Source organism: Trichoderma gamsii (assembly GCF_001481775.2).
Source record: "Trichoderma gamsii strain T6085 chromosome Unknown Scaffold_4.2, whole genome shotgun sequence".
Lineage (NCBI taxonomy): Eukaryota > Fungi > Ascomycota > Sordariomycetes > Hypocreales > Hypocreaceae > Trichoderma > Trichoderma gamsii.
Window position 1 is genome coordinate 427,298 of NW_020171341.1, and position 271,867 is coordinate 699,164.

General features: G+C 51.1%; 73 protein-coding genes across 73 annotated transcripts in view; 39 read left to right on the forward strand and 34 right to left on the reverse strand.

Annotated features, from left to right (window-relative positions):
* TGAM01_v201598 (hypothetical protein) overlaps positions 1-956 on the reverse strand; it is a gene marked incomplete at both ends in the record, with an annotated part of 2,919 nt that extends 1,963 nt beyond the window's left edge. The window contains one exon of the mRNA XM_024548795.1: positions 1-956. This exon is cut by the window's left edge and continues 1,046 nt beyond it. Coding sequence (XP_024406406.1) covers positions 1-956 — 956 coding nt within the window.
* Positions 957-1,920: 964 nt separating this feature from the next.
* TGAM01_v201599 (hypothetical protein) lies at positions 1,921-2,022 on the reverse strand (the record flags this gene model as incomplete). Its single annotated transcript, XM_024548796.1, has 1 exon — positions 1,921-2,022. One exon carries the CDS (start codon positions 2,020-2,022, stop codon positions 1,921-1,923), a length of 102 nt encoding a protein of 33 aa, XP_024406407.1.
* A 937-nt stretch (positions 2,023-2,959) lies between these two features.
* On the forward strand, positions 2,960-3,412 carry TGAM01_v201600 (hypothetical protein; the record flags this gene model as incomplete). The annotated part of the gene is made up of 1 exon (XM_024548797.1): positions 2,960-3,412. The coding sequence occupies one exon, from the start codon at positions 2,960-2,962 to the stop codon at positions 3,410-3,412; it is 453 nt and encodes a 150-aa protein (XP_024406408.1).
* Positions 3,413-4,752: 1,340 nt separating this feature from the next.
* On the reverse strand, positions 4,753-5,065 carry TGAM01_v201601 (hypothetical protein; the record flags this gene model as incomplete). Its single annotated transcript, XM_024548798.1, has 2 exons — positions 4,753-4,932; positions 4,994-5,065. 2 exons carry the CDS (start codon positions 5,063-5,065, stop codon positions 4,753-4,755), a joined length of 252 nt encoding a protein of 83 aa, XP_024406409.1.
* A 2,181-nt stretch (positions 5,066-7,246) lies between these two features.
* TGAM01_v201602 (mitochondrial copper ion transporter) lies at positions 7,247-7,696 on the reverse strand (the record flags this gene model as incomplete). The annotated part of the gene is made up of 3 exons (XM_018809401.2): positions 7,247-7,365; positions 7,460-7,494; positions 7,560-7,696. 3 exons carry the CDS (start codon positions 7,694-7,696, stop codon positions 7,247-7,249), a joined length of 291 nt encoding a protein of 96 aa, XP_018657380.2.
* Positions 7,697-9,376: 1,680 nt separating this feature from the next.
* On the forward strand, positions 9,377-11,997 carry TGAM01_v201603 (dynamin central region; the record flags this gene model as incomplete). Its single annotated transcript, XM_018809402.1, has 4 exons — positions 9,377-9,475; positions 9,539-9,928; positions 10,017-11,624; positions 11,686-11,997. 4 exons carry the CDS (start codon positions 9,377-9,379, stop codon positions 11,995-11,997), a joined length of 2,409 nt encoding a protein of 802 aa, XP_018657381.1.
* An 855-nt stretch (positions 11,998-12,852) lies between these two features.
* On the reverse strand, positions 12,853-16,094 carry TGAM01_v201604 (hypothetical protein; the record flags this gene model as incomplete). Its single annotated transcript, XM_018809403.1, has 2 exons — positions 12,853-15,318; positions 15,378-16,094. 2 exons carry the CDS (start codon positions 16,092-16,094, stop codon positions 12,853-12,855), a joined length of 3,183 nt encoding a protein of 1,060 aa, XP_018657382.1.
* Positions 16,095-16,870: 776 nt separating this feature from the next.
* TGAM01_v201605 (hypothetical protein) lies at positions 16,871-19,551 on the reverse strand (the record flags this gene model as incomplete). Its single annotated transcript, XM_024548799.1, has 3 exons — positions 16,871-18,151; positions 18,232-19,279; positions 19,430-19,551. The coding sequence occupies 3 exons, from the start codon at positions 19,549-19,551 to the stop codon at positions 16,871-16,873; spliced, it is 2,451 nt and encodes an 816-aa protein (XP_024406410.1).
* A 2,583-nt stretch (positions 19,552-22,134) lies between these two features.
* On the reverse strand, positions 22,135-22,949 carry TGAM01_v201606 (hypothetical protein; the record flags this gene model as incomplete). Its single annotated transcript, XM_018809405.1, has 2 exons — positions 22,135-22,206; positions 22,263-22,949. 2 exons carry the CDS (start codon positions 22,947-22,949, stop codon positions 22,135-22,137), a joined length of 759 nt encoding a protein of 252 aa, XP_018657384.1.
* Positions 22,950-24,452: 1,503 nt separating this feature from the next.
* Positions 24,453-24,802, reverse strand: TGAM01_v201607 (hypothetical protein; the record flags this gene model as incomplete). The annotated part of the gene is made up of 2 exons (XM_018809406.2): positions 24,453-24,622; positions 24,685-24,802. 2 exons carry the CDS (start codon positions 24,800-24,802, stop codon positions 24,453-24,455), a joined length of 288 nt encoding a protein of 95 aa, XP_018657385.2.
* Positions 24,803-25,012: 210 nt separating this feature from the next.
* TGAM01_v201608 (hypothetical protein) lies at positions 25,013-27,521 on the forward strand (the record flags this gene model as incomplete). The annotated part of the gene is made up of 3 exons (XM_018809407.1): positions 25,013-25,208; positions 25,286-27,334; positions 27,397-27,521. 3 exons carry the CDS (start codon positions 25,013-25,015, stop codon positions 27,519-27,521), a joined length of 2,370 nt encoding a protein of 789 aa, XP_018657386.1.
* A 551-nt stretch (positions 27,522-28,072) lies between these two features.
* TGAM01_v201609 (hypothetical protein) lies at positions 28,073-29,556 on the forward strand (the record flags this gene model as incomplete). The annotated part of the gene is made up of 3 exons (XM_024548800.1): positions 28,073-28,329; positions 28,396-29,463; positions 29,523-29,556. 3 exons carry the CDS (start codon positions 28,073-28,075, stop codon positions 29,554-29,556), a joined length of 1,359 nt encoding a protein of 452 aa, XP_024406411.1.
* Positions 29,557-32,746: 3,190 nt separating this feature from the next.
* Positions 32,747-33,348, reverse strand: TGAM01_v201610 (hypothetical protein; the record flags this gene model as incomplete). The annotated part of the gene is made up of 3 exons (XM_024548801.1): positions 32,747-32,774; positions 32,830-33,035; positions 33,250-33,348. 3 exons carry the CDS (start codon positions 33,346-33,348, stop codon positions 32,747-32,749), a joined length of 333 nt encoding a protein of 110 aa, XP_024406412.1.
* A 3,651-nt stretch (positions 33,349-36,999) lies between these two features.
* Positions 37,000-38,454, forward strand: TGAM01_v201611 (hypothetical protein; the record flags this gene model as incomplete). The annotated part of the gene is made up of 1 exon (XM_018809410.1): positions 37,000-38,454. The coding sequence occupies one exon, from the start codon at positions 37,000-37,002 to the stop codon at positions 38,452-38,454; it is 1,455 nt and encodes a 484-aa protein (XP_018657389.1).
* A 475-nt stretch (positions 38,455-38,929) lies between these two features.
* TGAM01_v201612 (eukaryotic translation initiation factor 3 subunit D) lies at positions 38,930-42,933 on the reverse strand (the record flags this gene model as incomplete). Its single annotated transcript, XM_018809411.1, has 7 exons — positions 38,930-39,218; positions 39,289-40,519; positions 40,587-40,822; positions 41,658-42,032; positions 42,188-42,562; positions 42,637-42,724; positions 42,801-42,933. The coding sequence occupies 7 exons, from the start codon at positions 42,931-42,933 to the stop codon at positions 38,930-38,932; spliced, it is 2,727 nt and encodes a 908-aa protein (XP_018657390.1).
* Positions 42,934-45,096: 2,163 nt separating this feature from the next.
* Positions 45,097-46,081, forward strand: TGAM01_v201613 (acyltransferase; the record flags this gene model as incomplete). Its single annotated transcript, XM_018809412.1, has 2 exons — positions 45,097-45,577; positions 45,666-46,081. 2 exons carry the CDS (start codon positions 45,097-45,099, stop codon positions 46,079-46,081), a joined length of 897 nt encoding a protein of 298 aa, XP_018657391.1.
* Positions 46,082-48,399: 2,318 nt separating this feature from the next.
* TGAM01_v201614 (AGC protein kinase) lies at positions 48,400-54,339 on the forward strand (the record flags this gene model as incomplete). The annotated part of the gene is made up of 2 exons (XM_018809413.1): positions 48,400-48,894; positions 49,003-54,339. 2 exons carry the CDS (start codon positions 48,400-48,402, stop codon positions 54,337-54,339), a joined length of 5,832 nt encoding a protein of 1,943 aa, XP_018657392.1.
* A 6,742-nt stretch (positions 54,340-61,081) lies between these two features.
* On the forward strand, positions 61,082-63,125 carry TGAM01_v201615 (hypothetical protein; the record flags this gene model as incomplete). Its single annotated transcript, XM_018809414.1, has 2 exons — positions 61,082-61,588; positions 61,650-63,125. The coding sequence occupies 2 exons, from the start codon at positions 61,082-61,084 to the stop codon at positions 63,123-63,125; spliced, it is 1,983 nt and encodes a 660-aa protein (XP_018657393.1).
* A 1,422-nt stretch (positions 63,126-64,547) lies between these two features.
* On the forward strand, positions 64,548-65,825 carry TGAM01_v201617 (short-chain dehydrogenase; the record flags this gene model as incomplete). The annotated part of the gene is made up of 5 exons (XM_018809415.1): positions 64,548-64,632; positions 64,719-65,173; positions 65,247-65,373; positions 65,452-65,529; positions 65,587-65,825. The coding sequence occupies 5 exons, from the start codon at positions 64,548-64,550 to the stop codon at positions 65,823-65,825; spliced, it is 984 nt and encodes a 327-aa protein (XP_018657394.1).
* A 109-nt stretch (positions 65,826-65,934) lies between these two features.
* TGAM01_v201616 (hypothetical protein) lies at positions 65,935-72,239 on the reverse strand (the record flags this gene model as incomplete). Its single annotated transcript, XM_018809416.1, has 7 exons — positions 65,935-66,854; positions 67,213-67,282; positions 68,089-70,562; positions 70,633-70,703; positions 71,282-71,607; positions 71,661-71,890; positions 72,176-72,239. The coding sequence occupies 7 exons, from the start codon at positions 72,237-72,239 to the stop codon at positions 65,935-65,937; spliced, it is 4,155 nt and encodes a 1,384-aa protein (XP_018657395.1).
* Positions 72,240-74,224: 1,985 nt separating this feature from the next.
* Positions 74,225-75,023, reverse strand: TGAM01_v201618 (hypothetical protein; the record flags this gene model as incomplete). The annotated part of the gene is made up of 2 exons (XM_018809418.1): positions 74,225-74,635; positions 74,934-75,023. 2 exons carry the CDS (start codon positions 75,021-75,023, stop codon positions 74,225-74,227), a joined length of 501 nt encoding a protein of 166 aa, XP_018657397.1.
* A 5,339-nt stretch (positions 75,024-80,362) lies between these two features.
* On the reverse strand, positions 80,363-81,659 carry TGAM01_v201619 (hypothetical protein; the record flags this gene model as incomplete). The annotated part of the gene is made up of 2 exons (XM_018809419.1): positions 80,363-80,860; positions 80,928-81,659. The coding sequence occupies 2 exons, from the start codon at positions 81,657-81,659 to the stop codon at positions 80,363-80,365; spliced, it is 1,230 nt and encodes a 409-aa protein (XP_018657398.1).
* Positions 81,660-83,580: 1,921 nt separating this feature from the next.
* TGAM01_v201620 (hypothetical protein) lies at positions 83,581-85,906 on the forward strand (the record flags this gene model as incomplete). Its single annotated transcript, XM_018809420.1, has 4 exons — positions 83,581-84,352; positions 84,419-84,815; positions 84,881-85,839; positions 85,893-85,906. 4 exons carry the CDS (start codon positions 83,581-83,583, stop codon positions 85,904-85,906), a joined length of 2,142 nt encoding a protein of 713 aa, XP_018657399.1.
* A 1,054-nt stretch (positions 85,907-86,960) lies between these two features.
* Positions 86,961-88,505, reverse strand: TGAM01_v201621 (hypothetical protein; the record flags this gene model as incomplete). Its single annotated transcript, XM_018809421.1, has 1 exon — positions 86,961-88,505. The coding sequence occupies one exon, from the start codon at positions 88,503-88,505 to the stop codon at positions 86,961-86,963; it is 1,545 nt and encodes a 514-aa protein (XP_018657400.1).
* Positions 88,506-92,504: 3,999 nt separating this feature from the next.
* Positions 92,505-92,936, forward strand: TGAM01_v201622 (hypothetical protein; the record flags this gene model as incomplete). The annotated part of the gene is made up of 2 exons (XM_024548802.1): positions 92,505-92,779; positions 92,918-92,936. 2 exons carry the CDS (start codon positions 92,505-92,507, stop codon positions 92,934-92,936), a joined length of 294 nt encoding a protein of 97 aa, XP_024406413.1.
* A 5,120-nt stretch (positions 92,937-98,056) lies between these two features.
* Positions 98,057-100,457, forward strand: TGAM01_v201623 (hypothetical protein; the record flags this gene model as incomplete). Its single annotated transcript, XM_018809424.1, has 2 exons — positions 98,057-99,316; positions 99,444-100,457. The coding sequence occupies 2 exons, from the start codon at positions 98,057-98,059 to the stop codon at positions 100,455-100,457; spliced, it is 2,274 nt and encodes a 757-aa protein (XP_018657403.1).
* A 1,635-nt stretch (positions 100,458-102,092) lies between these two features.
* On the reverse strand, positions 102,093-102,869 carry TGAM01_v201624 (hypothetical protein; the record flags this gene model as incomplete). Its single annotated transcript, XM_024548803.1, has 4 exons — positions 102,093-102,187; positions 102,237-102,403; positions 102,577-102,720; positions 102,805-102,869. The coding sequence occupies 4 exons, from the start codon at positions 102,867-102,869 to the stop codon at positions 102,093-102,095; spliced, it is 471 nt and encodes a 156-aa protein (XP_024406414.1).
* A 2,139-nt stretch (positions 102,870-105,008) lies between these two features.
* On the forward strand, positions 105,009-107,159 carry TGAM01_v201625 (hypothetical protein; the record flags this gene model as incomplete). The annotated part of the gene is made up of 1 exon (XM_018807268.1): positions 105,009-107,159. One exon carries the CDS (start codon positions 105,009-105,011, stop codon positions 107,157-107,159), a length of 2,151 nt encoding a protein of 716 aa, XP_018659434.1.
* A 1,619-nt stretch (positions 107,160-108,778) lies between these two features.
* On the reverse strand, positions 108,779-110,842 carry TGAM01_v201626 (pre-mRNA-splicing factor clf-1; the record flags this gene model as incomplete). Its single annotated transcript, XM_018807269.1, has 1 exon — positions 108,779-110,842. One exon carries the CDS (start codon positions 110,840-110,842, stop codon positions 108,779-108,781), a length of 2,064 nt encoding a protein of 687 aa, XP_018659435.1.
* A 446-nt stretch (positions 110,843-111,288) lies between these two features.
* Positions 111,289-113,217, forward strand: TGAM01_v201627 (hypothetical protein; the record flags this gene model as incomplete). The annotated part of the gene is made up of 2 exons (XM_018807270.1): positions 111,289-111,588; positions 111,721-113,217. The coding sequence occupies 2 exons, from the start codon at positions 111,289-111,291 to the stop codon at positions 113,215-113,217; spliced, it is 1,797 nt and encodes a 598-aa protein (XP_018659436.1).
* A 6,422-nt stretch (positions 113,218-119,639) lies between these two features.
* Positions 119,640-120,420, reverse strand: TGAM01_v201628 (hypothetical protein; the record flags this gene model as incomplete). The annotated part of the gene is made up of 2 exons (XM_024548804.1): positions 119,640-120,224; positions 120,322-120,420. Coding segments are annotated over 2 exons (684 nt in total), but the record flags the coding sequence as incomplete, so codon positions are not given.
* Positions 120,421-124,342: 3,922 nt separating this feature from the next.
* Positions 124,343-125,865, reverse strand: TGAM01_v201629 (hypothetical protein; the record flags this gene model as incomplete). The annotated part of the gene is made up of 4 exons (XM_018807189.1): positions 124,343-124,522; positions 124,560-124,781; positions 125,370-125,708; positions 125,767-125,865. 4 exons carry the CDS (start codon positions 125,863-125,865, stop codon positions 124,343-124,345), a joined length of 840 nt encoding a protein of 279 aa, XP_018659523.1.
* Positions 125,866-127,778: 1,913 nt separating this feature from the next.
* Positions 127,779-131,342, forward strand: TGAM01_v201631 (hypothetical protein; the record flags this gene model as incomplete). The annotated part of the gene is made up of 1 exon (XM_018807190.1): positions 127,779-131,342. One exon carries the CDS (start codon positions 127,779-127,781, stop codon positions 131,340-131,342), a length of 3,564 nt encoding a protein of 1,187 aa, XP_018659524.1.
* A 769-nt stretch (positions 131,343-132,111) lies between these two features.
* Positions 132,112-134,891, reverse strand: TGAM01_v201630 (ATP-dependent RNA helicase DBP10; the record flags this gene model as incomplete). Its single annotated transcript, XM_018807191.1, has 2 exons — positions 132,112-134,558; positions 134,624-134,891. The coding sequence occupies 2 exons, from the start codon at positions 134,889-134,891 to the stop codon at positions 132,112-132,114; spliced, it is 2,715 nt and encodes a 904-aa protein (XP_018659525.1).
* Positions 134,892-135,330: 439 nt separating this feature from the next.
* On the forward strand, positions 135,331-136,087 carry TGAM01_v201632 (hypothetical protein; the record flags this gene model as incomplete). The annotated part of the gene is made up of 3 exons (XM_018807192.1): positions 135,331-135,405; positions 135,459-135,502; positions 135,556-136,087. The coding sequence occupies 3 exons, from the start codon at positions 135,331-135,333 to the stop codon at positions 136,085-136,087; spliced, it is 651 nt and encodes a 216-aa protein (XP_018659526.1).
* Positions 136,088-136,984: 897 nt separating this feature from the next.
* TGAM01_v201633 (molecular chaperone DnaJ) lies at positions 136,985-138,719 on the reverse strand (the record flags this gene model as incomplete). Its single annotated transcript, XM_018807193.1, has 3 exons — positions 136,985-137,171; positions 137,254-138,461; positions 138,531-138,719. The coding sequence occupies 3 exons, from the start codon at positions 138,717-138,719 to the stop codon at positions 136,985-136,987; spliced, it is 1,584 nt and encodes a 527-aa protein (XP_018659527.1).
* A 1,884-nt stretch (positions 138,720-140,603) lies between these two features.
* On the reverse strand, positions 140,604-141,235 carry TGAM01_v201634 (hypothetical protein; the record flags this gene model as incomplete). Its single annotated transcript, XM_018807194.1, has 2 exons — positions 140,604-140,930; positions 141,038-141,235. 2 exons carry the CDS (start codon positions 141,233-141,235, stop codon positions 140,604-140,606), a joined length of 525 nt encoding a protein of 174 aa, XP_018659528.1.
* A 2,505-nt stretch (positions 141,236-143,740) lies between these two features.
* On the forward strand, positions 143,741-145,340 carry TGAM01_v201635 (casein kinase I isoform delta; the record flags this gene model as incomplete). The annotated part of the gene is made up of 4 exons (XM_018807195.1): positions 143,741-143,767; positions 143,838-143,910; positions 143,983-144,491; positions 144,549-145,340. 4 exons carry the CDS (start codon positions 143,741-143,743, stop codon positions 145,338-145,340), a joined length of 1,401 nt encoding a protein of 466 aa, XP_018659529.1.
* Positions 145,341-145,995: 655 nt separating this feature from the next.
* Positions 145,996-149,371, reverse strand: TGAM01_v201636 (hypothetical protein; the record flags this gene model as incomplete). The annotated part of the gene is made up of 3 exons (XM_024548805.1): positions 145,996-147,880; positions 147,944-148,867; positions 149,040-149,371. The coding sequence occupies 3 exons, from the start codon at positions 149,369-149,371 to the stop codon at positions 145,996-145,998; spliced, it is 3,141 nt and encodes a 1,046-aa protein (XP_024406416.1).
* A 594-nt stretch (positions 149,372-149,965) lies between these two features.
* On the forward strand, positions 149,966-150,630 carry TGAM01_v201637 (hypothetical protein; the record flags this gene model as incomplete). The annotated part of the gene is made up of 2 exons (XM_018807197.1): positions 149,966-150,084; positions 150,135-150,630. 2 exons carry the CDS (start codon positions 149,966-149,968, stop codon positions 150,628-150,630), a joined length of 615 nt encoding a protein of 204 aa, XP_018659531.1.
* A 2,954-nt stretch (positions 150,631-153,584) lies between these two features.
* On the forward strand, positions 153,585-154,949 carry TGAM01_v201638 (hypothetical protein; the record flags this gene model as incomplete). Its single annotated transcript, XM_018807198.1, has 1 exon — positions 153,585-154,949. One exon carries the CDS (start codon positions 153,585-153,587, stop codon positions 154,947-154,949), a length of 1,365 nt encoding a protein of 454 aa, XP_018659532.1.
* Positions 154,950-155,814: 865 nt separating this feature from the next.
* On the forward strand, positions 155,815-157,787 carry TGAM01_v201639 (hypothetical protein; the record flags this gene model as incomplete). Its single annotated transcript, XM_024548806.1, has 6 exons — positions 155,815-155,973; positions 156,042-156,144; positions 156,317-156,858; positions 156,933-157,185; positions 157,233-157,395; positions 157,481-157,787. The coding sequence occupies 6 exons, from the start codon at positions 155,815-155,817 to the stop codon at positions 157,785-157,787; spliced, it is 1,527 nt and encodes a 508-aa protein (XP_024406417.1).
* Positions 157,788-157,916: 129 nt separating this feature from the next.
* On the reverse strand, positions 157,917-158,500 carry TGAM01_v201640 (hypothetical protein; the record flags this gene model as incomplete). Its single annotated transcript, XM_018807200.1, has 2 exons — positions 157,917-158,324; positions 158,429-158,500. The coding sequence occupies 2 exons, from the start codon at positions 158,498-158,500 to the stop codon at positions 157,917-157,919; spliced, it is 480 nt and encodes a 159-aa protein (XP_018659534.1).
* Positions 158,501-159,583: 1,083 nt separating this feature from the next.
* TGAM01_v201641 (hypothetical protein) lies at positions 159,584-160,870 on the forward strand (the record flags this gene model as incomplete). The annotated part of the gene is made up of 1 exon (XM_018807201.1): positions 159,584-160,870. One exon carries the CDS (start codon positions 159,584-159,586, stop codon positions 160,868-160,870), a length of 1,287 nt encoding a protein of 428 aa, XP_018659535.1.
* An 874-nt stretch (positions 160,871-161,744) lies between these two features.
* TGAM01_v201642 (hypothetical protein) lies at positions 161,745-164,242 on the forward strand (the record flags this gene model as incomplete). Its single annotated transcript, XM_024548807.1, has 4 exons — positions 161,745-161,839; positions 161,925-162,130; positions 162,198-162,640; positions 162,716-164,242. 4 exons carry the CDS (start codon positions 161,745-161,747, stop codon positions 164,240-164,242), a joined length of 2,271 nt encoding a protein of 756 aa, XP_024406418.1.
* A 310-nt stretch (positions 164,243-164,552) lies between these two features.
* TGAM01_v201643 (hypothetical protein) lies at positions 164,553-165,663 on the reverse strand (the record flags this gene model as incomplete). Its single annotated transcript, XM_018807203.1, has 3 exons — positions 164,553-164,921; positions 164,982-165,063; positions 165,143-165,663. The coding sequence occupies 3 exons, from the start codon at positions 165,661-165,663 to the stop codon at positions 164,553-164,555; spliced, it is 972 nt and encodes a 323-aa protein (XP_018659537.1).
* A 730-nt stretch (positions 165,664-166,393) lies between these two features.
* On the forward strand, positions 166,394-169,031 carry TGAM01_v201644 (hypothetical protein; the record flags this gene model as incomplete). Its single annotated transcript, XM_018807204.1, has 7 exons — positions 166,394-166,455; positions 166,517-166,554; positions 166,623-167,512; positions 167,589-167,697; positions 167,773-168,216; positions 168,284-168,818; positions 168,947-169,031. The coding sequence occupies 7 exons, from the start codon at positions 166,394-166,396 to the stop codon at positions 169,029-169,031; spliced, it is 2,163 nt and encodes a 720-aa protein (XP_018659538.1).
* Positions 169,032-171,109: 2,078 nt separating this feature from the next.
* TGAM01_v201645 (hypothetical protein) lies at positions 171,110-173,389 on the forward strand (the record flags this gene model as incomplete). Its single annotated transcript, XM_018807205.1, has 1 exon — positions 171,110-173,389. The coding sequence occupies one exon, from the start codon at positions 171,110-171,112 to the stop codon at positions 173,387-173,389; it is 2,280 nt and encodes a 759-aa protein (XP_018659539.1).
* A 1,673-nt stretch (positions 173,390-175,062) lies between these two features.
* Positions 175,063-175,464, forward strand: TGAM01_v201646 (hypothetical protein; the record flags this gene model as incomplete). The annotated part of the gene is made up of 2 exons (XM_024548808.1): positions 175,063-175,299; positions 175,420-175,464. Coding segments are annotated over 2 exons (282 nt in total), but the record flags the coding sequence as incomplete, so codon positions are not given.
* A 1,363-nt stretch (positions 175,465-176,827) lies between these two features.
* Positions 176,828-179,827, forward strand: TGAM01_v201647 (hypothetical protein; the record flags this gene model as incomplete). The annotated part of the gene is made up of 5 exons (XM_018807206.1): positions 176,828-177,044; positions 177,119-178,593; positions 178,650-178,740; positions 178,799-179,473; positions 179,535-179,827. 5 exons carry the CDS (start codon positions 176,828-176,830, stop codon positions 179,825-179,827), a joined length of 2,751 nt encoding a protein of 916 aa, XP_018659540.1.
* Positions 179,828-181,621: 1,794 nt separating this feature from the next.
* TGAM01_v201648 (hypothetical protein) lies at positions 181,622-184,988 on the forward strand (the record flags this gene model as incomplete). The annotated part of the gene is made up of 3 exons (XM_024548809.1): positions 181,622-182,046; positions 182,135-182,565; positions 182,776-184,988. The coding sequence occupies 3 exons, from the start codon at positions 181,622-181,624 to the stop codon at positions 184,986-184,988; spliced, it is 3,069 nt and encodes a 1,022-aa protein (XP_024406420.1).
* Positions 184,989-187,678: 2,690 nt separating this feature from the next.
* TGAM01_v201649 (hypothetical protein) lies at positions 187,679-189,547 on the forward strand (the record flags this gene model as incomplete). The annotated part of the gene is made up of 2 exons (XM_018807208.1): positions 187,679-187,851; positions 187,942-189,547. 2 exons carry the CDS (start codon positions 187,679-187,681, stop codon positions 189,545-189,547), a joined length of 1,779 nt encoding a protein of 592 aa, XP_018659542.1.
* Positions 189,548-190,766: 1,219 nt separating this feature from the next.
* On the forward strand, positions 190,767-194,732 carry TGAM01_v201650 (hypothetical protein; the record flags this gene model as incomplete). The annotated part of the gene is made up of 3 exons (XM_024548810.1): positions 190,767-190,937; positions 190,993-193,859; positions 193,958-194,732. 3 exons carry the CDS (start codon positions 190,767-190,769, stop codon positions 194,730-194,732), a joined length of 3,813 nt encoding a protein of 1,270 aa, XP_024406421.1.
* Positions 194,733-203,755: 9,023 nt separating this feature from the next.
* On the forward strand, positions 203,756-205,452 carry TGAM01_v201651 (hypothetical protein; the record flags this gene model as incomplete). Its single annotated transcript, XM_018807210.1, has 2 exons — positions 203,756-204,090; positions 204,228-205,452. 2 exons carry the CDS (start codon positions 203,756-203,758, stop codon positions 205,450-205,452), a joined length of 1,560 nt encoding a protein of 519 aa, XP_018659544.1.
* A 1,466-nt stretch (positions 205,453-206,918) lies between these two features.
* On the reverse strand, positions 206,919-207,841 carry TGAM01_v201652 (DNA-directed RNA polymerases II 24 kDa polypeptide; the record flags this gene model as incomplete). Its single annotated transcript, XM_018807211.1, has 3 exons — positions 206,919-207,444; positions 207,551-207,633; positions 207,749-207,841. The coding sequence occupies 3 exons, from the start codon at positions 207,839-207,841 to the stop codon at positions 206,919-206,921; spliced, it is 702 nt and encodes a 233-aa protein (XP_018659545.1).
* Positions 207,842-208,955: 1,114 nt separating this feature from the next.
* On the forward strand, positions 208,956-210,736 carry TGAM01_v201653 (hypothetical protein; the record flags this gene model as incomplete). The annotated part of the gene is made up of 3 exons (XM_018807212.1): positions 208,956-209,093; positions 209,375-210,535; positions 210,605-210,736. The coding sequence occupies 3 exons, from the start codon at positions 208,956-208,958 to the stop codon at positions 210,734-210,736; spliced, it is 1,431 nt and encodes a 476-aa protein (XP_018659546.1).
* A 1,586-nt stretch (positions 210,737-212,322) lies between these two features.
* TGAM01_v201654 (hypothetical protein) lies at positions 212,323-213,048 on the reverse strand (the record flags this gene model as incomplete). The annotated part of the gene is made up of 2 exons (XM_018807213.2): positions 212,323-212,860; positions 212,921-213,048. 2 exons carry the CDS (start codon positions 213,046-213,048, stop codon positions 212,323-212,325), a joined length of 666 nt encoding a protein of 221 aa, XP_018659547.2.
* Positions 213,049-213,625: 577 nt separating this feature from the next.
* TGAM01_v201655 (hypothetical protein) lies at positions 213,626-214,962 on the forward strand (the record flags this gene model as incomplete). The annotated part of the gene is made up of 4 exons (XM_018807214.1): positions 213,626-213,914; positions 214,005-214,188; positions 214,484-214,691; positions 214,768-214,962. The coding sequence occupies 4 exons, from the start codon at positions 213,626-213,628 to the stop codon at positions 214,960-214,962; spliced, it is 876 nt and encodes a 291-aa protein (XP_018659548.1).
* Positions 214,963-215,040: 78 nt separating this feature from the next.
* Positions 215,041-215,603, forward strand: TGAM01_v201656 (hypothetical protein; the record flags this gene model as incomplete). The annotated part of the gene is made up of 2 exons (XM_024548811.1): positions 215,041-215,448; positions 215,520-215,603. The coding sequence occupies 2 exons, from the start codon at positions 215,041-215,043 to the stop codon at positions 215,601-215,603; spliced, it is 492 nt and encodes a 163-aa protein (XP_024406422.1).
* Positions 215,604-215,911: 308 nt separating this feature from the next.
* TGAM01_v201658 (GTP-binding protein) lies at positions 215,912-217,714 on the forward strand (the record flags this gene model as incomplete). Its single annotated transcript, XM_018807215.2, has 1 exon — positions 215,912-217,714. The coding sequence occupies one exon, from the start codon at positions 215,912-215,914 to the stop codon at positions 217,712-217,714; it is 1,803 nt and encodes a 600-aa protein (XP_018659549.2).
* A 285-nt stretch (positions 217,715-217,999) lies between these two features.
* TGAM01_v201657 (methyltransferase) lies at positions 218,000-220,664 on the reverse strand (the record flags this gene model as incomplete). Its single annotated transcript, XM_018807216.1, has 3 exons — positions 218,000-220,238; positions 220,339-220,556; positions 220,644-220,664. 3 exons carry the CDS (start codon positions 220,662-220,664, stop codon positions 218,000-218,002), a joined length of 2,478 nt encoding a protein of 825 aa, XP_018659550.1.
* Positions 220,665-221,356: 692 nt separating this feature from the next.
* TGAM01_v201659 (hypothetical protein) lies at positions 221,357-222,543 on the forward strand (the record flags this gene model as incomplete). Its single annotated transcript, XM_024548812.1, has 2 exons — positions 221,357-222,029; positions 222,083-222,543. 2 exons carry the CDS (start codon positions 221,357-221,359, stop codon positions 222,541-222,543), a joined length of 1,134 nt encoding a protein of 377 aa, XP_024406423.1.
* Positions 222,544-223,681: 1,138 nt separating this feature from the next.
* Positions 223,682-225,526, forward strand: TGAM01_v201660 (hypothetical protein; the record flags this gene model as incomplete). Its single annotated transcript, XM_018807218.1, has 1 exon — positions 223,682-225,526. The coding sequence occupies one exon, from the start codon at positions 223,682-223,684 to the stop codon at positions 225,524-225,526; it is 1,845 nt and encodes a 614-aa protein (XP_018659552.1).
* An 863-nt stretch (positions 225,527-226,389) lies between these two features.
* On the reverse strand, positions 226,390-227,500 carry TGAM01_v201661 (hypothetical protein; the record flags this gene model as incomplete). Its single annotated transcript, XM_024548813.1, has 2 exons — positions 226,390-227,297; positions 227,350-227,500. The coding sequence occupies 2 exons, from the start codon at positions 227,498-227,500 to the stop codon at positions 226,390-226,392; spliced, it is 1,059 nt and encodes a 352-aa protein (XP_024406424.1).
* Positions 227,501-228,792: 1,292 nt separating this feature from the next.
* Positions 228,793-232,056, reverse strand: TGAM01_v201662 (hypothetical protein; the record flags this gene model as incomplete). The annotated part of the gene is made up of 3 exons (XM_018807220.2): positions 228,793-229,130; positions 229,200-231,876; positions 231,946-232,056. The coding sequence occupies 3 exons, from the start codon at positions 232,054-232,056 to the stop codon at positions 228,793-228,795; spliced, it is 3,126 nt and encodes a 1,041-aa protein (XP_018659554.2).
* Positions 232,057-233,501: 1,445 nt separating this feature from the next.
* Positions 233,502-238,734, forward strand: TGAM01_v201663 (hypothetical protein; the record flags this gene model as incomplete). Its single annotated transcript, XM_024548814.1, has 5 exons — positions 233,502-234,408; positions 234,485-234,631; positions 234,796-234,817; positions 234,938-238,309; positions 238,488-238,734. 5 exons carry the CDS (start codon positions 233,502-233,504, stop codon positions 238,732-238,734), a joined length of 4,695 nt encoding a protein of 1,564 aa, XP_024406425.1.
* A 12,353-nt stretch (positions 238,735-251,087) lies between these two features.
* Positions 251,088-252,254, reverse strand: TGAM01_v201664 (hypothetical protein; the record flags this gene model as incomplete). The annotated part of the gene is made up of 2 exons (XM_024548815.1): positions 251,088-252,161; positions 252,240-252,254. 2 exons carry the CDS (start codon positions 252,252-252,254, stop codon positions 251,088-251,090), a joined length of 1,089 nt encoding a protein of 362 aa, XP_024406426.1.
* Positions 252,255-256,776: 4,522 nt separating this feature from the next.
* Positions 256,777-258,203, forward strand: TGAM01_v201666 (acetyltransferase; the record flags this gene model as incomplete). The annotated part of the gene is made up of 2 exons (XM_018807224.1): positions 256,777-256,891; positions 257,248-258,203. The coding sequence occupies 2 exons, from the start codon at positions 256,777-256,779 to the stop codon at positions 258,201-258,203; spliced, it is 1,071 nt and encodes a 356-aa protein (XP_018659558.1).
* Positions 258,204-258,659: 456 nt separating this feature from the next.
* Positions 258,660-259,473, reverse strand: TGAM01_v201665 (histone H4; the record flags this gene model as incomplete). The annotated part of the gene is made up of 6 exons (XM_018807225.1): positions 258,660-258,818; positions 258,922-258,984; positions 259,061-259,148; positions 259,214-259,229; positions 259,300-259,337; positions 259,406-259,473. 6 exons carry the CDS (start codon positions 259,471-259,473, stop codon positions 258,660-258,662), a joined length of 432 nt encoding a protein of 143 aa, XP_018659559.1.
* Positions 259,474-260,557: 1,084 nt separating this feature from the next.
* Positions 260,558-262,762, reverse strand: TGAM01_v201667 (hypothetical protein; the record flags this gene model as incomplete). Its single annotated transcript, XM_024548816.1, has 4 exons — positions 260,558-261,736; positions 261,802-261,996; positions 262,408-262,486; positions 262,608-262,762. The coding sequence occupies 4 exons, from the start codon at positions 262,760-262,762 to the stop codon at positions 260,558-260,560; spliced, it is 1,608 nt and encodes a 535-aa protein (XP_024406427.1).
* A 2,073-nt stretch (positions 262,763-264,835) lies between these two features.
* TGAM01_v201668 (survival factor 1) lies at positions 264,836-266,247 on the forward strand (the record flags this gene model as incomplete). The annotated part of the gene is made up of 4 exons (XM_018807227.1): positions 264,836-264,858; positions 264,976-265,197; positions 265,264-266,068; positions 266,143-266,247. The coding sequence occupies 4 exons, from the start codon at positions 264,836-264,838 to the stop codon at positions 266,245-266,247; spliced, it is 1,155 nt and encodes a 384-aa protein (XP_018659561.1).
* A 695-nt stretch (positions 266,248-266,942) lies between these two features.
* On the reverse strand, positions 266,943-267,864 carry TGAM01_v201669 (hypothetical protein; the record flags this gene model as incomplete). Its single annotated transcript, XM_018807228.1, has 2 exons — positions 266,943-267,303; positions 267,371-267,864. The coding sequence occupies 2 exons, from the start codon at positions 267,862-267,864 to the stop codon at positions 266,943-266,945; spliced, it is 855 nt and encodes a 284-aa protein (XP_018659562.1).
* A 1,525-nt stretch (positions 267,865-269,389) lies between these two features.
* Positions 269,390-271,867, reverse strand: part of TGAM01_v201670 (hypothetical protein) — a gene marked incomplete at both ends in the record, with an annotated part of 3,309 nt that continues 831 nt past the window's right edge. The window contains one exon of the mRNA XM_018807229.1: positions 269,390-271,867. This exon is cut by the window's right edge and continues 831 nt beyond it. Coding sequence (XP_018659563.1) covers positions 269,390-271,867 — 2,478 coding nt within the window.

Sequence of the window (271,867 nt, forward strand, 5' to 3'; positions counted from 1 at the left end):
CCCTGACGAGCCAAGGCAAAGCACGTCCGTCTCCAGAGAGCCAACGCCTCGGGTTTCAAGTCGTCGACAGGGGCGGAACTGTCATCAACAGAGAGAGGCATGGCAGACATTGAAACAGCGCGCCACATTTCAGTGCGCTCTTGGCACCACTCACGCAGCTCTTCCAGGCTGCTGCCACGACGAAGATGTTCAAAGCAGCCAAGCCAAATAGCGCGCTCAAAGTACTCGTCGGCGGGTTCGAGTTTCCGTCCCTGGCGAGTGATAGCATCGGGATCCAGCTGCGTAATCAGGGGAGCACCGTCCTTGCCAACGTGAGATTCCATGACTTTGGGGCCCTGGTGGTCCAGCAGCCCATGCCATGTCGTCAAGTTCTTCCGCAGCTTGATAGTTGCGCGGGTGTGGAGCCAGCCATGAGCAACGATGTCTCCCCTGTCGGCTTGCTTCAGGAGATCTCGTGCCAGATCATCAATATCCGGGCCAGCAGCCGCATTACTCTGAAGCCACTGGAGGACTGCGTGGCGCTCCTGGGCTGTAGGATCCGCAAGGAGAAACTCGAGCAGCATATCGGACTGGGTCGAGCCTGTTTCTATTGATGGGCGATCGTTGGCATTAGAATTTAGCGCTGCGTATCGTAGAGGTAATAGTCGTCGAATCAAATCCCAAGTCTGCACTTCCTTCTCCAGCTGCTTAATCTCATCATCCTCTCCAGAGAGGCCATCTGCCGTCTCAAGCTCATCAGCATCCATGTCTACATCGTCATAACCGCTGCGAGCTCGCTTCGGCCGCGCCTGTTGCAGTCGTCGGGATGCATTTTCGTAGTATTTCCGGGGGAGGTCGAGAAGTCGGGCTCGTTTGTCTTCCAGCGATAAGAATGGTGAAAGGCAGTTGTCAAGGGCGTTGGCAAACTCTTCCACCTCGGGGCCGACATTGAGGTCGTCCAACAGCCCTTGCTCCATGGCGATTGTCGAGTCGCGCACGTCGAATGCTTATCAGCTGCAGTTATGTCGAAGAGGGGAAAATTACACGTCCAGGGCCGCTCGATGTATGGATCTCGCCGCGCAGAGCGTCCCAACCAGGCGATGGCTGTAGAGTCTGGCTGGGGTCCAGGTGCCGACTTTTCAGGGCGTTGGCCTTGGCCTCATAACACGAATGGAAGTCGCAATTGGGTATCTCAAAGAAGCCGACGTCGCTGCTATTATCTAGGCTTTTTCCGTCGATCAAGGGAGTTTAATATGGGTTGGCGAGATCGTGGGCTGCTCAGCGCAGAAATTCAGCAGCTCTCAATATTTTGTTGCTTCAAGGCGCGCTTGAGCTTCACACGGGCAGCCTTCTAGCCTGCGATTAGGTCCCTAGTAGACTATACCCGAATGACAGGCTTTTGGCACATGCGAAAGAAAGTAGCCTGTACTATTAGGTAATATGTAAATTCCCAGCAGCGACCAAGCACTGAATTTACGGCATACTGCGATATGCAACAAAACGGGGCTCTGTGCCTGGTGAATCCCACTACTACTAGAGCAAATTTTCGTCTCGATTTTTTTTCTTCTTTTTTCTTTTTCCTTTTCCTCATCATAATGTCATCGGCATTGGTATTAGAGTCTCGGAACAAGACGATTCGATGCTTGTTCAGGTCCCATGAGGATCTCTTGCGTGCTCAACCATCGCCTAGAAAAATTCGCTCCTCATCAAGTTGCCTGAAAATTCTCTACACTGGTTGACATACTATACGATGAGCGTACATTTCTTCATTCCCTTTCCCCTCCTGTTTATGTACTCTATGTACAATCTACCTTATCCATCTAGATACACCGTAAACCGCTGTGCGCTCTTTAAAAGAGCCGCATAGATTATCTGTAATTGTGAAATGCTCATGTTTTGCCTTTCTCGGCCTTTATTTGCCCTCTTTCTGCTGCTGAGTTTTCAGACGCAGCAGTTTTGGCTGCGGGCAGCTAGGGGACGATGCGTCGTCGCCATACCGCTGGTAGAAGGCTTCACAGCATTCGTACAACGCCTTGACGGCATTTTGACAACGAGCCTCGTTGTAATTGTTCTTGGCAAGGCAATCTGTGGTTCTCAGCTTGAATGTCCTCGCGATTCGTGTGCTCGACTTGTAGCTCTGGAATAACAACCTACCCTGGATGGCACACTGGAAATAGAGTAAAACCCCTCTTGTCAGTATTTGAAGTCTCACAGAGATATGCATTGACATTATAAACTCACTGCTCGTGGATGACACGGTGGACGCGCTTCAACATCGTCTTTGGGAGATGGCTATAGCATTGGCGGCTGTGGTTAGCGGTCAAATGAAAGATCCCAACAGATGAGAAGGTCACCAAAGCTGAGAAACGACGAAAACGAACCATGATCAAGTACTTTAGCAAGGGAGCAGATTTGCAAAACCAAGAGATTTAAAAACAATCTTCCAATGACACAGCCAGCCACTAGATGCCTTCGATTGATGTAAAATAAAGATAAAATGCCGGACTAAACACGCTGTTCCTGCATTTACAGCCTAAGAATTACCGTCACTGATGTCATCCGTACCTGTCTCCAAAGTTCTGGCTATACGGTTAAGCGTACTGCACTCAGGCAGGCCACAAACAGCGCGACGCCAGGGCAATCAAGCATGTACCTAGCACGTTCACAGCACCGCAAACCTCACCTTTCGCAGCGCACAATCACTGAAGCCCAGCCGTGCAGGATACTGTACCTGTACTTTCCAGCGCTCAGCCACCCAATCAGAGGCCGCCCTCCCCACTTTCTTCCACTAGAAGCCTCTTTGGGCGCCTTCTTCGTCGCCCTTCTATCGCATCACCTTTCTCTGGCGGCGCCTAAGTTCTTAAAACCAACTTCTTTCTTTTTCCTTAAAGATACCCCCCAAATCCAACAAAGAAAGCACTCTCCAGAGAGAGACGCTCCCCCATAAACCACAAATCACAACAGAGAACAACCCACAGCCATGTCTGAAAACGATGCGAACCAGTCCCCCGTCGACCGACAGGACCCTCCTCCCAACAGCGAGCATCTCAACATCAAGGTCACCGACAACAACAACGAGGTCTTCTTCAAGATCAAGCGCAGCACCAAGCTCGAGAAGCTCATGACGGCCTTTTGTGAGCGCCAGGGCAAGTCTCTGAATTCAGTGCGGTTCCTGTTTGACGGCACACGAGTCCAGCCAACGGATACCCCGGACGCGGTATGCTTTCCTTCCTCTGCTGCTTCGCTACGAATTCTCTTTCTGCTATCCTTGACTCTTACCCGTGCTTTTGAATGTTCATTTGCGACTAACGTATTGCTCCTCGGAATATATAGCTCGAGATGGCAGACGGTGACACTCTCGAGGTGCACCAAGAACAAGTTGGAGGACGCCTGCTGGGATGACAACGCTGTGACGAGAGCGGGGGAGAAGTGACGATGATTTTGAGTACGAGGGAAAGACGAAGCGGAATACGGAAAATGGAAAGATGCTGTGCGCGCATCTGAGCTGGGTAATTGGGTTCACATTCTATCCCACATACTATCTACCAATGACTTGTGTAATACATTAGAATCAAGAGGAGAGAGAGAGAGAGAGAGGGAACTTGCTTTTCTACGACGGCCAATTATGGCCCCATGCTTGTCTTCACGCCTGTTCGTCCGTTCATACGAAAGTGGCGAACTGACTGCTTCGCGGAGACGGAAATGATATACGAGATGAAAATGCAATTACAAGCCATAAACCAGGTTCACCTATTTCAATCACTATATCCCAATGCTATTAATCCCAGTGTCGCCCCCATGATAGAAACGCCTCATCAAAAATGCATACACAAAATCCGTAAACGGCATCATCGTATCGTATTGTTTAAAACTTGAGCTCCCTGGCTCTACACTTGGTGCAGAGTATAATCGCCCCCGTTGCAGTCTCTTTGGGGAATATCTGCCCATCATCAAATCCTCCCTTGCACTCAGCACAGCGGAAGCAGTGCTCATGCCATTCACCACCAAGTGCCTTGATATACTGGCCAATCACAGCGGTCTTGCACATCTTGCATTTGGGCGCACGACGTTCGGTTCGCTTCGTTTGGCAGTTAATGCACCAAGCGTATCCGTCCTTTTCGATATGCGTCATGCCGTGCTCGAACGGGTCGCCACACTCGGCACAGAAGAAGTGCCCGTAATGCCAATGCGCCCCAAGAGCTACAATGTGCTCCCCGAGGATGGGGGTTTTGCAGTGCTTACAGCGTGGGGCGAAGAGTTCGTGCCAGTCGAGATGGCAGTAGAAGCGGAGGCGTTCATCTCCGTCTTCCGCCATGGTCATGCCAGGCTTCTCATCCAGTATCTCTCCCGCTGCGCGACGCCGAATTCTCTCCAGTCGCTCAGCCCGCGATGCGTCTGGCTCTGGAGAAATCTCCATTGCCTCAAGCCGAGTATTGCAAGTATAACAACGGAAGCATTGAGGATGGAATCGCTCGGAGGAACCAGCCAATGCCACAAATTTCCCTTCGATAGGACGCTCACACTGATTGCAGAGAGTCCCTGTTCGGCCACCAGCTGCAGCTGCAGCTGCAGCGGCGCCTGGAGCTGGAGCTGGGGACCAGTGACCCCGTGGTCCACGACTTCCTGGTGTCGGAAGAGGGCGAGAGCCTCTTACGGGCGAATCCTTTGGCGTCGAAATGCTGGGAACCTTGCGGGGTTCTGGCGCTTCGTCCACCGCAATGGAAGGAATGTTGATCGTGGGCGTTGGTCTCTTCGAAGTCTCTTCTGGTTCCGCTATCGAGATCGACGGGACGCTCGCGCTCGTTTGCGCTCTTGGCCTTGGCGAAGGGTCTTCCGCCACAACGATGTTAGGGATATCCACAGGCCGACTTGGATTTTGGGTTGTGGACTGAGGCTGCGCTTGTGACTGGGACCGGAAGCGGCTTGATGCTGGGGTCGACGAGTTTGGTCGGTCTGAGCTGGCATCAGTGGACGAGGACTCCTCCGGGGCTTTCCAGTTAGCATCGAAGCTTACAATGGGCCTTCCAGGGCTGTCGCTGACTGCGGTAGGTTCCGGTAGTTTAGAGCTGCGGTCTTTGAGCCTCATGCTAGTAGCTGCGCGGATATCATCGCCGCGGATCTCGACTCCATTGAGACGCTGCGCATCAGGGAGCGGCTGTGCGGCGGAAACAGGAGCGTTGACCTGATACTGGGCGTTGCGAGATCGTGTTGGAGGATTCCTGTGAATTTCTACCCTCTCCAATCGTTTGGTCGGGCTGGAATCTCCTTGGAAGCGTTGAAAGGGATTGCGTCTCACAGCATTCGAAGGCTTGGATTTGAGTGAAACGGGAGAATCCTTTTGAGGAGACGTCGTTGGCGTGGACGCCTCGCCCGACTGAGCTTCGGGTTCTTCCCATATCTGGTCACCAGAAAAGGGCCGCTGAACTTCTCCACTGATATTCCTTTTCATGCTGCTACGCCTGCCGCCCGTGAAACGCCCCCCGACGCCCCCATACGACTTTGCTTTGGTCGGAGACTCTTCGGATCGGGCTGCCTCTTCGGGGGAATCGTTTCTTTTGGGGCTGTTGTCCCCTTCAGATGAGGTCGATGATGGCGATTGCACTTCGGAATACGAGTTCCTGTTTGAGTTGTTCGCACCAGTTGACCCACCCCCTGTCACGGTCGCTGCCCGAGCATGTGCGTAGCTGTCTTTTCTAAGGTGTGGTCGATACAGGTACGCACCGTCCGGGGGCCGAGGCTTGACGCCGTGCTGGTGTTCCCACACGAGCTCAGCAGCCTCGTTGAGAGCAGCGTTGTAGATGCGAGTGTCATCGTCTTCGATGGCAGCGTCAGGGGCAGGGGTATTCTTCCTGCTCTCCCGAAAGTCCAGTTCTTCCATGGCATCTCGTAGTGACGAAGCTTCTTCTCTTTCCATCCAACGCTGGCCTCGTTCCATGTAGCTAGCGGTAGGCACGACTGTATCTGGCTTCAAGGGGGGCGGCGTCGGAGTGGTAGGGTAATAATCACGGCTTTTAGTACTAATCATGGAAATGCGAGTTGAAGCCGTGCTTCCCCCAATGAGGCTGGGCGTGTGTGACTGCGATCGTTGATGGCTGGCATGTTGAGCAGGAGTGTCTGGCGATGTTGTAGATGCGTCGTAGCTGATCTGGCTCATGCTGTTCCGGTTTATCTGCGGTCGAGTGCTGGGAGGCGGAGGCCTGGCACCGCTGGGCCTTCCCACGGGCTTGCTTCGAAGGTTTGCGAGGTAGCTTGCTGTTCATGACAGTGTAGATTAGCGACCAGCCCGAACCATTGGTCAATCTGCCGCTTCTGCCGTACCGAATTCGTCTTTGGACATGTAGGAGGGCGACGGCGGTGTCCCCCTACTCGACCTGACCTCGCCAGATTGCCGCATTTTGTCCTGCCCTTTCTTCTCCTATTTCTCGGGGATCGTCACGAAACAAATAATAATAAAGCGAAAAAGAGATAAAAATGTTAGTATCAGAGGGATGCTACGGCAGTTTTAAGCGTGCAATGGACGTGCTGTCGCAGCACTGGGAGGCCGGCGGTGAAGTAGAGAGGTCGCATGCGAGGCGTGACGTTTTGTATGCAAATAAGAAGCGTTAGGTGCTCGGTACTTTGCACCTAGAATCGAGCCAGCGGTCGATTTTAGCGGGGGTTGACGGGGCAACCCTTGGCATGTTCCGAGACAACCCCAGACTAAGGCCTGTAGCGCTGGCTAGCAGCGCTGTGTGCCTGTAATCTGGACCGCTAGTCGGCAGGACGGTAGCACTAGTCCATCCAGCTCAGATATAACGCCACCCAGAGTCTGAGCTGGCATGGCACACACTCGTTATAGCACGGTACAGCACATCACAGCAACAATAGGTCGATTGGCACGATACGGCACAGGGCACGATAAAGGGAGAGAAGAGATTTGCTAGCAGGGGGGGCCTATAATACAGCTGGCGTGGAAAGTTCCAGATCGCCGCCAGAATATGTACAGATACGGCTGGGCAATGTCACCATGGGAACGACCAATGGCTTTTCCTCCCCCTTTGCACTCCATGCTTGCTGGCGGCGTGACGACCAGGGGGCGCCCACTCGATTTTGCTACCACCGGAGTTCGCCTTTGACGCCCTTTTCTGGCTCTGGGGCCTTAGCCGGCGGCCCAGGCTCTTGGTAGCCGAGATTCTTGAAGTCGTCCCGCAACATCAGGTTTCTTAGTTTCGCCGACATGTTAGCCCGCATCTTGCCTCACACGCTGCGTCTTGGTTTTTTTCTTTCTTTACCTGTCCATTCTGCACGACAGATACGCCTTGGCCAGGTTGCGGCACTCGTCTTCATTGACGCCGCGGACCTTTTTCATGCAGGCCAGGTAGCTGGTCATGGCCTTCTTGCACTCGCCTATCATAGTTAGATTTGATTTGATATTTGACGGCGATCTGGGCCAGCCAGGAGAGGGCGGCAATTTAGACTGGGAAAATTACAGCAGGCTTACCATCGTGGTCCAAGGGGAAGCTCCCTCGCTGTGGCCTATGGGGACGGCGGGTCAGCAACTCCTGAGCTGGACGTCAAATCAGCGTCGAGGGAACACGTACGGGGTTGGCCTCGTCTGTGGCAGCGCTCCAGGACTGCCGTATGTGCTCATTTCTCGAGGTGCTGCACCAGGGGCATGTCCCTTTTTCCTCTCGTCTTTTTTTTCGAGACGAGACTTGAAAGCGTCTCTGTCTCGCATGATGGTTGTAGAGGTGTGGGGCCCGACCCCGATACAGCGGCACGCATCGCTTAGCTAAGCCTGGATGTGCCGCTTAGCAACTCGGGTGGCGAATCAGGCCGCATAGCTGCATATTGGGAAGACAACGGCCGTGATTCGGAGGGCCTCTTCCGCGCATACCTACGGCGGAAGTATTTCTACTTGCCTGCATTTATCCTGCTGTATCAGCCAAGCAGGCAGCATCATGAGCAAGCAGTCCATCAACGCGCAACGGGCGCTAGCAACAGCAATGCAGGCTTGACGCAGAAGCCTGCGCAGATTCTCGCCGCCAATCCCTCTCCCGTGCTCGCATGGCTCCTACGGGGCCTTGAACGGACCATTGGCGTCGTGACACACTGCAAGCCAACTCAACCGCTAGCTGCAGGGCTGTCGTGTTCTGTCGACGACTGTATCCACAGGCGCCCAGCCAGAGATGACCAGGAATCGGCGGCTGTCTGGTTGGCTAGCTAGCTAGGATGAACTTCTCGCTCCATCAAGTCGGAAAGCATCGTGACGCTGCGCTCCGCTCTCTGCCTGCTTTCCGCCCTTGAATCATGGACTCTCAACTCGCAATGGACCACGATGCATCCTCTTTGGCGAAGCCCGATTTGAGAAGTATCACAGTCAGGTGAGCGGTGTCTTGTGCGGTATGGTTGATGTCTTGTCCACCGACAACGCAGCTTCCAAGCTTAGAGCCTCAATACATAGATGCTGAGGCACTAGCAGTGGGTTTACCGAAAATCGTCGCCAGAGCTAATCAAGGATCATGGCTCGACATGCTATCAGCACCTTATGCTGGCCATGGAGACCGACCAAGAAGCCCTTCTGTTGAACACGCTAGAGCTGACTTGAACCTGAACCACGCCTGGTAGCATCTGTACAACATGATGTCGGCTCGGCGCATAACATCTGATATTGAACTATATCTGGCAGCTGATCAATGCCCTGAAACGCTCGCCCGGAATGCTAAGCTTCAGCAAAACAAGTTGACTAGTAGGTAGTAGTAGTATGCAATGATATAGTATAGAGAAAAGACAAACCGTAAACAGCCCTATCCTAGAGAAGTCTCACAGAAAAACAAACCCCAGTCGCTTTGTCGTAGAGGGTAGAGCCCCATGTTTGTCTCAAAGACCTATTGAACAAATGGAAAACTGCCAAAACAAAGTTAGATCTGGCACTTGTCTGTGTGACAGCGCTGACTCCAGTTGGGCTTCTACTTAATTCTTCGTTTGTTCCAGTGGCTCTTTGTTATCGGTATCGACCAAGGCTTTGGACGAAGGGAGACGCTGTCCGAGGTTCTCTGTACTGCCTTCTAGACGCCGATCTGCATACAGCCGCGGCGTACCTGGTACTTGTGGCGTTCTCTATGCGCTGCGGCAAGCCATTAACGAGACCCACCTCGTTACACGTGAATCCAATACGTAGTGCCTTGGTTCGCTCAAACAGACCCAAGCAGCCATTTGCTTCTCTCCAATTGATAGCCTGCAAAAAGCCACAGCGCAAGTCGTCGCATTGCCTGTGCGTGCCTGTATCGATCGTCTGGAGGCATCAGTGCTGCTGTATCATCCTGGTAGCCTCGTCTGATTGAGTCGTCTGACTGCGCCGCATTCAAATCGAAACGAGAGCGAAAAATCCAGAAAAGGCTCCCAAGACGCCGCTGCAATGGCCGCCCTCGGCGAAGATCTACTCTCCACGGTCAACAAGCTGCAGGACCTGGTGTTCAACACCATCGGCAGCGACTCGCTTGATCTCCCGCAAATTGTGCGTGGCTGCAAAATCCCCAATCCTCGTCTCCCCGCTTGCTGCTAATGCCCCGCCGCTCAGGTCGTCGTGGGATCCCAGTCCGCCGGAAAATCTTCCGTCCTCGAGAACATCGTCGGCCGCGACTTTTTGCCTCGAGGCAGCGGCGTTGTGACTCGACGACCGCTGATCCTTCAGCTCATCAACATCATAGAGGACGACGAGCCTGGCCCCGATCCCTACAACGACCCCTACCGCTCGCCTGGAGCTGCGCGCCGCGGAGAATGGGCCGAGTTCCACCACATCCCCAATCGAAGATACACCGATTTCATAGATGTCAAGCGAGAAATCGAGAATGAGACGTCTCGAGTTGCCGGCACCAACAAGGGCATCAACAGACAGCCCATTAACCTGAAAATCTACTCGCCGCATGTCCTCAACCTGACGCTGGTTGACCTCCCTGGCTTAACCAAGGTTCGTCTTGCACCTCTGTTTTCCATCTGCTGTCTCCCCGCCCTGCTTTGCTCTTTTTTTCGGCTAACCTGGGAGGCATAACGTATAGGTACCAATTGGTGATCAGCCAAGTGATATTGAGAAACAAACGAGAAACTTAATCTCCGAGTACATCGCCAAGCCAAACAGTATCGTCCTGGCTGTCTCACCGGCCAATGTCGATCTCGTCAACTCGGAGGCTCTGAAGCTTGCCCGGCATGTGGATCCTCTCGGCCGGAGGACCATCGGCGTTCTCACCAAGCTCGACTTGATGGACCACGGCACCAATGCTCTCGACATTCTGTCCGGCCGAGTGTACCCGTTGAAGCTCGGCTTCATTGGCGTGGTGAACCGCTCCCAGCAGGATATTCAAGGCAACAAGCCCATGGATGATGCTCTGAAAGCTGAAAACGAATTCTTCAAGCATCACCCGGCTTATCGTAACATCTCTAGCCGATGCGGCACCCACTTTTTGGCCAAGACGCTTAACACGACTCTTATGGCACACATTCGAGAGCGTCTGCCCGATATCAAGGCACGTCTCAACACTTTGATGGGTCAGACACAACAGGAGCTCGCCGGTTATGGCGACATGCATTTTAGCGGAAAGGAGCACCGAGGCTCTTTGATTCTGCAGCAGATGACGAGATTCGCAACCTCATTCATCTCCTCGATTGACGGTACTTCCACCGAAATTTCCACCAAGGAGCTTTGCGGTGGTGCCCGTATCTACTACATCTTCAACTCTGTTTTTGGAAGCTCATTAGATACCATTGATCCCACGTCAAATCTGTCAGCATTGGATATTAGGACGGCAATCCGCAACTCCACTGGTCCTCGACCCAGTCTGTTCGTGCCCGAAATGGCTTTTGACCTTCTCGTCAAGCCCCAAATCAAGCTTCTAGAGATTCCTAGCCAGCGCTGCGTCGAACTCGTTTACGAAGAACTCATCAAGATCTGCCACACTTGCGGCTCAGTAGAACTTTCTAGATTCCCGAGGCTCCAGGCCAAGCTTATCGAGGTTGTATCAGACCTCCTGCGAGAGCGGTTAGGCCCTTCCTCACAGTATGTTGAGTCGCTCATCTCGATTCAACGTGCATACATCAACACAAACCACCCCAACTTCTTAGGCGCAGCAGCAGCAATGAGCAATGTTGTCAGCGCTAAACAAGAGCGGGAGCGCAAGAAGTTCATTCTGGAAGAGCGTGAACGCCGAGAGAAGCGACGCCTCAAGGAGGTAGGCCCCAACGGCACAGACGCGCACGAAGACAGCGAGGACAGCCCGGTTGCTGAGCGGGCAGAGCAGCCCAACCTTCGCAAGCTCGCAACGTCAAAACCTTCAAGGAGCATGTCGCCAGCCGTCCACCAAGACGCCATGGTCGGCCTCGGAGCATCTCTGAATGGCATTCGCCCGTCATCTCCAGGCATGAACGGCGGACAAGGCATTGGCGGCACCCGCGATACGTTTTTGAACTATTTCTTTGGCAAAGATGGCATGACGCCTGTGAGCGCCCCCATCACTCCCACTACCAACGGCAGACACACCAGCCACCCTTCCGAGCCCAGCTTCTCACAAAGTCTGCGGCGTGAAGAGAAGCTGCCAATCCGGACAGCTCCCCCATCTGTTACAGATGATTATGACCCGTCATCTCGTAGCTATGGCCTAGCATCACATCTGGTAATTCTTACACCCCTCAGCCTTTCCCTCCATTCATCCCAACTAACTTGACTCCTCACAGGGCGAATCTAACGAACCTGCCATGACCGAGCGCGAAGCCATGGAAACAGAGCTCATCCGCGCCCTCATCTCCTCCTACTTCAACATCGTCCGCGAGTCCATCGCCGACCAGGTCCCCAAGGCCATCATGCACCTCCTCGTCAACCACTGCAAGGACGTTGTCCAGAACCGCCTCGTCAGTGAGCTCTACAAGGAGGCTCTCTTTGAGGAACTCCTCTACGAGGACGACGGCGTCAAGAAGGAGCGTGAGAAGTGCGAGAAGCTGCTCCAGACGTACCGCGAGGCGGCCAAGATTATCGGCGAGGTTTTGTAAGACAAAAGCCAAGATGAAAGAAAAAGAGCAATTGGAAAAAAAAAGAGAAAATCAAAATTTTTGCTAGGAAAGGGCGAGAGACCATTTTCGTCTTCTTTGTCCTACGTTCTTTTCGCTTTCAATGTTTTCTCCCCCTCACAATACACGGCTCCAATAATACCTTTCTTTTGGTGTGTTTGTTGCAAAATATCTGGGGAATGAAATAAAAGGGGAGGCGGAAGGCCACAAATGTCTGTATAGGAAAATCAAGTCAACAAACGAGGCGGCGGATTTACGACGACAAGAAAAAAAAGGTGATCAACGAAGGCGTCACGGGGTTTTCACTGAAGGTCAAAAGGCTAGGTAGGACGGGGGAAAAAAAGAGGGAAAAGAAACAAGAATTGCCTCTTTTTGTCTTTTTTCTTTTTAAAAAAGTAAAAAAGGAGAAGAGGGAGAGAGAGCTGGAGAGCAGTGTACGATGGCGCATTTTCCTTCCTTTTGAAATGTAAACAACTGTACATGATGGCAATGGCGCCGGAAGAAAGGGGAAGAATATCCGCGACCATGGCTGCAAGCGATTTCTATATCTTCTATAACTACACCACTCGACTTTGTTGTCACGTCTCCAATTATCAGAAATATACTTTTGACCGTATTAGTTTATGCGATTATCTATATGATGAGCATGTCTTGAAATGCCAATATCCCTAGCTGTGATGTATACCTGTATGTTATTCCTTTTCCCCTTGTGGTATACCCTCCATTTCCCTGCTGAAAAGCTCTTGCTTGTATATGCGTAGAATGCCTTTTCCGATGCGCCCAAAAACAAAGAAAGCAATAATTCCATTTGCCAACCCTACTAATCTATAATTCATCTCAAATTCCTGGCCTTCTATTGGCCAATGCATATCGTGAAGCATAAGAACCATATGCTCGTTGTGGGGCAATACTTCTGTGCGGTTCTGGATGGGTATAATCGAAACGTTCTGCAGTTGGAATAACTCTGTACTCCCGCATCATAGCTGGATGTTGCGTATAATAGCCATTCGACGCATGGCGTGCGTCAACTCTATCATGTCTATCATATGATGAAACAGATCCACCATAGTGGTAGAGGCGTGCGGAAGGAATCGGCTGGTGGTGGCCACTGGGAATATAGTAACTGCCATCCAGTCCGTTTCCAAATTCTATGTGGCTCTGTGCCCTTTGAATCTCCATATCCGGATAGTAGGGATATTCGTCTGGCTCTTCTACCACTTGAGTGTCGTGCTCAACATGTGGGTGGAAAGAGCTCCAATGTCTTCCTGACTCTGGCCCACCTTCTCTAGGGCTAAAAGTCTGTGAGTTGGTGCGAGACGATCCCCAAACTGAGCTGCCCTCGGTGGCCGTGCGATGTGCTCTTACTCTATCAAACGGTTCGTAAATCTGAGGCATTCTCTTACTTATGCCCGCCGCCCCAGCGACAACAGAATCATATCTTGCTTGCTTTTGAATTGTGTCTGATCTGTCGTAGACAACACTGGCTGGCAGAAGTCTCGGTACATCTCCGTGTAAGTTTTCATCGCGCTGATAGATTTTCTGCCCAGAAGCTGCATCCCCTGCCTCCAAGCCTTTGTTGAGAGCGTTCGACGAGGTTGGTAAGGGGCAATCTTGGCTTGTTTCTCCCTTACTTGTAAATAGCCATGGCAAAGCCTCTGAAGTTAGTTTAAAAGCGCGTTTGCTCTCCCAAACTTTTGCTCGCAGGTCTTGGGAAATCTGCAAGTCCGGGATCGAGATCAAATCAACGCGCCAATCTGTCAGCGAAGTCCTCCCTTTCTCATGGACGTCATGGAAGTGCTTGGCTAAACCAGGAAGCGTAAATAAACCCTTCTCGTCTTCATCTCGCGCCTGCGACAACATGCAAATTTTGCATGTTAAGCCATGGTAGGTGGCAAGGGCAGAAGAAGATTTGAAGTGATTCAAGACGTGCACGAATGTGTCGAGGGACACAAGTTCCGGATCATCTTCTTGTAAAACTTTAGCGACGTGGTAGATTGAGACAAATATCTTGACCGAGAAGGACATGTTTTCGACGTGTTTCATGATCTTCCACACGCTTTTTATAGCTTTTGCCATGGCATCGATTCTCGGCTTGTATGCATCGTCTACCTCTGTAGTCTGAGAGGAAGGCGACTTGGAGTCAACATTAGACACTTGCTGGATCGGAGATGATCCGAATGGAATCTCTCCGGGCCATTCAACTCTCAAACGGTCACGCATTTTCTTCCCTTTCTGGCCAGGCTTCGGAGCGTGCTTCGAAAGGTAGTGTTGGATAAAAGCGTTGAAACCAAATCGTTTTCTGGATTTTAGGCATCTTTTGCAAGAGAAAAGGTCCTCATCAGTATCTTTAAGTACTCGCCTAACTTTGTGATCAAATATCCACACCATGTCGCCCAAAGTCAGCTTTGGCGCCAAAGAAGTGGTATTCTTTTTCGAGAACTCCGCATAGTAATGTTTGTGAACATAGGCCAGCAGATCGATGGTGAATTGAGCATAATCATTCTGCTCAACACTTTGGCCTTCGCTCAAATGATCGCCGATGAATTGGTCCGTGAGGGTTGTTATGCGAATCTTTGCAAGTGTTTCAGCATCATGCTCGCCTTGAAGCGCAGTCTCTGTGCTTTTCTTGGCTGTACTGTTGGCTTGGTGTTTTTCGGAACCCTTAGCAGCTGCCGCACTTTTTCTCTCCGCTCTTCTCACCTTTTTATACTGAGACATGAGCTGTTGTTTTAGATTATTCCACTCTTCATCGCGAAAGGGCTCAGCTTTCTCTAAAGAGATCTGGAAAGATGGAAGATCGACCAGAACATCTGGAGGTATGGGAGGCTGAAGCCGCTTTGCTCGGCATTCTATATCCGCTCGTCTCTGGGATTTTAGTTCTTCTGTTACCTCTCGAGCTCGTCGCATTGGGCGAGTGGTGGCTTCATAGTTCTTGAGCGCGCCACGGGTAGTGGGCTGTGGCGGAGTTGAAGAGGAGCGGATGAGCATCTGGCTAACTCCTCCAGCCAAATAATACTTCTCCCATCGTAATGCTTTATGAATGGTGTCTGCGCCACGAGCCTCTAGACCCTTAATCCATTCTTCAGCCGCCGCAGGACCAAATCGCTTGACATCTTCAAATTCTAATCGAAGACTCTCCACTTGGGTGGGCCAATATGTTCTCGTTAGCGGAACAGAAGTAGGCACTTGGGTAGTTTTTATCGACTGTGTATAGACTACGTTGAGATCAGGAGTCAAAAAGGCCATAGGAAGTCCGGGTATAAGAACTGAAGGTATGGATGTTGACAACAGCACATCAACTTCCTACAGATACGCATCAGCCTCTTGGTAGTATTCAGAGTTTGATCTGGCATTGCACTCACTTTGACGCTTGTCTCAGCCAAACATTTCCCACAAGAGTTGACGAAGAAAACAAATATCGGCGAAACAGTGTTGTTGCCAGGCCCACGCCGCCACGGTAAGGATTCCCAGGCGACATTAGTCTCATCTATCTGGCCACATATTTGGCAAGACCGTGAGCAGGCAAACCGCCACATGTCTAGATCAGATTTCCCTGAGAGGGGTGCAGGCATCCTTGGCCAAAAGAGACATCTTGACGCCCGCCATATGGCGTCGGGGAGAAGCGCAGGTACTATGGAAGGCACGCGAAACTCTGGAGCAGAAATCGTGAATGGGGATGCAGGATCGAGATACTTATTGAACAACTTGTTGACCCGCAGCAGGGTTCCAAGCGTATGCGGCGGCAGGAAGGAGAAGATATGCTGCCACACCTCCGCTGGGAGTTGCAACGACACATCGTGATGAGAAGCTGGCAAAGAGCCAAAATCAAGAGAGCCTTGGTCAGCAGAGACGTTCTTGATCTTCTTGGGCGGTCCATCTCCAGCTGGATTGGGGACACTCATTCTCTTCCTCTTCCGTCCGGCATTGCTTGGAGACACCATGATGCTGCCGTTGTCCGATGAACCAAGTTGGTGAAGCGAGATCAAAGAGCTTCCACGCGGGACTTGCAGAACACCTCCAACATCCCGTGGAAGTAGCAGACTCGCGTCCGCTACATGCTCTTGCTGATCGTCGTCCATAGTTGCATCGAAAACGAGAAGCCAGCGTAAATGAGAAAATGCACAAACAAGACTGCGGCGTAACAGACCAAGACGCCTGGAAAATTAGAATGGAACAATATCCAGGGTCAGCCCCTGCTGGGAGTTCTTATGAAGATTCCTTGTGCACGGGGGCAGGCACGAAGGAAAATCATCAGGGAGAAGCTCTGACTGCAGCTGCAGAGAGTGTTTGGGAGAAAAAGCATGGAAAGAGAAATCTGCTCTCAAGAAACATTCAATACTTTTTTTGTGTGTGTTGCAGCAGTGACAAGGTCACGTCAGCCTGTTAACCAGGGGTGCAGGCATTGGCGGAGAGTGGCAGCTGGCATCTGAATTGATGCTTTTTATCGATTAGACATGACTAAGCAGCGCTTGGCGCAAATCTCTCAAAAGCAGCGGCACTGCTCCCGAAATTGTGGCCATGACGTCACACTGTCATTCTACGAGCAGCATGTTATCACATTGAGAGTGAGACCGTCTTCAATAATCATATGGAGAGAAGGGTAGATTTTGCATAGTTAAGAGTACCTATAGCTACAAACAAGTCCCTGTATAGAAGCGTTGCATTCCTTATCCAGATATTCAAAAACCCGAGTACACTTGATAACGAATGTGAGCTATCTTACACATAAGATTGTCCAAAATATACAAGTAGATTTACTGCTGTCCGTTCATCGAACCATCACCAAGCCCCTGTTCTGGAGAGGACTGGTCGCCAGAGCCGTAGATCTGGAAACTCTGATCAGCTCCCCAAGTTGTCATTTGTGCATAATTTTCAAATGCCCCCTATCGCAGAAGATTATGTTAGCAAATATCCACGTCGAATGTGCGAAAAAAGAGGAGGATAAAGATGGTAATTGTAGCCATACCCAGTCAAAATTGGACGCCAGGTCGCCCGCTCCGCCCGCTCCACCTAGATTGGTAAACATGGAGAGCGGAGAGGCAGGGCCACCGGCGTTGAGGCCATCAAATTGAGGGAATTCGGCCGCGTTTCCGGCTCGAACACCAAAATCCATACCCATAAAGGCGGAGCTTTGCGTAAAGGGATCCTGGCCACCAAAGCCAGGCATGCCAATGGGGGTACCAAGACCCAAGGACGAAGGCGTCTGATCCATTGCTGTGCCTACAATTGAAGCAGACAGAGAGTCGGATAGAGATGAGTCGCTGTTGGGGTCCATAGCTTCTCCAGAAGGCGATTTAATCTTTTCCAACATGATTTCGATAACTTTACAGGCCTTGAATGCTTCCATCGAAGTGTTGGCAAGATTTGCCCATATACCCTTGGCAGTCTCGAGTGTGCCAATCATTTTACTTCGCTGCTCCTCAGTGTATCTGTAATTGCTCTCATCCGCAGGAATAGATGATCGTGCTGCCATGTTATCATAGTGAAGGTCTAGAACAAGGAGCATGGCCGGCAGGGTAAATTCCTTCGTTGCAATGGATTTGATATACCATGAAACGGAACGTAGCCGCCCGTTTCCTTGAGACTCGCGATGGAGTTTGGCTAGATGGTCCATTGCTTGCATCGAGGCCTCGATAGCACTTCGCCGCGAAAACGCATATCTCGAGTTATGCCGAGCCTTGGAGAGATATTTCCGATGTAGTAGGCAAAGCATTTTTTGGTACAATATATCGATGTTATATCTTGCGATGATCAAGGTCACTGGATCTTGGGATGTATCCAATGAGCCAAGTCTGAGATGGGGAGGAAGCTCCTGCATCACCTGGCGAAGCTTTGCGTCAAATCGAATAATTTCATCGTATGAGACCGGTCTCCCCACCAAATTTGTAGCCTGCAAGATGTTGCCTAGCTCATTGCAGAGCCTCACCTTGGCAATCATGTAGGATATCGGCGTCGGTTCCGAAGCAGGGCGGGATGGGGGCAATTCCTTGATATCAGGGTGAAATTCATCGTCAAACAGGTTATTCGGAAGCTGGGTATCACAGTCATGCTCATAAATCATGTTGGGCAACGACACCTGATGTGAAAATACGACATCCGACATTCGGACCAGCGCCCACGCTCTTCGTCTCATTTCCTGCATCGTCTTATGTTAGTCTTTTTTTCGGTCTTGTTGTTTATTACAACGCGGCATTGGAAATATCACTCTTCACTTACAGCTTGAAAAGGGGTAATGTTGGGAAACCATTTCGCATCGCGATGGTATCCCATGCGGAAGGCTATCCTCGTTATGACGGAAACAATCAACCAGAGGCCAAGATCAGCATCCCACCGAGACGAGTATTCTCCAAAAACGTATAGAAGCATGGCTTCAACTGTGTACTCGACTGGTTTTGTGTAGTCCGCCTTGATCAGACATTGGACAGTGCGTAGCCGATATTCAGAAGCCAATTCCAAAGTTCGACCCCTCCACTCAGGAGGCTCATCACCAACCTTGTGGTAGCTCAGCATGGCAAGGGTAAGCACGGAATACAAGAGGCCCAGCCACATGATTGGTGTTTTTGACGGGTCCTCCCAATGCTTTTTCAACTGCTTGAAAAAGGTCGGCCCGTGTATTATGCAAACAGCGTTGTCCATGGAATTGAAATAGCGACTGCACAAAGTCAGAATACTTGACTTTGGGGGCAGCTCCGCGCGGAGTTCAATCTCAGACGCTGGCAGGGCACCAAGTAACAATGTCGGCCCTTCCCGCGCAGCTATAGGTTTTGAGTTCCTGACACGCTCATAACTCGTCTCTAGCTCCTTCTTGTGGAACATGAAATAGTTTTTCACCTCGGTAATGTCGGACAATATCGTGTGCCAATGCTCTTGGCCGATATACATCGACTTGCCCTTGTCAGAGTCGACCTTTAAAACACCGAGTGAAGCTGCGAGGCTCTCTTCCACGTCGCTATCATCCTCGGCCATTGTTACAGCCTCGTCACGGCCGGCTTTGGCCGAAGAGCTGCTGTCAGTCAATGACTGCGACGTAGAAGCAGCGCGGCCGGCCGCGGAGGCTGTAGCAGGATCTATATTAGCCCCGCCATGCATCAAAGACAACACAAGGCCCTCTAACCGGTCGATCCTGTTCTGCATATCATCGGGAGTGGCGTCGGCCTGGTTCTGGCTCTTCTTGCGAGTCACTGGAGCCGCATAGGAACATGATGCCGTATCGTTGCCCTCCCGCTTGGTGCAGTTACTGCACGGGTGGTTCCGATCGCATTTCCTATGTCGTGTTAGCTAGTAAAAGAACGGATGGATGCCGCTGGCTGTCGCCCTTGCTATGCAAGATCATGCGGCCAGAAACTCACAATCTACATAACCGGTTAGCACGCCTACACTCTCGTCTATGTACAGCCCGGAGGTTAAGACGTACTTTCTTGTCCTGCACGGATAGCAGCTCAGAGGCACACGGTTTCTTTTCCTCACAACCCGGAACTGCTCCTCGGGGGAGCGACCCCCAGTAGAGGAGTTGGTCGAAGGCGGAGTGGGCGTCATTGCGGAAGAGGAGGAAGTTTGGTGGTTTTCGTAGTTGCGAAACGTCGTCGACTGATGAGGCGATTCGGACTTAAGGATCGCGCCGAGATATTCTTTGATCTTCAGCCGGCCTCACAAGCGGCTTTCCGGTTATGAATGATGCGGCGCATATATTAGACCTCTGAAGATGTTGGCGAGAGCAAACGGAGGCAGCCTGTCAATTGCTTGAAGCCAGGCCAATATGAACAAGATACCGCGACGGTGGGTGCGACTCGGCAGTGAGGGTTGGACGTTTAGACGATCTGCCGACAGCCGGGAGAAAAGCGCAGCATGAGCCGGAAATAAATGAGATGGTGCTGTCTGGAGCTGATTTGTAAAGAACACGGAATTCTCAGCAACGGTCACCTGATTTCGGGCGCGGGATTGGACGATTGTTGCTGGTCGTCGCTGGGACTTCACGACGAGCGGGCAACGGATTTGACCTGGTGGCTTTGGCTGGATAACAACTGAATGAATTGCGTGGGAGGCGGAGAGGGGCGCCTGAAGCGTGTATGTAGCGTGGGAGGCAGAGCACAGACAGCAGAAAGCGTCGAGTTGTTAGGGGCGAGCTGGTTTGACGAGAGTTTGTGGCATCGGAGATAAGTTATAGCAGAGGAAAGCGATCGAGCGATGAAGTCTGGGAAGAAAAGATGTTTAGAAAGAAGAGAAGCGTCTGGTACCTCGAAATTATAATAAAGGATAGCCCCGAGGATCGCGGTGGTGGGGTGTCGAGACTGGTTCCTTTGCGTGATGCTATCAAGCGGTACTCGCCAACTTTCTCTTGTGGAGCCCTACGGCAGCTGCTATTAGACCCCATATATTAAGGGCACCCAATGGCAGTAGAGTTGCTGTAAGCAGAGTTCTCACGTAGTTGCAGGCTGATGGCATTTAGATGGGTACGAAAAAAGGTGTAATTGGTTATATGAAGTAAGATGCGGCGTCTGTTAGACATCTCTGTTGCTTTAGTGACTTGCTACTAGGTATGAGCCGGAACTCAGCTGGGCGTATTCTGATATCGCAGCTACAGCCTTCGATACGCCCAGCGGGAGGGAGCTCATCTCCAGATGAAATCTCAGCTTTGTCAGCTGCTTTTACCAAGTACCCTCTGTTAGTGCGGCATGTGGCAGCATTTCTAGCAACATTGAACTGACGGATCCGTTCGAGGGGAACCTTCAGCGGCGGCCCGGTTATTGATCCATGGCGCCAGCGTCCTCTATCTCGTCCGTCTTATGACATATTCGGCTAGCACTGAGCCTACTGCCGCAAGGAATCTCTGCCTGTACCACTGCGGAGGGCTGATGAAGCCCGGATTCCATGCCGAATGTCTACTGCACGTACCTCCAAACGAGCGCTCCATTAGAGCAGACGAGCGTATTGAGGGGAATTTCCAGCGAGATGAGCCCTGGCCGGACTTAAGCCGCGCCACAATCTTCGTCCCCTACAAGCCCAGATCGAGACAAGGCTCCAGCCAGTTTACGTATTGACGCTTGCGTTCCTGCAACTCTGTGACTCACCATGCGCGCTGTTGAATTTTAGCGGCCTTTGCTAGCGTCGCACCCAGCAAAGCGTTAGCGGGCAAGTTAGCACTGCAAGCCCCCTTATTTCCATCTAATGGTGTTGAGCGGAACCTGCGGCCGTGAGAGCTCCGTTCGAGTGCTACGCTGAATTTCGTACGAGCGGTGCAGCAGGCGGTCATCTGTCTCCTTGCTTGCAGATTGCGAGTGCTAGCGGCACTTGGTTACCGAGAGAACTGGGTGGACTTCGGACTGATGCGTGCAGACGGACCGATCCTGGTTTCATGCTGGGGTTGTCGAAACAGCTGATCGAGGATTGGTGCCATGTCACGGAGTTGACAGCTCTCATTTGAAAGCGGAAAACCTAGTATTTGAATGTTGACAGCCCAATTGCGCATCAATTTCTTCGAACTTGTACCCCTCTTACCTCTATGTGGATTAAACTAGTAACATCAATATGATAGGTATGCAGCAGATGTAATAGAGGCAATGGGAGCAGTCCAATACGCTGCTGCTATTCCTACCAAGAAAAAATATTAATATCTATTCCAGTCCTAGGTAGTATTCAAAACCGCCATTCACTTTGTTCAGATGCTAGTTGAGATGTTTGTTTACTTTATTTATAGATATTCAAGGCTACCTTGCAATTTTGTATCATCCTCTGCTCCCTTTCTCTCAGCAATAATCGAACACGATACATGCAGCCAACCACAGATGAACGACCTCCCCTACTCTTCGACGCGCACGCATAAAATTCCGGCTTATAGAACCCTCAGCAGCCACAATAAGTTCTGAATCCCAATCTCACTTGTATAACTTTCAAACATGCAAAGGCTGAATTTGCTATTGCTCTCTCGTTCCGATCCGGCCTCGCGCATATCCTGCTGCAACTCAGAAGTCGCATTGTTATGAATATCGTTATGTCCTTATTCTGTGATCGGTTGACTTCGGTTTACTCCAAATTGATCGCAGTCGGGAAGCTTGTATGCCAGGTGCCAGAGACAGAAATTCGACGAGAAGGTGTTGCCTGCACTTTTCTTTTATGTGTCTTTTATGACGTAGCTTCGACAGCGACGCTGTATGGCTTGAAAAAGTCGGTATCGCTGCTAAGCTCTTCCTTGACCTATTGATAACGTTAGTGCACATTCGTCTTCATGTGTTTATATGAAAGCAACATACAATATCCAAACCGCCTACAAGCTCGCCATCAATCCACAGCTGTGGGAAAGTTGGCCACTCAGCATATTCCTTGAGGCCCTGTCTGACGTCGTCGTCGGCGAGGATGTTGAAAAATCCGTATTTGACAGAGTTATCTCGCAAAAGCCCAACCAACTGTCGGGAGAAGCCACACTGAGGAGCGCTAGGAGTGCCCTTCATGAAGAGCATGACGGGAGCAGCCTTGACCAGATCGCCGAGGCGCTTGAACAGTTCCTCCTTTGCCTTGGCCGGGTCAACCTCAGCGGCCTCTGTAGGCTTCGAGACACCATTGGTTGCGCCGGCATCCTTTGCCGCAGCCGAGTCCTTCTTTGCGTGCTTCTCGATGGCCGTTCGGACCTTGACGGCGCTGCTGCCGCTGACGGTCTCGACGACCTCGCCGTTTCGTAGCAGAACAAGGAAGGGAACTGCCGTCACATCGTAGGTCTCGCTGATATCGCTAAGTTCTTCGGCATTGATGGACACCCACTTCGTGCTGGGAGGCTCGGTGACGGGATATTCGGATGCCAGTGTCGACAGGACAGTCGCCATCTGAGCACATGGTGCCGCCCAGGGAGCGTGGAAAGAGGCGATGACGAGCGTTGACGGAGGGGCAGAGCTGAGCACCTGCTGCCACTGTTCGTCGGTCTCGATCTCGGTTATCGTCGACATTTTTGTTGATCGGTCGAAATGTTGATCGTAAAACGGCAGATGATTTCTGTTTTTGCGTATGGGCGATGATTTGGGTATAAGAGCGAGAACCGGCGTTGTGTTCGGGATATCAAGGTTGGATTTTTAGCGGGGTAGAGTGATGGCGCAAGTGTAAATGGCCATCGCGCGCATTTGCAATTTGAAATCAGAGCCGTTGATACTTGTACCCCGGTGTATATCCGGTGTAGCATCTGATAGGCACACGAGCTGCCTTACATAAGGAATTTCTCTGTAACTGTCATTGTGATGATAGGTGACCTTCTCAAAAGTTTTAATTATCAAATCAACTGCCTATTTCAGGAAATGTAGATGATAAAGAGAAGCGTATTGTGCGCACCTATTAGTTATAAATTGCTTAGACCCGAAGTCTGCAGTCATCTCACATACCAAATTTGATCTCCCGACATGCTCCGGACAGGAGAAGAATTGGAATTCTAAGCGTATGGCTTCCAAGATAAACCAGGCTTTCCCGACGGAAAACTAAAGGAGCAGTTGCATGTTTGCCAGTGCTCGTATACGCCAACTGTAGTGCCCAAAGCGCGGCTACTCATTGATGTGCCTTCGTGCTCAAGCCTTCTCACCACAACAGGCGGAGGAGGAAGCGACGCCTATGTATACCTATCTGATCACTGCTACGAAGAATAAACTTAATTCGAAACGCTTCTTCAGATATTTTTTTATTGAGCTAAGATGCCATACGGAGAATATAAAAGAAGTCGTAAGGACCCCCGAAGAAATCGTACAGAATACCTCTCCCATCTCTGGGGAATCCACCCGATTGGCTACGATCCACAATTAGCCTCAGGTTGGGCACCCAGAACGAGTGTCGCTATTAATAGGCTGCAGTCGTAAAAAGTGGCTCAGCAGCAGCCCAAAGTCTCCAGGCTATCCAAACATGCAATTACTGATTCTTCAGTCGAAACCACCGAATGCCCTAGGTACCTATTGCGCGTCTATACATGTTTGTAACATCTTGATTCCAACGTTGAGGGAGGTGGGCCAAGCAACAGCCCGAGATTCCGATAGGGCGGCAAGGCACAGTTTCTGCTTGCAGCACAAGTGTTTATGCTCCCCTTGCATAGGCCTGGCGCTAACAAGTCTATTCTAGGCATTGCAGTAAACGCTACAATGATGCATGTGGTGTACCCGAGTAGAATTCAGCAAGGATGAATACAAAACCATGGTGATGGCAGCTAGTACTTGAACGAAATGTAGCGATATGTCGGCAGATTGGGGTGGTACTTGACAGAGGCCTCTATTACATCAACGAATTTGGATGCCTTCGCCCTCGGTAAAATAAAATCAAGTGAGATAATCTTATTTCCACAAACGGCGAAGCAGAGTTTCCAAATCAACTGCAAGCATAATATTTACGTTAATCTTCTGACGACGCTCATTGCGCCAGGCTTCCTCTTAAAACAAGCCCTCAGTCCTTAGGCAGTTGCGTTTTCTCAGGCACCAAAATTAACCTGCCACCTGCCACGCAGTGACAGCGCTAGAGAGCTGAAAGGCGGCGGTGCAGGCGGCGGCGAAGAGGGGCATTTGCGTCATTTGAGCTCCCCCCCAGCTGCTCCAGACCCGGTAGCTGCAACCCCCCGCCAGGGCCGCAGCTGTCGCCAGCAAATCCGCCGGGGCTATGCCTTTAAGCAGACGGGCTTATTCGTCCCCGCCTCAGCGACACGCAGCGTCGACGTACGTCCCGCCAGAGCATCCATCAGCTTGCCTGCCAGCTTGGCTCCTGAGTCCGCCACGAAATCTCCGGCCCCCTTTGCGCCCGATCTTTCTGTACCCGAAGCGAAGCCTCGCTCCTCCATAGCTGTGCTATTTATTGGGGTGCTGCTGCAATCAACTCGGCCATTGTGTGAGAGCCACCTTAGCCCGAACGCCTCGTAGCCTCCCCTGAGTTGCATGCTAACCGGCGTCGCTAGTCAGCGGAGCTCCTGGGACGCAATCCCTCTCCATCCACTCTTGACGACGACCTCCTTCTCTCCATCCTTCACCACGCCCACGATACCAGCCTCGCGATGGCGTCTCTCAACCTTTCCATAAACGGCCCCTCCATCAAGAGCAGCTACAATGCTGTTGTTGGCGGAGAAGCGCCGGCTTCCGGCTCTCCCACATATGCCCAGTGGGCGCTCTTCTCTGTCCAAGCTCCCCTGGCCAACGCCTTCCAGGACAGCGGATCCAAAGAGAGCATCCTCAAAGTCCAGAGCACCGGCGGTACGCGAGCCATTGGCGAGACCTGATGTTTGATGAGTGATGTCTCTCGGAATAAACATACTAACGCAGTAGTGTAGATGGCGACCTCACCGAGCTGATTGAAGACTTCAACGAGGGCCGAATCCAATTCGCCTTTGTCAAGGTCAAGGACCCCAACTCGGGCCTTCCCAAGTTTATTCTCATCGGCTGGTGCGGAGGAGGTGTTCCCGAACGCACAAAGGGCTACTTCACAAGCCACCTGGCTGCTGTCTCCAAGATTCTTCACGGATACCATGTCCAGATTACCGCTCGCTCCGACAGCGACCTCGAGCCTGAATCCATCATGCGCAAGGTCGCCGATGCGTCTGGTGCCAAGTACTCTGCCGGATCATCCGCAGGAGCTTTCGGATCAGCTCCACCGCCTGTCAAGGCCAAGCCAGTCTTCACTCCTTCATCGTCTGCTGGTCGTCCTGTTGACCCTCTTATTGCCGCTCGATCCAAGAAAGATTCCTCTGTCGATGCGGATGGCTGGGGAGCTGACGCTCCTCCCGTAACTCGAACCCAGATCGAAAAGGTCGCGCCTGCTTATCAACCTACCAAGGTGAATATTGCAGAGCTTACAAACCAGAAACAAGAGCCATCGCGCTTCACCGGCGCACCCCGACAGGATGCTCCCTCCGATGTTATTGGAGGCGGTTATCAGCCCGTAGGCAAGGTCGATATCGCGGCCATCAGAGCACAGGCTCAGAAGACCGGAGATGACAGACCCACGCCCGTCAAAGGAGCATATGAGCCAGTTGGCAAAGTCGACATTGCTGCGATTAGAGCCAAAGCACAAAAGCCTGGTGCAGCACCAGCACCAGCGGAAGAAGAAGAGCCAGCACCTCCAGCCTTCTCTGATCGAGCTGCTGCCTTCTCGCAGCCAAGCGCAGGACGGCTGACTTCACTGCCCAAGCCTACTGTCGCCAAGAAATGGTCCGGAGCCTCTGCTTTCAGCGGCACCAAGGCCCCAACTCCAGGAGGTCTAGGATTCGGCGGCCCGGCTGCCCCTGCCGCTGCCCCAGTTGGAGCTGCTAGCCGGACATTCGCAGACCAAGGCGGCAAGACTCCGGCCCAGATCTGGGCTGAGAAGAAGGCCAGAGAAGGCGGAAGCATTGGAAACATCCCCGCCGCGGCTTCTCCAGTGCCAGTCGCTCAACAGACTACCGGAGGCTCCTCTTCTTGGAAGAGCGGCTACACAGGCAAGTCTTGGGCACCAGTACAAATTGGAGGTACCGCGCGTGCTGCTCCTGAGGAAGAGCAGCAGGAAGCAGAGTCCAGGGAGGCTGCTGAGGAAGAGGGCTCAGCTCCTAGTGGCGTGTCTGCGCTGAGAGATCGGTTCAAGAACACGGCTCCCATCGGAGCTGGCATTCCCCCAACGTCACGAGCAGTTGAGGAAGAGTATCAGGCTCCCCCCCCTGTCCCAGACAACTCCAGGCCAACTGGAGGTTTCGCTCTTCCTGGTCTTCCCAGCCGACCTGCGCCTGCGGACGAAGAGGAAGAGGAGCAGGAGGATCCTTCAGCGTATCAAACCGTGGAGGAGGAGACGGGACGCTCGCCATCGCCAATTCGTGTCGCTGCACCCGTTGCTCGTGAGCCCATCATTGAGCGGCCAGAGGAGCGAGCACCTCCTCCTGTGCCTGTGGAGGACATTCCCGTTCCTAGAGAAGAGGAGCTTCAAGATGAACGGGAGGCTGGCCACGTCGCACGAGCAGCGGCCAGCGCAGTGGCCGAGCAGACATTTGAGCACGCGCCTCATGTGGCTGACAGCCAGGACCAGCAAGGTGGAAAGCGCGCTCTTGTGCAGTATGACTACGAGAAGGCTGAGGACAACGAGATTGACTTGGTTGAGGGTGAGTATGTAACCAACATCGACATGGTCGACGAGGATTGGTGGATGGGAACCAACGTCAGGGGAGAGAGCGGCTTGTTCCCCAGCAACTACGTAGAGATTGTTGAGGGCGAAGACGCTGCGCCAGCTCCCCCGGCAGCCCCCGTTGCCGCCGAGCCGGCTCCAGTACCAGCAGCTCCGCCAGCAGCGCCAGCCGCTGCCGCTGCGGGTCCAACAGCCACTGCGCTGTATGATTACGAGGCTGCAGAAGATAACGGTAAGCCCCTGAGAAGGTCCGAGTAAATGATGTCACGCATGGATGGCTAACTTTTGTGGCAGAACTGAGTTTCCCTGAGGATGCTACAGTCACAAACTTGGAGTTCCCCGACGAGGACTGGTGGTTTGGTCACTACGGCGGCCACTCGGGTCTTTTCCCTGCCAACTACGTGAAGCTCGACGAGTAGAGGGGTTTGACATGGTAGGCGGAGAGAGAGTTGAAAGGGAGAGCGAATGGAAATAAGTAAACAGTGTAGATGTACAAACAAATAAATCATCATGTTATGTAACCTACCTATTTGAGCTGGCTATAACTGTAAAAAATAAAAGAAGTTCAATATAGGCAATAGCAATTTGTCTCATGTTGTCCAAAGTGATTACGAATAATATGCATGCTCCTAGACTTTCGCGGTGCCTATAGGCCTTTGTAAACGGTCTTTTCAGCTGCGCATTCATTAGGTCAGCTTCCCGCTGGCGTCAACTTATCTTGTTTCATAAGGGGCAAAGGTAGGCCATGTATGCGTCAAATCATTGTATAGACCCTGTCCGGAAACCCCTCTGGGGCGCGTAGGTACTTGGTTGTGTTGGTAGTACATGTCTTTCTTACATCCTGGCCGCAGTCTGGGCCGAGCCCCTCCTTTCGTGATGGTACAGGTAGGTATAGTTTAGTCCCTCATCTCAGGCTTCAAACTGAGTGACTTTATGACTTTGAGTGACGCTGTGACTGTACGACTTCACGATGGAGGCTTCAGGGCACGAGCGGCGCTATATCAGCAATAGTCAATTTGGCGACAACACCATCATCTACCAAGGCGATTTCCACCTCCACGCGCCCCACAAACAGGCCCGTGCGGAAGTCAAAGCTGTCCGTGCCATTCCATATCCGCGCAACGAAGATTTAGTCTCTCGTCCGGACCTTATCAACAAGCTAGATGAGCTTTTGCCACAAACGCCGGGCTTCTATAGCGCCGCGCTTTGGGGCCTAGGAGGCTCAGGGTATGCTCTCTTGGCCGATTATCCTGTCTTGTTAGCAAGAGTCGAGGTACTAATCAATACGAATAGCAAAACGCAGCTTGCACTTCATTACGTGTATCAACGGTGCAACGATAGTGAAGTTTGCGTCTTCTGGGTGCATGCCGACAGCGAAGCGACTTTTACAACTGATTATAAGATAATTGGCAAGAAGCTCGGAGTCAGTGAGACGCTTGATGGATCAGACCTACTCGATGCAGTGCGCAGCAGCATTGAAGCACAGCCACGATGGGTTATTGTCTTTGACAATGCTGATGATCTAAAGTTGTTTGGAGTGGCTGATAAAAATCGGACGAATGAAAGTCTTTACAAGTACATCCCTCAAGGGTCACACGGGACGGTACTATGGACAAGCCGTGATAAGAAAATCGAAGGCACACTTGTCGGCGCGACTCGAGGCATTATGGTTCCGCCCATGACAAGAGATGAGGCGACAAGTCTTCTTGTAGCAGCTAGCGGTGATACGTTAGCTGTGGACGACGAAGGAATTAATCGGCTTCTAGAAGAGCTACAGCGACTTCCATTAGCGGTCTCACAGGCCGGAGCATACATACGGCGAACATCGATGACGGTTAAAGAATACCTTGAACTCCTGATACACGGCTCAAGCCGACGGGATCTTCTTAATATGAATGGTTTTGATCGGCATAGGCGACCGGAGGTATCAAATAGTGTGCTTGAGACGTGGAAGATCTCGACAATGCGAATTCGAGAGGAAAGCGAGCTATCATATCGCATTCTCCACGTAATTGCATACCTGGACAACCAAGATATACCCTTCGAGCTGGTCATGGCAGCTAGCCAGTACGATGTTGGCGACAAGGGTAAAGCTCAGCAGATCCCCGAGACTGAAGTTCAGCAGGCCGTTACGCGACTAGTGGAGTTTTCATTTCTTGATATGCGTCGAGAGGAGGGAGGCTTACAGAGCTACGAGATGCATAAACTTGTACAAGAAGCAGTTCGATACGGGCTGTGGGTTCAAGGGCAGATGGAGATGGCCCCAGGCGGGGTTACAACAACTGGGCAAAACAGTGCAGAGAGTGGAGAGTCATATTACTCCAGTGTCGCTCTGCAGATAGTGGATGATACGTTTCCAGTGTCAGAGAAAACATCGTGGGCAAAATGCGACAAGTATATGGCTCATGCTATACGGGTAGGGGAATGGGCAGAGGTGAGCGGGAAGAAGATTGAAACAGCAACATTACTCTGCAAAGTATCGTTGTTTCTTTATGATCAAGGGCGGTGGAGAGAGAAGGAGCCAGTTGACCGGAGGTTAGTAGATCTACGCAAGGACACGCTTGGGGAAAGGCATCCAGAAACACTCAGGAGTATGTCAGATCTTGCGGGGGGATACTTGGCACAAGGCCGGTGCGACGAAGCTGAAAGAATCTATACAAAGACATTGAATTATCGACAAGAGCTGCTTGGAGAAAAACATCAAGACACAATTCGAAGCATGCAATTGCTTGCGACAGCCTATATGACTCAAGCCCGATACGCTGAGGCTAAAGAAATCTATGAACAAGCATTAAGTTTCCAATACGACTTACTTGGAGAAAGACATCCTGACACAATCTGGACTATGTCATGCCTTGCGGCAGTATATGATTGGCAGGGCCAATATAGTAAAGCTGAAGAGCTTTGTAAGCAGGCACTGGATTGTCGACAGAACGTGCTTGGGGAAAACCATCCAGTTACTATTATGAGTATGGAAAAACTTGTGAGTATATACCGTGCACAAGGCCACTATGATAAAGCCGAAGAGTTACAGAAACGGGTATTGGATATCCAACGGGAGGAGTTGGGGGAGAAGCATCCCAAAACAATATGGGCCATGGCAGCCCTTGCGATAGTATACTGTGCACAGGACCGATTTTCTGAAGCTGAACGGATCCAGAGTCAAGTATTTGATCTCTTTCAAGAGGTGCTTGGAGAGAACCATCCAATTACAATTATGATTATGGCGTACCTTGCATGGATATTTAGTGCGCAGGGCCAATTCGACAAAGCTGAAGGAATGCAAAGGCAGGCATTAGACCTCCAACGGGAAATTATTGGGGAACAACATCCGAATACAATTTCTTCCATGGTAAACCTTGGAATCATATACCAGAAGCAAAAACGATATCATGAAGCCGAAAGAATTTATAAGCAAGCATCAACTCTTCAACAAGAGAAGCTTGGGCAAAATCATCCAGACGTATTATCAACTTTGTCATGGCGTGCAAGTGCGTTTATTGAGCAGGGCCAGTATGACAAAGCTGAAGAACTAATAGGACCGGTATTGGACCTTCAACAGGAGTTACTGGGGGAAAAACATCCGGTGACAAATGCTACCAGGAGAACCCTCGGGGTAACATACCATAAGCAAGGTCGATATCATGAAGCTGGAAGGATTTACGAGCAAGCATTAACTATTCAACAGGAGGCGCTTGGGGAAAATCATCCACATGTATTAGCAACTTTAGGATGGCTTGCAGAAACATATGTTTGCCAAGGCCAACTTGATAAAGCTGAGCAGGTACAAAGGCAGTTGTTGCACTTTCAACGAGAGTTACTTGGGAAGAAGCATCCCGAAACAATTAACAGCATCAAATACCTTAAAATGATAAGGCTCAAGCAGCTACTAAGCCTTAGATATTTATTTAGAAGACTGAAAGTGTAGGAATAATAAGAAGTATGACCAAGGAGGCGACAGACCTCCGCTCACTGGAGAAGCACAAGGCCGCTAAAGCACGTGCAAAACACTGAGACGATATCATCATGTACTCTAATGGTTCTCAGCAAGAAAGCAAACGTTTAGACCAGTACGAGATGGGTTTTCTGGCTGGCTTGTCGCTAATAGTGCTGAGTGATGAAAGTGAATCTATCGATGCCCCCGTCTTTCCTATAATCGTCACTCTGGTGCTTTCTTGCGGGTGGATAATTCATCTAGTGCTTGGACGAAGACAACGCGATTACAACTCGTTGCTTGCCAAAGTTCATCTCTTGATATGTGAAATCTCTACAAATAAATTTATCCTAAAGAGCTCTGGGGCCGTTGGCCCCGTCGTAGCTCCATGGCATCTGTTCCTAAATGCATCTACACTTGAGCGTACAATAGAGATACTGCTACATACGATTTCAAACTTCTAGACTCCCTCAACCTTATATCGTTGGAGATTAGGGAATGGAATACTGTCTAGGATAAGGTTTCCAAGAGATCACGTCCTGAGTGTTTATAGGTCAACAGTTGGCGCTCTCAAACTTTTACAATCTGCTTTCCCTGAGCAGCTGCGATGACTTTGACAAATATAGTACTTTACCCCGTCGATATTGAGCTCCTGTTGGACTGAGACGAGATAGGCATCCAATCGAATCTGAATCTCCAGAGGCCTTTCATATACTTCTGTTGTGTTTTCTTAATCTTCCCTTGGCCCCCGTCGCTTTTGTGCTTAGGTATTCGAGGAATGCTACAGTACCAAATATCGGAAATAGTAGTATCAGCAATACTAGTTGTTGGCCGCTTTTGCACTACCTAGTATTAACAAACGATCATTGCGAAGAAAAGAAATAAAGCAGAGTGTGCTTATGGTAATAGTATTGGCGAGGTATTTTTTAGGCGGCTGTTACATATCTCATTATATTACTATTGATCGCAGCAGTCAAGAAGAAGTAGAAGTCGAGTCTGTTTTCCTTTTCACACGTGTTGGAGGACTTAGAGTGAGAATCAGCATCAATGTCTACCGCGTCGTTTTCGAAGATCTTGAAACCAATACTGCTCCCTCTTGCAATTATCTAGGTATCGGCTATAGCAAAATTCTGGTCGCTTCTCAAGATTGTTAAGCCGATGGCCCAAGATGCCATAGTAAATTAGATGCGAATGTAATCGAGGATGAAAGTCAAGAAGTGATTGTGGAAAAGAGAGAATAGAGCCAACTGAATATCGGAATATTCGTTAATCAAAGATCTATAAGTAAAAAAACAAGCTTTTCTCAAGCTTTGGTACCATCTTCTCCCCAACTATTCCTCAAAACATTCATAAAACAGCAAAGAGGAAGAAGTAACTACCCTTGGACTGGATATCTTTCTTTTGTTGTATAAGAAGAAAATTGAAGGGGTATGAAAAGATTAAGTGAAAAAAAGATAAATCAAGACGGCGTTGTAACAAAACACAATACCACAGCCAGTCATCTTCATGTAAAACCTTGCGCTCGTAAACAAAGCTCGGCGCTACATTCCATCTCCAAACGCGACTCCAGTAGGTAAGAAGAAGGTGGTCTCTTTCCTATCCTTTTTGATCTTTCGTTTTCAATCCGTCCCCCTTCCCACACTAAACATTATAATAGCCCCCCCTTTTTCCGCTTTTCATTGTCGCCCTAAGATATGTGGTGCTGTTGATTTAGAAGAAACATTCGCAAAGGTCGATACTGTGATTGTCGCATTAGCAAGTTGGTAGAAGTAATAGAACAAAATGCCACATACCAGCACTCGCAACCTTCTTCGACGGCGCAACAACAGCAGAGAGCGGCGATACAGCCCATCAAGCAGCCCTGGTTATTATCACGACCGCGCTGCTCCTGCTGAGGCGGCTGCTGTTGGTAGTTCATTTGTTGGCCCTGAGGATATCCCTGCTGGTACTGCTGCTGTTCCTGAGGATAGTATTGGCCCTGAGGGGGAGCTCCGTAGGCCTAAGATATGGGAGAGCGCGTCTCGTTAGCGAATTGCTCACGAATTCGTAGGCACGCGCATTTCATTCATTCAACTGCTGGGTCGCAACATCGATTGCCGAGCTCTTTCGTCCAAGCAGGGAATTGTATTCGAACTAGCGCCTGGCAATCGGTTCGCGACCTCCATTTGATATGCATTTTGAGGTTTGAAATCGAAGGAAGGGTCGTTATTTACCTGAGGAGGCTGCTGAGGATTGTAACCGCCTTGTTGAGGGTAGCCCTGTGGCGGACCCTGGTAGCCCTGCTGTTGATGGTAGTAGTCTTGGCTGGACATTGTTGTTGTTTGGCTCGTAGATCGCGCAGCGATAGTATAGAGAAGGGTTAGGATTGGAAAAAGAAGGTCGAAGAGAGAGTAAAATTGGAGCAAAGAAGGTAATGCAACGAGAGTAGCAGAGTTCGATGAATGGTATGGATTCAAAAAGTACGGAGGGATGCAAGGTTACGATTAAAAAGGCGGGCTACAGATGGAAATAAAGATTAGCGGGTTACAGCATTCAAGTGGGTAAGGAAGGGAGGCTGTGTGGCCGCTGTAGCTGCTGAGCTGGGCTGGTGTTCCATCATTATCATGGATGCTCCATAGCGGCGGCACCTGAAATTGGGCCGCTGCGACGCCATGCTACAGCGCTAATGTAAATCAAAGTTGAGGACACCCCCCGGCTGGCAATGCTGCTGTCAAGATGGTTATGCTAGGGGCTGGACAGGTTCCGAGACGGCGCGCGCCTATACTGGCTCCAGGCGTCTCGTCAAGTATCATTTGACGTCCCAGCTAAAAAGAGACATAAAAAGGCACCAGCCCGTCTTGCGCGGTTGAGGATCCTGGCTCAGGATGAAGCTCGACAAGGCCGGGGGTCAATGCCAGACGGGGATTGTTTGAGGAGGCGGAAGCGTACTGGTGGGGCAAAGAGTCATGGGAGAAGGGCAGGACGAGAATGAGATGAGGATTACTTATTGCTGGGTATAAGTACAAGTAAGTGGTACATACATGAAGAGATCAATCAGTCAATCAATCAATCAATCAATGCCGTAAGAGAGGAGCGCAAACAGAGCAGAGAGAGGCTAGTGAATGCCGTCGGTTGCCTCCAAGGGAGAAAAGAAATGAAGCTTGTAGTACAGTAGCACCAGATGTAAAAGGGGGAAGGGAGCACGGCCTTGTGTACGTGTAATCGAGCGTGTGAGCGGCAGTGGGAAATGAAGAACGGCACTCGCAAACTTATATCGCTGCTTGTAGGTACTCCAAGTATGTAACTCTAACACGAAGCAAGAAACATACATGCAATTAGCATAGCCAGCTGGATCGTCTCTCAGCCATGCCCGGTATCAAATCAGCACCACTGCGAACCCATCCATCAGCCACACCCACCCTTTTCCTGGCTCTTCTCTTCATACGCCATCGCCACTTATTTTGCTGGCTGTTGGTTGGCCAGCCGCTGCAGAAGCCCGTGCAGAAGCCCGCCCGCGACGTGCCGTGATTCCGGCCAGGCGTCAACCCAACGATCCTGCGCGGACCCCTGTCGCATCAGCTGCCATTGGCTCCATTGGCTCGGCACCAATGCGCTGACGAGGCTGTGTGTGGCGGCACTTTTTATGGCTGGAGAGGGAGAATGGATGCAAGGGCGCAGGCAGGGGCGAGACTGGACTGGGTCAATGGATGGATCAAATGCTTCTCATGCGGTCGTGCGTTGGCGTGTTCTTTGCTGTAAGTCTTGCGTGGACGTGGCGTAGCAGCAGCGTTTTCGGCCTACGCCTGGATACATGATGCGTACCTACATAGCACCATTGAACTTCCAGGTTATTTTTTTTACTTCCCACCAACGGGCACTAATCACACTGGACGAATGAAAATAGCCACGGATAGGCGAGCACTTAACCATCTCCAGCAGTATCTGCGCTAAATCGAGCCACTAGCAGCAGCAAATGCTCTGACAATCTGCAGACTACAGCAGACTAGACCTGCCTTACGTGTAATCGATGAGCGACGAAAGCGAAAGTCTGCTTCACTTGTTGCTCCGCACCGACGAGGTGGAGCTGCCAACGAGATGAACTTATGTAGGGCAGTGGCAGGTGACATGCCGGTGCTCGGGCCTCGAGATTCGAACCACAGCGCCTCTTGATGGCGTGGCGAGAGTACGTCGTTTTCTCGGTCCAATTTATGTCTGCCGGTGCTCATCGTCGGGATTTATTCGTCTCTCCTAGTGGGTGTATCTTTGTACTTCCCGGCGCTGTGTTACTGGCATGGCGTCCTGAATAATGCACGAGGTCTATTAGAAGTCTCTGTTTCAGGATGAGACTCGGACATGTATGACAGGACGGGGTGTTGATCAAAGAAATTGACACTTCATTTGGCTAGATTAAGGCACTCTGACCATAACAACCCTATTATTTGGGCCCTGTTCATCTCATCTACTTGGATCTGCTTCATCTAGTCAGATCAAGCATATCATTATCTAGATGATCAATTGACCTCCGCACTTTTGTTTCTATATTAGAAGTCACCTAAACCTTTAACCTAGCTATAGTGCCATGACCTAGCCAGATGTGAAATTTATTCAAACTCACAGTAGTAAATGAGCCCTCATGGCCGTAGCAAAATGAGTCTGATAGAAGCAGTTGCTTGGGACAGATGACTTCGTTCAATCAGAGAGCCCCGATCCCCGGAAAAGTCACATTGCTCATCGTCAATTGTTATCAAACACACATAGCAAGCCAAAGACCACACTACTGTACTCAAGAGTAGCAAGAGGCAACAAATACATATGCTTCGTAGCTTTGTCGTCCAAAAACCCTCTGCACTGATAGGCCGTGGGGTAGTTTCCTCGCGAGTTAAAGGTATTCTTTGTTGGATGAGGTGCTCACAAAAATCGGGACAGTGCTATGACTGCTTGTAAGTGCCGGTATAGAACAACAGTAGAGAAAGCCTGACATATATTGAATATCGCAGTACAGTACCACTGTTAATTGGTGTTGGGGCCAGTGGTGAAGCAGGTGCTGAGCACTTGGTTATTCAAGCGATAGACGACACCTGCTTCATTTTTGGAGCTTAACAAGTTGGAAGCCTCAATAATTGGGACTAAATCACAAGGGAGAGAATCAAAAAATCTTAAACAATATCATCGATCCTCTCTTTCCCTTTCTCTCTCTTGTTGACTACATATCTAGGTACCTATGAGTGGCTGCCAGAGGCAGTTGCAGCCTCGTTCCTTCCAACGTCCAACTGCAGGTCCGTCATCGCATCTCAGCATTTGAACTTTTTTCTTAAATTCATGATTCCGGTTCCTTTTCTTTTCTCAAGGACCATCTTCGTTGTGGCCATGATTCAGTGGCTAGTCAAACCATTGTCGAATTTTACTTGATAACAACACGTCCGAGGCGGATCCTATTCTCCCTGTGCACAGCCTGTTCGAACCAAACGGCTGTGATCATCTCACAATCCGCTGGAACGGCGCTTCCGATTTCGCTCTCCCCCAACATATCTTGCAAGTCGCCAAAAACGCCTGCATTGAATCACAAATCATCCCTTTTTGACCGCCTGTCCTTCGAAATGCATTTGCCTCTTGTTTCAAGCGTGTTGTGCATGGCAGTGAATCTTCTATATATGGCGACTACAAATCTTCTCAGCGACATGGCTCTTCCCAACTTACCTATTTCAACTCCCTTCTGCCTGCAGTCAAATATTTCACGGGACTATCCATCTCCCTACGTTGCACCCACTCTCGAGAACCTCAAAAGAATCTGGCTTTCAGTCATTCGCTTATTGTTTGTGTGGTAATGAATCTCTCTTGTCAGTTGCGAACTCGTTCTTACTTCTACTAGTTATTTCCAGCCTTCAACGCCGCCACAAGATATCCATTGCTACCTGCGATAACTTTGAACAGAGTCGTATTTACGGAGATCAACGCACTTCATTCTGGGACAAGTTGCTCGAAAGATGCCAGCTCTCATTAGTAAAGAAAGCTATTCTTCTGAGAACACAGGCAATAGGCCAGCTGCGGATCCAAACCTGCAGCTTGCCCCCTGCTCTATCGACCCTATGGAGAGGCACCACGCAATCATCGCCATCCCTGAATCTCAGCCATCCGGAGATTCCGCGCCAAGATCTAATGCCGTCTTAGCCAACCAAAGGCCCCCTTTGCCAAGCTTTGATGTTGCTCACAATGGATGGGATGCTTCCAATGTATCCACTGCCAAGTGCGACCTTTGTCATAAACAGCGCTGCGGGACTCTACAAAAGTGCCGTGACTGCAAGTTATCAATTTGCCAAGAATGCTGCGTCGCTGGCCGCCTGCAGAATGATCGGAGACACACAATAGATGCTACAGCTGTCAGTTGGGATGTTCCACCAAACATTCGTAAACGAAAGAACCGAAACCAGGAAAACAATGATGATCCGCCAAACACGGTGAAAAAACAAAGAGCTGCGAAGAGCACCAGACAAGGGCAGGAGCAATGCGCAGCTGAAGACTCAACGGAGACTTCCATCTTGTCGACCGCGGACAATAGTCCAGCAGCCAAACACACACCGGTTCCTGAAACTGATGCTAAAGATCGAACTTCAGACACAGATCATAATCATGGCACTCCTATCGAACCGCCGCTTTCCGTGGCACCAGCGCCACACTACTCTCCTTCCAGCTGCACTCGATACACGGACGCAATCTCTTCAAGATATCCCGCTCAAGATGCACGGAGCACTTTCAGCCCTGGCCATAGAAGGCTTCCGTTTATCGAAGAGCCTAGAGACAGCCACGACCGAAACTGGGTTCCTTCTGGCAATAAAGGCTACCCCCTAGCTTCCATCCCACACCCGATATCTGGATATCCTGTCTCTACAACAGCAAGCAGAATCCCTCAGGATGTCGCCTCTCGGCCCGTTCTTCCCCCAATTTCATTACTGGTTCCAGACAAGGATTGGCAGCAGCATCAACCTGCTGAGAATCTTTGGACGAGTATGAACTTTGTTGATCGATTGGAAGATCTTCTACACCCTCATCAGCAACCTACAAGGGAAACGTGGCCGCAGAACGACTACATCAGCTCCTTAGGCACTAAGCTTGCTGACGCAGCTCGCAGGAAGCAAATGTCCAGTTCTCACTCGATACCGTTGGATGGATGCCTCCGTGATGAAATTCAGAGCGCGTGGGAGTCCCGTGAGTTCATAGCCAGAGATCGTGATGCCGGTTGCCGGTATCGGCAAATTCTTGCAGCTGCGTACTTTGCCAGCACTCATCTCGGCCTTTCGCCGCAGTTCAACGTCGCACGAGAGTGGCTGCGTGAGAAGGAATTCCATTTGCGCGAGATGGGCTACGAGCCTACAAAGTCGAGACCGCTGATGAACTTTCTCCAAGAGGTTGGAGTTTGGTATTTGCGACAAGTCCAATGGTAGGAGCGAAGAGTGGGCAGAGTAGACGGATAGAGGTTACTTGTCTTTTCTCATTCATTTTATTTACTCCTTGCGAGGAGAGAATGTTAAGAAGCACGGAATATAGAGCAACCATGAGTTACTTGATAGAACGGTTGGTTACATCACGAGAAACGATAGAATGTTGGAGTTTGTAAAAGTAGTAGATTCTTGGTTGGTAGAGACAATGAAGAAATCACAGTTATCCACAGGAACTGTAGCCATGTTTGAACGAGTTAGATGGAAAGATTAGTGATGAGAAACTTTTGTGTCTTCTTATATCCATTCCTAGTAAGCCACCTTGCTCCTGAAATGAGATCAAATCTAGCCTATACATCCATCATAAAAATACTGCCGTTTTTTTTTAAAAGAAAAACCAGCTCACTCATTAAAAAGTGAATAACAAAGACAACACCATATGTAAGTCAGGTATTTTGAAACCACCCCCCTTATCCTATATCTACTCCTCAGCCTCCTCCTCAACCTCCTCAGCCTCCTCCTCGTTGTCATCCTCATCGAAGCTGCCAGCAGGGACCTGGTACAGTCTCAGGATAGACTTGTTGGGGTCCTTGACGAGGACAAACTTGCCCTCCTCGCGCTTGAGGCACATGTCGGCAATCGTGCGGACGATACCCCAGCCGTTGGAGAGGGACAGGTTCATCTGGTTGGCGAAGTCGCGGGGCTTCCAGCCGATGACGCCGAGAATAACGTGCTTATCGTTAGTTCTAGGGCTGGCACGGGAGACGAATCTGTTGGAGACATCAGGTTAGCTATACTAGAACGGGAAAGCATGTAGTTAAAAAGGAAGAGTGTGCATACCCGAGCTTCATAACGTCAGACTTGGACAGGATGCTCTGCACAGTCCATCTGGCCAGCTTGCAGCTGTTGTTCTTCATCTCGGTAGTAACAACGGCACCACGCTGGGCGACGAGCTTCGTCCGCCAGTCGAGAGCGCCGCCGCTGCCCTGGGCACGGCTGTCGAACTCGTTGAGGGCCTTGATGGTGACCAGCTGGTCCTCGCCGCTGATGGCGTTCTTCTGGACGGCGTCGACCTCGGTACGGACAATCAGGTAGACGGGCTCCTCCTCGTTGGTGGAGAGGTCGAATCTCCTGTACTTGTAGGCCTTGCTGGCGGGAGGATCGGTGTCGTCGGAGGCGTCGTGGAAGGGGTTGGCGTGGGCCATCTGGACCTTGTTCGACTCGTTCTCGCTCACGACCTGGTTGGCGAAGTTGTGGTTGATGTAGGTGGCCTCCTCGGCGAGGGCAGGGGGCTGGTTGATGACGTCCTTACCGCCATCGGCAGCTTCCAGGGGAGCGTCGGCGGCGTTCTCGTTGACGGTCACCATATCCAGGTTGGCGTTGTCACGCTTGTCGAGGAAGATCTTGTTGCCCTGGCGCACGATGACAATGTCCCAGGGGTAGACGGAGCGGGTAGAGCACATGAGCATGGAGAGAATGCTGTCGGTGGCGAAGATGGTGGCCTCGTTCTTCTCGGCGTACTCCTGGATGACGGGATCAGAGGAGGTGGTGACGTTGTAGGCGGCACGGTCAATAGCCGTGAGTTTCCTCTCAGCGCCCTTGACAGGCTGCTTGTCGTAGGAGCGGTCGTAGTAGTACAGGAAACCGTAGTCGTCCAGGTCCTCACCATCGTCGGTATCGAGGTTAAGCTTGGCCAGGCGGTTGAAATCAATCTCCTCGAGGAGCTCCCAATCGGCCTTGATGTTAATGCTGGCATCACGGTTGCGAGCAGGCTTGTCATAATCCTTCCAGCCGAAACGACGTCCACCACGGGCACCAGCACCGCCTCGTCCACCGCGCTCGTAGCCATAGCCCTGTCGGCCACCGGGGGCACGCTGGAACTGGCCTCCTCGTCCACCGCGGGTATCACCACGGCCGCCGCGCTGGCCTCGGCCACGGGTGAAGACGGCACCGCGACCATATCTTGTCTTGGTCGAGTCTCTGGTGTTGCTGACGACGGAGAAGCTGGTCTCGTCCTCGGCGGGAGGGGCATTGAAAACAACAGCGTGGCCGGTGCCATACACTTGCTGGTCTAATTTTTTTTCCGAATCTCTCGTCAGCAAGCATTCCAAAGCCTAGTATAAGAAAGGCCACCGTACCTCTGTACTGGCGGCTGTACTGCAGACGTCCACCACGTTCGCGGTCCTTGCCCTCAGCAGTCCAATCGGCCATGCGCCCCAGCTTGTCTCCCTTGGAGAAGGGCGCATAGGGAACGCCGTTGAGGGTGATTTCGCTGGTTACTGAAGGGCCCCAGCCATCTCCTGGCGGGCAGCTCTCGCAAATCTTCTCATAGTCCAGTGACTGGGCCATCTCGTCTGATTTTCCAGAGTTCTCTCTTATTTTCGGACGTTCACTCAGATGATGAACGCAGCGGGCCGGGGTAGAGAAAGAGAGAGAGGCTTTCCCTTTGCTCGTGATGATTCGTTCGTCCGGCTGGCGATGAATTTGGTTTCCAACATTGAATCGAAATTGTGGTGGGGGGTGGGGCAGCCTAACGAGAAAAGTTGCAAGCCCCGCGCCACCAGTTGCTGCCAGCTGCACAGCCACTGGATTTTTTGTGTGTGTTATCTTATCGCTACATAAGCCACAGATTGGCTGGTGAGTGCGCGAAGTCGACGTTTACTTGAGATGTCGCATGAGATAGGCGCCATCAACGTTTCTCGAATTCTTCAAACGTAGTAGTCTTCATCACTATAGGTAGGCAGTAGATCTGGCTCCATACGAGAGTGAAAGATATTCATAAGTATTTAATTAGTGACGCAAAACATTTATATATATATGTATACATCGTAACTACATAACAGCAAAGCCAAAACTGGCGTTAGACATGGACGCAGCCAAGGTGCGTCCTGGAATCTCTTTAAACAAATACATAAAGCGTCATTAAATAGGGGAAAAGATCCAATATGGTGAGTTTACACCAAGAAGCATGAAGTGAGCGAATGAGGGAGAGCTAGAATGCGGGAGCGAGAGAGAAGTGGAGGGAACACCAAGAGGGAACACCAATAAGTGAAATCAAAAGACCATTGCTTCTGGGCGACCGGAGAAGATATTCTCTAGCGCATCCCGCAATTCAAACTCCTCCATGACAGCACCAAATCTGTTGCTCACAGGATTAGTACATCAAACACTCATAGCAGCAATCGTCAATCGCCAAAAGACAAACTCACCCATAACACCTAATTTTCCGTAATAACTCCTCTGAAAGCTTTTCTAAATCGCCCGGAGCCAATTCGTTGAACCTGTAATGCGTTGTAACCATTCTCCACGCCATGACCGGGGTGATCTCGCCATCTAGGTTGAGCTGTTTGCTGAGGTCTAGGAGCGTGGTCAGATCGGCCTTGCTGAGCTCCCATGTGCCTTGCTTCTCAAACTCTCCGCCGTGGTCGTGCGTATGTTTACTGCCGAAAGGGATGTCTGGGGTCAGCTCTTGAAACGGCGCAGGAGGGCAAGACACCATCAAGGCGTGGCCACAGGGCGCGCCGTCAGCGTCGCTCGCTCTGTCAACCAGGAATGGCATGTGTGCCATGCAAGGCTTTTCGAGCCTACAAGATCCCTCGACAAAAGTCGCAACCGTTAGCATACCGACCCTTGCGCATCAAGTCCCGACAGTTTGGCTCGCGTGGCTGTGAAGTGGCAACCTTGTTGAGGTCACTGCGGGGGAGGTGAAAGATAGGCCTTCGAGGAGGAGTTCTCGTACGTTAAGACGAAGTCAATACCAGCCTGCTCAAGATCAACCCCGTTGCCAGCAGGTGACGGCTGGCGGTTCTCCGGCGACATTGACATGCCGGTTGATTGCGACATGCCGGCAGGCGAGAAGCCGCCCTGCGAGCCGTGCGCAAAGCTGTTGCCCGAAGCACTTACACTCATCGCCTGAGTGCCACCGATACCCGAATCGTCCACGCTGCTTGGCTTTGGGAGCTGAATGCCTCTCTGGACCAGGACTTCTTTGAGTTGCTTGTTCTCGTCGTACAGCTTCTGCTTATCCAGAGACATTGTGCTAAAGACTTCTTTCAGTCTAGTGACTTCATCTTCTAGTGCTTTGATGTATAGCTCTTTTCTCTCGCGGTGGGTTCTGCAGAGTGCAAACAGTGGGTTAGCTTTGCACTGTACGCATGTCTAATGCCTCGCAAGACAAAAGATGCTTACCGTTGAGCTTGCCGATTGAGCTCTTGCCGCCTAGTCAAGGCGGGTTTGCTGTCTGGCTTTGGTCCACGCCGCTTGGGGGGATTGCCGGCTGTCAAAAAGAGAGGGTGATTAGTCGGTCGGTCTTCTTACCGCCGTCGGGAATATGCCTTGTCGGGATATCTTACTGCGGGTGACTTTTTTGTCCGATAGGTTCTTGAAAAAGTTGAGGTTCAGGCCAGAGAGGACACCCTTGTCAGTGCCTTCTGTCGAGGCCTGGGAGGCGCCTCCTTCAATTTGATCCGGAGACAGCGATGACATGGTAGCTTGCGATAACCCGGACGATGTAAAGTAAAAGCAGAGAGGGCCCAATGGCTTGCGGTAGGGCGCGATAAGTGTTTAAAATACTATTGCCGACTGCGACAGGTCAGCCACCGTGCGACGTCAGATTCCGAGAAGGTTGCAGCCACAGTGTGGCAAAATCGAATGCCGAAATTGGCCTCCGCGCCATCTAGGGAGCAGGTAGAAGCTTACCTCAAGGGGAGTCCAGGAGTGTCGGTGCACGCTGCCACAGCTCTGTGATTGCAGATTGTCTGGACAGTCGATGGTGGTGAGGATGCAGGTCAAGATACGGCGCAGAAAGGCGGACCGTCCGAAGTAATAGCGGTTGCGAATATACTAAGCAACGCCGTTCGCAGCGATAGGGCGAGAGCTTCCGCACCACCGCAGGAGAAGGGCTAGCTGGAGGAGCTGCGGCACTGTCTGCTGAGGAGCTGTCGGGGTCTTGCGAAAAGAGCTGGACAGCAACGCAAAAGACGGTTATGAAGAGCTAAAGAAGTTATGAGACAGTAGCCACAGAGGGAGAAGTGACGGCGATTGCAGTTGATTGCTTCAATTGCCCGTGAATGGATGCCCGCGGGATGTAGTGAAATCAATAGCAGTTCAAGTTGAGGACTGAAGTGCAAGGCGCGAGACACAGCGGGGTTCTTGAGCTCTCTGGGCGTCGAGGGCCCTAAAAGACGGGGTTCGCTGGGGGCAATTAGCACCCGACTCGATGGATCCTGGCAAAATTAGGCGAGCCGGTGGAGAGCGCCAGCAGCACCACCCACTGTATTTCGTGCGAGAACGTGCGATCTTACGCTCCGATAGGCCCCTCTACGGGTAACTCGCTCGAAAGGATCGTGAGACCGTGGCTCAGCCTTGCTTGGACGTGAACATGTCAGAAGCGAATCAACTTCTTATTGCGCGGGTCCCCCGTCTCGGATCGTGCAGATCATAAATAAGAGGGACGAAGGAGTAATAAGACTTTGTTTTAGAGACGCATCCGACCTGCCGCATGTACTTTATGCCAGTAGCGGTGATGCCGTACTACCCGTGCGTATCTGGCTAAGCCTCCAGGAGCAGATCGGTCGTTGAATGCCTGAATACGCAAAATTACATCTCAGGCTTGGAATAAGCAAAAGGCAATGCTTAAATCAAGGTGCTTCACTCCATGTACCAGTAGTAAAAACCCGAAGACCGAGAAGCGAGAGCAACGGCCGCCAAGCTCGCAAAGCCACCTCTTGCGTCAAGTTTTCCTGACCAAACTCCAGAATATGCTCGCCAAAGATGAGCCCACGCGTGACGACTCGCAGCGCTAAAAGTCCAGAACTTCCTTCAGGCGCCCATCACCTTTCCTGTAAGAGTAATAGGTACTGCGGTGACCACATTATTTTATGCTTACATGTGTGTACCATCTTCGACTATCTGCCGGAGACTGCTGCTGTTCTTATTCTTAGTCCGTAAGCACTGGACGCCTTCTGGACAGCGGCTCGCCGTGGTGACACGAAACATTGGGCAATTTCACCGCGGCGGGAGTGGGTTGCAAGTGTGAAACAGTGATTCAGCCATTACGCAGCCACGGACGATTGATGATTGGTAAAAGCCACCTGCGTATCAGAATACTATAAATTATCCCATTTCCTTCAATGGGGGTCGTAGCCCGCACGCAGGTACTACAGGCCTATATTCAAGATAAGCATCACCTTAGTACCCTTCAATGCCCGAGATGTTGCATAATAGCAACATAGCCTCACTCTCCCTTTAGTATCAGTAGCAATGCCCAAGATGGGAAGTAGAAGCCGTTGCTAATGTCCCATAAATAAGCATCGCCATTGAAGCTCTTGATACTACTGGTTGGTACAAGATGCAAACAGCTACCTTACCTACTACTAAGTACCTACAAGGTGCCGAAGACTTTGGCACTACGCCCTACCACTGGCCTGTGGCATTGCGTCATGTGGACCGACGGTCTGACCACCAGATTCCGTCTCAATCACTGCAATCCAGACTCCTGGATAAGAGGGCATGTTCTCAAAGAGGAAATTGTGATAATAGATCCTGCATCAGGAGTTGTTCTAAGTGGTCGCTGACGGAGCTGCTGCTGCTACTGCTACCACTAGCTGTTTTTCTAAGAAAACGACTCAATACTAAGTACATACTCACATGTCGCTAATCACACAGGTCCGCGGCCTCGCCTTGACGGCGCCTTGGCTGGTGTACTTGCTGCTGGCAGATGTAGCGCTGTCGCTGATGCTGCCGCTCAAGGCACTGGCCCCTGAGCTCGTCTACAACCTGTCGTCTCGCGTCGCCGGCTCGGTGTGGCGGTGGATTCAGCTCATCTTTGAATACGCCAACGGGGCCCAGATCGAGTGCTCTGGTGACGACATCCCGGCGGGCGAATCTGCCATTGTCGTCTCCAACCACCTGGCCTGGGCCGACTTTTATATGATCCAGGCCCTGGCGATACGCAAGGGCATGCTGGGCCGCTGCCGCTACTTTGCCAAGCGCCAGCTTCGGCTCGTGCCCTTCCTAGGCTGGGGCCTCTGGGCCATGGGCATGCCAATGGTGAGCCGGAGCTGGGTCAAGGACAAGTCAGAGCTCGATCGTGCCTTTGCCGGCCTGGTTTCCATGAGGCTTCCGACCTGTAAGTCGTTTATGTGTCCCCCCTACCAGAGCAGCGGCAACGACAATAGGTCGTGCTCTCGTCAGTAAGTGTTGACCCGGTTATATAGGGCTCATTAGCTTCAGTGAGGCCACTCGCTTCAGCCAGCGGAAATACCAAGAGTCGCAGGCATGGTGCAAGAAGACCGATCGGCCCCATCCCATGCATCTCCTGTATCCCCGCACCAAGGGCTTCATCGCCACGGTCCAGCACCTCCGCAGGGCACCGCATATCAAGGCTGTGTACGACCTGGCCATCTTTTACCGTCGAGGCAATGAGTTCCAAGAGGCCCCGACAATGTGGGACACGCTGAGCGTTCCGAGACTGAGCGAGGAGGCCGGCTTCCACTTTCATGTACACGCTCGCCGATTTCCCATTGAGAGCCTGCCGCAGACTGACGCCGAGTTGGCCAGCTGGCTGGAGCAGCGGTGGATTGAAAAGGGGGAGTGGCTTGAAGGGCAGAGACAGAAGTGCCTCGCCTCTTGATGCAGCTTACAAGGAAGTGCCATGTTGAACTATGAGTTTCTAGTATTGCTATTATCTAACAGCACATAAGATGACTATTCTTCACAGCTACTAGGTGTCCATTGACTGTTTCATCTCGAGAGATCATATAATACTTACATACATATATACCTCCCTATAGTATACCAAGTATGGGTCAAGAGGTTCTAGATCTACTTCATAATTGTAATAGCCACCGGAATGGCTACTGGAAATAACATAATAAGAATAGAATACCAAAGATGGCCATGACCAATTAATGGCACAAGAGGCATTCTAGAATCATCCCGTGGCAGAGCATGTGCACCATACTGCATGTACTTGGCTATTCACACCCAAATAGACACTTATACGAAGAGCAGCTAGAGCCAACTGCATCATGGGTTGTTTAAGAAAGACGTGGTAATCGGTTCTTGTGATATAGTATGCCATATGCAATGCATCCCGCGGATGCGCTACGGCTCTTTAGAGACGTCTGCTGCTGCAGAGCTAATACACGGTGCGAACACGATAAGTAGAGCAGTTCCATTGCTTGTTTGTAAGTCGTAACGCTAACAAATGGGTGGGAGGCAAGCAGCCATTAAGCTTGAGCTCCAGCTTGAGCTAAGACGGAGCAAAGGTGGGAGTGAGGAGAGAGGAAACTACCCCAAGATGCGGAGAGGCAGAGAGTTGGGCGGCAGATCCAATCCCAGCCCGCGCCGCCGATCTGAATTTGCTCAGGCGTTTTCGGTGATTCCTCTGGATCTCCCGCGTTTGTGCAAACGATGAGGCCTGGTTGGTGCAACATGGCCGTTCTAGATGAATTCTTTCCGACGCGGCCCAGGCCCAGAGCCCAAGGCCCCACGGCTTTTGCCGTTTCCTGCGTGACTGCTGCGTCCCGGCATCGTCTCCTTGCCTGGGCTACTGTATGCCCGCGCATGAATGCAAGGCCGTTGCCATCACAACCATCACAACCAGCACGGCCACCCACACCCTCTGCAGAACCCGGCTAGGCTTTGGGGTAGTTGGCCTAGTGATGCTGCGACGCCGTAATGATATCAGGAGCAATGCCGGTACAGTGTCGATTGGCCAGGCGGCTTTGCTAACCCGCGCTCCGTTGTTAATGCCATGACCATATCGAATGTGCAAATGGAAAGCGTCGAGACCACCCGCTTACGTGACGTGGCGTGGTCGCAGAAGCCGCATGCATGTCGGGACACCAAGCCAGCCCTTATGCAGGCCGATTAGAGAGAGCGGGCGCTGGTTGTAGGGGACCGGGGAGAAATTTTCTCTTGCTGCGCTGCGCTGCGCTGCTGTTTGTTGCTGGAGGGCTTCTCCCCGGCGCTGTTCGACGCACGGGGGCCCGTCCCAGAGCCTCCCGAGGGACCCTTCCAAGGCAAGGCCGCTAAGGATTCTCCCGTTGGGCGCTCACTGTGCAGCGCTGGTGCAGCTGCAGCGCCCATCGACGCTACGGCCTGCGCTGTGGCCCAGCAGAGTTTAGAGGCGCCGCCGCAGAGGGTTGGATCAGGCGGGTAAAGGGCCTGGGCAGATGGTGGGCCGTGATTGGCCGCCGGGCGGCGAGTCCCCCGCTTAATGTGTCATGGGGGGAGCAGAGGACGCGACCATGGCCGTTTTTGCTGCTTGGCCACATAGATACTCCGTTTGGCCTGGGGCCTGGCTGCGGCGGCTGGTACCTCGATTAGCAATTGGACTGTGAGCCATCGTGAAACGAACCACTCCCGACTGAGCTGACTGGCATCCGACCTGCCGCCTTGTGTGTCCAGCGATTGCTGCTCCTGAGAACGTCCGCCGCCTGTTCGACTCCAGAGGTAACTCACGGCCTGTGGTTCAGCACCGTTCAGCTGCCTTCACCGGTTCGTCTGTCTGTCTGTTCAGTCTTGGCCATCGAGCTTGTTCAGGGTGCTGCGTCTGCCTGGGGTCTGGTGGGATTGCCTGCCCAGCATCCTGTTGTTTTTTTAATTTTTTTTTTTTTTTACTCAGCATTCTTCAACGACCCAACGCAACGCCCGGCATACCCTGTCATCGAATTTACGTCCCCCCGCGCCAGCAACGACGACGCAGCGATCGAGAGCGAAAGGCGGCTGTGAGCCTACGCCGGCGGTCTTCAGTCATGTATCCGAGCTTGATGGGTCTGTAGTTCTGGCTGCCTCGCCAGACCCCGAGTCTCTCTACGAACCAAACCCCAGCTCCCCCGCCATCACCGCTGCCTTTGCCGACCTCGTTGCTGTCGACAGCTTCCCGCCGGCTCTTGCCTTCACTGGGCGCCTCAGCAGCCCCGGCGCTGCCCCCTCCTCGCCGCCATGGACAAGCCATCCAGTCCCATCGTCTCGCTGGCCCCGCCGGCCGTCTCGTCGCTGCGAGCCTCGCAGACGACGGCCATGCAAAGATCCATCAGCCAGGACATCCGGGAAGAACGCGAGGAACTGCGCGAGGCCGCCGAGCAGACGCTGAATGCGATTGCCTACCTCAACCTCGATGGCACCATCAAATGGGTCAGTCCCTCGTGGACCGATGTCGTTGGCACAACCGTCAAGTCGGTCGAAGGCGTCCCCATTTCCGATTTGATAGCCAGCGAAAACAAGTGTGTCTTTACAGATGTGGTTGATTCGATGAAGAGGGACGACTCCAAGAGCCACAGGGTCCGCTTCTCCGTCATCTTGGGGTCCCTCTCCAAGCTGCGGTCGTTGGACAGCATTGGGCCTCTTGATTCATCAGATGTCCCACCGACGGAGATGGCCGACCTCGAAGCACAGGGCATCATGGTATATGACAGCGTATCGGGAGGCGAAAGCCATGTAGGTTTTTCTCTCTTGGTCCTGGAGCAGATGAACAAGAGACTATCTTCTCGTCTGCTTTTCTTGCTTCTAAAATTTATAATTTATTGACTGGTTAATTGATCTTAGACAATGTGGATGATTCGTCCGTGGATACCCCATGAAGTTCAAATCGACCTCCCTGCCGTGATTGTCGACTCCCTGGGCTCAGGGGCCGAAATCCTCGCTGGCATCCTCACTCGCATTGCTGAAGCCGCAAGCGAGGAATCAGAGGAGCCAGAACCTCCGCCACCAGTTCTCTGTCGCATCTGCGAGCGTCAGATACCTCCTTGGTGGTTCGAGAAGCATACCGACCTATGCCTACAAGAACATCGCGCCGAAATGGATGTGCAAATGGCTCAAGAGAGCTTGAGTGAACATAGAAACGCCATCGTCAGGGTCCTCGACGCACTGGAGACACGCAAAAGCAGATCTCTTTCTGGCGACTCGCCAAATCTTCCGGTGGCCGAATACAAGGGCCAGCCCATTGGCCCTCCGCCCTCGGCACAGTCATCCCCGGGGACCTCGTTAGCTCGCTCGCGAGAGAGACCTGGCGGCTTTGGGCATGCTAGAGCCCGCTCTTTTGCCATTCGTAGGCCGCAAGCCCGCATCGTCGAGCTCCTGCTGGATCTTTGCGATACCGCCATTGAAATCAGCTGTCCAGGGATCAAGGAGAGTTCTTCACTGCAAGGTCACTGGGAACTACGCACCCAGTCGCCCCAATCAGAATCGAGGATATCACAAGTACTTCAATGGTCGTCACCAAGTTCAAACACTCTTGAGCAAGAACAGGGCCTGGCATTGCTCTGCGAAGATACCGAAAAAGCTGCCCGAACCAAAGTGGATGCTGTCTTTCGTCATCGACAGATTATTGAATATGCAGAGAGGATCCGGATTGAATTTGCGGTTCTAGTGCAAGACTGCATTGATGAAGCGACCAGAAAGGCTACTCGCATTGCTGAGGGAAGGTTTAGTGATTCCAGCGAAGACGACCTCGAGGAGCAGCAGCCAACAGACACTGAAGATATTGACGCGATTGATGCGAGAAGTGAAATAGAAGAATCACAGAGCCGTACTGGTGACGAGCAGTTTGAACACTCCATTACAAGCCCTTCTGCCTTGGCAGCTGCCCTTCGCCAGGTGGACATGTCGACTGGACTTGGTCGATCTCGTCCGACGTCGTTTGTGGGGTCTACTCGATCCAGCAGCCCAAGAGAGTGCCCAACTCCACGATCCCACCCGGGAGGACTGAGTATTTTGAACCAGTCTCGAGATTCGCGCCGAGCGTCTATTCTCCCGATTGAGAGTGACGTTGGCGAAAGCGAGGGAAGTTTGCGATCATCATCGGTGGCTTCCCGAGGGCCTCACAGGACCGAGTCCCCCATTTCTGATTTTGGCGACCTTCGGCGTGCGGCCAGCTCCAGACGGCATAGACGGAGCTTGATCATACCGGAAACGTCTTCTCCTCGACGACAAGAATCTCCGTCGCGGATGATGACACAGCCTTCCTCCCCCCTTCGGATCAAGGCTCGAGTGATACCCCTTGGCCACGAAGGGATTGTTTCTCCCGAAGCGTCACCAATGTTCCCGAGCAGCGAGTTCTCCTCTCCAGTTACCCACCCGTCCAAACACCATAGGAGACAATCGTCTGCAGCCATTTCGGATTTCGTCATGAAGCCACCGCCGTCTCCGCGTCTCAATGCCAATAACCAACCACCTCCACAGCCACGCTCGTCACAGCCGTCAATTAAAGATTTTGAGATTATCAAGCCCATCAGTAAAGGAGCCTTTGGCAGTGTTTACCTGTCAAAGAAGAAGTCCACGGGAGAGTATTTCGCTATCAAGGTATTGAAAAAAGCGGACATGGTTGCCAAGAATCAAGTTGGAAATGTCAAAGCAGAGCGTGCTATTATGATGTGGCAAGGGCAAAGCGATTTTGTTGCAAAACTATACTGGACGTTTTCTAGCAAAGATTACCTATATCTTGTCATGGAGTATCTCAATGGAGGCGACTGCGCGTCTCTCATCAAGATACTGGGCGGCCTTCCTGAGGATTGGGTCAAAAAATATCTGGGAGAAGTTGTCTTGGGAGTAGAGCATCTCCATGAGAGGGGGGTTATCCACCGAGACCTTAAGCCTGATAACTTGTTGATTGATCAAAAGGGCCATTTGAAGCTGACTGACTTTGGGCTTTCACGAATGGGCTTGGTAGGTCGACAGAAGAGAGCTTTGAACAGTGATCAGGCAGATTCCACTCCAGATTTGCTCAAACAGGGCCCCTTTGTTCGATCTACATCAATGGCATCTTCTCGATCAACTTCGCTCGACGTCCACGGCCCCTCCCCCGGCGCAACTCCCCAAATGACTCCAGATCCCGGCGGCCCATGGCAGCCGTCATACTTCAGTCTCGGCCCCGCGCAACAGCCAGATCCACGCCGCATTTCGAATAGTCATCGGAGCGATAGCGGTGGGAGTGAGACATTGAGCCGCATGCTTACAACTTTCTCCATCCATGACCCCGATGCCGGCTCCCAGCCGCCGACCGCAAGAATGTTCTTAGATGAAGATGCTGTAATTCATGCTTCGCCAGACCTGGCACCGTATCACTCTAATACCAGGACTAGTATGGATAGCCACAGCAGAGGATCTCTCCCTCCACCAGGTATGGTGCCACCCCCTATGGCACTATTCGATCCGGAGGATACAAATCGACGTTTCGTCGGAACTCCAGACTATCTAGCCCCAGAAACGATCAAGGGCGATAAGCAAGATGAGACGAGTGACTGGTGGTCCGTCGGATGTATCTTGTTTGAGTTTCTCTACGGCATTCCTCCATTTCATGCTGGTGAGGCTGAGCAAGTATTTGAGAACATATTGGCAAGAAAGATCCAGTGGCCGGATGAAGCAGACTGCGAGCCTGTATCTGACGAGGCAAAAGATCTGATCAATAAGCTGCTATGTATGGACCCACCTTTGCGCTTGGGATCCAATCGCGAGGATAAATTTGCTTCGGGCGGCGAAGAAATACGTGCCCATCCTTGGTTTGAAGGCATCAATTGGGACAACTTACTGGAAGACGAGGCACAATTTGTTCCTCAGCCAGAGAACCCTGAGGATACAGAGTACTTTGATGCGAGAGGCGCTGTCCTCCACTCGTTTGTAGAGGAGATTGAAGATCAGACTTCGCCGCAATCGTCCACAGCCGGGTCCAGTGAATACCCAGATAGACCTCACGATGCCCTTTCACGAGTTCGTTCGCAGGTCAACTCGATGGGGAGAAAGCTGATGCCACTACACATCCCCCCTCACGTGAGAGACCTGAAGTCGCGGAGACTGAGCGAGCCCATTGCTGCCGACGATTTTGGTAGTTTCTCTTTCAAGAACCTTCCGGTGCTGGAAAAGGCAAACAAGGACGTAATACAGAAGCTCCGCGCGGAAGCATTGGCGGTCCAGAGCAAGCAAACCTCTGTTAGTCCCGGGGGCATCAGCGGAGGCATGCCATCTCCAGCGCCCTCCCTCGAAGGCAGTCCTGTAGTAGCAAGCCACATCCAAAGAACTCTGTCCAATGCAAAGGCTGGCAACCGCCCACAGTCGCCGTCTGGCATTAGCCTCGCAACTGCATCTCCTAACAGGATCTCTCAGGTCTCGCAGCCTTCACAGCCCTCATCTCCTCTGATGAACTCCTTCATAGCTGGACATGGACCGCCAGATGGCCGTAGAAAGGCATCGAGCAACTCATCTAGCTTGTCCTACCAGTCAACGTCGTCTTCTCTGCAGCCAAATGTTGCCATTGATGTACCAAAAGTGCCTCCAAGTCTGCAGAGAGCTGCAACGTCCGCAGCTTCATCGCCGGCCAAGCCTCGTGGAGGAGGAGAAAGAGGAGGCACTGTACCACCTCCGCTTGCCCTATCTCCTGGCAAGGTCTTGTCAACACCTGTCCGGCAGGGAAGCACGTCTTCAACGAGCCGGTCGAGGTCTTTGACTGTAGGGTCGCAAGAGGCTAGCCCTATCGCAACGGATATGCTCCAGCATCACCACCGTAACCGTCGGAGCCAGGTATTCGACATGTCCCCTTCATCGTCTGATAACGAAGGAGATAAGCACAACGCTCTCCTGAGAGTCCAGAGGCGCCGACAAAGCTCACGACGACTTTCCCAGATTGCTTTTGATAGCGGCCCCACGTTCCGACCTTTGGACGTGCTCATCTGCGAAGATCATCCTGTGTCGCGAATGGTGATGGAGAAACTGTTGGAGAAGCTACGCTGCCGCACCATTTCCGTGGCTAACGGGTCGGAGGCGGTGCGCTTCTCGATGAGCGAAATCAAATTTGACATCATCTTTATCGAATACAGGCTTCCCCAGATCAACGGGGTTGACGTGGCTCGTATGATACGAGAGACCAAGAATGCCAACTCGCACACGCCAATTGTAGCCATTACAGCCTATCTCAAGGAGCTGCAGGCCCCGCACCACTTTGACTCTCTGATCGAGAAGCCCATCAGCTCGTCGAAGCTTTCAGAGGTGCTCCGAAGCCTCTGCCAGTGGCAACCTGAATCCCCCCATAGGCCACCTTTGACGTCCATAACAGCGGCTATTCCGCTCAATCTCAGGAGGGCACACCCCCGTCAAATGGACGACAGTCCAACATCGAGCATATCTGCCTTTATAGGGCGGCATGGGTCAGCCATGGTGTCAAGTCGAGAGGATTCCATCGCCTCTAGCATGTTTGATTCGGAATCGTATACTACGGAAGACATCCCCGTCGTCATCAGTCGCAAGGCGACTGGCGACTGGGAAGACAGCGGCGGCCTCGGAATCAGCGACATTGACGCAACGCTTGGGCTTGAAAACCCAACCAAAAGCACACCCTCGCTCGTGTGTCAGCAGTCGGCACCAGCACATTTAGAAGTCATGTCGCGCGGTTCAGATAATCGGCTCCAAGTCAGACGTGATATCTTTGACAAGAAAGCTTCAGAAGGCACAGAGTCGGCAGATGATGAAGACGAAGATCTCGAGGGCAGGAGAGATATGCAGCTTCGGCGAGGGAGCAAGGCCATCATTGGGAAAAGCACGCTGCCGAGCTCCAAGCTGGGCATTGAGATGATGCGAGCGGATAGTCACGACAGCGTTACATTATCAGACAGTACATCTGAGGCTGTAACGCAGGTAGCAACAACGCCCTCCCTAGAGCTGGAAAGGCAACTAGTTGGCATGCCTCCCGACCTAGCAGCGGTGCAGAGCACGCCGAGCAAATCTGATGTGGCTGGAGCGGACTCAGAAGATGCGTTTGTTCCCGGGAGCGCTGAAGCAACTCCAAGACCGCCTGCAGTTACGAGTGATGCAGACAAGACGGGCAGCGGAAATACAGTGGTAAAAATCCAACTAGACGGAGAGGAGGAAACAACGCCACGACCTCTGGGGAAATAGGAACGACAAATGTTTCCCCTTGTTGCTCTCCTCAATTAACGATTATGTATTCCGCTTCATTCTTTTATCACTTATCTTCAATTTACATTTTCCCCGCTGGAGGAAAACGTTGTCTGTTTCCCTGACCACGTCTCCCTTTTTTTTTCTATCCCTCCCGTTTATCAAAATGTACGTTGCTCAGAGAGACGAATGAAAGCGCAAGAAGAAGAAAAAGCCGTCTTTTCTCTTTGTCTTGAAACAAAATAGCAGCGAGGCGTTACATGGGAAATGACAAGTCAAGTTGAAATGCAAAACGAAGCGAAAGCATGCTTTATCTGACTGGGATGGATGATGATGATATTAACTTACTTAGGGAGCCTCGCTGTCCCACTCACCTGTTCCCCCCTTTATTATTTTTCCATTGTGTTTTCTTTCTCACATTTTTCCTTTTGACTTCTCAACTTTTTTTTCTTCTTTTTCCTTTTTGTGCCACAAAGGGCTATCGATGAACGATTGCTTTCTTTTTGCCCATGGGCAAGCTAGATGATATTTGGTGTGCTGGGTGCTGACTTGACTATTTATTCCATTTCTTTTTTGTCGTGGAGGCGGTATTTATCCTACCTAGTGTTTGATGTGTGTACATATAGAGAAGATTCTGACGTATGGGAATGAAAAACAAACTGTCTAGCTTCTGATGAGTGTGTTGCGTATGGCTGGTCTGCTTTGCTCTGTTGTGAGATTTGTGATTTGTAGATTCTTGCAGAATTGCTTAGACTTTTTTTTTCTTTCCTCTTCTTCGTTGTTGATGAGAGAAGATGCCGTATAGAGATTCTACGTAGATACTATCGGGTAGAAAGACATAGATAGACGTCGACGTATGCATTTACAACTACTTGAACATATGAGGAATTGCACCTTCGATTAGAGAGAGAGAATGAATCTTCATGAGCATAAGCCACTCGCCTATGAATAGAAGGGCCCAATACACAATACATCAGATGTAGATGTATTTTGTCCAACTTACTGAGGTGACTGAGATTTGAGCATTTGTTTGATAGCTTTTAGACAGCCATGCCACACTTGTTACCTTTGTTTCTGTTTGCCTAGCCTGTTCGAAGCCTGATACGCTCATATAAATCTCATATCTATATCTATACCATTTGCGAATACCAAGATCCACTACAAAAATGCTCCCCAAGCGCATGCCGTAGGTGTAGTGATACAAATAGAGCTTGGTGATGGCGCAGACTCACCAATAAGAGCCTTGCGTATTGAGATGATGTGCTCGAATATCCGGAAGATTTTGGGAAATGAGTGAAGATGGTGGACATGCGCTGCGCCTTCACAGCATTTTTACTCTACTCCAAGGCTTGCTCACATGCATGTACCCCCTGCTGGCGCTTAAAAACAGTCTTAGGACTCCATTTCACAGCACTTTTAATCCTGTCCAGGGCCATGGTGTGCTTACATCAGCCTCGCCAGAGCAAGTTACAGATATTTCACAATTCAATTATTTTGTTGCTTCTACTGCCTCTCTGTATTAAATTCGCTCCGTGAAGCGTTGCCAATGAGACGGATATCAAGATTGCTTCCGGCTTCTGTTTTCTGAGGATAGGTCTGGGAGACTTGGATTACACATCTTCAAATGCAGCTGCAGAGCACACTTCCACCATCTCTACCCAGTGCCTACTGTTTGATGTCCAGAGCATGCAATTTCCCTCTGCAAAAAAGTACCACTTGCCACACTTCACACAAACGAGGCAAAGTTGTGTTGATACCCAGACGTGCTTCTAACAAATCCGATTTTTCCAGTTATCTTGTAACTGGTTCTACCACTCGCTTTGCAAAGGCGTATATCATGGAGAGAATGTAGTGATCTAGATTAAACTTGATGATGGCGTAGGCTCACCAATAGGAGCCATATATATTGACTCAAGCATCCGAGAATGCGCAAGTAAGCCAAGATGAGCGTTCGGAGCACTTCAGGTTGACTCTCAAGGGTTACAATTTCACAGCATTTCTTCTTCCCCCCCAGAGGTCAAACATCTTGGAATGTGCGAGTAACCCAAAATGAGCTTTGGGCAGCAAATCCAAATTGGCTCCCAATGGAAGTCTACAATTTCACAGCAATTATTTATCCTCCCAAAGGCTATACTAGGCTTACATCAGCCTTCCAAAAACAGATACAGACATTTCACAATCCAGTCATTCAAGCTCTACTTTTGCCTCCCCATATCAAACAGCGTCGTAAAGCGGAGCCAAGAAGAACATATCAGTAAGGGCGTTCCCGGCAATTGTTTTTTGATGCAGGCCTGAAAATCCGATCTCCCTACGAGGTATATGTCTTCAGCTATAGCTGCAGAGCAGAGGCTTTGCTACGAAGGTATCACTTCCGTCATTTATACATACTTTGAGATAAAATACTTGTCGAGGCATCATCTGCCTCTGAATGTTTAAAGCAAAAAAATTACCATCCGTCATGCTTCACACATACAAACCAACGGTTTATTGGCATGCAGATGTGCCTTCAACAAGCCCAATCCTTTTCGATAGTCTTGCACTCCCAGCGGCCAACTCGCCACTCGCTTTGCGAATATGCCTGTCGTACAGCAACTGCTGGAAAACAAATCAATAGCGTCATATCAACATACAGCTGAGATGTGGGGAAGGAGAGCTGATCGACGTCTGCTGCACTACGAGTGTAATCAAATCGACGATGAGACCTTTTCCACACACCGAAGTGTTTGATGGAATCAACGCATGACGGCGCGGCATAATTGAACAAGTACTGCGTGCATATTGTAACCAGCTTCGGTCATCTTCTCAAATACCGAGCGTCTCTATTTGGGCATCTGTGGCGAGCCATGAGTTTCGGGCGCTTAGTTTTTACTCTTCGCCTGTGGCTGAAATGCTCGGTGAGCACAAACATGCTAGTCAACAGAGTTGAGTTTGAGTGTGGCTTTTAGGTGCGGGCGATAAGAGGCGTACACATCGGTTCAACTCTCTCGATGCACTGGTGAGAAGTAAAATGTTATGCGTACAAAAGTATAGTAGCGAGGTAAATGGACGTTGTAACATGTGAGTCAAAGAGTTTTACGATATGTGTGCGCGACTACCGCTAGCATCTTGGATTATGTGGCGGATCGTGCTGCCAAAAGCTGGAGTCTCCACGGGGAATGGACAAGACGAGCTATTGGAGGGATAGGGCGCCTTTCCATAGACAGAAAGCTGAGGCATGCACGATGAGCTCCAAGAGGGGAAAACCAGGGCCGAGGGAAAACGAGAAAAAAAAAAAAAAAGTGAAGTGAGGCCTCTCCAGGGTAGCGCGTTACCCCAAAAGAAGCTTTTCAGCAATTGCTCGTCAGTGGAGGCAGCCATCTACGTCGCCCCACTGCCCCGCCCCAGATCAGCGTCTCTAACCGGTGAATAGGCGGAGAAAAGCTAGAGAGAGAGAGGGAAAAAAAAAAAAAAAAATGAGATAAAGGCGGATGTTCACCGAAGACCTTGAATTCTAGCTTGCAGGCTGCATAAACGGATGGAGTTCCCGCTGGCCCCCTTGATAACCTTACTGTTACTCGTATCTGTGAGAATTTTTTTTTATGCGAAGCTCAGTGGTGGTAATCCCATGTACGATCCTAAGTTCTGTATTAGGTGAGGCTAAACAAGTATAGATGAAAGAGGGGAAGAGGGGGAAGAGGGAAAAAGAGCAACGTTCTGGAATCTCTAATCTGGAATCTGGAAAAAACTTTCCTAGGAGCTTTCTTGCATATTCAGTAATTGTGGCGCTTCGCCCGTCAGACTGCTATTCTGTTCCCTAGCGGTGGCGGCGGTGGCGGCAACTAATTTTATCTTTTTCCTCTTTTTTTTTTTCTTTTTTTTTTCCGCGGCATGAATTTTTTTCACCGATGATCTGTACTTGTGTACCGACTGTTCAAGCCACCTTTTTTCCTCCCTCTGAACTTGTGCTATTTTCTTCGGGTAAACGTGTAATATTGAGCACGTGCTGTCGCAAATCCCTTGATTCGTAGCGAGACAAGCGCCGCCCCGAGCATGAGCGCAGGGAGGCCAAGCATTGGCTGCGCTGGGGCTCAAGCTTTATGCACAGTCGCTGCCAACGTGTGAGACGCGGTGTCTAATCATGCTGCAGCTGCGGACTGAAACCGCCTGATGCCGCTCCGGCGTTACGACAGGGAAAAAAAAAAAGGGAAAAAATAAAGGCTTGGCAAAACAAATGCTAGCACCCAGGAACATACGAGCAGCAAATGAGTACGAGGTTGCAGCTTCCTACATGCCACCTACCTGATATGCTCGCGTGAGACTGCACAGGCCACTTCCCCCGGCCGTCATTCTCCGTCATGCTCTCCAGCCTTGAATTGAATTGAATTGAATTGAATGGATGATTGTCGCGGCTCTTCAGAACTGTCCAAATCGGGCCAGCAGGCGCTGCACGTTCTTCACTGATTGGACCAAACGCACAGAAAGGCTCGGGCGCGGCCGCAAGAAACTAGATGGTCATTAAACTTTAAATCTCTTGATGGCCCTGACTACGGAAGCTGCGAATAACCAAATATGACCCTTGATAGGTGCCGGGACCCTATAGCGGCACCACTGCGAGTAAAGCAATACCTACTGTAGAGTCTCGGTGCATGTTTGGGGAAATAAATGGATATTCACCGTTCGATAGTCTAGTCATGTCACCTTTTTTGCCCTCTGTCTCTTTTGTTGCTTGCTTTGTCTTGCTCCGGCGCTCTTTCCATTTACGTCGTGGAGCAGCGCTGAGGAGACGAGGTCGAGACTCTGGACTTGACTCACGCGACAACTTTCCCACTGCGGCTGGCTCGACTTGGCAAGGTGGATTGTGTGACGCACAAGAGCCGTCGCCAAGCAGATCCCGCGCGTGATAGGCTGCAAGTGCCGGCCGAGACTGGACGACACGCGAAGACGCAGAGAAACGATGCGGCCGCGTGCAAGGCTGCAAAAGCGAATTGAAGCAATTCAAAAGCCCTATTCTGGGCAAATTTACACCAGAGCTGACTCTCACCGTCGGTGCCAGAAACGGCCAGTGCGGCTGTTGGACGCTGCTGGGGGGCCCCCAATAGTTTGGGCAAGATCGGCATGAATTCTGGCAGTTCTCTGGTGCCGCTCTATCCGGATGCAGCAGCAGCGCCAACCAGGAAAGAGCCACGCACCACGCCCTCGCGCTCATTCCTGGTGCGACACCTTTCGAGTCGACTAGTAGGCACGACTTAAGATGCTGACCAAGGCCTGTAGAGAGCCTGCAGAGAGCCTGCAGAGAGCAGATAGCCTACAGATAGCCTGTAAATGCCTGTAAAAGCGACCTCGCGAGCATCAGCTCCAGAAGGGACGTGGCACCTAAATTGTGTGCATCACAGTTCGTCTTGGTGCCCTGAGGGCCAGCCCCAGTGGAGACGCCTTTTATTCGTGGTTTTTTCTGCTCTCCCGCCATTCAGTCACACTGTATTTTTCCATGCCACCAAAGCACCACTACAGTACTACAGTAGCAGTAAACATTTTGCTGCTCCATATATTCGTGCATGAAGATCGAAGCAGGGAACCCTCCGGTCGCTGTTGACCGAGGCCCAAGCCCATAGAGGGTACTCGCCAGCGGCCGCAGATGCCAAAAGGGCTACCGAGCAGACCGTCATGTCTGTGCCTAGAATCAGCACAGGGAACCCCTACCACAATGCCTACCGCAGTGGCCTGCGAGATGGCCCGATTTGCTCAGTAGATCTTGCGTAGGCGAGAGCAGACCGAAACAAGAGACTGGGACAAGAGACTGGGGGAGAAGAAGAAAAGCCCAGGCTGCCAGGAACGCTCCAGAATTCACCCAAGGAAGCTTGACAACGCCAGCGCAGCCATCGGGTCGTCTAGACGCAGAGTGGCGGTAGAATCTGAGATCCTGGCTTTGCGAACCTTGACTCTCTTGGGCTACGGCGAATCGAACGTTGCAAGTAGGTACCTTCTCGGCCATCTTATTTTCCTCCCTTAACAACGGCGACTACGACAGCGCTAGATCCAAGACGAGGCGATACTTGGCACCTGTTGGCTTTCCGCTACGACCAGCTGGGTAGCACTTATTACGGGTCGATGGCTGCTCAAAAGGCAAAAGCGACCGACGGCTTCCAACGGAGCCACAGTCGCGCAAGGTGTGTGGGCGGCTGTGGAGAGCATCCCAAGTCTCCACGAGGCGACGACGGCGGAATGGAGCAGCTGGACCAGGCGAGGCCGCCCCCGGCAAGGCCACTGAAGGCCCAAGATTCACCCACGATGCTGAATGCGAGATTCTGACTGGCTGCGCTGGAGCTGTCTTTCGGTCGTCGAATGCGGCCTAAACCGCGAAGCACATGGCGCATGTTCACAATGTCTTGAAAACACTGCCTTTTGGCGACTCTTTAGCTCCAGCGTGCAGATACCGCCAATCTGGGGTCAACCTACGCCTGCGACAAACAAATAGAGCAGTTGCGGCCCTTCATCCTAGTTTCTTGCCTCCCTTTCTTTCTTTCTTTCTTCATCCTCATCTTCATCACACTTCTTCTCTTGTGTGTGTGTGTGTTGTTGTGGTGGAAGCTGCAAGCAACCCTCCCTTGCTGCTAAGGGCACCGTCTCGCTTCCCTTTCTCGGACATTCCCCCCCGCAGCCACAGCGCTCGCTGTCCAATCACATTGCTTGTTTCGACGGCAGCTGCACAATTCTCGCTGCTGTGCGTTGCATACTCATTACATAACCTGCTTATACCGTCGCCATGGCCGCCAGAGAGCACCATGGCCTGGGCGGCATGATCCCCGGCGTGATCCCAATCCCCCACGGCCCTCACGGCGACAACGACGACCGCGATGACTTCCCGCTGGATCTCGACGAGCAGCGTGTCTTCGCCCACGTTACCCGTCCCGACGACAGCTACACCCCGGATGGCACCTACTGGGCTGATCTGCCGATTGGCCAGCGCGTCAAGTTCGTCTCGGCCGTTGACCGCCAGGCTGCCAGCGAGGAGCTGAGCACCATCTGGGCCATGATGAAGAAGGACCCTCTGTCTCCCATCTCATGGTATTTCCGCAATGCTGTCATCCCCGGTGCTGGTCTTGGTCTGGAGGGCTACGTCCTCTTCTCCATCGGTAACCTGTCCTCTCTTTTCGCCGCTGCCTGGCCCGAATGCTGGGGCTCCAAGGCCACGGTGTGCGACCCCAACTGGATTGCCGCTGTGACATATTTGGAAATCATCGGAATCATGATTGGTCAGGTCATCGTCGGTGTAAGTACTCGCCCTCAATTGGCTCCGCTGGATAACTTGTGACTGACTTTGGAGATTATAGGTCATTGGTGACTGGATCGGTCGTCGCTGGGGTCTCATCCAGGACGCCATCATCATGTTTGTTGGTCTGCTCATGCTTACCGCTTCCTGGGGTCTTACTCTGCAGGGCTGGGTCATCTGCTATGCCTGGTCTCTCTTCTTCTACTCTATTGGTGTTGGTGGTGAATATCCCATCACTGCTACTTCTTCCCTCGAGAACGCCGTTACTGCTGGCAAACTCTCTACCAAGGAGGATCGCCTGCACCGTGGTCGCCGTGTCACCATGGCTTTCCTGATGCAGGGCTGGGGTCAGTTCTTCAACCAGGTCATCCTGATTGTCCTGCTCGCCATCTTCAACAGCGGCCGTGGCGGTCCCCCTTACAGCAAGGAGGCTGCTCAGTTCACCTTCCGTCTGTCCTTTGCCTTCCCCGCCATTGGTACTCTGTGGCTCGTCTACTACAGAACCTGGAAGATGCCCAACGCCTCCAAGCAGCTTGCCGAAGCCAAGAGCCGTACCAGCGTCACTGGCTACGACGTCACTGCCCTCAAGTCCTGCTTCACCCACTTCGGTGGCCGTCTGCTCGCCACCGCTGGTACATGGTTCTGCAACGACGTCTTCTTCTACGGCAACAAGCTTTTCCAGGGTCAGTTCATCAAGATCATCTCCGACAACCCCAACTCCCTCATGACCGCTTGGTCCTGGAACTTGGTCAACATTGTTGTCTCCCTCGCTGGTTACTACGCTGCCACCTTCCTTATCGACAACAAGCTCTACGGCCGCAAGTGGATGCAGCAGGTCGGTTTCTTGATGTGCTTCCTCATGTTTGTCATCCCCGCCTTCAAATATGAGTACTACTCCAGCCCTGCCGGAATCCACTCTTTCCAGGCCATGTACTTCTTGTCGTCCTTCTTCAACCAGTTTGGTCCCAACTCTGTCACTTTCCTCGTTGCCGGTGAGGTTTTCCCCACACCCATCCGAGCCTCTGCCCACGGTTTCTCTGCCTGTATCGGCAAGGCTGGTGCTCTGCTTGCCTCGATTCTGTACAACTACATCCCTATCCAGACCCGATTCTACGTTGTTCCCTGGTTTGGTCTGGCTGGTATGTTCCTCACCTGGCTCTTCCTGCCTGACACCACCGGCCTCGACCTCAAGGAGCAGGAGCGACGATGGCGCTACATCCGTGAAGGCAGAGCCGAGGAGTACCACGGTGTTGCCGTCCACCCCCAGCACCTTTCCCTGTGGGAGAGAATCCGTGGCGCCAGCAAGTCATACGACCCCCAGTTGGACTGGAAGCAGAAGGTTGAGGACATGCGCACCGAGTGGGAGGCCATCCAGGCTGCTCGTGGCCCTAAGGAGACTGAGGATCAGGCGGGTGTTCACGATGGCGAGTTCTCTCCTGAAATTCACGCCTTCTTCAAGCGCTCCAGCCCTGCTGTTCGCACTCAGGGCGGCGTCTTGAACGAGAAGATTGCCACTGACGAGGCTTCTTCCGAGTAAAGACCTGTTTCCTCATTTTATCCTTCTGATACGAAGGGAGTATCTTTTCTGCGACTGATTTTTCCAAAACTTTATCATTAACGCGTAATATGCATAAGGGGGGTTCTCTTGTTTTTGTTTCTCATTATACCATATATCCGGGGCAGTGGATGAAGAGGTGGCTTGCACATAAGTGGTGTGGATAGAACGAAATATTTGCATGGTCGTTGGGAGAAGAGCCTAACGCTTGAATGATCTGTTTTTCCTGCGATTCCCTAAAATTGGCGATCTCCTGCTTAGAGAGTAGGATATGGAAGTGCCTTGAATATGATATAGAGCATCGAGTATATATTATGTATACTTTAAGTGCAAATGATACGCCTTGCAATGTGCAGTTTCACAAAACATGTCTCAATATGATTTCTCTGTGAAGCAAAGAGTGGAATGATAGATAGAGGGGAGTCTAGCAATGGCTGCCTTGGTAAGCCGTGCTGTATTCTATAATGCATCAGCAGATGATGCTTTATCCTCTGCTGTTCCGCCGTTTTCCTTTGAGAGCGAGACATATGATATGCCACTAATATGAGAATATTAGACGTAACGGAACAAATAGCAGTCTGGAATCAATCGTTTCAGCCAAATCAAGGATAGGCCCAAGTGCCTAGGAAAAAGGAGAAGATATCTCCGCTCCGCATTTTCCGCGGCTATTGCTTAAATTTTATTTTTCTAGCTAATTTCAGTATATTTTAGCGGCCTCTCCTAATCTCTCCGCACATTTCTCCCAACTGTGAAGTTTGTTCAAACCCATTCTTCTTTTCCTGTCTTGGAGGTAAATCTTGAAAACGGTTGGTTAAAGAGTAGTATATATGGAAAATAATGGGGGTGCTGACCAAAAGTCTAACCTGATATGGTACTTGAAAACTAAGCCACAATTGGTCAAGTCGCATCGTAGCGGAGATTCGGCATCAGATTGTTAGTTCACTAAATTTCCCCATACCAAACTATGAATAAACCGATACGTCCATACAGAAGAACTCTGAGGCAAAATGGGAAACTCGTTTGAAGGACTTAACAAAATCTTAAACCCGAGCTAGAGCCATTCAGTATTCAATGACAGCGGGATGGTGATGCTGACTGGCGAACTAACCTTCTTGGGCAGAATATGCTTTTTGGCTGAGGAGGTTTGACGTGAGTTGATTCCTTGGTTACGACTATTGCGCAAAGGGAGATTCTTTCTTAGGAGCTCAGTTCTAGGATGGAAGAGTATATATATCGAGGAGAGTGCCTACTGGTTTGAATTTGGAAACACCTGACAGATATTCATAGCAAGCCAAGTTTTGCTAATCCTCATATATTTCCATACACCCCTTCCACCAGCGTGAGCATTTGCGAGCATAATCAATATCATCATTTCTTCAAACTCCAACACATCATACAGCAGCCATGTCCACCGCAGCGAGCTCACAAGTCATTCTATCCTCCGAGTTCATTCTCAGCAAGTACGGAGAGTCCCTCGCCGGCAAAACAAGTACGTCCCATACATATCCAAAGTCTTACCCCCTTTTCTTTCCAACTCCATTGAGTACTAACGTCAACTTCTTCTCCTCCTTCAAGTCCTCATCACTGGTGTCGCTGGTGACTCCATTGCCGGTGAACTCGCCGTCCAAGTCAGCTCCGCCAACCCATCCACCCTCATTCTCACGGCCCGAGCCGAGTCCCGCGTCGAGCCCATCGTCGCCAAGATCAAGGCCAAGAACCCCGCCGTCAACATCCGCTTCCTCAAGATCGACCTCCTCGACCTCAAAGATGTACGAAGAGCTGCAAGGGACCTCGATGATGTCCCCAAGATCGACCACCTCGTCGCCGTGGCAGGCGTCATGATGCCCCCCTTCGCCAAGACTGTCGACGGGGTCGAGACGCAGTTTGGCGTCAACTACCTGGCCAACTTCTTGCTGGTCAAGGAGCTGCTGCCCAAGGTCAGGGCCGCGGCGCCCAAGTCTTCCATCGTCATTTGTGCTAGCTCTGCCATGCGGGGAGGAATAGTCAACTTTGACGATGTCAACTACAATGTTTGTTCCTCAATCCCCATTCCAGAATAAAGCACATGGAGCTTCCCGAATGTTGACATCTTATCCTTTACAGGAAGGCAAGGATTATGAGCCTCGAGCCGGGTATGGGCAGTCCAACGCTGCTCGAACAATGTTCGCCAAGTTTCTTGCCGAGAAGCTGCAAGGAGAAAATATCCGCGTCTTCAGCGTCGACCCTGGCGGTACGTAACTCCAATTGAACAACAGGAATCGCATAGTGAGCTCGCCACAAGCTAATCATCCATATTCTGTCAAATCAGCGGTTGCGTCAGGACTGCAGCGCCACTTCACACCCGAGTTCATCGACATGATTAAGGCGCTACGGAAGTCAGGAGAACGTAAGTTTTTCGTCTTAAAGACTTCCTTATTTTGTGCTGACAACTCCTTTGAAACAGCGTTGCGTGATCTTGATGGCCGTCCGATCGCTTTGCCGCCTTTCACCGGTGCATCCGAGGGAGCAGCCACACTCATCACCGCCATGGTTGACCCGACCATTGAAGAGTCCAACGGTGCTTACCTGCACCACAATGCGGTTGCTGACGACGAAGTCACCTCGCATGTCTTGAACCGCGACCACTGGACAAAGTTGTGGGCGCTTAGTGAGAAGCTCATCGGAGAGCCCTTCAACGTCTAAGCCCTCTAAGGCATTCCGTTCCGATAGGGTCGCCTTTGTTCTAGAGCCGTCTCTCGCCGCTCCATGTACCATTATATTTCGATAGCAAGAATTGCAGAAAGCGCAGTCATCATGAAATCTTCAACGGCTTTTCTGCCCTTCCTCTTCTCCAGTAATTTGTCGTCTTGACTATGTCTGGGCATTCCTTCGCCAGCCACGGCCACTTTCGTAGCATGGTTTCCGAGATTTCGTATGATGCAGTATCGAAAGGCTCTCCCCATATCACCATTCCTATCATGCCGTCCTCATCAGCATCACTGCTTTGTAGAAATAGATGGTGGCAAAATTCATCCTCGTCAATATCATTTAGTCGTTTTAGTAGAGCGTCTCGTAGAGATGGCTGCGGGCAGAGATCGATCCACGGGTGATGAATAACTTGTCTCTGCAACGCAGTTGGCTGTAAACAGGGAGGGAGATGCATTAACTCATTGCCATTGCTAGTAGCGGCATTGCTCGCACTCGAAGTCGTCGCATCTTCATATGGCGCGAGAAACAGCATAGGAAACACAGTGCCACGGTTGAAAGGCGATATGGCATCATCCGCAATCAGCTGCTCCCAGATTACCCCAATCGCCTTCGCAGCCGCCATCGAAGCTCGCATGACGTTGAACTGCATCACCGACAACAGCAGCTGGCTGTCCAGAGTGCCCTTGGCGACATTTACGGAAACCAAATCATGCAGCCGGCGGAAGAAGACGGTGCGATCGTCCCGGGTCATGGTACAGAAGAAGCGAAACGCTCTGTCGCGGTGTTCCTTGGAGAGGAAGATGTCTGGAAAGCCCGGGTTGTAGTACTTCGTTTTGTTACCGAGGTTGAGGCTGCGATTAGCAACGGCAACGTCTGAGACATTTGGCTGCTGCCGTCCAAATTGAGGCTGACGCTTATCATCTGCTTGTTGCTTCTCCGTCCTCGGGTCAATATAAAAGACCCATTTATTAACTTGATTCTTCTCTTTCTGCTGCTGTTGGTGCAGCTCTCTTCTTCGCTTGCCTACAAAACTTTTGAGCTCTTTGCTCTTAAAGAAAAGGAGAAAGAAAAGTGAAGATTGTAGTTATTTGATGATATTGGAGACTTACGACTTGCCCGCTGGTTCAGCCGATTCTGCAACTTCCGCCGACTCTCTGCGCTCTCCACCGCTTCCGAATTGACCTCTTGCAAGTTTACCGCTTCCGACATTGGTCCTTTTTTGGTAACACAATAGTTTTGATTATACAAGTCTTCTTTTCCTTGGGGCAGTCAGTAGCTACACAGAATGGTGCATTGAAAAGCTGGTGGCCAAAAAAGAAGAATGACGTTGTGTGATAAGGGGAAAGCGCTGACAGCGCGTGCTACTGTTCTTAGTAGGTACCTAGGATGAAGATTCGGATGAGTAATACCAGTAGCGCAACAACCTTATTTACCGTCCCCGAAAGACCCGCCTATAACTTCGGCAGCCGGCAGCTCTATATTTGAGCTTGTATCACAATGAACGATAACTGAATGATTATGGTTATTCGAACTTGTTTCCCTTTGACTCAAGTTTCGAGGTTTGTTTGCAATGTAGCCTCGCACAAAATACAAGCTGTAGCTCCTCGGTTGTTATCCAATAATTACGCTGTCATAAACTACACAATTCATCATCATCGATATCAACGCTCGTCTTGTCAACGGCACTGATTGTCCCGTTTCGTTTACATCCATGTAAAGACACAACAAATCCGATCGACTAGCTTGCCCTTGTTTTCCAATATTTAGTGATGAGTATCGCTACGCTATGATATCGTTTATTGTACACATGACTCGCAATATACCCAATGACCCGTTAAAAACTCTGCGCACAGCTTTGTAAAAGGTGGTTTGAGGGGCTGTGGGGATATGTAAAGAAGACGCCGCTGCTCTTGTCGCTGTTGCTGCTTGCTAGTGACACAAAGACCAATAACCAGAAAAACGAAAATAGCAAAACAGTCATCTCGCTCATGTATTTTAAACAGTAAAGACGGGGTAGGAAAAGAAAACCACATTCAAAACAAAATGATGATGATGAAAGTATATCACACCAAAGAATCAAAGGAAAATAATAATAGATAGGACACGGAGAAAAAAAAGGAGAAAGAGAAGCCGGAATAAAAGAAGACGAAGACGCAAAGAGCTACTCTCGCGCCGTCTTTTTCGATCTCCGTATATATATCATTCCTGGAGCGCTGTCGTTGGTTCCTGTCCCTGATCCTGTCCCTGTGCCCGTTACCGTTCCAGTCCCTGTCCCTGTTCCCGATCCTGTCCCTGCTGCCGCTGCCGGTGCGGCTACTGCTTCAGCTGTTGCGTTTTTTCCAGCCCCAGCTCCTCCTGTCGTCTTTTTATCGTCATCGTTAGCATCGTTACTCGTGTCCAATGCTGCGCGGGTTCCCGCCGGAACGATGACGCTTAGCACACAATCATCCAAATGCTCATAAAAGTCCTGCGGCGCGGCGAAGCGGTTGTTACAAATAGAGCAAATGGCGCTAGCCCCTGAATTGGCAGATAGCGTTATGAGTCGACCCCCTCTGTTGGTTGTATGGCTATGTAGCGGCGCCTGCTCGACCTGATGGGCTGCGGCAAGGTGGCGCTTGAATACGTCGGCTCGATTAAACGCCTTTGCGAAAGCTGAGCCAACCCCGGGGCAAAATGGACAGACCATTGTTCCTCGGTAGTGCGTGAGTGCATGCCTGTTCTTATCATACTTGCGAGCAAAGCCTTTCGTGTGATACTCACACGACTCGATGGGACACTTCTCTGGTCTCTCCTCCTGGTGCGTGAGCATATGGGCTGCCAAATCTTTGAAAACTCGCCCGCAGTCCGGAAACGGGCACCGGCTACGGTTCTCAGGCGCCGGTGGGGTCGGTATGGGCCTTGTTAGGTGATGCGGGAGTGGTGGCTGGGATGCTTGTGGTGGCGGAAGCGACATTGGCGGCGGCGGTGGTGGTGGAGGTGGAGGTGGAGGTGGCGGAGGAGCTAATCGTCCAGCTGGACTTCGCGACATCATTTCCCAGGATCCTTGCTCCTCCATGATAGAATTTGGCGATACCGTCATCGAGCCGACGGACGATGCCGACATGTGCCCGCTGTTGATCGGAATGGGTGGCAGCTCCATCACAGGAGCTGGTGGAATCGCTGCTAGCGGAATCGTTCTGGCGCCAGGCTGCTTTACATCCTCCTCTTCTTCGCCATCAGTCGACATCTCGTTGTCGACATCACCGCTTACCTCTGCCACGGACTGCCTCACTTCGCGCATCCAATCTTTGAGCAACGACATGGGCGGCCAATCGCCGCTGGCTTTGCCCCCGCGATGGGGGTTGAAGTGAGCCCGGCGCAGATGAGCCGCAGCGTTGTAGTAGGCGCCATAGTGCTTCTGCATGACGCAGGCTTTGCAGCTCGATAGCGGAATGGTGGGCTGTGGTGATGCCGGACTGTGTCCCTCGGGTTCGCAGCACACCCATCGCTTTACCAGCGCCGCGTGTTTTGCATCTGTATGGCGTCTCAGCTCGTGTTCGCCGCGGAATCCTTCGGGGTATTCATTACACTTGCGACAGAACACGCGCCGTAGAGGGGGTCTTTGATATGTTGTTTTAAATCTCATAGGGGTCAGCTGGTGTGCAAAGATGTTTGTGGGAGCGGCCTCGGCAACTGTATGTCTCCTGGCTCGCCCAATATGTTCCGGAACAGACTGGTTCAGGGAAGTCGAAACGCCTCCGCGGTCTATATTGCCATCATCCATCACATCCGGACGCGGCGCAAGTACCTCTCTATACGAAGACGAGGGCGGGTATGCAGAGCTACCGACGGATGACCAGCGTGGCTCACGCGCTGAGAGAGCCTGGATTGCTGACAGCTGAGAATCGTGGCTGGGAGAAACGACCGGCTGCCCTGGCCGAATAAAGCCGTGGAATCCAAACGCGTCGTTGAACCCGCCTCCCAAAGTCATGAGGAAATCTGTGCTGGAGCGAATATCTCGGGCTTGCCACGTATCCATACGCATGATGCGACGTGTGAGCTCAAATGCGGGTACATCGTCTGGATGTACGTCATTGGGAGAGCCATCTGTCAACATCGGTCCTCCCGTGATGAAGAAGTGCACAAGTGCCTTGTATACGCTGTCTATCGTGGTCTGGGGGCTGTCTCTGAGCGAGCCTTGGTGTTGAAACGTATGATATGGTAGCAAGGATATTGAAGCAAGGTCCATGAGGAGCGTCCGGATTATACTGAAGATACATAAGGAATAGAAAACGGCCAGCCATTCTTTCGATTGAAGAGGAGTGCTTCTCAGAGCAATTGCTTCAAACGCCGTCAAAAAGGTTACCATGGCTTGTTCAACAAGGCGACTGTGTTCTCCCGTGAAATCCAGGCGGTCTGACGGGGGCTGATATCCTAGGTTGGGATCCAGTTGGATGACGGGTTTGGGATAGAAGAGACAGTAAAAGGCAGTCTCGCGCAGCAGCACCTTGGCGTGGTATAAGACCGGGTACTGTGATTCCTCAGCCTCACGAGAAGGAGATATATATCCGGTATACCTCAGGAGATCAAGAGCACTATACGATGTCTCCTGGCAGTTCCAGCTGGCGGCCATGGCGCAAAGAATCGGGGGAGCGCGATCAAACATCTCACGGGTAATATGTGCCGCCTCATTGTATCCGTTGAGCCTCCTCTGAGACTGCTGTCCCGACCACCAGAAGGCGTCTCGATAGTCTAAACAGGTCCTGACATGTTCACCGATATGTGCCGGGAATGAACACATTCTTTGCAGATAGTCGTTTACATTTTGTCGCCTTATGGGGGATGTTGTGGAAGACGTTGGCGTTTGGAGCTGTGGTTGTGAGAAGGAGGAGCCTACAAAATCATGTCAGAGATTTGTGTGTCTGGGTGTGTGTTTTCGTGTTGATGGATTCCGGTATAATTTGAAAAGAGCTTGCATAATCAGAGATTGGGATGAGGAAGAAGTAGCAAATCGAAAAAAAAAAAAAAGACACAGAGAGGCTGGAGCACAGACAATGAGAAGACAACAAAACTTTATGTGCGTGACAGAGAGAGGCAGAGAGGGGAGAGCAGAGAACCGAATGGGCTATACCTGGCAGCAAATAGTCGGTAAAGGCGTTGAGAGTGCTACGAAAACACCCAATGACAGCCCAATGGTCCTCGGAGCTGATCAATGGCAAATTTGCGCAAGCGGTACATGGCTGGTTTCTATCGCACTGATTCAATTGAAGAAGAAGAAACGAGTTAGTCTACGACAGAAGGAGACGCCAAAGCAAAGCGAAACAAGCAAGCAAGTGAGCAAGTGAGCAAGTGAGCAAGGGAGGAAGAAGATGAAGCAGGAGGAGGAAAAGGAGGGAATGAAAGCGAAGTGACAAAAACAAAATGCCAAAAGCTCGGAGAATTATATCCCACCTCCTTCTTGGTCACTCTACAGCGGAGGCATGGCCGCTGGTCGTGGAAGAGACGAAGCTCTCCAATGGACTCCAATCGAGGCAGGCTGTCGACCCTGCTCCTCTTCAATGGCGGCAGGAGAGGCTCGACATCGGCGTCGATGGCGCTCCTCGGGGCTGCTGAGCGGCTGGAGTATGCGTAGGCTATGAGCGAGTCTCGCCGCTCCGTCGACGGCGTCGGGATTCTGAGAGGAGGAAGCCTGGAGGAGAGGGCGGGGCGTGGAAGGTGCATGAGAGGCGACGGGCCCAACGGTTCGGAGGCATTGGGTCTGGAGGGGAGGACGGACGACGACGACGACAACGACGAGCTAAAGGCTGAGAGCTCCGAGTCTCTCTTGAAGTGAGTGGCATGCATTCGGACGTGGCAGCTCCGATCAAGCTCGGTGGGAAAACCGTAGACGTAGTGGATGCACCGGTCGTTCCAACACTTTAGAGAGCGAGGCGGATAAGCGCTGGACACAGAATCGCTGCCGCGCTCCCGCTGGGCCCGGAGGACAGGGTCGTGGAGCTCCAGATGCTGGTCCAGCCAAGAGCCGAACCCTGGCGGCGCCGATCGCGAAGAGCCTCTCAGGGGCTCGACAACATCCACGTCTGTTTTGCAAGAGCAGCGAGCAGACGAGAGAGAGTGAGAGTTAGCGTTGGACAAGGCGGACTAAGAAACGGCTCCGGGCATGGCTGGTTTTGGGCCTGATGATGGATGGATAATGGATGGATAATGGATGGAAGTACAAGGCAGATGTAGCATGAGTATTTTGACAAACGGATTGGGGGCTTGCATGAGGCGGGTTGGTGGCGGCGGCGGGTTGCGTGGAGAACGGGAGATGGGCAGCTAGCTAATCAAGTACAAGTAGCGGTAGCAGGAGGGTCTCAGCTTACTATCTCGAACACAGGCAGCCTCGAGGCACTCGCAGCGGTGTTGAATGGCGCGAGCCTCTTCCATGTCGGACATGAAGGGGGCGTGCGAAGCCAGGTCTGATATTTCACTCACAAGTCAGCATGGGCTCCGTTGCCGGACCAGCACGAACGACGGGCTCGTATGAAGCAAGCAGTATGTAGTATGTAGGGCCGGCAAGGACGAGACGCATGTGCGGGAGCAGCAGCATGTAGGCAGGCTATCCCGTCTTGTCTTGTCCTGTCTAGTAGTAGGTAGCCATGTATGGAGCATGCATGTCTGTATGAGATGTATGTACGAAGCATGCAGGACCTACATCCGGAACAGCCAGGCATACTGTACTGTATGTAGGTAGGTCGGTACAGTATTATGGCAGGTAAGGCAAGGCAAGGTGAGGCAAGGCAAGGCAAGGCAAGGCAGGGCAGGGCAGGGCAGGGGAGGGGAGGGGAGCACTGAGAAAGCGTAGCGTGTGAGTTGTGAGCGTGTGAGTGGGCTTGTCAATCGAGGCCGGGCTCAAATGTGGACAAGGCTGTATCAGGATCAAGGCAAGGGAGCGGAGAGAGAGACAGGCAGGCTTGCAGGCGGTTAGCCAGGCAAGGGGAGAAACGAGCATCAGCTGGGGGAATGAAGGAAATACGCGCGCACACAGGGCTTGGGCCGAAGCACGCACACATATCGATGTACGATGTAAGAAGAGGAGGATACTGCACACATGGGGGGGTGTGGGAAGCGTGTTGGAGGCTGGAGGTTGGAGAGGGCAAATGAGAGACAGAAGCCAGTGGCAGAGAGGGGCTGAGATAGAGTTGGGGAGAGATGAGACGGGGCATCGTCAAAGACAAGAATGCAGATGAGACTGAGCAACATGCAGACAGGACGACAGACAGACATACCGTGGCGATCCACGACGCTCTCGAGAACGCGCAGTTTGTGGCGCAGCATGTCGAGCTCTCCCGGCAGGCTGAGACTGAGACTGGGCCTGCGACTGTGACTGTGACAGCCAGGGCGAGGGCCCAGCAGGGCGGCCAGCCTGGCCTGGATATCAGCCTGTTGGTCCAGCAGGTGGCCGACGGCAGCGTCGACGTCGAGATCCAGATCTGGGGTTGGGCCGGCCATTGCTCGCGGTGCGTTTGCCGGGTGTCGTTGCTGCTGCAGTTGCTGCTGCCGTTACTGTTGTTGGTGTTGATGCTGTTTGCTCGCTTTTTATTTGCTGTCAACGCAGCTGGCTTCGGTTCTGTTCTTTTCTGTTTCGGCTACAATATCACCAAGCCTCAGAAACATGCTGTCAGCGCCGAATCTGCCGTGTCCATGGCTTGCGTCTTGTCTTGAGGCAGGGCAGCTGAAAGGAGGCGAAAGCGGCAGGCGGCCCAGCAAAGAGCAAGCTGAAGAGGAGCAAAAGAGAAATGAATGGAAAAAGAGACGCTCCTAGCGAATAGAGGCTCCCCGGGTTTGCTTGCTTCCCTTGAGATGGACTTTGGAGCCCAGACACGCCTTTGCCTTGTCTCTTTTTTTCTGCTAGCACAACCAGTTGAAGCTCCCGCTCAATCACTCTTCAAGAGCTAGTCTTGCCTTGTTTGATATCTCGACTTTTTCCTTGCGTCCTTTGCTAAAGCCTCTCTGTCTTATTCTTCTTCTTCTTCTTCTTCTTCTTCTCTTCTGTCTTCTCTTCGTGCCTCTTGCTTCCTTGTTCACCTGCTGCCGGACTCGCGAACAATTTTCTCACTCGCATCTCTTCTCCTTTCGACGCTGCACGCCCACCTGCCACCCCTTTGCCCCCCCCCCCTCTCCCCTGCATCTGCTGTCTATTGGGGCCATTTCGCGGGAATTGCGGGCTGGGGTGTTTTATCAATAGGGCGGTGCGGGTGGGTTTATGCTGCTCGAGGTGCGCGGGTGGCAGGTACTCCATACAAAAGCGCAACGGTTTTCCTCTCTGGCCTTGTTCAGTCTCCCTCTGTTCCCTTCTTGGCCTCGCGAGGATTGCTGGCGGTACACGTTACAAGACAGGTGGGGCGCAGCCTTGCAGGTACGGCATCCGATTAGGCGCCGCGTCGTACTCCAGACGTAGCGCGTACTTGGGCCACGGGCCCTTTGGCCGCCCGACGGTAAGTACCGATAACGCCGCCGGTACGGAAGCGAGCGCGCACAGACTGCGCCTGGGCTGGCGTCGCTCGGGTCGGTGCCGCGTACCAGTTACCCGCAACCTCGCCGTCGCAATCGCTGTACTGTGCCAGTGCCAGTGCCAGCGCCAGTGCCTGTGCCAGTGCCTGACGCAGCGGTCCTCGAGCCGCCAACTGGTGCTCTGGCCGCACACCCACTTCTGCAGACCGAGAGGCTCCATAATCCAGGTATGATTCGAGCTGGACGGCCTGGGCGGCATGTCTCACGCGGGGTGTGGGAGTGAGGGTGGATGCGGGTGCGGGTGAGCGAGCAGAGGCCAGGGTTGAGCACTTACAGCAGTAGGTAGGACCGTTGGACGGCACTGTGTTTGGGGCCGCCAGCCTTGCTGGACGCGGCACCGTGTCTGAGACGCTCGGAGCATGCCATGTGGACAGGACGATGCACGAGGTGTACAAGCACCGTCTGTCTTGGCTGTACGATATTGCTATCCGCCTTGGGTACCGGCTTGTACAGGCAGAGCCGTGGGCGGCCACAGGAGCACTGTATGTATCTGTGCTCGGGATGCGATCCTCCGCGCTACTAGCTGAGAGAAGGGCTGGATCTGTGCCACTTTGCGAAGACGCGAACCTTGGCCTCAATCTTGCTCGGCTGCAATAATACTCCGGAACGGTGAAACGAGGGCAAAGAAGAGAAAAGAAAAGGCGCTTCGGAATACATCCGGGCGACACTAAAATAAGACGAGAAACACACAAGGCCAAAAGAACAGGCAAGGGGTCGCAAAAGGTCGCAAAAGCGGCTGGTGCACAAGCTCCCGACAAGCCACCCCCAAAAAGCCGCCTGCACCGTTTTCTGTCTGTTTATTCCCCCTTCCATCCCATCCCATCCCACCCACCACCCATCGCCTCTTGCTCTGATGCCGCTGCGGCGAATCGGCCGCCCTGTCTCTGTGTCTGGTGCTCAGTGTACAGTATCTGCCCGCGTCTGTCCGCAGCACCCGGTATGGAAGGTCGTAGTCAATTAGTAAATCAGTCAATCAGCCCAAAATCAACCCATCTGTGCGTATCGCGCGTTTTGCAGGGTGGTTATCAAAGACAGAAGAGTGGCAGTACAGAATCAATATTACTACTAGTAGTACAAGCATACCGCACCAACTTACTGCCTCATGTAAGGTATCGGTACAGTACCTCATACACACGGCATCTCCCCGCTGACCCCCTACATCTGCTCACGGCAACAGCTTCGCTCACGGGCAGGCCAGTTCAAGTACGGCTAGGTACTACCATCTATACTGTAAAAGCAGTCAGATATCAAATCTCACCAACACAGCTCTCGTCTGCCCTTACATTTGGAGATGAGCATGAGATGGATAGCATCAAAACTTTTTTACCGCTAGTAGCCATCGAGCTCCACCCATTGCACGTTGGCTCCCCGACTCGAGTCGCAGAAACGAAACTCTATCACCACAGACGCAAACACAAACAAGAAACCCCCCGTCCAGCTATACCGTTATGGAGCAGCACAGCAGCACCACGCAGCACCACCATGACCATCGCGGCTAGCCTGAAATGCGCAGCCGGAAATGGTGTTTCTTATTTCTGCTGCCTGTGAGACCCCCCTCCCCCTCTTCTCCCTCTTCCTCTTGCTCTTGCTCTGCCTGGGTAGGTTAGCAGGTATTTTTCCTCTCCTTGTTATCTTCGTCTCCTTTTTTTTTTCTCTCTCTTCTTCTAACTTCAGCTTGCCTCAGTCTCAGCTCCCTCAATTTTCTGTAGGTTGTCTGCCTCTTCCTTTACACTCACGCCTCCTACTGTTCCATCACTCGTATACTTGCTTGCCCGTGTATATAAACTCTGATACAGCTCGTACTAGAGCCGACTACTAACCCAAAATGCTTATCCAGATGGTACTGCAGTTGGCCTAGTACGCGTACTAAGACGTCTTGAGCGTGGTACGTGCGCAGCTTCTGGCCGCACCCTTGCAGGGCTCCAGGGCTTGGACTTTTAATCACATACCGCCTCGCCTCACCTGTCACCCCAGCGCCACGACCTGACTTGACAAGCTCGCCCATGCAAGCCTTGCTCGTCCCATAGACCCAGTCGCGGTGCCAGTCCCGCTCGCCCAGCCGGCCATTCAGCCAGCCAGCCAGCCATCCCGCCCAGCGACTGCACGCCGTCCAGCTGCTAGCCTGGCTCCAGACGCGATGCTACCTTTGCAAGCACGCAGGTGTGATTTGGCCCGGTCAGCTAGCCAGCAGCAATGCCATCATGCAAACCACCGCTGGCTTCTGTTTCTTCTTTCTTCTTCTCTCGCTAATGCTGATGCTGCACTGTAGGTATGCTTGCTTGATTGCTTGATTGCTTGCTTGCTTGCTTGCTTGCGTCCTCTCAGACACAAAGCCCCTCCTTTCCCCCGTCCCGTACGGTACGGGATTAACGGCCGCTCCACACGCCGATCCAGAACGCGACAAAGTCTTCTGCTCTGCCGCTCAGTCAATCAGAGCCGTTTCATGACATCGCTTAGACGACGGCCGACGTTGGTTCCTCAACGGCCTCAACTCTAGCACCGTACCGTACGAGTACGAGCAGATACTTATGCCTACCAGAAGTTATTCCCACTCCCTAGTCTGGTACAACAAGTCCGGCATCTGCCATAACGGACACTTCGCCTCGTCTACGGGATTCAGCTAGCAAAACTCCATGCCCGGCACAGGGACCCAAGGGCCTCCAACACACATCCGCGCCATTCTCGAACGTCCAACCTGAAGCCTTAGCGCCTTTAGCCCACGGCACATTTTTTCTCTCTTTTCTCTTTTCTGCAACCCTGCAGCCCAGCCAGGCCCAGCAGAATCCACGGGCACACACGCACCCACACCCGCGCACACAGCTCGTGCATCAGCGTCCTGGCGCCCTCGCCCTCTGCGACAAACGCCGACTCGTCCCGTTCCTTTTTCGCCACACGCCAGAATCCCCTTCTACTCACTCAAAGTCCCCGTCCATCATGCCCCTTCTCCATCATTCCCACATTGGGCTAGAGCCGACGCTCAGACCCAGAAACCCTTCTCCACGCTAAAACACTTGTGCCGGACCTGCTCCACCCCCAAACAGGAAATTCCAGCCCAAGAGCCTGGCAAATTAAAATCGAGCGAGCTCGAGAAGGAAAAAATAAAGAGGCCGAGAAGCAACGAAGAGGGTGTGAGGGGACTAGGCAAAAACATCCTAGTCCATACTGTACTAGCACTGCTGCTGGTTAATCAAAGCAGAACAGCTGTCCATGCCAGCGCTGCGTCAGACCCCCCAAGAAGAAGGAAAAGACAGACCACTCGCCTCTCCCCGGTTGGCCAAGATGCGCGAAAAGGCGCCCCTCTCCGGCACTGCTGCCCCCTTCGCTCAGGCCTACAGTACAGTGAAACCCGCTTTCTCGAGTCCCCATAATTCCGCTCAAGTGATGACGATGCCGGCCCTGTCGTCGGTTGATGCTGCTGCCACTGCGTACAGTATACGGGGGGCATGTGCGTCCATGCATACAAGCATTGATGATATGATGCGATGCGATGCGATGCGATGCGATGCCACTGTCACTATCTCCCTATCTAAACACCGACCGCCCATATCTAGGTAATCTCATTACATTATGGCATCCATATTTTGCCATCTCATTAACGCCTCACGAGAAGAGGGGGGGAGGGGGGGTTGCTGTTGTCAATATGAGTAAGTTATATGAGCATGTTTGCAGACACGAGTAAGTTAGTCTCATATACGAGGCCTTGTGTTGACATTACGGGTACTTGTAGTATTTCTAGTTCTACTAATTCGCATGTAGATATAGGTGTGCGAAGCGTGTAGTGGCTGAGGAATGGAACTGGCGAGTAAGTCCCGAGTCCCGACGAAGGTGTATGTACGTATTGGTGAGTGAGTGATATTTGCATATCTACCCCAAAGGACTACAACACAGTATAACAACCTACTCTTCGCAATCTCGTATTGCAAATTACTACTGAAAGAAGCAGGCTACTTATCGCAACTAGCCTACCATATGGAGTCATTGAATGCAGTGGCAAGGTAGCAAAGAAAGAGGAAAGCAGCTACGACGACGATGATGAGATACCAAAAGGACCAAACAGTATAGGAAGAAGAAAGCAAACAAAACAAGCAAGACAAAGCAAGGCAGTCATATTACAGCCTGCATTCCGAGGTCATACTAGGGTAGTACGCAGTAGCAGTGCTACTACAAGTATTGATAATTGATACCTATTCCCTTGCAAGCCCTGGTCCTTCGTACATGAATGGATACAAGAATGGACGGCGTCGCAATGATGATGCCGCGTCGCATATATGTATGTATGTACATGCTCGTATGCAAGAGGGCTGCGATACCCGGTCAAGGTAGCACCAGGCAAACAATTTGACATGTCCCAACATCCAGTCCATCCATGGCATTGGATGCGTCAATGCTCCCCAAGACCAGGACCAGGTTCCTATCACAGCTGCGTCTTTCCTCTTCTCCATCTTTTTTTTTTCCCCATTCACCTTTCTTCCATACACACGCACACGCACATACAAGTATGTGTGCATATATACGTCCAGTCCACAGGCTGACTGAAACCCCCGTCTTTATCGCCTTTGCTCCATACTCCAGCGATCCCGTCTTGTTCAATGTCGTATTCTATCCCACGTCCAAGCGCTGACTGCCGCCTGCAACTGCAGCAAGGCCCTCTACTGTACCTCTCTCCTCTCTTGTCCGTCTCTCTCTAACTCTCTCTTTCTCTCTCTCTTTCTCGCTCGCTCACTCCGCTCTCCACTCACAGCCCGATCGATCAGCAGAAGGATAACCCCTGTTTCGCCTCCTTGTTTATTTTGCTCCTCATTCTTATCCTCTCGCTGTACTTGCCCAGGTAGGCATACACGTGCTCTATCCATCTACTGTATGAATCGGTATCACCATAAACGGTCCATGGTCTATAACCAGGGGATATCACGTCAGTTCAAACATGGTACATGGCCTTGTTCGGAGACAATCCCGCCCAATGCCCATTCGTCCGATTTTTTTTTTTTTTTTTTTTTTACCTCATCTCGCATTGCCCGCCTGATGTCATGCTATATATTGTTGTACGGCTTTTAAAACATCGCAAGTGTATGTGCATACATTTTGCAGACCTGGTCCTGCGGCATGCATCTTACAGCTTAGCGCCAATGAAGCACCGAGGTATATTCCCAGGCAGGCAGTTTCACTTACCACTACCACCTTGGCTATGCCGCTTTTACTGCACAAAGCTGCTCTCCATGCCACTAAGGCCCATGTACGGTTAGTACTATTCGTAGTATCGAGGCATACGAGCTGGGCTCTCTTCATCATCTTCTTCTTCTCTCGGACTTTGTTCTGTCTCCCATTGAACATCATCGGACATTGAATATCATCGGAATTAAAAACTAGTACTAGTAGTAATCAAGTAGGGTATTACATGCTATGAGCCATACTGATTAAAGAAAATTAAGACTAAAGGAAATCTTAAAAGGTTTAACAAATTCAAGCAAATGACGCTACACCGTGTAATAGGTCGTACGTGTAGTAGCTTCTAAGCTCATGTTGAATGAAGGGCACGGCCTCTTTTCTTTTCTTCGTTTCATCTGATTTCCCATTCGCTGCCATGCCATGCCATTCCCTATATTTCGCCATACTGATAGTAATACCGCAAACTCGTCGAGAAAATCCCCAATGGCTGTCTCTCCTTTCATCTCAAAAGACAGGCGCCAATTCCAATCCGTGTCTAAGGAAAATGCAAGACGGAGGGAAGAATAAAAATAAAACAAGTACCCACCAGCGCCGGATGCCATCTTTGCGCCTCACACCCCTGCGAGAAGACTGTGTTGTTGCCGTCTAACCCTCCCTCCCTATCTCTCTCTCTGTGTGTCTGTTTCGTCACCGCCACATTCGAAAGGTGTCCATTAGCTAATGTTACCCAGCGATAGTCTGTAATGCGTGGGATGAGTTGCAGGGTCTGCTTTTTGACCCCCCTGGCTTCATCTTTCTTTTTATTTCTTGCTTTATGGCACATCTCCCCTCTATTCGTCTCGCGACCACGTCTTCTCTCGGAGAGGCTTCTCCTCGCCCTTCTTCTCACGACTTCCGTCCGCCTCAGCCTTGTAGGCCCAGTACTCGCCGAGCCTCAGCTCAGCGTATGAGGCATAGTCGAAGGCAATGTGCGAGATAGTAGCTTGGATCAAGGCCCAGATACCCCAATAGAAGCCGGGGACTCCGCGGAAGACATCCACCTCCTGCATGAGCTTATCAGTCTCTTCTTGTACGTCCATGGGCGTGGCTGAAAGCTTGGCATATGCTGCAATGTATTCGCGGATAAAGGCATATCGCTGCGACCGGGTTGGGATGGCTGCATAGTCGCAGTCATACCCTGCAAACTCGGCAAAGTGGTTGGAAATGTCAAACGCAGCCGGTGACGGTGTAGCGTATTCGTAGTCGATGAAGCTCACGGAAAGCTCCTGACCGGGCTCGCGGTGGATAATGATGTTTGCGCTGAGCAAATCGCAATGGGCAAAGACCAGCTGTACAATTACATGTTTGGTTAGCAGGGACACACGCATGTCGGGAACGGGTGGAAGGAATACATACCCCATTGTGCCCCAGTCCTGGGCGCTGGCTGAGCTTCTCAATCATCTCCTCCAGCTCCCGCTGCAGCAGGGCCTGTCTCTCGCGCTGCTGCTCCGTCTCCGTTGGCAGGGCCAGGATCCATTTCTGCATAGTCGACCAGAGGTTGGGGATCGGCTTGCCCGCTGCAGCCTTGACGATCATGGCCTTGCGGCTGTCGTCTTCTTCGGAGCTGCCGTCTGCTGCAGGCGCCTCTCCCTTGATTGCCGAGTCGGGTAGACACGGCACTGTGGCATGCCACTGGGCCAGCCTTCGAGCAACAGCTGCAATCAGCGCCGGATCGGAGAGGTCCTTGGCCTGGGCAACGGTGCCGGGCACGAAGCGGTAGAGCATGCCATTGGCAAAGCGCGCCAGCAGCTCCGGCGCCAGGCCGTGCTTCATCAGCAGCTCGTGGTTCGCGGCCTCGCGTTCTCGGTCGATAATCACGGCGGTGCCATTGCCGTAGGCGCGCAGCAGCACGGCATCCCGGTCCACCTCGGCCTTGGACAGGCCCGGCTGCCGATGGACGGCCTTGAGCAGCGTGTTAGTGATGCCGTCGGTGAAGCGGATGAAGTCGATGTCGTCTCTGGTCCATTGGGGAAACAGGCTTTGGATGAGCCTCAGGGCCGATTCTTGTGAGTCGCTGCTGTCGTAGGTGATGGGGAGGAATCTGACGTGCCCGTGGGCAGCGCCGCTGGTGGTGGCAGCTGGAGACATGGTTTGTTGGAGGATGGTGTGGCGAAAGGCGGAGAGAGGGATCAAGTTGGGGATGGTAGAAGTAGAAATCGAAATAGACGGGGAGCAATGGATCACGCGCGGGGCGAAGCTTTCATCTAACGGTTCTTTCTCAACTCTAGTCTCTATACTGGGCTTTGGACCATGGGTTTGCGAGGCTGTTTAGGGTTGATAATGAAGTTGGGCCAGAGTCAGGGGCTTCTGCGTCTCTTCTGTCGACTACAGGCAAGCTGGAGGGGTCGCTGCGGTGTCGAGAGTGCGACAATAGAGAGTGCGACAATAGACTCGCAACACAAGAGCAAGCGGAATGGTATTGTATTGGCCAAGCCGATATGTTTTGTTGCTTCAGTAGGTAGCACTTGTGGCGCGGTGATGCTGAGGCGACTCCAAGCAAGCTGGTTTTTGTATTCCCTCAAAGGACCGGCGAATGGACGGAGGCGCACAAACAATGGGAGAATCGCACACGACCTGTTGCCCTCCCCAGCCGTTGGCGTTTTTTGTGTGAGAAAAAGACTTAAAGGAGCGTCAAATAGGGCGGGCCGCTTGTGGAAGGGTACGCATGTGATGGTGGCCAGAAACGAGGAGACGGGCCAAATTAGGGGCTTGGGGCGAGGCGGGCGGCGAATCAACGGATCGGCCTGGGGGTCTGCGCTGGAGCCGGTACGTTGGGGCTATCGATGCTCGAGCCTGCAGGGTCCAATAACGCCGGACGCAGGGCACAAATAGCTGTTGAAGCTGTTGAAGCTGTTGAAGCTGAAGTATTAGGGATACCCTGTATGTAGCGCCACTGGAGTTGGCACGCGAGGATGCCGAATTTTTGTTGGGAGTGCGGATATGGGATTGGCAGCACGAGATCCCTGTCAGCTGGCCAAGCGCAAAGTCCAACGCATGTACTTTTCAGCGTCTTCAATTCGTGAAATCTACTGCCACAGTACTTTGCACGTGCTTTTGGAACGTGACTGCGCTAGCGATAGGCATTAAATTGCTTTTAGCAGAGGTCCCTTAAAACTGAACGCCCGATGAATCTGTTCACCGCCTTGCTGAAGAGCGCTCGTTTGTGTGCTTGTATTGATGTAGATAGGAAGAGACAGACAGCAAGAGGTGTAGACAAGAGGTGTAGAGGCGAGGCTCCTCGCGCGCTGACGTCAATCCTCACAGAGATAGAAATGACACATCGGATCTATACTCCCGCGCCTTTCACAACAGGTGCATGATAGATGGGTGGATGAATTAATCACCAGCAAAGGGGACGTCATTGCTCTCGGCTGGGGACTGGCAAGGCTGCGTCTAGAAGCGTCCATTTTGAGTCTGAGCTGCAAAAAGCCCCTGTTGAAAAGTACATGTAGTATCGATGCCCTGTGATGAGGTGCCGCGTTAATTGCTAAAGGCACCGAGATACAGGGACCTTTGCAGCGGAGGGTCGCAAGTTTAGGCCCTTCTCCAGCTGCCCCGCACTCGCTACCGGCTGTGGTACAAGATTTGGGGGGCCAGAAGCTGGCTGCTGCTTCGTAAGGCTTTGTACCACTGTACTTGGGGCCTACTGTACGCAATGAGCGGGCGTTGGAAGTACCTTGATAGCAAACTCAGCTTGATGCAGGTTAGCGATGGCTTAACGCTTCAACAACCTCCATCGTCAACACCAACCCGGCAGCGTCTTGGCCATCACGGGAGCCTCAAGAGATAAGGAGCCATCGGAGCTACTAAATACTACCGAGCACTTATACTCTCAATTTACTGCTAGTGGCCCATCAGCATCATCACTGCTGCTCATCTCCCACAGCAAGGCCGGTGCAGACTCATTTCGTGTCCCTCCCCGGCAAGCAGCGCCTTCACAACCACAGCCGGGATTGCTAGGGGCCGTCGCATCATGTAAGGCGGCCTCCTGTCCGCGGAATCTGCAGCCATGTCCTGCGTCAACGATGAAAACTTCGTGGCCGTCGCGCTCGTCATCAACCGCTCTCGCGACGGGCCCGCCTTCGTCTTCCACTATCCCTCCCATGTTTCGGCGCTCTCCAATCTCGCCGACAAGGCCAAGGACGTGGACGCCGAGGACGTGCTTTTTGAGCGCCTGTCACAGTCTTCTGGCGCTGAGCCCGCGCCGGAGCCCTCCGAGAACCGTGGCGCTATTCGTGATGATCACTACGTGACCGAATCGGGATCGCAAGTCGTGCCATGGGAACATGTAGCCGGCTTTCCAGCCCGTGATCTTGCCGGCATCTTGACTCCTGCTCGGTCCTATCACAAGAAGCTTTTCCAGCTCTCTCTCGACCCGCTGCTCTGCGTCTCTTACCCCATCCATGTACCTGAGAATGGCAAGTGGAAGAAGCCCAAAAAGGCCAGCAAGGCAAAGGCTGCCAAGGACCTTGATGAGGGCATCGCACCAGACGAGCCCAACCCTCCCGTGCGTGTGACCAAGGCCGAGCCAAGCAAAGAAAAGGCTAAAGAGGGCAAGAAGGATGAGACGGAAGAAGAGAAGCGAAGCTCCATGACCATGTTCAACTTGGTCTTCTTCCTGAATCCCAAGAAGCATGAAACCAGGGAGCTCGTGGACTCTTTGTATTCCAACATTGTGAAAAAGGTCAACAAAGCGTACCAGTACAGCCAACAGCACAGCGAGTTTGTATGGAAGGAGTCTAAACGCATCCTCGCCGCAAAAGACAGAGCTCGTGAAGAAAGTGAGTAACTCCTCGGTTTTATAAGCCACAAGGCAAATAGACGGAAACTAAAAAACATTGATGCAGAAAAGAAGATGAGTGCTCTATGGAAAGAATTAACCCAAAACTCCTCATTGGCAGCGTCCATGCGTGAAATCTACGACGCCGTCTCTCAGAACAGGATTGCCACTTTGCATCTGGATACTGTCGATGGCATCCTGACACCGTCTGTTCAGATCCCCGTCCCCCTATTCGTTGCGGATCTACCTCCGGAAGACGACGAGCGGCATCGCGGGCTTTGGCTCACCACGGCGAATGCCTTCCTAAGCCAGGATGCCCTCGAAGAGCCGGGGTTCTTGGATCGCAACTTTGCTCTCCTGCTCACAGACGATGAAAAGAAGATTGTCGCTGAGCTGGGGAATGATCGGGATCCCACCGCTTCGTCCATGGCTGAGTTTGCGCGGCTCTCCAAGCCGACAATGTCGTAAGTCTTTTGACGACTCAATTTGCACTCGTCCTCTTTGTACTAACTGATCCTCTCTCTTCAAGCTTCTATCAAGTGGGCCAAAGCAACACCCTGACTCTGGATCAAGTCCGCAAGTACGCCCAGCACTTCATCTTTTGGCGCCGTGCCATGGCCATCCCGCCACTTCATCCTCGTGACATCTACATGGTCTCTCCAAACTGCGACCTTGAGAGGCTATCTCAAGATGCCCAAGACTGGCAGACGGCCTTTCCTCTGGCTCCGCCTCTGCCGACATTCCTAGCTGAGCTCTCCGTCATGCCTCGGCCTTATAAATTCATCACTCCCAGCAAGGCTCACCGACCGCTCTATCTCCGCATGCTTGCTTGGTTGATGCGAGGCGGCTGGGTGACCCAGCTCTGCACGTTTGCCTACGTCGTTGTATGGCCGGAAATATTGTACGAGGTTGACTACGAGATCGAAGCAGAGGAACTCGGCGTTGCCACCTCCTCAGTCGACGGAACCGACACCACTAGCATCCACACCGCCCAAAGCACTCTGGATGGGCAATCCACACACTCATCACTCACATCGCCGCCGCCACAACTACCTTCACAGCAGCAACCACAGCAATCACAGACCCAGGCACAGGCACAGCCAAACATGCCCAACCCATCCACCACATCCGCAGCCGAACACTCCGCCGAAATGGCCCGCCTCGAGCGCATCGCCATGAAGGCCCACCGCGAACTCGCCGACAAAGCCACCGCCCACGCCCGCAAAGTCGCCCCCGTCGCAACCACTAACCCGTCCCTCAACGAAGCGCCTCATCTCGCCGGCCTCACGCCGCACATCATCGTCGACCCCAAAAAGGCCACGGGTAAAGAGTCGCGGTACCTCTCTGCCATTGCGCGGCGCTTCAAAGACGAGGAGCACCGCTCGGCGTGGCAGCTCATGTGTAAATACTTTGATGGGCGGTGTGCGTTGGAGAGAATCGCTCTGCAGGAGGACATGAAGCGGAAGAAGACGTGGACGCTGGTGACGAGTATGAGAGAGTACCTTTTGACTACAAGACATTGGTGAAACTACCTGAGATAGTTTTAAGACCTTAATCAATTGCTAGTACTTGGATGTTACTATAGTTCTTGAATACGCACTAATAGAAACACGTTACATGAGTTGAAAAGGGGCACAAGAGAAGGCTTTCGTAGCAAAAAGAGGACATAAAAGTAAGTCATTTATTGGTCATGAGTGGTATCTGAAGTAATGTAAGAAATTGAAAACAGCAAAGCAGTCAAGAGGATGCAAAGAGATGTTGATAGGTTAAAGAAATTAAGTAAGTATATAGATGTGTAATCCTCCAAATAAAGCCTAAAGAAGAAAAAAAGAAGAAAATGTCAGAAAAAAAAGGAAAGATGGGCTGTGTATCAGCAGTTCAATCATCAATCATATCCCTAAAATCTCTTCTCCAGAAGAAGCGACCAAAGTCGGGCCCCTTATCATGAGAAAAGAAAAAGAGGGCATGAAAGCCCAAAGTCCAGTCATAAGGGGAGAAACATCTCACTCTGAGAGCCTATGTCCCTTCTGTATCGTGCCCGCCAAAGCAAAACCAGCAAAACCAAATACATATCTCATAAAGGGTTGTAGTAGATACCAATACAGCCTGTAACAGCTATAAAGGCACATGTGTATATATGTATAAGAGGAAAAAAAAAAGGGAGAGGCTTGAGCGTATCAAAAACGTCGATAGCGAAGAGTGACTCGCAACTCCTTAGTACCGCAATGCAATATATGAAAAAGCAAAGAAAAACAGGCGTGGTAAAACAACCAGGAAAGCAAATAGACTCAATCCATCCTATTTATAAAAAGCCGTGCCAAAAAAGCCGTTGCCTATAGCAAACACCCTATCACTCCAAAAAAAGACGAGGCCCTGCCGGTGTGATAGATGACACCTAAAACGCCGCCAGTATGGGCACTCGGACATGTTCTTCTTGAAACGCCAGAGTGATGCAAATTTCCTCCTTCCCAAGACGTTGACTGCTAACGCAGAAGCAAACATCGCCAGACGGAGTAAGAAAAAAAAGGAAAAGGGTACCAAAACACACAAGATAGAAGGAGGTGGATAAACGCGATAAGAAGTCAAACATCTTAGCCGCGAATAGCCATCTATTGAGTGAGATCCATATCATACTCGTCTTCTTCCTTGAAGTTGATAGGCCCATTGGGGTCATCGTCCGCCCAGAAGTGTACACCGTCTCCAATATCGCCGGGCATGCCACCACTGCCACTACCCTCAGGGGTGATGCCTACTGAGTCAAGATTGGCGCCCATGTCGTGGGTAGTAGGCTCACCGTGGTAATCAGTGTGGTGAGGCACCCTGAGGCCACTGCCAGACGTACGGGAGTATTCAAAGGTTGACGGGTTGTTCTTGGATATGGCATCCATGAGCTCGGACTGCATGCGGCGTTCATCGTCGCTTTGTTCAAAAGGCAGTTGACCTCCCAAGTCGGCGATGGTGTGAATCAGCTCTTCCTGTTGCTGCAGCTTGAGATGCAGCATCCACATCAGATCTCGAGTCCAGCTGACAGCACCATTGAGAATGTCGCCCTTGTTAGGGCCCTTGTCTTTATCCTCGATGGGAAGGCCAGTTGTGATATTGCCAGCGCCAGAGCCAGTAGCTCTGCGAGCGCCTGGTCCGGCTAGCCCAGAGGTAGCGTTTACACCGGTGAGGGTAGGTGAGAGAGGTGTGCCGTTGGAAATCAGTTTGCGAACTTTTTCGTCTTCCAGTCTGTGTCCAGGGACGAGCTTGCTGAGATCTTGGATGCGCTCGTTGATGTTGTCGCGGCGACGACGCTCAACGAGGTTGTGGGATTCACGACGACGCTTCCTCTTCATTTCCTGGGTAGACATGGCGCCACCAGGTCCCACTCCAAGCTTGGCTGGCATAGAAGTGCCGCCTTTCATCATCACCTCGTTAATCTGCACCATGTTTGGCTGCATAGGAGACGAAAATCCAGAATTGAAAGAGGCTGGAATGCTTCCGCTAGGAGTCTGGAGCCATTGGCCCGACGGCGACTTGTCTGCTCTAAGAGACTGAGGGCCAAAGCCGGGAGAATCATGTGCACTTCCGATGGGAATGCCGTGCATGCTATTGGTCTTGGGAGTCATTGGTGTTCTAGTGTTGGAGGCTTTCCTCTGCATCTGAACCGACATGCGGGCGGCCCTCGCTTTGGCGTTGAGGTAGCTGGGATCAGTTCCGTCTGCCATGTCAGCGGCAGCCAGAGGAGACTGCGAGTAGGACAATGGTGACTGCAGATTGCCGAGAGTGCGGTAGTGTGTGTTGCCGTATGCATACGGGCTCTGGATGGGGTCCCCATCTGGAGTGTTTGAGTAGCCGTTCATTTGAGCGGCGTCGATTTGTAAACCAGAACCGCGGTGTGACTGGAAGTTGTTCTGGTAAGTCATGCTCAAGCCATGAAAGTCTTGGCCTTGGCCGTGAAGGCCAGATTGTCCGTCTGAGGCGAGGCCATCAAGCAGCTCATCATCGCCGAATACGGCAGAGCCGCTCGAGAAGCCATTTGTGTTGGAGTTTGTATTGTAGTTATTGTTGGCGAAAGACGGGGAGTATGTTCCCGACATGGCCAACTCGTTGGGATCGATATGGCTATTATTGGGGCCAGACCCAAACTGGGTGAAGCCGTGCTGGGCCATCGCAATAAAAGGTCGATTCCTTGATCGACACAGATGGCTCACAGTTGGCTAATATGAGATGGAAACAAGACTTTGTATCGTTATTTGCTCGTTTAGTGGTTCAAGGTGCTCTTTCAATGCGCTTTGTTGATTGCTTGATGGGGCGACCGGGAGCGGTCTCGGAATTCTGAAGATCGGCGAGAAATGCCTGAACAAGGAGCGGTTTGCAGGCTACAAGAGGGGAGGGAAAAAAAAGGTCAGAAAGTTTTGCCCAGTTAAATATGCCCAGAGCCTGCGCGATCCAACGAATGCTGATCAAAGGGCCGGCGGCAACGACGGAGCCTTTGGGCTTGACGTGGCGCAACACCGGAAGAGCAACAACGGAGGATGCCGTTTGAATACGTAGGAGGGGCTGACAAAAGAAGAGGGACTAACTCTGAGACCAAAAAAAGGGCACGTTTAGCCCTTTGTCTTGCTAGTAACGTTGCTAGATGATCGATTCGATGCAGAAAGGCGAAGCGCGAGATTTGTCCACCGTATCCAGGACAGATGGGCGCAGTGTCTGAGAGAGCTGAGATGCGAGCGTCGGAGGGGTTTGGCGACGATTGCTTTTTGTGAGCAAGGGCCGAAGTCGTTCGGCAATGCGCTGTGCGAAGAAAAAAAATAAATAGTGCAGGGTACAAGCAGTAGCCGGTCGATGGGAGGGGCGGAAATGGCGGGCTGCTGTGTAACTAGCTGGGGTGCAGGCGGTGACGGGCGCTTGGGAATCCGCAATATGCGCAGTCAGAAACCAAGCAGCGATGACGATGTGGAGGTGATGAAGCCTCAGTGGAAGCAACACGGAGCAAATCACAGCGAGGCCTGCACTGCGCGGTTTATTATTAGCTTGCTGGGTTGCGGCCAAGTGGTGCGCTGAGCCTTGGATGGAGGAGGGACCGGTGGTGGTAGGTGGTGAGTGGTGAGGGGAAGAGACGGGCCAAGATCTGCCCACAGCGGGATGGGCGCGGCTCTAATGTTCTTTTGACCTCTCGTGAGGGGTGTTGCAGCGAGCCCAGATGCGATGCCACCTGCGGGGAGAGGAGAATGAGGGAGAATGTGAGGGGGATGCAGAGGGAGGGATGCAGAAGAAGGGATGGAGGGACCGACGACCTCAGCCGCTTCGACTTACCAAGTATGGATGTTGTTATAGGTACCTGGGAGTGGAGGTGACAGTCGTGAGTTGTAGGTATCGTACGGGATATCGTATGTATCTCGCAGCTCAGCGGTATTTGTATGCGCGAATCAGGTATTCCGCAAGGGTAGCGCGGCAACTGCTCCGACAAAATACAGAAAAAAAAACGTCTTTATGTCGGCGTATTCATAAAAAGCACCCAAATATGCATGCAATATGTCTTCAATGTTCCGTCGCGGCGGTAGGATGGCTTGGCGCCTGTCTGGTTTGGTAAGCGGGCTGCGAAACCCTGCGCGCCGCGTAGCACAATGACGAAAGGGTGAGGTTGGCCCACCGTCTCTAAATAGAAGTCAACCACCTAAACAAGGCGGCTAGAAGGCTGCTGGAAAGAGTCGCTCGGGGAGAGGAGAGCGAGAGAGTTTCGGTGCGCCGGGGAGGCTGCGGGCACTAGCAGGAGGATGAAGCTGCTCGCCGGATGGAGTAATAGTAATCCGGTATTATTGGCGGCAGCACTGCAACGGATGCGCGTATATGCGAGCTGTGCAGATATGCTGTGCAGGAGATGAGAGGTGCGTGGTGAGCGAGATGGCGAGTAATGGGATGCAGAAACCAAGATCAACCGGCGCTGTTTGCGGTGGGACGGGGCGCTCAAATATTGAATCCTGGCCTTTGCGTCTTTGGCTGTGCCCCGTGCAATAGCAGCTGGACTGGAGCAGTGATACCGACTGCTGTTCTGGTGGGGGGAGGGGAAGGAAGATAGCGAGATCTTTCGCCTTTGCCTGGAGCTGCGTTAGCAAAGCCCCTGCTAGTGCAGATGGGCTAGACGCCAAGACGCACGACTTCTCGGATCTGTCTCTAGTAATCGCCCTCTAGCAGGCGAGCTGAAGGGACTTGTGGCCGAGCGTGCAGCAGTAGCTGGAGAATTGTTCGGCTCGAAGGAACACGGTAGCGGTAGCGGCAATAGCGCGGTGTGATTATTTGGCGGTTATTGGCAGGCCAAAATGAAAGGCTGTTTAAAGTAGGTAGTTGAGTGTAGGATGGATGGATGGGCAGAAGAGCAGGCGGGCGCCTGGTGGTGGTGGCCGCGATGAGCTGATAGGCCGCTGGGCGGTGTCAAGTGCTTGGGAGCTTGCGATTCTTATTCTTCTGCTGGCCCTCTGCCTTTTGTTTAAACTCTGTCGCCTGCAGCCTTACTCTCACTCGCAACCGGGCTGCTGGCGAATAAGGACGCGGCGTAGGACTGGATTATGCCCGATGGAGAAGCCTAGCTGACGACGATCAAAGGGCCAGACAAAGCAATAACTCGTGTTAGTTTCGGTTCGGTAGCTAACCCTCCATTCGGTTCGCTCTAGTTGCCGCTTTTCGATGGCCTGGCCGGTGGTGTCCCAGATGTGGTCTAGTAGCTGATGCTGATATCCGGTTTTGCGCTGATTGTTGCTCGAGGACTCGTACGGGTATACACAGATGCAAGTGCTTATACATATATGTACGTGATGAGACGGGCCAAAGCTTAGTAGCAGCTACCTGACTTGCTGTTGTCGTTGGCTGAAGCGTAGTAGGTATGAGTCGGGCCGTGCGGGCTGTCTTTTGGTTATCAGTATGTGGTAGAGCTTTAGGCTGCAGCTTTATATACAAACTTTGTGCTTTGTTGCCTTGCCTGTTCCGGGTGCTGTTTTTTTTTTTTTTTGGCAGAGGCAGACGCAACGAGTTAATCAAGGCAAAGCCAAAGAAGAATAAAGCAATGGGTAGCGCGGACAGATGCACAATGATAGAGAATATGGATCATTTCAAATCTCCATTCGAAAACTCGGCAGCAAGGTACCCGAGCCTCAGTTTTATAATCGCCGCCGGTAGCTAAAAATACCGAGACTCTAGTACGCGAAAAGCATCGATGCTTGCTTCGTCTTCTGACTTGCCTAGGGCGCGCGAGATGGTGGCCCGTACCCATCTCTCTACTTTCAGCATCCACACCCCCCGTTGCTACATACTTACAAAGAGGGAGGGGGACAGGCGTATAGGTAGGTAAGTACGAACCAGGTCGAGCGTGACTTGACTTATCAACCGCGTCCCTCGCTATAAACCCGGGGCCTCTTCCCATCGCCCACCGTTGTGAACCATTGCAGTGTCTCGCCTGGTCATGCGTTCCCAGCCCTTCCGCGAACCAGATACCGCTCTGGCCACGCGGTCATGTAAGGCACCGGTTGCAGAGGTCAGCCACGATGTCGATGACGATGACGATCTGTTTCTGCACTCTTCTGCCCTCTTCTGCTTCATTCTCCAGGCTCCGCTTCAACCGTGGCGGTGCTTCGTGTTGGGCTGAGCTGAGTATCGGATACAGACACATACAGTACGCATAACTACCAAGGTAGGCAGATCAAGCCAGGTTCAGGCACGCTCGCCAAAGATAAAGAGACTAAATGTGTCTGGGTGTGGTGTACACGGAATACGGAGTACGGAATACGGAGTACGGAGCGGCAGGCGCTGCAGCCAACTCAAGCCTCATCCGGCCAACTGCCCAAGGCAGGTATTTGCCTTTTCACGATAGGCTGCCGTTTCAAGGAAGCGATCAGCATGGGGGAGAAAAGAAATAGGTCTTGGTCAACGCCTTTTGCTTTCATGGAATGCAGAAACCTCTCCCCCACGCTACCATGCCCCGTCGCCGTTGCACCAAGACATGCTCGCTTGTGCTCAATGACGTTGTGGCCTTATCGCTATCGTCCTATCCATGCCGAGGTGAGCGGCATTCGCTAGCGGCATTCTCACCTTGGGGAGATTTTAGAGCTCGAGCTCGCTGAACCCCAGCGGTGCTACCACCCCGTAGTTGCGCCCTGGCCCCAGTGCTGCCAATCATGTGCCCCCTCCAACGACGTATCGACTTCCATCCCACACCCCCAGTTTCTGGCCCAAACCTCCACCCGTCAAACATCTCGCTCCCGCTGCCAGATTTCACATCCCGACCTGCTGTGGCCATCGTCGACGCCCTCGACCGCTTCGACCGCTGCTCTAGCTCTCCCCCACCATCCATTGCCGCCCGTGCTCGTCCAGCGGTACGCGCGGTCGCGATCTCTCCCGACGCGGCCGCTGCCTCGTGCCCGTTTGTCGCCTCACGACAGCTCCAGCGCCTGTAGGCTTCTCTCGTTCTCTCGCCCCATCCACCCTCCATCTCGCTTGCGCCAGTGTCTCGTCGAGCTACTCTTCCCCAAGCCACATTCTGCGCTTCTATACATATTTGATCATGCCCCCTGACTGACCATGTCTCTAGTGGAGCTAGCAGTTTCTAAGCTCTTAGGGCTGTCATCTCTCTGCTATTGTTGATCGAGAGACAAGAGGCCCCCCCTCCCATCCGTCTCTTGCATTTGCCGTTTGACTTGAAGGCTTTGCCGTGTCGATCGGGTGTTCTAATTGCCCGCCGCTGCTGTCAAACTTTGGGGATACGAGTTTCGGCCGTACTATGGCTTCCGCGAGTTTTCGAGATTCCATCAACTCCCTGGGCTGGAGTCGTCGTCAAGATGCGCCCATCACAACAACACAGCAGTCATCTGGCCTCTTATCCTCTCTCCAGAGTCTGAATCCCTTCCAGGATCGTGGATATACGATTCTTCCCACATCGGAAGGTCCTGGAGCACCTCTGCCGGCGCCCAGTCGGCGTGAAGAAGAGGAAGGCTGGTTCGTTTGTGAGTCAATCTGGGCATTGTCCCATCATCCACATCGCAGGCAACCCCCCCTGCAGGCAAAAACATGTGCATTGCAGCTCTAGCTCGGACTTAAGATGCTGCATGTGATGCAGATGCTACGCCTCGTGGCTAGATGTAGCTAACATGGAGTAGTGAGTCGATGGGATCGCATGCTGGTATTTGCCTTTTGCAATCTCGCTGCCGCTGCCTGTTTCGTCATCTGCTTCACCCTCTTCCCTGTCCTTTCTCTGAGACCACGCAAATTTGTGATTCTGTAAGTCTTGGATGACGTCGTCCTCTCCCCTTGACAATTGCTGCTCGCCCACCTTTTGCTGCTGCTTCGACCCCTCTGCTCCCCAACAATCCAACCTTGACACCTGCCACACCCATTCACACAAGCATGCACACAATATATGCACGGCTGGAGTTCTCGGTAGACGGTATTTGCATGAATTACCTGCATGCGTCTATACCTGCCGGAGCCAATACCCCTTGTACAAGCATTTGCGCAGCGCTAACCCCCCACTTAGATGGACGGTTGGATCGGCACTCTTCCTGGCATCTTTTGCTGCCGTTATGGGACCTATGAATTACATCTATCACCTTTTCTCCACGCCTAGACTGCCATTTACCGCTGCCTACTTTGGATCCATAGCAATGACCCTCGTGTTTGCTATCAAGGTATGTTGAACTCCAACAAGCAGGAAAGAGAAGTGGAAGAGAATTGGCTTGGCTGCAACATAATTAGAAGAGGTGTGCTAACATAAACAAGGTCCATAGCACCATTCTCACCCTTTTCGCGTCCTTGATTCAACTTGCTGCTCTGATTTGGTATCTGGTCAGCTATTTCCCGATGGGCTCCACGGGTTTGCGCCTGGCTACTTCGTTCGGAGCAAGACAAGCGACTGCATGGCTTTCCGGGTGAGTGCTGGCCAATACGTGTTAGCAAGCGGGGGTTCCATCAGTCCACCGATATAAAAGTGACCCCCCATGATGTTCCTTTGATAGGATTCTGTTACTTTATTTTGTAATGCTTATGGATATATGTAATCATGTGAGGAGTCTGGCTAAAGCTGCAAATCATTTCATGAACAGCCAGTTGCTGAGAAGTGGCCCATTCTGGCGACGAGCGTAAATCTGATAAGAAGCATACTATGTATAATCTAGAAAATTTACCGATAACCGTCGATCAACTTGATGCATGAGGATACCCTCCTCTAGGGGCTACTGATGCATAAATCTCCCCGAGTATGGGCTAAAAACACGGCACATCTTAACCACGTGCCGGGAATTTGCATATAGACTGGCAAAATGGACCGCCAACGAGAGGTCACCTGCCATATTAGAGGCCTTTGGATACAGCAGCAGCCGGTAGGAGGCGTGATTGTGATTGGCCATCTTGGACATCCTCTGCGCTCTGTACCACCCATTATCCCTTTGATGGCTGTCATGCTGGGTGATCCCCCAGGTACTAGTACCGTATAACAATGGAATGAGATGCGCAACACGCCGGTACCTACCTTAGCAGATTCTTTGCACGTCGAATGGGAGACGCCGCATGTCCAAATGAGCATAAATTTAGTGCTACTAGTAGAGTTTGTGCAACGTGCCAGAGCGACACGCCGCTTAAACGCCGTTTCTGTCTCTGCTGGTCGTTGGGGCGCCATCTCCGAGTGCCGCAACTCTGCCCAAAGGTAAGAGGCTGGTATGCAGATTGTACCTGTACTGCCCTAATGCTGGAAAACAGTGGCCGTAGCTTAGTACTTATTTCGCCAGAGGTAGCACTACGTCAAGGCGCCCAGACAAAGCGCAAGCCACAGTCTCTGCCATGAAGCAAACAAATCCTTAGTACAAGTACGGCTGTATGTGTAAGCGCCGGAGGAGCCATATCCGTAAGTTAGTTCCTGTACTGGGCTGGGAAGGGGGACAAAAAAGGAGTCCATGTCCATGGGGCATCTGCGTGCAAATGCGGAAACAGGAAACTGAGCTGAGATGAGCTTGCTGCGGTCTGCTACTCAAGTTGCTTTTTTTCTTTGACCTGGCATCGCTTTTTGTGACGCCCGCAAAAAGGAGGGTGGGTGGTCAAATGTTGCGTTGCAAGCAAGAATCTGCCACTACCAGGTATGAGACAAGGCGCCTCGGCAAAGATGACTCTTACGATGACTGCGGCCCACGTATTACTCGTAATATGGCAGCCAGGCAGGTTTCCTGTATTACTATTACTACTAGTATTAGCAACAGGTGGTCGCATTTGCGTCTCACCAAACGTGTTCCTGCTTGTGTGCTCCTCCACATTTAAAGTACCGCTACCTTGTCATGGGGCGCATGAGAGATTTAAAAAGCAGGCGCGGCAAATGCCAGGCTTGATGTACCTTGGTTAGTCTTGAGGGGGGAGGAGAGAGGAGACAGAACATGCCAACCATCGATGACAGTTCCGGCGTCTACTTTTATTCTCCTACATTTAGAGGAAATTTGAAAAATTAGTGCCCGCTCCATGTGATCGATCTCGGGATATCGCTTGTCGATAAGAGCGATAAGGGATAAGGGATACCTGATCTATATCAAGAAAAGATATAATGGATCGGGAACACCATCCATGATGAATGGGCAGAGTGTCGTGATAACGCGGGCGATCTCCCGGCACGGCACACAGCCTGTTGATCACGGAAACAAGCAAAAAAAGACAGGCCCGGGGGGGGCTTGGTAGGTACATTCATTATGCACGGCCGCAAAGAGAAAGTCGAAAGCCTCACCTTTTCTCGGGCTGCCAATAAGAAGAATTGCCCACAATCAGAGCTACATGCGACCCGACCGCAAGCCCCGAACAAAACGCAACGCAACGCAACGCATTCCCGCGGCTGAAGCGTCCCTCCGAAAAGAGACTGGCCGCAGGTTATTTATTGGGAAATAAAACACGCTTGATTGAGTGCCTTGCCTTGCCTTGCCTTGCCGCTTGGCCCTCGGTCGCTGTGACTTTTTGTTAAAACGCAAAGCGCCCCCCCGTACATGTACCGCTACAAATCACAGCCAAGCCACGCACAACTTTAATGGATTACCCACACTAACGACGCATGTCTCATGCCGGCGCCTGGCCTCTAAGGCCTGCAATTCGCTGCTGCGCTGATGTAGGTTCGTATCCGGAGCAGCAAACAAGTCCCCTCGGGGGTGTAGCATAGCAACTGCAAGAGACGAAGTGTAAGAAAATAATAAAAAGTGAAAAAAAAGCAAAAACAAAAAAGAAGGTGCTTATTTACTCAGCTCGTGGCCGGGAGTGCCTGGCTGGTCCCTTGTTGCTGCCTGCCCTTTTCCTTTACGAATCAGAACAAGAAAACTCGACATCTTTCCCTTCTCTCTCTCTCCCTTTAATTTTTTTTTTCCCTTTTCCCAGTATTGAACGCGCCTAATAAGAAACCACCGAATTAACCCGATTCTTCGCTCGGCTGACTTTGCACAAGCCATATTCATATTCGCGCATTTCCAGTCACTCCACTTGCAGCGAACGATTTTACATTATCCAGGTGTGGGCCGCAGAAAAGTTCCCAAGGGCTGCCCTCAGTCAGACAAATAGAATTGCATCATACTCGCGGACCAAGGGCTATTCAATTTTATTCTTTTTTCTCTTCTTCCTGAATTGAATTGAATTTTTTTTCTGGGCTCAAGGCGTCGATACTACCGCTAGCTCGGGACCGCCAGCGCTCTGACAGCGCGTTTCCATAGGTCCGCTGGGGCCAGCTTGCATGCAGTAATCCAGCACCAGGCCGTCCGCTGGAGACCGCTGTAACTCTTAGGCCGCCCAGCGCTCCGCTTTCAGGACCTGTCCTGGGCCCCAAAAAACCCGCCAAATCCGCCAAACCCGTCTGGGCGCCCTATCGTCTGGAAAGAGAGGGGAACCAAAAAAAAAAAAAAAAATTTATTATTCACACAACGAAAAATTATCAAGTTGCCTTTTTCGTTCTGCGCTCTGTGCCCTCTTCATTCTTCTTCACCACCATCTTGCACAGTCAATTCTGAAGAATTGCCGCGCCGGTTGGCCTCTGTTTGACCGTCTCTCACAGGCTGCGCCGCGTCCTGTCCCGGAGCGCAGCTGGGTTTTTCGTTACTTTTTCTGCCCTGCATTGCCCGCGTGCCTCGCTGCAGCAACTTCTTCCTCTTGTACCCCGGTCACCCTCGACCCTCAATCCGGCAGCCTATTTTGTCACCTCTCGCTCTCCCTTTGGCTTGGGCTGGCTGACTTGTGCTCGGCCTGCTTCTTTGTCCTTTCAGACGTGCGACACCTGGACGCTTGAGTGCGCGACTGCCACCGCCTTGAGGCGCCTTTTGCCGACCGGCCGCCTCGTGTGTGTTCTGGACCGGTTCTTGTTTTCGGGCCCCTCCGCCACTACCGACGTGATCTTGATCCCTTTGCCTGGGCTCAAGAGACGACCGTCCCGCTTAACAGCTACGGATTTTATACGCGATTGCTTCTCGTTCTGAGAATCATCCACCGCGACAAAAGAAATTAATTGCCTTTGATCTCCTGGGCTGTGTTACTGGTGCATCATTTTCTTCAGACACGCCAAACGAATTTCTCTAGAGCCTCTTGCCTTCTAGAGAATACGTCTGACCGTGGCCAAGTGCGACTACGCCGAGATTTCTCACTCTCTTGAATCTGTGAAATTCATCAGCCTCTCTCTCAAATCATTTCTTTCTCTTTCGCCTCTCCCTCTCATCTTTCGGTTCCATCAAAAATGGCGACCGCCTCAGCTTTCTCTTATGCGCAGGCCGCCAAGGGCCAAGGCACTGTGCCATCAAATACCCTCTCTGGACAGCCTGTTCAGGACTCTCAGCCATCTGCAACCGCGCCCAAGGCTAACACAGACGTCGAAAGCGCGACCGAGTCCACTGCCGCCGTCCGAAGCGCCGATTCCCCTGCCAACGCAGGAAAGCAAGATATTGTCAGCAGTACTGGTTCCGAGGAGATCGAAGCTCGATCCGAGGAGGTCCAAGAGACGCGCCGTGAGCCTTTGCGAGATGATGAATCTAGCAGGTTAGATCGCCCATGGCGACGAGGCGACAAGGGCACGAGGTCCTCGAGCACCACTACACGATCGGTCGATGAGCAAGACTCCAGGAGGCCGCGGAAGTCTAAGAAGTCCAAGGCGGCAGAAAAGCAAGCCAACGACCAATCAGCAGCGGATAAGGAGCAGGAGCCCGAGAAAGAGGCCCCCAAAGTTGAGCTGTTCGAGGCGCCCATTCCATCTGTCAATATATGGCGACAGCGGGCGGAAGCGCAGGCCAAGACCAAGCCATCAGAGCAAACACCCAACGGCGTGTCCAAGTCCGACGTGCCCTCCAAGGCGCCCGAGAACAGTGTTCCCGCTACTAGCCAGCGTGATAGCGTACCCAATGGCATCAAAGCCCCTCGAAAGCCGGTCGATACCCCTCGGCCTGAGAGGAATGCCAGCCGCGGCTCAAGGGCAGCGGACAAGGATGCCAGCAGAGGCGAGGTTCCCCCTTCAGTCGCCGATACGACAGCTTGGCCCACTCCTGAGACGGCCATCAAAGAAGACAAGAAGAAGCCCGCTGAGAAGGGCGATCGTGTTGAGAAAGACGCCTCAGAAGATGGATCTCAATCAAAGCCAAGACAGAAGTGGGTTACGATGGACTATGTGCCAAGCGTAAACTTCGAAACACAGCTCCCTCAGATGCGTAACTCCAAGCCTCGTGGTGGAGCCAGAAGCGCCAACGGTCCCAGGGCTACGGGGTCATCACACGCCAGTGACAAGGCCACCACCCCCGTCGCCAACCAAGGCAAGTTCACCGAGAACAGCAACGGCAACAACAGCAACAAGGACCGTCCTCGTGATGGCACCAACGGCCCGAACCGAAATGCTTCTGTGCCTCAAGCTACCAAGCGGGCATCGACAGACTTATCCACCCCACGTGAGCAGAGGAAAGCTGTCAACCAAACCGGCGCCGAGAAAAAGGATGCCACATCCAACTCTACTGTAAGTAATTCATGATCAATAGCTGCAATTGGGGAGGGGGTGAGGGGAGGCAAACAGAAGAACAAGGCTTCCATGCCGATCTCACCGCTGATATCTTGGAATGATGTGCTAATACTCTTGTTTTAAGGAGCAGGGTCATGCCGTTCGTGAACGAACAGAAACCCGCAATGATAGACCACGAGGCGCATACCGCGGACGTGGCGCACACCATCCTGCCAACGCTCAGCACCAGCATACCGCCTCCACTTTCTCTTCGTCTGGCGCGATGGGTGGACGAGGCCAAGGTCCCTATAGCCCGCCAGCTAGACAAGGCGGCCATGGTCAGATGTTTGTGCCGAACCAGAGGGGCGGCCGAGGCGGTCGAAACAACGCTGGAAACTACCATCGCATGTCTCTCCCCAATGGATCAGCACGCATTCCTCAGGTCCAAAATCAGTTTGGTCCCTACGAGTATCCATTGACACCGATGGCGGCAATGCCTTTCCAGCAGCCCTACTGGGACAACATGCTTGTACCAGTGCTGAAGAGCCAGGTCGAGTACTACTTCTCGATCGAGAACTTGTGCAAGGATGTCTATCTCCGTGCTCGAATGGACTCTCAAGGTTTCGTGCCCTTGCACTTCATTGCTTCTTTCAAACGTGTGCGAGATCTCTCCGCCGATATTGCCATGGTTCGTGCGGTTTGTGAGCTTTCAACCGAGGTCGACCTCGTCGTTGGCGATGATGACGTGGAGCGTGTGCGACGAAGCGAGTCTTGGGAGAGCTTTGTCATGCCGATGGATGTCCGGGAGGACTTTGCCAAAAACCACGGACCGGCTCAATTCACATATAAGAACCGAACGGCACCCGTGCCTATGCCACCGCATTTTAACGGAATGCCTGTCCCATTTGGCATGGCTTCGCCACCTGCCTATACAGCCCACGTTGAGGCGCCGTTCCAGCAACTGCCCGACGAATCAATCGCCAACCAAGGAGTCAACGGATATGTAAACGGCCACATGAACGGCTTTGCTGGTGCCAGCCAGCTGTCGGCTGACGTGCCCGATTTTGCTCCCACAGGTATCCTTCCGCTCGGTGAGGCTGCGGTGAACGGACATGCCGAGACCCCCGTTGAGGCAACAAATGGGGTGCAGAACGAGTAAATGGTGCAGCAGAGTGTTATACCTTACCCTGACGGCGCTGTGATTTTCGCTCCTGCTAGCTGGTGATGCTCTCGTTTATGTTTTGGAGGTGGATAGCCTTGAAGGCACTTCCTGCATATTTGTTTCTTGCTACCGAGCCGAAAGGCTCGCACGGCTTGTCATGGCAGTTCCTTGGCCGGTTCGAGCGACAACGCATTTTAACGATTTCTTTTTTTCTTTCGTCACAGTTCTGCCTGGCTATTCTTGGCTAAGGCTCGGCAAGGGAAACGGCAAAACAAAAAAGCGTTGCAACTGTGAATTATTTGAGGATTTTTGGCTTTGTGAGGGATTCGTTCTTTTTTTTTTTTTTTTACATTTTGCATGTGTATATATGCGCAGATGAGGGGGGCAGTTGGCAGAGATTGGGGCGTTTCGCGATCCTATACAAGGAAAGCACGACAAAAAGGGGGTGGAAAGATACCCCTGGAGACTTGTGTTTTCATTTTGGGCCTGGAAAGTACAACGCAGCAAAAGCGTTTGGCATTCTCCTTTGGGATTTTCTTTTATCATGATAAAAGTGAAAACAAAGAAAAAATTTGGAAGAGAAGAAGAAAGAGGAAAAAAGGGCGAGAGAAAAGCTTCTCGGGAGTGGGTATGAAATAGAGCCACCGCTTGAGGGCGAGGGCAATGGAAACCTTGTGTTGAAGCGGGAAAGCTTATCCCCGGCCATCGTGACTCTGACATGGTCTGCGGTAAAGGACTGATAAATTCACATGCCTCCGGGGCTCACGAGACAGTTTTATTTCACAGCATTTGGATTACAACTCACTGGTCTTGCAATTGTTGGGATCTCGGAGGGGCTTATGAACGAACTGGCGATACATGTTTTTTGCATCCCCAAGCATAGTTCGACATGCGATCAGCTACCATGCTATTGATGAGAAACGCACAAGGATTTCCATAACGATCTTTCATTCATTGTTATCATTATCATTTTTTTCGCTAGACAAACGATGGACGGTTACAAAAAAAAAAACTTTTGAGGCAAAAATCCAAAAAAATGAAAAAGCAAGACGATTACGAGCAAAGAATTAACAAAAAAAATCGCTCGAGGGCATTTGAGTGGGGACTTAATGGTAAAAATGGTTGCAAAATTGAGATTTTTTTACATTATTTTCGATTTCTTGAGTTCGTATTTCTCGGAGGGTTGTTATCTTTTTTTTTTTCACAGGGCTGGATTTGTCCCTGGCACTTTGATGCGAGACAGCGTGGTACCATGTTGCTGCAGATCTGTTCAATTTGTACGATTAGGATTCAAGAATAATACAACCCAAAAAGTTCAGTCATCGAATCTTTTAAGGAAACATGACGTCCTTTCTCAGGTATAATCGCGTATATTGTAAATTGCTCTGGGAATATCACCTAGTAGATACCTGACATTGTATCATGTCAAGATTATGTGTATTGCATGAAGTAGCTTTGCTTTTGCTGTTTTATGATGGCCTCTCTTACTTTTCCTCTATCCTATGAAGTTTATCTAGAATGACTGACTGCCTTTGCTTCATAAGAGACGAATGCCTACCCGAGAGAATGTCTACCTGAAAGAAGGGGCAGAAGTAGAAGAAGATGCTGAGGTTGATAGAATCTATGCCAAAATCACAACGCCATGGCCAACCCGACAACAGCAATGAGGCCGGCGGCGGCACTGGTGAAAGCTGTTGGCATCGAGGCTGGATTTGCCATTGACGATACTGTGGAATGTTTTACGGAACGAGGGCCTATGAAGGGGATGGGAGAGACATCGATAGAGGTGGAAGCGACTTGGGGTTCTGCGTCTTCTGATGTCGTAGTCGTAGTTGTTGATGATGCCGTTATAGCTGCTGTTGGCAATGGCGTAATTAGTGGCGATGAGGTTGATGTTGCACATGGTAAAGATGGCGTGGATGGCGTGGATGGCGTAGATGGCACTGTTGATGTTGTTATCGTAATGATTTCGATAGGCGCATCAGTCTCGAAGGGCACCTCGGCTTGGTAAGGCACAGTTGTTTCCGAAGTGCTAGGACATAATTAAAAAAAAAAAAAAAAAAAAAAAAAAAAAAAAAGGACAATATAGGTGCAGGTTCAACATCCGATGGCTTACAGTGTATCGTCTGAAGTGCTTCCTGCATCGCCATATATCACTTCTGGTGGAGTTATGATACGAAGCGGCCTAAGCGTAGTCAAAGCAGGATCATCAGAAAAGCCCGGAGGCTGGACTGGGTTGGTGAGGAGGCGGGTCGGATGTCTGCGCCCATAAAGGATATGATTAGATTATTTGGACTAAAGATCATGATTCTCCCGTATCAGGCGGAATAGTTGAGGGACTAACGGCAAGTTTTGTGCTGAGGCGAGAGAGATTGCGGCAAGTATAATGGCGATGGAGTGAGGCGCCATCTTTGGAGGCCTGGCCTGTCTGCTGGAGCAATGATTTGGTGAATAAAATCTCCGCCTGCTGTATTAACTTGAATCGAGAATAGAATAAAGGAAAAACCACGCTTCGACAGCATGATTCTTCGAAACTCGTGAATGACCACAACACCATGTAGTTGGAATGCAGCTGGTTGCTCGGCCCGAGCCGCTTTACATACGTCGCGACATACTCGCGATCTGGCTGCTGGACCGCGCAAAACTCTATCCATTATTTGATTCCTCACATCTTGATTTAACCCTGCGATGGTATTATTGCTATTTACTGATATACACAAGGCGCTGTTGTGTATCTGAGGTTAAAGATGTTTTTTCGTGTGTAAGTTCAGCCCGAGGCTGCGATAAGGGCGCTAGGCTGGAATAGGGACAGAACCTCATCCTCCACTATGTAGGTACTAGTAGTACCTACCAGCTATCTACAAAGAGGCAGAGCAGATTCAGTAAGGACATACCGAAATTCGCATTTGTAGTTGTATTTTCAGCGGTTACACACACACACACACACACACACACACACACACACACACACACACACACACACACACACATACACCTTTGGTTTACAAGACAGCTCTGCTCTCGACCCAAGGTCCTACTAGTAGTACCTTACCATAGAAATCACGAGGTACGTACTCGAGCGAGCGCAATGCTGCGGGACCCACTTTGCTCTTGCCGGGTGCTGACATGACATCATCACCTCCAAGGGCAGGAGCCCCTCCACCAAGAGCAAAAAGACAAGTGGCTTGCCCGCCATAGCCATTTTCAGCCAATGAATGCCATCACGAGCCACATCCAAGGCTAAATGATTGTCGAATCTTGGGTGGCTGGCGTTTGTTATGGCTAGGGAAGATGGAGTGGACAAGAAGGCTGGAGAGCGAAAGCGGGGTCGAAACGTATGAAGAAGAAGAAGAAAAAGGAAACAGAATAAATTTTGGAAAAGAGGCGCTGAACTTTGACGGCTTCACGTGGCGCTGAGGCTTGCTTTGGGCGGACGGGTGCCATGGGCTCTCCCGAGAGGTTGTTGAGACGGCATGGATGAAGGCTCAATCAGCGACAGCAGTTTTGGACTATCAGATGACGACCTAACTAAGGCTTCGTTGCTTTCTGTTGGGCTGCTACGTGTTGGGATGGCATGAAAGTCACCTTTGTGTTAAAAACACGGCGATGAAGTACTCCATACTTTCTTGAGATCGAGACAAGGCGCTTCAGCTCTCGGTGCCCAGCTGAAAGATCAGTCTGGAGCTGGAGGCCCAACGTAGAACAGCCTAGAATACCTAGGTGGAAGCTCGGTGCAAGCAGTCACAGGGCGACATGGGCGTGATCGGCGCGCCCGAGTCTGCTGTTGCTGTGAGCTCTGCTAGACGAGAAGAATCTCTTTTGTCTCGTAGATGGTGAAGAGGAGGAGATGGCTCAGTCTACCTTGCTGATCCTCTCGCAGAGCCATCACGTACAGATGCAATATCCAATACCGAACCATGAGGCGCAGCTGCTGTGCCACAGTCGATGCCATCATATCAACGCAGAGAGAGCTGCTAGAGGTCTGCTAGAGGTCTTCACTACTGGGCCGCCAATTCTGCCGCTCAGGCTGCCTCGCCGTGCTATCGCATCGCCCACGCCAGAGCAGCAGGGCAGGCGCGAGGCAAGCAGGTCATTCCGATGTCAGGCAAGGCAAGACGCAGGACAGGGGTGCGTCGTGCTCGCTCCTTCCCCCCGGTCGTGTGTGTCGCCATTACGTCTTGCCCCGCCGCTTCATGCAGGCTCTGTGGCCAAGGTCCCTCCTGCCAGGCCCCAATTCGACAAATATCGTTTGGTCCTGCTTTTTGCAAATCCTTTCTTCTACTCTTTCTCCAACGCTGCTTTTATCGTCATTCTCTGCTGCACATCTGCTTGGGTACGACAACGCCCAAACAAGCAGCACCAACGCCAATATCAGCACTCAGCAGCGCTGCTTGATCGATTCTCACGCAGTCACGCAATAATCGGCAGTTGTTTTTTTCCACCACGGCTCTGTGCGGCATATTACACCAGCTACCCCGCCAGCAGCGCACTTACACGTAAAGAAGCATCTTCTGCAGAGGAGACAGCGCAGTCTCAGCTCTCATCCAAATGGCTCACCACAGCCCGCAAGACTATGACTATTCCCGTCGCTACTTGCGCGAGGACATAGTCGATGATCGCGACCCTCGCTACTTCGATAACCGCGAATATAGCGAGGCTGTCCGGAACCGTGATCTCGTCCCCCGGGCGGATCCCCGCGACAGCAGCGTGTCTGTGGAGGAGGTTCGCCGCGACTTCCCTCCACCTACCGGACGAGACTACGTTCACCAAGATGTACGCCGTGCTCGTTCTGCAGAGCCTGGCTACTACCAGGAGGACTATGAATATCGCCGCACCTATGGAACCCGCTTGGATACTCGGGATGATCGTTACTCGAGACATGGCGGTAGCCACTACGGCGATGATGACCGCGACAGGAAGCCCAAACACAGCAAGTCTATGTCGAAACAAGAGAAGATCATTGCTGCCGTCGCTGGAGCTGCCCTGCTCGTAGGTGGCAAGGAACTCTACGATCGCCATGAAGCAAAGAAGGAGGGCGGTACTCCAGTGCAGCGCAACGCCTTGTCATCGGCCGCTCTCGCTGGCCTCGGTGCATTTGCTGCCTACCAAGGTGCTGAATTCTACAGCAAGCAACAGGCAAGAAAGGACCAAAAGGCAAATTACATTCTCCAGCGTGGCCGTGATGGTCGTCTTGATGAATACTACTCGGACGACGAAGCCGATAGTAGGGAGAAGAAGGGCCACAAAAACTTTCTGGAGAGTGCCTTGGCCGCCACTGGCCTTGGAGCCGCCGTCAAGAGTCTTACTGGCGTGGGCGATGACAGGCACTCTGATACCCGAAGCCGCGGCGGTAGCCCCGGTTCACGAAGCGTTCGCTCCGGCTCCGGCTCCAGAGCCGGTGGAGGCGCCAGCAAGAAGCAAAAGGTTGCTATGGCATCGCTTCTTGCTGGAGCTACCGAGGCCTTCCGTGTCGCCAAAGAGCCTGGTGGTTGGAGAGGAGAAAAGGCTAAGAGAATTCTCACTGCCGCCGCCGGTGCCGCCACTGTGGATGCCGCTCACGGAGCAGACCACGGAAAGCTTGGCCTTGCTGAATCAGTCATTGGTGGTCTAATTGGTAACCGCTTGATCAACGGCTCCAGGAATGATATTGAAGAAGATCGCCGCACCGGCAGGAGCCGCTCTCGATCTCGTGCACGATCCAAGGATGGTCGTGGAGGCGTCGGCCTCGCAGCGCTCGCAACGGCTGGATTGGGTGCTCTTGGCGCAAAGAAGGCCTTTGATCGATCCAGGTCCCGCGGTGATCGATCCAGGTCCCGCGGGCGTGACCGCAGCTATGATTCACGAAGCCCGTCGAGAGATCGCAGCCGAAGCCGAAGCCGCAGTGTCGTAGACAGAGCACGGGATGGTCTTGCCAAGCTAGGCTTTGGTAGTGGTGCCATGGTGGCCGCTGATGATCGTCGGCGACGAAACGACTACGACGACGACGACTACGATGATCGAGGCTCGCGCCACTCTGGCCGACGAGATGATGATCATGTATACGATGATCCTCGATACCGCCGCCGTGGCCATGATTCTGAGCGCAGAAACCGCGGTGCTTCTCGCGACCCTTCTCGAGATCGTTCTCGATCTCGAGACCAGTCGCGCCGGAGAGGCGGCTATACCTCTGAATCTGACCTAGGAGATTCTGATGAGGATGAGAAGAGGGCCAAGAAAATGAGAGGTAAGCAGGTTTTAACTACCGGCCTTGCAACCGTTGCCACAATTCACGCAGCACATGGAGTCTATAAGAGCATGGAAAAGAGGAAAGCGCGGAAAGAAGCTGTCAAGGAGGGCCTACTTTCGCCACAAGAGGCCAAAAAGCTCAAAGCCAAAGCCATTATGCAAGATGCAGCTTCGGTTGGTATTGCTGCCATTGGTATCAAGGGAGCACTCGCGGAGCTCAAGGAAGCCCGAGAGATGGCCCATGAGTGCAGAGAATGGAGGAGTGAAAAAGCTCAGCGTCACGAGAAACGGCTGGAGAGAGAGAGACGCAAGAAACTTGGAGAAAGGAAACGATCATCAAGCTGGTCGTCATCGGCGCCGCGAAACAACAACGGCTACTATGGAGACGGCGAAGGTGAAACGTACTTCATCGATCGCAGATACAGCGCAGTTTCTCAGCTATCCCAACCGCCTCAGAGACGAGACAGCCGTTGAGATGCAACCCTCAACAGCAATTATCTATGCTTAGAGACACTCTCAGCTGGCTTTTCCGTCTTGGGTATTACGATTCCGTCTTTCAACTCTCCGGACTAGCACATGCTGGGGGATCAGAGTCACTGCTTTGTCAACAACACTCCTGCCGTCTGTCACTCTCTCAAACACTCCACATACTATTGGCCTGGCGTAAAACACCATTGTTTTATTTCCTATGTTGGTAATGATTTTGACGGGATATGATTTGCTTACTCATGAAATACACGGTAACTATGAATTGGATATGATTAATGACTTCATGTGCTGCGTGGCACAAACTACATAGATTGAGCTTCGAGCCTAGCATAATTGTTTCTTTCAATATGTTTGTTTTATTTATATTCAGAATGACTAATAATGATTGATTTGCTATAGATCACCGACGCTACTGATCTCTTGTTCTTTGCGGAGAGAAAGGAATCAATCCGAGAGGATGGCATCGCTGCAGCTGCGGAGAAGCGATACGCTTAAGCAAGGCCATCATTCGATCAATCCACGCGAGTCAACAGCAATTCTCCGGATGCATTAGCCAGGTTTGGTATTTTACATGGATAGGCGGCAGATGTCCATGTAAGTCGGCATGCAGCGGATGCGGTTTTGATTGGACTTATGGAGGATGGTAATGCTGGGTAACGTGAAGAAATCCGGATTTTGGATCAAGTGGGAAGGGATGTGCAACGGCAACGGCAAAGACGGCCCAGGACGGGCACTGGCGACGAAAGGCTGTTGGGCAGATCTCGATGACTGGGGCTCTTGGGTTGGAAAACAGGTTAAGGGACGACTTTCTTGGATGGCTTACTTACATTGATTTCCCCGGCTGTGGGGGCCCAACAAGGCCTCACGCAAATTTACGAATCATGACTGCTGACGCTAATGAGTGCTATTACGCTTCTATGTAATGAAAAGATAAAAGACCAAATAAAAAAGAATATTTTGTGTTTTTAAAATCGGCTTTGAATAATCTCTCATATCCAATTCATCTATTCTAGCTGGCTTTTTCCCACGGCGGATGCCTTGTCCAAAGTTCCAACGTCCAAACATCCATACGCTATGACATCATCGCTTGTGTGACAGGCACCTGGTCGCATCAAGCAAGATCGTGGGCGCTCTTTTCGATTTCCCCTTTTCTGCTTCTAGCTTGAAACGCCGTATATGCGGCCCGAACCCCGACTTTGGCTCCACCGCCATATGCCTTGGTCTGGGCATTGATGGATCGGGTACAGTATATGCTCGGTGACGTCGCTGTGCATCTGCTTATACAGCATGCCTGGATGAGCGAGCAAAGCTCGTCTGTTGGCAATACAGCAAGTACTGCAATCCAACAGCCGCATGCTATATGCATAGATGACCGTTTGCGTATGGATGATTGGGGTGTTATATACATGTCTTTTTTGTTATCTGTGAAGCTTTTCGCATTCTATGTGTGAATATATTAGACGCAGGAGAAATGATAAGAACGAGTCTTGCGAGTTGCATTATTGTTGTATAGTACTACTGCTCATTGTTGTAGTATCCAGATGAGTAGAGAAGCAGAGAGATGATACACAAGCGACAAAGTAAACATCTGCGGCGCCAGCTCTTTATGGGGCCCCTGATAAATCTCCTCCCGTCTGCTTCCACTTCTGCGCCATGGCCATGATGTTTGACAGATTCTTGGCCTGCTGGTCGTCCGCGGGGAAGACGTAGTCAAAGTATTCCTCGTAGACGTCCTCGTTGTCGCCGCTGTCGTCCTGCACTCTTCTGCGGCGCTTGATCCTGCGGGGCATCTGCTGCTGCACAGCGTCAATGTCCTCCTCAGTGCCGTGCGTGCGCTCAAACGACAGCCAGGCGTTGAGCAGGCTGACGCGCTCTTCCTTGAGATCCTTGTCGCGCATGCTCTTGTGCGCGCGCTCAAAGACCTTGCGGGCGCGGGCTTTGGCCTCTTCGCTGATGGGCTGCTCTTCCTCTTCTTGCTCTCCTCCCTCGGCCTCGGCGTCGTCGTCCTCGGGGATGTTGATTTCGAAGTGAGCGTAGCTGATCCAGACCTTGACGTGGCCAGTCTTTTCGAGGAGCCGCTCGTACAGCTCGCGCGTTCTCTCGTACTCTCCTTCTTCTTCCTCAAAGTCGATGTAGGCTTTCCAGAGCAGCTCCGGCATATCCAGCTGCGCTTGGCTGACGGCCAGCTCGAAGATGGCTCTCGCGCGGTCGAGATCGTCCAAGCCACGTTCCAGCTCGGCAAATTTGATCCATGTCTGGCAGTTTGTCGGGTTATACTGGACATGCTTCTCGTACAGTGTTCGACAGCGCACAAATTCAAACAGCTTCCGCTCGATATCAACGTATCCGTTGAAGATCTTGTCCTTGGGGCACATGCCAATGGCGCGTCCCAGTAGTTTTCGTGCCGCTCCGAGCTCGCCCTGTCGAATCTCGAACTGCGCCGCAAGCAGCCATATCTTGGCAAAGGTAAATTTCTTATGGGGTATCATGTTCAAACACGTAGTGTAGATCTGTCGGGCCCGCTCGATATCCTGGCCCTCGAGCTCCTCCCAAACTGCGTAGAATATCCAGAGATAGATGTATCGGCGCCAGTGCCGCTTCTCTTGAGTCGGGGGAACTTGAGCAATCGCTCGCTCGTAGACATCTCGAATCCGATCTGCATCTCGGGATGCTTCTTCCAAGCCGGCATAATCGAACCAAGCATCGTAGTTTTTGGGGTTCTCGCGCACTTGCTCCTCGTAAAACACTCGTCTCTTGGACAAGACAACGTCCTCCACGCCATCCTGATCACCAAACTGCTTTTCAAAAGTAGTATAGGCCTTGTGCAGCAGTCTCGATTTTGATCGGGGCAAGCGGTCGAGGGCATATTTGTAGATGGCTCTCGCCCGCTCGTACTCCTTCAGCTTGGATTCAAACCGAGCATAAGCAATGAATAACTTCTCGTCGACAAATTCGTCGCCCAGGGTTTCAACCGCCGTCCCAAACACCTCTCGAACCAAATCGCTTGTGCCGTACTCTTCTTCGAATTTAGCCCACTTGATCCAGTTTCGGGGCTCGGGATGGACCATGGTAAAGGACTGGAAGATATCACGAGCTCGGTCGTACTCTCCATAACGCTTTTCCAGCTTGATGTATGAGCTCCATGCCGCCTCGCTGGGCTGCCATTGCATCCATCTGTCAAAGACCTGTCGAGTTCCGGGAATGTTGCCCAGCATTTCCTCCATATATACGTATTTATACCAGATCTTATCGACTCGGGGCAGCCGCGTGACGGCGCGATCAAGGAGATTTCGAGCATGGTTGATGTTTCTCGACTTCATCTCGGCTTCAATGTATCGCATCCACACTTGGATATCGTTGGGATGGACATCAAGACACCGCTCGAAGACGGATCGAGCACGAGCAAACTCTTTCTGCTCCAGCTCCCATTGCGCGTACTGGAGCCAGTTGCTCAGCTTGACGCGATTGCGCCGAACATAGTCCTCAAACTCCTTCCGTTTCCTGCCCTGGTACTCGTGAAGCTCCTCAAGATCGGCAAACCGCTGCGTCGGGGCCTGGATCGAAACTTCTTGTCGGTCGACGGCTTCTCGAAGAAGCTGCTCGGCGCTGATCTGGACAGGCGCCGCGGCCTTGTTCTTGACCCTCGGCGGGCCACGCGAGGACTCCATCGTGGGAAATGATTCGTGTAGCGGCAATCGACAGAGAAACTCTAGACAGACCTCAGTCTATGATGTAACTTCAATAGCTGGAGAGCAATCTCGCAGGCCAATGTTTGCTCGGACAGCCCCAGATGGCGAGATTTCGAATTGCAAGAGCTGCAGTAGAGACAGCCTGCTGCTTGCACTAGTCCAAGTACTCGTCTTATCGCTGCGATAAGAGAATATGCTGAGGCATTCAAGGTGCACGGGCCACCCAGACCAAGGCTAGTCTACTGCGCTGCCATTCGCTTCTCAGCCTCGCAGCTTCATGAAAACATAAGAAAAAACAAAGGCAGCCTAGCGACCGTATTTGCAATCCTATATTGCGCTTCGCCCTGCCCAGACGATCTCTTTTCCGTCATCGAAGCATCCAGACCATAACAACACCAGGCTTGTCAGCCTGACCAGCCGCCATCATGTCGACAGTCGCCGACGACCTGCTCAACGATTTTGGAAGCTCAGGAGATGAGGCAGAGGAGCTGGAGAACGAAGGCCTTGTGCTCACAGAAAAGACGACAAATGGCGATCGAGACGCTATGGATGTCGACGACGACGAAGAAAACGAAGGGGCCTCCGACGACGAGGCAGCTGGTGCGATGAACGACATGGAGGATACAGAGGCCACCAAGGCAAAGGTCGAGAAGATGCAGCTTGGAGCCGTCAAAGATGTTCGCAGCGTCGCCAGTTTGATGCAGACGCTGGAGCCTATCCTTGAGGTTAGTAGATCCCTTACTCCATATCCCCATCCCCAGCATCACCGTCCCTCTTATATATCTTTTTGGATGGCTCCGTTTACATCGTTTTCGAGATGAGCAATTAGCCCTGACGTGTTGGCTCGAATACTGCAGAAAATCACCCATTACAAGTCGCATCCTACCTCGCAGCAAACCAACGTCGGCAATATCGAAGACCATCCCGAGTATCACCTGTTGACACAGTCAAACAGCCTCTCGACCATGATAGACGGCGAAGTTGCGCTGGTTCACAAGTTCATCCGCGACCACTACTCGACTAGATTTCCCGAACTGGAACGGCTCGTTACGACGCCATTGGAGTATGCCAAGGTGGTAGCTATCATTGGGAATGGCCCGATGGACGCGGAGAATATCAAGGCACTCCAGACCTCGACAGAGAACCCTCTTCGCGTTGGGCTTAAAGCCGTCCTCGACGGTCCCTCGCTCATGATTGTCACGGTGGAAGCCACAACGTCCAAAGGTCATGAAATGGTGCCTGAGGAGCTTCAGCGAGTCCGTCAAGCCTGCGAGATGATGATTGCACTGCACAAGGCGAAGCAAACGCTCACAGAATATGTGCAATCGCGCATGAATATCTTTGCACCTAATCTAACGATCCTCATCGGATCACTCACAGCGGCGCAACTTCTCAACGCCGCCGGAGGCTTGACAGGCCTGTCCAAGACGCCGGCATGCAATATCCCTTCTTGGGGCTCCAAGAAGCGACAGGCTGGTCTGGCAACTAACATCGGAATTCGTCAGCAAGGATATCTCTACAATTCAGAAATTATTCGGGGCATCCCCAACGACCTAAAGAAACAAGCGATGAGAATCGTAGCGGCCAAGTTGGTCTTGGCAGCACGAGTTGATCGCATTCATTCAAGTGCTGATGGCTCAACGGGGGAGCAGTTAAAGTCTGCTTGCTTGGAAAGACTAGAGAAGCTTACAGAACCCCCTCCAAACAAAGGACAGCGAGCACTGCCTGTGCCAGATGACAAACCCGCCAGAAAGCGAGGTGGCCGCCGGGCTAGGAAAGCCAAAGAGGCACTCGCCATGACCGAATTACGTAAAGCCCAGAACCGCATGGCGTTTGGCAAGGAAGAGAAGGAAGTTGGATACGGCATGGGCGAGGGCACGGTGGGCATGGGCATGATTGGCCAGTCCAACGACGGACGCATCCGAGGCATGCAAGTCGATCAGCGGACAAGAGCCAAAATCGGCGTCAAGAGCAAAGGCTGGGGAGGAGCCAGCACACTGGGCGGCGGCACGGCATCGTCAATCGGAGGCTTTGGCATGGCTCCCGGCATGGATCTCCGGGGCAAAGGCCTGCGGTCCTCAGGGGTGGGAACTACTGTTGGCTCTGCTACCGGTACGGCATCTTCGCTCGCCTTCACCCCTGTCCAGGGCCTGGAGCTTGTCGACCCCAAGGTCCGAGCCGACCTCAATAAGAAACGCAAGGCCGAGGAAGACCGGTGGTTTAAGGGTGGCAGCTTTACGCAAGTCGGCAACGGCGGAGGAGGCGGTTTCAAGGTGCCAGAATTGCCGGCCTCTAAGCGGGTCGACACGGGTGCGACGAAGATGGGGCCGCCTCCGGTACCGAACCGAAAATGATGAAATATGGACAGAGAGACAGACACACATAGAGAGAGGGGGAGAGAACCAGGGCTGGTTACGTCTTCTTCTTTTCCCGGAGGCGGAGGAGGAGAGAAGATTGAGATGGCGGGTTCTATATGCCTCAGCCTACTAGTAGTTTCTACACAACTTTGATTTGATTCGGGTCGATCATAAATTGGAGAATGGCTGCTGTTAGTTCAGGAGCAGTCTTTGGGCAGGAGATTTTTTATTATCGTTATCAACACGGCGTTGTTACCCGCCTATTAATTCATAGGCTTGCTTAAAGAAAGAAATGTATATCTACAGATAGATGTCTGCACTACAAAATTTGAAATATGCACTTGCTGCCATTTCAGTGACTCCATTTTCTTCTTGTCTCTCTTCTCTCTAAGATACGACAATCAGCAAATACGTAGCATATCGAGCGTTTATAAGAGAAATTCAATGTGTTGCTTTTGAACGTTGCAAAAAAACATCTCCTTCATGTACTATTAACAAGTAACACTAGTATGGGGAGGAATAACATCATTTCCCGTACAGCTCTCACCTATTCAGCCTCGTCTTTCCAAATTCGATCATCATGTCGTACTACGAAGATCCCGCCAATGCCACCCATGCGGCTGGCACAGGCCCGATGCCATGCTAAGGCTAGGCCGCCAGGGACGAGATGGGCTGCTGTGAGTGAAATGTGACCAGATGGGGGAGGGGACAAGAAGGGATTGACGGGGGGCGTGGCTGATCATGAGGCGGTTGAGCGGCAGGGCATGTTACATGAGTCTCTCCATTGAGAATCCCAGAGACGAGATAAAGATGCTAGGATGGTCATTTTACAAGTTACATGCAAGCCAGGGCTGAAAAGGGAGGAATGAATGCCTCGTATCCAGTGTAGATGTGATGTAAGTGACCAAAAAGAGAGGTCGTGATGGTCAGCAGCAGTGGTTTCAACCATGGCGCAGCAGATGTCTCTCAAGCCACAGTTTCATCGCAAGTACTGGCTGCAGTCACGGTTTCTAAAGCATGGGAATCTCTAAAATAACGGCCCGCCTTGATCGACGTATCAAGCGAAAATTAGCTTCTGATACTAAGTCGCCCTGTAGGGCAATTTGCTAGAATTTCTTGCTCAGTCCTATTTGAGCATGTGCGATGAGTCAATGGAATGTTAGCCGTTGCACATGTCTGATGGCATCGAATATGGCGGCCGATTTGTTCTTTCTTTCCTTTCTTTCCTTTTTTCTTTTTGGCTGCCCTCCCCTTTCGTGGGACAGTAAGCAGGTATGAAGGTGGTTGTTCTCCAATTATAGCGCAGAAGCAAATCCCAGATCTCGATGGGATTCCCTCCTGACTCACCCGACCATTGGGGAAGGACGCAAAGAAGCGGCCGAAACGAAAAACCCTGGCATGGAGGCGAGTAAGAAGTCGGTACGTGCGCCGGCTATTGCGTCACAGCTCACTCAATATCGTGAGGCTCCAGCTACCGCGCTGCCGGGTCCGAGAAGATGCATGTCAAAGCCGGGGTCCAACATCGTGAGTATCGGTATAAGCGCGCTGCTGTTGGGCAGAAGGGGATGTACTAGTACCAGTAGGTGTGTCCCCTTGTTGACAGCACGCAAGCTAGAACTGGAAGAGAATGAGGGACCAGAGAAAAGGGAGAAAGGGAGAAAGGGCACCGATCGAAGCAAAAGCGAGAGATCTCGATGACAATGACACTCTATGTCTAGCCTAAACAGACGATGGGTCCAGCGGTGTGTTGTTAGTTCTCTATTGGAGCAGTGCATGAAAGTACGTACCGTGGCAACTTTCCGATTCGCGCAATGCCTGTGATGAGGAATCAGAAACAGATGCGCTTCAGTGGTTTAAGCAGAAGAAAACAAAAATTAGGCATGGGTTTTGTGAGAAATCCGATACGACTCAATGAAACATAGCGGAAGATCCGATCCTTTCGCAATACCTATTCTCGAGGAGTACATACGTAATGTCTTGGGCGGTATGCAAGTGTTGTAGGTAATGATATACAGCTTTTTCATAGTCCCACGCCACTAAAGAGACGCCTGCATATATTTGCCATCTCCATATCAAAACTAAGGGTGGGAGAAAGGGAGAAAAGAATGAAAAGCGCAGCTGACCTCGATCGAATTTCTTGAACAAACTTGCATTGAGCAAAGGGGGTGTATAAAGATTATTTCTTCCTTCATTGTTTCATTTTTTTCGTATCTCATAAGACAGATGGAACTGTCGATCACCAACAGGGTAGGCAGACGCAGACTCGCCAGATCATGGGAGCAATTTACAGTAATTCTGCATGTATATTCGCCTATGGGATAGCCATTTATTGGCTATCCGGCAGGAGATGTCTTCTTGGTTGCACTCTGAGGTAGCAGTGCGCATGAGTGGTTGCCGCTTTTTGAAGCCATCAGGCTATGATCTGATCTCTGTCCTTTCTCGTTTCGAGACAAAGATGCCGCATCCGCAAAAAAAGCATCGAGCGCTTATACCAGTCGCATGCGGCCGAAACAAGGCAACAGAGGGCACCGCTGCGTCCCCGCGCTCATTCTTCCTTTGAACGGCATATTCTCGCAACTCTACTCGTGCGTGCCTGTGGGAGTCTCCTAGGTGGCTTCGGCTCGTACGCGCTGCACTCCAGCCCGGTCAAGCTTTTCCCTTTGCACGGCCATGTGGGTCAGGCGGGGTCCCAGGGCTTGGGCCGGCGGGGAGGCCAAGGAGCGGGCTCTCTCGCCCGTTTCATCGATCCCTCCGCAAATGTCGAGATCCTCGCAGCCATGCCTGCGTGGAGAGCAACGGGGCCTTTGGTGATCGACAGAGCTTGCTGAGAAGCCCAGACGTCACCGAGGACGCTTCCCATGGTGTCGTGCCCCTAGAAGCAGACCACGGGTTTCTGACACTGCTCGTCATGCCGCCGATAGAGCCAGTGTGGTGCCACGGCGTTCTACTGATTTGTAGATAGGCTGATAGGCATAGGGTACCTGACGATGACCGGCGCCGTGGGTGGCCGGAGCTAGTGCTGCTACTCAACGCGCGTAGACCCTTTGAGGCCATCCATTGTTCACCTGTTAAAAAGTTAAAAAAGCTCGCGAGAAGAAAGACCAGTAAGCTGGACAGGGTCTTGCTAGTAATGCAATAGCAAAGGCTAAAAACCAGGGTCGGAAATTGAAAGGGGATAGGTAAACCACAGCTCCTCTTCTCCCTGCTATTGGGCAAGAGAGGGGAGGAAACTTTGAGGCGCAACGAGCATGTAAACGAGCAGTGGGCCAATAGAGGGCACCGGTCATTCTGGAAAGGGATTCGCAGCAAATGCTGATTCCTTGGAAGCACGATGGACCTGCATTTTTGTCCGCTAAAAGAGATCCCGTGCTGCTGCTGCTGCTGCTGCTGCGATCCATGAGGGGATGGTTGGTGCAGCCACAGGCTAGCCTTGGCTCGTCAACTCCAGCCCATCATTCATCTCTAGTAAAAACTGTTGTCCCTCATTTCCCTCATTTGCGTGTTCCTCTTTTCTAAATCTGTTTCTCGCCGTCTAGGAGTAAGGGTGGAACTCTTCTCATAGATTGACCGCTCACACTCTATTCACATGTTGCTTATACGGCCGTAATATGGCGGCGCAAAGTTAGAATGTCTCGCGCGTGGCCGCAAACGAGCGTATACTTTGTAAAGACCATTAGTATTTATCCAATTGCGGAAACTCGGGAAGTCTCTCAGACGCTTGTTCCCTGCTCTAGGTACCAAAGTTTGGCCGCTTAGCTTCCATCGTTTCTTTCGCCGCCGCTGTTCCGGCGAGTGTGCTATGCCTCGACGGAGCAGCTGCCAACGCTGCTACACCTGTGACTAGGCTCGTATGCAAGCTTCGAGCTTTTTAACTTTGGCTGGGAGGCCTGTCGAACGCAGGCAAAAGCCGCTAATGGCCTTTGTGTATGTAATCAGCAGCGTGAACGGCTGTTTTGCTGCCGCGCTGCGCTGGTTATCGCCAGTCCAACACCTTCTTTGGACTGGATAACTTATGCTGGACTTCCGCAGAATATTGATTTCATGGTGACGTTTGGCCTTTTGTTGTTTGACTAGGTACATGAGATAAGAAACAGAAGTGGCCAACCCTTTCAAAGCCACACCCCGCCACTCCCGCATGCAGACTAAGCAACGGCGCCGCTGGAAGGCGAATAGGTATAGTATGTGTGCGCAAAGTATGCCTGCCCAAGCTGTGATATTCCCAAAGTATCTGGTACGATCGTATGATAGCCGTGAGACTCGGAAAGGCTGGTCCAAGTGATCACGGCGCTGTACTTGGCCATGTAGCTACGTGCAAGCATCCATAAAAGCAAAATCCTCCCAGGCCGTTCCCTTTTCTTTTGCCGAGAAGGGGTGCCAGTACCTACCTGTATGGAGTGCCTACTCCGTAGTCTGCTCCGAAGTGAAGACCCCGGTGGTAGCCACTCTTCAACGACTTGGCACAAGCCACACCCCAAGACCTCCCATGACGCAAGCCACGGAGACATCCTTCCGCACTTGTAGAAAAGGCGCCACTCAAAGTTCATCAGCCGTAGAGTTAACAGGATCCTGATCGCTGTCTTGGGGGAGAAAAAGGTAAAGAAGAAGGAAAAAAAAAGAAAGAAAAAAAGACAATGGCCTGTTAATCTCCCAGCTTCAGATTTTTCTTAGTTGAGCTCAGCGCGAGAGCAGGTAAGAACAGGTCTCAGAATATGATAAGAGAAGAAAGATCATGGTCTGTAAGTCTGACTGCGATGTAACGCGACGAGGAACCTAGGAGAGGGGCAGAGAAAATAGCATCCGCGAAAAGCCCATGGTTCGTGTAAGAATTGCATCTTTGCTAGTAGTACGCTTTCCACGGATCCAGGGCTCTAGCGTACAACAGCCGAACGGATGCGTACGAGGAAAAGCGAGAAGAGGGGGTGTCATGTACCGACCAAGCTGCTGTGCTGTGGCAGCTCGTACCGCGGGCGCCACCATCAAGTACCCCGGGATGCCAGTTGGTGTTCCTTATCCTCTGCATTCAGGGCTCCGTACACTTGGCGACTTGTGCCTCGCCTGATTGGCTGCGCTGTAAAAAGAGAGTTGTGGCTAGGTGGTGCTAGAGTGCTTTGGATAATATCCTTCACTACGTGCAGTACTAGCACGAGCAGAGTAGAGCCAGAAGCAGAAGCGGCCGGACACTGCGGAGTTGTTAGCCCCATCAGATGGCACTGGTATCCATGGAACCCTTTGCTGAAAGTCGCACTCTGCCAACAGGAGACAGCGGGTGTTGCTGGAGTCATGCTAAAGACAGCTGTGCTAGGAACGTCTCCGGGCGCCCCAGGAGATCCGCCGCCATGCAGAGCCTTGAGCTGGATGTTTTCTCGATCTTCCCGATAATTGGCTCCTGGGCCGCCAGTGTCACTGGGTCATGGTCCGCTTGGGTCCTGCTCCTCCATTGCATGCGAACGACCCTGGATGAGGCGCTAGCGTTTCCCTTGCCCTTGCGCTGGTCCCCGTTGTCCTGGCCCCCGATTAGCCCAATGGAAACCAAACATCAGCTCTTGGACCCCGTAGAACCCTTGAAGACCCCTCCGAGACCCCTGCCCTGCCCTTGGGCTCCTCCTGGGACCCGTCATTTGTTGCAATCTTGACCTCAGCCGGCTGTCACTGCATTCATGCGAAAGTGCTTGGGTGTGGCGCTGGTTCTCCAGCGTCAACTTTTAGAGCTTTCCATATCACGATGACGACATGGTGAGGTCAAAGTGGCCGAGTGAAACTTCAGATGCGGATTTTTGCAAGCAGCACCGAATTTGCAGTTATGGATGGTCCTGGGGTTGATGCGACGTCTGATACTATATTTTGATTCGCGGACGAAATCGACTCGTATGGTCGCAAGCTCTTCATTTCTCCGACAGTAACGCAGCGTTTTACTCCGAATATTTGGAGCGCTCTTTTACAGCTTTATACTCATCCGTCTGCCCCCCCCCCCCCCCCACCACCCCCCCCCCCCCCCCCCCCCCAAATCCTTTCGCTTTTCGCAAGCTAGTTCTAATACCTCTCTACTGCTTCTACAAATCGTTCTTCAAACAAGACCATTTAAGTCTACCAAATATACAAGTTACCTCTTAGGACATGCGTTGTGACGGAGGGGCAGCAAGTGATCTGTTCTAAACATTCCTGATCTAACTAGACGGCTGATATAAGTTTATGCCATTGCTGCTTAAGGAAAAATCCTATCAACTTTTACTTCAATGCCTGAACAATATCCCAAATACACGCTCGACTTCAAAAAAATTGGCCATAGCTCTTTTAATCGAAATGGGCTAATCCCTAAGACATGAGATGGTACATGATGGAGCCTGCACCGGCTGACTCAATCATGTAACATTCTCAAACATACATGTAGTCTCTGCTACTTTAGTCTCCTATACCTGGCTCTAAGCCCCGAGGCTTCCCAGCCATGCCCAAATTTGAGTCCATATTGCCTTCACCAAATTCCAGTTCGCCTTCACTTGTTCCCAAACCTGGCTCAGCCATTCGATCGCAAACTCGAAGATTTGTTCAACTTGAGTCAAAATCTCTCCCCAAAATCCGATGAACAAATCACCAATGGCCACCCAAAAATCAGCGGCCTTCTGTTGCTGATCATCAGGCAACCCTTCAATCAAAGCCAAAACTCTCTCAGTGCTTGCATCAATGTTGGCAATAGACTCTGCTTTCATCCTTTTACCCTGGGCTCTAACTCGCTCTATAGCGGTGGGTTTGTCTGCACCGCCAGACTCCAGGTCGTCGGTGACGGATTGATACTCATCAGTGAGCCCCTGATGATGATTACTTTGATCTTCCATGACAGTTTTGATTTCGGGAAAATCAGCGGCGAGCTTTTTAAGCTCATCATTGGTGTACTTGGAGGATTTTCCATTTTTCGGCTTACTTTGAGAAATCTCCCGTTTCGATCGCTTTCTTATAGCCGGCCGTGGCGTCCAAAATGTGAGCCTTCCATGATACGGAACCCATATTGTCTGCTTAGATTAGCTTAGTGGTTTTTATTAAAGAGGTGTATAGGAGACGTCAGAAGGGGGAAAGTGGGAGTAAGAAGAGGGGTGGGATAGAGCATACCGAAATAGCTAAAGTGGTCGTGATAAAACGAGTAATTGGAGTAATTGACGATTTGAGTTTGGGATTGAGTTTGAAAGCAGATGGAAGCTGATTGAATAGGTTGGTGGAAGAGTAGAAAAACTAAATTGCTCGATGCTTGGGATAAGAGGGCTTTTATAAACATCTATATGAGTAAGTTACCCAATGAGGTCTGTCGGAGTAAGTTAACCGATGCAGATCTATCTGAGTAATATTTACGATTTAGTAAACAACTATTACACCATTTGAACACTGATAGATTGACTCAATTGAGCGACTTATCGAGTACGTCCGTCTACTCTATTTATGGTTAGTAATATTTGCTTTATGCAAGGGACAATTTATAGTCCATATTTGTAAGGACATACTAGCAGTATATGCTGGCGTCTTAAGGTCAGCATATGTAGGTCAGTATGTGCTGGCAAATAAACTGCAAGACAGCTGTATTAGTATTGATATTACCCATATATTGAGCTTCATTGAATCTGAAGTGGCATGAGTTGCTATTCAGTGAAGCTGTTAATTGAGGTGTAACTGTTTTATAGTACGAGAGTCCTTTCGATTGTAGAATCTCTTATGCTTTTGCGGTGCTGATCAAGAACACGCCGTTGATAGAAATGTGTGGAAAGCAAGGTACTATCATATGCATGTTGTAACTAAAGCCAAGAGGATCTGGTGGATGTTGTGTTTGATTCGATCGCGGAAGTGGATATGTAATGCAAATTAGACTACCAATACACTGTTTGGATAGCTTCTGCCAGACATATGACGTATATGTAATAAGCTAAAATAGAGTGACGTGTGTAAACGTGTCAATGGTAGTGATATTTGTGTATTTGCCCACCAGGAGAAGAGTATTGCCATTAGGAAGCTATAGGTATGCAGTATTTGCGTTACCGGCTGCAGAAGCTAATCCCTATTTGCTCACCGTCATGCAAGACAGTATTACTACATGTAGGTACCCAATCTTACCTAGGGCGTAATCGAGTATTACTCTCCAGAAGAAAAAGAAATTCGAGCGGCTTGTATTCATCGTCCGAAAAGCCTCCGCAGCGACAAGCCTCGCGCTGATGGTGCAGATTCATTTTGACAGCACAGTCTTTGGGACTCGACATATTCTTTCACAGACCGAGGTTTTGTTGCCATTGATTGGGTGTATCGACTCACTGCGCTGGTCTTTTACTTCGGATGGTGCACCTTGAAAGCTTTTGGTCGTTCAGTCCCTTGCATAAGAGACGGGAGCATTGGGCCGACCTAGTGTGTTTAGGCAGCACCACAGCTGCAGCCATCAGATCTCTTGTTATTGGCTTCCAATATTGATTAGACTCCAATCTGAGAGAAAGCAGCAGGCAATTGGTTAACACCTTAGCTGAATGCCTGCCATGTACTCAGCCATAGACCAATATTGGCTGGTAATCTTGCATCTCGTATACCGTTGTAACTGAGATATTGATGATTATGAACTGAATCTGAATTAATTGCCAATATTGCTGAGCCTCGTATTGTGGCTGCCCACCAGAGTTCAACGCAGCTTGTAGAGGTATGCTTGAGACCATTATTATATGCAGTAAGATTCCATGCGCGCTGCGTTGCACCAAAGGGGGAGAATAGGCAAGACGACGATTTGCTCTTGATTGGAGAATTAGTTTGCAGTTAAACGTCGCTTTTGTCTCGGAGAAAGCCGATGAGTATCTAGAGATTATGTGTAATGAATAGGCAGAAGCCGATATAACGTGTATCTTGTTATATCCTACATATCCTACAAAGCCATAGAAGCATAAGGCCGCCTTACAGTAAGTGAATACTTTTGTCTTCTAAAATCCCAGCGGCAGCGATTTGACATCGTATTGTAGCATGCTTCATGAAATATCCTGTATCGGTAACGCAAGATCATTGGCTACGACGATCAACATGACGTGTAGTGGCACTGGTCGTTGTGGGCAATTCTGGCTCTTGACGACGAGGCTTTCTACGTGTATATAGTAAAGCAGAATACTCTGAAGCCATGACTACGGATATAAACCACCAAAACGTAATTCTGTTTGGAAAGGAATGGCAAAGAAAAAGATGGAAAGGACTGTCCTGGCTTCAGTGATTGATGTTCTTGTACGCACTTCCATAACGGGTAAATCTAAACTATTAGGCTACGTGTATCTTTATGCTGCATACATGTAGTTGTTTGCTATATAGTTTAGTTAATCCAACGATCCTCATTTCACCCTCTTCGAATCTAAACCTCTTATACATCCTCTTTGGTCATTGCTCCTCGCTCCTTACTACTATAATCTATACACTATTGCCAATTTGGCTGCTGCATACACACTCCGCGCTACTGTCAATTGAATCGCTCCCAAAGAGAAATAGTCTTTGGGCCTAACAATAAGAAGAGGCACATGGCATAAAGGCTCACAAGATCTGCTCTCGGTTAGAGTTAACAGCCGCTGCCTAGGCACGACGGCGAATTGTTCTAGAATAATTCCCCATTAGCAAAGTGGCAATAAGCTTTGAACATTTCATTGGATGAGATAGAATGTCAACGAGTCGTTGGCGTCGGCATTTGGTGGGACTAGGTCTCTTCACTGTGGGTATCCTTCCTTTACTCGTTGAGAATGGATTAGCAGTGGAGCAGTAACCAAAAGTTGTCATTTTTGATATTCTGGATGCTTTTGTCCGGTAAGCTCCGGAAATGATAGGTCGTTGATTCCATGCCTAATTAAGGCTGTGTGAGATGTTAGCCGGATGTAACATGTTTTAGGGCATAGACGTTGGGCAATCAACGCACACCATATGGTCGTGAACGTTCTGTTCGTCGATGTCTACTCTTCTCGTCATGACCTTTGGCGTTGCTTTGCGTCATCTCGATTGGTGTATTTTGTTTGGCCGAAACAAAGCATAGTAAGCACGGATAAGGCGTCAAACCTGGTTTACCAAAAAGGGCTCCAAGCAGCAGCTGTTAGCTCTTACACTAGCATCCACTTTTCACTTCTTGGCAGCAGGGAAAAGACGTGCAACTCTGAAGCCTTATGCCATGTCCATATACCAGGCGATATTTCGAAAGCTTCGCGACTCAGGTAGTCTATAAGCCCAACAGCTATTACTAAGGACTGGAGCTAGACCACAAGACAGTTCCGCCGCCACGGCTCTTATAAAGGGACTGGCGGGAGATCCTAATAATAGGGTGCTGAGCTGAGCCTCCTGCTTTCCGGCGCCATCTGGCTCCAGCAACGGGCCTTGCCACATAGAGCAGTCCCTTTCGGAGATCCAGTACCCAGATTGTCGAGTGGTTAGTCTGTATGCTAGTGCCTTGTTATTTCGCTCATCGGCGTTTTATCACTTACAGTACGCAGAGAACTCGACTCCGCTCTTGGCACATCTTTGTTCGCGGCGTGGCCCTCTGGGTCCAACCCACATCAACATTGGAAATCGCCTGGTGAACTGCCGATCCGAGGCCCTTTCTTATCCCGCGGAATACCGTTATGAGAAATGACGATAACGCTGCGAGACCGCTTGATGTACGGCTGCCGCAACGAGAAGGAATTCTAATAGAATGCGGGCGTAGCTGCATAATGATTATGTGCGTGTATGCGCGACCACATCATAGCATTGTCCCGCCCGCCGTCTTCATGTGTGCAGACCAGCGGCACTCCGCATCAGGTTGGTAATTAGTAGCAGGTTAGTGCTGGGTTATTCTCTAATTATGGGCCGTCCCTCTCGCTAAAGCAAGCGACAATCAGATTTTTTCCTTCACTTGCTGGGCCTCCTGGTCTTCTAGTTACCTGCAGCATGCTGTACGACATGCCCAGCCATCTGCAATGTCATGTCGGGCCGGTACTTGGACAGAGACATGTTGGAGCAGCCTAGGACACCGACAGGTGATGCATGATATTCGAGTGGCCAACGGCATCTAGGCGATCTTCGGACCATCGTGCTACTAGCAGCTTTAGCGGCCGACTGAAAGCAGATGACTGAGTAATTGTACATCCATCCAAGTCCATTAATGAATTCAGGTGAAAAAGACGGTCTGTCGCTCGGCGCGGCCGAGTACTGGACGGCCTGGACGCCTGGACAGCGGGTGAGGCGCGTGAATGCCAGTTTGACGAGCCTCGGAGGGCAGAGAGAAACCCGCAAGCTTATTGGGGGCATCGTGTAGCCTGTTGGCCCCGTAGATGCCTGGGTCATCCATCTAACTCGCCCTTCTTCGGCAGTCTAATCAAGCATACATGCTGCTTTCCCGGCCCCCTGTCGAGGTTTGACATGTTGGGTTGGGGAGCTGCAGCAGCAGAGACAGAAGCAGACAGAGACACGGCGAGATGAACAACGAGAGACGCGATGGTGATGTCAAAGCCCAGGCGATCTCGCGACGCTGCAGCAGCCAGGAGGAGCCATCTCCGCAGCGACGCTCTGCACATCTGTTGGGGAGACGCCAACGTGTGTATAGCGAGCTGTTGTCGCAGAGTTTAGAGGAGCATCAACACGAAGAGTGCTAATAGTAGAATGGAATAGTGGAATAGTGGCAAACCTTGGATTCCCCTCTGGACTTGGTTTTCGTTATTTTTCTCTTTTGCCGCTGCCGCGAAAAATAGGACCAACGAGACCCGTCGAGGACCCTGGATATTCATCGTCGAGAGCTCCGGCCCTCACGAGATCAGCTGTGGATATGGGACCCGAACAAGACCGATGCGCCGTGCCAGGCCTGGTCATTCGGTCGAGGAACCACCTTGTCTTGAATAGCGCGAATCAAGCCAGGCGGGGGTGGATAATAACACATGTAGTTAGTTGGTCGTCTGTATACCTGTAGCAGCACACGGCGTCGTGAGTACACAAGAGTAATACCGTAGTCTAATAGCAATTCTAGCATCAGCTAGACTGACGGCAGGTAGACGCAAGAATGAGATGCACGGATGGTGGAGGGGGGGCCGAAAAGCGCCGCCAACTCCCATCTCCAGCCAGCCAGCCGCCGACTCCATAATAAAACTTGCACTTGCTGGCGTGTCTGCATTCACCGCATTTTCGTAGCTTGTGTTTCATACTTGTAGCTGCTGCTCAACAAGACCAGAGCAAGGCCCTTCCTTGCGAGGTGGCATGTGAGCAGCGCATCCCTCACGCTGACGCCGCCAGAGTGACTCTGCGAGCCAAACAGTGTGAGTGGGCTGGGGAATGATGGGCTGAGACAGCTCCAGTGCTGTCTTTGCCGGAGCTTGGGCGATGGACAAGTCGATGGCATCATTGGACAGATGCAGACGGAAAGAAGCAGTGTAGAGATGCTGGATGGACGGATGGACGGATGGAGGCTGGTGATGTGCGAGTTGGAGGTGGAAAGCCACGCTGGCAAAGTGACGTTGATGCCTGTTCCTTTTGATGCGTTGTATCTGTTGTTTGAGTACTCAAGTTGTATTGCAAGCTGATGGTTACGCTATGCAGCCTGACTTTGATGGACGAAACCAGGGCAAGCAAGTTGTGTGTGTTGATGCTTGAGTGCAAGTAATTTCGGGCTGGTACCTGGGCGGGCTGAGGGCCGAGTTCCATGCCGAGAAACAAGCATTTGCATGAACTACCTTGCCTTAAGTAAGCCGAGCTGGGCTTTGCATGCTATGACCTCACTTCATAGGAGCTGTTTGTTATCTTCCAATGTCTAACTCGAATCAAACACATTGTGTTATCGGTGTCGTCCAAAGTCGAAGTCAAAGTGGAATAAGCCAAAACCCGTATGCACATCACATTGGGGAATGAATCACAGATCTGCCGCCAATCACCCGCAGCGGTTTAATAACGCAAAAAGAGCGAGGCGCCGCGCCCTATGATCTGCCATTTGCGATTTACTTGGTCTCAGATGTGCAGACAGTATCCACCGCCTCAGCAGGTTCCGGCTCGAGGGTACTCGGATCGTGCTGGCGGCTGTGCGTGTCGCACAAGTACCCAGAAACTGGACTCAACTGACATTGAGACTTTGATCCATTCAGTTCCATCCATATCCACCCAGCAGCACGCGCCCCGCGCTCTCTCCGCCGCGGCTACTGCGCTGTGGCCCTCACAAGTCGAGACGGGAGTCTGGGTTAGCGAAGAGGAAATTTAAAACAAGCCGGGACGGGACCCCTTGGCATGAAGAGAACCTTGTTGTTCCATCGCTCACGAGGACAGTCTGTTGGCAGCTGAAACTATATACTACCTTAATCACCTAGCTAGGGCATATAGCTCATTATACTTGTCAACTCGTCCACGGCTAGAAAATGATTGATCCATTCGCATCTAGCAGCCCGCCGATCAGTCACTACAAGTCACTCAGCCAACCTCCATGGCAGTTGAGTCAATCACTGCCAACTTCGCGGCAATTCCAATCCTAACACTGCTTGGCGCCTGCACCGCTGCCCTCTCAAGCCTCTCCCTGTATTACCACAGGCCTGGAGCAGCCCATCAATCCCATTCCCACTGAGCCCTATACCAAGAACCACGTCAAAAGCCCACTTGGCTGCTAGCCCACCGCCTAGCCCGCTGCCCAACCCACTGCCAGCCCACCCCGAGCCCACTAAAAGCCTCTGAGCGCTAGCGGGAGTTGGCCGTGCTGGCGCTTCACTGGCAGGGGTCCTGTCTGCTGCCCAATTTTTTTGCCCACCCCACCGCTCTCGGGTTCCGCCAGCCTCTTCCTCTCCATTCGCCCATCGCCAACAAAAAGGGCTCGAGCTGCCTCGCGAATAGGCCTCGTCCCGACGCAAGCAATTCGCCTCTGGAGGGGCGATTCCCGTTGCTTCTCGCAGCCAATACTTATACAGCACGAACCATCTCGCACCGCATCGCCTCGCATCGCATCCGTCGCTGCAGTTCCAGCGCCCCTGCATCGCATCCCCAGCATCTCCCTTCACGCACGTGCCCTGCCGGCGGCGCTGCGTGTCTTGCCCTCGAGAGCTCCCCGGATTCGCCTGCTCAAACTTCCATAACCATCGTCGTTTGGGCCGGGCTAATCTCCTCCTGATATCCGACCTTTCGCTAGGCCTGTGTCTCTGTTGTGTGGTTGTGTGGTTGTGTGCCGCTGCCGTTCAATTTCAGCTGCGCCTTTGTCACAGTCATAGGCGAGTAATCCTGGGTGACACGGCTTGCGACTCACAGTCCAATTTCGTTCAAGAGGCTGAACCCACCGGCGCCTCACGATACCTCATAGGAAGGAGGAAGGGAATTGAACCAGCTTAAAGGAACACGAAAAAGGAATAAGAAAGAACCAACATGTCCATGTGCCGCCGCCATGTATCGACTTCAGCAGCATTTGTGATGGCGCATCGCTTCATGTTGGTTTAACTTTCTCACCGAAGCTGGTATTCCGCATCTTCCGCGCCGTCTTTAACTTCATCTCCCGTCCTTTAGATATTGATATTCGCATCTTCGGCATTCTTCTTATTTCAAGTTAAATTTCACCTTCGACTCTCCCCCACTGGCCGTCACCACACGATATGCTAGGACGGCTTCTGCATCTTGGCTCCGGAGGCCAGTCCATAGGCCCTACTCAGTCCACCAATGGCTCACGACCCATCCTTTCCCTGGAATCCGTCCAGGAAGACTCTCACACCCGCAACTTGCTTTTCCCCGACGCCCAGGATCTCTATCAGCACCGCAACGATCAAGTATTCCCATTCTTTGCCGCCCCGGCAACCTCTTCCGCATCGCCAGCAAACGCTTTCGACTACAACGATGACATCGAACTCGATGTCAAGGACGTTCGCGTCATCATCATGCAGGATGCCCTAGGTCCCACTAATGCGTCTCTGCTCTACGATAGCCACCCTCTTCCCGAGTCCGCAGCTTCCGCCGAAAGGCACTCTACTGCCACTCAGGATCTCAAAAGGGCGGCCCCCTTCTCACCTCGCAAGGGAAGCCAGAGCCAGGCTCCGCGCCCAACGGGTATTCAAACCGATGGCTCTCAGCTTCGCCAGGGAGCATTTGATCGCCGAGCCTCGGTTCACGGCCGTAGTCCCAGTTTTGGAGAAACTGATGGGCAGCGAGCTGCACGCGAGTATCGAGAGGAGCTGGCTACCTTCTCCAGCTGCATCTTTGGTAACTCAGAGCTCATGGCTTACAAAGGCACTTCCACAAAAGTCCATGTCGTGCCATCCGAGCCACGCGTCACCGACTATGGCAGCTCCATGTTTGGTGACGGCCGCAGCTCTATCGGCCGTGCTAGTGGGCGCTCAAGCAAGCTGTCCCAGTCCTATTCCTCTCAGACCATGTCTCCGACGCATCCACCGCTTCCCACCGGCGCCTCTACCCCACGCCATAGTGAGCGAAAGAAAGTTCTCATCACTCGGCTCTTCCCCGTAACTCTTGCCGCTGACGACTTGGATACTGCCACACCACCAAGCCGGTATTCAGATGACAATGGGGGATTCCCATTTCCGCCAACCGGAGACGAGGCTGCCGCCAAGAAGAAGAAGCCACAGCCAAAGCAGAGGCGCACGCCAATGTATGCTGTGGTCCTTGTCGTACAGCTCCCGCCTTCTCCGTCACGCATATCTTCGGCCGTACCCCCCAAGCCTGTCTTTCGCGAGCCAGGATCGTACAATGACCAAGATATGTTTTCTTCGTCCTACAGTTCGACTCGTGCGTCTGGCTGGAATATGTCGGGATCGGGCCTTTATGGCGAAGCCACAGATTCGTCATTCTCCATCGATGTGGAGGACCGAATCGATTCGCTTACCAAGCACTGGGACATTGTCATGCGCACCTTGACCCATCTTCAGTCTGTCGTCTCGTTCAGGTTGCACACCATGCTCAAGCAAACTGATATGGCATCCCCGGGACCGTATTCAGCAAATATGAGCTCCAGAAGACCATCCGTGACCACCGATAGGCGTCTAGACGAGTCCCGGAACAAGCCGTCCAAGGGCACCACCAAACTTGTCTCCCTGTTGCCAAACTGTCTCTCAGATGATCTGCATATTGCATCAGAAGTCGGTCTCGCCAGGTCCAGGGTTGTAATGGGCCTGAGTGCTTCTCGTGTCGTCACAGGGCAGGGGCGCTGGGGAATCTGGCGTGACGAGGCCATTTGGACTTGTAAATGGGCTGCTGGGCTGCATCAAGGTACCTTCCTTCATACCCTGCTTACTGGATTCTTGGCCACCCATGTCGACTGGCTGCAGGCGCTCAGCTCTCCTACATACAGGAGAAGAGCACTGGTTCGTAAACAGAATCAAAATGAAGATGATTTATCGCTGCCGGCGCGGACTGTTATCGTCTCAGAAGACAAGATGGCCGCACGACGCATCATCTTTTTGCTTTCTGCGTTTTTGCCGGCGAACCAGCAAGTCCACGGCCCTCGAGTACATCGACCAAGTACGTCGGGTGCTTCGGTTGGCGCATTTTCAAATTCGCCCCCTTCCTACGTTGTTCCCGTTGTGCGAGAGGAATCCCTTCGCCGCAAGATTAACCGCCGCACCGGCTTTGGGCGCACTTCTCACTCTAGAACAGCTAGTCAGAGCACCAGGAGTGGAACGTTGTCGTCCCAGATGGGACACTTGAACATCACAGATTCCTCAAGCCACCACAGACGTGCTTCCGATGCAGCTTCCATTCGAACTCCTGGTCTTCCCATCCCGGGCCATGACCTGATGAGCCGAAAAAGTAGCGTTGCCACTTCCACCATAATGCAGGACTCAACCACGCCGCATTTCTCAACAATTCAACGGACCGATAGCCTTAGGAGGCGACGCCCGGGAAGTAGTGGCAGCGCTGCGGCAGATGACCTGAAGCGATCTCTTAAAAGGGGAGAGAGCGGCGGTGCTGCAGGCGGTCGTCCGCCAAGCCAAGGACTGCGATGGAGCAGCATAATGAGCGGGCTATGGAATGCACGCCGTCGTGAGTCCATGGACAGCGGCAGCACTTACAGCCAAACTAGCGATCTGCGGTCGCCAATTAAAGTAGGCTTCCCTCAGTCAAACAGGCTGTCTGACATAGGTCGCGAGCTCGCCCCTCATGAGGAAGTGCCTGGGAGGTCACCGGCTCATCTGCGTCAAGCCAGTAATGCCAGGGATGTCGATGCGACGCGAGGAAACGCTGAGCGCACTCGGAAATCCCTCACTCAGGCCGACAGGACACCAGATCCTAACGGCGCCTTTGAGTCTCCTATCAAGACTTCAATCAATGCCGATGATAGTGTCATCGATGTTGACGTTCCCTTCCCCGACTACATTGCCTCCTTTGAGTCTGCCATTAGCTCCCCCTCTAGCAGCGGATACCTCTCGACACCAGGCCTGCCCGGCCTTGAATCTTTTGAGCAATCCGGACGTATCTCGATCGATGGTGATCTGCCCCTTAATGCGGCTGGCTGGTTGAACCGTTTCCATCCTGACTTCGTCCTGCAAGGAGTCCCTCCTCAGGATGACCTTCTCGAAAAGATCAAAGCTGCACTTCAGGCTGAGCCCACACCCACCGTGCTTCAGTCTGGTAGCGATGATGTCTCTGAGCGCTGGGTTGATGTATGCTCTGCTCTCGTCGTGGACACGACTAAAGATGCTATTATTCGCATTACATACCGCCGACTAGTTAAGCCAAAGCCAATCGTGGAAACCGTTATTGGAGGTGTTGCAATTACGCCCTCAGCTTTGCCGCAAGAGACTATGTTGGATGAGAAATGGGTGGAAGAATTGGTATCCGTGCCAGATGATACTTTGTCAGAAGCCTTGGAAAAGGTTATCCATCTCGTCCCAGAGTCTAGCAAAGAGCATTCTTCCGCTTCCTCTCAGGTTCATGTCGACATCCTTGGGCCTCTCGACACCGGTAGTAACATGCCAGATACGGTTTCTGAGGTCACGCAGACACCGGAGCCTCCTCTCGAAATACCTCGGAGACAATGCAAGACGGTAGTGCTTTCTGCTCTTGAAGACACAATTCGAGATGTTATTGACCGCAACGACGATGACACCCCCAACAACTTAGGACAAAGGCAGCAATCCCCGGCTAGCGAGAACGTACTACGCCTAGCAGTGAGGCAATGGGCCAATACTCTTGACTCGAGTGAATGAGTCCTGAAAGCTACACGGATACGACCCCTTTTGTACCCCTTTTGTACCACCTTTCACACACTTCATCCCATTTCCACGACACTTTTTCAAACGTTTCTTTCTTCATGACGTTATGAATTGGCTGCTACATTAAAGGACGACAAGTCAACCGAAACCTGTACCATCACCTTCTTAATACTTTGATTGCTCCTCATACCATATGATACCCCAAAGGGCGCAGAGATACCGCGTCTTATCTTTCTTCTTCTTTTGGGCCAACCATACTCACATTTACCTTTCACCTATTGCTTGTTGGCTGAGAAGGCCAAGCCTCCATTATCATTAAGACCTTTTTCTCTCTTTCGGTCTAGCGTTTGTTTGAGTTTGTTTTGCTTTTTCGATACTACTTGAATTGATTTTATGAGCGAGGCGTTTGGATGATATCAAAGGATACTACTACCTGCCTAGCTAAGGAATGCTAGTGCTGAGTTTTACACGATTCGCTATATAGAGCAGAATCTCACTTGAAGAGAAGAGTAAGCCGAAAGCGGCAAGACAAGCCGCTTTCTTGAGAATTTCGATAGATTATGCTTTTTAATGCTACAGATACACTTTTGTTTTACTTTCAGCCTCTGCTTTCCTTTCAATGTGCAACTTGTGTCTTCAATTTCGTACTTGTGTGAATCGTCTGCCCCTCTTGTAACTTAAAGTTGTAAAAACTGAACTCGAGAATTTTTAGATAATATTATGCCTGTACATTATTTCTAAACAACGCCTGTTTCTTATTCTTTTACCTCTTTTTACCCCCTTTACCCTTGACCTGATGCCTACCCGTCTTCGCCCTCTTCCTCTCCTTCTCCTGTCTCGCCCTCCGAATATCATGCACATCCTTCACCTCCTTCTTACTGCCCATACCATCCTTGAAGCGTCCCACACGCTTCTCACGAGCCTCATTAACCCTCTTCTTGCGCTTCTCAAAGTCATCCCTGTACTTGTCGGCCTCCTTGGGCGCCTGCTCCTTCTTATGCTTGTACCGCACGCCAGAGGGGAGATGGCCCACGCCGTTCCCGCCGCCCGACTTAACCAGCTCGCCCACCTGCGGCAGCTTGTGCACGCGGTTCGCCTTCTTCCACTTGTCGAAGCGTCCGCTCTGGAAGCTGGCCGCAATCTTGACGCCGCTCTCGCCGGTGATGAGGCGCGCGCCCTTTGAGCCGTCCTCGTCGTTTGCGCTGTTGACGTATTTCTTGGATTTGGCGTCCCAGCGCATGCGCGCGCGGGTCGGTGCGCCAAAGGCCTTTGCGGTCTCGTCGTTTGTGAGGTCCATGGCGGCGTCGCGGGCGAGCTCGACAAAGGAGGAGTTGTTGCCGCCAGAGTGGACGCCGTAACCGCGCTCTTCGGCGGCGTTGACGGTGCGGGGCGTGTAGGACATGAAGACGTCGTTGTCGCGCCAGTCGGTGCGGCCCTTGTCCTTTTTGGACTTGCCGGTGTTTGTGATGGTGACTTGGAGATCGTCGTCGCCGTAGTCGTCTTCGTCGTCTTCATTGACATCTTCATCGTCGTCATCGCTGTCTTGGGCCGGAGCACCGCCGAAATCGTCGTCGACTTCCATATCATTATCTTCATCTTCTTTCTCTTGCTGCTTGCGTGGCTTGACTCGCTTGCGCAGCTCCTTCATCACTTCTGCGGCCGCACTTGATGCTTTATCTCCCTGCCCAATCTCGAAAATGGTCTCTTGAGGCTTGAAGTTGCTAATCTTGGCCAACATGGCGGCCCGAGCCTCCTCTGCGTCATCGACGTCCTCGCCGAAAAGGGGATGCAGCTGTGACCAGCCCCTGGATGCTACTTCTTCTCTTGAACGCTTTGCGCTCTGACTTGAGGCCGAGTTTCGAGTCTTCATGTAGAGCTTCTCTGCCTTGGCGGCTACGGTTCGTAAGGCGGCGACATCTTCGCTCTCATTCATGAATTTGTTGAACCATTCCATGTGCGTGCTTACAGAGTCGCGCTGCAGAGTTCCAACGACAACGTCCTCGGTGTATGATGGATTCTTCTCTGCCTGTCCAACAACTAGTTTCTTGCCGAGGAAGAGCTGTAAGTCTAGCAGATACGGGGCATCGATATCTCGCACCAAACTGTAAGCCCAACCCCTCTGGCCGGCACGAGCTGTACGACCAACTCGGTGGATGAACACTTTGGGTTGCGGGGGAAAGTCGTAGTTGATGACGTTGGCCAACACGGGAATATCAATACCTCTGGCAGCGACATCTGTGACGACTAATAGATTGGTTTTACCATTTCGGAAATCTTCTACCTGTATTCTTCGAGCGGTTTGATCAAGAGAACCGTATACGTGAGATGTGGCAAATCCAGCTTGTTGTAACAGGTTGTAAAGATATTCGACGTGATGTTTTGTGGCTGTGAAGATGATTGTAGAGTGCTGTGTTGGCTTTCCGGAGCCGCCGTCGGGTCCACGCTTTCGCTTCTTGGAATTGTTTTCTGTCGACTCCTCCGGGCTGGCAGGGGGTCCGAGAGGGACTCTAATCACATCGTGAAGGATATGGAGCAGGGAGCCTTCCTTTTCAGCTCCCTTGACGGAGAAGAATGCAATCTCCAGGTCGGGGGACATCTTGGTATCTGCATCGAGTCGCACAAGGCTGGGATCTTGGAGACCGGCGCGGGCAAACTCGACTAATGAGGCTGGAAGCGTGGCGGAGAAGAGAAGTGTCTGTCTTGAAGGAGGGAGCGCGTGTAAGATCTCGGTCAACTGAGTAGCGAAACCCATCTCGAACAATCGATCGGCTTCGTCGAAGACGACATATTTGATGGATGAGAGATCAAGGTTCATCTCGACCTTGAGATGCAAGAATCGACCGGGCGTGGCGATGACGATGTCCGGGTTCGCAGACATGAAGCCGAACTGCTCCTCCAGGCTGTCACCTCCGACCAACAGCACGGCCTTGAGATCGGTTCCTCGGCCGAGTTCCTTGACAACCTTGAGCGTCTGGATGGCCAATTCTCGCGAGGGCGAAAGGATGAGCGCTCGGGCACCGAATTTGGAGCTATGGGCGCGCAGTCGCTCAATCATGGGGATGACAAAGGCGGCCGTCTTTCCTGAACCGGTTCTGGCCATGCCAACGACATCTCGTCTTTCGAGAACTAGGGGGATCGTTTTCCTCTGGATCGGCGTCGGGACTGAGAAACCCTTGCGAGCGATGGCTTTGAGGATATTCGCATTGAGACCTATGCAGTAGAGAGTTTGTTAGTGCTGGTTTGCTAAGTGGAAGAGTCGACTGCTTTTCGCTTACCCATTGCTTGGAAACCACCGCCTTTCTTAACCGTCCTGCCCTTCAAATTGGAAGCCTTGCGATATGAAGCCGCCTGCTGCAGCGCAATGAAGGCCTCATCGTCATCCTCGCCATCTCCTCCCGCGCCAGCATTGAGAAAGCCATCAAAGTCGAGTCCATCTTCGCCGAAGCTCTGTCCTCCGTTCTCGCCTTCGCCGGGGTATAAAGAGTCGAGAATGTCCAGCTCCGGCTCGGAAGCAGCGGGCGATGCTGCACGACGACTGGGCATGATTGCGACGCGCGATATGCTGTGAATTGCGCTGATTTGTTGTTTCGCAATCACTGCCACCAGACTTAGCAGTAATGCTACCTTCAGACAGTGAAGCCGTATCTTTTTTTTTCGTCTCCATCTAAAAGTTCGGGCTTATCTTATCAGCCCAGTGGGGTGCGGGAACAGCCAAGAATTATGGAGTCCAACCCCTGCCATCCAAGTCTCTTAATGCGGCATTGCGCGCATCCACTTCGTCTTGACTGCGAATCATCTTTGCCAATCGCCCAACTGAGAGCACGCGAGAGCTGCTGCGGCTTCGTTTCGACGTTTGTTCAACCACTCGCCAGACGCTCGTTGTTCCCCGCCTCACTTTCTGATATCATCGCCATCTACAAAGAGGGATTGTCATATATTATATAGGATACCCATCTCTTTCAAGCATCAACCGAAAATCATCATGGCGGACGTCGACACAAAAGAAGACAAAGATGCGCTCGATGCTCTCGAGCTAGAAGCCAAGGAATTCGACAAGGTACGCTATGCGCTTGCAATAAATTCATCGTTATGCTAACAAGCTCATCCCAGGATGCCGAGATTGATCGAATCCTAAAGGCGTTTCGCCTCGATGCGTGAGCACTCTCCATCCCGACAACACCACGCTGTCTAATGCCTTCATCTACAGATATGCCGTCCTAGACCTCCAACCCGGCGTCCCCGAATCCGACATCAAAATCTGCTACCGCAAAAAGTCCCTCCTCATCCATCCCGATAAAACAAAGAACCCGCGCGCGCCCGACGCCTTCGACCGCCTCAAAAAGGCCCAGACCGAGCTTATGGACGAGAAGCACCGCGAGCGCCTCGACGAAGCCATCGCCGACGCCCGCATGCTGCTCATCCGCGAGAACAAGTGGACCGTCGACAGCCCCGAGCTCAAGACGGACGAGTTCGCCAAGAAGTGGCGCGACAAGGCGCGCGAGGTGCTCATCGACAACGAGCACCGGCGGCGGCGCCAGATGAAGGCCCAGCTGCAGGAGGAGGGTCGCGAGCAGCGCCGGCAGGACGAGGAGATTGATGATAGGAAGCGCAAGAGGCAGCATGAGCAGGATTGGGAGGCGACGAGGGATGTGCGAATTAATAGCTGGCGAAATTTTCAAAAGGGGAAGTCTGGTGATCCGGATAAGAAGAAGAAGAAGAAGCTTAAGCCGATTGGGTGAGGGAGCGGGAATATGAAGCAAATCATTTCAACTTGCGACTCCATTTGATTTCTCGTTTTTTATTCCGCTTGAAAGGAGTATATGGTTTCGGCGGATTATTTTCAGTAAGAGGGGTTTCATTTTTCTGTGAGTTGCTTGAGTTTCGTGATGGACTTGACATCTGACAATGGTAGCCGATGATATCAAAGACACAAACATCAAACATGACAGATGGCACCTCTACTTCGATGCACAGAGATGGTGGCATTCTAGCAGAAGCATAAGACCATGGATCACAGAACACATGGTGGAGATGACGACGATCTCCTTGTTACATCGCTCCAACAGTGGGTTCCATTCATCATACTTGAAGCACATAGAGCAGGCAAATAGCATATACACACAAATACATGTATCATCTCATATATTAACGAGGGGAGATTGGTCTCTGCGAAAACAAAAGTCTCTTCGCCTCCTTTTTCTCCCCTCATCGCTTTTCTCTCTTGAAATAAGTAGTAGTAGTAGGTAGTTGCAGTTATTAATATACACAATGCTCACCAAAAGCGTCTCACGGCCCGAGCATGGAGCGCCATCCGTCAATGATATCCTACACCATTCGAAACCCCCTTTTTTCATTTTGTTCGCGGTCGTTATAACAACCATCGTATGCAAGCTCTCCCCTCCTTCATAGTTACCTCGCCCACTCTTTTTTAAATATGTATTCGATTTCCCCAGGTCTATGCAAAATGAGATCGTCCATCCTCCATCCTCCTTTTGCCCGAGGCTATCAATGTTTCATGCATGATCGCGTTAGAATTCTTTTCCCGTTTTTCTTTCTGTTTTAGATTTTGAGCCTGTATAACAAAATGCTATACAAGGTAAGATTAATCGTGAACCCGTTCCCGAGAAGAATCGAGCTTAGTCAGAAGTAGGCTTATTCTCCTTCTTCCCCTTGTCATCGCTTGTCGATCCGTCGGTAGATCCCGGTGTGCCTGATGAGGCTCCATCCTTCTCGTGAGCAGGGTGGTTAGTCAGCGTATGCCACACAGATTTGAGGAATCCTTCGTCCTTGTGGGAGTTGGGGTCATTGGGATCGGAGCTGGAGCTGCACGTCGGAGAAAAGCTGTATGTTAGTGAACGATCCTATACGTATATGAGCAGCTCAGGTTTTGGAATCTCCCTCTGACCTTGACGAAACGTTCATGACGCGGCGAGCTGACTGGTCGTCCATCTCATCGGCGAGCATCTCGAGAATGGTTCGCTGGCTGGCGCTGAGCGATTTGGGCATCTTGACTCGGAACTCAACCTTGAGGTCGCCGGATCCCGCCCTTCGTGAGCCAAGTCGCTTCATACCCATACCTGGCAGCGTGACCTTGTCGCCTGTGTTGGTGCCGGTGGCCACCTTGAGATTGACCGATCCGTCCAGCGTGGGGATTGTCACCTGTCCACCCAGAATGGCCGTGGTGAGGGGAATGTTTGCTGTGTAGAGAATGTTGGAGCCCTCGCGGCCGAACTTGGGATCGGCGGCCACTCGGACAAAGACATAGAGATCTCCGTTCTGGGCCCGGGAGTTGGCGGATGTAGACCTTCCGGTGATGGGAGCATCGCCGGCGCCGTCTATCCGGAGTCGCATGCCATCTTCGATACCGGCCGGAATGTCGACTGTAATGGTCTTCTTGTTGCGCACAACTCCCTGTCCAGAGCACGTCCGGCACTCTGAGCTCTTGGGGATAGTTGAACCAGTACCTCCGCAGGATCCGCACGTCGAGGCCATCTGGAAGCCGCCCTGCGCATAATGCACCCGTGTGCCTGTTCCATCGCAAGTGTGGCACTGCGCCCGTTGTGCGCCAGCCTTCAAACCGCTTCCTGAGCATGTGTTGCAGGTTTCCACCGGCGTGATGGTGATGGAGTGGCTCGTGCCCTTGGCAGCCTCCATGAAGCTGATGCTCACATGGGCCTCAATGTTGTCGCCCACCAGAATCTCCTGCTGGAAAGGATTCGATCGACGGCCGCCGCCGCCAAAAGCCGAAAACAAGTCCTCAAAGTTAAAACCCCCGCCAAAGCCACCTCCAAAGCCGCCCTGGGCACCGAATCCTGCGAAGGGATTGCCGCCCGCAGCTCCGGCAAACGGATTGCCTCCAGCTGCGTTGGGATCGAAGCTCGCATCGCCAAATTGGTCGTACTGCTCTCTCTTCTTCGGGTCGGAGAGGATCTCGTAGGCAGTCTGGATCTCGCCAAACTTGTCCTTGGCCGTGGGGTCCTTGTTCGTATCGGGGTGGAACTTCTTTGCTAAGCCATAGTATGCTTTCTTAATCTCGGCAGCCGTCGCAGACTTGTTTACACCAAGAGCCTTGTAGGGATCCTTTTGCGACAAGGTATTGGTGGCATGGAAGGTCTATCACGAACATGTTCTGTCAGAATCTGTGGGGCATGTAGTCATAGTTTTTGGCGCTCGGAGACTCACCCTCTGCGATACTCGGCTCGTCTTGTGCTCTTTCCGGGCATTGGGTCTCTCGGATCCAGAGCGAAACGACGCCGTGTGAAGCTGAGCGCCTTTGCGCAGGCATTGTTGGATTTTCGGGCGTCCCGAGAGGTTGTGGCTCTTTGCAAGTGCCCGCGCCGGAGCTGCGGCCTTGGAGAGGAGGTTTGACATGGTTCGGCACGGCAGACCCAATTTGATGTGGTATTATGTCTTTTTCTTCTTTTTGCTCTTCTTCTTTTTATCCTCGTTTACGCTTCTTCTTCCTTTCTTCGCAATCAATCCTTCTGCGCCCAAGCCGAGCAGATGAATCGGACAAATCAAATCGATGAGGAATAAGACAAACAGAGAACTGGAGAGAAAGGCTAGAAGCGAATCGGCTTAAACTGGCGCGGCTCGAAATTTGTCCCCTCTAAAAAGTTATTAAGCAAAAGAAAGCTCTCCACCGAGCGATTCTATCGTTATCTGGCGAACCAAAGAACTTGCACGAATATGCATCGAAGAAAAAATTAAGGTGGGGTCTCTCTTCTGTCACACAGTTCTCCAATGAGAGCTCAACTTACCGCGCTTCTACCGATTTTAAGCCGAGGTCATGTGTTTTGCTTCTTCGATAGCGAAACGCAGCTTTCTTGGTATGCCGTCATAAGCCGGCCGATCCCGCTCTCCGGGTGCCGCTTTTGCTACGGTCTGTGAAAGCCAGTTGATCATGTCCAAATGGCAGAGCAGCCGTTATCAGCCTAGCTATTGTCTAGGTGCATTGCGCTGTAGGCTATGATACACGAGTTGCTGCCGCGATCTTCGGATGTTGGAGGGGTAGTCATTTTGGGATCGGCATTGGAGATCCAGGCTTTATCAAAAGTACCTAGGTATGGTCTCGAGCTTCATTGGGGTCCTGCGGTAGCTTCCATTACAGCCTCTGTCGCAATGAATTTAAAAGAGACAGCTTTGTACCATCAGCTCAGCATCTATGAAGAAGGATAAGATGTCTCGCTTGCTAATAAGCGACACCTGCCGCTTTCTTATTTTACGCGCCGACCGAGAATTGATAAGCCAGCCGCTTGGACCCGCCGAGAGCAACGGGGGTTTGGATGACAGGCAGACAGACCGACAGCGGGGGGCCAGGCTATGGTGTTTGTCAGTATGGCAGTACAGTAGAATGCCTTGCATGATTACATGGACAAAGCCGGGTATGCACTGTACCCGGTTTATTGCAGTGACAGATGCAGAGGCGCAAAAGCTTTCTCCAAGAACAAATTAAACCGCTCCGAAATCAAAGCCGCCTCATGCACGCCTTGTTCCAGCCCCGTCCCGTTGGCTGATGCTGATGGCGTCCGCGTACCTACATTGTGCTGGCATGTCATCAATGTATGTCAGAACTGGACATGGGACGCACAGCAAAGTGGACCGTCGAACCACCACAGCCCGGCCCGTGCCCTATGGAGGATTTCTTCAGTGTCGGTCATCCTTGTGTGCCTGTCCCGTGTCCCTCCTTTGTCTCGCATGCAATGTTTCACGCCACCTTTTCCTTTGTTTCTCAAGAGAGGAGAGGAGATTCCATTTAAACTGTCAAAAGGGAAAATCGCTGTGGACAAAAGACTTGTAATCGTTTCAATAATATTATGCTATATTTGCAAATTCGCATCAAAGAACCCATTGTAAACAAAACCCATCAATTCGTTCTCTCCTCTTTGGGGGACGATGTCAAATAGATATCTGCCAGACCGGTACTTGCTGGTACACTGCTTTGTTCTAGCACACACACAAAAAAAAAAAATCCGAACCCAACAAGCTCTTCGTTCCCTAGTATTGCACCACCAAACGGCGCGACGGGAGCCGACATGACTCGCATTGGAGAAACATGACAAGCAGTAAAAAAAAAAGGAGAACAAGTTCAGAGTGCCAAACGACTCCCACGGGTATCTACCGCATACAAGCACACAGCTGGTGTGCCGTGGTCAGGAACCTAGAAAACGCCAAAAACACCGATCCATGCTAAGCAAAATCTTGGAGCCTCGCTCTTTCTCTCTCTAGAGCGCTTCATATGTATAAGGGATCGGTTCAATCTGCCACCTCGATGCTGTATTTGGTCGGTGATTGGTCCTTGACGTCTTGGTGGTTGCGGACTTTGTAGATGAAGTCGACAATGACATCGTTTTCTTGGATGCCCAGCCCATTGAAGTGCTTGCGCACAGCTAGGGCGAGCTGATCTTTGGACTGTCGCTTGATCTGTTGCTTGCGAACCATTGTGGGGGAGTATAAGCCCAAGCTGCCGGGTCGTGACAGCACCCAATTGTGAAAGGAGCTGGTGTAGGAGGACGGCGTGGTGAGCTCGTGCTCGCGGAGGTAGGCGTGGAGGGATCGTCGCTCGAAGGAGGCCCAGGGAAGCTGTTGTGGGAGAAGTGTCAGTGTTTGTTGTCTTTAAGTAGGGAGTAGTAGCAGCTGTGACCTTGAAGAGATCAAGCAGCCGCAGAAGAGGAGGCAATTTGACGTACGCTGGGCAGAAGAGGCTCGGTCGGCACTTGTACGGGCGCCGAAGTGGGAGCGGCATGCAGCTCGCGGTTCAGAGCAGCGTGAGACTGATGGCTGGCACCGCGGCGCATCTTTGTAGAGCCGTGGCCGTTCTTCCCTCCGGCGGGAGTGTCGGCTTTGTGATCGTCGTGATCTTTTCGAGAGTTCTTTGTCGGGGCCATGGTAGGCGACTGGAGGAGGGTGGACCGAGAAGCGGCGGACGCAGGGAGGTTTCTGGCTTGAAGCTACTGCTAGCAGTAGAGGCTATGGCAGTGACAGTGTGGTATATGGAGTAAAACAGAACGCAGGCCACGAGAGAATCGAGCGTCACATCTCATGGGCAAAAGTGCTTGTGTGCGGGATTGCGAGGTTCGGAGGAGGAGAAGCGAGCAAGCGACCTGGAGAGGACCCTGCCGGCACAGCAGCAGCAGCAGCAGCACCTGACTGCTAGCACCACTTGAGTAGGTCGACATGTACCGCTCGACGCTTTTTTTCCCGGCAGAATGACGCGCTACCGGCCTTGACGCCGCCCAGGTATCGCGCACAGCCAATTTCCGTGCGGAGATACTTGCGCCATCCAGAGGCCCATGGTGTTACCCCACCTAGTGGGGTCAATTAAAGCGTCGCGTGCACCGAATTGGCTGCGTGTGCCTTTTTGCTCTCTTTTCCCGGCCAGGGGACTCAGCGATGGCTTGGGCTAAAGCGAGCACGTACCTCTTTTCTCTCCTCCATTCTCTCTTCCACTACTTGAACGTCGCCCATGGCGATGAAGCTTGGGGACCGCTTTTAATTTTCAATTTTTTCTTTTACACTGCTGATTCTTCTCGTCTTTGCCGTCGGTCCACTGTCGAAATTTGCTAGTCTGGCCTATTTTTTCTGTTCCTGAGCCAGCTGCTAGCGCCGAATTATCAATTGTGTGTAACGGTCTCGCAAAAAAGTAAAAGTCAATCCCCGTTGGGCAAATCAAACGCACAAACTCAGATGCAGCGCTGGGTCAATATTTCCACCAGCTATTAGCAGAGTTTTTACAAGTCAAAAAGACAAAATCAATCATGATATGCCATCTTCTTACTCAAGTAAGCCGTGTGCTTTAATGCCTGATGTAACCGTTTCATTAATGCCCTTGAACTGTTTTGAAACAAATTTGCGTGCCGAACAATGCGATAAGATATCAGTGATGTCACTGCGCCCCAGAAACAGTCGACAAGCTGGTCCCTTGCCCTTCTCGCCCAATCAGGACTAGCGCCAGTCGCTGCTTTGAACGGCCTCTTGCAGAGCACTCGGAAATAATCCAATATGATATGATACTTCATATGGAAGAAGATTGCAAAAAGAGACGGATTTTTAGCGAAGCAGACCGTGATGCTACTTATGATGTTTCTTTTTCAACCTTACAGCTCCGTGCGAATTTAAGAAATCTGGCCTGGTTAAAGTAATTTTCTTCCTTCGCGCCGCAAACCCAGCACTTAAAGTCAATGGAGAAGAAAGCTACTAGGTACTTGTAGGGAGTTGGCAGCTTCCGGGCGAAATAATGGACCAGTTCAAAGCGTTGTAAATTGGGCTGGGTTAAACATCCTACCGCGAATAGAATGTCAATTTTTCCTTCACAAAGGATTATGATGGAAGAGCTTCAAGGAGTGTTCCAAACGCTTTGCAACGATGGGGGCCGACGCATGCACCACTATAAATAGTACACCGACAGGCCTCGGAGAGGGTTCAACATGCTCTGAAGGTTCTATTGGGACACCGACCAGATTCAGCCAAGATTCATCAACGGTTGAAGGCGCCGGGGAGGGTTAAAAATGCTGTGAAACCAGTATGATGGCGTCAGCCATAGAACATTGCAAGCCTCACAGATTTATGCAGAAACGGTTGAAGGCCTCGAGGAGGGTTGAAATTGCTGTGAAAGATGATCTCGCGGACCAAAAAATTGATTGGACAGCCATCATGCCAGAAAACGAATTGATTGGACACCACGTCATGCGTTTTAGCGGTAAAGATATCTCAAGATTCTTTAACAAATTTGGATGCAAAGAATGAAGAACGCTGAGATGTATTAGAGCACCAGTATCTAGTATGCCTAGGTAGTGATATCAAGTATGAAACAGAACAACTCTCTAAAACCACAGCTCATTGTCACCTCATCTTTAAGGATACCTTAATGTGATGCGGCATTGTGCCTTGGTTGATACATACGCTATCCAAACATCATGTTGGATGAAAACCTTTTGCTTCTGCCATGTCGATTTGTTTGCGATATGACATATGCATTTGACTTACATATACGGCTACAGCTGCAGCAATATAGTTCTGAGCATATGTGCAACACTCTATTCCATTTATCACTTTCTAGGACGCTGAGTTTTTTTTTTTTCTTGCGCGCAGTCATTTTTTGCTTAGTTCATAATAGTCTGTTATATTTCGCTATGTTGCGCATAGTTTCGTCTCAACGCCCAAATCTTTGTGTCCGTCTCTCTCTCAAAGATGCGCTCGTTAACAAAGATGAATCGCAACTTGAACAGCACATAAATCTCTCTTTTATAAAAACAAATGAAAAGAAGATATTTTTAACTACTCTATAGATGACGCAGATACATATATAAATTTTGCTTCATACCTTGATTATCCATTCCCATCATCGCGCACTCAATCCTTCTCATCTTCAGCTGCCACAGTATATTTTCACGATGCCAGAATATTATCAGGATTACACTGTATGTGCATACTCTCCAAGATTTATCCATCTCCAGTTACATCAAAGTTAACCATTCTTCGCCTTCATAGGGTGCAATAATCCGAGCAAGATGGATGCTCGAGGGTGAAATCGGCGCTGGAGGCTTTGGCCAAGTCTATCTAGGTGCATTCCCAGTAAAACTCCATGCTCTCAACCGTTACAATCATTAATCCTTTCCGTCTTCATCTTACTCAGCCACCGATCTCAAAACAAACACAATCGTCGCCGTCAAAACCTCCCCCCTCAAAACAAACCCCAACAACAGCGCCAGCGCCGAAGGCAGCCTCCAGCACGAATCCGCCTTTTACAAATACCTCGGCGAGCAGACCGGCATCGCCACCCTCCACGACATCGGCACCAATGACCTCTACAGCATCGAGTTCATGGTCTGCGACCTCCTCGGCGCTTCGCTGTGGTGCTTGCTCGGACGCTGCGGGCACCGCTTTTCGCTCAAGACGACGCTCATGCTGGCGGACCAGCTGATTTCGCGCGTGGAGATGCTGCACTCGAAGAATATCGTGCATCGGGACTTGAAGATGGAAAATATCGTCATGGGCTTTGGTAAGGAGGATGGAAAGACGGCGTATATTCTTGATTTTGGCCTGTCTGGGTATTTTCGGCCCCAGAGCGATTATAAGACTGCGCCTGGGTATTATATTGCTGGAACTATGGAGACTGCTTGTATAGCATGGCATTTGAATCGTGTAAGTATACTCCAAATTTCCCCCAAAAGTCAAGTCTAACGTCTTATGCGTATGGAGCCTCAATCTCCCAAAGACGACCTCGAATCACTCGCCTACGTGCTCATCTATCTTTTCCGCGGCTACCTCCCCTGGACAACCGACGGCGGCTCTCTCATCGAATCCTACTCATCCGAACGCACCCTCAAGCTGAAGCTCTCCTTACCCATCGAAATCATCTGCAAAGACATGCCCTCCGAGTTTGCGAGACATCTCAAATACGCCCGGTCCCTCAAGTATGAGGACACGCCAAACTACGGTAAGCTGCAAGACATGTACCGGCGACTGATGAAGCGCATGGGGTATCAGTATGACGGCGTGTACGACTGGGACTTGAAAGACAGGAATATCGATGAGATCAAACAGCCATCTGGTGTTATCATACCAGCCTCTGCACAAGACAAACCATTGGAACAAGAGAAGCCTGTACCACAAAGCGAGTCTTTAATTCCAGAGACACCTTTGGCTCAAAATAAGCCTTTGGCACAAAGCAGCCCCTCACCAAAAGACAACCCTCTCAAGCGAAAGAACCTCGAAGATGACAAAGAAAATGTTGAACAAGAGGATGAACCAGAGGAAATCACACAACCCGCCAAAAAACGCAAAATCATACTCATCAAAGCAACCGACGAAAAGCAGCCCGCACTAAGGCGCCGGGGCAGACCACCCAAAGCACAGCCCAAACAAGCCATCACAAAGAATGCGCAAGAAGCGGCCATGACCACTAAAAAGGTCGCCGAGACCAATGAGGTTACAAACAAAAAGGCTTCTCCGAGGAAGAAGCCGGTGGCTCGAAAGAAAGCGTGTGAATGATTAAGGAAAGGGCATCATTCTGGAGAGGCCATCTCGGGTAACACAGCATATAGGGGAAAGGTGTCAAGAGGGAGAGAAGAAAGATGTCTGCAGGGCAGCATTAATAGAGTTTCATTCACGTCACAGTATGACAGCTTAGCATATAGAGTTTCGAAATTATATTGAACGATTTCCATAAGTTATAAAGCAACCTTAACAACGATGTAGGTGAATATATATATAATACGAATTCCAAACGGCAACATAACCCATACTATTTTCTTGCCCGTTCCAATTCCCGCCGGCCATAGGCTCCACGCCCGTTTAAAACCCAATTTAGCAAGAGGTAGCCATGCGCATCCCGCCATTCATGTTGTCATCAAGAGAAAATAAAAATAGAAAGGGGGTATTGTTTTTTTCTGGAAACCAAGCAAAAAAAGTTATTGCGCCGTCCCATATGATTGGAGACACATCCGCCAGCTATCCGCAAGTAAACATCGCTCTCGCTCAGCAGGCTTTCCTTCCCTATCGACGTGTCCCTTCCCTTTGACTCATGGCGAACAGATAGAAAAATAATAAATAATCTTGCAAAGAAGAAGAAAATGCACAGCGAAAAGCAAAACGAATTTCAGTGTAAAAGTCATCAGTAAGACGTAACAATCGCTTATGCCAGAGCTTACAGGACGTTGCCGCCAGAGTTCAGCACAATGCAGTTATGCAAAAGGTTCGCTCCTTCATGCAATAGCTCCCATCGAGAATTGTCAAAGGTATCCTTGAGCACCATGAGTAACGCCGTGTTGCCGTTGATGCCTCTCATGTTTCGTAGCTCATTCGGATCAGTAACTCCGCCGTATTTCGTAAGGTACGCTCTCATTTGCTGCCACTGCTCTTCATGTCCCACTGGCGTCGATCCAGTCAAGAAAGGTCCCTCCACAGCATATCCGTAGCACCAGACGACGAGTGCCGCGAAGTAGAGTACCCAAGGTCGATTCAAGAGCACATCATCGCGCGTCTCGTATGGCTTATCGTGGTCAGGGCTGGTTGAATACGGAGGACCTGCTTGATCGGGCACGAGAACCGACAAGAGAAACTTCAGCGCGTAATAAGTAGCATCGCGAGCCCTAGCAGATGGTGCCCAGTATTCCTTGATTCTCCTCTGGGCGCTGAGGAATTCTTGATGTCCAATAGAGCGACCAAGCAGTCGCTTTGCACGGGCGAACATCTGACAATCCACAATGTCTGCATGCATAGCCATGTGAGCCAAATGATGTAGTACTGTACGGCTTTCAAATACGACGTTAAAATCTTGCTGCTGCAAGTCTAGTCTGTAAGGGTCAGAGTCATTTAGCTCCAGTGCCCTGTCAAAATTTGATTTCCATGAATCGTATGCTCTGGTGAGAGTTGCCCGCCACTTGTCTCGTCCGCCCAGGGCTTGGATGACACCTCCTCCGAGGACATTAACCTGAAGATCGCGCTGGTGCATATGGTATGTGACACTGAGAAGTCCTGCCATGAGAACTGAACGGCCAAACGGTGTCGTCCGCACATCCTGATGGCTCAAAGTGCGTTTCAAACCTTCGAGAAACGTGACGGGCTTGATGCCTCGAGACATGAGATTGGCTTCGACTCGGCCTACATCTGCGCTGCTCGCGGCCCTCCAAAGGGACTCATCGCAAGGCAGTGTTAATCTCATCTCATGCGCTACCATCACCGCTGAATGGCCAAACATGGTGGCATGGGTAGAGTCTATAATGAAAGCAGCAAATGCAGCTCTCCGAGTTGCCTCGTTTGTGATCCAATGGTTCCACCATTCGTCTGCTGTATGAGCTATGCCAGAAGCCGAAGACTTTCGCGATCCATCTGAGCTGTGTTGTGGAGGTGAATCCAATGTCGATTTCCCAATAAGAGACCGCCCTCTCCTCATCAACGTCACCGTGGTGGCGTGATGAATATGAGCACGTTCATGAAGCTCTCTCGTCGAATACATCTTTTCGTAAAGCTCGAGCAGGATCAGCGTCTGGAAAACCCAGAGTTTGGCCGGAGGTCGAAAGCTACGTTCCATAAACACTTCCCATCGAAGATGCTCAGCTAGGAAATTAGATACTTCAGCTCCAGCCATTGTCACTTTAGTTCCATGAGTCCTATCCAGGCAAGCAGCACCAATTGCCATGATGGCAATGAGCAATAAATTGGGCGTCTTTTCCGTAGCAAATGTCGGCTTGTGCAAGATTGGCATCTGATCGCTAAAGTGGTACCAATAGGAGCCGACATAGGCCTGCATCATCCTTCTGCTCAGCATGTGTTCTCCGGAAGAGCGATCGCCACTTAAAATGCTGATACGTCGCTGCCTCGCGGATAAATCTTCGTCGTCCTCTTTGAATCGCTCACTGATCAAGTCGTAGATCTCCTGGCTGCGCTCTTCAGTAATACTTGCCTCTGGGGCATGCTGCTCCAAGAGGTTATTAACGGCCATGACATCTTGCGGGTCAGAAGGAAAGAATCCCACAGTTGATTGATCCAAGTAGTGATCTCCATGATCGCCATTTTGCGAATCGCCGTAGCTAAACAAAGTTCATGTTAACCTCTTTGAGTCCCAGCTATTAATGCATCTTGAGAATACCTACCTTAGTAGAGGGGGTGGCAGCGCTTGTGGATGGGGAGAGCCATTCTGCGGTAGAGAGTTGAAGAGGTAGGCCATGAAGTCCTCGGGCATTCCCACGTACGGAGACTTGTTGACGCCATCGTCAGCAAAAACCGGGCCACTGCTTGACATTTCCATGTGATCGAGTATCATCATTTCGTTGGGGTGAGAGTGGTGAGCGTCAGAGTACTGTGCTGACGCCGTCGTCGCTGTATGAGGCATTGCTCCATCTCTCGGCGCCGGGGCAGTTTGCAAGTGAGAATATTGTGCAGGCGGCAAGCTCAGTGGGAGAACATTGTGCTGAGGAATAAACCCAGCGGTCTGCGGGGTGCTACTGGACTGGCTGTGGTAACCTTGATGGCTGGACGCTGGCGATATCACACCGTAGGGCCCGAGATTCGTTTGGATTGACGGCCGACTCGGCTGCCCGTGAGAAGGACCCAGACCAGAAGGTATCCTGCGAGGAGGTGCCGCGCTATGTACGATGGGATCACGCGCAAAAGCATCATGTCCAACAGACGATGCGCTACCAGCAAAGAGAGGAGGGCCGACATTGTTTATAAGCGGATAGGGATCCCCTGGAGGCTCTTGAGGAGAGGGATGATAGTGATGTGTTAGTGGGGGTGGTCTTGGATCGTTATATCCAAGCACGGGCACAGGCGCGGGCGCGGGCGCAGGCATAGCAGGACCAGGCCCTTGGCGAATTTGATCAGCAGGCACAAGTTTGGGAGAAGTAACAGATGCCGCATGGCTGGCCATGGAGTCTCTTCTGTTTAGCTGCGAGCCCTTGGCCGTGTGTCTATCCATGTGACGTTTCAACAAATCGCCTCGAACAAAAGTCCGCGGACAGTCTGGATACTCGCAGTGAAAAATCTGTTTAGAATTATGATTAAGCTGATGCCGGTATCTGGCTTGTTGTTAGTCTCGCCTATCCGATATGTTTGGATGCCGCAGCTTGAGAATATCCCGCAACAGGAAGCCGCCTCATATACGTGCTGGTACGAAGCAACAGTATGTCGACTTTCGCACAAGATGCAAAGAGGAAGTCCACAAGGTGGCATAGGTTGGGGCCAACTTACAAATGCTCTGCTCTTGAATAGCTCTTTCCACAACCCTCGGCGCTGCATTCGAATCTCTTCTCGAGACCTTTCCGACTGCGTCTTCGCTTTCGCGTGGGCTCCTCGGAGTTTGATGAGCCATCATTCTGGTCGTCACCAAGCTTCTTCTGGCTCTCGTCACGACTGGAGATGCCATTTTCCGTCTTGACAGCTTGGCGAAGCTCGGCTTGTCCAGAGCCATCTGGCGACGCGCCGCCTCCATCACGGGCGGAGCTCGACATTGCGGTGGAGCTGGCCGGGGAGATGGGTAAAGTTGGCTTTGCCGTCAGGGACCGATCTACACTAATAGTCATAGCTCGATTTGAAACGGTTTCTCTCGTTGGCAGAGAAGTCAAGGACAGCAAATCGAGGGTCCGCCAAAAGGAGGCAGTCGAGGGAGCGGCCGGCTCGTCGGGTTCGTTGGATGAGAGACGAGGATGAAAACAAGAAAGGATTGCGCAACGCACTCGTCTCGGACCAACCTCCGCTCAAAGATCCTCTTTTTCCCTTTTTCTCTGGCCTCTCGAGTTTAGCCTTGCGGGACCCCCGTTTATGGGACTCGGCAGCGGAAGCGGGACACTCAGGCCAGGAACAGGACAGGTGCTGGGGGTTGGTAGTTTTAGGCAAGACACGATAGATATCCTTCAATATCAGCCCGTCTAACAACTGGTTATTGGGATGCGCTCAATGCAACATGACGACCAGAATCAGCCCGACGGAACGACCCGGCCAGTGGATTGGATCCGGGGCCGATCATGCGAAAGAACAAGGAGACACGGCGAGGCCAGGGAAAGACGTTGAACGGCACGGCCGATAGCGCACCGTTGTGTGACGGAAATTAGGGCTCACAACTAGCAACGAGGCCGGCTCCCAACGATCCCAGCAGATAGATGAGAGAGCAACCGGCGATGAAGCAGCGCAGAACAGCGTCGTGTGTGACAGAAAAGAAGAGGAAGAAGAAGAAGAAGAAGCTCCCGCAAAGCAGTCTCGAGGCTGAAGATGGATCCCGCAGTCTGGGGAGGGGCCCGTAGTCAAGTGCGGCTGTGGGACTGGGGGCAGAAGCTGAGGGAGAACAAGATCAGTCCACGATGCCCTCGACGCCGGAGAAAAAAAAGCTGGAGCCGCCCAAAGCACAGACGCTGCAGCGTATTGCGGGCTGGAGCTAAAAAGGGCAAAACAGCAGAGTCCGCGAGAGAGGCAGCAGTTTGCAGCAGCAGCAGATTCGTCTTGCAGGCTCGAGGCTGCGATTGCCAGTGGCTGCAGTGCTGGTGATGATGAAGAATTGCTGGCTCTCCCTCGGCGTCTCGTCCGCGGCCCTCTTCCCTCTGCAGACGGCGATGGCAAAGCGAACAGAGAGGCGATGGATGGAATGGATGGATTGGACAGGATGGCGCGGACTCAGTGGACGATCCGATGGAGATTGGGCGTTGCAAAAAAGGATGCAGCTGGACCAGACCCTAAAGAGCAGGGAGGATCCCCCCATGGAAAAAGGCTGGACCAGGCCACAGAACCATGGGGTCAGTCATTAACGGCTGGGTCTAGCGCACCGGCTAGTGCTGTAATCAATTGCTAGATGCGCCTGTGAAGCGCTATTTGAGGCATCGCGGGCCAGTGAGCGCGAGACAAGCGGGGACTGCAAGCGATGCAGCGGCGCTTGATTGGGCGAGCAGGTCTATTGCATGGGGGGAATGAGGAGGGATACCGTTATGGGGTCCGGAATATAGCACAAGTAAGGTACTTGTATATGGGGGGCAATACATGGCAAAGAGGCTGACCTGTGGCAAAGAGAAAAAATAGAATAAAGCAAAACAGGGGACAAAAGATTAGTTAGCAGTGTCTTCTATAAGTTGCGGATCGCCACTCACTCAGTGGTATAAGTCGTATCAGAAACAGCAGATGCTTGTATATAAGAAGTTTACACCGGCATACCTGAGTAGAGACACAAACACAGCACACAAGCATGCTCGTGCCATACTCAGGTGCCTACCGCTCAAGCAAGTAAGCTGAATGAAAAAAATGGCTGGGCTTCAATACATAAACGCCTTTCCTTTTTGTCGCACTCGGCAAAACGTCTGCAGCTTGCTTGCAGAGCGGATAATGCGCAGTCAGACGCGGGCGTCCAAAAGGTGAGTGAGTAGTATTCACAAGAGGATTTGAGCCGATGCGCATTCGCAACGGCCGATGGCCTTGTCCGTGCTGGTACAGACAAATCACGCCAGCTGCTAAGCCAAGTACGAAGCGAAACCCGGCCGTGTGTTGCTTTCAAGGCAAGCAAAGCAGAAACGAGTTTTTGCGCAGAGCCATATATGCACGGGACTGTCGGTTCCGGTCCCATGTCCGGCAATCCATGTTCATGTGCCTTGAGGAGGAGGGATCACCCCAGCATGGACGCACCATTCACGACCCTGGCCATGCCCAACATGTTGCACAGCATCCGCGCGTATGTGCCAGCTGTTATGCCAGCCCCAGAAACGCCCGCTTCAAGGCGATGCCATCGCCCCATAGGTCTGTACGTCCTTTCATAAGGCTTGCTGAAGGCAGGTGAGGTGGTGTCCCATAGTTTGACTGCGAGTTCTCCTATTGAAAGGGGAAGAAACGACGATCCAGCGAGAGAAGAAAACAAATGTCCGACTGTTGGAGTTTGGCGTCAAACATGCGCAGCACATTGTGCCAGCCGCCAGCTCATAACGCTTAATTCTCAGCCTCGTATGTCACTGTCGGCTGGCGCGGCCTGAGCCGCCCGCTGTGGAGTTTAGGAAGAGATTGAGTGGCTGCAATCCGAGGGTCCAACACGATGCCAGCACGGAAGGTTATCGGACAATGCTGCTAGCAGTAAGACGCGCGAGTAGTGCAAACAAATACAGAACCCGGGCGCGGGAAACCCCCAACGTTCAGAAAGTTAAAAGGCCATGGGGGTAATCCGGTCCATGCCGCAGAGGCACGCTGATCATCGATCTCGCGATGCTCCGTAGAAAGCGTCCAGAGACTGCCATTAGTCGCCGGTAGCGCTTGTGCGGGCCACACACGTGCAACCCCCAGACCCCCAAGCCCTGAGCACCGTCGGTACCGCGACGTCTCCATATTCCGACGCCAAAGCTCCGTTTCGCATGGATCGTCGCCTCGCTGCCACGGATCAGGGAGGTCAAACGAAGAATGGATGCCGCGTGGACAGGCGTTAGCCTCTCTGGCGACCCGGCACAAAGCCGCAAGTGCGGGGGCTAGCGGTCGAGAATCCTGAAGCCACACACACCGAATGGGCTTGGGACTGATCTAGCCGTTTAGTAGGCCACCAAGTGGTACCAGCAAAACATCGGCTGGCGGTTGGGGTTCAAGTCTCGTTTGTGGCCGCGGACAGGGATTCGCTGAGCCCATGCCAGCTGAATGGCAGACGACTGCACTGCATGCATGTGGCAGTGAACTGCAAGCTGCTAGCAGGGTTAGCAGGTATTTGGTCAGCATTAGTATGCACTGCGAGTGGCTGTCAAATAGTGGTTATACGCACCGTGAGCAATAGTCAGTTTGGAAGAGATTTGCAAGATCGGGGCTTCATCAGTAGCAGCTGAAAAGAGTTGAGAGCAAGCAGGACAAAAGACCAGGCTCGCCTGCAAGACACATGAGAGATCGGATCTCGCTCTGTCGGGCCGAATGATCCCGATCTATTAGGCAAGAGTTCACTTTACAATGCTACTACGCGTCCGTACGTGCATAGTACAATAGCAAACACCGTCCATGACAAATTAACCACAACGAACGCAAAGAGGGTGTCTATCCGGTGCCCCAGAAGCACTCGTGACATCCCGCAATGCTCAGCTATTGCTGCCATGCTCTTCTTCCCACTATATACTTCCCGCTGGTTACATAAGTTACTACTAGTCCAGCGGCTATTATATCCATCTACGGGTGAACCCACGAACCATTTTACCGGACAAACATATCGAACCATCTAAATTCGGCGCATCCATCAATATTCACGGCTAATTGCAGGATAGTACCAACTTGCAGGTCAGCACCGAAGAAAGGCTCACAACAATAACACTCAGTGGCTCTCATCTGGCTACCTATTTGACCTTTGACGCCCTGATATATAGAAAGAGAAATCCTCTACATTTATATCACAGCTTCACTTCAAGAAAGAATTTCAAAATTTCGCGGTCCTTAAAGGCTGGCATGTACTGCTATTTTCGTTCCCCGCAGTCCCCTCTCTTTGTCCCCCGCTGGGCGCTGATCCGATTACCCCTTTGGAGTTCTCGCCAAGAGAGAAGGGTAGTATTTATATAATAAGCTTCGCATATCACAGACTTGGCTTGCAAGTCTATTCCGACATGCCGAGGAATGCTCTTCAAATAGACCATAGAGATCGTCGTTCCCTGACATGTGGACCAGGGCGCGACCTGGTTATAAATAGTTCTAGTAGCATTGCGAATAGTACCTACATATTCAGCAACAGGGATAATATCATACGTGGAGGGCGCGCCTGACCTTGTCCAGTGATATTTTGGAGTCGTTGATTAGAGACCAGCAGCTGCCATGTTTGGATTCGGTACGGCTCGCATACTGGCGTGGATAGCCCTGATAGCTGCCACTCACGCGGCACCCCTCGATTTGCAAGGGAGAGGAGCTGCCACACTTCCCAGTATCGACCCCTTCTATGCCGTGCCTGTGGATGTGGACAGTTCAGCTCCAGGGGCCATATTGAAACACCGTCCGCCACCGGCGCAGATTGCAGCCTTCGGTCTGGCCCCCGTGAACCTCCAGGCCAGCCATCAAATCCTGTACAGGACCAACGACAACTTTGGAAACGCCACAGCAACCGTCGTCACCGTCTTGATCCCCCATAATGCAGACCTTTCCAAAGTTTTATCCTACCAGGTGGCCCAAGATTCGGCTTGCAAGGACTGCGCTCCCTCCTACGCGCTTCAGCTCGCGTCAGCTACTATAGGATCGCTGGGCACTCTAGTCACGCAAGCGGAGCTGCTTCTTGTCGAGGCGGCTCTTAATCGAGGCTGGGTAGTCATACTCCCTGACCATGAAGGCCCCAACGCCGCCTTCCTAGCCAACCGACAGGCTGGTCAAGCAACCCTTGACGGGGTCCGGGCCGCCCTCAGCTCTGGTAGCTTCACTGGCATTTCCAAGGACGCCACCGTTGCCTTATGGGGCTATTCTGGCGGCAGCCTTGCTTCTGGTTGGGCCGCAGAGCTGCAGCCAACCTATGCGCCGGAGCTGAAAATCGCTGGTGCTGCGCTAGGAGGCACCGTGCCCAACATCACCACCGTCCTGTCAGAGATTAACAAGAGTGCCTTTGCTGGCATCATCCCGTCCGGCATCGTCGGCCTGGCGAATCAATATCCACAGGTCAACAGCGTCCTTGAGAAGCACGTGCTACCGAAGTATCAGTCCCTGTTTAACAAGGTACGGAACCAGTGCCTCGTCGCCGATGTCACGGATTTTCTCTTCAAGGATGTACTGGCCATGCTGGACGATCCGTCTCTGCCCTTTACGGACCCCGACCTTGTCAGAATCCAAAATGACAACGCTCTTGGCAAAGCCACGCCCAAGATCCCGTTATACGTCTACAAGTCTACTGGAGACGAGCTGAGTCCAGTGAGCGAGACAGACGCATTGGTAAAGAAATACTGCGGCGGCGGAGCTTCTGTGGAATATGTCAGGGACATCCTATCGGAGCACGGATCTCTCGCCATCACCGGAGCTGTGAAGGCATTGGCTTGGTTGATCGATGTTTTGGATGAAGGAAAGTCCCAAAAAGGTTGCTCCACGTCAACGGTTATATCCTCGCTGCTTGATCCCAGTGCGTTAGAAATCATCCCCGGTTTCATTGTTGATGCTTTGCTGGATCTGCTGGGAAGCCCGGTTGGCCCTATCGTGATAGGATGATTTGTAATTACAGGACGTAATCACTAGCTTACTCCTCAGGCTTGAAGCGACTGAATGCAATTACCATCTTGCATGTTGTTCTAGGAAAAATCAGTCCTGACCTTGGGTCGTTTAAGCAGTGATAGTCGATAGGAAGCTACCCTGAAGGTATCAGATAAAAACTTGATGCATATAGCAACTAACCAATACAAAGTACATTCACACGCTTATGAAGTTTTGTCGAGTGATAAGAGATCTAACATGCGCAGCAAAAGAGAGTAAGAATAAGTGTCGTGAATTGGTAGAAATTGATAAGGCGAATAACAGCTGTGCATCGGCATCGAGCAAAGTCCGCCAATCTCCACCAGCATCAGCATGTCCTGATTCCACTGCTGAGAGCGATGTTCATTACCTTGATTGTGATTCCGCACACAACGACACGTTAGTACTAGAAGTTAATTCTGTTAGTGTGGGCGAGTGATGCCCATGCATAGATCAACATGTTTCTTGCAAGTTATAGCGTCGTGCAAAAGCGGTTTAGAATTCACATTTGACGCTTTCGGAGTAACAGAGCAGCCCAAATACATGCGTACATGCCACCCACGTTCTCCGTACAGTGCCCGAAGATCTCCGATTTGCACGGAGTTTGCTCCTGGCCCATGCCAGTTATAGGCAGCTCGATACACGGCCCGCTTCCCCACGCTGACGCTCCACACAGCGCTATCGGCACAGTGCGTGCTAACGGAGTTAAGGACCAATATCTCTTGAGGAAGGTGAGATGGCATCATTCACTTAGCGAGCCGCTCTGATTGGAACCTGCTATCTCCATTCCCAGGCTTCGGCTTCACACGCACAGCAGATTTCTGCAAGCAAATGACACGACAAGATGCCTCAGCTCACGACTTTGCCAAATGAGATTCTTCACAACATCTTCCAGTGGCTACCGCCGAAGGATCTCGGATCACTACCCCGCGTCTGCCGAGCACTTCACAGCTATGTGAAAGACAACCAGAAGCTGTGTCACGACGTATATCTGCATCATTTTGTAAGGATTTTGAGAATCTTTGCCTCCATAATTGGATTATCGAAATCAACAACTGATATATGGACTAGGATTTGCCTCTAGCCGAGGAGGAAGTCGATTGGGAGGATGAACTACACAGTATCGTCAGATTAGAGAATATCTGTCTGCGTGAAACCGCTGAAGAAAAGGCAAGTCTATCCTTGTCGTATCTTTCCCCCTTTTACGCCTTGTACCATTGGCTATTACTCATCTGCATCTCGGCAAAGTGATATACTGACTGGTCACGTAAATCGTCTTTAGGAGGATGAACTGAGTTTTGTATACAATGTTGTGAACCGGATGCTCCAACATGCCTCTTCCGCAGGCCATGCTGTAGAGGCGTCCGATACCCAGTATGCATCGAGAAACGTAGATTTCCTGAATAGCCTCTTTGAGAACGAGGTCAACCGCGAGGCCTTCCTTCAAAAGTCTTCCCTCTTTGAGAGGGTCTACAGATCCCAGCACCAAGCACCGTCTGACAACATAAGCAAAGAGCAACGACAGCTAAGCGCAAAGCTGCACTGTTTATATGGCAAGCCAATCCTCAAGGTTGGAAGACTACGATCAGCCAGGACCTATCCTTATGCATGCTCGAAAGTCTACGACATTCGACAGTACACCGCCCAAACTCGATGGGGCCCCTTTATGAGCGATGGGAGCGATCGCGTGGACTGGGAGAAGGTCGAGGCGATCCTTATTGTGTTGGGGAACAATGTGTACACTAAGAAGCTTACTCGGCTTTTTAGCGACATCTGGGACAATCCCTTCTCTGGATCTTGGAAAGGCAGCTTCATATCTTCTCCTAGTCCTGATATAACGTCGTTGGACGCCATGGATCCATACGGCGTGACTGGCACGTGGTATCGGGTACGTGACTTACTTATATCGCTTGGATACAGCTCAGGCTTGATCACTCGTGACGATTGGCTAACCCATCATAGCTTGTTTGCTTTCTTGACTACAACGATTTCTTCAGCTACAACTTTACCAACCCTGAACGAGACGAGTCTCCCCTTCATACTCTGGACGTTGGTGAAGCGACTCGGTTGATCATCATGAGGATCCACGTCACTAAGATTGAGCAAGCTGGACCGGATTCAGAGTACTCGTCGGATTTGCCGATAGTGCACTTTGAGGGTATCTCTCGCCCGCTCGACGATTCGTGGGACGACAATGCGTCATCTGATCTTCGAGGTATGTATCCTACCAGAAACCCTTTTCTTTGATAAACGGTGCTGAAGCTAAAGACTTTCCTTCGAAAGGGACCGTTGGCTTAACGAAAGAGGGCGAGGTACGTTGGACGTCAGTATCCATCTTCCACGGGCATGAGAGGTGGAAGAGTGAGGGTGTCCAGGTCGGCGGGGTGCGATCTGCTCGTGGGGTGATTGGGAACTGGTTCGACAGGTAAGAGAAGCGCGCGCTAACATCTTATCCCACATCTCTCTCCGTGTATGTCTTTAGTATCTGATACATCGCTTATCTTATCCAGGGACTATGATCCTCACGGCCCCTGCGGACCGTCGGCTTATTGGAAAGCTAGCGACTCCGAAGCAGCGCATGGTACGCACGCCGTTCTTCCCAGGAACTTCCTGCTGTGGAGCGCGCTGATCCATATGGAAGACTCTGATGATCCAGAGGGTGACATGGAGTATACTATGGAGAACGAGGAAGAGGACGAGGATGATGACTCCGAGTCGGAGCCTGTGGCAAATGAGCTGCCAGAGCTGCTGCTAGATGCGGAATTCGAGATCATCGAGCTTACCCAACATGTCGAGGAACCGCCGTCGGGGGCTTAAGATGTGTCTATTGCTTTATGGTGTCTACATTATGTACGATGGCAAATTTTCTTCCGTTATACTAGCAAGCTTTTATACCAAGAGCCATCTCTGTCAATGCCATCCAAATATATGATATCTTGTCCTTCTTTATAATTTGGGATCCGGGTCAACGTTGGCCTTGTTATGCTCACAAATGCAAAGCAGCTCGCCATCGCTTTTTCTCCTAACAGTGCCTCTCAAAGCACACAATCTCTTTCCCACCTGCAGGATCTCGCAGTGTATAAGCACCTCCATGCCCGCCGGGATAGGGCGCATATACGTAGTGTTCAAGGTGCGGCTGACGCCCATCATCTGCCAGAAGCCGGGCTTACTGACAAGCGAGAGGGCCGTGGAGGTCAGGAAGTCGAGAAGAGTGGCAGCAGCGCCGCCGTGGAGGTTGCCCATACCATTGGTGTGTTCATCCTGAACGATGAAGGAGAAGGTTACGGAGGGGTGAGGAAGGGTGGAGTCTGTTGAGACGATTTTGATGGCGGGGATTAGGCTGTGAACCCATCCCTGGTGGAACAAAGTATCTTTGTTAGCCTTTTGATTTAGGGGGTCAAAAGATGATGAAGAATGATGAGAGCGTGGGGATATATAGGTATGTGTGCATTTAGTACCTTGTCTTTTCCAAATTTGTCCAGCCAGTCTTGGACTTTTTCAATGTCGTCTTCGTTGTTGATTTTGCCCATTATGAGTATGATTACTGAATAAAAGCTATGATAGTCTTGGCGAGAAGTTGGAAGTGAGAAGAGATCTGATGAGATCTGGTAGTCAACGCTGGCTTTAGAGGTATCTCTGCGTGGATATCCTCAAGAATACGGCTCTTGCTTAGAACAATGCGTCTATCATGGGGTAATTGATTAGGATATAGAGCTGCTACGGCCCACAGCTGGCTATAGCGATGCGATATGACTGACGTTGATGGCGAGCGGTAAGCGAAGAGTGAGACGGGAAGTATTGGCGATAGGAATTGATCGGAGGGTGAGCGCGAAGTGCTAGCGAAATGGACCTCGGTTTGAGTCGCATTAGCGCAGGCTGCTAGAATGGGCAAATAGCGGGCGAGCGCGCTAACCCGCTGGGGACTTTTAAATTCAATCTTAATCTGTTAACCCGGAGAGTATCTGCATTTGAAGATGGATTGATGGGAGATTGATCATGGCTTATTGGAAGTTGGCTTATATTTGATAAGTTACAAGGTAGCCTTCGTAGTTTCAGTTCAATTTAGCTTCTTCACGCCGTTGATTTAGTACTCTATGCGCTGTAGACAAGTGCCGTACAAGAGACTCGAATTGCATATGATATTGACGAGTACCAAATCCGTAATCGATAGGCACATGTACTCTTGCCATATGCTCAACTTCAACTGGACTTTGTCTTTCATATACTGTTTATAAAAAACATTTATCTTTCATGAACTGCTAATTCATCTACAATAAATTCGATCGAGTACAAAAGGCGTTTCTGGGGAAGCTGGAGCCGGTGGCGGCACTTTTACCGAGGCTCTTCACATGGCCGTCCACTAGCGTCATTGGCCGGTGCACAGAGCAACCGCGCAGCTCTCGATGCGGAAATGCAATTCAACATCTCCATCAACACCATTAATCATCACCAACAACGTCACGCCCTCTCCCATTTGTGAACATCAGCCCTCCACGAAGCAGCCGACAGTGAATCAAACGCCCTCAGACGACGTCGCCGAGATCCCTCAGATCAACACTTCGCTCCTGGCAGCGGCAGCGCAGCGACTGTCAGCAGCCTAGCACGCCGTCGCCATGGAGTTCATTACAGCCCTCAGGGGCACCTTTGACGGCCAGAAGCCCTCGCTCTTCGAGGTGCTCTCTGAACAGCAGCTCAACGGCCTGCTGCCTCCGACGCTGCGATACCTCCTCGTCGTCGCTACCCACCGACATCCGCGATACCTGCTCCGGATCCTCAACTCCTTTGACGAGCTGTACGCGCTGGTGATGCTCGCCGTCGAGCGCCACTACTTGCGCACCCGTGGAGGCTCGTTTACAGAGAATTTCTACGGCCTGAAACGCGAAAAGGCCCTGCATGGCGAAATCCCGAGAGCGAGCCTCGCAGCGCCGCATTTGGTTCGCGAGACGTTGAAGTTGACAACCAAGGACGTGTGGCAGAATCTGGTGGTTCTGGTCGGCGTGCCGTATCTGAAGAGGAAGCTGGACGAGTCTTACGATATCAACGCGCCCAGAGCGCTACTCGGCGCGGCATACACGCGAATGCCAGACAACCCGACTTTGCGCGATCGATTCATGCACTACTACCGGTGGTTTCTGCGCAATATCTACCCACACGTAAACGCAGCCTACGGCTTTGCCATGCTGGCCTTTAATCTGGCCTACCTATTCGACCGAACGAAATACCACAATCCGTTGATGTGGCTGATTGGGACGAGGCTGCGGCGGATGACCATGGCAGACTACCAAGCCATCGAGAAGCTGTCCGAGCCCGCGGCCAATGCCGCCAAGCCTGGCCTTCGATCTCTGCTATCCACGCCCAAGGAGTTGGGCTCCAGAGTCATGTCAAGCCTATCCATGCTGCTGCCTATGAGTATCTTTGCGTTGAAGTTCCTAGAGTGGTGGTATCAGTCAGATTTTGCGAAGCAGTTGACACGAAAGGCAGCTGAGAGCATCGAGTTGCCTCCTCCGATAGTCTCTGGAAAGTCATCCTTTGGCAAGAAAAAGGCTGTAGACTCAGATAAGGCCGAAGAGAAGGAGGAGGAGTCAAAAGAGATGGCCATTACGGAAAAGGAGGCCCCAATTGCAACGCCATCCATGCTTCCCATCTTCGTCGTTCGATTCCCCGAAGACTCGTCTCTATGTCCCATCTGCGTCGATGAGATTGTCACGCCGACAGTTTGCCAGACTGGTGTTGTCTATTGCTACACATGCATCCACCGATGGATCGAAGGCATGCATCCCAAGCAAGAGGAGTTTATGGAAGACCGCGAAGGCAAGTGGGAGAGCGGCCAGGGTCGTTGCGCCGTCACTGGAAAGCGAGTTCTCGGCGGAACCGAAGGCCTGAGGAGAATCATTGTATAAACGGATGGGTCTCTACGTAATAGATGGCGGCGAGCAGAGCGTATTGCTTGTCCTATATTTATTACATCATAAAGGAAGAGTTGGATTTCATACTAATTTGGGATGTACGATTGTGAATGAGGTTTTACATCAAGCATTTACCTATGCAAGCAAGCGGGAAAAGAACGTAGATGGTTATTTAGACGGCTATATAATACTTGGAGCATATCACGGGACATTTTAGGCGCAACATTTAAGTCGTTGGAAAGGAGCTATCAAAGATGAATGCGTTGCATGTCTCACTTAGTTAAGCCACCCAAAGGCATGTATAGAAGAAATCTTTAGACCTTGGCCCGACAACAATGGACGATCAGCAACACGAAATGCCTCTTTTGATGTTCCATGCCGTGATGGACTCCCAAAAGGTCTCACCTCCTGGAATGGTGGTTGCGGCGTGTCCATGTGTATAGCCTCACGGGCATTCTTTGGGTGTCTTGGACGGCCAGGCAACGAACCATCACTTAGGAATTGGTAGAACAATGAATGGATGAGCTTAATGAGCTGCTGCAGAGGAAACAATGCCAATTGACGATTAAGTAGTAACCACTAGTTGTCAATGGATTCTTTTTCCGGATAGAGAGGGCTTTGGCTTAAGTGTTTGTCTCAATTAATCGCGTGGTGGTTGTGAGCCACGAGACATAAGACAGGAGAGGGCATTCCAACGCCAAAATTTTGTACTTCCTGTGAGAGATAGTCCATTTATATATTCTGCTGCTGCCGCTGAGAAACTCCTTTCTCTTCTCTTCCCTTTTTTATTTTCTTCAACGAGTCATCCCTTCCTCCCGTTTTACTCATCCTCCTTTGACGCAATATATTGGTTGAAGGTTAATTAAGGATGGCGTATTTTCTGGATACGTCGTATGCCGGAGAGGCGCTCCTCTCGGGCTTCAACTGGTTTGATGGGGTAGATCCATCTCATGGATTTGTTGCGTAAGTAACCCATTGCTTGCCTCGTTTTCTTTTCTCTTAGATGAATAGATGCTAATGCGTATTCTCCATGTAGCTATCAAAATAGACAAAATGCCGAGCAAATGGGCCTCTACAGCATCGACCACAATTCAGGGGTTGTCAGAATAGGAGTCGACAGCACGCAGAGGTATTCAACTTTGGATCAAGGTCGACCGAGCATTCGAATCGAAAGCAAAGAAACGTATGAGCATGGTCTCTTTATTGCAGATTTTTTACATATGCCCCCATCCCACTGCGGTCTGTGGCCAGCGTGTAAGTCCTGCCTTCACTCATGCACAATAACTTGGCGAGAGTGGCCTCACTAACATTAAATACCTAGTCTGGTCATATGGCGATAACTGGCCCTATGATGGCGAGATCGACATCATAGAAGGCGTCAATATGGCGCATAACAACATCATATCTGCGCACACTGCAGATGGCTGCATCCAGGGCTCGTCCATCAACGGCCTCTATAGTGGCCAGCAGCTAAACACGCAATGCGCCGTGGGAACCTACAACATTGGCTGTGGCTTCAATCCTTCCTCTGACGACCTCTCATCATATGGCGACGGGTTCAACGCCGCTCATGGAGGCGTCTACGCCATGGAGTGGAACGAAGAACATATCCGTATCTGGCACTTTGCTCGTGGATCGATTCCTCGCGATATCGAGAACAAGGAGCCGGACCCCGAGAGCTGGGGACAGCCAGTGGCCATTTTTGGAGGCTCTAGCTGTGATGTGGACACGTATTTCAAGAACATGAGACTTGTTCTCAACATTGTGAGTACAAGATTCATCGAGACGCTTGAATAATGCATTTAGAGAACAGGTAGCTAACTGTGATGTCTTCACTAGAACTTTTGCGGAGATTATGGCAATGCCGTCTGGGGCAAATTAGACACATGCAACCAATTTGCGCCCACATGCGCTGAATACGTAGCTGAGAACCCAGAGGCTTTTGCAAACGCCTTCTGGGATGTGCGATATATCGATGCGTACCAGTTTCGCCCTGGAAATCATAACCCGCAACCGCATCGGCCAGACCACTGGGAACCCACGACGACAACGACAATGACTACTCGGGTCACCGAAACTGTGACTGTATTCGGGCCCGGGAACCAGCATCGCCCTCCATTCCTTAACAGCACTCGCGGTCCTACCGGTCCTCACGTTCCTGTTGTGTCGATCGAGCCTGTTGCCACCAAGGCCCCTGTCAATCCCATCAAGATAAAAGATTATTCGTACCTTGGATGTTTTCATTCGAGCAGTGACTTCAAATCATTCCGCGAAGTCAATTCTGGGAAAGACATGGCTCTCCAGAAATGTATTGATCTCTGTCATGAACAGAAATACGTTGGTATGTTCGACACCCGCTGCTTCTGCGCCGACCGTCTTGATGCCCGTACAGCAGCAACTCAAAAGGAGGGCCTTTGCAACCACGCCTGCCCAGGAAGAAATCGTGAATTCTGCGGCGGCATCATTGGACGTGGAGGCGACGGCGAAGGCCAACTTCCACAGAAATTCTCCAACTCCACGTCATCTTCATTATATTCGCCTTTTGCGCTCACTGTATACGGCCGTGTTGCGGAGGAAAAGCCCAAAGCTCCTCCGGCTATGGCGCCTGGCTCGAACGAGGTCGCTCCCAAGGCCTATCCTCACAGACCGTCTTGGACTACTAAAGTTGCCGAGGTGACTGTCTTTCCGGTTTCTGAGCAAGGTTGGCAAGAACACAGCGAGGGCTGGTGGAGCCATGAAAGCTGGAATGGCAATAGCTGGCATGACGATGGCAATGGGGGAGAGAAGTCCGCGTGGAAGAATGGAAGAGAGGAACAAAAAGATGGCGAGCATAAAGAAGATGGGCAACACAAAGACTATAAAGGAGAACCTGCCAATGGCGACAACAAGTCGAAATGGAATCCAGCGAAACCTGAGATCACCGAGGTTGTGATTCCGGTGACGAAGACGGTTACGGATTGTCCTGAAAGCACGACGACGAAGGAACAGATCGTGATACCGCCTTCTGGACCGAAGCCTTGGGATCCTGCTGCTCCTAAAGAGCACTGGAGCTCTGTGCCTCCTTTTGGTCCTCTGCCACCATCGCCTACACCTGTTTATCCCAAGGATTACCAGGAGCACTGGAGTTCTGTCCCTCCGTTTGATCCTTTACCGCCTTCAGCTACTCCTGCGCCTCTGCATGATGATGTTGAGTCTCATCTGCCCCCTCATGATGAAGATGCTCCACTTCCACCTCCATTCCAGACAGGCGCGCATCCCCCATTCCCTCAAGTGATTGTTGCAGCAGCACCGGGAAATCACGAGGGTAAGAAGTATCTTGTGATTATGGGACTGAGCGTACTGGCTATTTTCATGGGAGTGTTGTAAGATACGAAGTCAAGAAAGAAAAAAGCAAGGCAAAAAAATACATGAAGAAAAAGTAAAAGGGACAAGATCTGGAGGCAGAGAATTATATCGTGTTTTATCTTTTTTGTACACATACCCCTAGCATAAGATGCATCATGTTTGTAGTTCATGGTGTTCGCATGTAGTGTAACATTTAGCTTTAGGATTTTTAATGATAATACTTAACGTATACACTGCTGTCTCCGTCTTTGAAAATATCACGCAATGTCCTTGCTTGTGCTTCGCGTCTAATCGGATAGGAAGGAAGAGAAGAAAATGAACGCAAAAACGGCTAAATGTCTACAACAATGGCCCTATTCTTGACCTTACCGGTGCTCCCATACATCTGCGCGGCGTTGACCATCAAGCTGCCCTGGTTGCTACCCGGGCCGCCCATGAGCCATTTCCACAGCACAGCGTGAACACCGTGCCACAGCACGTAGAAGTGATCCCACCAAGCGGCGTTGGGGATAAAATCCCAAAAGGGACCGCGGGGTGGACGGGAGAGAAGTCGCTCATAAGCAAGCTGCATGTCGTCGAAAAAGACGGATTCCTTTCCGTAGCCCCAGTGGACGTGGCCGAAAACGTGAAGACGGGGCTTGACGCGCCAGATTTCTTTCAGAAGTTGAGGGTCGCCAAGGCCGAGATCCATGTGATGTTTCTAAGGCGAGACAAGTTAGCAGTTGTGCATTTATACTCGAATATAGTGGGTTTATCATACCGGAGGACAATGAGTCACGAGAATATCAGTCTGCGGGGGTATCAAGCTAAACCACGGAGGCTGTGAAGGCGGATATTGAAACCTATCTCAAGTCAGCATTCCAGCCAGATGTTTTATCCCAAGACAAAGGCTTCCTTTGTCTTTTTGTCATGTCAACTTACGCGAAGCTCTCTGGGCCACACTCTGGAATGTCCGGAGCGCCGAAAATAGTCAGTTTCCTCCCTTTGATCTCTTGCACGTTCAAGCCGCTCTCGAGATAAAGCAGCCCGTCCAGATTCACCGCCGCGTTGGCCTTGATGTCCTGGTCCAGGCGGCTACGCGGGTCAAACCAGCTGTCATGATTTCCTGCAACGACGATTTTAACCTTGTGAGGCTGGCTCTTTAGCCAGTCGATCTGCTTCTGGATATCCTCGGCGGCCCCGGACTGGGTCAAGTCGCCGGCGTGGATGAGAATGTCGCCAGAGGGAATGTCGACGAATTGTTCGTGGGTATCGGATATGCAGACTACGCGGATGGCAGGTCGTCCCCGCGGAGGCACGAACGGCTGTCCTCGGAGGAAGAGCAAGAAATGGTATATGTTGATGGTGATGAAGGTCAATGGCGAGAGGAGGAACTGGTCGAGGAGAGTGAGGCGTTCCCACTGGTTTTCCCGGCGGAGGCCGAGAAAGGTGAGGAGGCCCATGGCGAGGCGCTGTAGAGGGCAGAGATGGAGCCGTGGTTGGATTGATTAAAATTCTTTCATCGTTGTTGTTCTGATGTTTCTATCCAATGAGCGCTGCGTGAATATGAGTGAGTGAGTCAAGAGGGGTGTAGGTGAAGATCAAGGTGAATGACTGCATGTGATTCGAGATGAAAGTTGAGGGATGAGCTCATGGCCTCAATTCTGGGCGCTGATTGGCTAGGCGAGTAGCCCCGCTCAATCTGTCCAAGTTTTGGGATTTTGATCTTGGCGATCCGATTTCGATGATGATCCATGATGAGAATCTGTTTGAGATTCCTTGCTCGCTTTTTTTTCTTTAATCATTTCCATTCTCGTTGCATAGCTGGCTATATATACACCTGGCTGTATTCTACGGCAGTCGTTCAACCCTTCAGCTTCTCTAGCTCCCTGCGGGCTATTCCCCATAGCGGCCTCCAACCAGCCATACGGTAGAGCTCAGCTCAGCTCAGCCAGTGACGTCTTCGCCCGCCATCCCCACACCAGCTCCTGTGCAATCTGGCTATCGATTGACCGTCATACATAATCTGTCCATACTCCATACTTTTTCTCTTCATGATACGAGCCCTACAACTATAGCTTCACGAACGCGCGCGCTGCTGCATGACCTCAATTCCCTGTGAAAACTTTATCTCTTACTTCCGCACTCTTCTAACCCCATAAAATCCTTCCTGTCGTGCCCGACGTCATCGCCATGTCGAGCCTGCGGGGCTTGGTTGGTAAAGGAGAGGACAGTGGCCAGGATGGCAATTTTGGGTGAGCATCGACTGCTGAATGCAACGTGGTTATCATGCAACTGAAGCTCATCATATTACAGCGTCGATTATGTGATTCATTATCGAGTGCCGCCCAAAGGTGCGTTTCTGATGAGATCCTTCACTTTGAAAGCCATCGTCCTCTTCCTTTCACTTACATCCCTCTAGAGAGAGCCAAAGCCGAAGCCGCTTTTGTGCAGCTCATTGAAGCCCTCGCCAACATTGGTCTCACCACTTCCGTCCGCTGCTGTGATGAGACCTCTCTACTTGTATTCACCAGGCTCGCCTCGGATGATGTTCTGGGCCAGCAGGTCTATAGCTCTCGCCTCCAGGATTGGCTGCAGGGCGTTCGTATCACTGGCCCAGGAAGCGACGTTTCACAGGCAATTCATGATGAGCCCGTTACCGAGGCAGAGAGGCTGCGGCTGATATACCTGCTGATTACCAAGTCTCGGAACGAAGGAGGCGCGGGAATCACCCAAGGCCAGGGACAGTGGAAATACGTCGAGTCCATCTTCCCGCTTCACAACAATGCGTTCAACAAGGAGTGGCTGCAAAAATGGAGCCAAAAGTATGTTTTGGAACAATCCGATTTAGACGACATTCGAGACAGGTTTGGCGAGAATGTCGCGTTTTACTTTGCCTTTCTCAAGGATTACTGTCGCTTTCAAATATTCCCCGCTGCTATAGGCTTTGCTGCGTGGATGATATTGGGTCAATTTTCCGGGTTTTACGCCATCTGCAACTGCCTCTGGTCCGTCGTCTTTTTTGAGTACTGGAAGCGGAAAGAGGCTGATTTGGCTATTTCGTGGGGGGTCCGTGGCGTCTCCAAAATACAGCATCAGCGACCAGAATTTCAGTGGGATTTTGAGGCTGCAGACTTGGCTACAGGAGAACCTGTCAAGGTCTATCCTTTTACTAAGCGGCTGCAGACTCAGCTCCTTCAGATACCATTTGCCTTAGCTTGTGTTGTTATTCTTGGTGGACTTGTCGCAACAGTCAACTCTCTGGAAATCTTCATCAATGAGGTCTATGGCGGCCCAGGAAAGCAGTATCTGGTGAGTAGACTAACGTTGAACATGACGCATCTATTTCATCGTAGTTACCAGCGCTAATGGTCATTTGATGCAATAGGGCTTCCTTCCTAGCGTACTTCTTGCTGTTCTGACTCCAACTTTTTCCACCGTTCTTATGACCGCAGCCAAACGACTGACGGATAAAGAAAATTACGACACCATGGATGGTATGTAACCTAAAAGATACAAACCCAAAGCGATGGCTCTTGAAATTAATACTAACGGGGTCTTTTTTTTTCCAGCACATCATGCGGCTCTTGTGCAGAAACAGTTTGTCCTCAATTTCATGACCTCGTATATGGCTTTGACATTCACGGCATTTGTGTACATTCCTTTTGGCAACGTCTTGCAGCCATTTTTGAACTTTTGGGGCAAGACGGCACAAACCATCACGATGAGCGAGGTTCCCCTGGACACTCGTCAGTTTCAATCTAATCCCCAGCGAATCGCCAATCAAATGTACTATACCACGGTCACAGCGCAAATCATCAACACGCTCACAGAACTTGTCGTGCCGTATATTAAACACAAGGCCTTTGTCAAGGCCAAGGAGCTCTCAACCAAGGACACGATTACAAGCAACGACCCACCTGAAGAAGTCGAATTCTTGAAACGGGTGCGAAACCAGACCGGACTAGAGGTGTATGACGTTACAGCAGATTACCGCGAGATGGTTATGCAGTATGGTGAGTCAAGCTATACGCCCCACTTAATCAACATGTGAATATGGATATGGTTAATAACTCTAAATAGGTTATCTCTCTCTCTTTTCTGTCTCATGGCCTCTTACGGCCTGTTTTTTCCTCTTGAACAACTGGGTCGAGTTGCGGTCTGACGCCCTAAAAATCATCATTGGCTGTCGCCGACCCATCCCATGGCGAGCTGATTCTATCGGTCCGTGGCTGACGGCTCTTGGCTTCCTTTCATGGCTTGGTAGCGTTACCAGTGCCGCCATTGTTTATCTCTGCAGCGGTGATACCTCTGCATCTCCTATCACCGCGGGTGGCGTCCTTCTGAGCATCCTTCTGGCGGAGCATTTCTATTTTGCAGCCCAGCTCGCCGTCAGGTTTGTCATGGCTAAGGTGGAGAGTCCCAGCCTGCAGAGGGAGCGAAGGGAACGCTTCCAGTTGAGGAAGAAGCTATTGGAAGAGACTGTCGGCCACGTGGCGGGTGAGAAGGCTGAAGTCGCCGTCCCAGGGATCGAAGCGACGGAGCAAATCACTAGGCAAACACTGGAGGAGGAGGCCCGTCTGGCCTCGATCCAAGGACATGGGTCTCCCGAAGAAATGTAAGACGCCTTTATTAACCTAATACTTGGCTTTGAGGTGTCCCTGCATGATGCTGGGCACGGAGTACGGGGCAGAGCAGAGCAGACTCAATTTCGAGGATCAATATTGGCTGACATGGTAACAACAGGTTCTGGCAGCGTCAGCGAGGCATTCAGGAGACAATCTTGGTCGGGCGGAAATTGATCGAAGAGCAGTCTAGCGGCAAGTCTTGAGGATGAAGCTGCATCAGGGGCACATGCACTAAAAGTAGGTGCGGAGATATTGGTATGTACGCTTGAGTGCCTATTTTCTGCAGCCGTCGTACAGAGAGGATCCAAGAGCTCCATCCGGAGTAATACTCTTCTCTGCCCCCCATCGACTAACTCTTCCCACAGGCTGCCGGCGAGTTCTAAGTTGGGGACATGCCCCGTTGCGATACCGACGAGGTTCGATATGGGACGATGTGGAGGCTGATGTGGTGGGGCTGGCGACGTCGAAGAAGCAGCACGTGCTCGGGGCTCGCGACCGATACGGAAGACGGAAGCCGGAAGGCGGCAATATGGGGGTCAGAGGTTGATTACGGGTTTGGCTCCTTAGCTTCCGTGATGGATACTCGGTTTGGACAGTTCGCTAGCGTTGTCTGGAATCCCTTTTTGCAATTTGAGGACGAGTGTTTTTGGCTTCTTGTGTCCAGCCTCCATTTTCAGCGTGTGAGATCTCTAAGTACCGGTACTTTCATATCCATCATTAAGATGCCATGAAGTGAAGTGGCGGAACCAATTCTATTGTTGGTCGCTTCATTTAAAAACCAGCGTTGGTTTCCTTGGTTTACACCTGGAACGAACATGAGCCACCCCTCCCTCTAGCTTAGAGCCACGCCCCTCTAAAAAACAGAACGAATCGTCTTGGACAAAAAACAACGCCCGCTGCACCGACTCAGAACAATAGGAAGCCCGTGCATCTAGCACGTCCCTCTGCCCAACGTGGCGAATGGTCACGAGGATTGGCAGCGAGCAACAAACAAGACTGATGGATCGGCAGAGGGGACAATAGAAGCCCGCAATTCATGATGGAGCTAGAGAGGAAACTTGATGGAATGACGATGGAGGCATATAAATGCCGGTGCACTGACGATGAAGCGATCTGTTACGGAAGCTAGGACCCGGGAAAACTCTTTCAAGATGGAGAACAACAAAAGAAGAGTTTCACCGACATTTCCTCTTTTTTGTTTACAAGTGTAAAATTAGAATCAAATATGGAGAAGATCCAGCCATGGGTTTGAGTTGGGATGATGTCTCCCATCAGGTACCATTCGCTGGCGGAACCCCGTAAATGGAGCCGCGGGAAATCATGATCCCAAAGGTTAATCAATCGATGCGCTTCTGCAAGATCTTTTTACTTGAATAGTTGTACCCAGGTAGCACAAAAGGTTCCACTCTGCGTGAGTCTCTTCAGGCTGTCGATCTTTACCCCAGACTCGGGATAGTGAGAGAAGGATAGTAAGGCTGCTATAAATTAAACGGAAGTAGATTGTAATGAGATATTGGCTCGTTAAATCGAGTGGAATAGCGAGATTGTTGTAAAAGTGGTATCAGATTTGTTCTTGAGGATTAAGTGGCTCTTTACAAGCTGAGAGTGAAAGAGCCCTGGAGGTGATGAGGGAGGCAGCTGAGGCCGCCTGCCCGCATTGGGCGCTCAATTCTAAAGGCGCGAGGTAGCAGCCTAGGAAGCCACGACAGGCGACAAATATGTGCATATCAGGCTGCATGCAGCCAGTAAACTGCATAGTGGCCATGGGCTGCTATTTCTGCACGCCATTAACTTGCGTAGCCAGCTCTTAAGCCTTGCATTCAACCTTGGCCAACGCGAAAAATGCATATAACCATCGAAGCGCTCGTCAGCCTTTAGCTACAGTGGCTCATTGGGGGGAATGGGCGCCTACAAGCTCTTGTAGCGATTCAAGAAAGGCCGCGATTGGGTCGCCCCTCGGCCAAGATGCACATTTATGTCATTATGAGGCTGAGCGCATACATTGCAGTGGGCGGTACAAGTTTCTACCTTCTCTATTGGGTCTTTGTGACACAGCTTCGGCGCCTGCTACCACTCATGCATCTCATGCTGCTTGACTCATGGCTCTAAGTTTTGTTTAGCAGGTTTTTGTATACATTCCAAAAAAAAAAAAAAAAAATGCCTTGTCATTAATAGGGTTTATAGATGATGATCTCGACTTCTTTAGAGTTGTCTATAATAGGGTGCTGCTCAACTCTACTACGCTTTCTATCTATACACTTTATTACTGTTTAACACCATTATGGATGTTACGAATCTTGCAATTAGTATCGCGGCTCTCTACACGACGTGTCGCGACAGTTATAGTTTCTTCACCGCTGTGACAAAAGCGGAGACAGAATCTTCAGCCCACCTACGGGAACTAGAAATTCAGCAGTCCATTCTCAAAGCTTGGGGATTCCATTGGCAGATTCAAAGTGAAAGCGGCAGCGAGCCAGAGCACTCCAATCACGCCAAGCGAAAAGAGACCAAACTTTACAAATACCTTTTGAGCAATCGATTCAAAGCCGAAGGCGTCTTTAGCACTCTTTCTGCTCTCGCTGATACACTGTCCGACCAGGAGAAACTCACCAGGCGCTATGGTATCCAGCTTCACCCAGCTCAGGCCATCCAAGATGGACAGGAGTTGGCCAATAATGTTCAGCTGGTCATCCAGAAGGCTAAGATTGAGGATGTCGAGCCGGTGATCAGTGAAATCAAGAGTCGCCTCTCCATACTTAACAAGTTCAAATGGGCCTTGAAAGACAAGGACAACTTCAAGAAACTTATCGCCGAGTTGAGATCTCATAGCGACTCGCTCTACCGCCTTTGTCCTGAAAATGCATTCGAATCGATGAATATATATTTCACCATGGAATGCTTGGCCAATCAGGAGTCGCCAGTAGGTCTGAAGTGGACTTCAAGGCTCGCAACAGAGCAAGCAGAAGTCGATGGAAAGTCTTCAGTGCTGGAAGGCTACAAATTGCTAGCTTCCACAGCCACTTTGAAAGCATCGGTGAATGAAAACAGAAATAGAAAGGAAGCGAACGACATAGCTCTTACCAGCATTGACGAAGAGCAACACCAAATGCAGTATTTAGGAAAGGGCCTCGCTCTTTTTGAAGAGCAAGTCGTTTACGTAGAAATGAGAGACTACCGCGGGCCGCCACGAGAACTCACTACAAAACAAAAAGAGCAAGTGAAGCAGCAAAACGAAGAGTACCTGAAGCGACTGAAGGCAAAGATAGATATAAATATGCTCTATTCCGGTAAGATCAGCAGAGAGCAGATTGACAAATATAACAGCATCATCGACTCCGAAGAAGATGACGAACCAATCGAGATTATCAGACCAGACGATCCCGAGCTTCGCGACCTTATCAGGAACTTTTTCAACACCTTTCACGGTGCTAACATGATGGGAAACGTCTATGGTTTGGATATCGCTGGTATGATCGACCACAAAGCTGGCGAGCACAAAGGTCATTGCAGCATTCTCTACAGGTTACCCGGCACAATCGGCGTTCAGAGCCGTGATCGGCCTGCGGAGAACCTGAAGCTTCGCGCACCTGTGACGCTGCAATCGCTCCTTGGAGTCAAGCAAAAACAAGGCATCCGATCCATGCTCGGTGCACGTTTCGAGCTTGCTAGAAAGCTTGTCCGTGCGGTTTGTCTGCTTCACTCCAGTGGCTGGCTACACAAGAATATACGCGCAGAATCAGTCATTTTCTTTCCCGAACATGTGAGTGCACTGCAGGAGGACCGATACGAGGTTAAGATCGAGATCAATGTCTCAAAGCCTGTTTTGATGGGCTACATCTTCTCACGGCCAGACGATATCATCACACAAATTAACGCACCAACTGTCGAAGATAACATCAGAGACGACACCAAAGATGACAACATAAATAAAATCAGAGGTTTTCTCAAAGATTCTATCAAAAATTCTATCAAAGATGATATCAAAGATGATATCAAAGATGATGTCAAAATTGAAATCGAAAATGAAATCAATGAGGATAGCGAAGATGATATGAGGCCGAAACCGCCAATGAAGCTAAAACCATCCGGAAAATTGGTGGAGGCTAGCTCGATAAAGTGGATACACAGAAAGGAGATTTCTCGCTTTGGTAGCATATATGGTCGCAATATGCTTGAAAGGAAAGCCGTGGCCGAGCGTACGAGCAAGATAAATATCATTGGCTTTACGCTTGACTGTTATCAGCATCCTGCGAAGCATGCGGATCCACAGCGCCAGTATCGTCACGCATATGATGTGTACTCTCTCGGTATTCTTCTACTTGAAGTCGGGCTATGGGAAAAACTGAGGGACTGCGAGATTGAAGAAGAGGATCATTATGAGCGAAGACGATGGATTTGTCGAGAGTATCTTGATCGCCTGAGATGGGCATGCGGAGACACTTATGCGGATGCTGTGCTTAGCTGTCTCATGATTGAGAGCAGTGATGACGAAATAGCGAAGGCGAGTGAGAGGGAGCTTTGTGCTAGAATTATGGCAGACTTGGAGGGCTGCCAGGCTTAGTACTTTCGTCCAAACATGTAAATCGCAGTATACGAATTGAGTCCAGGTGCACCTTGAGCCTTGCTAACTTGAAATGCAGTTCATCGCCAAGGATAGTTCAACCATTTGTGCCTCTTACATGCTTGAGTCTGGATTTCTAAGTGGGCCATTTCTCCGGTAAACGAGGCTCTCCGGTAGCCCGGACCGCCGCAGTTCGAGACAGGGCCCCTTGCAGCTTCAGCCAGGGTGAAAGGTTACATGTATGTGTAATGGTTCGTTTCGAGTGTTAGTGTTTTGTTCCAAGAGTTTTAGCTTCAATCCCATGCTAAAGAGTTTTGTCTGTTTATAATTTTTTTCGGGAAAATATACAAGTAGTACAAGCTATATCCGTACTTGGACTGACCTCGCTGAGGGATCTGAATATGCCACCCCTCGCAACCCTTAGATGTGGTCTAATAAGCGAGTTTAATGCAAAGTGGTGCTGAGCATCTGAAAGCGATATTGAAGAGTTGATTCATCAGCTTTTCCCTCGTTGCGGCACCACCAGGTAGGGTCCATCGGTGGGGACTCAATACGATATACCGACTCTGCATGATAAACGTGTGTTGAGCTGCGAGGTTGACATGGCTTTGCGTAACCGAGAGACGGCGGCCGCTGCTAAGAGCGGCGCTTCTCCGGTTCGCGTCCGGTTTCTGATAAAGCCTTGGATAGGCGAAGACCCTGCCGATAGTGGCTAACCCACATGCAGGAACCTCATCCGAGGATTCAAATAGGATCGATTTATGCGGATGATGGGCAGAGCATATACCCATGTACTTGTAGTGCGTGAGACATGGGGAGAGAGCATGGGGATGGTGAGACCGGGGAAGTGGCTACGGTATTTGCTCTCACACTCTCTCCACGGCTTATACGCACGGTTGGTATAAGATTTGTGTGACACTGTTCAATTTGGTAGTAGTATGTTACTGTATACTATTGCTAAGCAAAAAAAGATCGGAATCAGCATTACTGTAACATGTTGACATATAAACTCCACCTCTGAGAGGACAGCACATATGTTTACGCCATTGTTTGGCTCCAGCACCCATGTTTGCTAGGTGCCCAAATGGGCAATTCTTGTCTCAACTACTGTGTAAGTGGTCACTGGAATGTGACAAACGGTGCCTGAACTGCTTCCGAGAGGCCAATCAAGAGGGCAAACAAGCAGCCAAAAGGTGGTGTGCGTGCATGTAACATTACCGGCAGGCCATTGCTAGTTTGGTTGCTACTGTGATGAATAGAATGCAGGTGGCTGGCACACCTGCATCCATTCTAGATGCTGATGCTGTAGCTTCCCCCCTTTCACCAAATTCGTCGATCCAAAAGAGGCCTTGTTTCTCGAGTATCAGATAGTCTGCTGGGAGCCAATTGGTTCTGATAGCGGTCCTCCAGGGCCTCAATTAATGCTACCTCACCTTACAGAGCCTACAGCACTCCTGTAGGGCTCATGCTACGGCAGCACTGACGCCCGGACACAGAAAAATCCGGACATTGGAGATCTCAAACCCCTATCCATGTTCGCTGGCAGGTTCAAATTCCTTTGAGCATCTTCTTTCTCCACCACTCACCACCATCGCGGATTCCACGCCGGTCCATCATCACGACCCTGTTCTTGTCTAGCCCCGCTAGAGCGACAGCTAAAGCAGCCCGGCATCCACCACGAATATCAATCTCACTCGGCGGCGTCTTGGAATCAAGCTCGAGGCCCCCTCTGCAGGAAGAGGCTATTGAAGCCTTTGCCGTTTGCGACACCGCACCGTTGTGCCAGATCTTTAGCTAGAAGCAGCCACGAACCGACAGAGACGCTAGATCACCATTCTGTATACGCCACCGTTCTTACCACTGGAGCTACTATGGCGGATACGGGGGTGACATTGGAGACCTTGAACGGAGTGAGTCCTCGTGGATAGAGACGTGTTGCATCACGGCGCAGATAGAGCGCAATCTGCCCCCAGTCTTGTTCCTTCTGCATCTGCTTCTCAGCTCCGCGATGGCTAATGAGTTTGTAACAGCAGAAACGAGGTTGGCACATCCTGACTATTGATTGCATTGCATGAGCCATGCTTGATGCGATGCCGTACCCACGCGGGACCTGGGCTTGTCCCATCTCAGTAAAGGAGCCACACCCGCCCGCTATTACTAGCGACTCTCGATGGACGGGGCCCTTTTCAAAAACGAGGCTGCGGCACCCACATGCGCGCGCCCACGAGCTGCCCACTATTCCGCACAAGCGTCTCTTTGACAGCTCCGACCAATCTGAGGCGGTCCTTGCGCAACGTGGTCGGGACGCATCGAGTCCCCGGCTCTTGAACAACAAGGGTCCACGCAGGATCGCTGCGCTCTAGCACGATGCTAAACAGCCCTCTTCCGAATCAGCCCATAATAACTTGTACGCCGGGCCCTGTCCAATCGACGCTGCCCTCGTGCTCACAAGCCAAAAGGCCTCTGAGCAACCCCGCCAGTGCTTGACGACTCGGAGCCCCTTCGTTGGCTCTCGGTCGATTCATTCATGCTATAGGAACCTGGCAAGCTGCCTTGTTCGTTGCCCCGGATGGAGAATCGTTCAGGGGAGAGCCCAACAGTCGCTTGGCCTACCGCTGCTAGTGGTTGTTTGGTGCGTCGTCTGCGTCCCATATCGTGCATGCATGCATCAATTTGCCCTGGGCGGGTACCTGCCCATTGATTGCTGCAGCCGTGCTAGTGCTGCGACTGGTCCCTTCGTGATTGTTCGTGATAGCACTGGTGGCCTGGCTACGTTCCTACTATATGAACGCCTGGGTGGCTGCAGCCATGGCCATCGTCTGGCTCCGTGGGCCGTGGCATTCCTTCTCTCCAGCGAATGATGCTCACGAGTACTGCTACTTACGTTGGGGCTGCTCAGCTCTTTGATGCGTACGCCTCTTTCTTCTCCTCTTAGTCACACTCCTAGGCATCCTTTCTCCCCTCTACTTTACAAAATCACTTTTCCTTTCTTCTTTTCTTTTTCTCGCCCCCTTCGCTTTCTCGTTTCACCATCTATAACGTTTTCCCACATATCTCATCTAGTGCAGCGCCTACTGTTGCTAAATCACAATCACCAACTCAACCAGCAAGGCGGCTTACTCAAATCTTCAGCATCTGGAGCTTGCCAGCCTGCCCCACGCGGGGACTCTCTCGGTCTTGACTGACGCCGCTTCTCTATAAACGCCACACCTAGCATCGAGCCTCCGTGGACTATCGGCTTGTCATAGCAATTTTATCCTCTTTTAATTTCCGCCTTCGAGTGCATTGTCTCGGCCTATATTTGGCATCGCACGTGTGCTACACGCCCGACTCATACCAAGTCGGTCGTGAGAGGTGTCATCGTACATAACCCCCCCAGTCCCTCGCCCCGCCGGCAAAGACACATTGCTCGCCTGTTCTATATTGCCTGGGACAACGATGGATGACATTGCCGACCTCGTTCTCACCCCATTCAGAGACATTGTCGAGAAGGGGAGGACAGCTGTTCAGAATGCGGGTGACACACAGCCAATGCTCAAGGCTTCCCAGGCCTTGCTCAAGGAGGGCGAACGTGCTCTCAAGAGGATAGAGCCGCTATGTAAAAAGCACTTTGACGATTATGGGCCAAACTTTGTTGCAGCCCTGAGAGACAATGGTGAGTTCCGTACAAATGATATATCACTTGATATTTTTACTTTATCAAGTAGAGTTAACGTGATGTCAATATAGAGGATATCGCCCAGTTTCGGCTTCAGCTTACAGATATGCTCTGGGAGTTTGATGACTATATTGAAGTAGACGACTTTGATGCTGCCAAATTCACTGAGCTTCAGATGCAGTCGCGTGCGGCAGCTCCAAAGATTTACGACATCCTGTTGAAGATGAAGCTCGAGGCACCTGCTCAGTTCAATTCTCAGCATTTCATGTCCCAGCTGTCTCCCCCTTCATCGCCTCACCCCATGCCGACTATGCTTATGCCGCAGATGCCGCCGACACCTTCAGTTACTAGCTCCAGCTATGCTGGCAGAGACTCTGTGTCCAGCTCCAAGACCGACAGCAGGTCTGTCGGGGATGCAGCTCCCGCTGAGACTGCCAACGAGCAGCTGAGAGTGCTGCTCGACAAGGCATTCAATACTAGTAACAATACTAATAGCATCGACCTCATGTCTCCCCCGATGCCACCTCCGGATAGGGCGTTGCCTATGCCCCCGCCACCTCCTCCAGCGGCAGTGGATCAATTACCTCCACGACCGCCGTCAACCAACCCATGGGACATTAGGGTCAAGACTGTTGCTTCTGATGATGAACGGCCACTGCGAGACGGGCCTCAAGCCCGCCGGCGACCACCAGTTGATCCAGCGCTCCAAACTCCGGTTGAAGGCCATTCACCAAACAGTCCGCTCACTTCTGCAAAGAACTTCTCAGTTCCGCGATCCAACTATTCAGAAAGCACTCGTAGCTCATCGTTAATGCCAGACAGCGCTCGCAGCTCGGGATTATTGCAAGAATATACTCTTGACGGAGACCACAAGCACTCGTCTCTTACCAGCCAATTGACAGACTACAGCATGAGTCCCACTCAAGTCTCACGCCCACGAGCACCAAGCAGTACTACTAGCTACAGCGCCAGCACCCCGACCATACCTGAGGAAATGTCGCGAGAAAAGGCCATCAGAGCGAGGAGTACTTCACGACCCCGCGCTGTCATGTATTCGCCAATGCCGTATCGATCACAGCCACGGCCACGTCAGCCCTCATATCCGACTACTGCTGAGGAGCGCGTGGAGGACGTAAAGCCTGGTCCCAGAAACGATTCGCTCAGTGATGCCGCACAACCTCCTATCTCTGAGCGAAGGTTGTCAGACGCCGAGAGTTTGCTGGATCCAAACCCCCTTCCGGTCAGTACAAGGCCGCCTGCCTATGATAGGCGGCCAAGTGCTGTCAATACAGAGCAACAAACCCAGCAACCACCTGCGTCGGGCCTCGAGCTTGGTCGCCGTAGCACGGGCCTGACCGCAAATGAGATCCCAGATAGTGGCCTGATCCCGGTAGACTCTTCTATGCCTGGTGCTGCTCTAGCCAATCTACCTCCCCAAGATCTCACAATCGACAACCAGAGTTCGTTTTACGTGATGAAACAATTCTGTGCCGGAGCTACCGACGTCATCAACGGTGGGATCGGTGTGAAGAGGATAAAGAAACCCGTAGGTACACTCTTTCCTGGTGGTCGTTGATGAGCTTACTGATTTGGCTGGGTTAGGGTTTTTCTATTACAGCTGTTGCTGCCAAGTGCACGCACTGCTTATACGAGCTGGACTTTAAGCATGTTGAGTACGATCTCAACAAACAAGGTATTTTAACAACTTTTTTTTCCTGATAGACTGGAAGATCTAACCTCTGTATGTTTAGAGGAGGGCAACTATACCAAGAATGGCATCGGATACCGCTTGCGTTTCTTACAGAAGAGCCATTTGCACGCAAAGCGGGTTGACGACGTCATGTATGCATGTGTCTTTTGTATTCATACCAGCCGAACTCTCGACCAAAGCGACTCAACTGTCTTCACATCGACCGCCGCATTGTTTGCCCATCTGGCTCGCCACCCTCGGCCGCTTCCAGATGTTCCTGGCATTGCTGTGGTAGACCAGACTGAGGTTCCGCCTCATTTGGTCAATGACTATGATCTTTTGTTTAACAGCCCGCCCGAGCCTCATCCGGTCCGCGAAAGGGCAGTAGAGATTGCTCACCTGCCCACAGGTCATGCAAAGGAGTCGGCCAGAAGACTCTTTGGCCAAAGACTGCTCCCTGACAGGACACCAGCTTTGGAATTGATACAAGGCGCAAAGATCACGGGAGTACAATGGCCTGCTCGATATGGAGGAGAATGGGCTTTTGGATGGCACGATGGTGTATTCGCATCGATCCCTGTCGAAATCTTAAAGCTGGATCGACCTCCTTTTAGCCAGATTAAGAGAAACAACTCAAGTCGCGTTCGAGCCAAAGCCAGGTGGAAGTTTTCAGTCAAGGAAAAGAATGAAGACTGGCTCAAGTTTGACAAGGACGAGGTCATCACCAATATAAGCTGTGAGTACAAACTTTTATACATGCGTTTTAGGCAAGAATAGGCATACTAACAGATAATAAGGGCCATATCCAGAGTATTGGTGCTGGTCAGGCACAAACGCAAAGGGCAAATGGGGAGTCTTCCCTCAGGCTTTCCTTGACCCAAACTCATTGCAGGAGATATCTTCCATGATTGGCTCAGACCGGTCCAGCATTCTCAGCAACGAGAAGAACAAATCGAGCACCATGCTGCCAAGCTTTTCCACACGGAGCAAGAATGGACGCCCAGCTAGCATTGCCGGATCGACAAGCAGTGGAGAAACGACACGATCCGGATTTGGCTCCAGACGCTTACGAGGACTGCGGGGAGACTAATTGAATAGTAAAAGAATGTGGATATGAAAAAACTTGGGCAACAATGGGACTTTTCGATTCATAGCGGGCGTTGGGTGATCCCAGCTCGCAAACCGATTATAGCTGTGGGCTTTTGATCCATGGGCATATTGTGTAAACAATTGTTTGTATGTTATGAACTGTTAGGAGATGCAGGGCGTTTTTGTCTTCTCGTTTTCTTTTTCTTTTCCCTTCTAGCTTTCGCTTTTGACCTTCTTTCCCCTTCGTTAGCCGGGGAGAGAAGGAAGATGTCAATAATTGACCATATGGGAGGATAATACTAAAGAGATGTTTTCTCGTATTTTGGCTATGTATAATGGGACATACCGTGGGATTTTAGGAACGTGTATATTAGGTAGCGCTGAATATACTAAATCTGGTCAACCTTGATGTTCATACCTAAAGAAGAGTAGAAATTAAAGTGGTTAAACAAAGCTTCATCGATTACGATGAACGAGAGCTTGGACACGAAAACACAATATCTGCGGTGTTTCGGTATATGCTTAGTAGCTCTCCTTGTTTACTTTGCCTTGCATACTTACCCACACAAAGGCCTTATATACATACCTAGGTAGGCAAAGTTATCCAGCAGCCCATTTCTATTATTCAGCACTCCAGCTAGGTGATATTAGGTCATAAATGTAAGCTGCTATTACTACTGCTACTGCTGCTACTGCTGCTACTGCTGCTACTGCTGCTACTGCTGCTACTTACTGGGATGTTGGATCACAGAATTGGGATACTGGATAACTATTCCCTATGTATATTCAGTAATTAGTGGCTAGATATATCAATATATCATTTAAAGCTTCAGACTTTTCCTCTTTATTCCTGTCCAAGAACATATGTATTTAGATAGCGGTGTAGTCTCAACTGAGGGCTGCTAGGGCCGTGTCTACAATAACTTACAACTACTAGCAGGCTAAAACATATCATCTCTCTACTGCTGTTAGCTTATAACGGAGAAAATCCATACGAGAAAGAATATAAATACTGTCTCGGCTTCTAGTTCCCTGTCAATGCACATGCACTGCAATGGGTTCTCATGCGCCTTCACGTGTATTGCCATAATTGGTAGGTACCTACCTAAGGTACCTGGCAGTGTCGGACTCAGCATCACTGCATGTACCACCTGTGTCAAAGGTACAAAGCGTTCTGGCTTTGTCGGCATAATTACTCAAAATCAGAGAGATGTAATCCTCTACTGGAGCAAGTTGAACACGTGGCTATTCTTCAAGCGTAACACTCTGTAATGCCCAACTCTAGCCTGGTGAGGCTCGATAATTTTGAGTAACCTAAACTTACATGGGCAATTGGCCTCGTAATGCACGACATTACGTCTAGCCTCTATTGCTGTTGAACGATGTTCCAGTTGCTATAAAAGGACCAACAAGCTTCTCTTGCAAGATATTTACTGGTGATATACCGGCAAATGACTATGTCTAGGCGCGCATATGGAAAAGCAGCTACCGTTTGATGACAACTCAAGTTGACATTTGTAATTTCTCAATTCGCCATAAGCATCCAACACAGGTCATTTGGTCGGCACGTAGTAAATGAAAGCCATAGTAATACATATTCAATGCATTGTGTCTCATCGATGCCCAAAAAAGAGGTATTGGTACCCAATAGACACTGCAGTGTAACCTTGCCACCTATTGGTTGCTTCTGGCTGGATCCAACGCTTTGATCGTAATCTTCCCCTCACCAGCTCTACACGATTTCCATCTCAGTCTCTTCCATCTCTTTAGGTTCGCATCGCATAATTCAGGAACAATGTCTGGACTTGAAGCCCTTTCGCTGGTCTGCAGCATCATGCAGGTCATTTCATTTACAAAAGAGCTAGCCACGACCTGCAGAGACATTTACGATGGCCGCGCTACTGTTGATGACATTACGCACGAAAATACGGCGTCAATCAAGACTTTGCTGGATGACATGGACAAATCTTCTCATGCCGTTCAGCAACGCACTCAAAATGAGAAAGACCTCCACGAGATAGCTCGAAAATGCAGCAGCGCAGCTCAAGAACTACAAACGGAAATACAGCTGACAATTCAATATCATCAGCCCGGAAGCGTTGTGAAGGCATTGATTGGGGGAATCAAACCTTTCTGGCATAAAAGAAAGGTTAAAGAGCTTTCTGAAAAATTTCAAAAATACCAAAAGACCTTGGAAACGCATATGCTGGTTCGTGTGTGGTGAGTCGCCCGCGCAGATTTCTTTTTCTCTGCTTTTATTTCTTTCTTTCAATGATGTATATTGAGACTAACATGGAATAATCTATAGCACGAAAACGGATGCTTTGCAAATTCAACAACAAAACGAATTCGTTGAACTATCAGAGACTATGCAGCACTTCATTTCTCAGATAGCAGCTGGTCACACTCAAATGGCCAACCTGATTAATTGGGATGGAGTGCAAACAAGGCAACAAATACAAAAATCTGAAATTGGCATGAAAGATTTGATCAACGCTCATCATGGTGAGGAAGATATGAAAGTGAAGCGAAATCGCCTACTTCAGAGCCTGAAATTCGAGTCGATGAATGCACGACGCACTGACATCAAAATTGCCAGTGAAGCGACGTATGTCTCGTTTTTCAAATCTCTCGAATTTGCAAAAAAGCCGACTTCCGGATCTGCTGCAGCAGCTTGGGCGGACTTTGTCGACTGGCTTCAATCCGATGAGCAAACCTTCTGGATTCAGGGGAAACCAGGTGCGGGCAAAAGCACGCTCGTAAAGTTTCTGCTTCAACACGAAAATACACACAAAGCACTTGATAAATGGAACCATGACTCTCTTATTATTTCTCACTTCTTTTGGAAACCAGGAAATATTCTACAGAGAAGTTTGAGGGGGCTGCTGTGTTCTTTAAGTCATCAGCTACTATCAAGCCAACCAGGCCTCATTGACAGGATAATATCAGAATTCAAGTTTACCAAAGAGAACGACTCGATAGGAGACTGGGAGATTCCACACTTGGTGGCTATCTTTAAATGCATATTGGCACATTACAACAGACCATTATTCTTTCTGATCGACGGCATTGACGAAGCGGCTGATGCAGAGGAGATTATCAAATTCCTGATCTCCAGTATCACTTCACAGAACACCAAATGGTGCATTTCCAGCCGTGGTGAACAAATATTCCAACAGGCCTTCTCCAAATACAAAGGCTTCAAACTCAACGAATATACCAGAGATGATATGCTCGATTTTGCGCGAAAAGAGATTCAATACGCGTTGGAAAATGTCCAAAAGCATGAGACCATGTATACAGAGCAGTTCCTGTTGGAGTTGCAACCCATTCTGGTGGACAAAGCAGAAGGTGTTTATCTTTGGCTGGTTCTAGCACTCGAAAGCATCAAAAGAGGACTTCGAAATCACGATGGGGAGGGCATCATACTATCTCGCTTAAGAAAACTCCCCACCGGACTCGAAGAGCTATACGCGGATATGTGGAGCAGGTTGGGTGAAGACCAAGACATATACCGAGGGGACGCGGTACGCTACTTCAAGCTACTTACAACACATCGGACTTTGACTGAAGAGTACCGAAAACAATATAGATTGGTCTGTCTTGATTTCGAACGGTTTCTAACACTTTTCCAAATTATGCTTTCTCAAGATGAAGACTTACAACGAAATTTGTTAGACGAGTCATATGAGCTGCAGCTTTCAGAGTTAGAAGCGAAATATTCAGGCATGTCGAATACTATTTCTATCAAGACTGCTGGGTTTCTCGTCGCCCAAGAGACACACGCAAATCTTTGGTTCGACTTGCAAATCAGATCAGAATATTCTCAATTAGAAAAACACGCTACGAGCAAGATAGACTTTGTTCATAGAACTTTGTTCGACTTCCTGAGAGACACGGAACCCGGAAGAAATATTATGTTGGAGGCACAAGCGGACCCTGCCCCCATACAGCTTGCAACTACGATGCTCTGTCAGCTTCGAATCATGGAAACAAGAAATAAGGCCAGGGTTTCTGGAACAATATTCCATCGCAAGGGGGATAGCTTGCATTATTTCCGCTGGCTATTAAAGCAAGCACAGAGAGACGATAACGACATAGTATTCAACACTTTACTGCCCGCCTACGAAAGACTCTTTGAAGCCAGACTTATACCGTGGGACCAACGATCAAACATGTACCCTCGACCATGCTTTGATACCCTTCTACTTAGCGATCCTACCTTTCAGCCATTTATAAAGGAACGGCTAAAGAGCAAAGGGGCATCGCATGCCACGCGTGTTCTTCGAGAATATATGTTTGTTGAAGATGCTGAATATATGTTTGTTGAAGATGTTGAATTTTTCAAACGCCACGGTCTCGGTATCAACATACCAGAGTTTTTCCATGACTTGGGTGCTGATATAAACTCTGCCGATACCTGCTTTTATGAGCCACCAGTCAGCATTGGGCAATTCGCAGGGTGTTTCACATATGAGTCAGCATTAAGTGAGTTTGTAAAGCAGCTCTATAACGTCACCAGTGGAACCTTCTACACTCGTCACTCTGTATCTTTTGGATTTTACGAACGGTTGAGATGCTTAGTGGCATTTTTAGAAACGTCACCCGACTTAGATATGCACACTTGCTGTCTCAGGCGGCCAGCCTACATGTATGAGCGTGGTAATCTGAGACTCCTTCTGTCTGCTCTATCTGTAGACAACAACAAAAACGACTCCATATTCAGATCCAGTTCCAGTTATGAACACAAATTTCTTATTACAGAGGCAAACTTAAAATACCTTATCGAACATTTTTTGAAAAACTTTTCGTCCAATATTACAGAAACAATGGATTTCGCAACTCGCGCCCTGCAGCTAGTTCGGCGAACGGACAGCAAGCCTTATTTCAAAGCTCGTTTCATTGTGAGCATACAAACGGCCGGGTTCGACCCTCTAGCAGGTTCAGTGACGCTCTACCAGGTTGTGGATGAAGATGCAGACGTCTTCTCCGAACTTCCTATCAAAAAAGTAGCATCGGGCGGTATGAGGGAATTTTATCCCACGCTTTGCATCTCATCGGAAAAGGTAGATGACTACCTTGGGAAGTGTAAAGAAGTTGATGTCTCTGCTTTGTCTGTTCTTTTGGATCAGAAACTTGGAGCTTGTTTTCTAGAAAGCTAGCGACTGATTCATAGTTGATAAAGGTTAGAAAGTTAGATACAAGAAGGCTTATATTATATGCATTTTTTCTTAATGTCATTAAGTGTTTCTGCATGGCGAATAGGGGTCGCATCATCAAGGCTGGTTGTTATTGAATGCAGCATCGCCTTCTCTGTTGTACCTCGAATTATTAGCGCAGAATGAGGGGACCAAATGTTAGCATATAGCTCGCAAAAGAAAGAGAAAGAAGAGGGAGAGAAAATACAAGGGGCTGCTGATTGGTATGCAGGCACTTTGCTTTTTTTAAATGAAAGGATCCAAAACGACAAGGCTCTAAAACGCGCGGTCCCCCTGTTTCTTGTCTGTTTCCGGGTACGGGATTGCGAGATAAAAAAACGAGCAGGGTTTGGAGGGATAGAGCTAAATTTATCGGAGTGTATTTCCGGGGAATATTCTTTCATTTAATGTTTAAGCGCTGAGATGAAGGATGCGATTGGCTTCATTGCAGTCGCTTACCTACTTGCTCCCTTCGGTCTTTCTTGATGGGAGTTATGCGACGGTATGTTTTTATGCTAACTTGTTGCGGGAAGTGCGTTTGATTACGAGATCCTGGAGGAGCTGAAAGGTGGCAATGAAGCAGTGAAACGGTCGATAACGAGCTTTGTTTAATACTTCTTTGAGAAATGTTTCTTTAGACCAGCTGAATGGCTGCAAGGTACACGTTACATATGAGGTAGCCATGCATAGAACGTTGGTAGAATCACCTAGTACCGGTGTTAATGTGCCACCACAGGAGAATAAACGTCAACTTGGTTTCATAAGTGCTCGCAATTTGTTCTGTCCGGGCGTTGAACAAAAGAAACAACAAAGCTGTGTGAAAGACTTTCACCCTCTTTTGCAGTTACTTTGATGCATATACTACTGCTCTGTAGATTTCACACAACGGTCTCTCTGAAGCACCTGGTTGCGCACAAGGAACAGGGTAACAGGTACACAGACAACAGAGGGTCCATCGTCAACGTTTCATTGACTGAGCTGTTTTTCTGTTCTTCTCTTCATCTCTTGTCCTCACTTACCAATACGAGGCTGTCGCGTGAGGAATCCTGATTGTGCGCATGTGCCCGTAAGACGGGGAGAATAGGATTGCTGCCTTGCGTCCCGTGCTAGCAAGTGCCGAGAAGGAGCAACAGTCTGCGCTATGAGATGCCAGATTCGTGATGGCGGATGCTTTCACGCAAGGGACGATGTTCTTTGCATCTGTAGGTAGTTGAAGCGCCTCACCGTTGTTATACGCGCGCCAGTAAGAGGAAGCATGCAGAGCTGATATACGAGACATAATAACAAGGGAGAAATTGAATGACAATCCTTTCCTTCCTCTTTTGGCATCTGGATCATGAAATCCAATTTCTTGGCCGCTGTCCCGAGACCTTTTTTTCTTCTTTTAGCATCTGAATCATGAAATCCCATTTCTTGGCCGCTGTCCCGAGACACCGCACACCGCTCTGATTTGTGCGCCCGGAAATTGCAGTCAGTCAATCATTCAGGTCCAGGGAGAGGGAGGAAGCCAGCAGTAGGGAGGGGATACCAGGTGAGGGGGGATGATGCGGGGATGAGGTACTGCCTCGTGGCTCTGTGAGGTTGTATCACTGCCTTGGGGGACGCGAGATGCCGTGACAGTCGATGATGCCGAAGAGGGTCTCGTGCGAGATGGATGAGGAAGGGAGTAGATGGAGAACAAAAGTCATTTTTATGGGTAAATAAAGTGGTCACGCCCGATTCTTGTGATGCTGTGCCACCCCACGATGCAGAATATCAATATTAATATTGGTGGCGTGGCTACAGATTGATAGGTGCCATGAATCAAAAGTATATACGTCGGTAGGTAAGGTAGTTAGATAAATATTGATTTTTGAAGTGTATGTGAATCGAAACCTAGTATTAGGTTCACATGTGAATATTAATCTTTATCCATATCGAACATGTGCAGGAAACGCCTCGGTGACATCATCGAACACCGCCAGTCGCAACTGCCTCAACCGAGACTGTCTTGCGGTCACGTAGGGCAAGACACCACCGTCCGTAGCTTCCGCATCAAGAAACGCTTCCCCAGCCGTGTAAACTTTTCCCCTCCATTTGGCGCCTCTTTGCATTTTCCCCTCATCAACAACACATCTCGTGAATCACCCCATGCGACGCCCTCCATCTCGGACGTTTGCAAAGATGGTGTACCGTGCGAGAGATGGCATCTCGTGATGGATCAGAGCCGGATCAGCATCGATCGGCTGCCCCTCAGCGAAAATCCCACCTCTTTACCAAATGCTGTTGGCAGATCGGCCTCCATCGCGCCGCCTCCTATTAGCTTAAATAATGCGAGACAGCCCACAGCATATCGCCATGATCTGCTATCATCTAGTACCGCAAGCGCCGTTCGTAACTAAACAACTGGCGCTTGTCTAACATCCGGCGAGAGGGAGGCAGAGACACCGCAAAAAAGTCAATTTCGTCCAATCGTGCTACTCAAGGCTTCAGTTTGTGAAAGGCTCCCCTCTCACTACGGGGATCCTGGTAGCGCCTCCAAAGACGTTTGGACGGTTAACATCGCGTCATCTCATACGAGAGGGATTTACGCAAGGTATTCTTTGAAGAAAAAGTTACAATACGAGACAACAAAGAGACGCCCGCAACGGTCACAGTAACTTCATCCATTGACAATGTCCCCTCGCGGCAACGCCACTACCGATGCGGCAGCATGGCTTGGCCGTTATGAAGACGCCATCGGCCTGGACGCCACTCCGCGACCTGGTTCGCCGGGCCCTGAATCCTGGGTGCCCCTGGCGCCGAATCAACGAATGGCAGCCGCTGGCCCTGGTTCAGGCGATAAAGCGTACGATTGACGATTGATGAAGGGGCTCACTCATGGTAAAGCCCGAACCTACCGCTGCTACTGCTGCTAACCAGTTTCACTCGGTCATAGTGCTATTGTCGGCTATCAGTGCCCAAAGAGTTGCGGCAACCCTGCCGAGCCGCCAAGCTATAGCCATCATGGATCCAAATCCGGACCCCTGTCTCCATATGCCAATGCCGGCCTTCGTCCAGACCCGCCCAGGAGCTTCTCCCTCGCGTACCTGATTCACAAGCTTTGTTTGGTGTTTGTGTTTCTCTCCATTGCTTTGTTGGTCTCCGGTTTAATACCTATTTATGCCCCGGAAATCTATGCAGCTCCTCCTGATGTTTCTCCATCTTCTTCTTCCTCATCTTCTTCTTCTTCTTATTTCCCTTCTAAGACGCAACTACCAGCTCCTCAGCTGGAACAGTTAGCCTTCGTTTCTCAATCCTCACACTCTTTTTATTCTTACATCATGGCTGTTCCTAGCTGGCTCTGGACGCACGCCCTGGCCTTCTCAGCCGTTCTTCCGTCACTCATTAACCCTACCCACGCCGCTCCTTCTACTCCTCTTACTGCAACAGACTATGTTGCCAACTCCGTCACAGCCATTCGAGAGCTGAATAATGCATGGTACGATACCGAGACTGGTCTCTGGAACGCTGCCTGGTGGAACAGTGGCAATGCCCTTACCACCTTGGCCGACTTTGCTCAGCTGAGACTCAATGAAGCCAACCAGCTCAATGTTGGTGGCTTTCTGCGCAACACTTATACCCAGGCTCAGTTGACCACTGTCTCAGTCGCCAAGGTTGTCAACGCCGTGGGTCTTCCCACGTCTACCCACTGCATTAATGGCAAAGGATGCCATGCTACCGTCTCCTCATCTCTGGAGAAGCGAGGATTTGCTGATTTCCTCGATGACTTTTATGATGATGAGGGATGGTGGGCTCTTGGCCTGATTCATGCCCACGATGCCACTGGCGACCAGGACTACCTTGACTCAGCCATCGAAATCTTCAACGACATGCAAACCGGCCAAGGAACTCCTTGCGGTGGAGGCATCTACTGGAGCAAAGACCGCACCTACGTCAATGCTATCGCCAACGAGCTGTATCTTTCTGTCGCCGCTTCCCTTGCCAACCGTGTGCCCTCCAACACCACCTATCTCCAGATCGCAAAGGCTCAGTGGAACTGGTTCAAGGGCAGCGGCATGATCAACTCCAACAACCTCATCAACGACGGCCTCGACTCCAACTGCAAGAACAACGGCTTGACCACCTGGTCCTATAACCAGGGCGTTATCCTCGGCGGTCTAAGCGAGCTTGCCCGTGCTACCGGAGATTCATCCTACCTTACCACCGCCGCTACCATTGCTAACGCCGCTATCAACTCCCTTTCCAATTCAAATGGCATCCTGGTCGAAGCAGACCAATGCGAGCTTGCATCAGGCAACTGTGGCCTGGATGGCCAGCAGTTCAAGGGCGTCTTCATCCGCAACCTCCGATACCTCAATGACTTGGCACCAAACAACAACTTCAAGAACTTCATCCTTCGCAATGCTCAATCCATATGGAACAACGACCGCAACAGCGACAACATGCTCGGCGTCGCCTGGGCGGGCCCTTATGTGGCGGCTACGGGGCCGTCCCACAGCAGTGCTCTAGACGCCCTAGTGGCGGCGATTGCTGTTTCATAGTTCTACATCTGATCGGCTCTCCGCCTTGGCAACTTGAAAATTTTCTTTACTCTCTTTTGTTACTACTTTTATTCCACTTGAATAGGGCTGTCTGGTGACGACGATATTTGAGGGGTGACAGTCACAGTTGAGCCAGGCGTTTGCTGTGGGTTTGGGGTTTTCTCTGATGCTGCATGACAGGCACGCAATCAACTTTTTTTTTTTGGGAGGCACCATTAATGATTAATCATAATGTTGTGAAACAAACTTCTTTGCTTTTTTTCTTTCCCCTTCGCTTGAGGTGATGCCTTAATATTCGATATGGGGGACATGGAGGATGTCCCTTGTCACATTGCCGTGTTTCATCGTGGAGTGTGGCGAGGACATGATTCGCCAGCGATAACTAAGCAATTTTACATTTTGCCAAGCTTTATGCGACCAACACAGCGCTCCGTGAATCGAGATGAATACGAGTTTCCATGTAAAGGTGCAAATTGTGAGGATTCAAAAGTTAAGAATACCAGAGGACAACAATGATTTAAACCAATGGGGTTTGTCGCATGCATGGGTAGATTGATAAGCGACATGGAAAAGAAAATTAAACGTTCTAGTGAATCCGTGCTTGATATAGACTGCATTTAGCGCAAACCATACTTTATACAAAAACGACTATTCTTAACTTTAACCTTGTGACCTATATATTGCGAGATGCCAAGAATGTTTATCTTAGAGTTTGAAAATAGTGCTTCGTATTCCTATATCTCGGAAACGGAGCTCCAAGATGCATCTGCGTGTAATATACCGTTGCGGCTAGCTCCTTTTCAAGCTTAACACCGAGCTCCAAGCTCCATCATAGCATTGCTCAGCAGATAGCTAAGCTACCCTATAACAAACAGTTTTTGTTACAGTTTATGCACTGTATTTCACACTATATCGCACCTCTCTGCAGCTTGACAAGATGTGTGCAATACTGAGGTTGGGCCTGATATTCAGGCAGCCGCCAAAGAAGCATCAGGCAGCTCAGCAATCAAAACATTGAACTCATATTGACGGCAATCTTCAGTCATATCGACTTGGATTTATTTCGCTGCCTAGCTTCAGCAGTCAGATATACCGTCACCGCTTTCATAAAGTGGTGCCTAACGGCCTTTTCCTGCGTGGTGTTAAAAAAGGAGATGCTCAGCCAGCGTTGACTTGAGAGACAATTCAGCTACAAACACACACAACATCACGATTCGAAATGGACGCCTCGGAGAATGAGATTGACGTGTATTTGCACAAACATTCCAAGGTCCTGCTGGAAGAGTTGGATCAGAGCCTGGTGACTTGTCTGCGGAAACCGGATGGGCGAGGGGGAACTCGTATCCGGCCGTGGGTGCGCATCAGGGAGACTCTGAAGGCCACCTGTGTTGTGAGTTTTGTTGACTCGAGAGAACAAGAGACAGTTACTGACTGCCTATTCACAGGTCTTGGATCAGTTCCAGGAACTGCCGCAGCTGCTGGATCCGCATCTGCCCAAGTGGATTCCCTACCTGGCAGAGTCTTATCTGGAGTATCTGCAGACGCGGCATCGCCAGAAGCGCATCCCCGAGCACACAAAGAACCTGCTCGCTCCGCTGGACTACACCATCTCCCAGATCCTCTATTCGTTCTGTAAAGTGCGCGGCGAAAAGGTCATTGTGCGCTTTCTCAACGTCGAGACAAAGTACCTGGAGCTGATCCTCTCGGCGGTTGAGGAGGCCGAGGCAGCGGCTGACAATGTAAAGGAGAAGAATGTCGGAGAGCCGTCTTCTTTTTCTGCTGTTGCGTCTTCCTACAAGATATGGTCGTGGGAGCAGCGGTACATTGCGCTGCTTTGGCTTTCTCACCTCTTGTTTGCGCCGTTTGACTTATCGACCATTTCCTCCGCTGACTTGGATGAAGGCGGCGTACCGCCCATTGCTGGGCTTAGCTGGCCTGCAAATGTGCCGGGCCTTACGATGAGAGTCATCCCGCTGGCTATCAAGTACATTGCTTGCGCAGGTAAAGAACGAGATGCTGCCAAGGCTCTCTTGGTGAGGCTGGCGATGCGGCGGGATATGCAGCAGCTCGGTATTCTCGAGAGCCTCGTGCAGTGGTCATTGAAGTCGTTACGGCCACAGAAGGATAATGAGGCGGACAACCCTTACTTTTACATCGGTGTACTTTCTTTCCTGGCTGGCATACTGCGCTCTTCGTCTGAAACGTCTTACATGGACAAATACCTATCTACCATCTTTGAATCCATGCTTGAACTTTCGGCAGGTGGGGATGAAATTTCAAAAGTCATCATGTCTCAAGCATCAGCGCGAAAGATGATGCTCAAAGTCGTCCGCTCGCTTGTTGTGTCGCTACTGCGCAATGCCCGGCGGGATATGAAGACTACCGTCTTGGTAGAGAATGCTATTGGATATTTCCTAGAGAGCCTCTCTGACAACGATACCCCGGTTCGCCTGTCTGCCAGCAAGTCACTCAGCATCATTACGCTCAAGCTGGATCCAGATATGGCATCCCAAGTTGTTGAAGCCGTGCTGGAATCCTTGAATCGCAATGTGCTCTGGAACAAAACGTCAAGCAAGCCAGGGGCCAACCGGGTTCGCGATTTGTCTGCTGTAAACCCTCTGGAGTGGCACGGGCTGATGATGACTTTGTCTCATCTGCTCTATCGAAGATCGCCGCCGGCCAGCCAGCTCTCCGACATCTTCCACTCTCTTCTCTTGGGATTGACATTTGAGCAGCGCGGCATTTCCGGAGCAAGCGTGGGGGCCAACGTTCGCGATGCGGCTTGTTTTGGCATCTGGGCATTGGCTCGTCGATATACGACTTCTGAGCTCCTTGCTGTGCCTACCAAGTCTGTCTACGCAGCCAAGGCTCACCCTCCATCGAGCTCTGTTCTGCAAGTTCTGGGAACAGAGCTGGTGACAACTGCATCTTTGGACCCAGAGGGAAACATCAGACGTGGTGCTTCTGCCGCGTTGCAAGAACTTATTGGTCGGCATCCAGATACCGTTGAGCACGGTATTGGTGTCGTCCAGTGTGTGGATTACCATGCCGTAGCCCGGCGATCGCGCGCTGTTCAAGAAGTTGCGCTTGGTGCCACGAGGCTGTCGGGCCAGTATGGTGAAGCTGTTGTTGATGGCATCTTGGGCTGGCGAGGAATCGGCGACATGGACACGGCTTCGAGACGAGCTGCCGGCGCTGCATTTGGTACGCTGATGGTGGAGTTGTCCAATGTAGCCTCCGAAAAGCCATTTTCGCGCTTCGAAGAATCGATTGACTCGGTGATGGATCGCTTGAGCAGCTTGCAGAAAAGACAAGTGGAAGAGCGACACGGTTTGCTGGCATGCTTTGCCGGCGTGCTGGATGGCTTCCCTGAGCTTGCACGCAAGGCTGCACCAAGGTCTCTGGATCAAGCTTCTGTCCGCAAGGTATTAGGTCATGTGTCTACGATCCTTGAAGACTGCGGCACTACCGAGTATCGTAAGCCAGAGCTTGTTGTTGAAGCAGCAAGCCGTTTGGCTGTATCCTCTCTACCCATCATACAGCTCACGTCAGTCAACAATTTGTTTTCCGAGCGCCTGGAAAAAGGAGTCGATATCCTATCGGTGGACAAACTTGACGGATTGCCAGAAATTGTCGCTGGCTTCAGCTCAGCACAACAAGTTCCCGAGGTTGAAACGCTGACTTCCCGGCTGCGAGCCGTCATTCCCAAATGGCTTAGCAGAAACGAGCAAGAAACCGTTGAGCATGCTTCCGCAGCTGGCCTGATGCTTCTATTACTCTCTGCTCCTCAACAGCGTGCTGAGACGTTGGAGCAATGGGCCAAGTTGATCGCAGCCAAGCCCGGAAGCCGTGCAATAGCAACTGGCAATGGATACTATCACGTTATGGCCCTGGCACAGCCCCTTGCTCACAGCTCGCAGGACGATATGAGCGGAAACGACATTGTTTGTGCTGCGTTTCTCGAACGATGGAGCGTTGATAGCGAGATTGAAACCAGAGTCTCTATTCTACACAGTCTTTTAAGCAGTCGGATTCTGAGCGACAAGCCAGCGGTCTTCTTGGATCTTCTTGCGGATGGGCTAAACGATTACACAACGACGGCTCGAGGCGACGAAGGCTCCTTGGTGCGATTCCAGACTCTCAAGGCCATTGCAGTTTTATGGGGGGGGATTGGACGTCCTGCGGCTCAGGGAGACTGGGTGGCGGCATCTGTTCGGAAGCTCATTCACAATATTTTGCGGCTCTCTGCAGAGAAGCTTGATCGAGTGCGCCGTGTGGCTAAGGATGTTATTGCGCTGCTCATGAATGAAGGGTAAGTTTTGTTTGCTTGTTTGCTAATACATCATTTATTAAGTCGAGTGATCCTTTGATAATATGGCGCTAACTGCTGGACTCTTATCTTCTCTCTAGTAAAATTGATGGACTCAAAGACTCGATTCAAACATCTAGCAAAACGTATCTCACCGATCACTTAAGTTTCTCATCAAAAGCCTACTTTTCACTCCTCCTGGACCTCATCAACAAGGATTCCCTCCACAAGCACATCATGGACATTGTAAAAGACGACACAAACGCTTGGATGGCCGGCCTCATGGCTGGCTTCGTCTCGTCCGCAGACACCGGCAACGAAGATCTCATCATTGAAAGCCGCGCTGCCCTCACAGACTACTGCGAGCAATCGCCCCAGAAGCTGCAGCTCGTGTGCTCCGCGCTGCTGCATAACCTCAAGACGTGCCAGGGCGAGGACCGTATCATCGTGCCGACTTTGGAGATTATTGCGTTTCTCTTCCACGTGGGCCTATTTCAGCGCTGCGAGGGGGTTAATTACAAGAGTTTGTGTTTGCAGACGCAAAAGGCGGGATACAAGACTGGAAATGTCCGCAAGGTCGCTGCCTGTATCAAGGTCTATGGTGGAATTGCTGCTGCTGGGCCCGAGAGCGCTGGAGATAATGTTGAAGCTGGAGTAAAGGATGCTCGTAAGAGGCTGGGCGCGCTCATGGCTCATCCGTGGCCGCGGATTCGCAGTGCTGTGGTGGATGAGATTTGGGGGCTTGTGGACAGTGGCGAGCTGGCTGCGGATGGGGATGATGGGCATGAAGATGGGCATAGTTTGATGGGAGTCGATTGGACGAGTGCGGATAAGAGTCGGGTTAAGGTGTTGGTGACGGAGTTGAAGTTGGAGTAGGTAGTGATGGATGTAGAAGCTGCAAAGTATTACACGATATATCGAACTTATTCATCTTATGGGATTCATATGGTTTTGCGCAATGAGCGTGTCAGACAGCTCATCGCGTATACCGCCTTTCCAGCTATATATACACTCAAGATCATCTTGGACAGACTGCTATGCCCTTTTACAAACTTCATAGACGTTGTGAAGCGCTGTGTTGAGAACAAGCATGTTCCAAGACGCATAGCTAGCTGGTATGCAGCAAGTAGCTAGATGATGAACCATCTCAATAGACATAGAGACTTAAACCATACTTCCAAGTATCACATAACCAAAGACGGGATTTAAGACGTATTCAACTCTGACGACAAATGGCCGATGAAGAAACAATCCAAGTACAACTAGCACTCTCTCAATCAATTGGAGCTCCAATATAAAGAGTCTTTAAATGAGATCGTGTGTGAATAGAAACGATGAGAGCTTTATTCCACAAATGTCGGAAACAAGTTGACAGAGTTGTAAAATACATCCATCGCAACAGTCTTCTTCTTCACCACCCCTTAACTACTACAATTCCTACAATGACTTTCTGGGTACGTCAAGACACGTCATTATCCCAATCTTCGTTTACAATCATCATTTCTCGGCCAAATTTTACCCTGTAACTCACTCAGGGGGAAAAGATAAAAGCGGAACAAGGCACAACCAACAGTCGAAACAAATTCGGCACAGCAAGCCCGAAACAGTTATTTCAAAAGTTCCTATCGACCTAGTATTTCTTTTTTTTACATTTTCCCTTGTGTACGAATCTAAAATTGTAACGCCCCCTTGCTTGAGATAAGCTAGGGTCGATGATAACCCTCTGTATTGCAGAATAGAAGGATCAAAAGCCCCGGTAGGCGAGCTGAACTCTGAGGCTCATGATGCAATATCGTATAATGAGATAAGTAGTCTCCCATCAGAGTACGATACATCTCCCTTATCAACGTGTGACTGAATCATGGCCATCGTTGGGCGCTCAGGGCTGAAAACGATGTGGAGAAGAGCTGAATTGAAGGACCTAATTCTGATCTACCCCAGATAATTCGTATCGTTAATAGCGGTCAGTAGTCTGGTAGATCAATTGCCACGTACATATAGCACACAACACAACAGACATCTAACTAGATCAAGTCTCTCGCTACTCCAAAAACGCCAAAGGGGCAATAACGCGTTAACTATTTGCGCAGGACGAAGCACGCGACTCATGTACTGCAGCTCGTTTTACTTGGGGTGACCTGCCTTGTCATTCGCGCTCTCGTGATTTGACGCCACGCACATGTAGAATGTCTCTAGCTGGCTTCTGGCCAAAAGTCAAACCCCTCAAGCTTTCTGAGGCTGAAGGAACTTGACGGACAGGTTACCAAGTAATCTCTCTTGAGTGACCGCGTCAAATGAATTCAACGCTACTTAGCATCATACACAAAAGTTTATGAATCAGGTTGTCTGACAGTAATGATGGAGCTTTGTCATGCGGGGAGACAAATTGAGGGCACCCGGAGCACTTGGTACGTACTAGCTAGCACCACAAACTAAGATCCAATAGTCGTTGGCCTCGCTCATGAGACAACGCAGGGTGATTATTCTCCAACAATCAGCACGTGGGAGTGAGCACTGTTGGTCGGAACGTGCGCCCACCCCAGGATTTTGTTGCACTAGGGTGGCCGTTATCCTTCATGCCCCTAGAGATTGGGTCTTTGGGGGCAGGATTCCTGCTGCAGCTAGATATCTCATCTCAGCCAGAAGAGGATGGAGGCGCTGATAAGAGCCGCGCCGAGGCCACAATGGTGCCATTCCGCGCCGTCCAGCTTTCGACGCATGGCGGCATCTCGGGGTCTAGAACCGTAAGAACGGCCAGGAGAGGCGAGCGTAGAGCATCTCGCCCTAGGCCTATTAGCTTGGTGCGACCGCCACCAGGCGTCCCTTTAGCCTGGAGATCGAAAGGATGAAATGCAAGTCGCCCGATGCGGCAGACAGTGACAGTCAAAGACAGTGTTATCGGGAGCTCGACCCGTGAAATGGTCTCTAGACAAGGCTCTAGGCACCCATGAATTGAAACGCGCGAGCTGCAGCCAGCCGATGATCCTTGGAGCAATGGCGCTCTTTAAATGTCTCTCATGTGGCCGCACACTGGCGCTTTCGCTCTTTGGAGAAGCCACAGCGAATTCTAGGTTCTGATATCGAAGGGATTCTGCTTCTAGGCCGGGGGGTTAACCAGCCTCTATGAACGCATGGCTGATGCTGATCGGAATTTTAGGCTCCAGGATCCCAGAGAGCAAGTGGCTGAATAAGGAAACCAACCGCAATGTCTCACTGCTGCAGTCACAAGGCTTTGCTTCGCACAGACCAAACATGTCGCCTGTTGAATGATGGAGATCGCGTCTATCCCATAACATCATCCGCCTAAGAAGAGCGCCCGCTGAGATGTATTTTTATGGAGAATCGCCAGGATGACAAACCTGGTATTAGCGGTAGCTACCGTCTGCTGAAGGCCTTGGACGTCCTCTGATAAAGGGGTCAATAGTAGCTGCCCCATTTATATGGTACTAGGCCGTTGTACAAAGTAACGGAACAAAGAAAATCAAAATCTTATAGCACAGTACATGGTTTGGACCAGAGCGGCGTGGCGCCTCTTGGAGCGGCTCAAACAGTGATGGAAGCGGAGTGGCAAACGGACCAAGTAGGTTATTATTCCCGATTTTGGCATCGATACAAAAAGATCGAACCGTATATTGGTGGTGTTAATAGTTTCAAATCGGGCTTGACGCATTCAGAGTCGATTCTTTGAATGTATTCGTTGGTTGTAAGTGCTGTAGCTCTCTTCAATGAAGCTTTGTTACCGGCCAACAGCAAATAGTAAAGTAGCAACACCACCAACAACGACACAATGTTATTGTTCAATGAGATCTATAAAAAGCACAATACCGTACCTATGGGCATGTACCTTCTCTTTCCAACGAAGCGGAAACTTCATCTTGCACAAAGCGCGTCGGTCCGGCGGATGGAAATTTTCTGCTTTTTGGTGGCGCCAAAGGCTGTGATGCATTAGCTAAGATGGAACGTGGTTGATATCAGAGGCGTTCTGGCTTCATTGTTCATTGCCGATTGCAATTGCCGGTTCTGTTTGTAATAGAGATGCTGACAGGCAAAGTCACGTGCAGCCTCAGCATTTAAACGTCTTACATGCAAATTCGCTGGAAGATGAGATGAGATGGAGTTTCAAGAGCTGCTCTGGTGCATCGTATCGTATCTTGGTCTGGAAAATAAGCTGAAGATGCCCACTTAGCCATTGCTTCATTGGCATGTTCGTACGTCGGCGAACTGGAGCTGGGCTAGGGTTCAATGGTGGTGAAAAGGGGGATCAGACAAATTATGTCGTTGCTTGACTTCGGAATCGGAAACGCAGATGGAAAATGAGATTTGGCTTTTAGATGATGTACGCAAAGCACGGCACGACTCCATAGAAACGCATGGAGCCGTAATACCGTTAGCTCTACGACGTCGGACCGCTCCCCCCTCCAACATGCAACGCCTCATATCCGGGCCTCTCAGCTCCGTACCGCAGCAAGAAATGAGACAGGATGGCTGGATGATACAGTCGGAGATGCTGGCTCAGCTCCGTCGCAACGGGGCATCGGGATTTGATAGGCAAGATAGGCGATTTGTGTGCAAGGATGGCGTGGGCTGTGGCGGCGGAGGTTGGCTGGAGATGGCGTACAGGAGAAAGAATTTTGGGTTACGGTGTTGAAGAACCTTGTGCAGAGGAGGTACGTACCGGCACTACCTCGACGGCCACGTGATGGTGATAGCCACTTTGCGGTGACAGCGCGGGAGGGCGCTAACATTTCGCGTGTCAGATGGGCGGCAGGAGCAAGTACCTGCGACGTTGACAGGCGGCACCTCGTTTAATTGATTGCGCAGTGACATCTGTCACTCAGCCCAGTCTGTAAGGTAGGCACTAAGAGAATGGATACCTGCCATGATGTTTAATGGGCCATTCTGATGAATAACGTGCCAAGCAAACAGTGCTCCTTTTTTCTTATTTTATCAGTATGTAGACTAAATGGCAGCTCCCTTATCGACGATGAAGGTGCAAAATGCTGCTGCCTAGCGATTGCCGTGATATCGCCCTTCTTGTTTGATATCTCGATGCTTAGTCTTGCTGCAGCCCACCGCCACTGGTGCCCTTTGCACCACGTATGATGTAAACAGACGCTTGGGCACAATCCCTCTCAGTCCCCAAAGCAAAGCAGACAGCGTTGAACAGGAGCCTCTTTTACTAAGATGCGTTCGAGTAAGTAGCTTGAGTAGCTCTTACATACTCCGACAAGATTCAGACCCTGAGTCCCGCTCATCAACCTGCTCACCACTAATGACGTACTTGTACTTTGCGAGCCCACATCGTCTGTCCACATCCCGAAAGATCGGACTTCTCGGCCGATATGACGGTGAAGCGCGGAAAAGAAACAGTTGGCAATGAAAAGAAACCGACATCAAACTTTTTTTCATGCAGTCAGGGGGTTCTCGCTAGCATCCAAATCCCAGCCCGGTATACCTCCGTACATGTATGTAAAGAGATCTCTAGTTCGTCGGCAGAAATGATTAGGGCATAGCTTGCCGGCGCCCGCCTGTATACTGTAGAGCGCCGGCTAACTTTTGCGCTCACCGCATTCCACGCAGACTCAATTTTCCGTCGTGCCGCTGAAGCGCGAAGAAGCGCTGCAGAAAATAGACCAGGTACTTACATGCTACTGTAAGGTAAGAGCGTAGGCCTATGCGGCGTACGCATGTAAATGCTGGTAGTGCTGTAGGCATATTGCAGCAAATTTTGCAAACTTGCCAGCTAGCAGCCCTCCTCGAAAAAGAGCTGCCTGTTCTAGTCCCTCCCCTAAAAACCGCCATCCGTTGACTCGGTGTCCAAAACTGGGACACTTAAAGAGGGACCCGCACGCGATCATTATCGCGATCTCATCGCACAAGATGCACGGCAGCAAAATCACAAGAAAAAAGCAAAAAAAAATTGGCTCTCGTCAACCTCTCGGGTTCCTTGGTTCACGGGGCCCAGCGGGGGGGAGGGGATTGATTGAGCTTCAATTTGACCAAGAAGAGCCCACTTAGAGGGTTCTCGGCCCTGGCCTGATGCTGCTCCGTGCGTTGGAGGGGGGGAGGGACCCAGCCGTCAATCGGCACCAAAAACCAAGGATTGTAGCAAGCAAAAAGACACAAAAACTGCCCGCGAGGCGAGCAGAGACGCAACGCGTGCCAGAGCGCTGGGAGGAGCCGAGGCCATGGAGGCCCCTCACCTCTCAGCCCCAGAAGGCGGACTTGGGGGCTCTGGCCAATCTCGAGCTGCACGCATGACTCTGCGGTGGGGGCAGGTTGTGCCTTGTATGCGGTGCTACTGCAGAGTCCCCAGCAGCGCTCATTAGACTTGCATGGAACAAGTATCGATACTGCACTTTTTTGCTGTATGGGGGACTTGTAGCTGCATGATAACACACGCACAGTGAATCCCCTCGCCTCGTCTTGTCTCGCCTCGCCTCTCCATCCAAGAGATCAACAGAAGCTGAACCTGCAGGAATAGCACCTGCTCGTACGCATGTGATTCGCTGTACCACTGCCACTGCCCAGCTGCTACCACATCATACAGGGCGGTGTCTGGAATCATCCCTTGCCTGACGCTTTGGGGTTCTCTCCGTGCCGCGTCGTCTTCTTTTTTCCTCGCAATCGCCGAAAAAAACTAAGCACCGAGAATCTGGCATTCCGGCTCTGTCACCGCCAGATACAGCAAATGCCCGTCCAAAAAAAGAACTCTGCGCCGCTCAGGCCACCCTCTCGATCGTTGTGGCCTCGTGGCCAGCCGCCGCCGTCCGAACTCTGTTACGGGTCATCCGTAGCAGTACATGTACTGGGTAACCTCGGGCCAGTGACGCAGGTACTTGTCCATCCCGCCGCTTGCATATGGCCGCGCTAGGTTCCTGCAGGCGATGATCCTCGTACTCCATACTTTTTGCGCGGTCCATCGCTAGCCCGTTGGAGGGCATGTATGTCTCAGACACCTTGAGCGGAGCTGGCAAGAAACTGCAGCCAACGGCGGCGCTCCGTAATGCTCCATACAATTGTATCAAGTAATTTGAGGTGGACATGTCACAACCAAGAGCGTGTCATCGCCGTCGATGGAATGACCTGAGGCTGCAACAAAAACATCAATAGACGGTATCAACATTTGATAGTCGCCAACATCCTTGCAGCTCTTGGCGGTACATGTACGAATGATAGTACGTACCTCCCTATAGATAGTACTAGTATGACGACGGATGCCGGCCGAGATAGCAATCTTCAATCATCCAGATAGGGCCAGGATAGGGACTTTTGCGTGGGTAGCACGAAGATACGAGTAAAGCGACATGCACGCCCAAACGATGTTGATTACTGCGTACGGATAAGGACAGTAAGCCGAGAATTTGCATGCACATGCGGCTTTGCAGGCGCGTAACACAGGCCGGAGGATGGATTGATTGATGGATTACTGGTAAGACCATAAGAGGTCGGAGATAGAGAGAGGGAGCATTCCTTATCTCGCTCTCGCGCGTATTTTCTTCGCTTTGCTCCGTATTACTATCATTCGAGAACAGGCCATTTTTTTCTTTGTCTTTGCACTCGCGTGATAGGGTCGGCGACCACAGCAGCGCATGGCTGCCTCTTGTGGCTTTGTGGCTTTGTATCAAAACCACAAACGGCGCCTGCCAGTCCCCCCTTTCGGCTTTGCGATGGAAAACTTTTTCACCTCAGCCGAGCTTCGAGCGCGTTCTTTCAAATCTCTGGCGCGCATGGCGTCAGGTCAAGCAATTTCTTTTTGTGTGATTTTGCAGTGGCTGATCGGTGTAGAGTCCCTTTTGGCGTTTTTGCAAAAGGATGCTATCACCACCCACCCAGCTTTTGCGTCAGCTACTTTGTACTAACGCTTTCGGCACCGAGTCCAGTCCACCCGGGTCGTCGAGTACGGGGTAAGGTAAGCTTCCCAGGCGTCTGGGATGACTAGGTTACGACGGCTCCAATCAGAGGGCGAGGAATGGCGCTCTCGGTGGCCAATATCGCAATGAATGGGTCTCAGAGTCGAGATGCTAGCACCGTATACTGCGCACTAAAGAAAGGAAAGAAAGAAAAAAACATGGCTACACAGGGCCGGGACCCCTCCCCTCTTCTTGGTGCGCCGAAGGCTTGCAGCAGCTGGGAACAAGAGAGGCCAAGATTTGCCCGAGAGGGAGGGCAGGGGAGGGGACGAGGGACGAAGAGGGGCTCTGCATCTCGTGCATGGCATTCCTCAGGGTTACAGGCGAGTGGAAAATCTAGATTTCTATTTGGATACATACTTGGGTAGGTATCTTGCTTGACAAATAATGGCTTTTTGGAATCTTGGAAGCAACATGTATTATTGATACTACCTTGGTATTATTCAATACTTGCTCGGAAGCCCCACCGCTGGATCGGCCTGCTTATTCAGAGGTCGAAGACAAAGAAATCAAGCACAGAGTGGCCCAGGCCATGACGCTAAAAGATCCGCTGAATGGCCTCCGTGGGTCTGGGCTTGGGAACAGGGCCTCGGGACCGCGCCATTGGGGCACGCCTCTGTTGCGTTACCTGTCCTTGTATAGGTAGTGGACTATCGCTGCGATTCTGGTGGTGGCACTAAGCAGGTACATGTGCGCAATGAATGGCCTTTAGCGGCCACGCCGCCAAGAGACAGAGGACAGGCACCGCCTATCCCATTGACTGGAACGACAAGCCTCCAATAATAGAGTGGACATGTCTCGCGGAAAGTACCGCCATCAGAGCATTAGTAGCGGTACTTGCGTCTCTCTCTCTCGCTATTCTGCACTACCCCTTATCCTCATTCTCATTCATGGTGCCTCAATAACAATTGAAATGCCTACTATTGTATCTGTTGTATGTGATGGTACCTACATGTAATACAGGGTGCATGCGTGTATGCACGTACATAGTAGGCCGATGGAGCATGTGCATGCAGCCAATATCGCCTTGCAGCTGCTGCTTTGGCTAGTGCTGAACTCGCAATGCCTGCCCGCCTCGCCGCGGCTAATTGGCGAATTTCTTCTCAACTCGAAACCACGCCGATGCGCAGCAATACCCAGATTAGCACAGCCAGCCATCAAGATACGGCCTCGACTCCATCCACCCATGTACCGGTACCCGCTAAAGACACTAGGCGGTACCTGCTAGGGATTGCCTCGCACGCCACCGCATCCGGGGCGCTGCCCTTTCAGGTCCCGGCCTGGCCTGCTATCGACGCTCTTACTGTGCTTTGCTGCCAGTGTGTTTTTGCCTTTTGGCTCGCTGCTTTTTGCCGTTGTGCATCCCATCACTCCATCCGTCCACCCAACCGCCAATCCCTCCGGCCGTGCTAAATTAAAACTCCTCCTACCAACGGTGCCTACTCGTTGTAGTCGTGCTCCTGCTACGCACCTCTTCCATACATCATCCCGACTCCGCCTCTTTGTTTCTCCTAGACTCTGTTCTCCTCTTCTCTCTTCCCATCTATTCGTCTTCCTCCCATAACAAAAGCTGCCGGCCCCACGGACAACTTACTCATCCTTTCGACTCTCTACAACTCGCTCTCAGTCGACTCTCAGTCTCAGATCGCCCTTATCCCACCGATGTAACCAACGCCTGCGGCCGCTATACTTGCAGCGTTCATGCAGCAACCCCCCCGAATCCCGCCCTCCGCCAGCACAGCGCTCCCGCCTGCAGACGCAGAGCAGCGGCCTCATGCCCTGGTAGACTCGCCGCACAGAAACTCCGTGCGCCGGTTGCCCATCTTGACGCCGCCATAGCAACGACACCCCCGAAACCGACGACCGACGACCTTCGAGATATAGCCTCGACCACCAACTAAAACTTTCCCTTTCCTCTCCCTCCTCGCTCGTCGAGCCCTCTACGGAGGTCGACGGGCGCGGGCCCTTTGCCGCAAAGAGTCCGCCATGTCCATCTACTCTGACCCGCCGGCGCTGCGAGACTTTTCGCAGGACAAGCCTTCGCTGCTGGTCTGCTGGTGGGCCACCATCTTCTGCGCCCTCATGATCCTGCTGCGAATCGCTGGCCGCTTCATTCGAACCGAAAGGCTCTTTGCCGAGGACAAGTTCGCCGCAGTCGCCTTGATCCCTTTGTTCTTGCGCATGGGATGCGTCCACTTTATCCTCGTCAACGGAACCAACAATGCCGACTTCACCGGAGTCACCCTCACTGCCGAAGAAATCCGAAAGAAATCCATAGCCAGCGGCCTGGTGCTTCTCAGTCGTGTACTCTATGCCGCTACGTAAGTCTGCTCATTCGGCAATTCAGGGATTCTTTTTTTTACGTCCACAAATGGGTTGGCTTTGTTTTCGCAAAGAAATCTCAATCACATACTGCACTAAGTGAGACAACTGACGCTGACCCTCCTTTCTACCTTAGACTATGGATTCTCAAAGGCACAATACTCGAGTTCCTAAAACGAATCGCCGACCTTACCTGGCAGCGAACCCATCACTACACCCTCATCGCCATCCGATGCTCCCTGGGTCTCACCTTCATCGCCGTCGTCATTAGCGACCTCGCCGAATGCAACCCCTTCAGACATTATTGGCAAGTCCTGCCTGACCCTGGTGGTCAGTGTCGCCAAGGCTATGTCCAGCTCATCACAATGGCCGCCTGCAACATCCTCACCGACCTGATGCTCGTCATCTTTCCCATCCCCATCATTATCCAGAGCAACATGCAGTTCCGCAGAAAACTCCAGCTCCTCCTACTATTTTCTCTCAGCTTGTCCGTTGTGGCAGTCTCCATCTACCGAGTTCCGCACATCATGGACGTAGACGGTCGACAGCAGTACCGATCGCTGCTTGCCTCTGTCGAGTTGATTTTTGCAACTGCATCCGCAAACGCCCTTGTTTTGGGCTCGTTTGTCCGAGATCGAGGTGTCAAGAAACAGAAGCCCAGACGAACTTCCACCGCTGCCGAGTCGTTCGAGCGCAGCACCGCCATTCGGAGACCAACTATCCATCGACAGTGGGGCAGCGACGAAGACTTGGTCAGAGATCTTGGCCTGACCGTCGAGCCTGAACTCCGAGAGCAGCCAGACAGCCCGTCATCCGACCTGTATGCGCCAATCAGGCCAATGCAGTCTGCCGAGCAGGGCTCAGATCAGTGGCGTCATCAGCAGCGGGAGCAAGAGGATAGTGCCCAGGATAGCGCCCCGGAAAGCTCTCCACAAAGTGCAAAGGCAAGCCAAGACCTGCTGATATACAAGACCGAATCCCGGACCGAATCTCAGCACGAATCGAGAAAGCTGTCCTTGTTCGACGTCGGCGGCCTTCTTGAAGATGGACCCGGCACCAGCAGTGGAAGCTATAGAAGAGGCAGCAGCTTTACTTCCTCTTCCATGGAAGCCAGCACCTCTCAAACCGCCCCGCCGGCGTCGCGAAAGGCCAGCGTAAACGGTGTCCGGCGTGGCTCAACGGCGCTGCTTCAAGATCTGGGCGGACTCCTGGGCCCCTTAAACTCAAAGTCGTCTGTGCGATCGAAACACCGAACCGGAACCGAGCTGCAGCCTATCCAACAATCTCACCAAGAGCATCATGCCTCCAAAGACGAAGGCGGTGATCTTGTTCTCAGCGACCCTGGTGGCCTCTTGCGATGATGAACAAGATACATACATCCTACGGCAACCGCACCCACTTGCCTTATCTAATTCGAAACATGTGACGACATAATCTACGACTTTGATCACGAATCTCTTTTAATTTCTTTTTGAGAAATAATTTGTTTATTTCTCTCTCTTTCTTTTCTTTTTATATCTTTAGATACGACTCGTCAGGCAATGGCGTTTACGGAGGTATTCCCTTCTATACACATATACATATACACATACACACGGCAACTTTTTCTCTTCCTCCCTTTTGCCTCGATATATGGCGCCAAGAAACAGCGCCTATGGGAGAGAACTATGGAGCCTTGTTCTGTTTTTTTTTTTTCCTTTGCGGTCTTCGCTAGCTGGTCTTTCTGCGTCAAGGTTTAGACAAAGGCTGGCGGACAAGTTGGAGCTGGTGGGATCTGGTGGTTACTACGCAGTTTTCTTAACTTTTTTTCTTCTCTTTTCACTTTTCTTACTGTTCTGGTACTTGGTTGCATATACCCCGGTGACAAACACCGTTTTGTTTTGCGAAGAGATGTATTGTATGTGCATATCCCCTCAACATCGAGAAAGATGTTTTGACAGTGGGAATGATGAGAGAGTGGCAGTGAGAAGATGGTTATACGTTGAAGAATTGAAATACCAATTGAAACGTACTTGTCGTGTGCTTTATGTGAAAAAGTGATTGAATTAAGAAATTGAATCTGTAAATTTGTTCCAATATCTAAGCCGTAGAGACCTGATGTAATTATATGTGAAACTAGGCGAAAGTGCCTACACCTCAACTGAGGCATTCTGAGTCTTGATCAATCCTTCTTGATATGTGTGGAATAGACCTTGGTAGAGATGATTTGGGATTATTCTATGAGGCGATTACTTGAGCTACAACAAAGATAGTATAGATTAGGTATGACAATTCAATCATAACATGAATTCGCTTCCAAATGAATGGAAAAGATAGAAGTTGTATTCTTATTCTGGCTTCTGAGTAGGTGAGACTTGTCGTAGTCATATTGGAAGATATCTCAGGGGCTACAATATATATTAATGTCAGTAAAACTCAACTTTGCTTCCTTTTTGTGAAAGAGACAGGATTATCATGTGAGTTCCATTTGATCAAGTGCAAGCCGTGATTGCCAAGATATGATATAGACGTTGGTATTTTATTTGGTTTGGTTGGTTTGTTTCTCTCGTTATTCTAATGATTAAGTTTTCCCCCAAAAACGCCAGCTTTCACTCTTGCAAATGCAAAACATTATGTCAAACACAGCGTTCGTTCGTTCCGCTGCTCAACTTCTGCTGCTCTTTTCGGTTCGATTCTTGAAATCCAACTTGAGCTTTCTCTTCTTTCTTCTCCCATCCTTTTTTTCTCTCTTCTGATCACACGCAAAGAATTGTGAGGTACGCCTCTTTCCAAAGTTTGTGTGTTGTCAAGTCTTTGCCCTCTTTCATCTTGCCCGATCAAAAACTTCTTAGACGCACAACCGGTAACTGGCATATCGACCCGCCGTCTCACTAACTCGGATAATCTTGACAACCTGTCCCCTCTTGAGCCCCAGATACCGCGCCACGGGATCCTTCTGCAAGATACGCGGCAGCTGCGTCTCCTTCAGGCGGTATCTCTTCAGTAGCGCAATCTTCTCATCTCGGGAGAGCAGCACGTGCCGCGGCACTAGCTCGTGGTGCGTAATGTTGACCAGTAGGTCGTCCTCGAGGAAGCACTCAATCTTGGCCAGGTTTTCGACTGAGGCGAGCGACTTGCGGGCGGCAGGCGACAGCGCCACGGGGGTCACCATGATGCCCGTCTTGTAGTTGTTGGTGATTGTGTACTTTGCAAAGTTGCGGATCTGCGAGACGCCAAACTGCTTGTCCGTCAGGAACTCGACCCAGATGGGGCCGCAGTCGGGCACGGGGTCGGGGTTGGAGGCTGTGGCGGGAGGGGTGTTTTTGCGGAGCATGGAGTCGCTTGGACGGGCGGAGAATTGGAGTTTGGCGCGGCTGTGTTGTGTTGCATGTTAGCTTTGCGGATTTTCTCTACATATACGGACGTTGTAGAGGATCGTGTGTTTGTTTGAAAACGGGAAGAAGGGGGCTGAGGCCGTACTTTACGCTGCCGTCGGGGTGGCAGTACTCGTCGCGGAACCGTTCCAGAGAGATGCTGACTTCGTCTTCGGCAAGCTCGTACTCCTATCAACGAGGCAGAAGAGCGACTGGTTAGCCAGATTGTCACGGGATGGCATGAAACCCAGAGACCAAAAGATGAGGAGAACAAGAATCAGATCATCCATGAAGGGGAGCGTACCCGGTCCGCAACCATCTCGTGAACAGTCCTCCACGCGCGCCAGAGTCTCACCACCTCTTTGGACTTGGCATCGTTGGGCAAATCGTCAATCATCTTGGAATCGTGTATCTATTTATTCGTCGACTTTAATTTTCGGTTATGGGCGATCAAGCGACTAAAGATTCGATCAGAAGCGGCAAGGACTGCGCGTTGTCGTGACCGTGGTCCTTTTTTTCTTCGTCGAGTTTCCGCTTGTCGGGGAGAACTGCAGTCGTTCAAAAATTGTTTGCGCAGCCTTGCATTGGCTTGGCCTGGCTGGAGCGATTAGCTGAGCCGGCGGGAGCTGATAAGAAAGTATCATGTGACTTTCCGATAAGCTGCTCTCGACGGCGCTTAGTAACTTTGAAGACAAGTGGAGCCTAGTCTTTCAAAGGGTCCTTTTTTAGTCTTTGCCCTTTGGATTATTGGACAGCTAAGCCGTTTCCCCAGTGAAAGGGCAGGGAAATAGAGAACAGAATTGGGGCGCAAAAGTAGATAAAGCCTCTCTTAAAGTATGGCCTCTGATGCTCGAGCTTATTCAAGGTATCACCGTCTGCAATTGATATCTGACTTCTACTTACGGGCTGCTTCTCCAAAGTATAGCAGCTGGAGATCCCCAAAAATCCCCCACTAAGTCGTTGAGACTATCCATGCTAATTGCCGCCTTAAAAGCTTCAGCAAAACTCACTAAAAATCCCCTCGCTAAAGCTGCGCGGCCTGAGCACTGGCTTTAGTGAAGGTTACAGAAGCTCAGCCGCTAAAGCAACCATCGCCTGTGCCTGTAAAAATCACAGAGTTTTGTGGCGGTTCATTGTGTCTCGGGCCCATCCGTTTCGTCTTTAGTAGGTAGTAGTTTGGATTTTTCCCTTAAAGTGGGAGTAACATGGGATAGAATTATTTTTTTTCCTACTATTGGTGGGGACCCCAGCAAAAAAACGTGGTGGTCAAGGGCAATTTTTTGGTGCCAACCGAAGTATTAAATTCAACCACCAAAAGTCTCTAATTGGTGTGTTGTCTGGTTCGGCTTTATTTTTTTTCTCCTCCTCTTCTACCTTTTCTCCAGTCGCACCCTTCGCCTGTTAACCCTCCTCCCCCTTCCGCCTCCCTTCTGCTCTCCCAAAGAGAGACTGTGACGGCCTCTTTTTTCTTTCTTTGCTGCCTCTTACGTATCGACTCTCTGAACTTCACAATGGCTGCTGCTGTCGCCGCTCCCGCCGCCGAGGCCGCTCCCGCGCCGAACGCTCGCCCGACTCGACCCGATGAGAAGATCTTTAAGGAGGAGCTGGCCAAGGCCGAGAAGGAGCACAAGGCTTCCATGGACAAGTTTGTATGTGCGGCGTGGCTATTTTATTCTTTTACTTTTGGCAGTGCATATTCCTGCAGTGGGTTTCCGGGCAGCTGCATGGCCGCTGTTTTCTTGTATAAGATGTTCTTCCATTCTGTGTGACCAGGCAATTTACTCTTCCAGCTGCTACGAGCCTGGGAAAATTATAAGAGAAGAAACCAAAAGATGAAGAAACGATTAGAGAAGTGGTTAGAGCAAAAAGAACAAAGCAGAGATTATCGTCATCTAAGCAAACTGGACATGTGCTAACTGCAGCATTATAGAACGCCATCAAGGCTAAGATCGACGTTGCCCTCCCCAACAAGAACAAGGACCAGCCCAGCCCGACCCAGAAGCGCCGCCAGGAACTCATTGCCCAGGCCAACGAGATCCGCCAGAAGCAGGCCGGCGGCAAGAATGCTCGCACCTCCAAGCTGGACCAGATCAAGCGCTTCGACGAGCAGCTCCGCAACCGCATTGCTGAGCAGAAGACCGCCAAGGCCAAGGTCCCCTTCAAGAGCGTCGAAGATATCGACCGCCAGATTGACAGCCTCGAGAAGCAGGTCAACTCCGGCACCATGAAGCTTGTCGATGAGAAGAAGGCCCTGACCGAAATCTCCAACCTGCGCAAGACCCGCAAGAACTTTGGCCAGTTTGACGAGGCTCAGAAGCAGATTGACGACCTCAAGGCCAAGATCAAGGAGATCAAGGACACCATGGAGGACCCCGAGCAGAAGGCCATGTCTGAGCAGTACAACAAGATCCAGGCTGAGCTCGACACCATCAAGGCCGAGCAGGATGAGGCATATAAGAACCTGTCTTCCCTGAGAGACGAGCGCACCAAGCTGCAGGCCGAGCAGCAGGAGAAGTTTGCCGCCATCCGCAAGCTCAAGGACGACTACTACGGCCAGAAGAAGGCCTACCAGGCCTTTGAGCGTGAGGCTCGTGAGAAGCAGCGAGAGCGCCAGCGCGCCGAGCGTGAGCGCTACCTCAATGAGCGCAAGAAGGCCGAGGCCGAGCGTGTTCTTGCTGAGGCTAGCGAGCCCGCCTACCTGGACGAGATCCGCCGCGCAAACAGCCTGCTCGTGTTCCTCGATCCCACCTTCAAGGCCGAGAAGACGCCTCTGCTGGCCAACTCTGGCCTGACCGCCCAGGCCCAGCGAACCGTCGACGAGTCTGGTCTCAAGGGCACCAAGCTCGTCCGCAAGGAGGACCGCGACGACGAGTACGCCCCCGCCCAGACCAAGGGCAAGAAGGGCAAGAAGGGCAACTCGGGTGCTGCCGCCGCCCAGAAGGGCTTCAACTGCCCCCCTTCTGTTGTCGAGGACTGCTCATTCCTCAGCCTCGACCCCCCTATGAGCGCTGCTGATGTCCCCGGCCTCATTGAGAAGGTCAAGGCCAAGCTTGAGAACTGGAAGGAAGACCAGGCCGCTCAGACCCAGCGTGTAAGTGACAATTTTTCGTATTCGTCAACTTTATTTGGCGTATCCTGACTAACATTTTAACCCATCCAGAACATTGAAAAGGCCAAGAAGAAGCTTGAGGAGCTCGAGAAGGCCGAGGCCAACGGCGACAAGGTTGACGAAGTTACCGACGACCTTAAGGACGCCTCCCTGGAGGACAAGGAGAAGCAGGAGGAGTCATAAAGGACTTTCTCCTCCCTTGCTTCCCTGAAAAAAAGACTCTACTTTTCAATGATTCTCTTCCTCTAGCTACAGTCCTCACTACCAAGCCGACGCAATTGGCCCCTCGTTCCACTTTCTACTCTCTCGCGCGCGTCATGTCATACACAGCTATATTATCTGTTCTCAATCTTCTCTCATTCCACCAATCGTCAGCTGCGGGGGTTATAGAACAGGAATCGAATCATTATTTTTTTCTCTTTACAAGTCTACAAGGAACTCAAAAAAGTAGGAAAGGGGGAAAAAATCTGTCTCAAAATAGGAGGGATTTTTTTTTTTAAATAAAAGGAACAAGCTTTTTTTCGTTCTTCTCTCCTACATCGCTACAACAAGCGTTCCGCGTGTTGATCTATTAGTCTTTTTTTTCTTATTGTTTCAGCTTTCTTTTTGTCATTGGTATTTCTTATTTTGTACCTAGGTATCTTTTATTTCCTCGTCAATGGATGGGGGGAGAAAAAGGAGTTTTTATGCCAAGCACGAAATATACAAGCTTCATGGAAAATGATGTATACCATAGGAGAACGGCTATACCCCCACCCCCTTTTTTTGGGAACATGTTACCCAGTGACACAAAGTACTACTCTCTCCTCTTATCATGTGATACTTGCATTGATGCTAGCACAAGCTGGAAAATGCCCCGAGATTTGCTCACGTTTTCGGTGTATGTGGCTGCTTTGACTGGCTGGGGCGTCCTGCATGCGAGGCCATCTATTACTACATATCATGTATCTAAGGGGCTGCTGCATGTAACTTGTTGTAGGCAAGTATGCGCCGATGGGAACACACGTACTTGTAGAGTAGACTAGACTCACCTAGCCGTAACCAATGCAATGATATCAGCACAGAATCTATAGGATGCGGTTCGCCACGCTGGGGCGTCTAATTAGTTGGGCAATCGTGGTGGTAGTTCGTGCTGCTATCCGTGTCTGTATCAAGGCAGCTTATCAGCAGGCTTTAAAAGTTTACATGCCTGTTTCACTCTTATTTAGACTAGGCAGATCCGATTATAAAAACCTGGAACACAAGGGCGTTCAAATATTCAATGTGGGAAGTACTAAGGTCCCCAATAAACACTCGAGACAGTAATCATGTTTGAGCGTGCAACACAAATCATTCCCTTTTCCTTGATGTTTTAGTTTTCTTTAATACGCCAAGCTAGATGGTATGCAAGTCTTTTCTGGTTCGAAACTCGTCTAACACGGGTATTCAAAATCATATCAAATGTATATAGCCAAAAATTCTGAAGCGAGAAGGAGGAAAAAGAATATGAAAAGAGCTGCCAACATCCGTTATTTCAAGCCAGGCTACTCTACTCCAGCTACCATGCAATCGTGCCATTTCCCATTCCAGACAAATGAAACCTGATGGTGATCGTACATGTCGTCATGCTTGTGTTGCAAATATATAAAAGTAAAAGGATAAAAGTGACGATATGTTTACTGCTTGCGCTTTGGAGTTGACGTAATCATTTGAAGAAAATAATATTTTTATCCGTGATTTTTTTTCTTTCAAAACGTTGCTTAGTTCATTTTGATATCTTGAATCCTTTTTCATTTGTCATATCCAAAAGGTGCGTAATTAGAGTAAGATGGGTGGTGCTGTGGTGCTGGCGGCCTGAATGTCCTTCGGTCTCGTGATGCAGCAGCCGGGGCAGGAGTGCGACGCTCCATGAGAGCCTCGCGGTCATGGAACTGTGATGGAGGAGCTATAGCTGGAGGAGGAGCGGGAGTGCCGGCACTGGCACTGATTGAGCCGGCTCGGCGAGTAGGCTTTCGGGCAGGCGCCGTCAATGGTGGATTCTTCACGGCTGCCTCATCATCCGCGGGAAGGGTGAGCTCGATGAGGCTGTAGAAATACTCGAGGACCTCGGGGTAACGTTGTACGCTGGCCTGCCAGTCCTCATCAATGCCTCGCTTCAGGGTGGCCTGAGCCTCAGCAATCTGGTTAGGGTGCGGCGGCGCATTGTAATGGTAGAAGGCATGGGCGGTGATGTGGTCAAGATGAGCCGAGTGGGCCGTCTTTCGTCGCTCAGCGAGTTGACGGAAATACTCGAGTATGTAATCTTGAGCATGGGCCCTTACCCACGAACTATAGTTTGAACGAGTTAGTGGCGCTAATAAACGTTGATTATCAAGGCGGTGAACGAACCGTATGTCGGTATATATGGATCGCATCATGCGTTCCTCGGCCTGTTTAACAGCGACTTCGAGGCCCTTTGCCTCGCAGTCACAGGCCATCGAGGCCGGAGCATGGCAGATGGCGCAGTCCGGATCCATCCTGATGATGGTCTTGCGCCCCTTTGTATCTCTGGTGTGCATCTTAGTAAAAGGGTATCTTTGGGCGAGACGATTGTATCTTTGTTGCCTTTTTAAGGCTGGTGTGTATTTGAGAGAGTCTTCCAGGGAGAGATGGGTATAAAAACAGCAGAATACGGGCTAGTATTACACAATGCAGAAGCTATTCAGGCACACGAGAGAAAGGGCACGGTAGAGGTTTTCTTTTGCTGGCGGAACAGATACGGGATGGGGCTTCTTCAACCGCAGTAGCAAGGCCTCGCTCCCCCTTTGGCAAGCCCATAGACGGGCTTCATGAGTGACGGAAGTGGGACAGGCGGAGAGCGTCGCAGATGGCGGAAGGGTGATTGGGCATATGAAGATGGAGGAGAGGGAAGTGGAAGAGGAAGAGAGGAGAAGAGAGGAAGAAAGAGAGAGGAGGAACGAAGGGAGAGGGTCATTGAGAAAGGAGAGAGAGGACAAGGAGACTGACTGCTTGACTGACTGACCTAGTAGAAGAAAGGATAAGACAAGCAGAAGCAACGATAGGCTCACGCCAGGCGGCAAAGGGAATAGAGGAATGCCAGCGGAAGAGCAGAAGCAGGTGGCGGCGTCTGTGCTAGATCAGAAGGCTGACGCTGTTTCGTGGATGTATCCTGCAAGCAGCAGCAGCAGCAGCACAAGCACAGGCACGAGTACAAGCACGAAGCGGCAGCAGCAGCTCTGGCGGCGTCGGAGCCAGGATGAAGCTCTCGGAGGGGACCAGACGAGGGCCTTGGGAGGGACAAGATCTCAATGCCCGGGACCAGAGCGTGGGGAAAAGCCAGAGAGCCGGCTGCAGCAGCACAAGTCGAATGAGGAGGCGGCGGGTGGGTGACGGGCCAGCTGTCGTGGCTCGAATGCGGGATCGAGGAGCCTATGCAGGCTAGCCTAACGAGCAGCGAACTGGCCCAACGCAGGGCAGCAGAAGGTGCCCAAAGAGAGCAGCGCTGTCGAGCAGGCCGAGCGTCTACAGCGGTTAAGTGGCAAGCGGGCCTTTGGAGAAGGCGGAGCGAGCAATGGCGGGAGGCTGATTAATCGCAATTCGAAATCTGATCAGATCAGGCCCCGGCTGACCGTGCAAGAGGCCGGTCCTGCGCAGCCGTATTTGTATATCTGCGGCGGTCCGCCGCAAGGGTTGCTGAAACCGAGAGTCGTACTGTAGCGTGTGCGATGAGATGTCCCGCACGCCTAAAAAGGCGTCTCTTTGCTGGCTGCGACCTGTATATGTGGCGCCTCGTTGTCCGTGCAGCAAATGGAGCCGCTGGTGTGACACAAGCAGGACACGGCAAGACACGACACACACACTTGAGAGGAGGCTGGTCTGGTGGACCGATGGCCGAATCTGCTGGCGCTGACTTGTTGACCGTGGTGAGGAGATTGCTAGACTTTCATGCAGCGAAAACTCAGCAGGTGGCGGATGGAGCCGGCAGAAGCAGCAGCAGCTCGAAATGTGGTCTCACCAATCGGGTCAGGCTGCCCTTGTTAGCGAGAGAATCGATTCTCTGTACGTGGGTGATAATCCTGCCTGCAGTAGCCCCGTCGTCTCCGTACCGGCGACTGTCTCTGGCTACCCCGGCAGATCTCGTGCTTCTGGCCTCCCTTCGGTTTGCTGTTTGCCTGCGGGCGTGCTGATGTGCTGGATGCCGTATGTAAGGTTGATGTATGTACGTATGTGTCAAGGTGCTGCCGCGGGAATGCGGGCAAACGAACGATGAGGCTTGTCTTGTCTACTTCACCGCACCTTTTCGCAGCAGCAGCAGCAGCTTCAGCGGGCTTGAGCATGCACCGTCAAATCACGAGGAGGGGCGGGCCATGCATGGACGAGGCCCGCCGTTGGCCAGACTCGACCCGGTGGACAAGGCTGCGAGGAGCTAAGAGCGTCTAGCTGGTTGGTCACGATGCTGGCAACTGGCGATGCTGGTTCTATGTAGTCGCTGACGAGATGCTTGATTGATGCTAATCGCCAGAGAGAACGAGTATAGGCGCCGTAACAGCCGCATTCTGCCCTCCCGCTCGTCTTCCATCATCATCACATTTCTCCTCTTCGACGGGAAAAGAGCGTCGCATCAGGATGCCTGCTGCTGTGTTGGTCTCTGCGCCTGCGACGATCCAGCACCGGCAGCAAATCAGACGCCGGCAACGTCAGCCTCTTTGCCTCATTGTGCGTGCTTTTTCACTTTGTCTCACGCCGTCCTTGTCCTGTCCGGCCGCTGCCACAGGCTCAAGCCGACATGGGGGACGGCAGATGAGCAGGGTCCAGTGGTGTTGTTTGGCCTGAAAGCGGGGAGCCGAAAACTGGAGGCTTTTCTGCCAGCTCAGCGGTGCAGCTTCCCGTTGGTACCTGCTAGATGCTGTGCTACTGTAGGTGCTGAGTCGTACTGTAGCACGCATGGATTCCATACCCAGGCACTTCTTACTAATTCATTTGCTAGGCACATATAGCCAATCATCACGCAGCTTGCAGCCAGATTACAAATTTCATTTTCCCTCTCGTTGCGGATATTGCTGTTTTATAGAGGTAGCATGTATTAACGAGTGTACCAGCAAGCAACTGTACAAGCAGCTCTGCTCCAGCGCTGCCCACTGCTGCAACGAGCTAAATCCTCTGATCGGCTCTCTAACCCCCACTATACCCGCCGCCATTCGGCGCCGGTGGGGTCAAGCCTCCGGCGCTGGCTTCTGCTAATTTACACCACTTGCGTGCAGGTGGTCTTATCTTATCGGCGCCATTTCCAGTATCGGAATTTTTAAGTGCATCCGCCAGAAGTCGATATTATACACCATGGACGAAGCGCAAATCACAGCAACTTGATTTGATTTCAACATGCCGCCCCGGTGTCCTGGTCCATCTCATCTGCCCCTGGCACCATTTCTTTACCCTGCTCTCTTCCGGCCCCGATATGCCAGCTCTTCTCTCCTTCGAACGGCGTTAAGCCGGCAATCACGCCAATCCTCTTCATCGTCATCAGCTTCATCGTCTTCTTCACCTTCCAGCCTCAATGATCTCCCTGAGTCACGGTTGAACCCTGCTCCGGATGATTACGCAGCCCCAAGCTTCGCTGACAAGGCTGATCTAACGCTCTACGCCGGCCGCGGCGGCAACGGCTGCATCTCCTTCCACCGAGAGGCTTATTATCCCGATGGACCTCCCAACGGCGGCGATGGTGGCATTGGAGGCAACGTCTACATTCAGGCGGCCCACGGCGAGACTTCGCTGCACAAACTTGCCCGCAGACGCTTCATCCGCGCCGGACGCGGGATTCACGGCCAGGGAAGCGGCAAGAGTGGCATGCGCGGATCAGACGTCGTCATCACCGTCCCAGTGGGCACCATTGTGCAAGAAATTGAGCGTCATGACCCGGCTGCTGATGAGGACATGGCTGTAAGAGCTTTTCAGGCGCAGAAGAAGCAGAGGCGGCGTGAGCTTTTGGCACAGCAGCAGCTACAGACGGAAGTGGAAGAAGAGGAGGAGGAGCCTCAAGAGACAGACCGGCACTCAAGGTGGAAGAACCCTGAGGATGACTACGACCCAGATGCTGATGATCCAGAGCGTGGCAAGTGGCTGCTCTATCCTGGCATGTCCAAATCCGATGTCAAATCAGCAGAGTTTCCCAAGCTCCCCAAACGAACTCGTCTCTTTCAGCAGCCTCCCCCGCCAATCTATCTCGACCTCTCCAAACCAACACCAACGCCCATCCTCCTAGCTGCAGGTGGCATTGGCGGCCTTGGAAACCCGCACTTCACCTCACGACAACACCCAAAGCCAATGTTCGCCACCAAGGGCGATGAGGCCGTTACTCTCAAGATCTCACTAGAACTCAAGCTTCTGGCCGACGTAGGCCTCGTGGGCTTGCCCAATGCCGGGAAAAGCACCCTCCTACGAGCTCTTACTAACAGCCGTACACGGGTTGGCAACTGGGCCTTTACAACCTTACAACCGAACATTGGCACCGTCGTCTTGGACAAGTATTCCGGCCGCCCCAGCGTCAAAACCTCTCAACTCACCTCTGACGACGGCACCGCCACCGGAGGCCCAAGAACGCGCTTTACCGTTGCAGACATCCCCGGTCTCGTCGAAGGAGCCCATCTCGACCGTGGCCTTGGTATTGCCTTTCTGCGCCACGTCGAGCGCGCCGGCCTCCTTGCCTTCGTCCTCGATCTCAGCGCCGGCAACGCCGTCAAGGCCCTACAGTCACTCTGGCGCGAAGTCGGCCTCTACGCAGAAATGCGACAGGACGAAGAGCGCTTGCGTGAGATCGAGTCCCGCGTCGACTGGGACCTTGTCTCCCAGGCCAGCCGCGGACCGATCAACCTGATGGGCGCTTCGTACGGAACGCCTCTGCCGCCGATTCAGGAGGCGCAGACGACGAAGGCTATCACTCCGGCTTTGGAAATCGCTGGCAAGCCGTGGTTTGTGGTCGCTACGAAGGCTGACCTGCCGGAGACGCGAGAGAATTTCCAGGAGCTGAAGACGTATCTTGACAATGTCACTGAGGGGCGAGAATCGCACCCGAGCGGTGTGGAGGGAGCGTGGACGAAGAATTGCGCTGCTATTCCTGTGAGTGCGATTAAAGGAAAGGGGGTCGATCGCATTGTGCACTGGACTGTTGGACTTTTGGATGAGTAGAATTGTCACTTGGAACAGGCACGAGGCATTGTAACATAATAAAAGCATTTGTACAAATAGACGACGACTCTGTAAAGATAGATAGCAAAAGAACGTTTAATCTGTAACTTGGAGCAAAAAGCACTTGTATATATAAATTGGTACCCAGTTTTACCAAATCTGTCCATACCGGAGCTCGATGGTATGTCCTTTTATCCCTTTAAAATTTTGAACCCTTTGCTTATCCTTGCTTCAGAGATTATACAAGGTTGCAAGGTAATGATGATCCTCCACAATAATTATGTCTTAATCAGCTCCCTCAGGCGTGGGAATATCTTCCACGTCAATCTCTTCATCTTCCTGCTCTCCAGCCTCCTGCTCCTGTTCCTCAGCCGCCTTCTCCTGCTTCTCCTTACGTTGGAGGCTGATATTAATCAACGGCGACGTATCGTTAAACACTCTAAGCAACATGGCAGAACGATCCTCCTTGGGCAACATCAGATTCAGCGAGTGGATGCTCTTCCACAGCGGGAGAGCCATTCTCTCCTGCCACTCCGGGTCGTCGCCCTCCGGCTCGACTCTCAGCACGCAGCATCCCATGCCAATGTCGCGCACACGCTCGCCAATCTCCTCAAAGTTCTGCCACTCTCCTTCGTTAATCTTGGGGAACATCTCAATGAGGAGCTTATGCAGCGTCTCCTTCTTGCGCAGGCGCACAACGCGAGGCTCGCCGACGTAGCCCTGCAGGATGGGCATGCCTTCGGCTTGGATACGCCAGCGGCAGACCTCCGCCGACGGAGCGTCCTGCTTCATGAACATGCGGACACCACCGTGGATGAACTTGAGGCCTCTGCCTTCGTTCTCCGTGAGGATGTCTCGCGTAAGGGCGGTGGTGTAGTAGATGGCCTTGGCAGGCTCTCCCATCTCGTTCCTCACCATGTATCGGTTGGTGGGGAAGCGGCTGGACAGTCTGTAAAAGTCTTTGATGTTTTGGATGACAGGGTGGGAGGGATCGAGGTACTTGAAAGGCTCTTCAATGGGGCCGTTCCTCTTTGGCTTGCCTGGGCGGTCTTGGCGCTCAGTCGTAGCAGCGGCAGCAGGGGCCGGAGTGGTGGCTGCTGAACTTTCCTCTGCGGTCTTTGCCTTCTTGGCGGGCTGTTCTGCATCTTCCTCAGCCTCCAGGGGTCGCTTGCTAGCGGCGGGGGAGGCGTCCTCCATGGGTTCATCTTCCTTCTTCTCTTCCGGCGCAGAAGCGTCCTCTGCCTTTGTCTCGGCCGCAGGGATAGCGGCAGCAGCATCCTCTACCGCGCCGTTGGTCTGGTTGGCCTGTTTGGGCTCATTCTCGTTCTTAGCCTTGAACTCTGCCTTCTTCTCCAGAACTGTAATGAAAAAGCCGCCAGTATCCTGCAAGTGCGGGTAGATTCTCATGCAGCGCTCTAGGGGCAGAGTAGTGCCATTAGGATCCGGAAACATGGACGGGACGAGTCGACCAGGGGTTACGCCATCTTTGCTCTCCTTGGTGAAGTTCTCAACCTCCTCCCAGTTGTTCCAGATCTTGCCGCTCTTGTCCATGATCTTCCAGGACTTGAGGCCAGGTCGACGCACGAGACCATCCAACTTATCGCTAGAGTCAACGATCTCCACATTATCCAAGCCACCGCATCTCTCAATCGCAGCAGCAATGATCGACTCATTCTCGACAGGGTTCATACTGCAGGTGGAGTACACAACGCGACCACCGACCTTGAGAAGCTGCAGGGCACGGACAAGAATGCGAATCTGGGTGATGTGAAGGCCCAAGGCACTACCCGGCTGCCAATCTTTCCACAGGTTGGCGTTCTTTCGTGCTGTTCCGTCTCCGGAGCAGGGGACATCGGCCAAGATTCTGTCAAACTTCAGGTAGTTGTTCTTGTTTGAGTTCGGATCGGTCGAGGGCAGCTTGATGGAGGGGAATTGAGTGGCATCGTGGTTCATGACCAGGAGATTGGGCGATGACAGTCTCTTGAGTTGATGGACTAGAAGATGGCCACGCTTGTAGTCAGCATCGTTGGCGATCAGCAGACCTGTAGCACGGCCGGCATCAGAGGCATCAGCCTCTAGATCCGCCTCGGCTTCTTCCTTGGTCTCGTCACCAAGGTCTAGGCCGTCTTCCTTGGCGAATTCTCGCAGAACCTTCCTCACGCGAGACTCTTCGCCAACGTGGAGCATCTCCAGCAGCTGGGCGGACTTGCTGCCAGGCGAGGCGCACATGTCCAGCACAGTCATGCCTGGTCGGAGATCCATCAACAGAGGAGGAATCATACTGACGACCTCTTGTCTGCTGATGTTTCCGACGCTGGTCTCGGACACGAGGAACTTCTGGAAGGCTGCAAAGGGAGGGAACTTGCGGACAACGTTCTTGGGCGTGGTCATCCACCAAGCAAGCTCGTCGGGGTACCAGGAAACAGGCTGGGGAGGGTCGACGGGACGGCCATCCTGGTGCTCGATCTTGACGATTTCGGGAATGTATCGGGATCGCAGAAGTCTCTCGACGGCCAGCGCATGGCTATGCGACAGAGCAATAAGTCAGCAAGTAAAAGACAATGGATCAAGAACAGAAAAAAAAAAAGGATAAAGTTGACGCGCGCGCAACGAGTTAGACGCACCCCTTCGAACCGCAGAAGCGGAAGCTGTTGGGCAGCTCGCGCCTCAATGCCTCCCAAAACTGCGTCTTCTCTTCATCAGAAAACTCAAGCAGCGAGTCGTAGTACTGCTGGAGCTTCTCATTCTCCTTCTTGAGTGCAGGATAGTCTCTCCAGCTGTTTCCGCCCTCGCCGCCGCCGCCACGACCGCCTCCACGGCCACCTCCACGACGGTTCTTTCCCTGTTCGCACGCAATTAAAGAATCTATATTTAGCAATGGTCTTCCAAGAGGTCGGCGTGTACCTCAAAACAGGAAATTGCAACTCACTCTAAAGCCCTTTTTGCCCATCGTTGCGGATTGCAATCTGCTCTAGCGGTTGGAGCTTGTGACGAATGGAAAATTTACAAAATCCCGGGCCAGAAAATCTAAAATCTGAAATGCCCCGCCATCGTCGCGGGTAAGAGCGCGCTAAAGGCCCTTGGAAGGTATGGCGTCGTCCAGTAAAAATGCGAGGCCAGAGGCGCTAAAGCATGCAGATGGCGGAGCCGCCGCGGTTGATCTAGCAATGAAACCAGGAGTCAATATTTGGTTTCGTATTGATGCTCTTGCATGCTCTCCATGCTCTTCATGGCACAGGAGCACTAGCATCGAGGCAAGCCGCTCGACCACGATGCATCTCATCCCTACTTTTTTGTACCTACAACGTCCGTTAAATGGTCTCAGTACATACACTAAGAGCCACGTAGGAATTAGAAGCTAGAGTACATGTACTTTTGACAATACCTGATAGGTACCTAGGTGCCTGCATGTAGATGAGGCCTCCCTCAGCGGTTGTTTCGGCTAATCCAATTGATCTCTTTCTCTTCTAGATGGTGGTGTCGGCTCATCAGCGTGTTCCAAGGTTTTCCCCTTCCAATTCGAGTAGACGCCACAGCCGCTGCGAGGGTACTATAATAGACGAAAGGCTCGTCCATAATGCCTGCTCAGTCTCTGGCCTACCTACCTACCTACATGTACTATCACTATACGCCTTGCTCAAGATGACTATAGAGACTGCCCTTATCGAAATTGACCCCAATGGAGATACTCTCCTTATCTTGCATAATCCTGACGAGCCCTTTGCTGTAGACAGTTCCTTTGAGCCATGGCCTACAGCCCTACCGCAGTACTGGACTCCTGACAAGCAACAAGAAGAAGATAGGTTAGCGAGCTCGGCACTACGCGTACTCACAAATGTCGAAGACGCGCCAGATATACATATGAGGATTTCTTCACAACAATTATTACCGAATATGAGATACTCTTCGCTGCTAAGAACCAATCAGTGGAGAGAGACTAAAGCAGAGAATGGTTATTCTTATACTATGACCGCCAAGGGTTGGGACAAAGACGCGCTGACGATTCTGATGCATATAATCCATGGCCAAACGCAGAAGGTTCCCCATATGGTTGATCTGGAGAAGCTGGCAAAAATTGCCGTGATCGTCGAGGAGTACGGGTTTCACAGGGCGGCACACTTTTTTGGAAAAGCGTGGATCAGTCGGCTGGAACAACCTCTTCCTTCGTCCTTTGGTCGGAAACTTTTGCTCAGACTCTTTGTATCAGGCGTGTTTATTGACGAAGACGCTTATGAGAAGCTTACAAAAATTATCATATATGAGAGTAGAGGCTGGATGCACATGTTAGACTTGCCAGGCACAGGGGACATAGCCAGTAAGTTTCAAAAGTTATAGCTCCTTAGTCGAACATACGGATAATAACCTTAGCTTCAGATGAGCTTGTAACATCCCGGTGCAAGCTGATTTCCGGGTTCATATCCAGTATCAATTCGTTGAAGGAGCAGTTAGGTGAAGAGGAAAAGGAATGCTCTTTTGAATGTCTGTCAATGTCTCTGGGTGCTCTCATGAAGGGTTTGAAGGCGACGGGTCTCGACAACCTCCAATCGCAAGTCGATTGGGAAGAGAATGGCAACTACGATGGTTTTAGCGTCATGGCAATAGAAAAAGCCCTCAGCGATATCCGGATGCCGGAATACCACCAGTCGCTTCACCATGATCCAAACTCCTCATTGGACAAGACAGTCGCCGCAGAAACTACAGGCTCAACGAAACCTGAAGGATCTCACTTTACTTTGAAACGCAATTGCAGCCTTGAGATGAAAATCCAGTCCATCATCCAAATGCAGCTGGCGAAAATGGAGGGAACGAAGCCATGGCCTGTATTTTAGATAATTCTTCTCTCAAGAGGCTAGTGGCGGAGAAGAGGAGACAAATGTGCCAATTGTTAGAATAAGAACTACAGCGCCACATAGGCATCCTTTCACACATACTTTCTTATTTTCTTCTTCCTTTCACGTTTCCAACCTTTCTCCCCTTCCCTTCTCCCTTCTCTTTCTTGGGAGGCGGATGCTCTTTGGATCAATAGATTAATAGACTAAGATACCGTCGACTAGACAAATGTGGAACCGAGTCAATACGGGACTAGGCATGTATCAACTATTGGAATTAAGAAAGGAAGAAGTTATTCGACACCCTGATTACTGCTACTACTACTATTACTACTACGATAGTAGTTATATATTTTAATGTATGGACTAGCTGCCTAATCAAATTTCAGCTGTGCTATTGGAAATTGAAATTGGGATGCTGTACATACTCCGCTGAATAAAGCAAATGATTTATCATGAGCGCACCAGCGGTGGTCGAGATAACTGCTGTAAAGTAAGTACGGAGCATCACCACAGACGGCAAGGATGAAACTACAATTGAACACTGTCCTCACCTTCAAGACGCCACAACATACTACCATCATCCCGCTCAAATCTCCCCACCATCTAGAAAAGAACATAGGAAGACAAGACCAAAGCCTAGACGGATGAGAAATTGCGTGGAATGCTTCTTCTCCTCCTGCGTCATCAATGTTTCCATCAATGATGCGATCATTCTCTCAGAAGCAAAAGCTAACCTCTTTCTTAATTTCTACAGCGTGATATGCATACTTCAGCTGCACCAAACACCCCACAATTGAGACCTATCATTTTAGGTACCCAAGCACCCATGCAAATATTAGGCAGCCTTCCCCACGTTCTTTGTACTATTTTCTTCATTTTCAAGGCCTACAATCCTCTTTGTCTTCTTTCTTTTCTCTCCTATGGAGGCGGATACTCATATCGACTGCATTGCGTTTTTACTAAGAAAGCTCACGGATGTTGCGCACAAGGTACTCAGCGGGGAAATCAGTCTTGGGCTCAGGCATTACAACCAGGTTGGCACCATTCGAGCATCAGAAAGCGAATACCATTTGGTAAATGAGTCACGAGGCCATAGTTTCCATATTCTTACTGGAATCCGCCTATACATGCGATAATGGGAGACCTCAACACAGATGCTGCAACCAGCTCCCCATACCCTGGGCCGGCTCTTCCAACGCCAAATCACATACGCATCGTCTCCCTCCAGCCTGGAAGCAATGAACCAATCACCTGTGAGCTGATAATCGCTGAAATTCATTCAGACATCTCTTATGAAGCATTATCATATACCTGGGGAGACCCTGACGACCGCCAAGCCGTCTTCATCAAGGCTCATGAGCATGAGCGACCAAAAGAGTTATTTGTGACTTCTAACTGTGTCTCTGCTCTTCGTCGTTTACGATATCAAGACCGCCCACGTAATTTATGGATAGACACTCTGAGCATTGATCAATCGAATGTGGCAGAAAGAAACCACCAAGTGTCTCTTATGGCTGCGATTTACTCCAGTGCCACAACCGTTGCCATCTACCTCGGCGAGGCTTCAATGGACAGCGATCTAGCGGTTGATTTCATCATAGAATGCGATAAACCGTCTTCAGATACAAACTCTCTAAGCTACCCAAAATCCGAAGAGTTGGTCCAAGCATTAAGCAGTTTCTTCCGTCGACCTTGGTTCACAAGAGTATGGATTATTCAAGAAGTCGTATTACCAGCGACTGGTATGGCATATTGCGGGGACAAAGCACTATCTTGGTCGACAATTAAGCAATTCAGTAATTGGAACACAACCAACAAATGGCTACAACAGCTGCCATTCGTAGTCTCTGCACCTAGCGTCTCGTTGACAGAGCACCATGTGGAGTCGCCGATGCTCAAACTCCTTATTCAAGCAAGACATTGCGAGGCAACAGATCCCCGAGATAAGATCTACAGCATGCTATCGTTGCTAGACAAATCAGGCAAGCAATTCGGTCTCAAGCCACGATATGAAGATCCAGTTGCCAAAGTCTATACAGACTGCGCCCTTGCCCTCATACCTGATAGCGGCTACGGCCTTCTTAGTGCTATGCAGGGAGATTCAACGATGGATGGTCTGCCATCATGGGTGCCAGACTGGAGTGTCCAACCCAAACGCGAAATCCTTGGAACATCTTTGCGCATAGCACAAAACAGACCTCAAATATTCGAAAAGCGAGCGGATAATCCTAAGAGTCCACAGATTGTCTTGGATGAGTCAACCACCGGTGCAATAAAAGATCCCGCGAGGTTACGTATAGCTGGCTACGCATGTGGCAAGATTACCAAAATGGGCTCGCCATATCTCGCCGGCCAAGGCCTTTTTCCATTACGTGAGTGGAAGTCTCTACTACAAGATGAGGCTGTGGTTGGTAGAAGAAAGGCAAACGTCGTTCCCCAGTACTACCACGGCAACGACTCAAACGAATACTTCTTTCACGAAATTATAAGCACTTATAGCGCCGGGTATGATAATGCCATTATTCGATTTGTCCGAAAGGAGCGAGCGCTAGAGCGCGACGGATCTGCACTGAGTTGGGAAGCTCGTGTCAGGCAAATGGCGTCGGAAAGGAATTCTGCACAAGCTACAGAAGATTCTTTGTTGCCTTTTACCGATATTCCATTCCGTCTTGCAGCAAAGGACCAACCCCCCAGTTACCTGCTCTATGTCCAGGCTATTTTAAGGCATTGCCACTCTCGTCGCTTTTTTATCACCGATACAGGGTACATGGGCATTGGACCAGAAGACGCGAAAATTGGTGATGAAATCTACATTTGTGTCGACGCTGCAGTTCCATTCGTATTTAGGGATAGCCGCAAAATTAGCAGCGCCCAAAGTACCAAAGCTTTCCAACTGGTAGGAGAATGTTATATAGATAAGAAGGCGTGGAAAGACCTGGAAGATCGAACGAGCTCGCCTCAGTATCTTGATGTCATATAATGGAATGTAATGCTTTATCAATCTATATACGTATAGCGGTTTTTAGATTCGCGCACGATCAAGACAGAGACTGTAAAGTTTGTTGACAAATATGCCTTGTAAATATATTTAGGGAAAAAGTTATCTAGCACCCCACTTCAACTCACCTATTCAATACTCATGTAGAAACCAGACGGCGCATTGAATCGAATCGGCATTCTTAGCCACTACACGGCCATATGTTTCATTAGCCACGACATTGTGCTGATAACTACCTAGTAGCCCAGCTCGAGCTGTGTGAGGACTAGAAAAGGGATACCATGCGTACATTTTTGAAAAAAGAGCCCGGTCTCTTGGCTGCAACAGCGGCCGCAGTGACCAAGGCACTGTTGGCGCAATATATCTAGGACATGCTGGTCGTCCCGCATACCAGCAGAGGACAGTCAGCAGGGCGTGCCAGTAGGCCTCAGAGTGCTAGACATATGCCGAAGAATCGTGGCCTTGGAACAGGACTGCGCTGCTACCGCTGTGATTGGGACAACCATACGCTAAGAGACTGCTGTGCATACGAATCAACCGTTGAAGAAGGTCGAGAGATCAGGTTCGATGAAAACCGATGCTTGAACTGTGGGGAAAGAGGGCCACTATTGGGAGTCGTGCCGCTGGCAGAATTTACTGAGCAGACGCAGTGAATATCGTTACCACTAAATAACATGGTCTCTTGAAGACATCCATGAGAGATAGAATCGTAATATCATTAAGATCAAATTGAAGTTTCCTATAGAGAATAGATCAAGCACGGTTGAAACAACATACAAAATGGAAGATCTATGCTCGAAACAACTTCCTGCACCAGAAACGAGAAACCCTAGTCAGCTTTACCATTAAGGCTGTTTCCAAAGCCCTGAGATTGCTTCGTCCAAGCCTTTGACAGAGCGCGCAACCTCGTAGCCCCATGTATAGGGGTTTGACAGAACCTCTTTCATATGCATACACAGCTGCTTCGCCTCCTCCAAAGAGGAAACATTAGTGATGATGTTGCGTACAAATTCTGATGCTCTATCTGCATACTCTCTCCGAGAGATATGTACCAGAGGAAGTCGCCTGAAATCGCCCAGGTAGTTGGAGTCCACAAACTCTTTCGTCAAGAAAGCCTTCTTTCTGCCATCGAGCGCTTTGATCAGACCAGGTAAGGGAGTAAAGGCAACCAATGCGTCCCGAGGGACAAGGCTCCAACAAACAAATTCATCGGCATTGGTGGCCCAGCGGCGGAGATCTGGAGAAATATGAACGGAGTTCTTTCCAAGTCTTTTGTCCAAGTATGAGAGCATATCCTCTACCCGCCAGACACGCACACCACTAGAGCCTATCGTTGAAGATTTGAAGATGGCCAGGCCAGGTAATTGGTCTTTCTTTTTGTTTGTTATCCTACCAATTCTACAGATTCTTTGCGTTGTCCAACAGAAGTCGCCGCTAAGAGAAACAAGGGAAGATCGAAACGGTTGCTCGTCATCATCTCTTGGCGGGAGATTGAAGCTGGTCTTCCCTAGATGAAGACTTAGCTCATAGAAGAAGTCTTCGACGGTAGAAATATCCATCGGGTCGTCTATGGGCACGAGTATCGGCGATACTGCGTTATTTTCACACCAAAGATGATAGTCAGAACCGAAGCTATCACTATCTCCTTCGAAAACATCCGGCAATCGAGGGAACGGGTGGCCGTGAACATGAGCTCGGTATAGGTATTTCGGATAAGGACGTTCCTTAGCTTGTTTGTCCATAAAACGATCGACTAATTGCCATTAATAAAGAGATTGGCAAGACGTTTAGTGAGGGTTTTATACACTCTCTCCATTGTGCTCTGTCTTCTGTAGCATCAGAATCCGAACGGTCTACCGAGTCGGCAAGATAAGCAGACGGCGATCCGGTTGGTGCTTCTTCCGTAATCTTTAGTACTGAATGAAGTTTATCACTGAGCTCTTGCATTTCCGTCATTTTGGAGAGCTGGGGAGCGAGCTATGGTTGCAGGATATTGATGGCAAAGCGCTGGATCTGGCGGGACGGGAAGATTGAAAAACATGATGAAAGTAATATCGTAACTGGGCATGTTATAAAAGTGGTAATTGACTCAAACAACGAGGCTAAATCGTCGTGTGTCGGCCTTGTCCTACCTACACTGCCTCAAGGTAGATTTACAGATTAGCACATGACAAATTTTGTTGGTTGTGCAGCCAATTGAGGATAACAGGGCTGTGTTGGTACAAGTAGAAAATGTAGGTCTAATGAGAAGCTCGTCAAACTTGATTCCCTCCCGCCATAAATCTCAAAACTCATTTCGCCGGCTACTACTCGACAACCTGACCTCTTATCCTCATCATCACTCATCGTATATAAGGAGGAAAGAAGAAAACATAGGCAACAGTCAGGCTACGGTTAGCCTTGGGATATTCGCTGGCAGAGAGGGGATACAATCCACTCAGTAGACTCTATTCATATCCAGACCAACAATCTCGGCCATTGCCTTGATGGGCATAAATGGCACCAGAACAGGCAGCAGCTCCTCATCTCACGACTAGAAAGCTACTTGATAGCTACAAAACGACTAATCATCATTAAATGTCTGGTAAATAAAATTGTATAGCCCAGCACAAACACAGAGCCTGATGTTTGTGTACCCGCAAAGTAGAAGCCAGCATTCTCATTCAGCCCTCTAGGCAGCAGCTGCACCTGCCCACTCACACCAAAGCCTCGCTCTCACCTTCCCTTCAACTTCACTTCAACAAACTTGACCGCCCACAGCGCACAGACCATCTCCTCCATCTATATAATCCCTTCTCTCCCCTCTCTCTCTTCGATTTCTTCTTCTTCTTCTTCTCTCCATACTTACCTTGTTTCGCATTCCCAAGATCAAGCTGCTGGGAATGCAGTGCGGAGGACCTGCATTGCACATCGCGGAGTCGGCTCCTTGCTCCATTGTCCTTCGGGGCCATGGGAGGCGCAATTTTTGATAACATTTCTCTTCTTTTTTTCATTGTGTTGCTTCTGCTTGCGGGAGTCACGAAGAAGAAATATCACGACTTGTTTGCTGGTACTGCGGGGCTTCAGAATATTAGATACTAAGTAGTAGTAGCATAATAGGTGCCTGTCTTTGGAGCTGGAAAAATATTGGATGGTCTTGGGAAATAGACGTGGACATAGACACACATCAGATACAATGGATTGTTTTTATCCGCTAGTCTTTCCCATCTATTATTTACTATATTCCAAAACAACCATGACCCAACACATCATGTTCGCGGGCTTCTTAAAAACGTGACCACGCCGCTGCAGTAACCTACCAAATCATCCAGCCTATTGCATTCCTTCTCCTGCTGTTCCTTCCACTCCTCAAGAGCCTTCAGCAGAGCCTTATTCTCCATCACCAAGTCAAAGTGAAGTCGGAGGAACACGGTCATCCACGCCTGCGTCAACTCGTAATCTTTTCGTGCTTGCAGCCTAGTCGTAAGCGCTCGAATAAATAACAGCAGCTCGTTTGACTCGTCGTCATCGCCCAGGGAGAGGGATCGAAGCTCCAGATCTGCGCTTGAAGGAGAGAGAGACTTGAGGTGCTCGATGAATTCGTCGTCTGTAGTTGATAAGATTAGTATTTGTTCAACTGCTACAAAGTAGCAATAGGATCACGCAGGATACTTACAATTATTGTTTTCGGCACCAGCACGCAGTTTCGACGTAAATGCCTCCTCAAAGCGAGCCTGGTCATATCTCGAGATACGGGACTTGCTATCGATCTCTGCCTGCTCAGCATCGTCCTTGAGCCCAGGCACTTGCGCACCAGAAGTAGATGGCAGGAAAAAGGGAGCCTTCTCGGGAAGCTTTGGCGCCTCGGTCGGCTTGTTTCGCTCCTTGATCAAGTCTAGATGGAGCAGCGTCTGCCATCTACTCTTGGGAACCAAACTCAACGTCATCAAATCTGAGCTGATCTGATCGATTGAAGGCGCAACAACGCCACTGTCTTCCTCCTCCTTGTCTTCTTCAAAGGCGGCTTCCAGCAAGCCTTGGTTTCCTTCTCCAGCCGTCGTAGGTGCAGCCACCAGGCCAATTTCCGCTTCGGATATCTGGCGAGTTGGAACGTGCTTGTACAGGGCCTTGTTGGTCCATATTGTGACACCAGGGCTATCCTCGAGAGCGGCAGCGAGATATTCGCCGGTAAATGACATGGCAACAGCTTTACAAGGCTTCTCCAATCTAATAGCATCGATAAGGTGGCTGGTGGGCAGATCCCATATCCTTATCACGGAATCGCGTGAGGCAGCGATGATCCACCGGCCATCGTTGGAAAAGCAAAAGTCGTTAATGACATCCTTGGGGCCCCAGAATTCACGAATCGTCTTTTTCGTTTCCAGGTCGACAACTCGGATAGACAAATCATCGCAAGAAAACGCCAAGAGGTTGTTAGCTGGATGGTATCGGCATCCAGTCGGGAATGTCATAGGTGCCCAGTCCAGCTGCTCAAGGAGGGTCCCTGTCAAAAAGTCCCAAAACTTGATTTTGCCATCCAAGCCACAAGATACCACAGTCTTGTTCATAGAATCGACAATCAGACCAGTAATGGCCTTGGTATGTTTGCCGACGCCGGCGGGATATTTTCGGTTGCCTTCGCTCTGTAGCTGGACAACATCATCTGCTTGTCGAAGCTGCTGCATCTTCAGCTGGCGAGCCTGTGCTGGCGTTAACTTGGACGGGAAGCGCTGGCGGTGAACACCAGACTGAAGATTGTACATGTCGATGCCACCAGCTCCGGAGCCGACCAGCGCGAATGTTCCGCAGGGGCTGATAGCGACAGTGGTAACGTCGGTGCCGTCTCCTGTCGGGAGCGCCCAGCGACCAGCTCTCTTTCGGCCCCAGAACCAGGTACGGGCACAAGGGTCGCCCTTGTGAGCAGTAACAACACTTTCCCAGCCCGTCATGCCACTAAGCTCGGCGTCCATCTTTTTGCTAAGGTCTCGTCCCTTCTGCCAAATCTCCTGTTTTCCAGGCAATGCACCAATGCCGCCGTCGCGGTTGAGCGAAGTGGCAATACAGGTAATTTCGGGAGCTTTAAGGTCTTCCAAAGTCGTTGTTGGACCATGTGCAAGTGCGTTGGTAGCCAGTATCCCAATCTTCTTTGCCTTCTTACGAATATTGCCTTGGCTGAGCTCGGTACTCTGGCCATCACGACGCATACTCCATCCCCAAAGACTCCTATCTTTGCCACCGCTGATAATCCACTTATTTCCAGCTTCGGCGCCGTCGAAATCGGAAGGTAAGAACTGTAGGCAGTTAACCGGTCCAGAATGTCCGCTACGTGAGTGCAAGATTCTTGGGATAGGGGAAAAGGGTGTTTCGTCGAAGATCCAGGTCTTCAGCGAGTTATCCCGGCCGCTAGAAACGATGACTGCCTGTCCAGACAGGAACTCGACTTTGCTGATACCGCCAAGAACAGCGCCACCCTCGCCTGATGGTGGGTTGTGAGCGCTGCGCAGGACTCCCATCACACGACCTCCGCGGTTTAGATCCCAGAAGGTGATGTCGCCTGAAGCCGGGGTAGCAGTGGCCATGACGCCATCCTTCCTACCGTCGTGTCCAGCTCCCAGGCCATCGGTTCGGAAGGATATTGAGGTAACGGGGGCGTCTGCGTGTCCGGCTTCGACTTGAAGAGCGCGCTTGTCGGTCAGAACATTGGTGATGACCAGAGAGCCATTCGAGTAAGCGATCGCTAGCATAGAGAGAGCTGGGGTTGGCTCGAGGCAGGTAACAGCGCCGGAATCCGGTGAAGGCGGCAGAAGGGTATATATCAGCTTTCCGGTGCTAATGTTCCAGATTTCAACCCAGCCATCTTTGCGACCAACAAAGATCTTGTTCAGATAGGTTGGCATAGTGACAACGCCACCCGTGATCTCATGGCCACCTTTGGAAGCAGCCATGGTGTGGATGGTGGTGTAATGCTCAAGCGTCGCTGTTTTGAAAACCTCAATTCTTGTCTTTGCGCAAGCAATGAACCAGGTTCCAAAGATGATGATTTGCTGAATTGGCTCCGCCAAGTCGCTTGGGAGGGCCACCTCGGCGATTTTTCTACCTCTTTGAAAGACCCATAGGCCTTGAGGCTCACTATCTTGCGATCCACCCCATGCCGCAAAAACCTTCTTTCCCCAGGCTAACGTAGCAGTGATATCGGCGAGCGTTTGTGGTCGGGTAACGAAGACGAGATTGAGACCGCGGAGCAAGTCGTACGTCTGCAGAGATCGACCAACCGACGTTGTGATTTGAAAAGTTGTTTTACCCATAGGAACCGAAGTGAATGGGATATTGGACGGGGAGATCAATCCAACAGTCTATACAGTGAGTGGTTAGAACTTGCTATGCCAGCGATAGAAAAGCCAAAGGGCATCGCATGGACGGACTCTGAAAGGCGCAAAAATGCGGGAGGAATTGCTTGATTTTTCAGGCGCATTGGCCAAAGTCGAGACTTTCTGGCGCTTTGCCAGCGGCCCATCGGGATCGGAATGCGACATCTTTGCGCTGGTGTTGTGGTGCAGCGTTTCGCAATTTCTCGTCGAGAAGCTGCCGTCGGATCTGTAAATTTTTGGCGGTGATGAATACTGCCGTTTTCTGCCGCTTACCTAAGGGTGGTAACTACTACCTACGCCACAGCAGCTCGTGCCCCTCTACACATGACACCGCCACATGGCAGCCCATTACCTGGGATTCAAATCAGGGTATGAAGATTACGGGTATCTACAGCTGAGAAAAGCTGGTGTGTTTCTCAATTATATGTCGTCTACTTGGTATATGCGGACTCTTTTTATATGAATGAAATAACCTTGTGGCATGGAGAGACAATTTGAGAAGTACTGTTGATGAACCTCCAACAAGGCACAGCATTTTCGAAATGCTTCAAACTGTCAAATGCTATGATCAGAGTCTATATACCTAGGTAACAGCTGTCGCTGCGTATTTCGTACTCGGTCTAGGAAAGGGCTGCTGCAGAGCCAGATTTCAGCTTTATGACCTTTCTAACACTCCATCCAAGTTCTCTCGGTGTGGTTACACAGATGAAATCTACCATGCTGGCACGCCCATTGCGTAGTCCGCGCAAACTCATTTCTAGCAGTATAACTAAAACGAAGTTCCTTGCTTTCAATTCTCTCAACTCGAGCGACGGCCTCACCGCCAAGTGGGTTTCGTGCCACGCAGCAAGTTTTAGCTGGTCGTTTTCTGCACTCTGCTCAGGGCACCGGCTGCTTCCATTCGCCAATCGAGCCTCGACCCCTCCACCTACTCCATACAGCTCGCTGTCTTTCTGTTCAATTTTCTTGGGGTCAGGGCAGATCCTTGTCTTTGAGCCCCTCGATGGCTGACGCTGCATGAGCTTTGCGCCAATAAGAGTTCAGGAAACGTCGAGTAAGAGACCGAGAAAGGACCAAAAAGAGCAAGTAGAGGAGAAAAAAAATATTTTGCGAGCAGCGCCACCAAGAAGCGCGGGCTCTGCAGCGACTAACAGTAAGTACCATCCTGCCATTGGATTTGCTTTATCAACATTATTCGCGTTTACATGTACATCAATGAATCGCGCTGAGTCTCTTCATTTGTATTAAATTCCAATTCATCCCTATTTTTTTCTATGTCTTGCTCCCTTCTCGCACAATCGATGAGCCGCTCTCGATACTGATGCCCCTGTGTAAATCCAGTCTCCAAATGATGTCACCGCCCGCTTGACGCTTGCAGCCACGCACAGTCAAAACTAGAGACCTCCACGCTTTTCGACCGAGTGGATTCTCTCGGCCTCAATTTCTTCCCTCTGCTCTGCTTAACCTTCAGACCGGCTGGCCGTTAGTCGACAAACTACCTGAGTCCCCCATACAGTAGGGCCGTGCCAAAACCACAGCAGCAAAGACAAGAAAAAAGTTCCAGGCCCAGTTCTGTGTCCCGCCGGGCAGCCTCCGCCACCGCTATCAAAATGGACCCCTTGGGCGCCTCTGGCTCAGCGGCCATTGCTTCTGACGAGTCTCCGCAGCCACGGCAATCGCCCTCGTACGAGCCCAGTGCGGCCAATTCCTCGCCGTCGACGTTGCCGTCTCAACCTTCGAGGCACTCCCGCAGCGTCTCCGTCTCGTCCTTCACGGGGTCCGTCAGCAGTAAGAAGAGCCGCTACGCCGAGCCGGGCACCTCCGATATCCACGCCGAGCGATCCAGCTTTTCCAGCAGCCCTTATTCTTCCAATCTGCTGAGGAGCGGTCGTTCGTGGCCGTACAATCGACGACACTCTGCCGCTTCCGAGGCCCTGACCGAAGAGCTCTATCTGGGGGAAGCGCAGCAGCAGCTCTTCGACAAAGACACTCCTCGGATGCGTCCCAACCCAGATTCTACGGGCAACCATTCAGCCCTCCCCGAGCCCGCCTTGACCACGAGATCATCGTTTTCCGATTCGTATTCGGTCCAATCCAAGCGTCTGTCGGGAACATCGTTGTACTCGTTGGCCTCCGCGCGTGGTGTGATCGCCAGCGCCCCTCCATCCAATCGAGCCTCTGATCAAGGAGAGCCTCCGCGGTCGGTACCGGGCCTGATGTCATCTTCAAAAGGAACAGCGTCAGCTCTGCCTGAGGCTGCATTGTCCAATATGACCGTGACAACATCTTCAGCAGCCCAACCAGGACATGCGTCTCCTAGCAATCACAGCCTGGCAGCCAGAGACTCGCAGACCCATCATGATCTAGTCAGGCGCAACCAGCGATCCGAAACTATGCGAAGCAGCCAACCTGATCGCTCTCGGAGTAGAGCCAAGAGACGATTCAGCGGAAGCACTGCATATAGCAGCCAGAGTCCCAGTAGCGAACGAGGACCTCATCATCGAGAGAAGGAAGAAGGTGCGTTAGAAAAGGAGGGAGATTTTATATCTTATATGAGATGGAATATGAGCGACATCTAACAGTTTGATTTTAGCCAAACCAGCCCCGTTAGGCGTTATTGGCATATGCGCACTCGACATCAAAGCCAGAAGCAAGCCAAGCAGGAATATTCTAAATCGCCTTATTGCAAACCGCGAGTTTGACGTCGTTGTTTTCGGCGACAAGACGATTCTTGATGAAGGTATGATACGACGTTCCATTGAAAATGCCCCCAGCTAGGAGACACCGAAGACAGAAACAAGAAAGACAGAAATCCGTTTCTGTCTTCGGTGTCTCTAAGAAGCAAGAAAAACTTGAAAAAAAAAAGCTGACTATTTTTTTTCTTTCTTTTTTTTCCATGTGTAGAAGTTGAAAATTGGCCCATGTGGTAAGTCTGAAGATCCCTCGGTAACGCAAAGAGGATAGTGGCACATCCCCTTGCGTGTTCAACCCAATGACAGGAATCAATACCCCATAGAGCACGCGGCAACCGCTAACATGCCTCAAGTGACTATCTAATATCGTTCTATTCCGATGGATTTCCTCTCGAGAAGGCAATCGCATATATAAAGACGAGGAAACCCTTTTGCGTCAATGATGTGCCCATGCAAAAGATCCTCTGGGACCGCCGTGCATGCCTGCGTCTGCTAGACAAGATCCAAGTTCGAACGCCAGAACGCCTTGAGGTCACTCGAGACGGCGGACCAAAGGTTCTGAGCCCAGAAATGACGAAATATATCAAGGAGATCTCAGGCGTCACCCTGGAGCCCGCTGATCCGGAAAACACCTTGCCGCCAAGCAAGGTCGAGCTCATAGACGACGGAGACGTCCTCAGTGTCGATGGATTACTCCTCAAGAAGCCTTTTGTAGAGAAGCCCATCAGCGGCGAGGATCACAACATCATCATATATTTCCCCAAAAGCTCAGGAGGAGGTGGACGAAAGCTGTTCCGAAAAGTTGGCAACAAGAGCTCGGAATATATTCCCGACTTGAACATCCCCAGAGCGATTACCGAGCCTGAAGCCAGCTACATCTACGAAAGCTTTATGGAAGTCGACAATGCCGAGGATGTCAAGGCTTACACCGTTGGTCCTCAGTATTGTCATGCGGAAACTCGCAAGTCGCCCGTTGTCGATGGTATCGTTCGGCGAAACACGCATGGAAAAGAGCTGCGCTATGTTACCAGCCTGAGCACAGAGGAAAGAGAGGTAGCTCGCAAGATCTCGACTGCTTTTGGGCAAAGAGTCTGCGGTTTCGACTTACTCAGAGCCTCGGGAAAGAGCTATGTCATCGACGTCAATGGCTGGAGCTTTGTCAAGGATAATGAAGACTATTACGAGCATTGCGCCAGCATTCTCAAAGAAGTTTTCATCAAGGAACGGCTACGCCGTGGCATGCCTTCGCCGCCAGTTGCCTCTCCCGCGCCGTCTTCAGAGGTCGACCCTATCGCCAGAGCAGGACAAAACATGGAGCAAGGAAGCTCTAGCACCGTCACTGTCCAACCCATTCCCGTGGCAAAGCAGAGCAACCGCTCGTCGCAAGCTGAACAGTCCGACCAAGCCGAGTCAGCAATCGCTCCTAGTGGCACAGCATCGCCTACCGTCCAGAGCACGCGGACGTCCGTTGGCCAGAGCTCATCAGGCAGCCCCTTGATACCGCAACCACTGCCACCACCAGCTGCAGAACTTACATCGCCAAGCGTCTTGTCGTCGACTCCTGCGTCTAGCAAGGATGTATCACAGTCTTCTCCCGCTGGCGCCTTGGCGCAGGAAGAGGAAGAGGCGGAGCCTTCACCCCCTCCTCCGCCTCCCCCAAAGCATTCGTGGAAGTTGAAAGGGATGGTCTCGGTCATCAGACATGCCGATAGGACTCCAAAGCAAAAGTACAAGTTTACTTTCCATACTGAGCCCTTTATCGATCTTCTCAAGGGTCACCAAGAAGAGGTGCTGCTCATCGGAGAGCCGGCCTTGGCGAGCGTGATACAGGCCGTAGATGTTGCTTACATACAGGGTATCGAAGACAGGGAGAAGCTTAAATCTCTCCGAAACGTCCTGGTAAAGAAGGGAAGCTGGGCTGGAACCAAAGTCCAGATCAAGCCCATGTTCCGCAAGAAGAAGCCGCAGCAGGTGCCGGAGACCGAGGAAGCTCCCGTGATAGCGAATCAGACCGGGGACAGCACGCCGCTGATGCCAGGAGGCGATGCTGCAGAGTCAACTCCTGAGGGACGGGCATCGAAGAGGCATGATTCGGTTTCGGAAGTGACCATGTCCAAGTTTACCGCCGCCGAAGAAAGCCTTGTCCTCGACAAGCTTCAACTCATCGTCAAGTGGGGCGGAGAACCGACTCACTCAGCCAGGTATCAGTCACAGGAGCTAGGAGAAAACATGCGCAACGACTTGATGCTACTAAACAGGGATATCCTCGACGAGGTCCATGTCTATAGCAGCTCCGAGAGGCGGGTCACGGCTAGCGCACAGATCTGGGCATGCTCGTTTTTAGGCGAAAAGGAACTGCCGGAAGACTTCATCACCATCCGGAAGGATCTCCTAGACGACTCCAATGCTGCCAAGGATGAAACAGACAAAGTCAAGAAGAAGCTCAAGGGCTTGCTCCGTGAAGGCAACGACCGCCCGGCACAGTTTGCCTGGCCTGAGAACATGCCTGAGCCGTCGGAAGTGCAGAAACGGGTGGTTCAGCTAATGAACTTTCATCGCCGAGTTATGCAGTACAACTATGGCAAACTATACCCCAGCAACGCCGCGACATCTCTCAGCGCAATTTCCAACCCAAGCAACGAGAAGCTCAACGGCGAGGGTTCCAGCACGTCGTTGTCGTCAGCACTATCACAGGCTAATGCAGTGAACAATATTCAGCCCAGGTGGTGCTGCGGGGAAGACGCGGATCTCTTCCGGGAGAGGTGGGAGAAGCTGTTTACGGAGTTTTGTGACGCGGAGAAGGTTGATCCCAGCAAGATCTCTGAGCTCTACGACACGATGAAGTTTGATGCCCTGCACAACCGGCAATTCTTGGAATGGGTCTTCACCCCTCCAAGGAGCATGCTTGAAGAGGAATACGGCGTCAAGGATGGCAAAACATCAACTAGCAGTACAAAGGATGGGGAGGACGCCAAGACAGCAACGGCAGACGACGGCAAGGCCAGCTCAGGGACATCCCCCGATAACTCGGACAAAGCGGAAGGCTCCAGCCGATCAGCAACCGTCAAGAAGCTCTTCCGGCGGCGATCATTCCTCAACAGCTTTCGCCACATCGACGAGGCACCGCCTGAGCAGTACTTTAGGCTGTACAAGAGCAGCACCTCCTCGGCGGAGAAGCCAGACCCGCGGAACGAGCCGCTGCAGGAGCTCTACCGGCTAGCCAAGATCCTGTTCGACTTCATCTGCCCCCAGGAGTACGGCATCTCGGATAGCGAGAAGCTGGAAATCGGCCTGCTGACGTCCCTGCCGCTGCTCAAGGAGATCGTCCAGGACCTGGAGGAGATGCAGGCCTCCAACGACGCAAAGTCCTTCTTCTATTTCACCAAGGAGTCGCACATCTACACCCTGCTCAACTGCATCATCGAAGGCGGCATCGAGACGAAAATCAGCCGGAGCACCATCCCGGAGCTCGACTACCTCTCGCAGATTTGCTTTGAGCTGTACGAGTCGGAAGTCAGCCCGCCCGCGGAGGGCGCTCCGGGCGACGGCGAGCCCACTTTTGCTTATAGCATCCGCATTACAATCAGCCCTGGGTGCCATGTCTTTGACCCCTTGCACGTCCAGCTGGATAGCCGGCACTGCATCGGATGTGCGCCGCGGCGCAGTCTCACGCCCCATCTAGATTGGCTGCAAGTGATCAAGACGCTCCGTGCAAAGTTCAACCAGTACGTTAACTCCCCGTGCCCTGTTTCCCTTTCTCTCTGAATTACGTGTTCTTTTTTTTTTTTGGCACTTCTTTTTCTTCTTCTCTCCCTCGTATAGACACGTGTTCCTCTTGCTCGTAAAGAAAATTGTTTCCATATAGATTTAACAACTGACATCTTGTGACTTTTCTTCTTAAAGGGTTAAACTGCCAAAGACTTTCCTAGCCATCAACTTGTCAGATGCCTTCACCTTCGAAGAAATCGATAAAATGGGCAGCGATCTCGAAGGAGCAGGAGAAATCCTGGAGATGAAATCGCTTTCGGTCTCCACAAAGGACGCAACGCCCGTAGCTGCCGGTGTCGAGGCGAGCGAGGGCTGTGCAATCATCGACGACGAGGACGAGGATCCTGCTGCTGCTGCTGCTCCTAGCCAACCAGCTAGCTAAAGTAGTACATAATAGTGCCATCGAATTGCTTCCAAAGCACGGCCCGATTATAAGTGCCGGCCTAATAAGTGGTACCTACTACACACATCACAGGTAGCCCTACAAGGCGAGCGAGAAAGAGAGATGGGAGACATGGGAACAAGATCACGCCCTTGATCACGCCCTTTTGTTAAACCGCCGGTGGGCCGCCCGATACCAGCGATGACGAAACCCCCTTGGCGTTCCAGGAAAGGGTGGGCTTCCGTCGAAGCATCCTTGTTTTTCATTTTGTCTTAATTCATCAGCGGATAGAAAAAAAAAGATAAACAAAATAATGTCAGCGGTCTTTCTTTGATTACCTGGGGTATCCATACACACAGTTAGCTCTTTAAAAAAAAAAGGGCTGTTTAGCGTTTTAGCCTCGGTCTCTACTTTTAAGAAACGATGGGATCTTGCTCAGTTTCAAAAGATTGCTATTGCAAATCAAGAGGACAGACAGGGCATATTTGCATATTGAGTTGCCGACTTAGCCGGCAGTTTTTGTTAGACTGTCAACGCTTTCTTCTGGTACTTCCTTTTTCTGATATAGGCCATGTCAGAAGAGGCTCAAAGGAGAAGTACTAGTAGTGGCTGATCGATAGTTGGAAAGTAGATATATATTAGCGATTGGCTCACGCGCGGTAAACCGGGGGTGGAAGTGGGAGTGCCAGGGCCTTTGTGCTGACAAGGTATGTAGTACTACTACTTTGCACCGACGGAAATAAAAAGGGTTATAGATGGAACCTTTTTCTCGGTTCGAGGATACGGGAAATGGCTGTACGGACAAGGGCGCATTGGATGTTTTTAGACGGTAGCTTCTATAAATGCCCTTTCCAGGGGCAGTTTTTACTTTTTCTCTTTCCAATTTCAAGGGCTCATAAAAGAATGTCAGTGGCTCGTTAAAATTGTGGCTTGTTTCGAAACCTAGGTATGAGTATGTCGGATAGCTGATTACTTTGAACACGCGGTTGGCCTAATCGCTGTATCAGCGTTAGTTACTGTTTCCAACCTCACCCCATTACGTTGGTACAACAAGCATTTGTCTCGTAATCAATAAAAGGAGATGATTTCATAGTCTCTGTTGGCGTGACATTAGTAATTGGCATTGACCATAATCAGCCGCCACAAGCGAATCAGAACTCATATTCAAACACAACAAACACCAACACCCCTGCAGCTTGAAACAAATCCTAGCTTGGCCGGGGCTTTCTCCATGTACCATCATGTCGAAATCGTCATCCAGGCAGACGTTTAAGACGCCCAGATGTGGTAAAGACGGCGGCCTCGACGACGCGCTCGGGCCAAAGATCCCAGCAGGCGAACCGTCTCATGTCCAGAGACGGCAGTATCTGTCACTGATCAGTGACAAATGACCGACCCAGAACCAGAATCTTGGGCTCGGGAAGAGGCACTAGCGCTGGGCCAGGCCCCTGTCTAGCGTGCCGGCGCAGCGGTGCTGGTAAATGGCAGCGTGACTGCCAAGCTAGAGTATAAATGACAGGAATCCTGTTATTACACGAATCCAGGAATCCGGAGCTTCCGTCCAGGGAGGGTTCATGCAGTTATTGCGGGTACTGCGGAGATGCTGTACTGCTCGTACAAGTTCTTGCGGGCATCACGTTCGTCGTGAAGATGGAAGTGGTGTTGGTATAACCGAGCACGTGGTATTCAACGTTACTCTCATCCTGCTGACGGTTCAAGTAAGCAAACTATGGGTCTTCTAAGCCTTGTGGCTCCAATGCCAATGCCAAAGATCTCACGGCTGCTCTGTTTCCGGAACGGTAAGCACTATGTATTGCCTTATCTGAATGTCGAGAGAGGCGTATGGCAGGTACGTATGTGAAAGATTATACTGTAGACGATTGTTCCCGTGGGGGTGCGGAATCTGTAACAAGTAATTGACTTGCGAGAGAGGGATTCTCGCCAAGACCTTGTCGCATGATGGTTGACCACTACGTCACGGCCATATCAGCGCAGAAACCAGACCTCGGGCAAGCTCAGCTACAGCTAGCTTTTTATCGTAAGATGCGCTGGTTTCCTGTCTTCATCTATCGCCGAGCATGCGGCGCAGCGAACAAGGGGGTATCGGCGAGCCAGCTGTGCTAGTCGCAGTAGGAGCGGCTAGTCGGAAGCCATTGAGACAGGTCTAATAATAAAATTCCCCACAGCCAGTGTTCTAGAAAACTTGATGGCGTCGAGGATGGCTTCCATTCATTGACACTTCCCCCCCACAGTCGCTTTAAACGGCGGCGTACAGCATGAAGTGCGAAGAGACACAAAGCTCAAATTTGTGCCGCTCAGATGAGTCCCGGATAAATCATGCCCGTTCTTGGTCTGGAGAACCTTACAGCGTGATTTTGTAATCTGTCCTCAACTGTTCTGAACCAGGTATGTCGCGAAACGAGATGTCGTCGAATGGGGAAAGAGCGGGCGAGGCCGCACTTGCTGTCCCGAAGCACTTGTAATGGTGTAAGGGGTATCATACTGGCTAGAGACGCCACATCTCGATAGAGCAAGTATTGATGCTTCTGGCTATCGCCGCCGACTCCCAAATCACCCCTCTTGAGTGCACATGCGCCGCCGTCGGATGAAGACCTCGATACAGGGCTCACGTCCTCGTGGTTTCGGGAGGTGTGGACCCAATTAGTAGCAGCGCCCGACGACGCGTACCGCGCTGGGCCTCAGATCTGCATCCGCTTGTACTTGTAACATGAAGAGAAGACGACGTCTGTTTTAGAGCGAAGAGCAAGGAAAGCGGTTCCGAACGATAGCCGGGAAGTGCTGTCCGTATAAAACAGGCGAGAGCGCCACCTCCCATGACAAGAATCACATGATGATATCCTAGTGCGGGTAAGGACAGAGAGGAGAAGCATAGCCTGGAAAGCCGATCTTTATTAGCTAAAGCCTGGAAGAATGGTTTCATCCAGTGCCCAAAAGCTCCGTACGCCGCTGCGCTTTTCATAACACAGCGATAAGGCCTTGCCCTGTCAGCCGATAGCCGGGCTACATGGTACGCTGGGCCGGGGATAGGTAAGGTACTCAGTAGAAAACCCGCTCATCTAAGCTTTCGTTAAGCGCGAAATAGCTTGAGCCAACCGGATTTAATTTGCTTCAATGTCCAGATCGCCGACATATGTCGCTTCCAGGAACAACCCATGAGGATCCCCATGGCCATTTCTGTTGGCGTGTACTTGTACGTCTTGACATAGTGTTCCAGAAAATAGGAGTCAGGTACTTCGCATGCGGGCTCTTGAAGAGCAAAATTGTCTATGAGCGTCAACGTCTGCTATACCCCGGATATGGCCGGATTAGTAGGCTTATGCTGCCTCGTAAAGGCTCGGAGAACACTAGACTGTACTCCGTATGAAGGAGCATATGGCCCAGATGGACGAGAGGCTTGGGGGAGAGTGACACAAAGAGGAATGCGGAGAGCAGCAAGTCCATACAACAGCAGTGGCGGTGTCACTAGTCTTGGCCGCGTTCAGTCCCCCTTTATTCTCCGTGGATAAGTCGCTGTAGTATCGGACCAAGTCCAAAACGCGCTTTGGTTACGTGTTTCAACGAAATGCGCCATGGCATTCGTAAGTGAATCTGGACACCTGATGCTTGCATTGCCTGCAGCTATCCCGGTGCCTGCCAGGCTAGGAGCTTTAGAGAGATGAATGCAAGGTTAATCGATGTAGCCCTGTAGCCTTTAAGCAGGTGGCCAATGCTGCAACCAATCGCTTCGAATAACCAGCCGCTTATGCCTCTACGATCCAACGCTTGGTGCTGCCGGGATTGACTTCCGGTCATCCGCCAAGCAAGTCTGGCCCTGCGACGAGTGAAAAAGTCTTGCGATGGATGTGCCAGTCGATGGCTCTTTTGTTATCTTGCCGTGGCGAGTTGTGGAATCATCCGTTGGAGAAGACGACATGTCGCTTGCTCGACGTGGCATGGCCCTCGGGACAGGCAAGTTGAACTATGAGTATGGCTGTATTGCAATGATTCGCTCGGATGCGGCACCCAAAATACAAGCCGGCCTCACATTTCGCGTGGGCAGGGGTATGCAATACGTAGTCTTCCAATGAGAGACGAATCAGCAGAGTAGTCACATATCGACCGCACGAATAGCTCAAATATCCTGCATGCAAGAACAACAAGCCGTGTTTGAGCTCTGCATAGCCAGAGTCGTATGGATAGAGGGCTAGACTGCACCCATAGAGGGAATGAGATGGGCGGGGTGGGCAGAAAGGCCAATGGTAGCTCGGGCACAGTCAATGAGCCGATATTGCATGCGTGTGCTGGCTGCGAAACGTGTTCGATCCATTGAGGAAACAAGAGATGGAATACAGCGCGCGCCTTTCTGCACCAAAGACGTCTGACTCATTTGAAGCCCAAAACAAGCCAAAGACGACTCGGATAATGCAACGTAGCGCAAGCTGATCTTCGAGGCCAAGAAGTTGACGTGGTGGTGAGAGCATGAATAGTGGCAGCGGCTACTGCGTCGAGGGCTTGCTAGCCGTTCGACCAGCGGCGGCTCGAATCGTAGATCGCGGCTGGGTTGGCAGCCACTGGAGGCCGCATGTCCACGCATCAGGGCGATCCAGTTGAGGCGTAATTCAGTGAGATGAGTTATGTAACTCGGTTTGCCGCACCCCGTACTGCCTGCAGTGGAGGGCCTAGGGAGTGCCAGCATTTCGCCTACGCTGCTGTTAGTCTGAAGCTGCAATAATCGAGATGTGCCCGTAGTGTTGCACCCAAGCAGCTACACTGCATATCGATTGGTCTTTTCAACGCCAGGGATCCCTGGTCAGGCTAATGGCAGTGCAGCTCGACAGGGGCACCGGAGTGGTTGTCAACGGCGTATGCTGTGCGGGGGAACTTGAAGGACAGTTGGACGGTAGATTGGGCGATTGGTTTATTGGCAGCAGAGATCATTGGCCGCAATGTTGGGAGGCAGCGACCAAGGCGCAGTTTGGCGAGGTACCTATCTACTCGATGCTTACGGAGAAAAGGGTGTACGTATCAAAGAGTGAGGCATGAGCATGAGCATGAAAATGCCAAAACAGGAGCAGCTGATGACGAGACGTGGAGAAGTAGAAGGATGGAAGAGAGAGATAGAGAGAGTTTGAGAGGAGTCGAAGAAGATTGGGAGGAATAGGAATAGAGAGGCTGTATGGAGGAGGAGTAACTGCTTGTTACGATGAAGAGAAGGGAGGAGCGACTGGCTGCGATGGAAGGAGCGACTGGCTGCGATGGAAGGAGCGACTGGCTTCAGTGAAAGTAAGGAAAGAGCGACTGTGGAGAGAGAGAAGGAGCGACTGGCTGCGATGAAGAGAAGGAAGGAGCCAACAATAGAGTGGCTTAACTAATTGTTTCCTGGTATTCTATTTTACTAAAAGAATTGTCCATTAAATATGCTCTTCATCGTTCAATTTTTTCCTAAATAGGAGTTTACATCTTGATCGCCATTCTACGGTTTTGTTTCCCCCTTTTCTTTGCTTTTTTGGTGGTGGGAACTCCGGGAGCGAGCCAAATTAGGCATTGTATTGCTACAGTTTCTAGAAGTAGCCAAAGAAGGGAGCAGCCGTAACGGAGTAAAATGGGGCCTAGCGGCAGCTTGCCGAGACGCTCCGATGCGGAAACAGAAACGGCGAACCCTGTCTCTCTCGCAAACTTTGTTGGTTCGGACCCTTTCCAGTACTCTAGCCGAATACTATATACCAAAATAGATACGAGCATTGATACCCTTGAACATGTAGTGGTATCAATGATACTATCAATGCTACAAAACGCGCGACAAGTACACGCGATGCAAAACTGTCCGTCCATCTTACCTAGAGCATAATACGGATCTCCCTACGGTACTAATTAGCCTCGGGCGCAGGCTTATACCCGCCCTCCTAGCAGGTAGTATATCTCATCAAATGTTTCGAATCGCACTACTGCTGCCAGGTACTTACCTCATATAAAGTAGGAGTGGTGCACCTTGTGCCGAGTATTACAATAGCACTAGAAACCTCGCTCGCCTAGCCCTCTATTTCCCCGATATGTGCCCGGGGAACCGCGGGACGAGACACGAGGACCCGGATGGTCGTGTGTCTGTTTCTGCACGTTTGTTTTTTGGCCTCTTTTGTCTTTCTTTTCTTTTCTCGCCCGTTGCTTGTTTAGCGAGCTGGCGAGTCCTGGTCATCAAACGATTGATGTCACTTTCGAGCATGCCTCGTCCCGCAGGTACCTACTTGTCTACCTACCTAGCACCAGTACTTCCCGTTTCGTACTTGTAAGCATTGATCTATATAGTACAGATGTCGTAGGTGGTGTGCATGGTAAGGGCGGATCAGGCAATTCTCAGCAGGCCATGGGGTGGCCTAAAAGCCAGAACGCTTCCCGCTATCTCGATATCCGTATTGAGGGAGGGGAAATCCCACGGTCTGAGACAGTACCCTGAGACGAGACCGTGGCAGAAACCCAGGCAGCCGGCAAATCAGTATGGACAAGATGATTTCATGTCCCCGATTTGGCCTCGGATGCGGGCTACTGGCAGCAATATAGACCGGCCCAGACTGCATCCCATGCATCCCATGCATCCCAGGCCAAGCTTGGCCGATCCATTTGCTGGCATGCTAGCCGTCTCGCTCGTCCAGTAGCAGGGTGACGGGATAACTTGTTCGTTGCAAATCATATGAATACCTATACGGAATACGCAATAGCCTATAGCGAGGCTGGGCATTTCCAAGAACGTACTGGTCTCGCTGCGAGTTGTACCCAAAACGACCTCGTCTGCATGTACCGCTCACACCGCGGATGTACTAGCCACAGTAGGGAGCTCCACGAGCGGCCGGCAAACGAGCTGGTTGAGAAAACAAGAGTGCCAGCGTATCTCGGTCGCATTAGGCTCTGGGCTGGGCTGCATATCGGTGAGCGGCTTGCATCGAGCTTCTGCAAGTCGTGCAGCAGCCTCCGTGGGGTCCAGGTCGAGATCTTCCGAGGCGTGGCACGCGCTGTAGCGTGTACTGTAGGTCCTTGTACTTTATCTCTCCAAGCCATTGCGCCGAGGCACGACAGGGAGTACATGTACATCGGGCGAGGAGATGCGCGCTTATTGGTCAATGCCACTCGAAATTACTGCCTTTGGCCATCCGCTACTCTAGCCGGCGTGTACCTCTGCATTTTCGACTTGCGTGCCTGGGCCGGATGTAAGCCACCAAATGCTCACAGCAACCTGCCACGACAGCTATGCCCCAGACGAAGAGATCAAGATGGCGTCGCATTTTCCCTTTGCTCCATGCTTGCAAGCCGGTTTCTGAGCCGAGCCTGCTGCAACCGCACGGGGCATGCAAGGCGCTGGAAAGCAGTGCGTTTGCATTTGGGACCCAACTGCGACTGCAGGCGATCGAGTACCTACACAGGTACCTTCGTTGCAAGGCCATGTTACGCGCATGCATGAGAGCAGCTAATGTAGGCGTGAGGAGCCTTGTTTCCTAAGTGGCTGCAGGGAGATCGTCAGCCCATCAAGCCGTTTTAGTGGCTCTTCTCTCTGCCCAGCCGGCGCCCTGATGGATATGGATGGATATGGCGTTTGGCAGAGCACCAAAGCACTCCGATCCATGGCAGACTGACTCAAGCCAGGCTGCTTCAACAGACCTTTTTGGCGGCTTCATCTTGCTCCGTGTTTTCGGACCTGTTCCAAGGGCTGGCCGCCAGTCTCCATCGGCGTCCAGCGTCGGCTGCAAAGGGCGCTGACACACACGAAGCCCTGTCTGAAGTCGTCTCCACTGGGAGAGCCCTAAATGAACACCATCCGACAGGCCCCACGCCAGCCCGGCCGAAGCGGCGGTTTGGCTGAGGAACCAAACAGAAGAGAGCCACGACACATCATGGTCGGCAGACGTGTGTGACTGCTCACCCGTCCGTCTCACTTGGCCGTCGCACACGCACTCTGGCCTTGGGCGTATGGTGGTCCCGTCTTGGAAAAGTGCGTCAAAAACCGGCCTGGGGCGTGGAACTTTTCGTTTGGCCTGCCCCATGCGGTAGGGCTACATACATGTACTCGCACATCTGATTTGAAATTAGTCGTCGTGGATATCATGTTTGGGAATGGCCGATTGCCTATGTACTTGCCAGAGCATCGCAGATTCTCCAGCAGCACATTGCTGCGACTTGCGCCTATTGGTGTTTGGATGTACCGGACCCCTAGTAGCAAGGCACATGTGGTAGGTACTAGTATTTGCGTGTCGGTTCAGACGTACGTTCAGGAGGTCAAACACCTAGCTGCGCAGCTTGACGCAGCATGAATCGGCCTGTCTCGAGCCATGGCCACAGCCACAGGCATCAAGTCTATGCCGGCCTGGTACGCATCAAACGTGTCAAACGGGCCTGTGCCAAGCAATCGCCCTACGAGTCCGGCTCCAGCTCTCCGTCAGCGCACTTTAGCTCTTAATTAAGTATGCCGTAGCGTCCTTGATCCAAGAGACAGGTCCTAGGAGTGGAAACCCGCGCTCCCGTGTCTCCGGGCAAGTCAAGTCAGACCCTCTCTGGCGTAAGAGAGTGATCCATGAACGGCGATGGCGGGTCAGCTCAGAGACGAGGGGTACTACTAGCAGTGAGTAGCGTGAGTAAGTACGAAGTAGCACCAGCTGCCGTAATGCTAGCAGCAGTACTAGTAGTATGCTCGGTTCAGCCACGATGACGATGGACTTTTCCTCACTGCCCTTCTTTTTTTTCAGCCGACGTTGACGGACTGGGGTCCCTGGTTGTTTTGGCATGTTTATGCCAGGCTGCGGCTCTGTGTACTAGCAGTATAGTAGTAGTCGCAGTACTAGTAGTAGTAGCTGCCAGACCCTTCCCGGGTTGAATTGCCCGCGACCAGGCAGCTGGAGCGTGACCAGCGACATCGTCTGCTTTTGCGTCGTCTAAACTTGAGGGCTAGACCAAGAGCCAGGGCCAGGTTGCAGGAGGGCTGTGCGGCCTTGATGATCTGATTCCCATCCCACCAGGTCGCCGTGGGTTTCCAGGCTCTGAGATGGATGGATAGAGATGGATTTGCATGATCAAAGGGTGAGAACGTCTCCTTGCAAAGTCAGTGATAGTGCCAAGTTTTGGATATTTGGTGCTGCATGCCTGTTGTCACACAATAGCAAACCAATCTTGAGGGAGGTGCAGTTGAAATCAGTGCTATTGGCTCTGTTTAATATTCTTTACTGCCTCAGGCTGGATCGTAAGATGCCGTAGCAAGCCAAGTTAGTACCTCCTTGCACATCCAGAGTTACTCGGGAGGTACAGTACGCGGCACGCGGCGTACCTTGCATGTATAGCGCCGCCATCTATTGCGCACCTGCATGTACCTCTGACAGATGGGCATCGGTACATGTAGCCGTGCATGCATGCTGCACGCCGTAGCCTCCCTTCTAGCAGGGCCGGGGCCGTTAGTTGCAAGAAACAACTACTAGTAGTACTGAAGCAAAGTACATGTATATGTACATATCGCGCTCCCTTACGTCGGCCTCCGTCTCCGTCTCTCTCTCTTTTCTTCGTCCTTTCCATTCCTCTTCTACTTTGTCCTTCTTTCATCCTTTCACCATCCTCTTGCTTGACCCTTGATCGTTTTCTACCCCTCTATGCGTCATCCCTCCTCGATAATCATAATCCTTGCTCGTCTTCATCACGATACTCGCTCCTTCGTCAGCAATTGTGGGTGGAAAGACAGAGACGTGAACACAGCCTGTGGAAACCAAAAACCAACCGGAACCAGCCGTCATCAATCACTTCGAGGCCGCTGTGGCTCTTTGAAATCTCTGTTGCCGTTCGTTGATTCCATCGTTTGTGGTCAACCGCGTTACCCGCATCTTCGCTGTTGTTTCTCGAACCAATCTCGGCACTTTCTCACCACCGGAGCTGGCTCCGGCGTTGCACCAGGCTGTCGGCACCCGCTGGGCCAGACCCCCGTCATTTCTACCCGCGAGGGTCTGCAGGCTGTATCAAGCAATCGAGGTTGACCCTGTTCTATTTTTGAACCCCGGCCGTTGCTCATCACCTGGGCGAAATCGCCACCCACGGAGCCTCTTTATCGGCATCCGGCCCCGGATTGATAACCCACGCCCGCTTCTACGCCCCGTCGACAGTCAAAAGACACAACACCCCCCCCTTTGCAAAGTACTTGCAGGGGCTTTTGGCCCGGTCTTGTGCTTCCCGGCATCTGGCTTCTCCCGTCGTCCGCCGCCTTGGACTCTACTCTAAACTCCTAAACGCTGAACCGAGCAGCAACTGATCAAACCTGGATTCCGCTAGCACGAGAGCAAACACAGACGGGACAGTCTAACACACTACCTTGTCACTACATTCTCTTGCCGGGGTGGTTAACCGATCCGTGAGATTTCTGAAAAGCGCTGAGATTCGATATATAAAACGCCTAATTCACGCCCTCAACTCAGCCTTCATCACATCTTGCCACTCAACCATTCACTCCTCATACATACAACTCTGATTATCTACACTCAACATTTACTGAACACTCAACGTCTCAAGAAATACTTGCAATACCAACCAAAAACTTTAAAAGAAACGCCTTCCTCTCCTGTCAGCCGCCACTGCTGCTGACAACTCATATCAACACTCTATTTCGCCCACTTGCACTAGTCACTTTGACCAAACGTCACTATTTTTTCACTTTATTCAACTTCGTACTGCTCTTCGAACTAGCAGTAGCCCAAGACTCGAATCTGTCTGAGACTTCCATCTTTGACGGATACCCAACCAGCTTCTCTCAATTCAACAACAACCGCCAACACGGCTCAACGACAGTCCTCCACAGCAATGGCAAACTCTTGTGCCCATTCCTTCGTCATGATCAAATCTGACAACACTCTTGTTGAGTGGGTTTGCCAGCACTGCCGTTCGGGCCCTCACTGGGCCATCTACGAGTGCACTTATTGCAAGCTTCACTTGTGTCGCCCTTGTACCCAGGCTGCTTAAGCTGACCGCAAGGCTACGGTTTACGTCGGAACAACCACTAAACGACTAGCCAATTCCATGGCAGGCCACTGGAAAGGCCAGTCGTGATTATGCCTGCCCACGTTGCTGTTTGGGATGGAGTAACATCTTGATCGCGACCTCTTATGACGACTTTATTACGTTTTGCGGAGCACTTGCTTCTTTGGAAATGCTTCTAGACGAATACAATTCTCACGAATCATCATGACTTTCGCTGCTACTGATTTTCTTTCTTTTGTATTGACCGCCTATCCCCGTCCTTCAGCACTTGTCTTTCTTTGGCGCTCTTCAGTTACAAGCGTGCATTAAGCCTTTCTTGCATACCAGGATTGTTTGCCATTTGTCTATAACTAGAGGTCATGTTTCTTTTCTGTCTTGTTTTGATTCCAAGCATAAGCATACGATGGATTTTATTTTTCTGTTTGTGTTTGTTTTTGGTTTTGTCTTAACGTTTTTGGTCGGGGTTTGCTTTGCTATTTTGGAAATTCTGGATGATACGGTTCTCTCTTCTACTCATTGTCCTGCGCTGTTTTGAGATTTAGATGGATGGACGAGGCTGGCTCACGTACCTACCTACCTATAGATTGGCTGCCGTAAGGCAAGGAAAGCTCCATATGCATATGTGAGCATGGCACATAGAATTAGGATATAATTGGATTGTCAATTACATGTCATTGCCCGGACGACCTGGCTCGTGATTCTCTAGTGCAACGTACGCCTTTAGAGCTGTTCGAAAGCAAGCTCATTTTGGAACATATGTCCTAGAGAAAAAGCAAGTGGCAAGGCAGTAGAAGAAATCCACTGTTATAGTTATATCTGGTTATTTGCACCACTTTTTATCTGCATCTTTAAAAGTTCTCAAGCATTTTGGATTTAACATCCATTGGGTATTGACCAAATAAAGGCAGAGGAACATGATCCAATATCGTCTCATCTTTTCTCGTTTTCTTCCATCCTTCCCATTTTCTTCTTTCCGTCCCCGTTTGTTCTTCATTTGCGCGTGTTCTGCAGCACAGATGCCGTGATCCCAAGAACAACGGCCCGTATGTAGCACAGAGATCCGTCTTCGTGTGAGATCATCTTTGTGTGCTTGTAGGACGCGGTACACAAGATGAGTTTGCCGTAGCGGCTGTGGCATCTAGCTAATCTTTTCTTTTTCCTTCTTCCTCCTTTCTTCTTGGTGACACACAATTTACGCTGATTTCTTAAGTTTGTGTGGCTCAAGCAGATGGGATATACTTGCTTGCGAATAGAAGATGGCAGAGTAGGATGAGAGGGAGATGGAGCTCGGCATAGGCTAAACCCCTCTGAAGAGGCGATACTATCGCTCACGGTCAAATGCCAACATTTTGACTCCAGGCTCACGAATAACGGTAGAAGCGGGCAATCGTCTTATCCGCGTACGCCCAGTCAGCCGCCGGTCTCTCAGCCGTCCTCTTCGTCACAGCCACCTCGTCTCCGACCGAAACGTCAGCGCCATCCAGGCCGTCCACCAAAAAGGCGTATTTACCAAAGACGGGCTCCCATTTAGCGCCAATGTCGACCCGTCGATCAGCCATCAGCTTCTTGAGCAGCGTGCCCTTTTCTCCCTCGCCAAAGCGCCCCGTGTCGTAGTCCACGTTGAGGGAGGTGCATCGGTCGCACAGCTTGGTCAGGGCGAGGACGGGACGGCCGCTGATGGACAGCTCGGCCCAAAAGTCCTCGTCGAAGTCGACCTCGCCATCTACCACGATGTTGGGACGGAACTTTACAATATCCACGGCGTTATTGGTGTTGGAGAAGCGCGCGTTGACGTTGCGGAGCGACTTCTCGGTCACGACGAGATAGGCGGCCATGTCGGCAAAGGCCAGCCAGTCTGGCTCGGGCTTTGGCTCGGCTTGGTGTTGATCTCGTCCACCCCATACGTAGTCGTATCCGCCCCATATGTAGCTGTACAGATAGGGGAGCCAGCCTTGGGTAGGAGGCGCAGCAGTAACCAGTGGTTGGCTTCTAGGTGAGTTGGTTCCTAGCACTGGACGACGCTCGTCGCCAATGTAGAAGAAGATGGTTTCGAAACCGAAGCAAGCAGTAAACCACTTGTCAAAATGATCTCCCATACGGTAAGCGTTAACCAGTGCCTGATGAAGGTTGATCACTTGCTTGTCAAGCCTCGATAAGTCAGGATACAGGGGCACGCGAAGAACAACACTCTGTTCCAGGCATTCTGGCACCAGCGGCACCTCTGGAGGCATATATCGAACATGTATCTCATCGCCTACAATCTCCGGGATGAAGCGGCTGCAGGCGGGAAACCTATCAAGCTGCAGCTTCTGCAAATCCCCATTCTCTTTGACCTTGAAAAGCATGAACCGTCTATCATGCTGCACTCCCGAAGGGCCAAGGCGAGCGTTGTGGAGCGGGATGCCGCGAAGTCCCTTGATAGGGTAGACCCAGATCTGGGGGTAAGAGGGCTTGTTAGTGGTACATAAGCAACCTTAATCTGATTTCGCTCCGCGTTTAGGTCAGACGCTTACTCCTGTGACTTTCATGGCCGGCGAGATTGGGCGATGCAGCGGAGTAGATGTTGGCCCGCTCGAGGGATGTGATTAGAGAAAAAAAAGGGTATGACTGTATTCGAGATACTGCTACAGTACAGCGTCCTTGCCTTGGATTCTGAATCGTGGTAAGACATTGTGTTTTATTTTAAGAACAGAGGATGTCTGCGGGATCTCCATATTAATCGCCTCAGTACCTTGATACGTGTAAATCTCCATCATGTTTGCTTGTACAGTACGCCTTGTGTGGCGCGCCCTTCCACGGCAGTTAGCAGACTAGGCTGTAAATCGCAACTCGTTTACACCTCCGCAGCAAGCGACCCATAATCTCGCTGCTTTAAGCTCTTTTGCTCTCTCTTTTCTGCTGTTTTGTTTAAGGCGTGGGGGGTAAATAGTAAACCATCAATCAACCAAATTTTATGGGCATGCTATTAAGCGGCGAGATCGGTAAATAAGCAACAACACAGCAAAGATCTTTGGCTTTGTGGTAATATCTGTGAATCTTTGGTTGCAAAGATAGACGCAGGCCGATTCAAGTGGATAAAGAAGCAGAAACAGGCCCACAGAGACGGATGCAGAACAAGGGGCCTATTGCTAGAAGTCTTGCAAGATGATGAGATTCTTCAATCTAGCCCCCATCAATTCTGCCTACTCGTGCACATGCTTGTCACTGATATTCCCGTAGAACGCCGAAGACTGCCGCAAAGTGATAGGATTCTGTCTGCAGAGCCTAGACCTCTACTTTTGGACAATCTTGCTCTTGCGCATTATGAATACCTTTGTAATCATGGATTCCATGTCAACCCGAGGTTAGAATGACCACCCAGCGAGCAGGAGTTATCGCATAATTCTGTTGCCTCCTTGGTGACATTTTGCTGCTGCTTCTTATCGTGAACGCCATTTAGCCGAAAATAACAATGATAGATCACAGCCGAATGTCCCTGCTTCTTTGCGGATAGAAGAGAGATGGCTTTCTTTGTTGTAAAAAGAGCGATTACTTCATTTCTGTAACCGAAGTCAAGCAGGAATCAAAGTACATCGATAAGAGGTGCTTGATCCTTCTTTCTTTTCCCATGTTTATATAACAAATGGACATTGAGACTATCGAATTGCATTCACCGACACTTGGATCCGCTTGAAGCCTTCAGGATATTCTTCTGCTGGTAATCACGTGCAAAATATCTCCATCATGTGCAATATCCCCCACTCGCCGTTGTGTGGGAAGGGTGGAAAGATTCGGCCAGGCCTTATCGTTCTCTGTAGTAGGCGTGAATGTGGAAATGAAACCCTCTCAATCCCAATGTAGAAACGCGTAAAGACTCGAGGACAGGTCTGTACCATGAGGCAAGTATCGAACCCCGGGCGGGGAAAGCGGGATGCTTCGGTGAATGGATACCTAGAAAAGCGTGAGTGAAAGCTCTAGAAGCTGCAGCTAATGTTGCCGCGGATCTGACGTATGAAGGTGGACACAGGGCAAACACCAAGCCGCTTATCCATCTATCAATGGGGACCTGGTTTGCACCCTATGACACTCCATCCTTTGCGTAATCTGTTGGATCACTACCGGCTCTCACGGCGAGTTGATGTCGATATTATTGACCTAATATCAGCATCGTGTCTTCAAGTTCCGTTCAAACCGTCTTGGCATCAAACATGAAGCGGCCTCAGTTACTCAAATACGAAAATCGTCGGTGCTCTTGGTTCGGACGCGTATGCTCTGTACGTCAGCAGTGGATCGGCCACCCTTGCTCTTCTTTTGAGGGGAGGATCCCTTTGTTAGAACGTTGTCGCGGAGGATGGGGGGCGATGCTAGCTTGATAGCTTAAGTGGCCGGGTTACCGAAGGATTTGAGTGATGACTGGCTTTGATTTCGGTGTTGATAGTTCGTGCCGCTATATCACATCACATGGTAGTTCTTCTCATGCCAAATAGCTAGCACAGATACTAGCGATGAGAGAATAATACCTAGTGGCAGTGAGAGTTACCCGCGCCCTCGGGAACGGGCATGTGGGTTGATGTGATACATCGAATCATTCTTTGGGCGAGTGCCCGGTATGTTTGCTGATTCGTTCAGCTCTTTATCTTGCAGCGTTGTGAGTGGGCCGCGACGGGATGTATCCAACCCTGATAAAGCAGACGTTTTGAGGCACAAGAGGGGATATGATCCTTCGCACATGCACGGCAGGTTGTGTTGGTTCTGTATTTACATGCTCGGGGATGCGTAAGAAGGTTGATTGGCAGGTTGTATTAGATGCGAGCCAGTTAGAGACGACGGTTCGCTTTGATAAAGGCAGCGGATAAGAGGAAGAGATGCCGGCCCCTCATTCATTCACCGAAGGCGTCAGGCCTTTGCACGCCTGCCTACATGTATGCGAGATGAGCAAGTATATGCAATGCTAAATCATGGTGTGATGCACACTGGGCCTCTAATTCACCCGGCTTGCATTATCTTCATCGCTCCATCTGTAGCTTGATTTGCGCAATTTGGACCCCGATAGCAGTCCTTCTTGGCATCCCTGATAACCGCCATGAGCTCGAATCCGCAGACAGGGCCAGACGAGGGGAGCAGCTGCAAATGGTGGCGTGCAAATTACTGCTACTGCTGTTGGTTGACGCCTCGTTAAATCTATCGGAAGCGCATGAGGAGTTTTTTTTCTCTTCTTTCTTTGGCCTGGCTTATCGCGTGCCCTCCGCCCAGCGAACTGGGGGCCCAGACCATGGCCTCGAGGCATGAAGTTTGGCGCTTGGGATCGCTAGTCTGGCTGGGTCCCTGGTGGAGAGAGGCGGCTGGGTTTGAAACCCCAGGTTTGTTTGAGGTTCTCCAGCAAGGGTTTGTTTTTAGTGCCGTGGATACGCCTGGGTCGCATGCGAAGCACGAAAAAGCCATTTGATGAAAAATTCGTGGGCATTTGAAGATTTGAAGAATTGTGAGAGAGATTCAAACAGTGAGAAAGGAAACAAGTTGGAGGTAGTAGTACCTGCCTACTGTAGATAAGATAAGGCACATGTACCTGAAGCATCGCTGCTGGAGTCAGCAATAGTAACTGCAGCACCTTGAGCTTCTAAGTGCTCTAACTGTACCATTCTTGCTAGCACTGTTTTGCTGTTTGATCGTCTGCTCTCTCCTCCTGATCCCCTCTCCACCACCTCAACTGGCTCTCCTCCACAGTTCAAGCACCACTAACGGCATGTGGCATCTTTACTTGTTGCTTGGCCAAAACGATGACTTCGACAATCAGCTAACAAGCAGTAGCATGGCCAACCAGCTCACGCCACCAGCTGCTCAACAGCCTCAGCTCAGCTCTATTTGCTACAGAGTTTTTGTGTGGAGGCCAGGGAAAGGTCTCAAGCCACCGCCCGCTTTTACACACGCACTATTAGCACGCGGACATTTCGACGGGCAAAACCGCTTGTATTGTTTTTTTCTAATTGCTAGCTTTTGAGTGGATATTTCTCGATGCATTTGTTTGTGAATCTCTTTGCCAGCAAACAAGGACGAGTCAAGTTTTTGCAGAGCAGACGACGCCATAGGAGGCAGATGCTACAGTACATGGAGCCGAGGAATGCCAGGGCCCTTGTCCACCGTCTCGCCTCGCCTCGCTTGCTTGCTGGCCTGCATACGCATACGGGTTACAAGGTTTTTTCCTTCTTTCTTACATGAGCCGAAAAATCTGCGTGTTGGTTCGTCGACGGGCTCTCCCGACCAATAATAGATAGACCTGACAGCTATGGCGTACCTTCGGAGCAGATGATGTAGATCTTGTAAGGGGAAAGAAAGGTTTTCCTTTTTTCTTTATCAATCCTTGAGGCCCCCGCCTCCAGATTTTGCTCCTCTTCCCCCCTTTTCTACTTCAATCTTCCCACTTCTCTTCTGCATCTGCTCATGTTTGTTGTTGCTATCCCAGCTTGCCTCACTACTCTGTTTTCTCTCGCGTTTGGGGATTCCTGAAACAAGCAACTTGTTTTAACCTTGTTGATCCCCTTTTGTATCACCTTGATTATTTATATACATATTTGCTCGCCCTACCCAGCATACAGTAGGCGCCTGTCACATCTCATCTATCGTTGCCCACCATCTCGCAAGCGTTTACATCTTGTTCCACAACGAATATTTAGAAGACACACTTATCCGCACCACCTCTTCCTCTCTAGAGCTCGCGCCAGGCCTGGAGCCCCCCCAACCTTATCTGATCCCCATAATTCCTTTTCTCTCTGGCTTGTTTCTTCTTTATATCACTTCCTGTTTATCCCTCTCTATATCTGCAGCTGCTCGCATAAATCTTCTTGTTTCCCTCTTTTTACTCGTTTGCGCTACACCCTTTGGATCGCCCGCCAAGTGCTGCGGCTAAATCGAGAAAAGAAAGCTTTCGCGCTTCTGGAAAAGGACCCTTCATACAGCGGGTAAAAGGGCCACTCCCGCGGCAGTTTGATTGTTTAATTCAAAGCTTCGGCGTTATATACGGCAAGGCATTATTCTGGATTAGGGAGGTGGTAATCTCCCGCCGTATGGTACAATATGGAGGAAGCACATCGTTTCGTGGGTGGTGTGCGCGAGCTGGATCTCGCCAACTACGGATCTGTCCCTGTGGTGGACAGAGTTAATATTGTGCAAGGCCTGAGGACCAGCGCAGGTAAGACTTGATTTCTTTTTTCTTTTATTCCTCTTTCCTATCCTCAATTCTTTCATTCCTTGATATGTACACGAATATCTTCTTGAAGATTCGAGGAGCGCAACAAGGATCGATGATCTTGCTTCAATGTCCCTCAAAAAAATTTCTTACTCCCCCGCCATTTTTGTCAGCATCTCTTCAGCGTATAGCTCAGGAAGCTTCACAGCTCCTCAAAGCTTCAAGCTCTACTTTCTACAATCTTTTTCCACGTCGCTATTTTCAAACATCCATTTATCATTTTTCCAACTACCCAAGCTCCTTCAGCTTACAAGACAACCTTTTGATTTCTCTAAAGCTCGCTACTAACCATATCACAGCATTCTTCACATTCCTACGCGCAAATCTAGCTCTCAGCGCAAGCGCACCCGCTTCGCCCATCTCCTCCCACGCGCCGACACCCCATCTCGAGCCCTATTCACACCACCAGTTCCCATTTCCGCCATCTCCCTCGCCCCTCAGCTCCTCGACCTCCTTCTCCGACTTACACTCCTCCGCCTCCGACGCTGATGCCGCTTACTACAATGACCCTCTCGGCGACGTTCCCCCGCTGTCTCTCGAGCCGCTGCTCACGTACGACGACAAGGTCGCAGGCCTGAACCTCATTGCGGACTCTATTGCTCAGATGAAGCAACGAGCGGCCAAGTCTTTGGTTTTCCATCCGCTCTGCCTGACGCTCCTCTTTACTGCATGGGCTGGCGTCTCTCGATGGGCGTATGTGCCCTCCTCTGCGGATCCTAGCCTGGCTCTCCTCCTTTCCTGTGGTATAGCCATGATTTATCTCACAGCTATACGCTACTCCACAGAAGGCTACGCGAAACTAGCTGAGGACATGCGATGGTCTTGGCTCGAGGGCCCCGAAAGCATCGAGGGAGACCTCGTCATTGGCGCTCGCTACGGCGGCGCTTTAATCGGAGCCCTCATTCTCAGACTTGAGCCTCGCTTCTCCCCTGTGTCGTCTATTGGTGGAAGGCGCAGAAACAGGAGCAGGAGTGTGAGCTTCCGCGGGGGCAAAGGCGTCATTCGAGCCTGGACGACTCGCCTTCGCTACCGAGGAAAGGGGATCGGCCGAGACCTCCTCGACGGCGCCATCCGTATTGTCAAGGACCGCTGCGGGAAGGATGCCGAGGTGGGGTTCGCACAAGAGCATGCTAATAGTACCATGCTGCTGCCAGCCTTCTTCAACGGAGCGTTTCGTCGAGATGAAGTGCGTGCTGCCAAGGCTCTGGAAAAGGCACTGGAGGAGTGGGAGTCGAGCAAGAAGAAGAAGAGGTAATGGCATCCCAACGTCTCGGAGGAGCTGGGGGCAGAGCGAGAGAGAGGACAGGAAAGAATATATCGATCAGCTATCCCTGGAGGAGCTGTATAGGTTCTGTTGAGGATATGATGTTGGGATATATATGGTGGAACATTCTTTTGTTTGAGATACCCTTGTTTATGCATTTGCGTCTTGCTGTCTTACTTTTAATAGCGCCAGGCTTATTCATTATGAATTATCATCTAATATACACACAAAGCCTTGTCTTTGCTGATATCGTTCTGTTTCCTTGTAAAAAAATCTGACTTGCTAAATCACCGCGCCTTGTTGCTGATGTTGATCATTGCTCATTGCTGTCATTGTCCGTCATGAAACCACTGGGACTATCAAACATGCTAAAAAGAAAACAGCCTTTCCACCATATGTTGAAAACAAGATATTCACATGAAAACAAATAACAGGAAGCCGATACAATCAGCGGATATCGAGAGTGATTCTATCGGCGCGATAGAGAGTTCGTCTACTCCGATGGCGCCTTTGGAAATCCTGGTCCTCCCGACTCTTGGGCACCGCCCAGGTTACTGGATCGAAACCATAGAGGGTGCGTCCGCGGCGTTGGAGGCTATGCAAGACCTGGAATGTTCACAGCAATTAGTATTTTTGTATCTTCTTCCCTCCCTCTGTCTTTCCTTTGAGCATCAAATTGGAATCAGCAACAAAACCTGAGGTTACATACATCGTGGATAGTAACTGTCTTGGCATTGCGGTGCTCCACATAGGTCACAGCATCGCGTATGATCTAGCAAAAGAGAAAAAGGGAAATGTTAGTTGAGACAAGAAATGAAATAAAGCAAAGCAATGCTGTCGCATCTCACCTCCTCGAGATACTGCTTCATCGCTGCTCTAGTTTCGTCGTATACAGTCGCTGAGATGCGTTTGACTCCGCCGCGACGAGCCAAACGTCTGTATCAGATGAGTATTAGTAACTTTGGAAAATCTCACCATGTTACATAGAGTGGCGTTATTACCGGATTGCTGGTTTGGCTATAATTCCACGTCAGTACTCTATATCTGAATTTCTCCGAGACAAGAGGAAACGAAAACGAAAACCTACTGATGCCTTTGATGTTGTCTCGAAGGATTTTCCGATGGCTATTGTATAAGAAGTATCAATACCAACCTGTTTTACTCAGGAAGAGCAGGAAAAGCATGAACCTTACCGTCGATGACTCGGGCCTAACGTCTTGCCTCCAACCATTTGCCGGAAGGCACCTCCTCTCGACGACATGGCGGTCCTTTCGACGGATGGGAAATCGAAGGCGCTACAGTACAGTATGCTTGTAGAAAGAAACAGTGGAGCAGACTACTAGTGTATCGTCAGCGGGCGCTAAAGTGGCATCGGCTTGGCAGCAAGGAGTTACTCACGATGCTCAAGATGCGACGTGCGAGGTGACTCTGCAGAGAAAAGAACGACAGTCGTAGAGAAGGGAAAATTCAAACAAAAAGATCTCCTCTTTGTGTTCCGGGTTAGGGTTAGTCCGCTTTTTCCGTCTGCTTGCTGGAATTTCTTTGAATCATTCGAGGAAGGTGAATGAGGTGAACAACGGACGTTGGCCGCACCTGACACGCACCTGGCACGTCCGGCGGCCTCCTGGCGGTTAGTTGAGGACTGAGGTGTACGTTGCATGCACTTGTGCTCTGAAGAATTACCGAGTGTGTTCGATAATTTAGGGAGAACAAGCAATTCAGGTAATGATAGTCGAGACATTAATACACAAATGGCGACGAAAACAAAGGCGCAAAAAATAGTTCTATTTGTTGGGAATATCAAGTTCAACTTTTCACTTTCAAAACACATTGGCCGCTCCTGCCTTTTTTCGATGCCCTGAGGCTTTCACTCCTACTACTCTGAGAATCTGGACTTTGTCTTGCCCATCACATTCCTGTGTAGCATTGTCCAAAGCCAAACGAGGGTATCGACCATCTCCATCTCCAACTGTTTTCGCCTATATTAAAGCTGTTTTGGGTCCTTTATTAAAATATTGGGGAGTAAAGAAGAGAGAGACAAGAAAAAGAGTTGCGACAACAAAAGACCATAACGCCGAGGCATTTATTTTCATCGTTTCGGCACCGCGAAATGAATAACCGGGTTCGATGCGCTCTCTTCTGTGCATCACCGTTGACTGACATCAAATCGGGTTTCGTACAAGGGTATTAAAATGAGCAAGATTCGTCAACATAGACCACGCATCCGCCGCCGCGTCCTAGGGCAAAACAAAAAGAACAGAAAGAAGGATTATTGTTGATAGGTAAGCATATAGGGCTCAGAGCCCCTGGGTCTGCAGTAACGCTGAAGTCGACAAAAACGAAATCTAAGCGGCGACTTCTGCGGGAGCGGCAGCACCCTCTAGTTCTGGAGTAGCTTTGTTTGTGTCTGCTATGACGGGCTCGGATGCCTCTGGAGCTGAGTCCATCTCAATTGTAGCTTCGGCAACAGGCTCCGGAACAAGCTCCGCAGTAGGCTCCGCAGCAGGTTCGGTAGCGGTCTCAGGCACTGCCTCAGCCGTTTGCTCTGCAGCTATCTCCGTGGTTGCTTCGGCATTCGTCTCTGTTACCGTCTCTGTTACCGTCTCTGTAGCTATTTCTGCAAGTATCTCCGCTGCATCTGCAGGGGCTGTTTCTGCAACTAGTTCTGTAGCCATTTCTACGGATGGCTCGACAGTAGGCTCTGCAATGGCAGAAGTAGTAATATCGGCGGCGTCATCCATTGAGATGCCAGAAGGGAGCTCTTCGTGTGCTTCAACAACGGGCTCTGTAGCAGGCACTTCTGCCATATGAGCATCAACCATTAGCTCTGGAGCAACGGCAACTGCAACTGCAGCCAGGGCATCAGCCGCTTCCGCCTTGACAGCCTCATCAGAGTCTATGGTGCGTGCTCTCTTATAGGGCCGCGTGTCTGCGTCAATTAAAGCTTCCTTAACAGCCTTTAGCTCAAGCTCCAGGTCGTCGAGGCGTCGCTTGAGAATGTTTTCTCTTCGGTGACTCTCTTCGAGTTGACCTCGGAGTTGATTTTCGGTTTCCCGGCTGACGTCTAACTGGGCCCGCAGCTGGGTATGCTCGACACCTGCGACTTCTTGACCCCTGAGAGCTTCAGAAGCAGCAGCTTCTTGCTGCTCAAGCTGGCTGAGACGACCTCGGAATAGTTCATTGATAAACTCAAGTTCTCTAACTCTAGTTTTCAAACTAGAATTATTCGCAATGAGTTGTTCTTGCGTTTGCGGAGAGTCAAGGCCACGATCTCCATTCATTGGCGAGACGGCCCGTCCCTCTCCGCCATTAAACCCACCAACACCTGCTTGAGATGGGTCGTCCACCATGAAAGAAGGCAGACCATGGTTGTACATGGAAGGGGTACCGGTGCGGGAGATGGGTGAGTTGGGGCCCTCGCCATTCGCCTTTTGCGCTCGTCGAATTGCTTGCGCCGCAGTGTTCTCAGCGCTATTGGGATCTGTCGAGAGAGGGAAGCCATGTCCATGATGTTGATGCTGCTGCTGAATTTGGGCGATACCGTTAGCAAAAGGGTGCGATGCACCATACGCGCTGACGTGTCACTAACCTTTCTCTTTGGAGCGAGATCTGGGCGCATCGTCTTCACACGGTTCCGACTTTTGATAACGTCTGTCTTGAGGGATATCGGTCGCGGTCGTCCGTGCAGCTTCAAGAAAAGTCCACATGCATTGCAAAGGACGGAGCCAAACTCGTCACGTCGCCATAATGGCGTTGTTGACGTTCCGCAGTTTTGGCAGACCGGCTGCGTTGATCCATTAGTTGCCATCATGATGTCGGCTAGTGCTGGGAGATAGGGATGCGATTAGGGAATCGATTAGGGAGCGCGGCCGATAGATATTATCATGATCGATAAGGATGACGGAACTTGGAAAAAAAAAAAAATCTGGGCCCCCCGGTCGCCCGATAAGACAAGGATAAGCCGGGGCGCCAGCGCGGCTTAGCGCAGAAATTTCTTGCGATAAGGCACGTGATTGGGGTGATATGAGATAAGAATGGTAAAAGTTGGAATATGGCGACTCCAATTGGCCCGCTGTTGGCTCGGCAGTTTCTGGTACTGGAGGCGCAACAGAGCCGGCGCCATGCGATAGATTGAGATGGGAAGACAAGAGGGCCAGGGAAGAAGACGGAAAAAGAAGGAAGATTGTAAGCTTACCATGTTGCCGTTGTTGCCGCCGCTCGTAGCAGCAGGGGAGACGCCGTGATACATTTGAGGCTGAGGAATTGGAGGTGGTCTAAGGGATGCCAAAGTCAGCGTCAAAACAACATATAATGCCAGCCAGCTCGCCACGCGGCGTGGATGCAGCCAACGAACTTGGCATTGTGCGGTTTCAAACGTAGATGCAGATGTAATACCTTTGCTGCTGCGGGGGCTCAGCGGTCGCGTTGCTTGCTGCAAGGGAGGCAATGCCGGGCAGCTGCTGCACATTGGCAGATGCAGAGGTTGACGTCGAGCTTGGTCGAGAGATGGGCTCGATCGGTGGCGGCGGCAGAACTTGCGCTTCGTCCATCTTTGGCTAGGGATTCGACAGGGTTTGCGGACAGGCAGAAAGCCAGCGAGGCGAGATGCGAATTCGAGGGGTCGCCAGCGTGAATAGCGATGATCGAGACTGCTTCCTCCCTTTGCTAGAGGCGGGTGCTTTTCTTCTTCTCTTTTTTTTTCCTTCCTCAGGAGAATGCGAGCACCAGCCACTAGATCGCGGGATCGCAGATTTCGGCTCGCGCTATTGATGATGTAAGGAATTGGCGACGGGCGTGGGCGGCGTTGCAGGAGACGAGGCTAAAGCGCGGCACAGAAGCGTGGGGAAGGGAAAAAGTGAGTGAGTGAGGCGAGGAGGAAAAGGTATGGTCTGGAGGAGTATCGCGATGTAATTATTGCTCCCCCTTACAAAGTCGAGTACACAAAGTTTAGAGAGGAAGTCTGGATACGAGTGGTAGGAAGTGCTGGGAAGGCACGCGCGAGAGGGAGGGGCAGCTGGCCGTGCATGTAGTGGCCATGTACCTGGAACCTCTGCGGCGCGCTGGGCAACGGGCGAATCTGGTTGTTGGGCCGGCGTGTGCGCTGTACAGTGACCGAGCTGCGTTGGCCAGAGCCCGAGCGCTCGCTGAAGTGACACCTGGGCTGCATCGATGGCGGGCGCTGATTGGCCGGCCCAGCATCCAAGAACCGCCAGGGTTTAATTCCACAGCAGGGCAGCCTTATGAAGGCTTGAGGTCCAGCCTAAACGGCCGAGTGTGGCAGCATCCCAATCTTGATCTGTCCCACCCCACGACGGCGATTGAAGGTATTGTTGCGGTTGCCAGATATCTAGCCGTGCCACGATAGTGCGCGCATATCCTCTTGGGCGCTGCTTCAGGGGAGCCGAGCGGGAGGGGGTTGCTGATGGAGCACTGGAGCAGCCTGTAGCAGCCTGGAGCATCGCCAAACTCCATGTAGGTACGTCTGATGAGTGTCGCTGCATGCAGATGACAGTCGTGGATGCATGTCATTGGCACTTGATCAGCTCCATAGTTGACAGAGCCCCTCCACCGGCGGCAAGCGAGGGTGAGGGGTTTGGCGGCTTCTCTATAAGACGCGGCAGCGAGAGAGCAAGTGAATAAAGACGAGGTTTTTGTGTATAACACGGCTTTATAATGGCAAACGAGCTTCCTGCCCATCCGCCTGCGAGCCTAAGGCGATAAGGCTAGAGGGCGTACACAGATAACGCGCATCTGGCAGCCACATCAACATATCTAATCGTAGATAATCGAAGACAACGCTTGATACTACACACGTATAACAACCAGCAGTGCAATTGAGCCAACACGTCGTGCATATTGATTTGTTCTTTTGCTGGCTGCAACTGCCGACGGAAATACGACCCGAAACAGCAGTCTCTGCGTGGATCCAGGTGTCCCGGACGTCCATCTCGTGGCATATATGGCACGTCGTTGGACGAGATTTGCCAGCTTGAGTGTGAAGTTGATGCCAATCGATGCCAACTAAGCTGTTGGGCAGAACTTGAGGCTCTTGTTTTGCCTTGATTTGATTTCCTGCTGTTTATTATAATTTTATTCTTGCTCCTTTTTTCCAGCCAATGAACTCCAACGTGCCATTCTATCCACTCATTGGATACCCAACTTTGATGCCTTCATACTCGTATCCGCTCTTTCTGTCGCTGTCTCACTTTCATCTCCGTCTGATGGCGCCAAAAACCCAAATAACGGCTGATGCGTCTGTCAAGCCACAGCCCCTTGGCCATCGACCCACCGGCCCGGTAATTTCTGGCTGCCTTAGCGCCCTCCAGAGCCACAGCTGCCGCAACGCTCGGCGTCATCAGGACCTCATAACCGCCAGGCCACAGCGGTGTGCGCCCTGTAAGTGCCCGAGCGCAGCGCTACAGCACTAATTTACGGCCTTACGCCGCGCGGTACTCCATAATATCCCGTGAGCTACCTTCAACCTTCACGTCGGGCAGTACTCCATCTACCGGCCCTTTTGCATCTTTTTTCCTCTTCATCTACCTTGTTCCTCCTCTCGTTCATCGCCACCGCCGTTTATCGTCCAGATTTTTCGCTCCTCATCAGACGTCCCTCCCACCAACATGTTCAACTGGGCAAAGCAGCAGTAAGAAGAACCCCTCTGGTGACATGAAAACACAAGCCCCGCCATTTCTTTTGTCCCCCCCTCCAAGGTGTCTTGCCCGCGAAATCAAATCATCATATGCTAATGAAAAGCTGCCAGGCTGGCCAACGTCGCCGGCACCCAAGAGCCCATCTACGGCCCGACCGCCATTAAATCGGTCGCCCAGGAGGCAAAAGAGACCGGCACGCCGTATTCCGAACTGACCAGAGCCGATCACAAGTGGCTGGCGCTGGACAAGACTTGCGTCGAGAACCAGGTCTTTTACTTCTTCACCGAGGATGGCACCATCGCCTTTGTCCAGGTCATCTATAGCAACGTTGCGTATGTTTCATCACCTCGGTCTCTTCTTTCACCTTTACTGACTTGACCTTTTTTCCCCCTCTACAGCGGCCTTCGAGTGACCTGCCAATTCAACGCAAAGATCTTCTCCCGTGACCCGGCCAAGCCGCATCTTTGGTGCTCAAACCCGCTCAAGAACGTCGCCTTCAACGAGGAAAGAACCTCTTTCTACGCCGATGACTGCGCTGTCGAGCTGTCCGAGGATGGCAACTCCTACACAATCAAGAGCATGAATGACGAGAGGGCACTGGTCAACCTCAAGGTTACCCGAGCAGCGCCCGGTTTCCAGGCCGGAAAGACGGGCACGACGCTGTTCGGCACAGACCTCAAAGACCCCTGGGGACAGATGCGCCACGCATTCTGGCCCCGCTGCACCTCTGAGGGCACCATCACCACCAAAGACGGCGACGTCAACTTGAAGGGCCAGGCCATCTACATCTACGCCCTGCAGGGCATGAAGCCGCACCACGCCGCCGCGAGGTGGAATTTTGCCAACTTCCTGGGCCCTAACCACTCTGCCATCATGATGGAGTTTGTCACACCTCCCTCTTACGGCAACACGACTGTCAATGTTGGCGCCATCGTCAAGGATGGAGAGATAATCGCCGTCAGTTCCGAGAACAACAAAGTCACGCATAAGGCCTCTAAGAAAGACACTGCCAATGACTGGCCCGAGCCTACCCAGGCCGAATACGACTGGACAGCATCTACCAAGGACGGCAAACCGGTCAAGGCCGTGATTGATGCCACCTTGGGAGACCGTGTCGACAGGATTGACGTCATGGCCGAAGTGCCCGGATTCGTCAAGACCATTGTCAAGGCGGCTGCCGGAACGAAGCCCTACATCTACCAAGTTAGTAATATGCCATCCTGACTTGTCTGCCTCCACCCCTTTGTACAGAAATGCTGACACGATCTCACTTGCAGTACGCTGCCAAGACCACCCTGAAACTCAAGGTTGGCGATGAGGAGATTTCGGAAGACGGCCAGCTCTTCTGCGAAGCCACTTTTATTACTGATCTCGCGAACTAAAGCATAGATCAATGTGTGTGTGTTTTTTTGGTTTTTGGAAAGAAATTAAAGGGCATTTTTGCAAACAACAAAGAATGATTGATTGAGAACACGTTTGGGTACTACCTAATCTGAAATAGGCGTTGGAGAAGAGAGGCTATATATAATACTTATACTACTAATCGCTCGTTCTTTTTGTTTTTCTTTTGGCCATTGCCTCTCTGCGTGAGCATAATACAATAGCATATTAGCTTGACATATCTGAGAAAAGAAATTATATAAGTTAATGTGTACCTACCTATTAAAGGATTGCCATCGGGCACCACTATCGACTTTTACTGAGACTGATGGACACAAGTGATGAATGACAGAAAGTGGAGATGAATGATGCCCAAGGACTCGTAAAAGACCTTGGCGCATATTCCCCGTATATATAAAGTAAGCCGTGTAGTTCATAGTTTCATACAACATCTCTCTCATGTACATCCTTTTTATACCACAATTTTGTATACACCGTCCTCCCCACCTCCGTCTATGCCCCAGATTCCCGTATATAATTCAAACCGCCCCTCCATACATGTAAAAAAAAACACCAAAAAGTAAAAATCCGCTTATCAGGCTCCCACGCCCATTGATGTAATTGAACTCGTTGATATCATCATTCGGCATAATTTCTTTTTTCTTCCTTTCTTTCCTTACTTCTTCTTCTCATTCTCTCATGAATTCTTGTCCTTCTCTTCCGACTTTTCGGTCTGCTGCTTCCCGTCTTGCTCCCCCTTCTCCAACTCCCTCTCAACCTGCCATATCGCCCTCTCCAGCTCAATCTCCACCGTCGGCAGGTTGAGCGTCTCTGAAAAGTCGCGAATCTGCTTCTGCGTGATGAGCATCTGCTCTTTGCCGGAGACTTCCTCGATGGGGGCCTGGCCTTCCTTTGTGTATAGCTGGTCGAGTGCTTTTGAGGGGGAGAGCTGGACGAGCTTGTTCTGGAGGAGCCATTGGACGTGTTTGCCGCCGTTGATGGCTCGCCAGTGGGACCAGGCGCGGTAGACGAGGTAGAAGAAGGGTATGTTCGGGACTCTATTTTCTCATTGAATTCCGTCAGATCCGTATATCACTTCCACAGAGAGAGGCACCGGGAACTTACACAGGCACCAGCCCCAACGGCGCCGTAATGGGCATCCCAACAAAGCACCACAGCAGCCTCTGCCGATGCAGCGCCTGCCTCTCCGTCGCCAACGTCCGCAGCACGCCCTCGGCCTTGTGCTCCGGAATCGCCGCTGGCGGAAAGACCAGCTCGACCTTATCACGGCCCCGCAGCTCGTCGTTACGGCGCCGAGCTGACAGCGGCGGCACAGACTTGAGCCCCCACTCCTGGAAGGGGATGCGGCGGAAGGCGTGGTTGCCGTAGTCAACCACTTTGCGCTGCCAGCCGCGCTCCATCTTTTCCCATTGGGCCCATTTGCGGGCGGCGAAGTCGGCGCCGCGATCGATGTAGCTGGACGGGGTGCTGGAGCTGGGGCTGGCAGAGGGGGGCGCTGAGGCCGTGGTTGAGGCTGACGATGGCGATGTTGGGTTGACGAAGCGGCTGGCGTAGAGGAGGGTGCGTCTCGTCGAGACGGGGAGGAGGTAGAGCCTCATTGCGGGCTGTCTATTGTTGTTGTTTATATCTGAAGAACAGCGCTTGCTTGTTTTATTCCCCGATAAGTTTTGACATGTATGTTGAGGCTGAAACGAAAGAAGGAGAAAGAAAAAATACTAAGATATCGATCTGCTCTGGTAGCTTTAGCTGCTTGGTAGCTCAATTAGCACGGGCAGCTAATAAACTACGTCAGAGGGCGGGACGAAAGCACTATGCCTTAAACAGCTTTGCCTCTTTTCAAAACCCTATTGAGCGTTTCAAGAAAGAAGTAGAAACCAAGTTCACAGTTACAAAGAGGGCAATCAGAATTTTTTGGGGAAGAAATAGTTATTCAACTTGAAATCTTCGTCTTTGGCTTGGACAAGTCACAATGGGCAGATGTTCGTCGTGGTTCCAGAAAAATTAAAGTTGCGACAGAGAAGCTAAGCCTAAGCTCGATTAGGGCCGTTGTTCTTGTTTTCTTATTTTTCTTTGTTTTTTTCTTATTTTAATTGGAGCGAATGTTTCTTATCCAAGGCCGGCGAACCAAACAGTGACGCACATGGGCGTCATGGAGGGCTGTTATTTAGTCTTGACAACGTTGTGCTACTATACAAAGTACTTGATTGGATACAGAGACTTGAAAGAGTCATTGAAAAACGTTCTTTTCTGGAGATGTCGACAATTTAATCAAATACAAATGAGGAGACTAGGTGCATTGAGTGAGGCACATTTTACATCTTGCTAGTCTCCATGTGAAAGCGTTATAGCTCGGTGTCTCGGATTTCACCTGGATACCGAGTTGCAAGAACCATAGCCATCAACGCACAGCATGAGAGACAATTGAAACACTAATTACAGTGCCAATTGAAATTATTGTCATCGCCGATTAATCTTTCTATATAGAAATAACAATAGAGACAGTTGTAGATATAGCCTTTGGCCCTACATCTTCTTAATATTCGGACAATTCATCCTACCCTACTTCTTTACTGTAACCACAAGTATTGTTTTCCGATATTCAAATCAAGGACAGCAAATTGTATGTTGATATAGGTATTTAGCACGTCAACTGTCAGCATTGATTGGGCGGATGGTTTAGTGGTATAATTTTCCCTTAGCATCATGCATCCTTCTAGGTAGCATAACCGCATGGGAAAGGTCCGGGGTTCGATTCCCCGTTCGTCCATAAGTGTTTATTTTTTGCATTTTCAGCAAATTCAGTCTCATTTCGAGGCTTCCTTCAGAGTTTTTTTCCCCCTCTTTTTCCTCTTCTTCAGTTGCATGAAGCAAAAGATAATAATGCTTCTCGGACTCTAAACATTCTAAACGTTATTTTGTGATTGTTCCTATATCATTCCTACGCCGCCGCTGATTGATATCCCCACTAACCAACAAACTAATCTATTCGGTGTAATACGAGAGGGTATATATGCGTTTGTAAGTAAGTAATAGTATATAAATGTATGAATATCTCGCTGCTTGCTTGCACTCCTATTTCTCCCTCTCATTTCTCCCTCTCTTCATGCCCCCTTCCATCAATTCTCACTTGGTCCTTTCTATCACAGGACTCTTGCTTCTTCCCCTAGCCGCCCCCTTTCCAACAATCTTCTCCGTCCAGTTCCATGACGAAGGACTCAACCTTCCACCCTGGGCGTCTTTTGGTTTATCTAGTTTCTTATCGCCGTTGGTGTCGTTCAAGTAGTCAAGCTCGCTCTCATTTTCGCTGCTAGCCCATTCGCGCTCGCTCCACGACATCGAGTCCGCCCGATCCCCTTGATGACTGTGAGCCAGTAATGAAGAGCGTTCCGTGTCCTGTGTCTTAGGCAGGTCGGGGACTTCATCAAGTGCTTCTCGTGCCTCGCTGGCGTTCGCCGGCTCGGGAGCAACCCCACGGGCCTGTCGCATGGACACTGTGATGGTCTCGCCGCCGTCTGCTCCAGGGGGCTGGTTGATGTCGAGTGCTCGTTCGCCCATGTACTCATCCTCAGTACGCAGCCGTGCGACTGCAGAGTCGCTAAAGTGAGCATCGACTAGGTGCTTGACAACCGGCCAACCGTAGGCATTGGCAAACATGCGGCGGACGAAAATATTGTTGTGGGCATCCGGTTCTAGCTTGACAAGCACTTTTCGCCAAGACAAGTCTCGATGGTATCCGCGAGAAATCTTTTCCTCAACACGCATATTCGAGCCATCAACAATCTCATTAGGATGCTTTTCAGGGCCCGTATTTGCAGTGTCGTCGTAGTCCTTTGTAGACGCGATCGAATCTTCGTGGTTTATGCCCGTATGTGGTGTCGAAGCACCACTACCGCCTGGCGATAGCGGCCCAAATAGAGACGATGACGAAGACTTGATTTTCATCTTACTTAATGCTGAAGTCCGCTTCTTCAAAGGTGGCGGAGGAATATCTGTGGGATGATAGACTCGATCATGGAAAATGGTTCGTGGTCGCTTTGATGGATCAACGAGCCACTCCACATCAGGAATTTTGGGATTCAAGACGTCGCCCGCAGATTCGAAAAAGGTGGTCCTGGGAGGCGCCCTTAGACCTTCGGGATCATCCTCCAACTCGTTACCTGCCGTTGCTTTGCCTATCCGTCTGCTCATATCTGAGGAAGCAGAGCTGCCAGGAGTGCCAGAGCCATCTCCGCTAGCTTTCAATGTCTGACTCCTGCGCAGTATCTTCTTCTGCTTCTCAGAAGTAGGATGCTCCTTTGGAGGGTCGTTGCTTCTGAAGAGGTTGAAGAATCCGGTGAGCGGAGTGTGAAGGATATTCTCGCCTGGGCTTTCGAGTGGCTCATCTGCAAATACTGCCGGAACAGAGCGGAGACTGGCCCGGTCATCTTCGGCGATAGCATCATTAGATGGCTGCGGCACCTCATGGCTGTCATTGTCATTTTTGTTGCCGTTGCCATTTGCATTGGGAGTTGTGGCCCCTGATTCCGCGTCATCGTCATCTGGAAGCATCTGCAGTTTCTGCCGCGATGATCCCATACTGGCCCCTGTTAGCTCTGCCCATCCAAAGCCCACCACTGTCTCGACGAGACCAGCATCTCGCCTGGCTTTGCCAACTCGTCCAAGACCTTGCCAATCCAAGAATAGCAGACAGCTTGTGCGCAGTGGAACGATACCGTCGTTGACCACGTTGGAGTAGACTGTTCTATTTCGAAACTTCTTAAGTGCGTTATGAGCAGGTCCTGAGGGCAGGATTCGCAGCAGAGGCTTGGATTCTGGTTGAGATTCTCCATAGACCTTTTTGTGGGCAGATTCGCCCAAATTGCTCACAAGAGCACCCCAGCCGCTGCGTGCAATTGTCGGCGCTCTCCACGTTAGACCCAAGTCCTGTCCTGTTCTGCCCACAAGACCAAAATCCAGAGCAAACTTGACGTAGAGAGGGTTCTCGTTGCTCAAACCTAGAAAGGGAGTGGCTAGCGCGATGAAGTTGATAGGTTTGATGAGATCGAAAAATTGAGGCGAGTGCTTTTGTATGTATGCAATGGCATAGGTTTGGACCAGCCCGCCTAGTGAATGAGCGACAAAGCTGATGCTTGTGATCTTGTAAGGCCTTCGATACTTGCTGGCCTCGCTGGCCCCATCTGCATCGGCTGCCTTGTTAACGGTGCTATGCTTGTGAGCCTGGACCAGGTCGTGTGCCCTCTGTTCCCCCAATCCGTGTGTAAATCCTTCCATGGCACCTTTCCCTATCGGCAGGAAAGGCTGATCCGGGTACGTCATGGAGAGAACGTATCTGGCCAGTCTTTTCCCAAGGTATTTGATACCCTTCTCTGTCTTTGTAGCATTCCCCGAGTATCCTCGCACAATGACTTCTTCGTCCTCGTCTTCCTCGTCGTCTTCACTTCCTGCGGATGAAGAGCCATCTTGCGCCTTCTTGTCGGAAGCGGCCTCATCCTCTGCTCGCTTCTTCGCTCGCCTAGCTTTTGCATCAATCTTGGCTTGCTTTGCAGCAGCATCAATACTCTCTTTCATAAACAACATGTCGGCGCCCAGATTGCTGTGCAA